General features: G+C 32.5%; 33 protein-coding genes and 1 pseudogene across 45 annotated transcripts in view; 18 read left to right on the top strand and 16 right to left on the bottom strand.

The window, feature by feature from the left end:
- Positions 1 to 3,552, top strand: part of LOC114376669 (CASP-like protein 5A2) — a 4,364-nt gene extending 812 nt beyond the window's left edge. Inside the window, exons 3-4 of the mRNA XM_028334885.1 lie at positions 2,501 to 2,633; positions 2,988 to 3,552. Of these exons, the coding sequence (XP_028190686.1) occupies positions 2,501 to 2,633; positions 2,988 to 3,179 (325 nt within the window). The 3' untranslated portion in view covers positions 3,180 to 3,552. The remainder of the gene's footprint in view (positions 1 to 2,500; positions 2,634 to 2,987) is intronic.
- A 2,755-nt stretch (positions 3,553 to 6,307) lies between these two features.
- Positions 6,308 to 12,978, bottom strand: LOC114375282 (homeobox-leucine zipper protein REVOLUTA-like). Its single transcript, XM_028333061.1, has 18 exons — positions 12,025 to 12,978; positions 11,774 to 11,933; positions 11,443 to 11,528; positions 11,268 to 11,358; positions 11,011 to 11,106; positions 10,787 to 10,900; positions 10,623 to 10,706; positions 10,190 to 10,345; positions 10,036 to 10,110; positions 9,706 to 9,812; positions 9,393 to 9,576; positions 8,921 to 9,109; positions 8,660 to 8,740; positions 8,128 to 8,262; positions 7,499 to 7,830; positions 7,276 to 7,381; positions 6,973 to 7,122; positions 6,308 to 6,869 (listed from the first exon to the last, which is right to left on the bottom strand). The coding sequence occupies exons 1-18, from the start codon at positions 12,255 to 12,257 to the stop codon at positions 6,720 to 6,722; spliced, it is 2,529 nt and encodes an 842-aa protein (XP_028188862.1). The 5' UTR covers positions 12,258 to 12,978; the 3' UTR covers positions 6,308 to 6,719.
- Positions 12,979 to 26,374: 13,396 nt separating this feature from the next.
- On the bottom strand, positions 26,375 to 30,145 carry LOC114376479 (double-stranded RNA-binding protein 2-like). Its single transcript, XM_028334620.1, has 3 exons — positions 29,594 to 30,145; positions 28,864 to 29,083; positions 26,375 to 27,521 (listed from the first exon to the last, which is right to left on the bottom strand). Exons 1-3 carry the CDS (start codon positions 29,837 to 29,839, stop codon positions 26,752 to 26,754), a joined length of 1,236 nt encoding a protein of 411 aa, XP_028190421.1. The 5' UTR covers positions 29,840 to 30,145; the 3' UTR covers positions 26,375 to 26,751.
- Positions 30,146 to 40,010: 9,865 nt separating this feature from the next.
- Positions 40,011 to 43,711, bottom strand: LOC114375076 (vacuolar fusion protein MON1 homolog). 4 transcript variants are annotated; one of them, XR_003658696.1, is made up of 4 exons: positions 42,920 to 43,701; positions 42,750 to 42,829; positions 41,341 to 41,569; positions 40,011 to 40,906 (listed from the first exon to the last, which is right to left on the bottom strand). XR_003658696.1 is itself a non-coding variant. In XM_028332824.1 (4 exons), the coding sequence occupies exons 1-3, from the start codon at positions 43,208 to 43,210 to the stop codon at positions 41,503 to 41,505; spliced, it is 438 nt and encodes a 145-aa protein (XP_028188625.1). In that variant the 5' UTR covers positions 43,211 to 43,701; the 3' UTR covers positions 40,011 to 40,906; positions 41,497 to 41,502. The 4 variants fall into 4 exon arrangements, 2 of the variants coding, with proteins under 2 accessions (XP_028188625.1, XP_028188624.1); XM_028332824.1 differs by having other exon boundaries at positions 41,497 to 41,569; XM_028332823.1 differs by having other exon boundaries at positions 40,011 to 41,569.
- Positions 43,712 to 49,591: 5,880 nt separating this feature from the next.
- Positions 49,592 to 50,680, bottom strand: LOC114374108. The gene has a single exon (XM_028331710.1). The coding sequence runs from the start codon at positions 50,379 to 50,381 to the stop codon at positions 49,866 to 49,868; it is 516 nt and encodes a 171-aa protein (XP_028187511.1). The 5' UTR covers positions 50,382 to 50,680; the 3' UTR covers positions 49,592 to 49,865.
- Positions 50,681 to 65,864: 15,184 nt separating this feature from the next.
- LOC114377212 (60S ribosomal protein L12) lies at positions 65,865 to 66,692 on the top strand. Its single transcript, XM_028335634.1, has one exon. It carries the CDS (start codon positions 65,954 to 65,956, stop codon positions 66,452 to 66,454), a length of 501 nt encoding a protein of 166 aa, XP_028191435.1. The 5' UTR covers positions 65,865 to 65,953; the 3' UTR covers positions 66,455 to 66,692.
- Positions 66,693 to 78,264: 11,572 nt separating this feature from the next.
- On the top strand, positions 78,265 to 80,519 carry LOC114376705 (aquaporin PIP2-7-like). Its single transcript, XM_028334944.1, has 4 exons — positions 78,265 to 78,657; positions 79,111 to 79,406; positions 79,670 to 79,810; positions 79,933 to 80,519. Exons 1-4 carry the CDS (start codon positions 78,348 to 78,350, stop codon positions 80,044 to 80,046), a joined length of 861 nt encoding a protein of 286 aa, XP_028190745.1. The 5' UTR covers positions 78,265 to 78,347; the 3' UTR covers positions 80,047 to 80,519.
- Positions 80,520 to 85,825: 5,306 nt separating this feature from the next.
- On the top strand, positions 85,826 to 86,715 carry LOC114372919. The gene has a single exon (XM_028330481.1). The coding sequence runs from the start codon at positions 86,074 to 86,076 to the stop codon at positions 86,485 to 86,487; it is 414 nt and encodes a 137-aa protein (XP_028186282.1). The 5' UTR covers positions 85,826 to 86,073; the 3' UTR covers positions 86,488 to 86,715.
- An 865-nt stretch (positions 86,716 to 87,580) lies between these two features.
- LOC114374860 lies at positions 87,581 to 89,166 on the bottom strand. 2 transcript variants are annotated; one of them, XM_028332575.1, is made up of 4 exons: positions 88,996 to 89,162; positions 88,792 to 88,893; positions 88,305 to 88,376; positions 87,581 to 87,919 (listed from the first exon to the last, which is right to left on the bottom strand). In XM_028332575.1, the coding sequence occupies exons 1-4, from the start codon at positions 89,014 to 89,016 to the stop codon at positions 87,803 to 87,805; spliced, it is 312 nt and encodes a 103-aa protein (XP_028188376.1). In that variant the 5' UTR covers positions 89,017 to 89,162; the 3' UTR covers positions 87,581 to 87,802. The 2 variants fall into 2 exon arrangements, with proteins under 2 accessions (XP_028188376.1, XP_028188377.1); XM_028332576.1 differs by lacking the exon at positions 88,305 to 88,376 and having other exon boundaries at positions 88,996 to 89,166.
- A 2,277-nt stretch (positions 89,167 to 91,443) lies between these two features.
- LOC114376395 (protein disulfide isomerase-like 1-4) lies at positions 91,444 to 96,034 on the top strand. Its single transcript, XM_028334486.1, has 12 exons — positions 91,444 to 92,173; positions 92,291 to 92,420; positions 92,887 to 93,052; positions 93,675 to 93,793; positions 93,912 to 93,992; positions 94,299 to 94,385; positions 94,511 to 94,585; positions 94,716 to 94,784; positions 94,862 to 94,942; positions 95,028 to 95,162; positions 95,314 to 95,370; positions 95,481 to 96,034. Exons 1-12 carry the CDS (start codon positions 91,584 to 91,586, stop codon positions 95,649 to 95,651), a joined length of 1,761 nt encoding a protein of 586 aa, XP_028190287.1. The 5' UTR covers positions 91,444 to 91,583; the 3' UTR covers positions 95,652 to 96,034.
- Positions 96,035 to 99,325: 3,291 nt separating this feature from the next.
- On the top strand, positions 99,326 to 100,228 carry LOC114374521 (vegetative cell wall protein gp1-like). The gene has a single exon (XM_028332178.1). The coding sequence runs from the start codon at positions 99,481 to 99,483 to the stop codon at positions 99,964 to 99,966; it is 486 nt and encodes a 161-aa protein (XP_028187979.1). The 5' UTR covers positions 99,326 to 99,480; the 3' UTR covers positions 99,967 to 100,228.
- Positions 100,229 to 107,608: 7,380 nt separating this feature from the next.
- On the bottom strand, positions 107,609 to 110,170 carry LOC114374463 (yrdC domain-containing protein, mitochondrial-like). Its single transcript, XM_028332103.1, has 5 exons — positions 109,957 to 110,170; positions 109,493 to 109,709; positions 108,936 to 109,111; positions 108,437 to 108,728; positions 107,609 to 107,957 (listed from the first exon to the last, which is right to left on the bottom strand). The coding sequence occupies exons 1-5, from the start codon at positions 110,078 to 110,080 to the stop codon at positions 107,894 to 107,896; spliced, it is 873 nt and encodes a 290-aa protein (XP_028187904.1). The 5' UTR covers positions 110,081 to 110,170; the 3' UTR covers positions 107,609 to 107,893.
- Positions 110,171 to 112,633: 2,463 nt separating this feature from the next.
- On the bottom strand, positions 112,634 to 118,288 carry LOC114376528. Of its 2 annotated transcripts, none has more exons than XM_028334690.1 (8): positions 117,866 to 118,288; positions 115,933 to 116,430; positions 115,652 to 115,814; positions 115,071 to 115,368; positions 114,253 to 114,325; positions 114,089 to 114,179; positions 113,730 to 113,809; positions 112,634 to 113,324 (listed from the first exon to the last, which is right to left on the bottom strand). In XM_028334690.1, exons 1-8 carry the CDS (start codon positions 117,953 to 117,955, stop codon positions 113,046 to 113,048), a joined length of 1,572 nt encoding a protein of 523 aa, XP_028190491.1. In that variant the 5' UTR covers positions 117,956 to 118,288; the 3' UTR covers positions 112,634 to 113,045. The 2 variants fall into 2 exon arrangements, with proteins under 2 accessions (XP_028190491.1, XP_028190492.1); XM_028334691.1 differs by lacking the exon at positions 117,866 to 118,288 and adding an exon at positions 116,915 to 117,041 and having other exon boundaries at positions 112,781 to 113,324.
- A 6,721-nt stretch (positions 118,289 to 125,009) lies between these two features.
- On the bottom strand, positions 125,010 to 130,614 carry LOC114376036 (zinc finger CCCH domain-containing protein 24-like). Its single transcript, XM_028333942.1, has 14 exons — positions 130,027 to 130,614; positions 129,832 to 129,924; positions 129,467 to 129,745; positions 129,288 to 129,360; positions 128,919 to 129,051; positions 128,691 to 128,844; positions 128,496 to 128,576; positions 128,048 to 128,170; positions 127,542 to 127,715; positions 127,321 to 127,455; positions 126,989 to 127,084; positions 126,320 to 126,832; positions 125,610 to 125,653; positions 125,010 to 125,522 (listed from the first exon to the last, which is right to left on the bottom strand). The coding sequence occupies exons 1-14, from the start codon at positions 130,552 to 130,554 to the stop codon at positions 125,276 to 125,278; spliced, it is 2,673 nt and encodes an 890-aa protein (XP_028189743.1). The 5' UTR covers positions 130,555 to 130,614; the 3' UTR covers positions 125,010 to 125,275.
- A 10,023-nt stretch (positions 130,615 to 140,637) lies between these two features.
- On the top strand, positions 140,638 to 141,576 carry LOC114372986 (F-box/FBD/LRR-repeat protein At1g13570-like). Its single transcript, XM_028330547.1, has one exon. The coding sequence runs from the start codon at positions 140,638 to 140,640 to the stop codon at positions 141,574 to 141,576; it is 939 nt and encodes a 312-aa protein (XP_028186348.1).
- Positions 141,577 to 141,650: 74 nt separating this feature from the next.
- LOC114374201 lies at positions 141,651 to 142,968 on the top strand. The gene is made up of 2 exons (XM_028331815.1): positions 141,651 to 141,808; positions 142,431 to 142,968. Exons 1-2 carry the CDS (start codon positions 141,656 to 141,658, stop codon positions 142,740 to 142,742), a joined length of 465 nt encoding a protein of 154 aa, XP_028187616.1. The 5' UTR covers positions 141,651 to 141,655; the 3' UTR covers positions 142,743 to 142,968.
- A 1,752-nt stretch (positions 142,969 to 144,720) lies between these two features.
- On the bottom strand, positions 144,721 to 147,037 carry LOC114376082 (F-box/kelch-repeat protein At5g60570-like). 2 transcript variants are annotated; one of them, XM_028334001.1, is made up of 3 exons: positions 146,786 to 147,026; positions 146,540 to 146,593; positions 144,721 to 146,453 (listed from the first exon to the last, which is right to left on the bottom strand). In XM_028334001.1, the coding sequence occupies exon 3, from the start codon at positions 146,225 to 146,227 to the stop codon at positions 145,034 to 145,036; it is 1,194 nt and encodes a 397-aa protein (XP_028189802.1). In that variant the 5' UTR covers positions 146,228 to 146,453; positions 146,540 to 146,593; positions 146,786 to 147,026; the 3' UTR covers positions 144,721 to 145,033. The 2 variants fall into 2 exon arrangements, 1 of the variants encoding a protein (XP_028189802.1); XR_003658903.1 differs by having other exon boundaries at positions 146,066 to 146,191; positions 146,386 to 146,593; positions 146,786 to 147,037.
- Positions 147,038 to 152,850: 5,813 nt separating this feature from the next.
- LOC114377174 (serine/threonine-protein kinase GRIK2-like) lies at positions 152,851 to 158,817 on the bottom strand. Of its 4 annotated transcripts, none has more exons than XM_028335580.1 (14): positions 158,467 to 158,817; positions 158,097 to 158,278; positions 157,600 to 157,982; positions 156,886 to 156,960; positions 156,746 to 156,790; positions 156,529 to 156,603; positions 156,235 to 156,264; positions 156,048 to 156,135; positions 155,808 to 155,932; positions 155,471 to 155,566; positions 153,939 to 154,005; positions 153,697 to 153,845; positions 153,441 to 153,519; positions 152,851 to 153,359 (listed from the first exon to the last, which is right to left on the bottom strand). In XM_028335580.1, exons 3-14 carry the CDS (start codon positions 157,918 to 157,920, stop codon positions 153,217 to 153,219), a joined length of 1,293 nt encoding a protein of 430 aa, XP_028191381.1. In that variant the 5' UTR covers positions 157,921 to 157,982; positions 158,097 to 158,278; positions 158,467 to 158,817; the 3' UTR covers positions 152,851 to 153,216. The 4 variants fall into 4 exon arrangements, with proteins under 4 accessions (XP_028191381.1, XP_028191383.1, XP_028191382.1 ...); XM_028335582.1 differs by having other exon boundaries at positions 153,730 to 153,845; positions 158,467 to 158,814; XM_028335581.1 differs by lacking the exon at positions 156,235 to 156,264 and having other exon boundaries at positions 158,467 to 158,815.
- Positions 158,818 to 160,806: 1,989 nt separating this feature from the next.
- On the top strand, positions 160,807 to 162,850 carry LOC114374819. Its single transcript, XM_028332515.1, has 2 exons — positions 160,807 to 161,418; positions 161,926 to 162,850. Exons 1-2 carry the CDS (start codon positions 160,947 to 160,949, stop codon positions 162,663 to 162,665), a joined length of 1,212 nt encoding a protein of 403 aa, XP_028188316.1. The 5' UTR covers positions 160,807 to 160,946; the 3' UTR covers positions 162,666 to 162,850.
- Positions 162,851 to 169,021: 6,171 nt separating this feature from the next.
- Positions 169,022 to 170,993, top strand: LOC114374978. Its single transcript, XM_028332707.1, has 2 exons — positions 169,022 to 169,581; positions 170,043 to 170,993. Exons 1-2 carry the CDS (start codon positions 169,116 to 169,118, stop codon positions 170,780 to 170,782), a joined length of 1,206 nt encoding a protein of 401 aa, XP_028188508.1. The 5' UTR covers positions 169,022 to 169,115; the 3' UTR covers positions 170,783 to 170,993.
- A 1,565-nt stretch (positions 170,994 to 172,558) lies between these two features.
- On the bottom strand, positions 172,559 to 173,738 carry LOC114376737 (fasciclin-like arabinogalactan protein 12). The gene has a single exon (XM_028334986.1). The coding sequence runs from the start codon at positions 173,633 to 173,635 to the stop codon at positions 172,760 to 172,762; it is 876 nt and encodes a 291-aa protein (XP_028190787.1). The 5' UTR covers positions 173,636 to 173,738; the 3' UTR covers positions 172,559 to 172,759.
- A 955-nt stretch (positions 173,739 to 174,693) lies between these two features.
- On the bottom strand, positions 174,694 to 182,103 carry LOC114376736 (beta-galactosidase 8-like). 3 transcript variants are annotated; one of them, XM_028334982.1, is made up of 19 exons: positions 181,497 to 182,103; positions 181,293 to 181,388; positions 180,817 to 180,929; positions 180,672 to 180,738; positions 180,499 to 180,591; positions 179,844 to 179,987; positions 179,591 to 179,679; positions 179,345 to 179,450; positions 179,161 to 179,248; positions 178,832 to 178,950; positions 178,192 to 178,350; positions 177,842 to 178,044; positions 177,660 to 177,754; positions 176,521 to 176,630; positions 176,289 to 176,402; positions 176,026 to 176,127; positions 175,550 to 175,761; positions 175,104 to 175,434; positions 174,694 to 174,990 (listed from the first exon to the last, which is right to left on the bottom strand). In XM_028334982.1, exons 1-19 carry the CDS (start codon positions 181,662 to 181,664, stop codon positions 174,883 to 174,885), a joined length of 2,517 nt encoding a protein of 838 aa, XP_028190783.1. In that variant the 5' UTR covers positions 181,665 to 182,103; the 3' UTR covers positions 174,694 to 174,882. The 3 variants fall into 3 exon arrangements, with proteins under 3 accessions (XP_028190783.1, XP_028190785.1, XP_028190784.1); XM_028334984.1 differs by having other exon boundaries at positions 181,843 to 182,102; XM_028334983.1 differs by having other exon boundaries at positions 181,466 to 181,571.
- A 5,454-nt stretch (positions 182,104 to 187,557) lies between these two features.
- LOC114374456 (DNA polymerase epsilon subunit C-like) lies at positions 187,558 to 189,989 on the bottom strand. Of its 2 annotated transcripts, XM_028332095.1 has the most exons (4): positions 189,371 to 189,987; positions 189,195 to 189,279; positions 187,975 to 188,016; positions 187,558 to 187,867 (listed from the first exon to the last, which is right to left on the bottom strand). In XM_028332095.1, the coding sequence occupies exons 1-4, from the start codon at positions 189,872 to 189,874 to the stop codon at positions 187,794 to 187,796; spliced, it is 705 nt and encodes a 234-aa protein (XP_028187896.1). In that variant the 5' UTR covers positions 189,875 to 189,987; the 3' UTR covers positions 187,558 to 187,793. The 2 variants fall into 2 exon arrangements, with proteins under 2 accessions (XP_028187896.1, XP_028187898.1); XM_028332097.1 differs by lacking the exon at positions 187,975 to 188,016 and having other exon boundaries at positions 189,371 to 189,989.
- A 21,570-nt stretch (positions 189,990 to 211,559) lies between these two features.
- LOC114373701 (fasciclin-like arabinogalactan protein 12) lies at positions 211,560 to 212,769 on the top strand. The gene is made up of 2 exons (XM_028331219.1): positions 211,560 to 212,500; positions 212,588 to 212,769. Exon 1 carries the CDS (start codon positions 211,655 to 211,657, stop codon positions 212,432 to 212,434), a length of 780 nt encoding a protein of 259 aa, XP_028187020.1. The 5' UTR covers positions 211,560 to 211,654; the 3' UTR covers positions 212,435 to 212,500; positions 212,588 to 212,769.
- Positions 212,770 to 215,838: 3,069 nt separating this feature from the next.
- LOC114375192 (fasciclin-like arabinogalactan protein 12) lies at positions 215,839 to 216,992 on the top strand. Its single transcript, XM_028332959.1, has one exon. The coding sequence runs from the start codon at positions 215,967 to 215,969 to the stop codon at positions 216,750 to 216,752; it is 786 nt and encodes a 261-aa protein (XP_028188760.1). The 5' UTR covers positions 215,839 to 215,966; the 3' UTR covers positions 216,753 to 216,992.
- Positions 216,993 to 218,827: 1,835 nt separating this feature from the next.
- LOC114375875 (fasciclin-like arabinogalactan protein 11) lies at positions 218,828 to 220,053 on the top strand. Its single transcript, XM_028333741.1, has one exon. The coding sequence runs from the start codon at positions 218,994 to 218,996 to the stop codon at positions 219,903 to 219,905; it is 912 nt and encodes a 303-aa protein (XP_028189542.1). The 5' UTR covers positions 218,828 to 218,993; the 3' UTR covers positions 219,906 to 220,053.
- Positions 220,054 to 231,795: 11,742 nt separating this feature from the next.
- On the top strand, positions 231,796 to 232,963 carry LOC114375115 (fasciclin-like arabinogalactan protein 12). The gene has a single exon (XM_028332865.1). The coding sequence runs from the start codon at positions 231,880 to 231,882 to the stop codon at positions 232,771 to 232,773; it is 894 nt and encodes a 297-aa protein (XP_028188666.1). The 5' UTR covers positions 231,796 to 231,879; the 3' UTR covers positions 232,774 to 232,963.
- Positions 232,964 to 236,343: 3,380 nt separating this feature from the next.
- Positions 236,344 to 238,424, top strand: LOC114372987. The gene is made up of 3 exons (XM_028330548.1): positions 236,344 to 237,958; positions 238,027 to 238,130; positions 238,194 to 238,424. Exons 1-3 carry the CDS (start codon positions 236,344 to 236,346, stop codon positions 238,422 to 238,424), a joined length of 1,950 nt encoding a protein of 649 aa, XP_028186349.1.
- A 31-nt stretch (positions 238,425 to 238,455) lies between these two features.
- On the top strand, positions 238,456 to 239,816 carry LOC114372988. The gene is made up of 2 exons (XM_028330549.1): positions 238,456 to 238,707; positions 238,788 to 239,816. Exons 1-2 carry the CDS (start codon positions 238,456 to 238,458, stop codon positions 239,814 to 239,816), a joined length of 1,281 nt encoding a protein of 426 aa, XP_028186350.1.
- Positions 239,817 to 249,461: 9,645 nt separating this feature from the next.
- LOC114374977 (fasciclin-like arabinogalactan protein 12) lies at positions 249,462 to 250,646 on the top strand. Its single transcript, XM_028332705.1, has one exon. It carries the CDS (start codon positions 249,539 to 249,541, stop codon positions 250,415 to 250,417), a length of 879 nt encoding a protein of 292 aa, XP_028188506.1. The 5' UTR covers positions 249,462 to 249,538; the 3' UTR covers positions 250,418 to 250,646.
- A 1,429-nt stretch (positions 250,647 to 252,075) lies between these two features.
- On the bottom strand, positions 252,076 to 253,241 carry LOC114375380 (fasciclin-like arabinogalactan protein 11). Its single transcript, XM_028333153.1, has one exon. The coding sequence runs from the start codon at positions 253,111 to 253,113 to the stop codon at positions 252,265 to 252,267; it is 849 nt and encodes a 282-aa protein (XP_028188954.1). The 5' UTR covers positions 253,114 to 253,241; the 3' UTR covers positions 252,076 to 252,264.
- A 1,147-nt stretch (positions 253,242 to 254,388) lies between these two features.
- On the bottom strand, positions 254,389 to 255,595 carry LOC114375110 (fasciclin-like arabinogalactan protein 12). Its single transcript, XM_028332859.1, has one exon. It carries the CDS (start codon positions 255,524 to 255,526, stop codon positions 254,642 to 254,644), a length of 885 nt encoding a protein of 294 aa, XP_028188660.1. The 5' UTR covers positions 255,527 to 255,595; the 3' UTR covers positions 254,389 to 254,641.
- Positions 255,596 to 259,051: 3,456 nt separating this feature from the next.
- On the top strand, positions 259,052 to 264,470 carry LOC114372989 (annotated as a pseudogene).
- Positions 264,471 to 272,689: 8,219 nt separating this feature from the next.
- Positions 272,690 to 278,580, bottom strand: LOC114376969 (probable glycerol-3-phosphate dehydrogenase [NAD(+)] 1, cytosolic). Its single transcript, XM_028335315.1, has 5 exons — positions 277,328 to 278,580; positions 274,968 to 275,189; positions 274,120 to 274,367; positions 273,147 to 273,286; positions 272,690 to 273,032 (listed from the first exon to the last, which is right to left on the bottom strand). Exons 1-5 carry the CDS (start codon positions 277,977 to 277,979, stop codon positions 272,906 to 272,908), a joined length of 1,389 nt encoding a protein of 462 aa, XP_028191116.1. The 5' UTR covers positions 277,980 to 278,580; the 3' UTR covers positions 272,690 to 272,905.
- Positions 278,581 to 288,358: the final 9,778 nt, after the last annotated feature.

The raw sequence follows: 288,358 nt of genomic DNA on the forward strand, positions 1-288,358 counted from the left end.
TGTTTTGTTTTATTTGTAATTGTGATTGAAAGAATCAAGAAATCTGTCTCAAGTGTAAGGACTCGGTCTCTGTGTATGGAAAAACATCTGTTGGGATGAGAAATGTTAGCCCCTTAAATGGATCTTTGTAGTAGATCGAGGAATTAGTCTCTCACTCTTGGTGAGGGGCAACACAGAAAAGGAGTGATTTGGTTCAATTAACCAAGTTTTGGATCAAGGAGATTCAAATTGTGGATTTTTTCTTCTTCTCCCTGTTGAGTAGTTGAAAATTATAAAAAAGAAAGAATTAAGTTAATTAATGCTAATAAATTTCCATTGTGGCATCTAATACGTGATTATGAATTTGTGGCACGGGGATCTGGATTAGTAATTGAGTGCAACTCTGACTTCTGCATATGCTGCTGATAGATGGTTATGAATTTGAAATTGTTTATGAAAACTTAAATCGATTGGTAAGTTATTCTTCATTACTTTCATTTTAGTAGTGTCGGTCTGATAGAGCTGGATGTTTAAAATGTACTAGGTGCGTTGAATTTATTACTATAATGAGGATGAGGATTATTTCTCAGTGAAATGAGGCCATTTTTTTTGGTCCCAAAATGGAGCTATTGTAAAATACAACGAGTGTGGGTCTGATAGAGCTGCATGTTTATAATGTGCTAGGTGCATCAAATTTTGCTACGATAATAATCGCTGATTTAGAGAACTATTTCTCAACAAAGTGATGCCATTCATATTGCTATTTGGTGCCGAAATGGAGCTATTGTAACATACAACTTTCTGGCATTTAGTTTATCTGATGCATAGGATAGAATTGACTCTGCTTGACTCCTCTAAAATATTTAACATTCTTGAATTCATTGAGAGTTTGAAAATTGATGATTTTTAATTGAGATGGTTTTTTTAACTGATTACAGATGCCACTTCTGTTGTCAATCATTCTTTATACCTCGAGGAGTTTCAACATTTTGTTAACATCTACCTAAGCTGCTGAGAGGATACAGATTTTAACTTTCTTAGCTGGACACAAATCAGTAGAGTGGATTTGTTTTTGTGAAAAAGAAATGGTTTCCCTTTCCCAATTCCTATATATAATATCATATTAATAATTTCTATGAAAAACATTAATTATTGGAATAGTATTTGTTGTATATTGTCATAGGATGGAATGAAAAGAGTTGGATGATGACTCAATGCCATGCCTGTAGGCGTATGATGTGGTTGTATGGCTGGGATGCTATTACTTGATGCAAATTTAGATAGTGTTTAGCTTAGCTTTTTTGGATTTTTCTTCTCCTTAAAACTTAAAAGGAGTCGAGTCAAACACATTTTCTGAAAAGCTTCTAAAAGAGTTTATTTTTATATAGTCATTTTAAATTTTCTTACACTGACAACCAAATAGATGGTAGCCTGGTAGGAATGACTTTTAAGATAGTTTATGTAAAAATCAACAAACTTACCATATCAATTTGTTATTGGATAATAGTGTAAAAACACTTTACACTATTAACAGATAAACTATTTACTCTTTAAAAATTTAAGTAGTTTTGATTTTTATGGAAGAAAAAGAAAAAAAAAATCTAAAAAAACAAGGTAAAGGAGGTTTTAGAAAGAAATTGACTTCTCTGAGCTCTTTCCGTCCTCTCTCTCTCTCTCTCTCTTTTGGACATTTCATTTTAGTTAAAAACGAAATTAAGAGTGTGTTTGATTTCATGGTGGAAATAATGAGAATTGATTTTGACTGTAATCAAACTTGATTTCATAAACATATAAGTGTTTGGTTTTCCTTCGTGTCATATGTTACGTGCGTCTACCAGAAGCATCATGGTATAGCTTTTGTGTATATTGACCCAAATTGGTGTGGTTTTTGGGCTATACATGCATGTTGGATGTGTCCAAACACACATAGATGTTTGGTTTTTGGTTATTGATAGGCAAAATTGATTTTGCCGCAACCTCTGTTTGACTAGAAGTGGTAAAAAGTAGCTTTTACATTGGGTTCAAAATTTACATTAAGTTTTATAGCAGACTTGCTTTTAGGATAAAGGCTTCCAAATATAAATCACTTCACTTGAAAATCAATTTTGTAGATGCTCATCCAAACACACATTAAAATCGACAAAAAAATTCTACTTTAATTTCAAAGCTCTTATTTAAACTTTAACTTCAAAGTAATTTTTAAGCAAAAAAAATTTGCATATTTGCGATAACTGTAGGACCCAATTGACTCAATTGAAACTTGGGAGACTAAATGGCACAATTGCGATACTTGAGAGACAAAAAGTGCAATTAAGCCAAAAAAAACTCTAGGCAAAACACAATGGGTTTAGTTTTGACACTGGTACCCTGTTGCATATGCTGACTTGCCTTGACATTCTAGTTGAATCATGTCATTATTGCATTAACTTTTGGATTTATTCTTTTCGAATTTCCCCTTATATTCCTGAAATGGCATGAATGCTACAACATTACGTAAAATGTCTGTCTCATTTGTTATCAGTTACCTTGTTGCTGCTGCCGGCTTGCAGGCTTTGTGGAGCTTTTCATTGGCTATTACTGATGTGTATGCCCTTTTAGTAAGGCGTTCTTTGCAGAACTATCGAATTGTCAGTTTGTTTACAGTTGGTGACGGGGTAAGATCTATAACAAGACTCAATAATCCTTCTACAATTTTCCAATGCTAAAATATTTGTCACTCTCTAGTTGATTTTTAGGATTCCCTTCACTTTAACAGCCATGCCTAACACATAATTTTTATTAATATCAAACAATAACATCATATGCACTATACATTCAGTTTCACAGAACAATCACTTGGATGTGTTTTTGAAACACTATAACTGCAGTGCAAAGCTTATTCCACTGTTTTTCTCTTCATTGTCAACTTGTTTTTAATGTAGACATGTGTAGCTTTAACTTGTGTTTACTTTTTCCCCCTCAGAAAATGCTGTAGTCTTAATTTCAGAAGACCCGTGTCTTCCATGCAGGTCACTTCTACCCTTACATTTGCAGCAGCATGTGCATCAGCAGGCATCACAGTCCTCATTGATAATGATCTTGGAAGTTGTTCACAGAACCACTGTGTGCAGTTTGAAACAGCTACAGGCATGGCCTTCCTTTGTTGGTTCACCACAGTGCCATCTTTTCTCCTGAACTTCTGGTCCTTAGCATCACGGTAATTAAAAACAGTAACACGCAGAAAACTTGGACAGATTGTAAAGTCAATGTTGGTGTCAGGGGTTTTTGACTGTTCTGTTTTGCAACTGTCAGTTTTTTTAAGCTTCATGTCATGTGGTAGCACCAAATGGTTGTTGCATTTACTCTCTTCCATCAAACATTCAAACCAGAAATTGGCTCAGTGAGTCATATTTGGAAGTGGAGTGAGTAAACAGGACTATGTGATTAGTGCATACAATGTAGTAGTAATGTGCATGGTGTAAAGAAACAGATTTGATATGAACTTGGTGGGGTTTCTGTATGCGGAAATGTTGTGTAGTCAGACAGTAACACAGTTTTGTTCTGTTAAATGATTTTTTCTTTAGTTATTATTCACTTTTAACTATATATTTTTTCTGTAATTGAATATCATTTGTTTTTCTAGAAATTACATGCTATTTTATTCCTTTGTTTGACTCTTGCAAGTTTCTGAGCACTAAAACTATCCCAGTTCTTTGAATCACAAAATGTTTAGCGTGATTGACTTCCTTGAGTTTGAATCAAACTTGAGAAGATCCTGCAAGAAGCTGATTCCCATTGAATGTGTGAATGAACTGATTCCTTGTTCAATAATTCAGCGTGGTTCAAATGTCATTAAATTGGGATTTTGTTTATTTTAGTATGTGGTAATTTTTTTATGAAAATTTTCCTATAATTTTAGTATTAGCATTCGTAGGAGATATAATATAAACATGAATTCAAAGGTTAGTTTGGATTGTGCTTCAATGTTGGATTGAACAAGATTCGGAGTGCGGTGACGTAATTTTAAAATTTTAAGAAAATTAATTAATAATAGTATTAAGAACACACCATACTGCATATTAGTATTTTAGTATACATATTACATAGTAAAAATGTTTATTTTTATATAATTAAAAAATATAATATTTTTAATATATAAATTATATTTTTAGATTTATAATGAATAATTTAAATTGTGATACAAGATACATTTTATTAATGATTTTCTTAAAAGGATTATTAAAATTCAATTTAAAGACAGAGATAAAAGATGCTACGTTAAAAGAGATAATAAGTATTAAGAATATCAAATATAAAAAGATGATAATTTGAGATAATTGAGATTTTTTTTGGCCAGTTATGATAATAATACGTGAAATACACTTCTAAATTAGAGAAGAAAAATAATATTAAAATGATTAATTGAGAGATTGAAAAAAGTGAGACTTTTATTTCTAAGTCATGTATTTTAATTTAAATTTATCATATAAGAATTCATTTTATACTTTTTAAGTTGATTAACATTACTAATAAGTCATATGTGATATTTAACTCGATTATCTAAAATAATTAAATTTAACCAATTATATTTTTTGATACAGATTAATCATCTTTAAATTTGAATATTTAGCACGAATATGATGATTACTAAAAAATAAAGTTATTTATTGTTGTCTTTATATACAAAATCTTTTTTAACTGAGAACTAACTAATCATTGAAATTGGGTAAAGTAAATTTTAAAGATAAACCTAAGCTTCCCTAGATTAACCGAGTTGTTACTTACCTATTTGGGCATTCGGATTTCACAAATTGAATTCATTTTGGTTTGATTTTTGTGGGCATAAGGAAGAAGACAAGACAAGCTAAAAAGCGTTGCTGTGACAAAAGGGAAGGAGACATGCTCAGGATGTCAAACAAATAGAAATACAGAGCCAGTGATTCATCTGTTTCACTTTAAAAAACCAAAATTTAATTTCATTCTTCAGAAGCATCATTTTTTCGGTGATAAAATAACAAATCATTAACTGCTTAACCACGCTAATAATATAATGCCTTTTTTTCAGTTACATTTAGAGATAATTACACGGACCTCTCTGAGCTTTGTACCAATAATTATTATTTCTGAACCTTATTTGCTTCAAAAATTATACTAGTATTTATCTTGCATATCCCTTTATTAACTTTTATAGTATTACTCCCTTCGTCATAAAATAAGTGTTATTTTTTTAAAATAAATTATCCTAAAATAAATATCGTGTTAATTTTTTAATATAACATTAATTAATTTTTTTTCCTTATACACATGTCATTTTAATTTTTCAATGTAATATTAATATTAAACTTAATTTTATAAAATTATTATTCTTTTTCATTTATTATATATTATATTTTCTCGATCTATGTAATACAATTTATGCTAACACTTATTTTAAAATGAAAAATATTATATAATTCATACACAAAAAAGTTGCACGTAATTTTTTTAAAATAAAAGGTGTTAATATAAAAATGATATACCTATAAAATAAAATTATAAGTATAATATGTTAATCAAATTATCACCAACTTTAAGATAGATTAGTATTTATAAAAAGATTAATGATATATCTACATCTCAAAATGGATTGAATTGGGATGAAAATAAGAGACAGAAAGAAAAGAAAAGAATAATGGATGTGATAAAGTGATGTAAATAAAAAAGAAAAGAGATGGAGAAAAATGAAATGAAAGAGAAATTAAATAAATGAGTATAATTTTCCTTATAAAAACAATAATAAAAACGAACCACATTTATCTCTACTTTTCTTTTACCTATCTTTTATCTCTTTAACTGCATATTATAACCAGCTTTACTTTTATTTAATCTTCATTTTCTTTATTTTTTTTTTCTTTCAGTTTTATATTTTCATGTGAAATTTAATTTTCTACTCAACCTTGCTCTTACACTATTTCGCATATTTCTTTATGATAATTTTAGATTTACCTAAAATATAAAATTTTACAAAGGCAGAGCCTGCCTTGCACTGGTTTGAATAATATATAATAGCTCTTTGTAACTAGACCTTACATTTATTACAAGTGCTGTTCCAATCTGTGTATAAATTCCGAATGTAGGTGTATGAATTAAATGTTTTCTACACGACTTCCCAGTATTCTAACTCTTGCACATGTAGAACTCAATTTAAATTTTAAAACCTATTTCCATTTATTCTCTGATCTATTCCAATACCTTACCACCTTCGTTAGTGATGTAATTAATTTAATAACACTTCCAAGTTTAACTTTTTGCAATTTAAAATATACTTAGGTTGTACATCAGATACAAATGTACTGTGCTAATATTTAACTCGAGTTGAAAGATATGATCATACTACATACAAAAACAAAGTACTACATTGGACACACAAGTCAGAACTGTGATTGTGTAAGAAACATTACACGCGCTTTGTCATCACACAAGTTCTTCTGTGTATGAGCTCAACTCGAGTGAAAGATACTAGAGACAAAAACAAAGTACTCAACATGTGTCATTCAAAAGTCTCAACTTCACTCTAGCACTAAATAATTTACAAGATTAATTCAATTTGGTCTCTGCACTAAATAAGAAATAAATTAAATCGAATTAAATGCAAACCTGATCCTGATGTGTTATACAAAAATTTACGACTTCTTTTTCCCCCCAAACTTGTCTTGTCTCCCTTTTAACCCTTTCATTTTTATGTTCAAGTGGGAAAAAGCAGGGCACACGAATTGGATTTTTCATACAAATGACCAATTTATGAAAGAGAAAGCCAAGCAGTGAACAGTGTTGTCTTCTCCAGTAAGAACTTTCCATGCAATGGCTTGGTCATATGACACATGGCGCCCCATCGTCGACATGCAGATTCCAGCTGGCAGATAAGCAAAACCCTGATGGAAAAGAGTACATAATGCAGAAAACAATTCAGCAATTTTCAAAATGACAATGTAGCTGTAACTTGAAAATTTTGTGATCACTAGAAGTTATTATTACCTGCTCCATTAACTTGGCAAAGTCTGTACACAATGCCTTGCGTCCAGCCTCATCAAATATTTTATCCAATGTGATATCTTGTAAGGCAACTAGGGTTGTTTCCAACATGTCAAGGCCAGCTTGATTTGCAAATATGAACACTGGCAATGACTGCAATATTAAATGAAGAAGAATCATATTAATCTCACGTTATACGAATTAAAGGGCTATCTTAAAAAAAAACATGCCTTCCATTTTCCTTTATGATCAAAAGGATTACTCGGACTTTGAAATGAAATGGAATTGAAATCATATAAGCTTTACCTTCAGTGAACAGCATAGAATGGCATCCTGGTGATGCCACAGTTGTTTCAGCATCATGTCACCAACAAGAGAATCTGATCTCAGTAAGTCGGACCCTAAATAGTAACTGATTTTGCAAAAATGTCGGGAAAAAAACCATATTAGACATTTCCTTTTGACAATAAATATGAACTAGAATACTTGACTAAATAGCATGTTAAAACAGAGAGCTAGGTCGACTCGCCTATAACTTTGGCAGATCCAGTGAGCTAGTGTAACAGCCTCTGGAGAACCAGGAGAAAGTTTAGCTCCAATTGATGGGTTTATACCAGATGGAGATATAGCCATGGCAACCCTCTGCACGGAGGAAATCACACTGCGGACATATTGGCGTGCCATGACCGCGACGTTGTCTTGCAGACTGCTGTCAAAAGGGAACTGGAAGGCAATAGTCAACACCGATCGAGTGTTTTGACTTGATGATGCATCTGCACCAGCAGTTGTTGCAGGACCAACTTCAAAACCAGATGTCAAATCCAGGGTCCGATTTGTAGCAACAGCATCCTTTTTGTCACCCTATAAAACAAGAACATAGTAATAATGTTACAGAAGGGATACACATGGACAACAGCAATAGTAGCTCCATTCTAACTAGCAGACAGAGTACATTTTCAGTCACGGTTTCAATTAAAGAAAAATAACAATAGTATGAGTATTATATCCTGTGTTTTTTTGGGAGCACGTGAAGTTCAGTAATATGAACTTTTAAGTAGTCACATGTGCTAAAAAGCTTAATTGAAGATGTAAAGAGATGAAAAAAATAAAGCTCAGTAGAGATTATAGAAAGCAAAATACAGAGGAACAAAACTCAACTGGTTTTGAATCTAATGGGATAATGCGGAAACCAGAAGGAACCAATGGAGCATCATCGGGGAACATTTCATCAATTGGAGCAAATACGAGCTCTGAACAAGCCCCCACAGCATTCTCATCAATCCCACTACATATCTGCAAAAAGATAACACAAAAAAGCACCTTAGAAACTACCTATATTAATTATATTTGTTCGTGTATAAAACATTTAAATGCATAGAAAAGAACTAAAAACAAATGAATACTAAGGCAGGCAAAAATGCATTGAGAGGAATGTGTATAATTACAAGGCAAAGATTTCAAGTAGCAATTTAAAACTAAATTGAAATTGTAATGTAGAAATCCTAATCTAAGATTGATATCTCTTTTTGTGGTATTGTTTAAAATCTGAAGTACTGCAAGATATACTAGAATCATTCACATCTTAGATGAAAAATAATTTTGTACTAAGATGATAAATTCACATTTGATGTTGACTCAACTTGTCCAAAAAAGAATTTAATAAAGCGTTTTAACAAGTCAGAGGCATCACCTGTAAGAGATGAATGTCCCTAGAAACAAAAGCGTCTTCTTGAGCAAGAGAGTGACCTTCCAACCTAATAACTTCAAGCATCTGTAGTGAAAACACAACTTTTTCAGTAATGTTGCTTACAAGTACAAATGTCCAAAAAGATCAGACCATAAATTGCTGACAGACTACTGAATAATATGTAAATATATCATATGTCAAAAAAATCTTGGCCCAAACCAAATATGCATCCTCCATCCAATTTTTAAGGGAATGCAAACCTACCTCTTCATGTTCAATTGTATGACCAAGAGGCATAATTATTTGACTGCCAGTGAATCTTGTAGGCCTCATCCCTGGATAGGCATAGGTGCCAGCTTTCAGTGATGCAGCAGAATAAGCATCAACATTGAAATCAGCCCACTCTGAGCGGTGCTCCCTCAGAAAACGAACCAAAACTGCAGGAGGGACATTCTGCACATAATTTTCAACCATAACATGTTAGATAACATTGAAGAATCACCTATCCTATTAAATCTGGGATCAAGTTCCATATGTATGAATGCCTAGAGTTCTTCCAGAGATCAAACCTATCAATGGCCAGTTTAGCTTGTTACCAAATACCATGCGATGCAAACAAACACTAGTTACAAAAAAGAAAAGCAACTACAAAGATATTTTACTTGATGTGTCCCCATCTTTCAATCCATTAAAAACTAGCAATTAATATTATATGAATTGGGTTCTCAAGACTCACTTGAAGCAACATAGAAGCTTTTGCACAGAGAATTCCTCCAAGGAATGTAAGGGAACTTGCTGGGTTAGAAGTGCCACTCAAATTCTTGGTTGAATTAACAGCAATAATTACATCCTCAGCACCATCACAGTTCAATACAGTCCACCCATCATCATTGAATCCATTTACAGCGTCATTGAAGCCTCTGCAAGTCAAATGCATCAATTTTCAGCCAAAAACTCATATTGAACCAGAAATGATTTTGCAAAAAACAATATTCTAGAATTGCAGGCTGAAATGACCTCCAACAAAACTAATTATTTCATGTGGCTACCTGCTCAATCTCTGGCTGAAAGTCCGCAGAACAGCAGGCTGCCTACCCAATCCATAAACAACCTCACCACTTGTTTCCTGAGCTATTTGCCTGATATAGCGAAGCGCCTATCACAAAAGCCACCAAATTAATACCTATCTTTTTACAGAAAGGCACAGAACATGCGAATCACGTTAAGCTAAACAGTCTAACATTTGTATGTCAGAGACTAAATACTCAAACATTAAATGATATAATACTAGATTTGCTCAAGATTGTGGTTCAGTTTACACATTCCATCCAAATTTGGCTATAAATCCCAATTATATGACTTAATGATAATGAACTTACTGCAATTGTCATTTTCTGAGCAACCACCTTGGATGATTCATAAAGTGGCCGCAACACTTCTGGCACACTCCATGCCTAAAAGAAAACAATAAGCAAATTAATGTATATAAGAAAAGAAAAAAATATACATTAGCTCAGTGTTACGAAACAAAACCTCGAGATTTAGGTGGTCTACTATGTGAATGATTGACCCTCCACCTTCACATGGTCGGATCAAGTAGCCACTAGGGAGTGTTTCAGCCCTTACAAACTGAGCAGCAGCAGCTGGATTAGGGCCAGTTCCAGAACCAGACAGGGACCTCTCACAAACCTTCAAAAGTAGGATCAGAAGGCACGTAAGTCCAAAATATATTACATTACCTCCCATCAAGGAAGAAAGAAAACACAACACGACAGTCTTGCATATAAATTTTATGAATCTATATAATGCATCAAGACTTGAAGCAAACACAACACAACAGTCTTACAGATAAATCCTAAGAATCTATATAATGCATCAAGAAGAATTCAAAGCAAACACAACACAACAGTCTTACATATAAATTCTATGAATCTATATAAGGCATCAAAAGACAAAACATACTCACCACAAGACTGCCATTTTCCAAACTTGTGGTATATCTCAGAGTCCAGAAATCCCGAGCAGGAGCCAGTGTTGTTGGAGCATATGTCTGTAGCAATTTAAGTATACTCACAGGAACAACAAAAACAAAAACGGAACTGACAAAGAAGTCTTAAATTTGAGGCTCACCTGTGTGTAAACAAGTTCAATGGTTCCTCCATTTCCAGCAGGAAACATAGTAAAAACTTCTAGGCTCCGACAGTCACGGAACCAAGATGGACGATCTTTAAGGATCTCTGCAATCTGTTGAAAATCAGGCATTCAGAAATTCAAATTCCAAACAGCTTACAGACATTCACTGGCATACCAAGAAATGAAAAAAAAATCCAAACCATACTTCTAAGTCAATTTACCTTTGTAGGTTCTAAACTAACAAGACCACAGGCTCGAGCTGCCACTCCACTGCAACTTTGTGAAATGGCAAAGATCCCAACCGAATCCGGACCAGGCTGGCAAAAAGAACTTTTTCTTAGATGAAGAGATAATTGACAAATTTAGAAAATTCAAAACGGGGTATCACAACGAAATTCACAAAAGCTGTCCTCTAGATGCCAAAGGTCACCAATTTCTTAACAAATTCATTGCAAGGAACAGAAAAGAAAAAAAAAACCTTCATCCCAGGCATCTGGACCCAATCTACAGCAGTTCCTGTAGCCTTTGAAAGGAACTCTGTCAAAGTTTCCTCTGCAATTGATAGGAGTCTGCAAGGATCACAACAGAAAAACCAATTTGAGCAAAACTTCACCACAAAAGAAGCAACTTCACTTCATGAAGTTCAGAATTACCCAGCAGGGTTACTAGCATCTCTCAGGGTATGCTGAGGAGTGGTAACCACCGAATCACAACTAGCATCAGTAGTTGTTGCCGATGGCTGCAGGGAAAACAATAACATGAATAACAACTCAAACAACAAAAACAATTAGGACTCATAGTAAAAACTACCACAGCAATTAACATCAACTCATGACCAACATGCACGAAAAACCACAAAACAGATCGGTTCTTCTCTCAAATTCTCCACATTTAGTACACATTCTTTTCATCAATGTTTTTTCTGCTTAAGAGCCCCAAAAAGTGAAGAATTGACATTCAGACAGAACACACAAACACACTTACAGTATGCAATTGCTGCCTCATAAAACCATTCTCACAAACAAGCTGTGACACCTGCTTCTGCAACCGATCATTCTCCTCCATCAACAACTTGTTCATTGCAGTGAGTTTGCGGTTCACGGTCTGAAGCCTAGATGCCTCTTTTCTTTGCTTCTCCCTACACCTGCACACCATCCAAAACCTTCACATCTAAGAACCAATTTCAAAAAGAATGAAGAGAGGGACTTAAAATAGGGTTGATTTGTGTTACTCACCTACGGTTCTGGAACCAAACCTTGATTTGCTTAGGCTCGATGTTGGAGAGAATGGGGCACTCTCTGATCAATTGTTGCCTCCGCAGAGAACTAGGCTTAGGGCACTCGGCATAGACCCTTTCAAGAGCCTCAACTTGCTCAGCAGTATACCTCACATACTTACCAGAATCTAAATGCTTGTCAATGCTTCCACTGCTGCTACTTTCTCTGTGTTGAGCCACAACCATAGCCATGCTTTCACTCACTCACTCTCAACAAAGGTAACACAAGAAGGAGAGAATAAAAAGGCAAGGTTGTTTGGTGTTGGTACTAGTAATTAGGTAAAGGGTGTGCCTTTACATAAGAAAACTTAACTGGGGCAACGTTAAAGCGGAGAGAAACGAATGGAGACAGAGAAAAAGAGTGAGTATATTTTAGTGCAACCACAGTTAGCGGTTGTTTCTTCTTCTTCTTCTTCTTCTTCTTCTTCTCTACCGTGGAACCAGCTCAGAGAATAAAAAATAAAAGGGAAGAGAGAGAGAAAGAAAGAAACTCTCTTTCATTGAGAAAAAGAAAAATTGCAGCGAATGGCTCCAAAAAAAATGTTAAACAGGAAACGCTGGTAAAAGGACCAGCTAAGATAAAACCAAAGCGAACCGAACCCCCCACACCCCACTCACTGTCCCTTCTGGGCAGAAACCGAAAGATTGAATTTTGAAGGAAGCCCACTTGTAGTTGTCGTGAGTTGAGCTCAAATAGCGGGGTTTTGTAGAGAGGTGAGAGGAATCCGGAAGGGTTTGAAAAGAAAGAGAAAGAGAAAGAAGGAGGGGCTTGAGGTAGAAGGAAGGAATAGATAGGGGTTAAAGTTTTAAGAGGGTAAAGAAGAAGAAACCCTAAGAAGCATAAACATGTTGGAGTTGAATGAAGAAGGGTGAGAGAGGGAATAAAGTGAGAAAAATGAGAAGAGCACGAAGATCGAGAAACATGGGAGGGAGGTTTTCTTTATAATTTTCGGCGCATTTACGTCCTTGTCCCTGTTCCTTTGATCTGACAGGATGGGGCCCACACTCCAGAGTGAGTCCTCACCAACTCTTTTCTCATTGTCAATTCCGGACCGGAGTTCAATATCCATGGGACATACATAGGATTGGGATCCTCTAACATTATTCTTATTCTTATCATTTAATTAATCACAATTATTTTTCTATTTCTTTGCAATAAATTACTCTGCTCCTGCTTAAGATCTTTCCATTAATTAATTAACTATGTCAATTAATTATATTATTATTTTTATCTTTTTATTCACTTAATTATTTATTATTATTATTATTATTTGAAGAAAGAATAATTAAATAAAAATATGTATAAAAAAATATTAATACATCTAATTTTTTTTTAAAAAAAATCTTATAGTTATGAACGAAGGAAATAAGAATTAAAAATGAATCTATCTATCTAGTGCTTTGAAATATTGATTAAAAAATTAAAAAAAAATATCAAAAATCATATAACAACATATTTAAAAATTATAAGGAAATACGTTTTTGGTGTATTTAATAAAATGTTTTTATTTTATTTTTTAATTAGTTTCCTTAGCATTTGCCACTAATTAAGAATTACGAATTACGAATCTTTTTTTATAAGAAGAACAAAATAAGTGAGGAATAAGGTAGATAAAAATATAAAAAAATAATAAAAATAAAAAATTTAATTGTGCCTTTTTTTATCTTCTAGCAATATTACTTGCGACATAATAACACTTTACGTATACCATTATTAAAATAAAAATCTTACGTGTATCACTATTATTTTGTTAAGGCTAAGGCTAAAATATACATTTCATATCCTATTTTCATAAATTCAAGATTTTAGTTTCTCTCAATTTTATTGAGATATTTAAAACCCTAATTTTGAGAATTTTAGTGAGTTTGTCAATTTTCATGTGTGTTGACAGTCAAATTTAACATTGACTGTGTTGATGTGTAATACATTTATTGGTCATGGTCGATAGGTTAGGTGCATGACATGGATGAAATTGAACACAACACAGACAGTTCAAAACTCTATTTCTATTTTCTAACTTAAGCAAGTTCGACAAACTTTGAGTTTCCTAAGACATCTCCTCCTCTTCCTTGATGTTGTTTCCGCTAACCTTTCAACCACAAACCCTAGTTGCAGACCCAACTTTATTTCCTCTCAACCTTTAAGTCACGACCCCATAGATGTGGATCCAACTTCACCCTCTTCCCATAACATTCACTTATAGAACTATAACCTGACTTTAGAAATCGCCAATTTTGTATGACAATAATCCCAATTCTTAAAACCTACCCATCAATGATAAAATTGAACTGTAACCTTCAGGTTCAATTAAACTTTATTTTTATATTAACTGAATTCATTAAAACTAATATGATAAACTAATTTTAATTCAGACAATCAAAATACATATAATAAACTATTTATCCATATCTTGATAGGGTTAAAATGTTTGTCGTTATCTGAATGTCTGATATTTTATTTTATTTTCTACTTTTAGATTTTAAATATGGGGTATTTGGAGTTGGAAGCTAAGGACCAAGAGCATGATTTTCACTTTCGAAATTGTGTTTGAGGCAAAAATAATTTTTTAAACCAATTATGATCATTATTTTTGTGTTTATTTTACTTTTATCATTAGATTTGCATTAAAACACATGTTATAATATTTCTAACTACAAACCAAACATGTATTAATTTTTTTAGATATTATGATTCATTTAATTATATTAGAAACGAATAAAAAAATTATTTGTTTTTCATTATTTTTATACAATATTTAAAAATAAAATAAAACAATATGATATCTTCATAACACCAATGAAAACACAAACTACACAAAACATATGCTTCTCTCAAATGAATTAAACTTTCAGCCTGCAGCGGTTTGAAAGAGAAGAAGAAGAAAAAAAATCATGATTATAGATTTGAATATAACTAAACCTTATTTTAAGTAAAAAAAAAATGACACATTATAATTTTAAGAGGATGCAAAATAAATGAATATTTTTGGAGGAATGAAATCCAAAATTTGCCCATTTCACAAGAACAAAAAACCTTCATCCTAAAAAAAATAATGAAAAAACTATTTTAGCCTTGTTTTTATTTAAATAAAAAGAATCAAAGATATTCTATTTCAAAATCCTAATTTTTTGTTAATATCATAATACTATATAACACAATATTTGTATATAATAAAAATCTAAAATTAAATTAAATAATGTCATTACTTTTCTACTATTTTATTTATCGACCAATTTTAATTGTTAGTTTTTATTATTGGGAGACATTCGATCCCTCAATCTCCAATTATTTATTTAACCACAAAGTCAACTTTATAATTTATAATTTTCTAACATATTAGTTACAAAATATAAATATAATTTTGACTCACAATTATTCTGTTTTTTATTGTCCGGATTGACTCAAAATTATTCAAGTAAATCTAAAATCTGTTTATTTAAATTTCAAGTTTTTATTTAATGTTTTTTAATTAAAAAAACTATTTTAAGCTTTTGCATATAACAAAACATATTCATTTTGAGACTTTAAAAAGTTTATATTCTGTAAAAAATGTTTCTCAACTGCTATACACATATAATAAACAAGGGGAGAAGGGCCACTTCCTGAACACCTATCTCCAATACAATGTGTTTAGCAGGTTCATGATTAACAAGAATAATATAATTAGTGTATCCACACACATTAAGTTAATGCACCGTTAAATTCAATAAAACAATACATGTTAGTTATATAACATTAAGTGCATTGATCAACTACGTTAATTTAATTTAACCAATGATATTGAGTATGAATCATGGATATGTAACAAAAAAACAATGCATGTTTGTATTTTTAGAAGAGTCACAAAGATTTTAATATAAAATTGATTTTAATTTTTAAAAAAATTATGAACACTTCATTTTCTATATTTCTCTTTGAAACTTAAACAATGAAGGTATGTTTCATTTCACTGTTTTCTATTTTAAATTTGAATAAAATATATGAGTGAAGCATAAAATATATTTAAATGTTTTTTATTTTAAAAAATAAGAAACATAAGTCTCATATTTAGAAATATTAAAAGCAAGGAAAAAAATTATCGTCGTTTTTACTTTGGACCCATAATGATGGTCTTAATGGTGAAGTTTGGAAAATTTGTACAAGGTTTTAGGTTTAATTTTTGTTGTTGTTATTTATTATATAAAAAAAAGTAAACCTTCATTATAATTATAGATTTTTTGTCTTTATTAATTTTTTTTCACATGTATTTTTTTAGGTAATTATGTTTGAAATATTAGTGAATATTAAATGTAATAAGTATTTATCTTACTAAAAATTAAATCTTCAATTCATTATATTATGACATTAAGAGAGATCAATCTCTTTTATCAAACCCAAATCTCATTAATTTCCCTACAATTATATGTGGCACGACACTACATGAAAACCCTGTCTCTATAATTAATATTATCAAACCTTGTTATTATTATGATGTGACTATGACTAACACTTAAGACTCCAAAACTTTAGTAACCGTCGAATAAGTAAAAGTATCACAAACAGAATCAAATCTCCTTCGTTTGTGTCACCTCTAATCCTTTGTGGCATTGAGTACTCTACCAAGCACCAAGTTCATAAGTGTATGTATCCAAAAAATAAAATACAGGAAATCACAATAAATATATTTTTAAATGTTTACTTTTTTAAAATATAAATAAAACCAAGTAGCCTTACATTTTTCCTAATAACCTACTTAATTACTTTCATCCAATCTCTTAGAATATGTTTGTATACACGTTACCAAAACAATATTTTGTAAGAAGCAAAAAATTATTGTTTTTGGTTGAACGTTGGTTTGAGGATCCTGGAACGAAAAAACAAACATGCCATTATACATGAAGTTTAAAAGAAATTATTATTACATGGTGTGATTGGGAGAATTTATTTAGAGGTTATTTAGATTTGTCTTGAAACATAAATAGTACTTATGTAAGTATTTGATAGAATTTATGAAAATACGCGTTATAAAATAGTACTAACTTACAACTTACATGGAATTTGTTTAACTACATTTGTCTTTCAATTGTAAAAACATATTTTTTTAAGGAATTGTGAAAACATCTTATATCTTATATACAACTACAAGTGTTTATACTTTATATGATAAACACTTATTCTATAAATACTTATTTTAATTATTTGTTCAAACACATCATTGGTGATTTATTGTATAGAATTAGTATTTTTTACGAAATAAATAAATGATTAAAACTATTAATGACAAGAAAGATGTTTCGAACTTTAAAGCATGTTCATTGTACTTAACCAACCAATCAACACTTTCTGTCAACATATATCTTATATATTTCTTAACTATTACCTGGAAGGATAAGGGATTAGTTAATTTAAGTTTTTATCCTTATTGCATTGCAAATGACGGTCAAATTTGGAACTTTGGAGTCAATTCAATCAACATATTTATGCATCAAAGGTATGTTTACTCGTTACTTGGAAAGGAAACGGAGCAATATAAACTATAAAGTTATTCAGAGATAATGGAAATGGCAGTGTGGAGATTCTTCAGGTAAGGTAAGGACAAATTCATATTACAAAATATGAGGGACCATACTTCCACTTCCATGAATAACAATAAAATAATGCACCCTACAGTTTTCCAAGTTTTTTTCTTTTTTTAAACATGAAAGAACCCTTCCATCAACGTTTCTCGAAACTTTGAAGACTTTAAGTCGAGTATAATTCCGAACACAAATTTATTATTCATGGTTAATTATCGGATAAATAATTATTTTTATCTTTAAAAATATACAATACTGATAAATCTAAAATAAAAAATAAAATTTAATTCTTAAAAGTGTAAAAAATGAAATAAATTCATTTTACTATTAATTTTCATTCATTAAAATTAGTAAACTTATTATTTACGTGATATGCAGTGATGTAATACCATGAAATTTATATTCACATAGATTATAAGAACTAAAATTAATGACAAATTTGTCCCTAATTAATAATTTATTGACATTTTTTGCCTTGAATTATACAACTTATTAACAAATATATTCATAAAATATATAAACCTTATTAGTTGACATTAGTAACAAGATACATGCACCAACAACATATTAGACTTAGAAATTTCTAATTTTTATATTTCAAATATTTATTATAATATGTTATGATTATAATTTTATTTATAACGTCAATTTATCATACAAGAATCAAGACTTAAGAGAAAACAAAACAGGGGTAGGTTCTCAACTAAAAATAATTTATCAAATATTAAATGGATCATCCACTCAATTAGTGACCACCTATATAATTTGTCTAACGTCTATTATAATTATATAGGTGGTCACTAATGAACAGAGAAAGTATAAAAATATTGTGGTTCTAGTTGTTATATCTCTCATGTTTCTTTTCTTTTACTTGTTAATGATCTATTTAAGATTTGACAAATTGATTTTTTATTTGAGAAATTATTTTTATCTTGTCTCCTTTTAAATCTTGATTTCTCTATGATAAGTTGACACTATAAATATAATTATAATATATTATAATAAATATTTGTAATAACAAAATCAAAAATTTCTAAGTCTAATGTGATGTTGGTGCATCTATCTTGTGGCTGATTCAGCTAATTAGGTTTTATATATTTTGTGAATATATTTGTTAGTAAGTTATTTTATATTTTTCATGAATATATTTGTCAAAATTATATAATGAAAAGATAAAAATGTTAATAAGTTGTTAAATTAAGAACATATTTATCAATAACTTTAATTTCAATGTCCATGTATCAATTTTATGAGATTTTTGTTTCTGCATGTCATGTATGCAAGTTTCCAAACCTTAACGGAAAAAAATTAGGCATGAGATAAATTTGTATCACTTTTTATATTTTGGGGATTAAATTTTATTTTTTCTTCTTTTAAAAACTAATATGTTGGTATTTCACACTTTTAGGAACCAAAATAATTATTTAATTTTAGTTTTGTCTTTATTTTTTAAATGAAGTTGGCACTAATAATCTTCCGGCGCGGATCACACCATCGGCGCACGTTAGTCATGAATGGCGAGATTTTTAAATAAGAAAAAAAAGAATTGATTGAATATCCACCAATAAAAGTAGGTGTGTATGCATTATTATATACAAAAAGGAAATAGAAAAATAGTTTATGACGTGTCATTTCTATGTTGTGACCGCTTTTGGCATGCGCGAAAAGTAGTGTCACGTGCTTCCCATAAATTCAATACTCAGATACACAGCATATTGATAATTTGATATAGGTATCGTAGATTAACACTAGTTATTATTTGTTGTTTCCTCATTATACTCAATAATTAATCCAACTTTTTCTATTATTGCATCGCAAGCAACAACGATATAACATTAAATTTCTGCCTTTTAACACACCAGGTCGAAATTAATCTTTTGGATTATGATTTTATATTTGGGTAGTTTCATTAAACATTTGTTGCTGTGAGTATGATCTTGTGATGCTGATCTACCTCAGAACTGCGTGCAGCTGCAAAAATAATCAAAATATACACGGTCTGTTCAGGCATACACCTGACCAATTTCTTATTAATTTTTGTTTTTGTCTTTTATTAGAATTGTATAATTATTTTATAAAAATTAGGTATGCAGCTAGCTTAATCAATCTTATGTTTAAGTATTAGGTATACAGTTAGATTAAATATATAGAAAGAGAATTTTTGTCATCCATCTCATTGGACTCGACTGATACACCATTGTATTTACTAGTGGATACTTAAGGTTGATACCATAAAAGATTATAAATAAAGATAAAGACTTATTTACACAACAAACTTAATGCATATTTGAATTAATTTACTTTAAAATGTATTTATTATATTTTTTAGAGGATTTAAAATATATAAGATTAATCGGTTATTGAAGTAAGGCCCTCTACTTAACACAAGTTGGTCTTGCTGTTATGTTATGTACCGAAATCTAAATCATGTTCATCAAATTAAAAAGTCAAACCCTCTATTTTAATAAACAAAAACACAAGAATTAAAAGTGTCCTAAAGTTAAAATCATCTCACAATCCTGTCCTGTGCATATATATGTACAAGGCAATTCGGTGGTGGTGAATGAATTGACACCATATAAAAAACACTTTATATTACAAACACAAAAGAACAAATATGGACGCTAAAGAGCCTTTGAAAATGTACAAAATGACAGAAAGAGACAGAAAATTTTGACATATCTATCTACATAGTTAAAAAAAATACAAAAATAAAAAATATATAGTCAAGATCTTTGTTCGGATATGATAAGAAGGGAGGAGAACTTGGATTGAACATCCACCGAAGTTTAAAAAAAGAGAGGATTTTTTTAAATATGCTACATGTAACTTTACCTTAAATTATACTATTAGTCATGAAAATTTGTTGATTTGAGTAATATTAAATTCGATCTTCTTAAATAAAATATCAACTTTAAGTTTTATGAATAAAAAAATATAATTATAAAAAGAAAATTCTCATTAAAAGTGGTAAATAGATTTTTTAGTAAAAATTAATTATCGATAAAATCAATAGATACTATGCACTAATAACATATATCAAGAAAAAAGAAAATCCATTGCAAGCATGCCAAGGGCAAAAATCCATGTGGAGAATAGGAATTAAGAGAGAAAAAAAAAAAGGTAAAAGAGAAAAATTGACTTCCAACATGGGAAAAAAGTCCCTTCATGCTTCCATGGTGTTGTCGGCATTATTTGGGTGCAATGCAATCAGTTCATATTTTTCCTTTGGTGTGTGAAAGTGAAAAAGAATCGTTAATATATGGACAACACTTTGTGCCTCATGATGTGCATTTCTCATGCCCTCACACCACTATTCAACTACTACACCAAATTCAATTATATATATCAGTAGTGCTCAAATCCATTTTGTTCTCCAACCACAATACCCATTTAATCACCAGCATATCAATTGATCACGTCTTTTCCATAGCTTTGGAACAACTTTGGGCGTGCAATGATGACCATTTTTTTCGTGTTTCTAATTTTAATTTTTGAAGATCAATAATTCATTCCGAGGCTAGACTCAAACCATAGTTTTCTAGAATATATGTGGCAGAGTAAACAAGTTTAGAGTGATTATTTTAGAAAAATAAAAAATACAACCATTCTTAATTTGGATGGTTTTTTTTTTTCTGAACACGTATTTTAAACTTCCACTTCATCACAATTAATCATTAAACTTTCATTATTGTTACAATGAGTCTTTTGTTCACTAGGAGTTTAGAAATTAACTAAGTAATTTAACACCAAATCAGTAGTGTGGTCTATTTTAACGATAATAAGATATTAATGATTAAGGTAATTATATGTTTTTCTCTCTCTCATAATCTTATTTAATGACTATATTTCATAGATAATGAGATGAATAGAGGAAAATAATTGTCACATAATTACTTTAATTTAAGTAATATTAATTGAAGAAGTCTTTCACCGTAAGCATAAATTCATTTGAAAATCAAATTTATTATTTATTAATAAACATTGAAGAAAAGAAAACTATATTACAGATCAGGACATTTGGAACATATGACTGACTTATTTGCTAAGCACAGAAGGGGTGAGATACAAGACATGGTTGGAAATAAGTTTGATTTGTTGTTTTGTCAACTTAGAGAAGAACAAGCACAGTTAGGGTGACATAAGAATGGGTATATAATTTTTTTATTTTCCCTAAATATATAGTACAATCAATGGTGTATGATGAGATTTAACAAAGTCAAATGGGAATATTTTTCTTTTCTAAACTTTACAATGATGGGATTAACATCCTTCCACTTTGTCCCCCTCTCCTTCTGTGATTGTTCCATCTTTTGTGTTTTCTTTATGATTTTAATTGGTGCTTCTCTCTTTCTTTCTTCTAATTCCCAATGGGTGGAGGGTTCCCATCTCATTTTGCTTTTCTCATAGGAAAGGAATATAATATAACGCCAGTGCCTCAAACACCCCCCCTTTTGGGCCCCATTCTAGGTCCAATCATGTGGGCCCACCCTGTCTGGGCCGGCTCCATACACACCCTCATTGAATTTTTTTTCTTCCTTTTTTTTTTTTTTATAAAAAAATATTGGTTTGTTGCGTAAATCAATAGAATGCTGAGGTGGCCTTGCTTTGAGGGGTTGGTGTCGTTGAAGTGGAGACTTGGTCCCACACAAGTCAGCCACTTTGACACACAGTGAATCTCTCACTGACCTTTGCTTGAGTGGCACACTTATTATTGTCATTATCGTACCCTCTCTCTCTTATTGTTTTCTCACATCATTTCACCCTCCCATGCTCTGTTCCTTTTACCATAAAGCTTTAACCCACATTTGGATAAAGATGCCATTGCAGGGTCTTGGTGGTTAAGGGTGTTGCCTAAGCAAAACTATGTACTTGGTTTCAATCCATACACACCCCTACCCGATTTTATCCCCACTCCCCCATATCTACAACAACACTCCTAGACGTGGCATCTTCTTATTTGTAGGATAAATTATTGTATGCTCTGAAAATACTGTATATATTTTATGATTATAGTCTATCTTCATGTAATATCTTAAGAACTAGACATTGGTCAATGACCTAATAGGTTAATAACAATTTACTAGAATAAATTCTGATAATACCATTTTAGAAACTATTTTTACCATATCACTAATCAACACAAGGTTTCCAATATAATATGTAGTAAAAAAATTCAATTTAAAAAGGAAATTAATAAAATTTGGTTACAAGGAGAGATGTACTAGAATTATAGAGACATGATATCATATATGAAATCATACAATAATTTTTCAACTCCAAGACAAGCAAACTACAATGATATTTGTATAACTATCAGGTTTGTGCCCCTAACCTGCCATAAAGAGCAGTATAATTAGGCCAAGGTTAAAGGGACCCATTAGTCACTTCAAGAGAATGTGATCACTGATCACCAATGCTTGGCAAGAAATTAAAAACCTCAATATATACTGCTGCAGCACCACCAGAGATCGCTGTAAGGGGATTGTCTTATCCTTTTATCTTTTATGCACTCTTCCTATTTGAAAACTTGTTGGTGGTATACTCCAATGTGGCATCTTATTGAATTTCCTGTTCTTACGTACGTAGTAATGTCCCATCAATAAAAGGTTACCATTCAAGGTCCAAACAAACTGGCATGAATTAAATTTCAAGAATCGTATCTGTGATATATGAGATGACCATAGGACTATGCGAGGGAACCGTGGACAGTTTAACCTATATATACACATACACTTTGTCCTTATCTGTTATATATGATGGAGTGTCAAAGATTTTATATACTATGTAATCCTTTCTTAATACTCCTCTACTATGTCCTGCTTTAGTGAGTGATTCACATTTTTTTTCATAAAGTAAGACATAAATGTTGGCTCCATCATATGCAAGTATAATAATAATCTCTTTCTACTAGTGAAGTAGTGATCACTCCCCCATCATTTTCTATGAACTTGTTAAATATGCAAAGTGGGATAACGTCGTATAAGCCACTTAACAACCTTAACTTCTTTGTCCTAATGGAAACCAATCAAATTGGAGATAGAAAGAAAATTCCCCTGATACATCAAAATTCTAAAGCCAGCTACTATATTTTTGATGGGCATCATTCTTGTATGCCAATTAAGAACGAAGCTAGTAGCAAAAAAAGTGAGAGAAAAAAAAAATAGAAATAACTTGTGAACAAGGTTGGTTACTTAAATGTTGTGTTGCTTATATGCAACCAATGAATTGGTTTTGACGCGTCTGCATCAAGTTTTGATCCCTATTGGCTTTAGATTCTTATTCTTCTCGGCCTCAGGTACCCCACTCAAGAGAGTCAAAAGATAAGAAGGTAAAGTACTATCTATGAGGAATAAATTAATTAGTTCTAATTTGGTAGATAAGAACTAAACAATGGAATATCATGAATAATAATAAGTACTAGTATGTGATTTAACAATCAATATAATGTCACATGATTATAAATAATCTTGTTCTTTAAAGTGCTTATAAAAAAAAGTATTTATAAAAAAAATCAATTCAATATTGTAAGAATTAGTCATTGACCATAGGTTAACCGATACTCTGATTTTAAAAAAATAATTAACAAATTTCACACAGATAAAAATAAAACAAGGTTCCAAGGCAATAAATGAATGAGAATAGGCCAGTTATACGTTTTGGGAATCTCTGAACTCAATAATGGCACACACTTGCAGTTTCTGATAGTAATGTTTTTAGAAAAGAGGACCCTGGCACATAATAATCATGATCAGCTTAAAATTCTGTTCAATTCAAACAAGCATTAAACAAACACCAACTACCACCCCATGAGTCCTTCTGCACTTCCATTTAAGGCTGGGACACAGAAGAAAAAAAAAGGTTACAGATGATTAGTGTAAGGTTCTGCTTGTTTTGTTATGGAAGTTTGAGTTAACACCCTTTTTTGTCACCAATATTATGATCAGATTGTTGCATTATTATTATTATTATTATTATTATTTACAAAGTGAAATTTGATTTCTTGTTGAATAGTAGTTCATCAGGGCTACACAGGAAGGTCTTGTAAATCAACCACAGGGGGGTGAAAATGACTTGACGGGTTAGGATGGCATTTCATGTGGTTAATTTAATGTGATTTCACATTTGAACCACTCTTAAAGAGTGCGTGTTTCAACTCACTGAGAACAACGTGGCAAAGATACATCAGAAAAGAAAATGTGGCAATGAAATTTCCATTCTCTCGACAAAAGGTAGGGTGGATCAGTGCCAGGAAGGTCTATGGTACTATACTAACATCCGTGATCTTCCATCTTTACCTAAATAATCTTGGGGTTTTCTCCTCCTCCAATATGAACAATAATAAGAGATTAATTTTGATGCCTATAGAGTATAGAATTATACTATAAATTAATTAAAATTATTTTATATATAATTTTAGAGGAATTATTACAATAATAATTTAAACATATACTTAAAAATAGAGTAAATAAAAATAAGAAGATTTTTTTATGAAGGAATATGGTATTTAATGTTATTAATATAACCTTCCCATAATTTTTAATAAAAATGTTATTTATTAATTCATTAATAAATATAGTTCAGACATTTATAATAATAATAAATCAAATTATATTAGTGTAACTTAAACCAATTATTATATTATTTAATAATTTTAAATTGGATATTTTTTTCCAGACATCATTATCATATTGAAACCTTGTTTCGCATAAATCATATTTATAATATTTTATATTAATCCAAAAACAATAATATTATATTTATATACATCAAAATTGACATAATATATATTTTAAATATATTAAAATATAAATAATATGATTACTTTCTTGTTAATATTGTTTAACTTTCACAAAATATACATAAATGCTCAAAGTAAATATATTTATAATTCAACGGTTAAATTGGTAGATTTCAAATTTTATATAAAATTATTATTAATATGATAATTCATGTAAATACATAATATAATTTGATTGTTTCCTAATAAAAATAATAAATTTATTTCATCCTAAAAAAACTTATCTCAAAGGCTCAAATTGGATTGGACTACCGATCATCGGTTGAAATTCATTTTCGTTTTATTACTTAAATTATACTTTTTAATTTCATTTTAAAAATGCAAAAACAGTAAATCTAGATAATATAATCATATACTCAAGATTAAAAAAGAAATGAATAAAATATACTTTTTATTTTAAAAAATTGCTAACAACAAATTCTCTAACACTATTCTATTTTTGTTTAAATTCATGAGAAACTAAAATTATAAATGAGACTCATTTAATAAGTATAACCACAAAGTTTGATAATTCTCAATAGACTTGAAGTAACAATAGATAGATGTTGTATTAAAAAATGTGTTGGTAACAATTTTTTTTTTTAATCTTAGGCCATTCATTTGCTAATCTATTTTCATTTCTTATAATAACTACGTATTCTTGTTTTTAGCACAACTCCGTACTTGTTGCATCAAATTTTCTGTACAGGTACACTTTCAATTCAATAGTTCGACATAAATTTATTATTACATTTATGATTTCTCTGATTTAACATCAACCCATCGAAAAACACTTGACAACTTCAGATGAAAAAGTTGGAAAAGTTACTGAACTTAAGAAGATCTGATTATGCTCAGATAGGTCCATTGATATATCAAGCACAGTGACCTAAGATGCATATAGATGACCTGAGTCTAATGTATTTCATCACTGAGACTTATGGCAATAAATGAGGCTTCTTTGTAAACGAACTAACAAGCAAGGGGGGTAGTGTCCACCTTTTCATTTCAACAGAACAGACTGATCTCAAATGATGCCCAAAAGAAACACAGAAAGCCCCAATTGCCTTGCTGGAATAAGATTGATGGTTGATGAATATGTATAATACGATAATATATATGACTAACATTCATAAAAATTAAAAAGGGCAAATTATATGGTAAGCCGCTCTTGAATTTCACAGATATTTGGACTGCAGATGCTATAACCGGCACCAACAGTCGCATTTTCACAGGACAAAAGGAAGGGATGACATTACATCACTCATTATAACATGAGAAGCAAACTCCACATCATCATAAAATCATGACCACATTCTCATGGATTCAGACCTCTACTCCAATGAAACATCAGATTTTCAGCTGCTCCAAGCTCTGCACTGTCTCAGGTTCAGGTGGAATGTTCTCAGTCTTGGTCTCTGTCTCGGGAGTTTTAGTTGGCAGTTTGTCTTCCAAGCTAGGGGCACTAATGGTTGGTGATTCGTCTTTAGGGACGGCGACAGGTTCGTCTTTTGGGATGGGAACAGGTTCATCTTTTCGGACTGGTGGAGGTGGAGCAGCAAATACCGGAACAGCTTGCCGAATAGTGACTGGAGGAGCAACTCGTACATGAGGAGCTCGTAGTACTTGATGGGACACTGCAGCTGCTGCTGGCGGTGGTGGTGGGGAGAATACAGGTATTGCAGTCCTTATCGTCACTGGAGGTGCCATCCCCTGACAAGGCCTCATTTGTCTAATGGGAACATAAGGTGCTGCTCCGGCTGCAGGGAACTTAGGGCGACGGATTCCTCGGCTATCTGGTGTAGCTGGAAGTTGTGGCATCACAGAATTGTCGCTGGAAGCTGGTGCCGGAGATGCTGCTACTAGATGCCTGCTTCGATGAGCTCCCTTTTGGCAAATTAAAGGAAGAATCTTTGATGTGGTGGCAGGTGGAGGCTGAGGACTGGTTGGCCTGGGATTTTGAATCTGAAACTTCTTTGGAAATGGAACTGGAGCATTTGAATTTGACATTGAAATCTTTTCCTTCAGTCTGTAGTTCAGCAAGGCCCGTGCTATAGTGATCTGTTCTAGTTCGTCATTGTTCTCGGGTTCAGTTGAAGACCTTGCAGTTTCTTTTGCCACTGCCAAGTAAATGTACTATTGTTTATTCATAGTTCATCATTTCTATGTATCTCAAGACCATAGTTGTTAATGTAGGATAATAGCACACAGCAACCAGCCCAAAAACTAAAAAATGACCAGTATACTTAAAAATTATGGATACAGGATAAATAAAATTTGCAATACGCATATAAACACTCAAAAATACCAAAACTAGACATATATGATTAATTCCTATGAGTTATAGTCTACACACAATCACACTCAACCTAAGGCACAATATAGTCATCATCAAATGCAGCAAAACTGAAGGAAAGTGGGCATGGGTGGAACTAGAACAATGGCTGGGGATAACAATTGTCTAACAAGTTTGGGTGCTGCTGATCTGTCCATGTACTCATATGAAAAAAAATAGTCAATTGGCTAACAAGTATAATCAGATAGAAATGAAATATTGTATCTAGAAAAGTTTGTGGTTAGCAAAAGTGACAGAGCAAAGACCTAATAACATAGACTGGACTGCCCCCCAAAAGGGAAGGTTTGGCCGAAAATGCTTGAGCTTCTGGAATATAGTTGGAAAAAGAATTGGAAGACAACTAAGGTGTGACAGGTCAAGCATTTTTCTATAGATTTTGTGCGTGTTTGGTTCAGCTTAATTTGGTAAACTAATCACTTATTCTTGTCAACTTCAAGAGAGAACTTTTGGAAAATAAACAATTATTTCCCCAGATTTAAGCTGAACCAAACATGCTAGAAAGGATTCTAACCATAAAACAGAAATTACGTCCCTAGAGTTTCCAGTGCTATAGGTACATTTCTGTGTCCAAAAGGCTGTAATATCAACTACAAATTGCTCAAAACATAAGCAAAAAGTCAGACAGATAGATAATAATTTAAAGCAGCCACGGGACAGCACACCCTGCATTCGCCACAATAGCAGTGTGATTTGCTGCTATCATGTAGTTCAATTAAAACTTGCTTGGACAAAATGGAGACAAAGAAAGGTAGCTTTGAGAGGCGTATATGCAGGTAAAATCATCTGGCACATAAGTCTTTTAAAGAAAAGTCACACGGGACAAGGATAGATAATTGTATTGAAGATGGTCTTGGCCTTTACCACGGAATGTTTGGTAGAACACGCAAGTGCACTGCCTCAGCAGTCCCATACCATGAAAAATTCAGTGTAGCCCACTTGCCACATTCCTTGCAAGAATTAGAGGAACAGGGCTGGACCGGGATTTACCACTGTTCCCTTTTGTGGTATTTTGAAGCCCATATTCATACAACAAATTAATGTAAAGTTCCATATCATTTCACATGAAAGAAAAACATTCAGACAAAAAAAGCTAGCTAGCCACTCACATTGCTTTAGAGAAGACCAAGCTGCCATAGCTGCATTTTTCTCCGCTTGTTTCTTATTCTTGGCAGGTTCACCAGTAAACATGATTCCAGCTAACTCTACTGTGCCAGTAAAAACAGGTAAATGTCCTAACCCTGACCTGAATGTAAAATACTGGGGCAACGGCGCCCCTACCCTCTGTGCAATTTCCTGCAAGAGGTTCTTGTACACTCCCGTTTCATCCTAAAAATTTGTATACAGTAAGCACATAAACATCAAATCGCCAAATTACACAATTACCACATACCAAGAAATGCTATTAGATAAACACCTTCACATACAGAGTCAACAAAGACTTTAAGCATATATTTCCAGATAAAATGCTTCTAAATGTGCATGAAATATTCAAACAGAGGAAAGAAGAGAGTAAGTGTTCTAGGTGAATCAAACAATTTATGTTTACAAAAAAGTGCAGTGTCAGCCACGAATATTCACAACAGAGGAGCGAAAAGTTGAAGCACTTTTTAAAGAAACAAATCTCACGATCTCATTCACAGCACGGAATCAGTTTCTAAGAAAGAACAATTACTCAAATTAGCTTAAAAAAATTTGCACAAATAATAATCCCAAATTCAAAACCAAAACCCTTCCACTACAAACAGCATTGCACATTAAACGAAGGAAACGGCAAGGGGTACTTCGGTAATTCCACATGAAAAAAGTAGTGATAGAGAGACAGAGAGAGAAACTCACGAGGATCCTGGCGGCGAGGGAGTGAGAGGGAGCACGATTGGAGAGGGAATTGAGAGCGACCTCGGCGGCGGAGTGCTCCGCCTGACGGAGCGTTGAACAGTAGTGAGGACTCTCGAAGATCTCGCCGTTAAAGTTCACGGTGGCCTTGAAGCGCGGCGCGTGATCGGGACCTTCCCGAATGCACGTGTACGAAGGCAGGTTGAAGCAGCTCCGCTGTGCCAGCTCCTGCAGCTGGTTCTTATACATTTTCCCCACTCTCGCACTGTCTCTCTCTCTAACTCTCAAAACCACACTTTCTTTCTCTCTCTAGAAAAGTGACCGGCCCCACCCTGATCCGCCGCAAAATCTCACCGGAGAATCACCTCCGGCCAAATCAAACCTCTCTCTCTCAAATTTAGGGTTCTCACCTTCGCAAATGAGAGCAAAAAAAAAACAACAAACGAAAACAGAAAACACGCGTGCAGTTACAGCACCGGCACGGAGAACAGAGAAGAGAGAGAAAGTTAAGAAGAAGAACAAGAAGGTGGAAAAGAAAGAACGAACGAAAGATAGGACTTACAACAACAAGTACATTTATTATTTTGTGATTATTATAATAAATTAAATTGCAGTAATAATAATAGTATTATTATTATTATTATTTTTGAAAATTGAGAAGGGTTATTTATTGTTATGGTGCTGGGAGTCAACTCAAAAACGCTTGGCTTGCATGGGATGTGATCTTTCCCTGAATTTTCTAATGGTGTTGCTCAGAGATGCTAATTTCGCTTTTTTATCACCTTAATTTTATTTTTCCTGAAGAAAAAAAATCTTCTTAACCAAAAGTTATGAAACTATTTAAAAAGTTAAAAATATCAAAATAAATTTTATTTCTTCCAATAAAAATTTTGTTCATATATACTATCAAGTTATAGAATCAAATTTCTATTAGTATATTTTTTAAAAATTCAATTATTCATCAACTTAATGAATGGTTGTTCCTCGTACCTGCAACTTATTAACTATTTTGATATTTAAAAGTATGATTAACTTTATTTTATTTTTTTGGAGGGGTTTTGGTGTTCAATGAGATGCAATAATGCATGGTTTGAGGGCGAGAGACAATTAATGAAACGCGCAATTGAATTGAATTGAAATGCGTTTTAGCTTTTTTTATTTTATTTTTTAGTGCGAGACAGAGAGCAAAATACTGGCCAGTATTTAACTGCAAGCACTCATCAATAAATAAAGTTCTGCAATTCCAGTTGTTTAATTTTAGTCTTATCGATAAGTTTTGACTGGTATTGTATTTATATATTTTTATTTATTTCATTATATGTTTACCCATTTTTTATAGTAGTACTTCCGTTTTTTTGTGTACTGTACTATTTTTTAAGATTTTTTTATTCATTTGTTATTTTAAATTCTACAATAATTTAATCACTATTTCTACATTATATTCTCATAAAAAATATTAAATAATAAACAAAAAAATTAAAATGTATTGAAAATTATAAATATTTTCTATTTCAAATTACATTGATCTTGCCATTTTGTCCATAAAAAAACACTTCCGTAGTTCCATTGATCATAAGCCACTATGGGCTTAGTTCCCAAATAATGTAGGGTTTTTTTTTTTTTTCTGTTTGCCGAAAAAAAGTACTTAATAAATGTGTTGTGATTTTAAATGATAAATAAAAAAATATTATAAATATCAATATTAATTATTTTCTTAATAATTAAAAATATTTGATAGCATGTATTTAATATTTTCACACCATATACTTATAAGTGTAAAACAACCATCTGTTGTAATTAAAAAAACAAGAAAACCATTTGTTTATTAGAACTAGTTTAGTGCGTATTTAATCCAGGAAAAAAAAGAGTAATTATTGTATAATTAAGATACCAAAATGTTACTAGTAATCTTTTATGATTTTTTTTATTAATTTATGGATCTATATGTTTTTTTTAAGGAATATTGATCAATATTCTTAGGACACCCTTTAACAAGTTCTATTTTATCTTTTCAAAAAGGTTTTAATTTTTCCTGTAGTTATGATTATGAGAATTTAATCTTTCTCGCAAGAAGTCTACAACCTCAATTAATATTTTAATTTACATTTATTAGTATTTCTTTTTTGTGAATACATTTATTAGTAAGTTAGTACTACAGTAGTAAGAGTATTATATTTTAACTATTAGTGCCGAGAAAGAAAGAAAGAAAAATATTAGTGCCCCAACCTGTTGCCGTAATTCTAGTTTTTCTTTAAGTATGATGTTTGTAGTCTTGTAGCATTGATCAGTACTAATAATTATATTTTTTGAATTTATTTATTAATAACTGGATAATTCAATTTAATAAATAATTAATTAACAATATAAAAGAAATTATCTCTCCGAAGAATCCAATATAAAATAAACTTTTTTAGCCTAATTTTTATTTTTAAAAGAAAAAAGTAACCACCAAAAAATAAACTAATAACATTATGACCATAAAAGAATTAATAATTAAATGTCACATAAAATAATTTGTGTTAGCTAAAAATCAATGTTAAAAACTTAACGGTAAAAGCATTAAATTAGATAGTAGTATCATTTTTTATTTTTGAAAATTAAGAGACTAAATTTCTCTAGTTTTTAATAGGGGACCAAAAAATGCCTTTTAACCTTACATTTTCCCATGAATCATAAACTTATTTTAATTTCACACTATATTTACCAGAATGCACTGATTATCTCTGTCTTTGTAATTACATAATTTTACCTTTGAATTTAATCATTGTATGAATATTTAACATCTCCATCGTACTATATGGGTTCAAAATAGTAAAATAATTAATAAAGAAACTCTATTGTCCCAATTCATTCATAATTACATAAAGATATGTCTAATTGATATCTGTCCACATACAATTACAAATTTGTATTTTTTTATCATAAAAGAAACTTTTACACTCATTTCCGTACAAAATATACTTTTCATTGTTTTAATAAACTAAACCTATCATTCTCTAACCTAATTGCATTTAGGTTCATGTGCTAGGATTCAACCTACCCAAGAAATTGCAGATTCAATCACTCTGGTTTGGACCACTTTAGTATTATTTATTATTTATTTGACCATTTTTTGCTGCACTCTAATTAAAGTTTGTCACGCTGCATTAAACATGAAATACGAACGCTATTACTATACTCAAATCACAATTCACCGTGTTTGCAGAATTCTTGCCCCCCTTCCCCCTCTTTCTCTCTCTTACTATATAAGAATTTTTGTTAAAACTTAAACTTATATTATTTTTGTTCCTACATTAAAGATTATGATTGTTTCCTAATTTATTATGTGAGAAATTAATTGTATTTGTAATATATGATTATGATTGGTTCAACAAAATTTCCTAATAAAAAAAGTTAAACACAACTTTTTTAATTAAACAAGTTATTTCTCCAGAAATCATCAAAATCTTATATTAAAGTGTGAATCTTATGGATTAAAGTTAATATTATTATATAAATTATGATTAAACCATTATGCGGATAAATTTATTCTTTTGTAAAAACTAATGACACTTAATAATGTTTGAACTTTGGAGCAAAAGAGTATTTTGATGCAAATACTAAAATAGGTGGTGGCTCCCAAAAGGGGTGGTGATGATTGTAAAACAGTAACGGAGGCACATACTTTTTTTCATAATACAAGAGGCACTGAAGAAGGTGAAGGAGGCAATAAGTGAATAACAGGTCACGTGATCGGAATTAGTGGGATAATTATGGTGTATTTTTCTTGAGTATGAATGCGTTGTGGCCTCCACACTAGGGAGAGTCCTCTTTGGCAAAAATGTCCTAAGTCAGAAGAAGAGCATAGTGTGTTTTTTTTATATAGTAATAAAAGCACTAGGGTTCATTATCGTGGTGGAGTTAAGTGGGGGACATAACTTTTTTCTAATCTCCGAAATTGGTGAATAGTGGCTTTGACAAATTGGAGCCACCGAATCCACAATGAAGATGGCCAACGTAAATGATGAAAGAGGCTTGGGGAGGAAAAAGTTTGTTCCTATTTATTATTTTTCCCCCACCCAACTAAATTGAACGCACCTTATCATCATTGACATCCATGCATTTAATGGGGCATCATATTTTGGTACAAGCATCATACAGTCAGTTACTAAGGACTCGGTTACATGTATTTTTCAAGAGAACCATTCTACCTCTATTCCTTTGCCTTTAAGGGTATTTTTTTTTTAACTTTTATACACAAATTAAAAATACAACAAAATAAGATTTTAAATTTCTTATCGACTTATCGTATATATTTTTATTTCTACTCTATAATAAGTGCATACTCTGATACTAGTTGTAAATATGTAAATTATTTAAATTAAGTAAAAAGTAAAAATATGTAACAATGGGTAGAAATATAATAAATATAATCTGAAACTTTAAAAACGACAAATAAATAAAAAATTAAAACTTAAAAAAAACAGAGGGTAATAATTGTTTTTTTACTTAAGATTCCATAAATTGATGTTTTAAATTTTTATTAGAAAAATAATAATTTATAAATCATAACAATAAAACGATCTTAAAATATTTCTTCAAAAGTTAATCCAAATGCATCTTAAAAACATTAAAAGCTTTGTCTATATCCATCCAAGATTTGTCTCAAGTAGAAAATACTTATTCTTTATATAAAAGAAAAACTTATCCAATTTTGTTAAAAATTAAGAAACTTTAAATTAAATGTGGAACACTCAAACACCGTGAGCATGTGAATGAGTGACGAAGGAACATTTTATATTTGAGGTAGCAAGTCTAGCACAATTGCACAACTGATGTGGGACTTATTGTCAATGTGATGGAGCCATCTTTTATGCTTCTAACAACATCAACAATGCAAAACTATTTTAATGTGATCGAATCATCTTTTATGCTTCTAACAACAACTACAGCGCAAATCTACTTTATTAACGATGTGGGACTTGGAACAAATGTTTTACTTACTTTTACATAAAGAAACAAACCCTTCATATTAGAGGCAGTCGTGCAACAACACAATTGCTCCACCATTTGGGATTAATGTTTCTCCAAAAATTAGTGCTAAGTGACAACACAAAAATTCATTTTAACAATGTGCGACTAAATCTTAGTTCACATAAGAAATAAAAATCTGTGTACTAATAAGCTATATTCAAACCTTTTGAATCTTAGAGAAATTTAAGAAATAAAAAATAAAAAAATTAAAAAAGAAAGAAATAAAACATAATTATTAGTTTTACATGTACTAAGTTAGAATTCTAGTAAGTATATTTTTTAGTAAAAAATATTTAAATGTATATTTGTAAGATATATTTAAAAACAAATAATGTCATAAAATGAATATTATGTTATTTTTAATATTGCTTACAATATATTGTATTAAAATTTAAAAAAATATTATCTAGTTACAAACAATTCAACCACGATTAGACTATTAAACTTTTAACAAATGTCATTACCAATTCAATGACAGATCTAATTTTCAAAACATAGCTTAATAATATTATATGTGGTTTATATTCTTTTTTCACTTTTCCACCTAAATAATAAATTTATTGTGTCTTGCATTTTGGATAAAAAAAAATAAAAACTAAAACAAAAAAATTAAATCATCAATCATGGATAAAAATAAAATTTTAAAAGTGAGTTTAAAAAAATTAAGTGCTTGACTACTCACTTGGGTTTCTTAAGCACGCAATCAAAGTGTTAGAAATCTACCCAATAGTGATATCAGAGTTATGGTCAGGAACACATAAAGATTCGAGATATCATTGTTTGATGGAAAAATAAATTTTATGATTTGACAGAGTACTATTCAAGACCTTTTGGTGCAACAAGATCTTGATTAAGTGTTAGAAAATGAAAGGTCATCTTCTATAAATGAAACCGAGTGGACTAAGATCCAAATGAGGGATGTGAGCACGATTCAGTTAGTCCTTGCTCTCGAAATAAACACAACGTGTTGAAGGGGACAACATTGAAGGCCTTGTGGGAGAAGCTCAAGAATATTTATGCATCAAAGTCGCTAACCAATTGCCTCTTTTTGAAGATGGAGTTGTATCAACTCAAAATGGAGATGAGAGGAGATCAACATGACCACATCAACAAGTTCAATCAATTAGTAAGACAACTATTGAATGCAAATGATAAACTCTCTAATGAGGAGTAGACGTTGTTGTTATTGGCCTCACTACCAAGGTCCTTCAAAGCTTTGATTCAAATGTTACTTGTGGGAAGATCAACTTTGAATTTGGATGAGATGACTGCCGCTCTTAGACAAAATGAGAGAATGATGAGAACTAAAAACGTTGATGATGAACACAATGCAATAGTTGTGATGGAGTCTAAGCGAGGGAGGAATCATTCAAGGAGACATGATGGTCCAAGATGAAGATCAAAATGAGAGATATGAGTAACATTCAATGTTACTATTGTGGTGAGAATGATCATGTGCAAGTGAGGTGCAAACAAATGAAAGAGGACTTGAAGAAATTAAGAGATATGAACAAAGATGGCGCAAACTCCAAAGCCAATGTAGTAAAAAGTGTAGAAGATGAAGATGATGTGTTTTTGGCAACAAATGATGAGGTTGCTAAAACAAAATGGGTGATGGATTTTGCTGCCTCAAAGCACATTTGAAGAGATCAAGAGATGTTTGATACTTTGAAAACCAATGGAGAATTTGGCCATTTCAAGTTAGGGAATGGTGGAAAAATGAAGGTTCAAGGCATAGGGAGTGTGAAGATGAAGCTTCATGATGGTGCTATTCGAATTTTCTCAAATATGAAGTTTATACCTTTTGTTGTTATCAATATGATTTCTATGGGAGAGATGACATCATAAAGGTACAAATATGTTGGTTTAAAGTGGGGATGCAAAGTGTACAAGAGGAGACACTTGGTGTTGCGAGGACAGAAAAATAAAGGTAACATTTGCTATTTGGATGGACAGGCCATGAAGAGGAACCATGATAGCAAAGTGAAGAAGAAAGTGAAGTTTTCTAATGTTGTCGAAGTGTTAGAAGAGACTTTCGTTGGAAGGAGAGTTTGTTCACTTTCAAATTGATTGAAGGATATTTCTCTTTTAGCTTGAGGGGGAGAATTGTAGAGTTTCAAGCCAAAAGATAAGGTGCATGTATATTGGGAATTGAATTTTTATCACTAAGGTTTAGGTGGCTTAAATGCAAAGTAAAATATTGCATTTTACTAGATGAACGTTAATTGAATGAATGCATTGGAAGTTATTTTTGTTTCAACTTTCAAAAGAGCTTGTTTATTATAGTTTGTGAGAATCTTCATTATAAATAGAGAAGAGAATTAGTGGAGAAATACAACACATGAAGAGAGAGAGTGTGTGAGAAGAGAGATTGTGAAACAATGTCACTTTGTTGAGAGAAAAATATCTTTGCGTGAGAGTGTTATCATTTCTTGTAACTATTAAGTGGGATATTCGGGTTTGTAGAGTGATACACTATTTGGGGTGAGTTACAATCTTGTAATTATTTTTGTGATAGTGAAATACTTTTTGAGACGGTTCCATGGACATAGGTAAGAGGTGTCGAATCACGTTAAATTCTTGTGTTTGTTATTATTTTTCTACGGTGTAATCTTTGTTGTGTTCTCACGATCGATCCTTTGTGGGTGTGAATAATTTTGTTTGTGGGAGCGTTAATTTCCCAACACAAAGTCTTAAAGATTCAAATTTTGATGGTCATGTATGAAGAAATTCTTGTTTGGAGGAGACAATGCACTTGTGAGTGCTACCAGATTCCTTTCTGAAAGGAAATTAAAAACCTTTGCAATTATATGCATAAAAAAATCTGTTTTTGTCATCAATTACAATTATTATTGAAATAGAAATATAAATATATTTTATGATTTTTGTATCTATAGTTGATTCTTCTCGGTGAAAAAATTAAACATTTCCTGACAGATTTTTATTAACTAAACTACAAAATAAAATTTTTGGACTAAATTGTTCATTAGTCCATATAATTGACACAACTTTACATATTAATTCTTACACACAAAAAAAGTTTCAGTCCCTACATAAAAAGTTAACAACCTTACTTACCACAAAAAAGGCTTATCTCATCTTCTGTTCTTTTCATGAGTAAGAATATCATGGTTATCTCTCTCGCTCTTCATTTGTATCTGAGTAAGAAAGGATAAATGCCCCTTTTATGCCTTTAACTCAGACGAGTTTGGGAATAGTGGGAATCCATAACCACTTTATTTTTTTAAAATCAAAAACCTTGTTACATTATGTTGTCTGTGTGCAAGAAACTTGGAGAAAAGGTTGTAGCGTGTGCGCGCAAGAAGCTTCAAGAAAAAAAAAAAGTAAAATGGAAAAACTAATGCTTTTAGTGGGTTTTAAATAATGGGGGTAGGAAGCAAAATACAAAAGCTTAAAGCTTTGAATTTACTAGGTTTAAAAATATAAAGATAAGAGGAAAAAAATACAAAAATACTCACAATACTTGTAATCTTTCCAATGCAAGGAGGTGCATCTAAAATACTATAATTTGGTTTGCCGCTATATCCAACAATCTTCAGGTTGGGCTTAAGGGATAGATAGCCAACATGGATTGAACCTTGTCTGTAGCACAGGAATTAAGAAAATCATTTGCTTTTGACTGTATGGATAGTGACTCGTGTATTGACTTCCTTTCCAAAATCTTTGTCGTCCTCTTAAGGATTTTAATTTGCTGTTTTAGTTAATGGCTTACTGCTATAGGGATTCAATTCCCAAGCATTAGTTTTTGCTTTTGTTTTTCTTTTCTTCTTATAATAGAAAAAACTAAAAAAGGCAAAATTAATTGAGTTGGGAATGGATCTTTTGCAATAATTTTATCACTATATGGAATCATATTGCTTCACTATAATATAATTTTCTTTTAAAGATATTAAAATAACAATCAACTAATGTGTAGTTAATGTAGAATTAGACTGTCTTTTAAACAAGTTATTGGTTTTAAATCTTATAGATATAAAAACATGATTGAAAAGAGTCATTTTACTAAAATCAACCAACTAGATTCGATTAAAATTAAATATAGACAAAACTAACAAGTATTATGTACCAATAACATGCTAAAAATAATATTAATAATGAACAAAGGCTTATGACAATGATTGTCTCTACTTTTTTAAAAAAATATTGAGGGGACTCGTCCCAATCAAGGTTGACTTGTTTAATTGTCAAAATTAGATGAGTTGACTTTTACCATATTAAGAATTTAATTACAGAAAAACCTCTATTCATTATATAATGGACTAATGATAGTAAAATATGTCATGTAATTAAGGAAATAAATAAATTATATATATCGAGGATTAAATACTAAAAACATTATTTTGAAATCAAACAAAAAAAATAATAGAAACACTTGGATGAAAGAGGAATAACTGTGTGAAGCGAAGGGTGGAATAGAACTTTTACAAAAAAAAAAAGTGGGAGGTTAGAAGATTAAAAAGGGTGTGAGAAAATCTTTACCCTACGAAGATAGCTTTCATTAGAATCACTTTTGGGCTTTTTTCACGCATCAGAAAGAAATCAGTTTTAGGCTTTGACATTGAAAATGTGATCCAGTTAGTGAAGTGGGAAAAAATTGATCGATAAAATTTTAAAAAATAATAATTAAATATTAAAAAAATAATCAAGTTCAAGCTGAGTCCCATTCTATTGTCTCAAACTCGTCAGACACATGGAGGAATGTTGTCCCCTTCGTCTTTCTCCATCTTTGATTCATCCTTTTCATTCATCATCAAAGGGAAGGGGAAGTTGCATTACGTATCAGTGGACCAACAAAAAGAAAACGTTATTTATATGTTTTCTAGTAGAATTTCATCAAAAGTTAGGGGAAGGTTAAATTAGAAAGTAGACTTTTTTTTTTTGTACATCTCATTTTTATAATTATGGAAGAATTATCAAATATATGGTGTAAATTTATGATGACCCTGGCCGATTTTTTTTCCCCAATGAACTTCATGAAATTGTACATCCCAGATTCCCAGTCTTGATGTTGAACAAATCTTCAAATATAAATCACTTTAATCCTACTTTTAATTGAAAGCAATTTTAAAAAATTAATTATTTTTATTCGTAGGAATCAAAGATGATATCAAATGATTTATAACATTCACGCACCATGTTGAAGCAACCGAACTAGATCCCAGTTTACAAATACATATCAAAAGCTCAACTATTTTATTTTTTTTAAAGTTCGCAAAATGGGTTCTGGAAGCAACGTCCGAAAGAACTGCACGTTGTTTTTGCAAATACTTGTGGTATCTATTCTATGGGCTGTCTCCTCCAAATACAAGTTGCCATACTATTAGAAGCGCAAAATATGCGTCATTTTTAGATGTATAACCCTTAAAAGTTAAATAGATGATGAGAATAGGGCCTAAACGGAACTACTATTTCCACTACCAATAGTGTTATTTGCAGTACCAAACTAGAAAAAATTTCTCTTTTGCCCACTCACCAAATCCCCACATCACCTCTCCTTCCCCTCAGATCCAGCACCACACCATCGCCACATAACCCACCCTCGCAAACCACCCCACGTGCAACCCACCCTCATGCGACGACCCAACCCTTCGCACACCTAAACCCAACGACCCCAAGATCTATTTGCATCTATAGGGGAAGGGGAAGGAAAGGAGAAGGAGAAGGAGAGGAGAAGGGTGTACAACAAAAGTACACTTTTGTTAAGTAAAAAAGAAGAAGAAACAACAGAAATATGATTCCGTTGTTGTGCATTACAACAACGGAATCGTATTTCTATTGCGCACACGTGAGTGAAAAAATTAACACAACGCAAATATGATTTTGTTGTACATTGTACAACGAAATCATTCTTTCCTTGTTTTCTTTGCACCAATAATAATGGAAACATGTACAATGAAATCATGCTTCCATTGTGTTTTGTTTTTCCAGCCCCACTTATGCAACAAAAACACCTGTCTGTAGTGTTTCCATCCAAGGAACAATTTGGAAATATAGCTAAAAGACATCCCCGCGGGTAGTGCCAATAACAATACCCTTCACAAATTGATAGTATAATGATTTTTACAAGGAAGAACTATTTTCCTATATAAAATGAATTGACCAAAGGGAATACTAAAAAAGAATAAATTGTAAAGGAATTTTATTAAACAAAATTTACCGTACGTGTTGACAGCATTTGCAAGGAAATTACCATAAAAAGGGGCTAGCTCCTAGCAAAAATATTTCATTTTCTACATCTTTTATCCATTGACAAACATGGTTGCAAGTCTTTATTGCCAAGGCCTGCATACAATCATTGTGAAAAAAAAATAAAAAATTGAGAACTAAACCAACCGGAATGGCACAAAAATATAAATGCAATTTGTAATATTTGCAGACTAAGTAAATTTGGTCCTTTCACAAGAAAAACCACCTACGCCATGATTTCAATGTAGGGATTTCACAACCTTGAAACATTGTATTAGTCAAACTAGACATAACAGGTAAACATCTTTCTCTTAATCATTAGTTACATAAGATGAGTAGTTCATTGATGAAAAAGAAAGGATGGCCACTAAATGTCATTTACACTTTAAAGCTAAGCATGGATTAAAATATGAATGATATTGCTTAGCATATTCTTCGTGAGAATTTGAGGAGCTGGTTTTCAATGAATGCTCAAATGAAACATACTATTCAAGCACAAAAACATGAAGAGATAAAAACATATGAACCACCTGATGCCTTCCCGCCCTCACCAATTTGACAGTCACCCCTAAAAATAGCAAACGAAGTGTCCGTTGCAAAATTATATTCAAATATGCAATCTGTCAAACACATTAAAAGAATATAGGTGCTATCTAATTAACCAGAAAGAGAAACAACCACAATACCCGTTCTCAACAAAAGGAAATGATTGCTTGCAAATTTGCTGAAAACCTTGCAAGCCTGTGTTCATCTCCATACCTAGAAGGAAGCAAACAGTGTAAAAAAAATAACAGAACAAGAAGTTTAAGTGTATAACATCAATTTCACACTTGATATGGATATCATTAGTCAATTTGGTCCTTAGCATTTATGAAATAGCAAATTCAATCCCTGGAGTGGACAACCATCAATCAATTTGATCTGTGAAATTGACACCACAATTAATCTGGATACTGAAATTGGCACCATAATCAATCAATGCAATCCCTAAATTTGACAACCAACAATTAATTTGGTCCCTAATGTAAAAAATCAAATTGACTTATCCACACCAATGCAAGAATTATTAAGTGGTCCAATACCATCATGGTTCCTACTAATTTCCACACAGGTATTATCAATGGCAGATGGCAGAAGGCAAAAATTCTGCCATATAAACAAACCATTGTGGCCTATGGCGCTGTGCTTCCCTTAAAAAATTGCCTATAGCAGATAGCAAAAAACAAGCCACGCCATTCCACCATGGCAGTAGGCACCGCCATTTAACATCATTGTCTCCACATGACACATCATATAGTGTTATTAAATCTTTGTCGTAAATTAAAAAACTTGAATAAATGCCACATGAAAATTGGCTGGGAGCATGGGCAGGTGGTATTTCAGGACTACCTAAAATTTTTCCACCAATGTGAGACTAAACTGACTAATAGTCGTCAAAATAAATGACTAAATCTATTGACAATTAACAAAATCAATTACTAAATTGATTTTTGGTAATGTCAAACGGTCAAATTGATTAGTGCATGTTTGGTCTCACGTTGCGGAATTGATTATGAGTTCAGAATTCATTTTAGGTAGTTTCTCGCATGTTTGGTTTCACGTTAGAGAAGAGATCAAAATTGATTATGAGTCCAAAATTGATTCTAAATCAAAACAACTTTAAGTAGCTTTTGCGTTGAATCAAAAAATTTATATTAAATTTTACTTCAAAATCAATTATAACCAAAATCATCCAAAGAAAAATGAAATTACTTCAAAATCAATTCTACCTAAAATCTGTTTTACAAAATCAATTTTATTCAGAATTAATTTTGCCAATGCTCATCCAAATACAAACTTAAGGTCAGAACCTCATTGACTAGTGGTACTAAATTAAAGTTTTACTTGGAAAATTCAACAATACAAAAAGAGGCGCGGACAAAGGTAAAGAAACACTAACCTAGAATATATAGGTTTGTTGGAATGACTAAGAATGAAGAAATGCTTCTTCCTTTTCCTCCACGATAGGGAAGCATCATCCTACACTTCATTCATTAACCAAACAGAAATACAACACGACATTTACAATTACAGGTATCCATTTTCACAGAGCGAGTGCAATGCACGTACCTCGTTGAAGTGGCGTTTGTCGGGAATCCTAGTAGTGTGGGAATCAGAAATTGAGATTCTATCGATTTCAATTCTCATGTCATCCTCTTGTTCTATTTCGAACTGGGAGCCACTGGTGGCGCTGGTACTGCCTCTTCCTTCGCCGGCATAGCCGCTGCTATCGGGGCTGGATGGTTCGATGGAAGCCCTAATCTCTCCCTCTGACTCTGATTCTCTTTCGGAGTCAGTCATTGTAGAGAGAAAAAGAGAGGGAGAGAAAGAGAAGGGTTTGGGGTTTATGAAGAAATGCATGTTGTTGTTGTCTCGACTCTGATCGCGCCATGAGCTGCCATTTGCGGGCCAGTCTATTATTTTCTCTCAGACCTTACCTTTTTTGCTGGGCACCCAGCACCGGTGCTCAAATGGCAAAATTGTCTGTACAGCACAATTCCTTCTCCTCCTATGCCGTTCTTCGTCTTCGTCTTCCTCCTCCGCTTCCTCTGTTGGTGCTTGTTGCTTGTTCATGTTCCTCTATTGGTGCTTGTTCCTCTTCCTCTGTCACCATTGGTGCTTGTTCCTCTTCGTCTTCCGCTGTGCACCTCTTCGTTTACGTCAGGAGTCCATTGATGATTAGGAGCTGAGGAAAGCTTGAATCCAATTCCCACCGTGATGAATAAAAGTACAATTAAAATTCCTGGAGAGTTATACATTTGTGTGTTGATAAACCATGAATGAATAGATCCCGTGCCATAAATCATGAACCAGAATTTATTCTTCCTCTCCAACAAATGGAATTTTTCTGAAAAAATTCCTTAGGAATTGTTGATCCATATGTTTTTTTTTTTTCTGAATAACTTTTTTTTCAATTTTTCTTTATCTAAATTTGTTTTTATTTTGGAAATTTTTTATTTATTAATTATTATTTTAATTTTTTCATAGTGTAATGTTGTTTTGTAATGTTAGTAAAATTTTATAATATTTTTATTTATATGTTAAGAATTGATTTTATTTATAAAAAATATATTATTTATTACTAAGTGTTAAAATTAAGATTAGATTGGTGAAACAATTAATTTTCAATATTATTATATTATATTTGTCTCACTTAAAAAAAATTGAAACAAATATTTAAAAGATATTGAATTTTTTACTTATAAAAGAAATATTGAAATCATAATTAAAAATAATTTAAATTTTTTTAGTTACAATAGATATTTAAATGGAAAATTTTAATAATTAAAATTTGTTATAAAAATATTGAAACATAATTTTTAATTGTATAATAAATTTGTTAGTTGTAAAAATTATGAAATCAAAATTTAAAATTTAAAATATGATAAGATTTTTAGTTTAAAATATTGATTGAATTCAAATTTAAAAATATATTTGATTTAGTAGTTATAAAAAATATTGAAACGAAAATTTAAAATATGATAAAATATTAGTTTAAGATAATGATTGAAATCAATTTTAAAAATATATTTGATTTAGTAATTATAAAAAATATTAAATCAAAAATTAAAATTTAAAATATGATAAGATTATTAGTTTAAGATAATAATTGAAATCAAATTTAAAAGTATATTAAATTTGTTAGTTACAAGAGATATGGGAAGTAAAGTTTAAAATATGATAAGATCGTTAGTTTAAGATAAGGATTGAAATTAAATTTAAAAATATATTTGATTTTATAATTATAAAAAATATTGAAACCAAAATTTAAAATTTAAAATATAATAAGATTGTTGGTTTAAGATAATGATTGAAATCAAATTTAAAAATATATTAAATTTGTTAGTTATAATAGATATGGAAACCAAAATTTAAAATATAATAAGATTGTTAGTTTAAGATAATGATTGAAATTAAATTTAAAAATATATTTGATTTTATAGTTATAAAAAATATTGAAACTAAAATTTGAAATTTAAAATATGATAAGATTGTTAGTTTAAGATAATGATTGAAATCAAATTTAAAAATATATTAAATTTGGTAGTTATAAAAAATAGTGAAACCAAAATTTAAGATTTAAAATTTATTTACTAATCCATATGTTTTAATTTTTTTTAAAATTATTTTTTTAGAAATTTTTTATTCATTTAATTTATTTACAGAATTTGATAATTAAATAAATTTGATATTTAATTGAATGATATATTTAGATGTTTATTAAATAAATATGATATTTAATTGAATGATGTATTTAGATGTTTTTTATAACAATTGATAATTAAATAAATTTGATATTTTTTTTACATATGTAAATACTTATTAAACCTATCATTTTTATTTATAATTTATATATGTAAACAAATTAATTATTATATAAAAATAATCATCACAAAATTTATTATGTAAATTTACATATACATTAAATATAAATTAAAAATTTAGTGTTATATATAACGACACTATTTGTTTATAATATAATGTGTCTATTAGTTCAGTTGGTTTGAGTGTTTTATTAATAATGCAAGTGACACAAGTTCAATTCCTTCTTGGGCTTGGATCAATCCGTATGATCATATGGGTTGCTTATCTATATGTGCATATCATTTTTTTTTTTGCTTATCTTTACTTCTCTGACGATAAAAATCGACCAAAAATCATTGTACACTCCTCATACACCACTGGAGATCAAATATGCCTCCAAACTGCCCTTAACGGAAACAAATTATACTAAGTGATGGAAATTTTACGGAAAAAAAAATTGCACTGCATAAATGAAAAAATCCTGCTGCCATTTATAACCGAAAATATCATCATTTTGAAAATCAGTGGGTACCCCAAGCAATTCCCTTTTTATAAACTACTGAGTCCTATTAGCCTTGGGCTTCTTTGCCCCCACAACCATTAGTTTTTTTTTTTTTTTTCTAATGATGCTATTTACACAAGTTGTTTTTTATGGTGAACATATAATGTGAGTATTTTTCTTTAAACATGATTTATTTCATATCCAATGATTATTCAAGATTTAAATTATAAACTTAAGAGGCATTATATCAACTATTGGTAGTTATAAGTTATTTAATGCAAGAAAATCTTGTCCTCATAATATTTACAAACATATAATAACACCATCAAAGACAAAGTATAAACAAAGACATAAATATCACTCCGACTTTTATAAATCTAAAAAAAATAAGTCTCATATCATATTTAATAATTATTTATCTTAGTTTTAATGTATTTAAAAATATGTCAAAAAATATATTCCTAACATTTCTCATGATTACTTACATTTTCAAGAGGAACCCCAAAATTTTGGCTAACAAAGGATAGATAATATATATATATATATATATATATATATCCAATTAATATCTAATTTTTTTCCTCTATATGTTATCTATCACATATACATTTGAAAAATTATTTTTTAAAGGATTGAAAAATTATTCTTAAATCATCCAAATATATCTCTGGACCAAATTCACTGAGCGAGTATTATTTATCTCACTCATTACAAATATTTTTTTACGAGTAGCCATAAAGTATGGATAAAATGGTCATCTCAATATTTATAATTTATAATTACTGCAGTATTTTAACAAATGCATTGTACGGCATACATATTTTTTCTTAAATAATTACGATTCATAACAAAAATTAATATCTAAATGATATTATATACGAAATTCATGATAAATAAATAAAATAATATATAAATTATATTTTAGATTTACATTGAATAATTTAAATTGTAACATAATACTATTTTTATCATGGATAAATTCTTTTAAAAAATATTGAAACTCGAATTAGAGATAACAATATAAAGATGATAGTTTGAGATGTAAAACATTTTGGTTATTGTATGAAATGCACTTTTATTGAAATAAGATATAGAATATTGAGAATCACTTTTTTTTTGTTGGTGAAAATTGAGAATATCTGATTGAAATAATGAAAAAAGTGAGAGACTTACTTTCTATATTGAGGATGTTAATTTATAATGTAACAAAAAAATATTTAATAATCAAAATAACATTAAAAATAAAATTTATAATATAAAAATAGTAATAAAAAACAAAATAAAATGGTAGAAAACAGGGGGAAAGAAAAATAAGTCAATTCGGGTTAATTAAGTATTATCAGACTTGAAAATGTACATGTTGATGTCCATTCCTTCAATGATTGAAATACACATTTTATGATTTTATCAAATGTTTCAGTAAAAAAAAAACATGATTTTATCAAACCTGAATATTAAATCAACTCGTATTTTTTTAGTCAAGATGTAGCCGGATTGATCAAATTCATTTGTTTTCTCTTTTGAAGGCAAATCCATTTGTTTGGTTGAATTCATAATCACACCTACTTTTCTTGACAACAATACTTTGGCAAAGGGAATTATGAAGTAGTGGTTGATCCACGTTTTGGTTTTTCGTGAAGATGGGCCTCAAAGGGGCCTACATCTTTTGGAATCTTATTTAGGGGTTATTACTTTTTGCATTTCTTTTTCTAACAATAACTCCTATTTTTAAAAAAATTGTTATTCCAATAACATTTTTTTATATGTATTCGGTTTAATTGTTTTGAAAATTAAAATATGAAATCATGTAAAAATAAAATGACTTTCCAAATTTAATTTTTTTTAAAAATTATAGTTTTGAAATTTAATTTTTAGAAATAATTTTTTTCCACATTCGAGAAATAAGGGGATTGTTTAATTTTATTTTCATTTCCTTTTTTTATTTTCACTTCTGATTTACAAAAATGACACTTTATTTAAATTTTTTTCATGTTTTTAAATATGTATTCCTTTATACAGGAAACATAGAAAGTGACATTCGAAAAGATAAACCCCATAATTTATGCTTAATTAACTTTGATTTTGGTTATAAATAACATGTCATTATCGTGTCCCTGCTATAAATTCACTCAAAATTAAGCTATGAAGGCATCTTCATCATTAATCTGTTAAACTAAATTAGTGAGATTATAATTCCTATTATAGTTCAATCTTCATAAAAATTACTCGATCATTCATAATTTTAGTTTTTAAAGTACTTTTAAATATAAAAATAGATATAATTACCTCTAATCATAACTCAATTTTTTGGGTTTAGACCACATATATACAATGAGAGACAACTGTGCATGATCAGTATTAGATGTTGTCTTTGATTGTGTTTTATTCATTTTTTAATGTGAAGATTTAAAAAAGCTAATGATGAATTGATATTTGATTATTAGTACACTTTAATTCAAGGAGTTTGTGGTGTAGAATTATACAACTTTGTGTTGTTGGTCCCCATAACCATTAAACTCAAACCATATCAAAACCAAAACCTATTAGAGAAGAGCAATACCAAAGACATATTAGAGGATAAGTAATAGATCATGAAGAATTAGAAGTTAGTAAGATGTAAAAAACAAGAATAAAGGGATAATTTTGATTTAAGGTTCTTCTAATAAGAAGAGCCATTATGATCAAATCTCAACCTCAATAGTGGAAGCTTTGTGAAATCCCCCACAAAGCTTCCATTATTTTCTTCCCCCACCCCCCCTTAAGATTACCATGGTGTAAAATAGTTGAACAAGGAAGAAGAGGAAGAACAAGGTAGTTGGAAGTGAAAAGGTAGGAAAAACTAAGAAAGATTATTAGAAAAAACTTCAAAACAACAATGGTGGTGGATTGTTGGAGTTGCAAAGGAATAAGATGAAAATTCATGAAAATAGAAGAAAATGATATTGAAATAAGGTCAATCCTATTTATAGGCAATTTTATATAGGAGAAAAAATTACATTTCAACCTCAAAAGTAATGATAAATAAGGTGTCTTGATTCAAAATTTGAATTGTCATGATTATTGAATGAAATTATATGGTGGTTGTCATAACTTTTTGTAAGGTCTTGAAATCACAACTCAATTAATATATAAAATAATGTTAATTATAATTACACTTCAAATCAAGATATCTTTTTTACTTTCAAACAAGTTATGACTTTTGAAATAAATTTATAACTCGATGTGCTCATTGAACATGTCTAGTCGAAAAATAACTACTTCATATTAGTCTTAAGGTAAAGTTTGCATAATGGGCCACCTCAACCTAAAGTGTTGCATCAACCCAAGTATTAACTAAAGTCAACAAACTAAATGCAAGATAAATGAAATACAGAATTTTACCTTAATTTAAAGTAAAGTTAGCATGTCATTATGAAAAAAATAGAGTAATATTACTTGGGATATATAAGTGTTATTTCTAATTTCATGCTCAATCAAATTTAGATAATGTTCTCTTTCAACATCCTATTCCCTTTTAATTCATTTATTTGTTTATTTATTTTCAATGTAAAAAATGAAAAAGCCAGCGATGAATGGATATTTGATGAGTAGTGCCCACTAGTTCATGAAGTTTGTGGTGTAGAATGATAGAGCCTAATTAGCCCATTGGTCCGAAGCCTAAAGGGCTAACTAACCCAAGCCAATATCAAAACCCAACCCCACCACCAATCACCCCAACAAAGCTGGTCCTACTTTCCTTTTTCTATTTTTATCACGGCCCCCACCATCCCCTCCCTAACTTCCACTCACCCATTTTAGATTTTTCATCAACACAACACACCATCCATGAAAGACAGCCATTAATTACCCAGAAACAAAAACTCAAGCGATCTATCACAGCACATGCAGCTTTATCATATCATATCGTCTCACTCTCCAAACAAACACCATCAACATATTGAAAAAAAGATATATATTCCTTGAGGGTACTACGTACGTAGATACAAAATCACGAGCCTCAGGTTTCGGAATTAATAACCGAAACCTCTTATAATTACCTCATATACGTCAACGTAACCACCACCAAAAATTAACAAAAGGAAAACTCAACTAAAAATACATACCAATCACAACAGTAACAGAAGTAGAACCAAAAAGGGTTAAGAAAAAAAAAATAATAAAGATTCGATTCGATTCGGTTCGGTGAGTGAGGGTTGTGGGGTTTTTTTTTTAGTCTTGAAAACCGGTTTTGGCCCAAATGGCGTTTCGGAGCGTGCTGAGATCCCTTCCCTTTAGGGTTCTCCCAACACCCTCGTGCACGGAGAACGAAGCTACCCTATTCCTCGCAAGAAACTCGTGCGGTGGCACCCTTCCACTCCTCTCATCGTCGTAACCCTCGTTGTTGTCGTCGTTGTCGTCGTCGTCAAAGCTGTTCCTCCTCCGGTACTCATCCCCGAGGATCTTCGACCAGTCGGGGATGTTGACCGGCATTGAAGCCGGCGCGCCGGAGGAGGAAGAGGGTTTTTTCTTGGCCGAGGAATTATTAGAGCCTCGGCTGTGAAGCGATCTCTGGAACTCGAACGAGTTGGCTTGGACCGAGTTGTAAAGCTCTGACTCGTCGAACTCGAACGCGGATTCCGAATCCATGGTTAGGGATGCAGAGTCGTCTATGTCTGAGGCCACAGGGAGAAAACGATGGCTTCGTGAACTGAAGTGGTTCTTTCTGCTCGACATTATTGTAAGCATGCAAGTGGTGATTTTATAACAACGTTGTTGTACGTGTGGAGGAACTGTTGAAGGTTCTTCTGTTGGTTGCTTCCGCTATATATCTCTGTGTGCTAGGTTGTAATTTCGTCCTCGATGGTTTTCTTTTCTTTTCTTTCTCCTACGTTGTTGTTGTTGTTGTTTATGGTTCCTTTGATGTGCTTTTATAAAGAGTTTGTTGCTATAGTAATCGCCTTTTCTTTATTCTCGTTAGGAAAACGAAAATCGGTGTTGTATTAATATATCTCGTTTTCATTGTTGTTTTTTGGATAAGAATACAGGGAAAAGAGAGAGAAGTTAGGAACTGATTTATAAATGTTGTTATTCTTGTTAATATTGTGTGTGGCGTGAAAATAATAATAACAATAATGATACGTAGCAACTAATAAAGAGAAAATGCCGCGTTACATTCTAGATAAGGTTCCATTCCATTGATTCCATCTTCTCTGTCTTTTCTTTCCCAGAAATGTGTGAGAAACTACCAAGCACCCACACATTTACTGTTCCAACTTTTCCAACACATCTCGTTTGATTCACAAGATTGTACTTTGCCATTGCTTTTTTTTTTTAATTATATATATATATATATATATATATATATATATATATATATATATATATATATATATATATATATATATATACTATAGATATTAGGTAAAACTGTACGAATATCAAGACTCAAATTCCAAACTACAGTGTTAATTGAGTTAGAACAACTTCACATGGAATGATTGTTGGTTGATCCACACGAAGCTGAAAAAAAAAACAATTTGTATGTATATCCACATGAAAATTCATGCATTTTAATTATTATTTACCTATAATAGTTAACATGCTACGTACGACTTGTGTCAGAATTAATGTGAGATGGAAATCTTCAAAATGAAATAAAATAAAAAAGTAAACGATTTATATAGTAATACTTACATATAAGTAAAAGCTTGTTTTTTTCTTCTCTGAAAATTGTGGCTATAAAGTTCACAGCAAAGTATTATTAATAAGCTAACATGTTTAAAAATATGTTAATTATAATACCTAATTTATTCCTATGTGATGTAAATTATTGAAATTTATTTAATTACAATTAAATTTAAAGTGATGTAATTTATATTTATATATTTTTATTATAAAAGCCAATTAGTAATAAAATCTGATAATTTTTTTATCTAACATTAAAAGTTATCTAAAATTACTTGAACTTAGAATTAATTCTAGAGCCAAAATTAAAATCCTACCGTAAAATCTATCATGTAAAAAAATTACAAAAAATCACATTGATTAATATTTGAACCTAATTCTGAAAAATCTATCTGAAACCAGACAGGCACACCCACCTAGTCTCTATTTCGGTTCCGTTCACCTCACTAGTTTGAGAGGAGGACAAATGTGATACTGTAGACTAAAGACTCAAAAAAGAAAAAAAAAGAAACGCGTTACGGTGGATATATGTAGGACACGTGGTGTCCAATGATTTGGTGAAAGATGAAGAAGTATGATATTGATGGCACATGAGGTAGGACCTCAATCCTAATCTATCATTATCTAAGGCTGATTAATTTCCTGCCTTGCCAGCTGTCCTTTGAATCTTTTCTTTTAATGAATAAATATTAATCATTCATTTTTGTTTAAAAAATTAAATTTATAATTTTTTTCTTATTTTCTTTTTTTAAAGGTGAATCAACCTTATATTTTTTTTTCTTCATGGAACCCAATCTTAGTATTATTCTCTCATATCATAATCTCCTTTATTAATCATTTTATGTATATTTTTTATTATTATTAAATCAGTCTTATATTTTTAGTGCCCCAAACTTATATTGTTCTCTCACATCATAATCTCCTAAATTAGTTTTATTTAATATATTTGATTGAACATTTTAAATTAATACTTTTTTGAATGCTAAAAAAGTAAAGTTAAACATCATTCATTTGAGTTCATATGTTCTATTCAGATTCTAGAGAAAGTCCATTAACGTTTATGCTTTATTGGACACATCAGAAAAAATAAATAAATAAGATTTAATTAAATTTTTTATACATGTAATATATAATATTTTTAGATTATTATTTAATATTCATTTTTTTTAACAAAAAAATTTCAATTTCATTTTAGTAATCGTCTTTTGTTAATTAATGATATGATAGACAAAGTGTCACGTCACCATGTTTTATTATAGACATCTCATTGTCATGTCATCAGCTTTAGTGATATGGCACTGACGTGTTAGTGATTAGACGTGATAACGTGACACTTCGTCATTATGTCATCACTTAACGGAAGACGGTTAATAACAAGTGATAAAATAAAACTGAATTTTTTTCATGCAGATATTTGAAAAAAATGAATTTTTAGGTAATAATTTGAAAATAATCTATTTTTCAGATATGAGAAACTTATTTAATATATGACATGAATAACTTATTTAAATCATATATAATTGATATTTTGCATTCTATGATCAATGTACACATGTAACATGTTATGTCTATCCTTACTCTTCCTTCCTTGTTGTTATCTGGATCCAAAATATATATCTCATCATTTGATCTTGTTGAGTTTGTTTTGTCTAGATATTAAATGTACTTATTTTAACACTTTAATTTCATCTTTAATACTATTTTATTAATTTAGTTCAATTGATTAAACATGATAAATTAATAGGTGAATTATTATAAATTTCAAATAGTATTTTTTTTGTTCCTACCAATAAAAAATATTTTATTAATTTAATGTATTTCTTATTTTGAATGAGAAATTATTTTAAAAAAATAAATAAGATAAAGTTTCTTAAGTCTATATTAAAGTAAATTACATATATGTTTATCAAGTTATTTTAATTAATTTTTAATTTTTTTAAAAGTTTAATTTACAAATATTTGATCAAATAAAAGTGTGAGAAATAATTTTTTCTTATTGACTTATAAAATTTACTTTTAAACATAACTTAAATTTATGATTACCATTTTTATTTTTATTTTTAATAAAATAATAAAATTTATCATTTTATCTGAAATTAAATTATTTATTTTGATAAAAATTTTCATTATCATTTGTTAACTAAAGAATTGTTTTTTAGATTGACTCAAATAAGTTTTTCAAACCTATAAAAATAGATCGTTTTCAAATTATTACCTAAAAATTTATTTTTTGTCAAATATTTACCTGAAAAAAATTTCAATTTTATTTTATTACGTATCGTTAATTCTCTTCCGTGAAGAAATGATGTGACAAGTGTAACACCATCACATCCAATCACTTACACATTATTAGCACGTCATTAAAGGTGATGACACATGACAATGATGTATATATGATAAAGTGTTATAATATGACATTTCATTTATCACGTTATCACTTAATATAAGGTGATTAACGACAAGTAATAAAATAAAACTAAAAATTTGTTTAGGTATTTGATTGAAACAAAAATAAATATTGGGTAGTAATCTAAAAACGACCTATATTTTGAAATTTTTTTATTAAACCAATAAATAATAGTACTTTCGTTTCAAATTTCAATTATCCTTTCAATATTATATATAAAAAAATCAATTATCCTTTTCTTCCCTAAAAGAAATTGAAGCACATCTGTTATTGTAATTGTAATATGAGAAATGTTCGTAACATTTTCTTAAACACTCTTTTTTAGTTAGTTAAAATTTACTAAAAATAATCTGTTTTTATGGGTTCTACTTCTAAATCATACAAAAAAATCAGTTAGAAAGTCATAGACAAAGTATATGTAGCTAATATCCGTCATAATTTCTCCATAGTTAATTATCTCTATTGTAATAAAATTTGTTTACTTATTTGATACATCTTATTTATACATCAAATTATAAACTTATAAAAATATCCTCAATATAATAATATATAAACAATAAAGATTAACTTTAATTTATTGAATATAAATTTTTGTTTGTTATTTTATTATTTTTTAGCAAGTTGGGTGTGTCCTTTTCTTAAAACAGACTTGATTTCTTTTACAATAAAAACAAAAGAAAATGATTATCAGCCAACTTTAACATAACTATGGCATGCTTAACATTTGTGTAATTATTTCATCTAATTAACTTCAACATAACTTTGATTGCATATGCTTTTTATTCGTAGAAATTAAAAAATTTATAATAATTCAACAAAAGTAGACTCTCTTAATAATTACGCGTATGTAAATGAATGGAAATAACATGCATGCCTACAACTATATATTTGGACCTCATTACTCACCCCTTACATTCAATGACTTTGGCATCGGAGTGTTTGTGCAGCTGAATGGAAGTCTTGCTACTAACTGGAAGTGGCCGCTGGAGTTGCCTGCTTCGTCCACCATATGTGGAACTTTCCTAACAAGAACCGTTTCTGCTTCTATTCTTTTATTAGCAAATGCAACTACTGTTATATTTTTTCTGGTAATTTTAAATATACATTCACTTTCTTTCTTTTTTTACCTTTCCTTCCTAATTCCCATCTTTCTATTCCTCCATCTCAATCCACTTCAAAATGAAATCAACATTCACAATTTTCCATATTTCCCCGTACGTGAAACTTAGTTTGGGCCCTTGACCCTCTCATACACAAAAGGGAACAAAAAATAAAAAACACTAATACACTGAAAACAACATTTCATTTCGTGCCACCTTTTTAGGTGTCCCCCGAATTGCGACTCATGGTGCATAATAGTAGAAGTATTTTTGCTTTATATTTAGAATCAAGAGAACGTATCATGATTAATAATAATTAATATAAAAAAAACAATAAAGTAATATCATTTATGATATGTTCGATGTTCCCCTTTGGTTCCTTCAGAACTAACACTGTCTAATATGCTCAAGTTAATTATGAACTTAATAATTTATATGGATAAGCACTTGACTGGTAAAACGAATTAAGGATATGAAACTACAATTAAAAACTTTGAAAGCAATGTATAGAGGATACAAAAAATAAAATAAAAAATTCTGTACCCTATTATAACGGATAAGAATTATAAATTATGCGAGACAGGGAGGGTCCTACCCTAAGCTAGTGTGTGCCTTAGCCATTACATGTTAAACATTGATTATATTATCGCATTTAACATTTTGCTTTTGCCCCTTCTATGTGTTTTAAGGGTAGGGACTAAAGTTTAAAATTTATGTCCATTTTTGCTATAATGTGGATACCTGACAAATCATTCAAATGGTGATTGATTGGAGTTCTTATTTTATTGAAAGTTCTCTCACAGGGCGGCATAATATATGCATATGTTCATTATATATTTGAATTTAATTTGTTTGCCACTTATGAAAACAATAACTCTCAAAGGGCCAACAATATTGCATTGCATCCATTGATTAGTGGATTTTAGTACCAAGAATAAGAGCTTTATTCAAAAGAAAAGCCAAAGCACCTAAGCCAGGATCTTGAAAACTAGACTTCATTAACATCAAAATGGTGGGTTCTTCTTCCTTTTTCGGAGAGATAACAAGTGGGAGTCTTATTAAGATTCCTCTTACTGAGTGATGGTTATTACTTTTAAAATTGATTTTAACAACCTTAATTTCTTTTACATTTTTACCGGTTACTGATATAAATCCATGTATCATGAGGAATTCAGATAAAAGATTTGAACCTTACTCATCTTCTGTAAGAAATTTTTTCTTCTGGGCTTCTATTGATTAGCATATTTAGCTTTATTAAAACTAGTGAAAACACAGACACTCTGTCATGTTTGTGTGTTTGCATTTTTATTATGTTAAATTTGATATATTATAACAATTTTTCTTTATTATACATTGATATATATATTAATTTTAGCCTACTAATTTATTTTTTGCTTAATACATGTTTATATGTACTTTTTATGGTTCTGTGTTAATTTTATTTTAATAGTTTAATACTTTTTCTTTTGGGTTTCTATTGATTAGCGTAGTTGGCATTATTTTTACTTTTTTAAGTGTAAATGCTAGCAAAAACTACATCATTTGCTATGATTTAAATAAACTGATAGAGAACCTCCTCAATCCAGCAATTATCAAAAAATGAAAAAGCTAAGGCTGTCATATTGTGTGCAACGTAGTTACCCGCTTGTTTAGTAAAACAGAGCGACTTGAAAGGAGAGTTGTGCATGGAACCGTGTGTTTGCTACCCCGGTGCCTCCTTCTACCTATCAAGAGTTGTGTAATAACTTTCTACAGTCTTAATCAGTCCATGAAAAAAAGGATCTTCCAGCCAAATCCTTATTACGTCAGCAACGGGAAACACTACCAGAAAAATGCTGATTAGCGACCAAAAATATTGGTGACAAATAGCCACCTATTTAGCCGCTAGAAACAATTATTGTCATTTGCACGAATCAAAGGTCACTTTTGCAACCGCAGTTTTATTTGATTCAGCCACCAATACAAAATTTGGTCGCTGGGACTTAAGAATTGTGACAGAACTGTTTTTGTCACTGGTAAGCAACACGTTTTATGTTTGAGATCCAAAGCTAACCACCGGAAAATGATTCCGTAGAAATTAAAGTTTATACCAATTTAGCGACAGACATTACTCAGTCACTATTTTCATATATAATTATTAATATTAATAATAATGTATATATTTAATATAATTAAAATATAAATAATAATAATAACATAACATATTTAGGATGCAATTTTTAAAAACTTTTTTTTCTTCTTTTTTTTTTAAAAAAAAACTTACTTACATAAAAATTAAAAAGTCTTACAACATAATTTTTTTCTAGAAATAAATAAATAAATGAACTTTATATGTTGTCACATTAATAGTGGTTAAAATCTATTTATATAATTAAATTTATAAATAATAATAAATCTATAATATTTTTTGGTACAAAATAAACCTAAAAATATAAAAAAATTAACATATATTACAAATAATAAAAAATATAAGAATATAACATTAGAAATACAATATGAAATGTTACCTTAAAAAGATAAGAATATCATGTTACAAATATAATATGACCCAATAAGGTCAGAGTAAAACAAATATTGATGAATGACCAAACCCAATAAGGCTTGAATATAAAATTAATGATTGACTGATAATTGCCTTAGAAACGTTATTTTAATAATTATTTTGTGGGCAATTATGCTAATATTTCATTACATTTAAGATTGTTTGACATTGTTCATAATTAAGTTTTGAATAAATTAGAATATCTTTAAAATAGTTTAAATGTTTGATTTTTCATCCAATTTTAGTTAATTTTGTTATAGAAATAAAGGAAGAAAAAAGAAAGTTGGTGTTCGGACCCAATTCAAGGCTCTTCTAAGAGAAAATTTTGAGGTTGAAGGAATCAGACATGTCAGGCTCAACGCGCATTTCAGACTGAGCAAATTGTTTCCTCTTCATGGTATTTAGGCTCAGGGTGCACCTTAGGCTCAGCTATAGTCACTTAAATCAGTGCAATTTTTGTATGTTCGCTCAACCAGCATGTGCGTGCTAAGCACACAACTCAATTACGCAAAAACGACAATGCAATGTTTGGCCTTATTTAAGCACCAAGGATGCGAATAGAAGATAGATTTGGTTGGAGGATCTATCTAAGGTGTTAGGTTGCAACTGAGAAGCTCTCCCTTGCCTTCCATGGCTTCCCTATCATTTCTCATTCTCTTTTCATTTATTTTCTTCTTGTAGTCATGTAGTTAGGTTTATCTATTTTGGGGGTTGATGTAATTGAATCCATCCTTATGTTTACATTTTGATTATTAATCTATGTTTATTGTTCATTATAATGTGTTCTCTTTTATGCATTAATGCTTGCTTTGGCTTGATCACCCTTTGCTTGATGTTGTGGTTTGAATTGTTATTAGGAAATGCTTTTGAACTTAGAAATGGAGAGGAACACCTAATGGGTTTTGTGTTTAGGAATGAAGCAAAGCCTCTTAGTCATCTTTTAACTTTTGTTCTTATAGTATGTCATTTGGTTAGATTAGTCAATGGATTGATAGTTTGGTTAAGAGGCTTAGATTATTTCCATTCGAGGGATCAGAGTTTGAGTATTTTTTTGAGTTGATGATAATAATTTGGCTTTGAACTAGATTAGCGACCTTTGTTTGCATCAGGAGGTAGTTTAGTGAAATCAACCCCAACTCTTTATTATTTGTTATTTTACTTTTTTTATTGCATTTCAAGTGTTCGTAAAAATGTCAAAAGTAGTTTTTTTTGTTTATTTATGTTCTTGCTATTTATATTTTCACATTTTAATCAAATTATAATTGCTATTTTTGAAAGCCATAGTTAGTGAATTGCTATTTTGTCACATATTATGCGAACCCCTGTGGATACGATACTTGAACTTTCATTTTATACTATTTACATCACTTGGTATGCTTGCCAAAAATGCAATGAGCATTAACCAAGGCCCAAGCAAAACACTACTAATTGATCAAGCACAATAAGACCCAAGTATAAAAGTAATGATTGATCCAGGTCCAATAAGGTCCAAATACAACACTAATGATTATTTATTACTTAATAAGGCCCTAGTGTAGCACTTATGTTTGATTGATCAAGGCCCAATAAGGTCCAAGTGCAATGCAACTAATTGATCAAGCCCAGTAAGACTAAAATGCAACACTACTAATTGATCAGACCCAAGTATAAAACTAATGATTGATCAAGGTTCAATAAGGCACAAGTCCAACATTAATGATTGTTTATTGCTCAATAAGACCCAATGTAATACTTATGATTGACCAATGCTAAAGTTGTAAACAATTTGTCTCAAAGATAACTTTAGGTAGGAGAAGATCATATGTCATAGTGATTGCCTACCCAAATGCATTTGCCTCAACCTCTCTCAGGTCCAGAATTCCTTTATCATCACGAGCCACCAAATCAAGTCTAGATCCCTTACCCATCCCTATAGCAAAATCAAAATTTACCTTGAAAATCACTAAGAAGGGCTTTCCATCCTTGCCTAGATCCATGGTTACCAACTTCATGAGGACTAATAATGGCCTTGTCAGGTAAATGTAAGAGTTAGGATATTTGCTTTTGGGTTTGACTAATTTCCCATTTCTTTCTATTGAAAACCATATGATTTCTACCAAACCTGATTGTTGTTAGCACTGCAAAGAAAAGTGCCCTAGCATCATCATCTAACTCTGTTATTGAACCTGATAGCCACTATCTGAAATCACCATCTCTGTCATCTTTAATCCTTAGCCCAAGGGAGGAGGAAAACCATATCCTTTTTGCATTCGGGCAAGCTACATGAGCATGAAAAACATCTTCAAATTCATTCCCACACATGGGAGATGATTGATTCACTAGGACTCTCTTCTTTAAAAGGTTGCTTTTTACCAGAAAAATATTTTGGCACATGTGCCACATAAGGTTCTTGCACTTATGAAGTGTTTTTCCACCCATATCTGTTGCCATAATAACTCTCCATTGTGTCTATATTATGATTCAGGTGAGTTATATTTATTGTTTGCAACTTGATAGCCTAACTTCACCGAGTACACTCCATCGGAATTATGTTTTCGGTAACAATAGTCTTCCTCAGCTGAAATTATCAATGGACTGGAGACAATGTTCCTAACTATGGCCTCATAGAAGAACTCTGATAATTTTGCATTGTCCCATTTTTGCTCACCTACCTCAAAAAACTTGCAAACCCTCATCTCATCAATGATAACATGCAATTCATGTAGCCAAATTTTGTTCTTTGGAAAACGTGGAACCCATTTGTCTTGGCTTATCTTAATTGTTCTTCCATTCCTCACCCTCCATAATCAACCTTCTTCTAAAATCCACCTTGACTTATTTATACTAGACCAAGTTAAATTTGGCCTAGAACCCTTAGGAGCATTCCATGTGCATCCCTTTGAAAATAATGAACTTTCATCACATGGGTCATGAATGTAGAAGCAAATAACACAAGAAGGAAGGTTGAATTGTGGTTTTAGAAATTTAAAAATTTTTCTATGACTAAAAGCACATTTATCGATTGATGCAACTATACCTAAAAATAGAAAAAAAGGTTTTGATAAAGACTTTCTCAGACGATGAGAAAAATAGTTTTCTTGACATATCAAAACAAGATATAAGATTAAAAAATAAATTCAAACCCTTTGTCAATTAAAGCAGTAAAGGAAAACACCGGAAATTATACTGATTTGTTTCTACCCTAAGACTACGTTCAGTTCTTGACAAACCACCAAGTTTTTACTAACTTATCACAAAGCTACAAGTATTCAAATATTTTTCATTGTCACTTTTGGCTCTTACACATGCAAATTTTACCCCAAGCTTGACTTAACCCAATATTCTTTGTCCTACCAAGTCACCGCTAACTCTAAATAAATCAACAAGATTTGTTGAAAGATTGCACACTGACTAATACGTGATCATCTTATAGACGGATTAAATATTCAACATTTTAGTCTTTTCTCTCAAGGTTTACAAGGTGTTTGAGAGCTTAGTATCTATACAAGGATTTCATGAAGCTTTACAAGAATGAATGAAAAAATATATTTACACAGGATGATTTATGTCTTGCTTCTTCAAAGCTTCTTTTATTTATAACTTTCATCTTTAAGTATTTGTTTTCTCACAATGGTTCAATTCTTCACTTTATTATTCATCTGAAGTCTTGAGGCCATTGGAACATTTAATGCTTGCATTAAATGCACATTTCTTCTTCATGCAAAGTTTGTGCTGATAGGTTAGTGTGTCTTGTATTTCAGGAGGAAAGTCACTTCTTTCATCATAGCAGGTCTGCAACAGTAAAGCGCGCCTTCTGATGAGGATCAACGCTTCCAGACTATGGACTTCATTTATTCTTTATAAGACTTTGACAGATCATAGGATAATGTTTTTTGCATGAAAAAATCTTAGACACTACTTAATGTTATGCTAGATCGTCTTATATGGGTGTTTCGTCTGAAAACTAAGACGCAAGAATATAGACCATGATCTGATAGCACATTAGACATAACTTTTATTATATGTATTTATTTGCATCTAATCAAAATAATTAGGAGTCATAATTTGTCTTTAAGACATAAATGTCTTTTGACTTAACAAGAGATCATTTGTGACAATTCTCTGAGCTTGTGTTGCAAAAAGAGCTTTGTTAAAAGATCTCACAAAACGAAAACCCATACCTACCTTCTAACTTGTTTTTGGCCAATTTCTTCCTGCTCATCCAATGAATTTTCCTCGTGTCAGTGTCTCCTCCCCCAAAAGAAATGAGATGTTAGGCTCTCATATCACAAATAGATTGAGGCAATAGAAAACACCCTATGACATAAGAAGGAATAGCTTGGACCACTCATTTAATAAAAAATTCCCTTCCTAATTTTATAAAGCTTTCTCCTTCCCCTCTTTGAGTTTCTTTCAGACTCTATCTCTAACAAACTTGAACATTTGAGTTTTAGACCTCTCTACTAGAGTAGGAAGGCCCAAATATTTCTTATGGTTCTTCATTGCCTTTACTCCTAATTGATTGGACAACTCTTCAAAACTAGAACTAGACATATTTTGGCTACATGAGTTTAGATTTGTTGAGATTGATCCTTTGCCTAGAAGCCTCCTCATAAGTTTCGAGGATCCTGGCTATATGAGATATCTCCTCATAATTTGCTCTGGCAAAAATAATATTATCATCAACAAAAAAAAAAAAAAGATGTGAAATCATTGGGGCAAAAAGAGCCACTTTCATTCCGTGAATAACTTGTTGTTCAACTGCTTTTTGTAGCATAGCTAATAAAGCTTCTACACACAAAATGAATAAATAAGGAGATAAAAGATCCCTTATCTTAGTCCTCTACGAGGTTTAAACTCAGAATGGGGGCTGTCAATTACAAAAACAAAAAATGAGACAATGGTAATTAACGCACTTCATAATTAGCTCAACCCAACGACGAGAAAAGCCCATAGATTCTAACACTTCATTCAGAAACACCCACTCCACTCTATCATAGGTTTTAGACATGTCAAGCTAAAAATAACCTTTCTTCCCATCATTTTTTGTCCTTGTGTAATGAAGACACTCAAAAGCAATGAGAGCATTATCAGTAATATGCACATGAGGCATAAAAGCACTTTGACTCTCCCCCACTATCCCAAGCATTTTTTTTAATCTATTTGCAATTGTTTTAGTAACAATCTTAAAAACAACATTGCAAAGATTAATAGGCCTAAAATCACCATCCTAGTTAGGATTCTTAATTTTAGTTACCAGAGCAATGAAAGTTTGATTAATACCTATTGGGTCTGTTGCACCATTAAGAATATCTACGACAATTCTTGAGACATCCTCACCGACCACCTCCCAGAAGTGCTTATAGAACAAGACCGGTGTACCATCAGGCCCTAGAGCTTTTGTAGGATGCATTTGCTTCAAAGTTTCCCTCCTTCCTCCGCAGAGAAAGCCACATTAAAGATATCTGACATATGGGAATCAATTCTGCACCCTACAAAGCTTGCCACCTCTTGAACATCCAGAGTATCCACCCAAATCCCATTCTCATCCTGGATCCTATCAATTGTGAGGCTTTTCTGTGCTTCTTCTTCCCCTCTTTAATTTGTTTCCTGAGATTCCCAAATTTTTCATTCTCCCACAACCCGTAACGAATTTGATGCAATACTACCACCATTCGACCATGAGGAACTCACAATATGCTCACATTCTTCATCCTCCAGCCAAACTTGCTTAAATCTGTATAGTTTCTGCCTTCTCCTATTTTTCCCTTTCGAATAAAAATTCAAAAGCATTGGATAATGATCCGAACCATACCGATCCAAGTGGGTCACTTTACAGTTTTAATAATTTGTTCCTAACATGGGTATTTGGAAAAATCACCGTGTATATGCATGCAAATATTGTTCGCAAATTAGATTAAATCAATTTTAAAGAAAAAAACATTTGATCTAATTATTTTTTATTTTTTAAATTTATCAGTTTGATCTAAAATTTAAAACAAAAGATTTCAAACTTTATTTTCGTATAGGGATTATGTTTTTTCTTTCATTTAATTTTTTTTTCATATCATCTTAATAATTGAAGGATTATAAGCTATAAAATAATATTTACAAACAAATTATATTTACTAAACACTATAGAAAAAATTATTTGGTATTACACTATTACTCATGTTCGTTCCACCTTGTGGTCCCTAAAAAGAAAATTTGGACATAAGATTTCGTACAAATTATTCTCACCCGTATCACATGGTCATTCTAAAAGGTTTTTATACCGTCTCAGTAGTCGAACAATGAAAAAAAGTTGATAAATAGTATCCACAAACAAATGTCATGTGTTAAGCATTAGATAAAATTTAAAGATTTTTTAAAAAAAAATAAAGAATGTAGAATCATACATCAGGAAAAGAAAATAAAGAATATTTAAATAAAAACACAATAAATATTTTTAAGAGAGATGATGAGAGAATCCTAAAATGTTTAAAAATAAAAAAAAATTTGAAGTGTGAAACAAACAAATATTAATTGATTTATTCAAATATTTCTTTTGATTAACTCATAATAATATCAAAATTAATTGATTGATTATAGCATTTGTTTTGGTTATGGGCCGAAACTCATCAAACAGCGGAACATCAATAAATTAAGGCAGTTATTATTTCCACTCCCCAAACTACTTAGGCACTCCCCCAGTTATTATTTCAACTCCCCCTTACTACTTAGGCACTCCCCCTTCCCATTATTATTTTTTCCCCTAACTACCCCTGTAAATATAGTCCCTCGGTCCATCCCAAACATTGAATTCGTGAGACCACGGTGGAATGAGTGACGGTGAAAACCCCTTTCCTTCTAAATTGAATTGTGAATGTCCTTAACCGCCAAGATCCGGATCAGAGAATAGATGAACATTGTAACATCCTAAACAAATCATACTAGAAACGAGAGATCTAGAGGTTGTGCAAATATGAAATTGTACAATTGACGATAAATTAAAGAAATTAATTGATACTACATGTACTAATAAGATTTATCTACTTTTTAGTTGTCTATCACTTAAGAATTTTACATTTAAGTGTGATTGACTTATAATAGTTATTGGATGGGTAACATTATGAGATGTGTTCCCAAAAAATATGTGAGTGAGAACAAAACACGCTAAAAAGTCTCGTGTTAATTTGTAGAGACAATCATTGAACCTGAAAATAGTTGAAACAAATTATTAAAGTCTCATAAAGGACTACCTATGGAGGATTCTTATTGATGGATGGTTCTGACCTACAAGGAGTTGAGTGGAATACCACTATTTGAAGTGTCGTATTATGAGAGTTGTTGCGAAGTCGACAATCATGGATGTTACAAATAATATAAAAGCAAACTTGTCTTCCAGTAGGTGTGGTTTGAGAATGAACTGAATAGAAGTTGGTGGGCATGTAACACTCCAAATGAATTACACAAAAATGAGAGAGACCTAAAGGTTGTGTAGGTATGGAACTGTATAATTGACGATGGCTTAAAATAATTAATTGATACTATTTATACCAATAAGATGCACTTACTTTTTGATAGCCCATCACTTAAGAACACCACAATCAAACATGTTTGACTTTGAGCAATTATGAGATGAATAACCTTTTGGAAAATTTTAGGAAAAACGTGAGTGAAGTCAAAGCATGCTGAAAAGTCTCATATTGGTTTGTGACGATAATCATTGATCTTGAGAGCATTCGAGGCAACAAGAACGTTGAGTGAAGTTTCGCAATGTAAAGTATCACAGTGTGAATTTCTATAGAGTGTGATTTGCCGAAAAGTTAACAATTAGGAGTGTTACAAAACATTCTTTTCCCCTTAATTTCCCTAATGAACACTTGGTTCTATGTAGAAAATCTGCTAAGGTGTGTGACTGCGTGATTCATCATTTTTTTTGCATTCCCAAGGGTTTGTCTTTAGATTGGATCATCAATATTCATTATTGGCATGGAGTTTCAAAAGTTGGCATGTAGGAAGAAGGATAAACAAGTGTGTATGAGATGAGCTTGTTTTTTTTTTTTTTCTTTCAAAGGAGAGTTATCAAAAGGGGAATGCCTTTTTTTTGAAGATTAATATGAAAAGGAGAAAGAGATGGAGGCGGAGTGTATTTAATGGGGTAGGTTGGAAAAAAAAATAAAAAAATGGAAAGTAAAGTGTGTTGGTAATAAAAGAGTGTAAATAGTAATTGTATAAATTAAAACAAAAAATCCAATTTTCAATGAGCCGGAACTTCAATTTCTCAATATAGAAAAATAGTGGGAATAAATTTTTCAGCACTCTCATTATTATTTTCTGCACTTTTCATTAGATAACGAAAAATCTATTACGAAATGTAATTAGTCAATTTGGAAATACAAAATGAAAAGTGCAGAAAATAATACAAGGAGTACAAGAAGCAACATCTAAGAGTAGGTGGATCCGGCCCAATTAGACCCAAATAGAAGCTTTTTAAGAATAAACAAAAACCCTAATCCTCAATATATATAATACTCTCTTTGTTTTTACAGTCTGCTTCGCCTCATTTTCTAGCTTCCAAACCCTAACACTCCTCTTCCTCTTCGATCATCACCTCTCCACAATGCCGCCGAAGTTCGACCCCTCCCAGATAGTCGACGTCTTCGTCCGCGTTACCGGCGGCGAAGTCGGCGCGGCGAGTTCCCTGGCCCCGAAGATCGGTCCCCTCGGTCTCTCCCCCAAGAAGATCGGAGAAGACATCGCCAAAGAAACCGCCAAGGACTGGAAGGGCCTCCGCGTCACCGTCAAGCTCACCGTTCAGAATCGTCAGGCGAAGGTCACGGTGGTCCCCTCCGCCGCCGCCCTCGTTATCAAGGCCCTCAAGGAGCCCGAGCGTGACCGCAAGAAGACCAAGAACATCAAGCACAACGGCAACATCTCGCTCGATGACGTCATCGAGATCGCTAGGGTTATGAGGCCGAGGTCCATGGCCAAGGACCTCAGCGGCTCCATTAAGGAGATTCTCGGAACATGCGTTTCGGTTGGTTGCACCGTTGATGGAAAGGATCCAAAGGACTTGCAGCAGGAGATTTCCGATGGTGATGTTGAGGTCCCTCTCGATTGAGGAAGAAGACTTTGTTTCTCTCTCTTTTTCCTTCTCTCTTATGTTTGTTTCGTGTTTTTTAAATATAAATCTGGGGAAACTATTGAACGTTTTGTTTAAGGCTATTTTACTGTTTTGGATAATTTAGATGATGCTTTCGAGAGGTATTATTATGGGCTGATTAGTTTATTTCTCTGCTCACAGTATGATATGTTTTTTGATATAATTTTGCCAATGGATTTTTAGCTTATTATGCGCATATATGTTAGCCCCTTTTATTGCCATGTGAGTTTTTTGCTAGGTAAGTTGGGATTGTCATCACACTCCTGAGGAGAGGAATGAGGGTTGCTAGGTTTAATTGAATTGTTTTTTTGGACAGTTAATTTATTTTGCTAATGCTTGTTTAGTTCTTGTTCCTTATTTTTTTTATTGGTTGTATATTTTACGCATGAGTGTCTGCAAATTAATTTAGGATATTCTGTTGGCAACTGTGTCTCATACATATTGTGAGTTGTGACTGTAGGGGTTGTTGAAAACATTGCCAATGGCATTTGGAGTCAGATGTTGTCTTCTGAATTCGAATATACAATTGCTTATCTTTTAGTTTATTTTGATTTTGATGAACTTGAACTTGATCTTCACTGAGATTAGTTGAAAGGAGTTGTAGGAACATCATAGCCCTCTTAAATAAGTTTTACAGAGTATCATCTGGAGTTTATTTATAATGAGCTCAAATCAGTTCTGTACTGAACATCATACCCCCGCTAACTGATTCTGTTGAATTTCTTAAATTGTTTGAAATCTTTTAATAATATTTTGCGATGGTGATGTTATGCATGTTGGGTGGTGTCTTTTAAAACCCTGTCCGGTAATTGGTACTGTTATTAAACTGGTAATTATTAAGTGACATTTTGGTTTTATGTGTTTTTCCTGCATGGTTGATGATGGATGTGAAAAATCCCTTTTTTTGCACCCGATTTTTTTTTCTTTTTGTTGATCATATCAAGAGCTGATTTTTGTACGTGTTGTGTTATGAATTTTCTGTATCATTTAATGACAAGCCTTTGTTTTTTACTTTTTGTTGACTCCTGAAAATCCATATTCTGCACTGAAACATTAGTGTAACATGTTATGCATTTCCCAATATTGCACAAGCAAACATGCGTAGTGAATGATTAAAGAATTGTGAAATTGGTGTACAATTTGTGACTGGTGATTATTTGCTGAGAATAGATCTTATCCCTTTCTCTTGTTAGTAAATGTGATGTCTCTATTATGGAATTTGATGGAATTTCAATTGGTTATCCTTTATGGAAAGCCAAATTGTAGTTGGATGGTGGTAAATCTTCGATGACAATGATAATGCTTCACTGTTGGAATTGTGGGACAAAGCCAAATTGTTCCATTGGTATTGCTCTCTAGTTTCAGAAACTGTTGGGAGTGATTTAGTGTGGGACTTAATATCAGTTTTTCAGCAGTATCTGGTGTTTGTGTTAATTTAATATTTCTTGCTGGGTATGCATTGTTATTTTAAGTCTTGAACTGTTTCTTCGTGATGAGCAAATAAAATAAATGAAGTGGAAAATTACTAAATTTTTCACTAGTTAAAATAAATCTAGGACAGAAGGTTTAGTATATGGAGAAAGGCAGCTGTACGTATTGTAAATTGAAGTTCTGAGATGTTATTTAAATGTAAGTTCTTTTAAGCTTTTGTTTTATACGTTTTGCAATATTAAATCAATTAATCTCGTTTGTGTTCTATTTTTTCCTATGGTTGTTTACGAATTTATTAAATCCGCGTATTACTCTAGAGAAGTTTAACTAGCTTGATGACAATTGGTCCTGTTAGGGAACATAATTTTTTAGTTTTTTCCTCTGCTTGGGTGCATATTTTGGCTTATTTTCGGATGTCCTTGGGGATAAGGGTTGCGAACGGCGAGAGAAGATTTTTGTCATCTGGTGTTTTAATTCTTTTGTCATTCCTTTTTTTTTTTTTTTTTTTTATCTTTATGCATTTCATCGCTCCACCAGAAATTTTCTTTGTTGCTATCATGCCCAAAAAGCCACCCAAAGATGCTTTTAGGTCCAATTCATTTTGGATAATGCATGCATCTTGTGTTTAAGTGGGTTAGGTGAACCAACTTGATTTATCACGGATTCAGTAGTCCTAATGGGGGGTCAGATCTAGTTCTCAATTCAAACTAACAAAAAATTGTAATTTTATTTCGGCCGGGTTGGTCCAGAGTTATGGTTCATTTTGACGGATCTCATGCTCCCTCCTTCTCCAATTTATAATACAGACAGAGACTTTCATCTAACGACAAATTCATTTAGATTTCTGTTGCAAAAAATATGGCAAATTTTCTTTTAGATTCTGATTACCAATTTGAGGTAGGTTGCAATGTGCTTCAAATTTATATTCAATGAATCCAAGTTCCAGTTTCCTAGACGATTGTAAACTCATTGAACCAAGGTAGGTTGCAATGTGCTTCAAATTTTCTTGACACTTGTAAACTCATTGAAACAAGAAAAGGAGAGTTTAACTCAATCTTATAAAATTTATTTTGTAAAGTGAGACTTAACCTCGTTTATATATCAATGGCTATATCGCTAGTTAACACCGAATCTTCAACAATTTGGTTTGTTTGTTTGTCCAGTGTTATGAAAACCATGGAAAAGATGTTGAGTTCAACTTAAGGGTACTTTCAATAACACATGTAGACAGATTGCAAATTATTTCGCGGGAGTATTTCATGTTCCTAGGAGACCGTATCACGAATGAGTGTGGGTATTTTGTAAAGGAGAGAGTTGAGTAACAACTTCCTTTTTCCTTAATTATAAATAAGATCCTTTTTCAAAATTTATTTGTCAAACCTTTTTTAATTTTTAAATGTATTAATTATTTTTTTCTCTGCATATCTTTACTTAATTATCTTTTCTCCAAAAATAAATGAAAAATAATTAAGTCGATAGAGACATAATGAAATGATAATACAAATAATTGATAAATTTAATATAATTAACTAAGTTAATTACTTTTTTAAGGGATGTAAATTAGTTGAAAAATTCTAATTTAATTAAGAATAAAGGGAGTATTCCTTATATTCCAATATTTCAATTGTGTGGTTTCATTTGTTGCAACCTTTTTTCCGAGGGAAACAAACGATTCTTGGTGGATGCAATTAGGTATCAGTGTTCCATCTATCAAGATGGCACACAAAGTGGTTGGGACGGGAATGATATATATATTTCAAAAATTTAATTTCAGATCACTTGCTATATTGGTATCATGATCTCAACGAATTTTACAAAATAAGTGAAGAGTGTGATTATATCGGCAACATAACATTTATATTTGAACTTGAATACTACATTGACAATGAGTTTAGACACAGTCAAGAGGAGATAAAAGGGTGTTGATACTGAATGACAAATAATGAAAAATGGAGATTTTTGAATGGTGATTTTACCAAAGCATCCACCACCATGATGTTATGAATTCAGTCAATGTCAGTTTCATCCTATTATCAATTATGTGTTTCATTTTTGTGACTCTAGAGGGCTAGGAGTTGGGTTGTATAGTTTTTTCTTCCATTGTTGACGATTGTTGTGGAAAATCCATTATTTGTACTTGAACTTTTTTTTTATCATGAGTTCCCTGTTGCACATTGCTGCATAATTTTTTTATCAGCCAATGTTAATTGTTAGTTTTATGTTAGAATGTTAGTGGAGGGATTCAAACTCACAACTTCTCTTCAATTCTTTAACCCTCTTCCCAACCACCAAATCAACCTTATAACTTCAGACATTGCTGCATTGTATTATGCATTTCCTGATAATGTATTAGTAAACATGTATAAGGAATGATTAAGGATATGTGGCTTACAAATTATGACTGGTGTAATTGTTTGCTAAGTAGTGATTCACTGCCTTTCTCATAGGAAATGGACATGTTCATTTATATGCTTGGGTAAAGATGATCAGGTCTAATTGTTTGAAGTTGTAAACTTGAAAATTTGCTATTATTTGCTTGAATACTATTATTTGCTAGTGTGATATCCTCTACCCTAATATACATATTTATATAATAAAATATATGAAATTCTGGAATCACATAAAATGATTTTATTCAATAAACATAAAGGAGTTCACGTGAATAAAAGGTTCACATTTGTGTTAATCACCAAATTAAAAAGTTATCAATTAAGGGTATGAAAACATTTTCGGCTCAAAACAAAGCTATCAAAAACTCCAGAGAATGAACTAAAGACTCAATATGTGAAACAAAAATGATAAAAACCACATGTCCAAAACTTTATGCAATTAATACAGAAACTCATGCCCCAATGTCACATTCTATCAGAGTATTATGTTTTAGCGTCTTGTAGCACGAGGTTCTTTAAAGCCATCCACCTAACCATCTGCTCCCATGAACACAAGGTTTGAGATCATCACAGGATCCAAACACAAACATCACACAGGGAGTGAGTTATCACATTCCTAAACAGGTAGAGATAATTGAAAGCACATATATATAATATAAGTATAACAAGCTCAACTTAACACAATTCACATCATTTTACCACTCATTTAGTGACATCACTTGTCCCAAGGATTTAATCACAAAATGACATTCCACATCTTCACATTAATCACATGTTCAGAATAACACATCTCAAGTATAACACAACATCTCACACTCATAATTCATTACTCACCACCACGTAACAAGTCACAATGATAATTATACAGACGTTATGCAAAAAATATACTATGACTCAATCCTATATGTAATGTGGTACCATGTTAGTGAAAAACCTTGTTGACCGCTTAGGAGTATATGACAAGACAAACCACACATTGGTAAGTCATGCCACTTTCACTAGGTAAAATCATAGGGAAACTAGTCAAGATCACGTTATTTTGCAAAAATACTCCAACCATGTGGGATCAGCATATGCCTAAAAGAACACTCAAATCGGGTGTATCTACCCCCAAGGCCTAGACTCCGAAAAGTCTGTCAGAGCCTCTCCCTCTCAATTCAGGTGTAACCCAGAAAAGATTTTAACACATAAACTCTATCTATGAACTATACAAAACACACAATTCTTCAATTGTTCTCAAAATAATTTTAACTCGACATACCTTAAAGAGATTCAACTCGTCGGGTTCTCACAGTGGATCCCATCACAATATTGATCGTGCATTAACTTGTCGCCTTTAAAAGGTTTTACAGTCGTGTGATTTTATGGTTGATAGGTCACAACTCAATGCATACAAAATCTTAATACACGTGTGATTTCACAATTTAACACATACTCAACTTGTTACTTACACATAGTTCATCACACTTTCATAATCCTAAGACATCACGTTATCGCGCCTCATGCATCATATACATATCACATAGTAATAACATTAATATGTTATGTTCATATGACTAATCATCTCATTAAAACAAATATTTAAAATCTTATTTGTGCCACTGGAGTTTGTACTATGCAATACACATAACTACTTAATTATTTTCAAAATAATTTTAACTTGTCGTGCCTCAAAATGATTCAACTCGTCGGGTTCCCACAATAGATCCCATCATGATATTTGTCGCGCATTAACTTGTCGCCTTTAAAGGGTCTTACAATTGTGTGATTGTATATTTCATATCTCATAACTCAATGCGTACAAAATCTCAATACACATATATTCTACAATTTAACACATACTCAATTTATTACACACACCCAATCTCAATCACAATGTTATAATCCCAATGCAACATGTTATCACATCTCATGAATCATATAAACATTATACGGTATTAATATTTGCATGGCACAAAATATGTATATATTAAATCGAACTATATTATTTTCAATTAAAAAGAGTTAATAAATAAATAAACTAAAAATGCATTGAAAGTATTTATCGTTGAATCTTAATATATTAATTTCCTTCAATTTAATTTTATTATTTGAACTATTAATTCCTAATTTATTTTAACAATTCATATACATATATATGCGTTATAATCATCAACACGTAATAAGCTTATGAGACCAAAACATGACAAAGAACGTTTCCAACAATCTAATTTTCATGGTAATCTAGTAAATCTTGTCCAAAAGACAAACAAATTATACATAAATGCTTCTCATAACATGGGGAGTAAAACCCCTCAAATAATTTCACAAAATCATATCAAAATCATAGGTTCAAAAACACGAAAATATCAAAAGAACTCAATTTTATCAACCAATTCACATTAGGGCATCAATTGGCCCATCAAACATAAAACCTTGTGTATAATCATAAATGCATAATTATAATACAGTAAATATGCCAAAATAAATCTCAATTTGATCCACTAAAGATCCCTACACATGTTCATTCTAATCCTCATTGTGATAAACTCATTCCTTGCCTCTAAGTTGTTAGCTCATGTGTGTAGTCCGGTGGCGTCTCTAGCAGTTCCCTAAGATTCCTCAAACTTTTACTCTGATTGCTCTGTTAGGGTTTTCAAGTGTTAAAAAGAAGGAGAATAGATTGAAGCCTCAATTTTACTGTCTCCATGCGAGGGACATTTCTCTCTCTACAAACATTATTTCGCAAAATCCCAATAGTGGAAATGTGCGAAAATGAGTTCCGAAGGTGATATTCATATTTCAGGGCGGTCCAACGGTTAAAGAGTTTGAAATCATAGTTTTATTGGGACAAGTTTGGGTGTTGCGAGAAAAAGAAAGAGTTTTGGGAGAGGAAGAAGGGAGAACAAAGTTGGGAGGAAGAAGGAGTGTAGAGACATATCATAATTGTAAAAATTGATCTAATATGTCTCTATTTATAATTAGGGTCATCTGAACTTATTATTTACTCTATTTTTCTTTATTTTAGTATTTTATAAAAAGAAACTCTATTTTACTTTTTCATTAAATAAATAACCAATTAAAACATTCTTTTATTTTCTAAAACATCATTTTTCTCTATTTATTTTCTAATACTATAAATTCCTTATTTTAATTAACAAAAATCCTTTCCTCTCATTTATTTAATTTCTAAAAACTCTATTAATTTTTAAATAAAATTCTTTTATTTATTTTACGAAAAATAGAACATTAAAGTTAGTCGTTACAAATAATTGATGTCTTCTGTTTTTGGATTTTAGTTGCAGTTTGCATTGTATTTGGAATGTACATGTGCAATGTTTCTGACTTTCTGTTATTCTAATGTGGCATGTGGTTTTTGATGGGTTTTGGAATGTCAATCCATCTAAGAGCCTTATAGGTTTCCATCGAATTGCAGTTGTTTATCCTTATGGAAGATTATATTTTAAACTTGGGCTGTATTTAACTCGATTGCAAGCTAAGGTTATAATGGTTCAAGTGGGTGTTCATTAAAAAATACAATAGGATGTGCATGAATTCAAATCAACAGTTATGTTCTGTATAATGTAGGGGCTGGAAATGTGGGTGGAAGGTGTATAGGAATGTTCAATTTTAATACTCAGAAGTCAGAAGTTGGAAACAAAATCCTTACAAATTTGACTATTTGAGTCATGTAGGAATTATACTTACAATAAGAGTGCTAAGCTGGAAAAGTTGAATACTTGAATTGAAGTGCTTCCATCATTCTAGGCACAATCATGTTTTACACTTTTACTAGCTTGAGCGTTCGAACCTTTACAGGTACACCCATTTCCACTGACCAGGAGGATGCTTGTAGCAGTTGGACCCTAAATAAGTTCTATGCTACTCAACAATCAATTTATCGTTCAAAATCTATTAAATTTGTAAAATTATTTTAATACAAATGTCTAAAAAAAAAAAGTAAAACATAGAGATGTTTTCCCATCCTTTTCTTGTGTTTTGTGGTCATAAGTCCTAGCTCAAGGGTGTGAGTCACATGGAATGGAATGATGCATTGAAAATAGAAATTAAACATATCTTTATATATATATGATATTTTTTTTTTGGATTTTTTTCCCTCTTAAATCTTCATTTTATTGTACAACCAAAATCAATATTAGGCATGAGTATTTTTGGTCCGTATGATAATTTTTGTAAGACAATCTCATAAGGGACTAGGTTCGAATCCGGTATAACATTCAACATAAAAGAAAATCAACATTAATCTGTTTTTCTAGAATTTTTTAATCAAAAATATTTTTTCATTCAAGAAACAAACAAACCCCCTGTATCAGATACACAAGCCAAGACAATCAATGCTTCTAAAAGTGCAAAGCTTAGCTCATGGAGTTGCACTTTCAAATTTTAAAACTTCTAATACAGCCACCGTCCAGCGAAATAGTCATTCTCAAATCTAAAGTTACACATACTAACCAATAGAGAAAATGATTTTATATATCCATCACAAAGTGTTCAACACACGGTGCTCTCTCGGCCACAACATCACATTTTATATTCGAAAAACCAATATCATATATACGACGTTCACAAGTCATTCATTAATTTGATTATCAAATAATTATGCACAAGGTACATGAGTAAAACAATAGGATTAACCTGAATATGCACTGAATTAGAGGAGGGGCGGCATTGCATATTTGCATGTCAATTCTCACCATATAATCTCCCTCCACATCCTTTTTCCCCTTTAATTCTCATCATCACTAGCCTAATATTAATGTTAATATTTGCTGCTCCATATATGTTGATGTTATCAGGGTGGTTGGAAAATTAAGTCCACCACGTATTTCTAATCCAAGCTACTCTGTAAAGAGGACCAACCATTTTGGTCAATGGTGGCTTCCCATACAGTTAGGTCAGCCTGGCATCCATCAGTACTATGTACTATAATTAATCATGATCAATGGTGGCTTCCAATAATCCTTTCTTATTTTAATTTTATTAGGGCTTAAACTTTCGCACTTTAGCTAATGAATGAATTTGTTTATACGTGAATGCATGTGAAAACGTTGTAATTTCTTAGTTCCTCTCCAATTGCCTTGGAAATTTCCCCCCCAATAACGGTATAGAAGTTATCACAGATTTGGTACGCTAAGGACGATGGCCAAAAACTTATTTTTTTTATATTAAAAATTGTAACATTTAATTATTATTGAATATTTTCACCGTAATAATTATAATAATAATAATAAGTTTTATTTATTAATATTTTGACAACTTCTTTTATTAAAACAACAATTAACAAAATTCCTATATTTTTTTTACTCTTTTACAATGCAAAAGTGATCTATTATATATCTTCATAGAATAAAATTAAATTAAAAACCTTTTCTTGTTCCCCACTCCGTTGTTTAAATACTTGAACCAATGCTAAAGCTAGAGAAAAACATGATAGAAATTTGAACGGTTATGAAAAAGTAAAAAGAAAAAAAGCAAAAAAAAAAATGAAGGCATTACTTTGTTTTTGGAGTTTTCTCACAACGGTTAATTTATCAATTGAGACAAATAATTTGCATATTATTTTGGTTTAAATTAATATTTATGTTTTATATTTTGTGGTAGGTGTGTGGGTCGAAGTGCAAAACATAAATTTTAGCCACTAACTTAAAATAAGATTTTCAAATCAGGTTGAAATAGTTATGACATAAGATTTAACTAACTGCCCGATAAATTATTAATTTTATAATCAATTAGAATAAGTAACCTCAAACTTGTGGCTAGGATCACTAGGATCCTGATCACTGTGTTCAACATCCATTTGATTATAGTTACGCCTAGATAAATTCTTTTATGGAAAATTAAATATATTCACTAAATTAAAGATATATTTAATAATTATCTAAAAAGAACTAATTGTTTTATTTCCTTAATTAAGAGATATTAATAAATTTAAAATATTAAATTATCCATAAATAACATAATTATGGAAGACCCCTAATAATTTCTCCTTCCTCATCCAACAAAGACAACAACTACTTCTACTCTTATTTTTATAAAATTCATAATAATTGCAGTACTGAAAATAATTATTGATAACTTTCTTTGGTTTTCAGGATAATGTATCTTAATGTCTTACAGTTTTATTACGCTAATATTTCATAGCCACTAACTTTGATGCTCAGTTCAAAACTGAAGTTCAACGGGTGTTGGCCATATTTTTAAAACAAAACTTCAGGTAAATTCAAATGCTAACATTCTAGTCTAGAGAATTCCATTTTTTAAAGAAAAAGTTATAACATCTTTTAAGGTATTAATAAGCTAGTGCTTTCTTTCCCTCTCCCATACACAATTTGACATCTCTCTATCTCTCAATCTGTCAATCAAATGGTGTTAGTTAAAGATAAATGTTGATCTAATACTAGTTTGCAAGAGTTTCAATTAAAACATAACAAATTTCGTTCTGTAATTTTACATTGTGACATCTATTAGTACACAGTAAAATAATAATTTATTTCACATGTTAGATTATTAATATATTCAAGTTGAATTATTTTATAGATCTCTATTTTTCGAATAAAATCCAAGTATCCAGGTTCATATAATCTTTTTTTTTACTCAACTGTTCATATAATCTAAACTTTATAAATAGGTCCTTAAAATTTTAAATTTATTCATTTGTTTCCTGTAATCTAATAAACCAAGGGACATGGGATTAATTTAGCTCAGTTAATTAAGTATAATACTTGAATTATAATATAATAAATATTTTGTTATATATGTTTTCCATTTTTACTGATAAAAAAACTGATAATAATATTATGAAAAGTCTATCCAATCAAGACCAAAGAATATAACATGGCTGGGTGAGAGAATTTTTTTAACAAATATGAAATTTAGTTGGACTTAAAGACATTTTATATCTATTCTTATAACAAAATTTGATAAGTAATGTTTGGTTTAAATGGACTTATGGACACACATTCTAAAATAAATATAATAAGAAAATCATTATATCTATATGTACGTAACTCAGAGGCTTAAATACATTGATATAATATATTCAATAAGAATTGACGGATCGAAACTAATAAGATCCTACTCTTGAAAATTGTTGTCTTTATTTTGTTTTCCCATGTGCAACGAAATAAAACAAGATAAAGTTAAATGCGTGGAAATAGTAAGGAGGACCCATTGGTTAAACCCTAAAACACGGGACCATAATCATTAATATCCCTCGCCAAACTTGTGACAGGCAGAACAGCAAAAATAGTATAGTAGACCCTGGTGTTGCTGCTTAAGTTGCCATTAGAAATTTTATTTGTAGAACAATTTGTACAAAAATTATATAACTAAGAGAAAAAAAAATATAATAGATGATACAATAGTCATAATGAAGAGATTTTATATGGACTTGCATGTAAGTGTATATAAGTGAAGAATAACTCTTATTTTTTAAGATATATTTGTATGAAATTGAATTTAACTTAAATTTAAATTTAAAAATAGTACTATAGCTTATTGGACCACTGAACCGTAAATTTTTTGTTTGAGATATTTAATCTTTTGGCATGAAAAAAGTGTTTTAGAGAAACATCGACTAATAATATAAAAAAAAAAATTCAAATTCTTATTCATAGAACCCTCTATAAAAATTGTCACTGTGGAAAAAGATATATGAATAGCATAGCTGTTCTAATAATTCCTATATCTACAAGGCAATGCAATTTGGCAGTTGCCCATAACCACACACATATATATGTACATGATATGATATGTATATGAACAAGTTAGTGCCGTTGGAATGGCGTGGGGCCATGCAAGCGAAATCAAGCTAAGAGGGTCGGCAAAAAATTATGATAATCATGTCATTGTCCATACACAAAAACAAAACACACATAGTTTAATTTAATTATTTGATTCGTTAACATAGTCTCTCTGTCTGTCTTTCTTTACTTAAATACCACCCTCTTTCCACTCACCCCTTCAATTCACTCCACTTTGGCACACAACACTAGCTATAGTAAGCTACACTTATTTGAGGTTGGAGAAATATGGCTAAAGATGTTGAGGTTCAAGAGCAAGGAGGAGAGTACTCTGCAAAAGACTACCATGACCCTCCTCCAGCACCCTTGTTCGACCCAGAGGAGCTCACACAGTGGTCCTTTTATAGAGCCCTAATCGCTGAGTTCATAGCAACCCTTCTCTTCCTTTATGTCACCGTGCTCACCATTATTGGCTACAAAAGGCAGACTGATGCCACGCTAGGTGGCACCGAGTGTGATGGGGTTGGCATTTTGGGCATCGCTTGGGCCTTTGGTGGCATGATCTTCATCCTTGTTTACTGCACCGCCGGTATTTCAGGTATATATCACATCATCCCTTTCAACTTCTTCTCTCCCAAACATCACAAATTCACACATGCTCAATAAAATCTCAAATTCAAGTCTTTCATATAATTAAAAATGATTGAAATAATGATGGATCAGGTTATACGGTGAAGATTGACGCACAATATTTTACATTAATAATATGGTGATAGAAAGATTTTTTTCTTTTTACATTATATCACCAAAAAATTTGAAATTAGTGACAAAATAATTTATACTTAATTTTTAAGAAATCCGTCACTAAAATTTAGTGACACCAGAGTTGATAAAGAAAAACCAATTTTTCTTCACTAAATTTAGTCACCGATTTTGATTTTTAGTAGGGAAATTATATAGGTAGTAACATTTGGATATGAGTTGAAAGTGTAAATATATGCATGCAAGAAGAAATTAATTATAGTTGTGTGGACTTGGTGTTGTGTTGTAGGAGGACACATAAACCCGGCGGTGACATTCGGGCTGTTCCTAGGACGCAAGGTTTCGTTGATAAGGGCGTTGTTGTACATGGTAGCACAGTGTGCCGGTGCTATCTGTGGCACTGGATTGGCCAAGGGGTTCCAAAAATCATACTACAACAGGTATGGAGGTGGTGCCAACTCTGTTGCTGATGGCTACAACAATGGTACTGCTTTGGGTGCTGAGATTATTGGTACCTTCGTTCTTGTCTACACTGTCTTCTCTGCCACTGACCCTAAGAGGAACGCTAGGGACTCCCATGTTCCTGTAAGCATACATACATTATTAGTCATCTTTAACCATAAATTATTATATGGTCCCAAACTATTATATGATCTAAAGATTTATTTTATTAAATTTTCTTTGTAAATTGAAAAATTCATTTTACGTGAAAATTACCTGTGAGACCTTATATACATGGTGGTAGTTACTGATGATATAATAATTTTTCCATCCATGATTCATCATATTTTTCTCTTACTCTATGTCTCACTTTTCTATTTATTAATCTCTTTGCTTTATGCAAAAAGGTACTGGCACCACTTCCTATTGGATTTGCCGTGTTCATGGTTCACTTGGCTACAATCCCAATTACTGGTACTGGCATTAACCCAGCAAGGAGTTTCGGAGCAGCTGTAATCTACAACAAGGACAAAATCTGGGATGACCAGGTAAACATAAGAGAATATAAATTTGAAAAAAACAATTCCAAAGAAAATAAAATGATGTTGAAAGTTATGTTATGGATGTTGATGGTGGTCTAATTAATTTTGTTGAATTGTTTCATGAACAGTGGATATTCTGGGTTGGACCAATTGTTGGAGCAGCAGTGGCTGCATTCTACCACCAATACATCCTTAGAGCAGCAGCTATCAAGGCTCTTGGATCCTTCAGAAGCAACGCTTAATTAATTAATCAATTAAGCTACCTTAATTTGCCAACAAGGCTAGCTATGAGTGGTGTTTCCCCGGAAGAATAATAATTTCTATGTTGAGGAGTGCCAGTGATCTGTCTCTGCAGTTCCCTAATTTAGGCTTTTTCGTTTTTTCCTTTCATCAGCTACAATTGTTGGAGGGTTTGGAGGATAAGGCCAAAACCATAGGGTCATGCATCAAATTGTGGATAAGCATGCTTGTGTCCAAGGGTGTATTTTGTATCCCTTTTGTGTCTTTTCTTTTTCCTTTTTATAATTTCCATGTATGTATTCCTCAAGTGTTCCTTTTCGGTCTTGTGCATCCTTAGTCATTTCTGATTTTACTCTTCATAATTAAGTATTCATCTTTTCTTGTTTATTATAGCTTTATTAATCATCATCTATGTATGTAATGTACCTTGACTTGAGTAATATTTATATATATTAAGTTGCTGGTTTTTTATTCACATGGATAAGCTTAATATAAGATAAAATAATAAATGAAACCATCATCTTTAATTATAGTTTCTGTGATCAATAGCTTTATATTTTACATGGTCATTCGATTGTTAAAATATTCAAATAACATGTACGGAAGAGAGTGTAACATATCTTTCTGATTTGAAGCAGCATTCAAATTGAGGAATAAAATTGCAAGTTTGGTTCTGCGTCCAACTTGTCACACGAATTATGAGATAAATTCAACCGTCTAAAACAAACTGAACTTAAGAGGAAAGATTTGGATACTTTTGCCAACGTCTATCTACATCAACAAACGATTACACAAACATACTTTCTCTTCTATAGAAAAATGGAAGCTTCTCGAGCTATATATACAAGTCTAATTCATGAACTCTCCTTTTGCTTTTTCTCTTAAAATTGAGTATGTCACCACCATTCATCTTAATTAGGCTTGGAAACGGACAATGTGGACAAGTGACCTTTTGGAATTAGGCCAAATTCAGTGTCCTTTACCTACTTTAATATTAAGCTTTACAAGATCATTCACCGATTTGCGTAACTTACGCTTCTGGAACCTTCAAATTTGTCCGTTAACCCCTCCTAAGGCCCTAACATTGTTGATAATAGATTTCTGTTGGGATGCTTATCCTAATCCTAATATATATTAAACTATTGCGAGTGTACTAGTGGAAGAGCTTAATTAGCACCATAATTAAATTACTTTTCCACTCAAAAACTCGCCTCTTAATTAGATGATCTAACTTGGCTATTTGTGGTGGTGGTTATCGGACGTGACATGAAATTTGGATTGTTTTTTTAAACTCATCGCTGTTCCTGGGGACACTATAATTTAAGTAATGGAAAAAAAAAAAAAAGAAAAAAAAAGTAAACATGTTAGGTGGATGACTTCGGATTCCTTACCTGTGCACCCTTCATTTCATAGATTGGTGAGCTAATATATGCTATCTTCGCCATATATTTTGTCTCCATGGTTTTGTGGCCATTTGTTTTATCACTATGCATCCGATTAACTAGGTGTATGTTATTTGTTTTAAAAACTTGATTATGTTTTATTATTTACGAGCATAATTTGTGTTGATTAAGGCATTCATCGTTACCATACTATTATGGTTAAACCCATTTAAGAGCACTTGTCATCTTCAACTATCCATAAATTCATAATATTCAAATTTCAAATTATATAGATTAATAATTATTGCACAAATGATGGTTTAACATTTTTTTAAAACATTTTTAGATAAGTTAAATCACCCAACACGAAAATCAGAAAAAATATAATAAGATGATTTTTTTTTAAGGTTATGATAAGATTCTCGTTGAGTTAGCCAAATAATATGATTATGAATTTGAAGAAAATTAGAGAAAACAAGACTTGGATGGATTGACTCCTTATCATTAAGCCGATAAAGTCATCAAAAATAATCAAAAGAAATAAATAATTAAACAAGTGTAAGGAAGGAAATGAAAGGTAAAAGAAAAAAAACTTTCGGTTTGTTGGCATATTCTATCCTCAAGAGGCATATTCATACTCAAGGAACATGAAGGTGACGGAACATGTGAGATTATTTTAGAAAAGAACAGTCATAATCATGCAATGGTTAGCTAAGTATCTTAAGAAAAAGTAAGATTCTGACATATTAGCAACTTATGGAGCTTCATTAGTCTAGTAAGTTCCATTAGTCCTGTAATGATCATATTTCATATTAAGTCCTACCTGTTACTTGGGAAGTCTCTCGAACTCAAAGCAACCACGTATTTTCAAATTTTCTTAGATAGTGTTTGATTATTTTCATCTTGGATATATTTAAGATAAAAATTTTAAAAATTAATATGAGTTCTTACATCTTTACATTTTATGTTAATTAAAATTTTTTATTTCATTTAATTTTTTTTCACTTTCATACCTTTATTCTTTTAAACTAAGCAGGCCCACAGATTTAACTATAATGCTGGTAAAAAAATCCTTAAAAGAAGTTTACATAGATAAAAGATTTGTAAAAAGTTAAAAACAAAAAATAGTCAAACTACTATTTGAATTAAAGTAAACATCTATTTTCTTTCTAGAGATTTGTGTTGTCTAATAGTTTTAGACCATTTCTTGTATTATTTAATATTTTTATTCATATACCATATACCAGGATGGGAGCATCCAGTGGATGGAAGTGGGTCAACCCATGAAAACATCTATTTTCTTCCTAGGAATTTCTTGTGTTGTCTAATAGTTTTAGACCATTTTTTGTATTATTTAATATTTTTATTCATATTAGATATGGTTATATTTATCTGTTATTATATAAATTTATATGTGAATTAAATATAAATTAAAAAATTTAGTGTTATATATAACGATATTAAATATCTTTAAATATAATTAATTTGTTAGTTCAATTGGTTAAAAAGTCATGTTAAACAATTTGAAGTGTACAAGCTTTGAAGTATATAAACTGTGAGACCTAATTTAAATATTAATATTTTCTCTAGCAATCAAACACACTTTAGATTTTATAAATGTCATTTAAAATTCTTGTGTAAATTGAATCAATAAGATATTAACTTTATTTATATGAGTTTATCTAAACAATGATAAATTGAATTGGTGTTGCCATTAATGGTGGTAAAGGAGTGAGTGAAATAATGCGTGAATGCGGTCCCCGATTACATCACTATCAATAGATATAAACCTGAACTGAACATAAAAGTATGCTCAACCATCTAGATTATAACTAATCTTGAGATATTATATATATATATATATATATATATATATATATATATCACAATCCTCAACTCATTTTTTTTTTAATTATTTATAAGATCTAAAACATAACAATGATACATATGTATAATGTGTTAATATTTAAAGAAATATTTTTAGTCAAATTAAATGAAAAATGAAACAAGGAAATAAATCCAAGGAGTAGGCTCCAATGTTGTCCATGTTTGTGTATTCTAGATTATCAATCACCTTTGGTATAGTTGCAATTAGTAACCTAAATGTTTTTGTTGGAAGGTATTATATTATATCTTCAAAAATTATGATTAAGAATAATATTTGTAAGTATATTTAAAAAGATGTTTAATTACATCTTAATATCTATATGAATATCTTTTAAATTCAAAATAATTTAAATAAAAAATAAATTGAAAAAGAAAATTACTGATATCTTAAAAAATAATTATTTTTTTCATGTGATATTACTTTCTAATGGAAATAAAAAATGTAAGAAAGTAAGGTAAAAATTAGAATTATCACATTTGTAGGAATCAATAACAAACACCCTCCTAAAATTTTAGTGATTGATCTTGAAAGTAAGAGGTCATTTAAGTTGAATAATATATTTTTGTTATTTTACAGTTTAAAGTAAAAAAAAAAATTCTACAAACTCAACCATCAGAACAATATACACTGTATACTTTCCATTATTTATTGTATATTTTTATACAAGACACACACTTTATGTGCGTAAGAAGAGAAAAAGTTCATATTCTTAAAATAGTAAATAAAATATACCTAATAGTTAATAATTTAAAGAAGTAAATGAATAATTTAAGAGTTTGAACCTAAATAAAAATCAAATAGATTTTAAAATTTTTTTAGGATTTCATTTAACTATCAAATACATGAAACTAACATTTTTGTTCCTAGTCCAGCAACTAAAGGGATAATCATATATATTTAGAGAACAAAATAATAATAAAAATGATTAATTTTAGAAACTTAAATGAAACCCAAATAAAATTTATGAAATTATTTTGATTATTTTTAGTTTCAGATATTAATGTGGCACAAGATATAAATTGGCTTTTTACTCTAAAAGAAAATATATTGAGAAGTGTTACTAGTATTTTTTTTATATAAAACTCTATAAATCAAAAGATATAAAATTATGTGATTTTATTCAATAAATTTTTATTTAGAATCTCTAACAGCTGAAGTTAATACTAAGGATTAAAGAGAGTCACAAAAACCATCCACTCTTCTGCCCAAAGGCGTGAGATAGAAGTGAAAAGAGCGGTACAAAAGGATAGAAAGCATGGAAGTGACATGAGTTTTTAATTAACATCACTATGACTTTCACATTTAGTGTGTGTGTGGCTGAGTAGGAAAAATAACATTGGAATGCATTTGGTAAGTATTCACTATTCAGCTCTTGCATGCGTTTTGTGCCCTCGCAATAATGTGACGGGGCTGGCCAGCAAGGGCCTTTGCTGCTTCTCTAAGCTAAGGTAATCTTATGCTTTAATTACTTACAGCTTTCCACTTATCGAGAAAGCAATGCATAAAACTTTTCACTTACTGCTTAATAATAATAATATGCACGGGCATTAATTAAGCCTCTTCCTCATAGGCTATTTATGATTTTTTTTTATAAAAAAACTGGTATTTGATTATTAACATAGTAACACGTGTGGACAGACCTTGGGAGAGTGAGATTGTAAGATGTAACATAACAATTACTCCTTCAATTTCATATTAGATGTGTTTTTTTTTCTATATTATATGTGTTTTAGTTTGTCAAAAAATATTTGTAACTTTGAGAAATTAAGAAATTATTATTTTCTCAACATGATTCTCATTTATTAGTATCTCATCTGAATATTTAAATGAATTTATAATTACATTAGAATTTTTTTAATAAGGGTACTAAAACTAAATAATGAGACAGAGTGGAATACTCTAATAATCTAATATCATGCTAAAATACCCAGATGCTTTGAATACTATGCACATATACAGATTTCTCTTTGTCTCTCAAGGTGGATGATTAATTCTCTATTTGTGTTAAGGATGTCTATGTTTCAATGATTTTATCCACTAGTCCTGTTTAGTGCTTACTAAGTATTGTATGCATTAGAGTAAGACACTCGAGCACAACCATGAAAAGATAAGTACTCTAGTTCTTACTCAAGTATAAGCATTATTCTGTCAATTGTCTGTGTGGTCCTTTTAGTTCTGTGAGGACTTGATTTCGATGATAGAATAATCCATTGGTGACATAATTTTCTTAGAAATTTTTAAATCTTTGTTGAAGTTGATTTTTTTTTCTTATCGTGGGATAGAATTAATGAGCCTTCACTTAGTTTAAATTTTTGCGAGCTACCCCTCCCTACTACCCCAGAAAAGGTATCAGCTTCATTATTCCTCAAGTACAAACATCTTTTTTCCTTAGAGCCACCTCAAAATAATAAAATAAAGCACTAAACCTGTGTTGTTATAAGAACTCTCATGACAGTAATGCCACTGCTGCTTCAATCAATGTAATCTTTAAAGGGGTGTAATTGTGCAACCATTGATGTACTTAATTTGAAACATAAAACCACGGGCAGTTTGGGAATTGCGAAGGTTTCAATGTTGGGATTAGGGCTGCTGAAAGCAAAATCCACAATTATGTCCCCTCTCACTCATTAGTCCAAGGAACAACCACTTCTTCAGGACCTCAAGACATTTATAAAAGCCAGTGCAATCACCTACAAGTTTTATCCAAAAGCCACCTCTTTTTCTGCTTCCAAGTGACTTTCACAACCAAAGAGACAAAGATGAGTCCCATTGGCTTGTCCTTCCTCTTCTTCCTTCCTTTAGCACTTCTCTCTATTGCCAGAGGTCAAGAAAGAGCTCCTCATGGGCTTGTTTATGAGAGTCCTGTACCTTTTCCACCAGCAGCATATGACTTCTTTCATCCCAATGCTCAAAAGCCTGAGAAAGAAGAGCCATGTGCTGCATCCAAATGTTCACCACTGCCTCTAGCAGCTCAAGTGGATGCCACTCAAATATATGAAAACAAAGCTTCAGAAACACAGAAAGATGGGAAACAAATAGGAGCTGGGGGGGTAGCTGGCATTATCACTGCTGTTGCTTTTGCTGTGCTTTTAGCCATGGGAATCTACTATGTAAAGGTCACTCGCCAAGCCAACATGAGTAGAGCCAGTAATAGTGTTCAATCTCATGCTTGATGTGCTTTATTTAATCACATAAAAACCTCAGCTTAGAGCAAGGCATAAATACTCTTCCAGTTTGCCCAAATTCCCAAAATATTGTTTCCTTAACCATATATATGTGTGTGTATGTATCTCACTCTCTTATTTCTTAGCACTAGTTCCATTTCCCCTTGTTTGTGGTTAACAATGTAACTACGGCTGTGATAGTGATTGATATCAAATTTGGATTTTTTACATATTTCATAGTCATGTGTTTCCAATTTCTTGCTACTGAAAATAATAAGATAAAATCAATGTGAAGCAACATCAGATACAAAATAGCAGGTCTATTACAGAACCTACCTGGAACTGGATGGTATCAAAATACAAGAGTGTTGGCAACACACTCTTTCAGAAACACTCTTACTGGTTAAAATTATGTGACCCACATATTTAGTGGGACATACATGAAATTCACTCAATAGGAGAGTGTCAAAAAAAGTGTTAGAAGCATTTCTCAACGTACAATAAGCTGTGAACATGAATCCTGAACCCATTACAAGCAGACAAACAATAAAATTAAATTCCACAAACACTTTGAGTTTTGAGAGGCTTCTTGTCGGTGATACTAAACCTAAGGCCATATCTTATCTCTTTAATCAGACCAAAATTAGCTAGTACCATCAAGTCAGGCGCATAGAAATATAAATATTCTTCTGCACAAATTATTGTCACTGTATATTTTCTACTGATTAAGAAGAGTTATATTTACGATTAAATTTTATAAAAGAAACAAATACAAAAGAAAAAAAATCCAGATCATTGGATTTCACTATTTGACATCCTAATTGAAGTAATTTCTATTTTAAAGTATTTGAACCAAAATCAAAACAATATTGAAGTGGTTTATTCTTTAGGATCTATTGATATTCTATCTTAGAACTTGAACACGAGAACTATCGAAACTCCGAAGCATTAGAATCACATCAAGACAATGCCGACCAGTGAGTGAATCATTACGTGCAATTTACACTTTTATTGACAACAGACACCAGTAACATGCTAAGAGAATGCCAATTCATAGAGACAAAGTCAATGTAAGTAAATTCTAATATTTAGAAATTAGTAGTGCTCCAAGGAAGAAGAATCAGGTATCTTGATTCATATATTAAAGCAACACAAAAGTATTGCAGAAAACATTACACTGGTTTTTAAACATCGTCAGCACTGCCCATGTGCACAACCATTTAACAAACTATTTAGAATAAGGCAAAAATAAGGCCAAGTATTGTATGTTTTGATATCAAAATTACAAGAGATGGTACTAAAAATAAAATCACTCATAACATTTCTACCATCCACGTGAGCTGAGAGACTTTATCAAAGGTCCAAATGTCTGATCCACAGTTTTGTTCCATACATGTGCAAATTCAGAACGTGACTTCTTCCCAAATATAGGTTCTTTAACCTAATAGAGCATGAAAGCCGAAAGGTTAGAATTTAAGTGTCAAATCAAAATAAAAGGTTTTAAGTCAAGGGTGACAATACATGATAGATTGAATGCCCAGTATTCCAAGTATATTGCAACTCGTGCATGTGGAGTTTAAATTAGATGGAAATTCTTGCAAGTATAAGAAATAAGTATAGTAAAACACATGAATGTTCAAATTATTGTGCAAGGGTGTGTAAAAGTGAGTGAGGCTTTATCAATTTAGAAAAACAAACCATGCTATGGTATAATGCTGATGCATATACACGGCTTCATTAAAAAAACAAACTTATTTATCTGCTTCTTATATCTCATCATATATAATTATTCTCCAGCAAACTTCACATCATGCACAAAGACATACATGAACATGGTGAACAATTCCATCTCTCATTTTGAATCCTTCCCATGCAGTGAAGTGTGGCAGTATAACCAACTACATAAAAAAAAAATGGAAGCAGCGTGGTGGTTTCAGTGACTAAGTGCATGCTCAAGGGAATGTTTCAGCTCCCTAAATGCACACCGACATACCATAAACATGATTTTACAAAAGAAAAAAGGTTGAATTGTAGCAAACTAAAAATAAAGTTTTCTCCTAAAAGCACATTTACCTACATTACATTGATGTATACTTTGCTCCCCCGACACAACAAATTATAAGGAGAAAAAAAATCACAGAATTAGGCCCAAACCCGCAGGACACACCACAGTCCACTCATTCATCAAAGAGTCAATAATAATGCTAATTTAATTTTTCTATCGAATATCTGTGAATCCATCTATGAAATCGGATAACTTGAATAAAGAGGAATAATATGAAAAAGAAAGGGAAAGCCGAGAGCGTGTGGTACCTGAGATTGGGAATCGGAAATAGAAGCGTAGATGTATCTGCGTTGCTCAAACACAACAACTCCCGTCAATACAACTCCCAATGAAGCTCCCAGAAGCCGTTCCTATTTCCCAACCCAAATCCACCACCATTAAATTTCATACTTTTGAATTGAAACAAAAAACAGAACCCTAAATTGATTATGTTAGAGGAGAGGAATACATACCTGGGTGAGAATGCTAATCATCCTTTTCCTTTTGTTTTGTTTTCCTGCGACAGATTTATCGAAACAATGCTCCTGAGCTTTCAATTGCGCTGTCTGAACCCCCAACAACGACCACGATCTTGCTTCGGGAAAAGGCTTTGCTCCTCCACGACGTCGTATTCAACGCTTGCTTCTCCAGTCTTGGGCCTGTTTGTTGGACTGCCCAAACCACCGAGGGCCCATATAATGCAATTGAAATAAACTAAAATTTTATTAAAAATGCTATTACCTGGATTATACCTTAATGATGTTTCTTAAGATCATTTTTTTTATAAATTAAATTTATTAAAAACGATGTAGTTGAGTACAAGCCTACAAGGTATACCCAACCCACAAGATTTATAACATAAATAAATACATTGAAAGCACCCAATGTCACTTGTGGTGGCTGTGGTTAACACCCGACAAATATACACGATTTAAAATGCATGTTTAGATACTATAATTCTCCCCCTCTTTAGCCATCCGTGGAACTTCAAACTACATTGCATAGATCTGGTTCATTAACATGTTTATTAAGATCATATTGCCTCCTTAGCAAACAAACCTTCCTAGCCAAAATTTACAGGGAGTTGGCAAACGAAGCTTGTAAGTCCAACATTAAGATAGTTTATTTTAGATGGCAATTTTCTAGGATGATCTATAGTACACAAAAATAATCAATATTTATCAAGATTATACAATCTTATGGTTTTCTTTTTATGTGCAATCTTATGGCTGTTTGTTACCACTAAAATTGTGAATTGAATTGTCTTATATCACACATTCATATTATTCATTAATGATCATGTGATATATATTTAATTATATCATATTGATAATAATTCTAAGATGATATGTGACATATATAGTACGATTATAAATATTAAATGTTTTCAAAGGTTACTTTAAGAATTAAAATTAGTATACAAACTAAAAAGATTAAAACCACCTTAAACCGAATAAATACACATTTAACAAATAAAAACTTAAAATTTATCTCATATGTTTCACATATTAAATAGGTTAATATTAATTTATTCGAGTAGCTTAAAATATTATTTGATTAAATTGAACGTGTTTAGTAACCAAGTTTATTCCACTAACTTTCTAGTTTATTTTATCTTGATCAAATTTTGCTAGGAAAGTAAGTTAACTTATAATTTTATAACCTTTTCATTTATTTTTATTGATTTTAATATACTTGTCCTTTTTTGTTATCATAGCTATTTATTAAGTTATTATATTATTTTTGTACTTACAAAATTTAAACTTGTCCTATTTCACAGTGGACGTGGTTAATTTGGACTCCAAGATCTTGTATATCTGATCAAGAGTTTCCTTTATTAAGAGGATAAGAGAACAATCTATAAAACAAAAAATTTGACACTTAAGGTAGGAGAGTACTATTGAATATGAAAGAAGTGAGATGAAACTTAATACTTATAGAATGGAATGAGAGCTTGTAGATAATAACAAATAGATAAAGTGTGACTTCCATAAATAATTGACTATCTCCATGAGATAAAGAAATGGTAATATATTCAAATAATATAACAATTAGAGATAATTTATTAGTCAAGAGTCCTATTATTATATAACGTCTATGTTCCTATGCATGTGAAGGGTTAATGTGTGTCTTTTGGAATACACATAACTTGACACATATATTTTGTAGATTTTGGATAGTATAATTCTCTTGTACTATTTTAATATATTTATTAAGTAATTATTTTTTAAAACAAAATATGTTTTTTAATATAATAAAAAAGCTAAAATTATATAAAAATCATAAATATATATTCTCCTATCTCATCTAACAACTACCAATCATTTAATTAATAAAAATTTACTAGTTACATTGTTTTTATCTACCGAAATTGAACTAAGGTATCAATATATTTATAATAATTAAAACACATTACTCAACTAATTAAATTACTCTAAGAAAAAACTAATTGAGTTAGAATTTTTAATATATCATAAGTTCCATTTGATTTAATAAATTAACTGATAAACTTTTAATTTTTATCAAACAACTAACTTATTATTACCTTTAAAGTATACTAGTATTAACATATAGCCTCTCTTTTTTTGTTTTAATTAACTTATGGCCTTTAAAGTAACTTATGAGATAATTTTGACATATAGCCATATATTATACTTTTTAGAATAAGATAATATTTGAAATGATAGAAAAAAATTATATTTTATTATTTAAATTTGGAAAATAAGAATTATTCAGCTTGTTTTATTAATTACCTTTATTTTTCTCTTTCTGATTTAAAAGAAGTGAGATGAAATAAAAAATTTATTCTATTATTACATTACATAATAAAATATAGTATTAGTTCCATTCTATTACTATATGGCAACTCTTTTAATCAATACAAATATAGTATTAGTCCAAGGACAGTTCATACTTGATTGAGATGTATGTCAAATCCGACAACTCATATAGTGAATTAATTTACTCACTATACTAACTCCTAACTCCTACTTGACCTACATTTCTATTTCCCCGGCGAAGCTATTCGATCTCGATCTCAATTTCCAATCCACAGATCACAATGCTAACTCGTAAACGACTCGTCGTTTCTCTCTCTCTCGCCACTCTCCTTCTCTTCTCATCCCTCTCTCTCTCTCTCTGCGATAAAACCCCCCCTCAAAACGACAACAAAAAAAACAACAACGACGACGACGAAGATCTCAGCTTCCTCGAGGAATCCGATGACGCTGCCACCACTTCTCACCAAGGCCATTTTCCAGATCCCGACGAGTTCGACGAGGACGACGGCGACGACGAGGACGACTTCGGCGACTTCGCTGGCTTCGACCACTCGTCGGAGGAGGCGTTCAAGGAGCCCGAGGTGGACGACAAGGACGTCGTCGTTTTGAAGGAGCGCAACTTCACCACCGTCGTCGAGAACAACCGCTTCGTCATGGTCGAGTTCTACGCGCCCTGGTGCGGCCACTGCCAGGCCCTCGCGCCGGAGTACGCCGCCGCCGCCACCGAGCTCAAGCCCGACGGCGTCGTTCTCGCCAAGGTCGACGCCACCGTCGAAAACGAATTGGCGAACGAGTACGACGTTCAGGGTTTCCCCACCGTCTTCTTCTTCGTCGATGGGGTCCACAAACCCTACACTGGCCAAAGAACCAAGTAAAACTCGCTGCATGTTTTGGATCTTCGAATTTCGTTCTCAATTAAGTGTAATTGCTTTTTGAATTTTCAATTGGAGTTGACTGTTTGACTTTTTTTTGTTGCATTGCAATGCAGAGACGCTATAGTGACATGGATTAAGAAGAAGATAGGACCTGGTGTGTCCAACATTACTACGGTGGAAGAAGCTGAACGTGTATTGACCGCGGGAAGCAAAGTTGTTTTGGGCTTCCTTAACTCTTTGGTTGTAAGTTTTCAAATTCTATTTGCCAGTTGAATTTATTTGGCAATTTAAGTGTCTATTTCAATATAGGTTTATGTTTAGAATGTAATTTCTATGCACTTATAGTGGAAAAGGATTAAATAAAAAATCATGATAGTTATGGTTTTAAGGTAATTATTGTTAAAGTCAACAAACTTATCATACATGCATGTGTGCAATTGGACGACAATGTAAAATCCAGCGCATAGACTGTTTTCTCTTATGTTTATCATGATCATACTACGGTAAGTTTTGTGCAAAAATTAGATAGAGTGATACACTGCTTCAATTCCTAATCTATCAGTGTAATATAAGGGCGGTTTGCTGTTGACTGTTGTTGGTTCTCTAGATTAGACTTAGAGGATCTGAGCTTTTGATAATTCAATCTATGATACTGTTTGTTGTTAGGCTTTATGCTTTGCTTAATGCTTATCTCTGTTATAATGTGCAGGGTGCAGAGAGTGACGAACTGGCTGCAGCATCAAAGCTTGAGGATGATGTCAATTTTTATCAAACTGTGGTAGCTGATGTGGCGAAGCTTTTCCATATTGATGCAAGTGTTAAACGCCCTGCTTTGATCTTGCTCAAGAAAGAGGAGGAGAAATTGAACCATTTTGGTTTGTTCCTTATACTTCTCCCTCCTTTCCCTTTGAAAAAAAGAGACAATTATTATGGGCAACTGCGAAATTGCATTGCCATGTAGATATAGGAATTACTAGAACAGCTATGTTATTCACATATCTTTTTCCACAGTGACAATTTTTATAGAGGGTTCTAAGAATATGAATTTGAATATTTTTTTTTTATATTATTAGTCGATGTTTCTCTAAAACACTTTTTTCATGCCAAAGATTAAATATCTCAAACAAAAAGTTTGCAGTTCAGTGGTCTATAATACTATTTTTAAATTTAAGTTTGAGTCAAATTCAATTCCACAAAACTGTCTTGTAAGACAAGAGTTGTTCTTCACTTATATACACTTACTAGTCGATGTAAAATCTCGTATGACTATTGCATCATCTATTATATCTCATATTTTTTTTTCTTTTTTTTTTCTCTTAGTTATATAATTTTTGTACGAATTGTTCTACAAATAAAATTTCTAATGGCAACTTAAGAAGCAACACCAGGGTCTTCTATACTGTTTTTGCTGTTCTGTCTGTCACAAGTTTGGTGAGGGATATTAATGATTATGGTCCCATGTTTTAGTGTTTTACCAATGGGTCCTCCTTACTGCAGATGGCCAATTTGTAAAAGCTGAAATAGCTGATTTTGTAACCTCCAACAAGCTTCCTTTGGTTACAACTTTTACTAGAGAAAGTGCCCCGGTAATCTTTGAAAGTCAAATCAAGAAACAAGTAATTACTTATACTTCTGCATCTTTCTTTTATTGTCAATCTAGGAACAAATATTCCTTGAAAATTGGAATCGTGACAGACTTCTAACCTTGTTGTGTGTTAAAAATTTCACTTTTAGTTGTTGCTGTTTGTGACTTCAAATGATACAGAGAAGTTTGTTCCAGTATTTAAAGAAGCAGCAAAAATTTTCAAGGGGAAGGTATATTTCCTTACATATGCTAGTATTTTACACACTGTCATTGCATTCTTTATCTATAGTCTAGACAAGTTTTATATATTGCTAATGCTGAGTGCTGAATCTTCAGATATCTCAAATTTGATCTTTCTTTCTGTTGTTCATTCATACATTTTCTCATAATAGTCCCATTTATCATTTAAAAATTAAGAAATCATAAATTTTAGTTTGCTTACTTTTAATTATAACTCATTCACCCATCCTTCCCCCCCCAAAATATTTCGTTTTTTGGTCAATAATGTATTTCTACTGTACGCTGATCTGTTGCAGCTGATCTTTGTTCATGTGGAATCGGATAATGAAGATGTAGGAAAGCCTGTTGCAGATTATTTTGGTATCGCAGGGAATGGTCCCAAAGTAATAATTTCCCCTCTCTTCTTAATTTTATTTTAGTGGTTGAGTCACGGGATTCTTCTCTTGTTAAAGTCGTTCAGATTCAAAATAGGAAGTAAATTAGGTAACTGATGAAATTTCCAATATAGGTACTTGCATTCACAGGAAATGATGATGGAAGAAAATTTTTGCTTGATGGAGAGGTGACTATTGACACAATTACGGTACTCTTCTCTTTCTTCCTGCTTAGGGGGCTCTGTTCATTTTTATGGAACATGCATAAATGCTTTCTTCTGTTTTAGAAAGTCTTGGAAGAGATTGTGGCTAAAAATCTGTATTCTTATTTTTTCTCAGGCGTTTGGGAATGATTTCCTTGAAGACAAGCTAAAACCTTTCCTCAAGTCAGATCCAGTTCCTGAAAGCGTAAGTTATTTTGTTATCAGTCCGTGTTCCATTGGCCAAAATTTTCATGTCTGACATGTTTTCTTACTTGATGACAGAATGATGGTGATGTGAAAATAGTTGTTGGTAATAACTTTGATGAAATTGTCTTGGATGAGTCAAAGGATGTTCTGCTTGAGGTACAATTCTAACTCATAAGTTTCCAAGTCATGTATTTGCATGTGCAGCTTGTTCGTGTTAATCTAATGTTTGTTGTAATATTAGATTTATGCTCCCTGGTGTGGCCACTGCCAAGCTCTGGAACCAACATACAACAAGCTTGCTAAACATCTTCGCAGCATTGAGTCTATTGTTATAGCCAAGATGGACGGAACAACAAATGAGCATCCCAGGGCCAAAGTAAAACCAAATTTAAACTAGATGTTGACAGAATATACTAGAGTTTGTGCTATTGCTATTGTGAATAATTGGCATTTGCTCTAACTCTTGGCGTGTTTTGAATTTTCATGAATGCATGAGTATTAACCGAGTTATGTTCTCCACTTTGCAGTCTGATGGATTCCCCACTCTTCTCTTCTTCCCAGCAGGAAACAAGAGTTCTGACCCTGTACGTTATTATTAAATGACACTGCACAGGTTTTCTATTCAGCTATCCTGGATTAGCATGCACTGTATCACTAGATGATCTAATATGTATCTGTTTCATTGTATATGCAGATTCCTGTTGATGTGGACCGTACAGTGAAAGACTTTTATAAGTTCCTCAGGAAACATGCATCAATCCCATTCCAGCTCCAGAAACCAGCCTCAACTACTAAAACCGCCAGTGAGAGTTCTGATGTCAAGGAGAGCCAAAGCAGCACCACCGAAGTGAAGGATGAATTATGAGAGATAAAGGATATTTCTATTTATAAAGATATATGATTCAGACAGATGATAACCGAGTGAAAAGGTGCTTAGCAAAGAAAGTGACACAACGATTGGGTGAGAAAGCCGTCTATTTTTCCTCACCCTTCCAAAAGACAACTAGCCAAGTAGAGAGAGGGTAGTGAAAAAATGAGGTAACCTGTGTATTAGTTTCTTCAACTTTTACATGTTTGAGTATTAGAATTTTGGTTGAGACTTTAATTTTAAAAATGGCTCGAAATTTTATTTTATCTGCAGTCAATTTTATTTTCGGTGTCAGATTATTTGGTTATTTTTGCCCTTAGTAGGTTAAGCTAGTTGATAAAAAAATTGAACTTTCATTAAAGAATGGGTTTGACATGCAAGGCAAATTGCATGGATTGTGTTGTTATTTGCTTGTACAAAAGTTATTTTAAATATTTCACAAACTACCGACAAAAAGGCATTTCATAAACTCAACTTAAGTCAATTACCGATCATTCAGAAATTTTCAATTCCCAAATTCGTAGTGACACCATCCCCTGAATCAAGGGTGGTACTGTCCGATTGCTCTGTTTTTTATACGTAGCTGTCTTTGCAAAAGGCTAAGGGTGTCGAAACAAGTTCGGCCTGATGGGTCGATATGCATAACCAGTACAAATGGGTTGGGTTTCAGTTCAATCTACCAATCCGAAACAGGTTGGGTTGGGTTGACACGTTTAACTTGCCAATCATTAAAATATAGGTCAAATTTCTCTACTCCCAATACAATAAATCATCCAAGATCAATGCCGACAATGAGAATGAAGTATTTGAATAACTCAAAAAGGAACTATTCCTTGAATGCGGGAATCTCATTTTTCTTAAAGTTTTTCATTGATGATCAATGAAATTCATCTATCTAAAGAACGAGTTAAAAAATGACCAGAAGCAAGCTGAACTTCCCTAAAATGCTAACGAACAACTCCTTGCAAAGACCAAACTAAGATGGCAAAAAAAAAAAAAAAAAAAAGCTTGGCTACAAGTGACTCTTGTTAAAAGGATCAAAAACAAACTTGGCTTTCTTATATCGCTAACAAGCTACTCCTCGGAAAGGCCAAGATAAGAGAATGTGGTAGTAATTACTCTCTCTAGACTTAATTATAAGAAGAAAAGAAGTTTGATGGACTTAAATAGCATTCTAAAAATATCGTTCAATTATTTTTATATTAAATTCTAATAAATGACATTTTTGAAAAAAAATATTTTTAAATATGATTAGTAGAATTAAATGATGTTAATCAACTTTTGTGTTGATAAATTTATGAGATAAAATATTGGATATTCATTCAATCACAATAATTTATTATATATGATAAGTTTTACATAGTCGATGCATTAACTCCAACTTTATTTTGTTTATATATATAAGATATGATTCTTCTTTTTATTGGTAAACATATATTCTTCTTTTTAACATTATATTTTATTTCCTTAAAAACATTTTGTTTATTGCAATTTTTAATATTATATTATTTTTTTAATAAATATTTGACTTTTAAGACAAAAATTTATAAGAATATAAAGTTGGTAATGAATATTTGTTTATATTTATTACAAGATAAAACAAATAATGTAATGTTAAAAAGTTGTCATAAATAGTATAATGTAAAATGAAGAGTGAGTTTAAAAAATATTTCAGTCAATTTTTAATTTTTTTACTACTTGGAAATTATGTTTCATTGTTTGATAAAATAATTTTTTTTAGTAGTTTCTAATATTTTTTAAAACGTTACGAGAAGTAATATTTTTTAAAACATTAATCTCTAACTTTATATTTATTCTCTTTTTTCTTGAACAATTATTATATTTTCCTTTTAACTTTTTCTATTATTTTATGTTAATTTATGTAATTTTATATTTTTTAACTATTTAAACAAACAATTTTATCAAACACTTGTGATTCAATAATGTAGTTTTTCAACTTCCCGTTGACTTTCTGCTACCAAAAAAACTATTTTTTTTAATTTTTAGTTAAATTTCTAGTTAGTTTTACGAAACATGGCTTAAACAATAAACAAAAATTTAATTAAGTATTAGAAAGTAATAAAAGTTGTAATTTTAAATATTCTTTTAAGTAACATTAAAAGAAGTTTAATCTAATGAGATCAAATTATTTATTAAGTATCTATATTTTTATTAAATAAACTTATACATTGATGAAATAAACTATAAATTAATTAAAATAAATTGTTTACCACACTCGTAAGCAATGAAATTATATTCTCCTTTCATTGTTAGTATTGAACATCACCATCTCCGTCGGTCACAATGTCCGTCTCCGCCGGCACATGACAGTGCTAGACTGCCGGTGGATGTAATTAACAACAATGCTAGATTGGTGCAATTAACAATGACTTCTGTGTAACCAAAGGAACTGATCAGTGACAACTAATTGCATATACATATGGAAAATGGTGTATGGACACATGTCCTATTATACAACTAGGTAGAAATAGAAACATTGATAATAAGAAAAAAAAAATACAAATATGATAAATAATGTAACTAGATAAGGGGGAAACGAGAAAAAATAATTAAAAATGTTAATTAGGTGTATAGTTTCTATATCATTATTTTATACATATATCATAGGATAAAATCATTAAAATATTTGTAATAATCACTTCAAAAATTGTGTTTAGTTTTTATTAATTGATTGGTAGTGTAATTTGTTTTATAATAATCATGTAGAAAAAAAATTAGTTTTAAATTATTTTATTTTCTACTTCTGTGATTCATATTTTCTTTTTTTAGATTAAATGTTTTTTTTCTCCTAAAACTATCATTTACAAATAAATAAAAACTGTAAATTCCAATTTGATTTAAAGCAAACTTAGTATAGGGTTCAACTCAGAAAAATAAAAGTAAAATTAAAAAAAAAATCAATTCAATCCAAATCATTTTCTATTAAATTAAATTGACTTTATTTATTCACAGAGAAACTGTGAATAGGATTTAAATTTTAAATTGAATTGCATTAAGAAAATCAAAGTGATTGGATCAATTTTTTTCTTCTTTCAAACCATCCAAATTAATCTACAAACACACCTGTCAAAATTAGTAACTTGGATTTGAATTAATTTGCATGTTTTTATCTTTTAAAAAAGGATTTTTACGTTTTTCATATAACCTTGGATTGATATGTTTAGTAATTTTATTAATAATCACTTTAAAAATCATATTTATCTTGATTTGGTGGATACTTTTTTTTTAGAATAAGGGTGTACAAAAATTAAACTTTTTATTAAACATGATTTTGATAAGAATCTTTTCCACAAGTATATATTCATAACATTTTTTTTCTATCTTGAAAAGACATTTTTAACACTTTATTTCATTTTTATTTTTAACCAATATCTTATATCTTATGATTAAGATTTGACTTTGGGCCTACAATTGTTGGATGTACAATTTCAGCCTGCAAGGCTACTACAATACAACATACAATTAATACTAATTAATAAGGGTAATTAATTGATACGAAGCTTCAACCCCAAAACAGTAAAACACACTCACTTTCCGTTCTTTTTGTACTCCCCACGTGTCCTCCATCGCCGTCCCCATTCAGATTTCCCCCCAATCACTACCGTCCGATCTCCCGAATCTCGAGGCCTCACCCCTTTATAAAACGGCACTCATCATTTCGTGTCCTCACACTTTTCCAGATCTAGCATTCCGTTCCCGTTCCGTTCAAACAGTTTGTCTTTCTCACATACACTTTCTTCCTTTGTTTGTCACCGCAGTTTCAATCTCAGATCCAACATTGTTCAGTCCAAATTCAACGCATTCCATGGCAAATCCTGCATCCGCAAGATTCTCCGTTCTTATTCTTCTCGTTTCTTTGCTAGTCAACATCGCCGCCACCGCCGCCGAATCGCCAGCTCCGACTCCGACGCCGGATTTTCCTCCGTCGTCTTCTCCTCCTTTTCCTTCTCCTGCTCCGAATCCTTCCACGGCCAATTTTCCGCCATCTCCAACTCCGGCGCCTTCTCATCACTCGCCGCCGGCTCCTTCGCCTAGTAGCAATCCTTCTCCGTCTCCGGCTCCGGCTCCAGTGGATGATGCACATGACGGAGTTAGCCACGCCGGCGTGGACGGCAGCGACGGAAAATCGTCCTCCTCCGGCGGAATGAGTTCCGGCAAGAAAGCGGGAATAGCGTTGGGAGTTATCATCGGTGCCGGAGTGGTTGTGTTGGGAGCGCTGGTGTACAAGAGGCGCCGCCAGAACATTCAACGGTCTCAGTACGGATACGCAGCCAGGAGAGAACTTCTGTAGGTTATAAACATTCAGTAATATTCTCGGTAGTTTTTTTTTTTTGTTTCTAATTTCAATTGCATTATAGAGAATTCGTGATCTCTGAATTTCAATTTCAAAATTCATTTTACAAATTACTACAAATTTGTTTTGTTCCTCCTAGTCCTAGCTAGTAGCAAAATATAGGTTGTTCAAAAATTATCCATTCGTGTATTGAATTTTGGCTATTCTTTGGTCTATTGCCCAGGGAATCCTCTATCATTCTGCTTGTTTTTTTGTTTTTCTTTCAATTTTTTTATTTTAAAGATTAATTTATTATATTCTAAATGCTTTAAATTACTTCGATTTAGGTTAATATATGTTTCTTGCGTGTAGATTCGTTTCCAATTAAGTCTTTTGTACGAGAAAAAAAGTTTGAATTTAAGTGCAAAATGCGAATATTACACATTGTGTGCACTCAGCACTGATAAAAAAATGAGGTGAAATTGTGAAAATGACTTTTACACAAGTTTATTCATAATTTTTGTTAGATTATGTTTGGATAGAGAATTTTAACGTAGGAAAATAATTTATATGAGAATTTGAATTTCTGTAATCTAGAATTCATTATTTGCATGTTTTTTTTAAGAATTTAAATTTTTAGAATTTTAAAATAAAATTTTAAACAACTAAAAATGTGACATTTCAATTTTCTTTTAAAAGGTGAGAAATTGAAATTTTTTTTTATAAAAGAACCTTCTAAAACCTTTGCCTATTCCCTTATTAACTTTCATCATCTCTTTTAATTTTTTTTTGATATTTTTTCAAAATCCTTAAAATATTAAAATTTCTTGACTTTAATTTTTTTTATCTAAACATAAAATTTTAAAAATAAAAGAATTTGATTGGTTATTCTGAATAATAATAATAGGATGGTAATGAAATTAGTTTTCACTGTTATCTACTATACATATTCATTCTCTTTAAATAATTTAATTAATTTAAATGTTATATTTATTCTATTTTTAATAGAATATTAAATCAACTAATAAGAATCGGATAAATATAAATTAAAATATTCAGATTTATTTTATTTTTTAAATTTTATATAATAGATATAATATTCATATAAATGAATATGATATTTTTTTTGTTGATCAAAGTAAAAATATATAATTACATGTATATTTTAAAATATAATAATTGTTTTTAAAAATAAATTTTATGTGAACACAGATAATCAAGAGTTTTTTATGTTGTTTTAATTTTCACAAGTAAAATTTAAATTAATTCACATAGATATATTTTATTATTATGAAAAATACACGTATACAATTTTAGTTAATTATCTAACAAAACAATTTAAATATATATTAGTTATTTTAGATATATACTGAATATTATATATTATATATTTATTTATAATTTATTAAAATTTAAACTGAATAATTAATAATATATACAAATATATATTATAAATTCAAATAATATAAAAATTATTTTTATAAATTATATAATGTGAATTTAATACTCATACAAGACCCTTAAAATTATTAAGCTAGTTTTCATTAATTACTGTTTTATTTATTTATTTATTGAGATAGAATAGAAAAGTACAATAAAATATTATAAGAAATGTTATTCAATTTTGAAATCAGGAACTGAACCAATTCGAAGACAGTTAAAATGTCTTTTTGCATTTAAATGGAGCGGTAAAGAAAATTAGGTATCTAAGTATTATTTAAACATGAGTTTTGTTTATTAGTCTCTTTAGGATATCAGTTAAATATTTAAAAGAGAAAATTATTTATTATAGAGACTATAATAAAGTGTAAAATAGTTATGGACAATACAATTTTATAATCTTAATAAAAATATTTTTTCTTTTAATTCTTTAATCAATAATCTAAAATACTAGTTAGTATTTGTCCTTTAAACATTCATCAATATTTAATTGTTTTTTGAAATGAACAGTTCCCAAAATGTAAATCTAACGCACGCTTCAAGTTTGATATATATATATATATATATAAGTTGATTAAACGTATTTAGGGATGTGCTTGACTTATTTTTACTTCAAGGAGACTTGTTGAAGTATAAAAAAGTGTTTAATAGTACATTGGAAGTAAAAAAAAATCTTTTCATTTAACACTGCATGCAGTTAATACTTCAAAACATTCATTAGCATTTATCTTAATTAAATGATAGACGTTCTTAACAATATTTTAACTAGCGTGTTTGTTTTTAGTGTTGGATATTAATCAAAGTTCTCCCACACAGGCAGCAACCCCTTGTTATTTTTCCGTTAACAACGTAACTTTGGAGTTTGTGTAAACTGGTAAACAAACACGTTCAATCGTTGGCCTACAGGAATTGGATGCGTGGAGGCCAAATGTGAGGAATAGATAAAGTCACAAAGACAACCCCCTCCTTTCCAAAAACAAAACTTAACAATGAAGAAATTATAAATGTGGGGTATGAAGGTTAATGCTAGTAGCCTAATTGTTGGCGAGATACCTGAAGAATATGGTGTTATTCCATGCTTTTCCTTGAGGAGACAAGGATGAAAAGATCGTGGATTCCATCCCTTCGTTAAAAAAATTTAATAATTAATATTTTCTTAATAAAAAAAATTTATGTTTTTGTTTTGGTTGAATTCCTATTTTAAGAAGCTCTCATATAAAAAAATCTGTAAAAATAAATATTAAGTAAAAATAATTATTACCCACTTTATGGATCCATGTGCAAAATTAACAAACTTGTTGCCAAACACAAAAGTTAACTAGAAACTTACATGTTTTGAACATACAGTATAGAAAATTATAGTAGGTGTTTCGACGCACATCCAATACACAAGTATTAGCGTGTTTGAGTATGCATTTTGGTCAGACGCGACCTGAATTTTTCAAAGCAATAAATATTAGCTTCTCCATCAATACAAGGCTTTGAAGTATGTATACTATTAAAATCACGTTAAAATTGTTCGATAAAGTAAAAGCTACAATTTTGTTTTTGAGGATACACATTGGTGCTTCTATTGGGGCAGACAAAATATAAGAATATGTAAATCCAAACACATTCTCCGTGTGTTTGCTTATTGTTAGTCATTTTTTATGATTAACTTTTGTATTAAATAGTTACATAAAATTAACATTTTTTTTTTCAAATTATGATTCTTTTTGTAGGAATTCTACGTATTTTCATATTTAGTTTGATTTTATATAGTAGATACTTTTATTTTGTGAATTAATGTTGAAATTACTTCAATTTCAGACTAAAAAGAGAGAATGTTCAAGCAACTGATGTCTCGCTAAGCGAGACATATGTGCTTAGCGTACTGGGAAATCCTAGAAGATGATCAATCAGAGATGTGCTCGCCCATCGCGCCGCAAGCTCGCCCAGCGAGTCATTTGTCTCTTATCGTGCTCAGCACGCCCACCTCGTTAAGCCAAAATTCACTTACTCTCGCTTAGCAGTCAGTCTCGCTAAGCGAGCCTTCAGAAGCTGAAACGTCCAGGTAGTCTTTAAAACATTGAAGTTGACGAAAACTAAAAGGAGAGGAGTCGAAAAACAGAGTCAAGAGAGAAGTTAGAGCAACAGAAACAGAGTCACCAAGAGAGTTTAGGTTAGATGAGTGAAATTAGGATTTTAGAGGTTGAATGAGACATCCTCAACCCTTCTTTGCCATTTTCTTTCACTCAAACTCTATTCTTCCTTGTATTGTAAGCTTATTTCTTGTAATGGAAGGCTAAACCTCTCTGTTGAGAAGTTCTGCTAAACCCTTGATATAACATTCTTTCACTATCTATTTAATGTTGTTTTTATGTATTCATTGCTTTTATCTATGCTTATTTTTACATGCTTGTGGTTTGATCACCCATTTGTATGTATAGTTAGGATTTTTAACATTGGGAAGTACTTTAAAGCCTTAGAACTTGGTAGAGCCAGCTAGAAAACTGTATGTTTAGGAATGGAGTGCAGCAATCTAGTCCATATTATGCTGTAGACTTAATGCAACTCTTTTAGGCTGAGTTTGTTGAGAGATCAAGGACGAGGTTTAAAAAGAGTTAGACCCATTCACTCGAGAGATCTTGATTTTGGGTAATTTCTCAACATAAGAACACTAGGGTAACATTAAATAGAGAAAAATACATAACAACATCAAGGAAAATTTAGTAAAACAACCCAAAGCTTTTTACTTGACTGTTTTACTTCTCAAACTTTATATATTTAGTTTATAGTTAACTAGATTTTAGAACAAAAACCCAACTTGATATTTATTTCACTTTTGGTTGTACAAATGTTTGCTCACTGAATGCACAGTTCTGAGTGAAACATATTTCATGTGGATACGATATTCAATCTTACCGTTTTAATATACTACTTGTGCGAATCGGAACACTTGCCTATGCTTCAAACACTTATGTGTTGATAACATGAATTTTTACGTCTTCACAGAAACTATCAAGTATAACTTTTGTATCTTTTATTGACCAAATGTTACTTTTTATGTTTCACATAAATTTGTTTATAACACCGGTTTAAAAATTAATATTGAAAGTGCCTGACTTTGATATTAATGGATACAACATCCATTCAAAACTAATATTAAAGGACTTTTTTTAATTGATGTTAAATATTTTTTTTTTTGTACTAGTGAAACATATTGCTATCTTTCAACAACATAGAAAAATTGAATAAATAATCTATGAGAAGAGAGAAGAATATAATACCTAGTCAATAGAGAAAGACTAAATAATTAGACCTTGTCAAAGTTTAGAAACCCTATTTATAGTTTTTTTTACATGATTTTCATCTGAAAAAAACACATACGTAACTAAAATAAGTCTAACATTTTTTCTATCCCTATCATACAGGTATGTATACACAGGTTCTAATGCCTTGAAGGTGGCACGATGCTTAGTTCTAAGACATATAAGATCTAACATTGGCATTCACTTCGGTCAACTAACTAGCATTGTTGTAGGAAATAATGTATATATTATTATATTGTCATTGATGGAGGCAAAGCAAATTAATGCACTCTGGTTGGTATGTATCCATAATGCAGTTGAGGAGTCTCACGGGCCCAGCTTTAATTGTGGTGGCGGTGTTAAAAGGAAATTCCCATATTCTGCTTTTGCCTTTTCGAATATTTTTTGTGTTGAGAGTAAGACTTACATATACAACAGGAGAAGACAGTGAGTTTTGACAAATTCATATCAAGTGTAACATGAACTGTCGTTTTTACACTCCTGGTGGAGACCTTTTCTCTCTCTTTTTATGAGCTGGATGAAGCCTCAAGGCATTGGTTGCATGCTCCATTTCTATTCCACGCTTCACCACAGTCTGTGAATTAAATTGTGAGAACATAGTCAAACTTCATTTAGTCTGCATGATTGAAAAGTGTTTGTTTCATGCAACCTTTTAAAATTTCTAGAAATGTGGTAGACATGGAAATGTATATTTTCACGTTTGTTTAAAGATAATCAAAAAATATTTTTAGATATCTTTTATTTTCAATTAAATGAGATCTTTATGCTTATGTTAATTTTGTATTGAGATGATTTCTATGAAAAAATAATCTGAATATGGATTTCTTAGGGTGATAATCATATTAATTATGTAAAAAATTTTATTATGTCTCCAATATCAATACTTATATAATAGTTAGTATTTTAGATCCTGCAATTCAGTTTTAGTAATAGAGGGCGTGAATTGAAGACAAAAGATAAATATGTTAGAGTTGTTTTTGAAAATTAATTATTGATATGAAGATAGTTTATCGATTTTGTTTTTTGTTTACTTTGGTATGGTTAAAGTTTTGTTATATGTGTCATTTTGTATTGCTCGTTTTTTATAAGCTTGAAGGAAACATTTGGTGTCGCGTTAATTTCTTTAAAAGTAAGATGTGGTTAAAAAACTTTTTAAAAAATTTCTATAGGTGTATATAATAAGTTTTGTGTAGGTGTATATCATAAGTTTTTTTTTTTTTTATTTGTAAACTGGAATGTTTAGTCTTGTGTCTTATTGTGTAGGTGTATATAATAATTTTTTTTTTTACAAGATGTACATAATAAGTTTTTGAATATAAAGATGATATTTCAGTACTATAACATACAATCCTAGAAAAAAATATCTTGAACCAAATAATTTGTTTAAATATTCCTACGAATATAAAAAAGATTCCCAACCAATTTTAATAGTTAAACAAACATATTTTTCTTGAAATATTTAGAAATATCATTTTCATATAATATTCCTATGAATAACATTTTCAAGAATAAAATAAAATGATATGAAACAAACGTTTTCTTAGTTTTTTCTTTTTGAGAATGTTTTAGTAGGTGTTTGATTTAGTTTATTTTAAAATAATATTCATTAATTTTGTTTATTGTATGAGAGAATTCTTGAAGTTAAGACATTTATGTAGGCATTTTTTTGTACAATTATGGCGCTGAAGATAACAAAGACTTTAAATATACAATCCAGACCTCTCACTACTCACCGACTTTTGTGGTTTTAGAATAGGCATGATACGTTTTTTATTTATTTGTAGAAATTAAAGATAAGTATAAGAAAATTTATAATGATTTATACATTTTATTTAACCAATCGAGTTAAACTCTTTTAGTGAATAAGCATTATTTAACACAAATAAATATCACACATATTTTTTATTCCATTTAATTCCACACTTTGAACTGCAAACTATTTTCTCATTCTGCTGCAACCTTGCACCAAATTGAAATATGTAATTCTAAGCAAGTCTAAACCTTGTCTGGGGCTTCTAAAAGGTGCCCATCTTGGAGGTTCATATTTTTTTATTAAAAAAGAAAAGCTACAAGAATTAAACTATTTATTACTTGGTTAAAATTTTGATATTATGTAAACAACTAACTAATCTCGAGTAGAATTTCATGTTGATGTTAATGTTGGCACGAGATTAACGATCTTGCGTAGACAAAGGGCATGCACCAAAATCACGCTTAAGTCTTTATTAGCACACTAAACACGAAAGCTATAGTAGTCCAAACTCAAGCAGCTGATTAATAAATACATGTTTAGAGGTTCACTCTTCACCCTTTGCTCTTAATCACACAATCAATTCTCTATTCAGGGTCCATTTGTCCGTGTTTATTTTAAGAACAAAGTTTCTTTTTAATAAAAAAAACGTTTGTTTATAATTGAAAATATATGCCTCAAGAAATATTTCAAATATTAAAAATAATCTTCCAAAAATATATCTTTTAAAAAACTTATGCTAGCATTGCTTTAATTGCCGGGAAGATTAAGAACTGGACATTTATAATCATACTCTTGAAATTCAATGCCAAAAGCAACGATACAACAAGGACGCAACATAATTCGTGATGCAGAGATAACACGATTCAACATCCACATCCAGTGGCTGCTTTATGTTTCAAAGATGTTAAATATAGAAGGAATCCCACAACTCACAAAGTCACAATCCACCATGATGATAATGTATCAACTGTCAGAACAATCGCACAATCGCACAATCGCACAAGTTGTTCAGTTACCTGTTTTCTATCATTTTCCTTGTTATCTTTTAACACCTTAGTTTCTCAAAACCTGACATCATTGTTACATAATACAATAAGCTTATAAATCACGTGACTGGTGTAGCTAAAATAATACAAGCTGCCAGACTCACCAGAAATTTCAAATATTCCCTGCAGTAATGATTGGTTTTTCATTATAACAATAATGCTATCCATACATCAAATGATTCATAGAATTGGATTTTACTAGTTTCTCAACAATTCCATAGCACGTGCTCTAGATAGAAGTTTTATATGAATGTATTGCTATGCTATTAATGGAAATAGAATAGAATAACTTAGTTGAAGCACAATGACCATACATTTATAACGCGTTTTTTTTTTTGCAAGTGAAACATTAGGCCTAGCTAGAACGTGACACTGCAAATGAATCACAACTTATGTTACGTGGTCTCTGCCTCAACGAAAGAATGCTTCTCCAAGATGGCAACTGTCTCTTCCTTTGCACTGTAAATGATCGGTTAACAAGAAAACAATCAATATAAACTCTAATTTGACATAAAATTCATACTTATAAAGCATCAAATGAACATAGTAACCAGAGATTAAGATCAGGTTTGTTCAAAACATGTAAACTCAGTTGATAGATATTCTATCATACTGCTCATAAAATCTGTCAGTTATGAGATTACTTAATGAAAGGTTTCAGACAGGAATGATGGCTGTTTTTCATACGTATTTTGGACAGAAGACCACATTATTAACCAGAGGAGAGGAAATGTATGTTCTCTCAACTGGAGATGAATTTAGTGTCCTTCATTTTTACATGGGGATTTAGTAGAACAGAAAAGTTCCACCATTTCCATCCTATATAAGATTGAAAAAGTTTATATAAATTATAACAGAAATAATTTTTGGCATCTGGATCAGACATAGCACAGTCCATGTTTTAAACAATGCAGTGTGAAAGAGTTTAGATTGGCTACCTTCCAGGTCTAAGTATTCTGTATTTGTGTGGTGTGGTGAGGTCCACAATTGTTGAACCTGCACGACTTGATGGAATCAAACCACCATCATAAACAAAAGCACAGTGTTCCCAGAGGTTCTCAAAATCTTTGATGGAAAGACTACTTGGCTGGCCACTTAGGTTTGCACTGGTAAGGGCTAGGGCAGTTCCTGAACCACGGGCAATGATCCTGATGAAATTGCAATCAGGCACTCTAACTCCTATACTATCAAATCCTGGGTTCAAAGATCGTTCAAGAATACTTGAATCCCCTGTAATCAGACAATTTATAGGATCTTTAGTTCTTTAAAACAAAATCTGAGGTTCACAGAAGATATGTTGACAAGGGGGTTGAAGAAATAGGACTACATTGTTGCATCAAACAACTTCTGCCAACTGATTGATTTAAACATACATTGCACAAATTTCATATTTCATGATACTCATACACACTCACATATGACTTGCTAGTTACTAACCTCGATTTAGAACAACTGTAACAGGCCCAGGTAGGAGGGAATCAAGCAGACCATGAGGTAAATGATCAGTGACAGCAAAACGGGCTATATCTGATACGTCACCGACACAAATAGCCACTGGGCTTGTATGTCTACGGCCTTTAATCTCATAAATTCTGTTAACTGCTTCCATTGAGCTGCCAACATGCCACAAGGAAGGTAACAGGTAATCATCAGTCATTCAGAATGCAATTGAATTGAGAGACACAACGTAGGTCTAAATATGTGGAGACTGGAGTGAAAATAAAATTTTAAACATATTTGATTAAAATACAACTTATTGCTATGTGGAGCTAACTTGTCTCATATCTGATGTCTATGCAGAAAAATTGATATTTTATCAAAACCTGTATGATATGGATATATCATAAAGCAATTATTTATCTGATTCCTTTAATTGAAGAATGCAATAAACACAGTCTTTGAAGATAAAATTTTACTGTTTTTTTTTTTTAAATTACACGCATTATTTGTCGGGAAATATTAGGTTTAAAGCGGAGATTGAAATAGCAGCATACCAAGCATCACAAGCAAATCCATAGAGTGTATCAGTTGGTACTGCAATGACTTTCCCAGCTTTCAAAGCTTCAACTGCCTCTCCAGCATAAGCATCTGTTGCTGGATGAACCGTATCACAATTATCCACACTGACACTGCAAGCCATGTTTTTGGAGAAACCCTTTCTCAGCCCTTGACATAGTTGCAAACGTGGAAAAACCGACAACCTGCGAAACCCTGAAGCAACAAGTGTCATATGTAGAGGTAGAACTCAATTTGGTTTGGAGTTGACCACAGAAGGTGAAGTTAACATTTTTTACGCTAAGCGCCATCAAAAAAGGCATTATTGACCATGAAACTCAAGTGGGCATACAAGAAGTTGAAAAAAAATAATGTTGAAGGTTCAAATTTTTGGTTAGTTAGTTGACCCACTAAGTGTTTGATTAAAGTTTTGAAAAAAACAAGACAGAGAGAAGAGACTGACAACGGTTGTGACCAAAGGGCATCTCGGAAGGAGAAGTTGGAAGAGACGCGAGCTTTGAGGAGAAGCAGTCCTTGCGTAGAAATATGCATTGTATGCTAGATTGTCCACCAATGCTCTGCTCCATAGTCACTACTAAACCTTGTAAGACAGACACACACGTTTTGTTCCTTCAACAATTCTATGTTTTGAGTTAAAATACCATTAGTTTGCTGTTTTTTGAGCAAATTTAATGACCTTGTGCAATGGGCACTTTATTAGCGACACGAATCCTTCTATAATTTTATTTAATACCATAAATAAATGGATTTTATATTTTTTTAGTATTGAATTTATTAGCGACACAAATCCTTCTATTTAATAGTAGAAACATTAAATATAAAATAAATAGATTCTATATTTTTTTGAATGTTGAATGTTATACTGGATTTGAACCCAATTCCTTTTAAAGTTGGCTTACGATAAAATATCATACGATCCAAGAATGCCTATATAGATTTTATATTAGAGATTATTAACAATATTATTTTTAATTTAATTAGCCTACCAAGGGGATCAGGAAACAAGTCAGGATAATGTCCAGCCGTATTTGGGCTAAGAGGATCCTATCAGAGTGTCTTAGAGGACGAGGAGTTCACGGAGAAAGAAACCAATTAGTATTTTCTTTGTATTTTTAAGATAAAATATTTTAGTATTTTCTTTGTATATTCTTTGTATTTTCTTGACCAAATCAGAGTAGGCGAAATAACCTCAATACAATTAGTATTTTCTTTGTATTTTTAAGATAAAATATTTTACCAAAATTATAACTATTTTTTTTTCTAATTTAAAAGGGCATGTCCAATGAACTATTTTTTTTATTAAGAATGTTTAAATCAATTGATTGAATAAGATGTATTAATCATTCTAAAGTCTATGATAAAAAAATAGGGATTCATCTAAATTCTTGACCTTGTCATTGTGATTTTTGAATGAGTTATTGTAAAGTCATGACTAAATATCATTTTTGTTCTATTATATTTTTAGTATTTTTATATTTGATTATAGTAAGTTTTAAAATTTTTATTTTGATCATTTATGTTTTTTAAAGTTTCGTTTTGATACATTAAGTTTTAAAAGTTTTTTTTGTCTTTTATATTCTAGAAAGTTTTATTTTGATCATTTTCTTCATTTTTCATTAAAAATGTCAGTGTTTCGTCAATGTTTTAAATTTTGAAATAATTAATTATTTTAGTCGTCACTCTTTTAAATTAATTATTTTACTTATAGGTGCTCTATCATAATTTACAACATTGACAAAGTACTAATATTTTTAACGGAAAACAAAAAAAATAATAAAAATGAAAAAATATAAAGGATCAAAATGAAACTTTTAAAACTTGATGTATAAAAATGAAGAAACATTAGAAAATAAAAAGGTTGGTCCAGTTGATAATAAATAAACTTATATTTGAAAAAAAACATGAGTTTGATTCTCATTGTCGAAGAACCTTATTAATGGATAATTTATAAGTATTATAAGTGCTCTTTAAGTTTTGAGGTCTATCATATTCTTTCTTGATGAGCCATTAAGATTCAACTCACTTAAATGCCAAAAAAAAGTGACATTTAGAATTATATAATTTTAAGTATGACCACTGTGATTTAAGTTTGAGTGATGATGGATATTTGCATATAATCCTCCACAATAAAGTCACCCCAAGTGGAAGTGGTTTTGTTGTCCCCCAGTGGAAGTGTTGTTGTCCCCGGAAAAAGTGGCCCATGGACTTGGATGGTCCAATTCCCATGATCATTGATGATTAGGGACTGAGCTTAATATTCAAGCATGCATGCTTGAGATATTGGGATGAGCTCTTTTATAGTTTGTTTTAATTGAACAAATGTATGATGTACACATATAATAGTTGGATCGATCATGAGTCAGTATACTTTGTCTTGGTTTTATTGGGTCCTTAATTTGATATTATGGAAAGCCAAATGTGAGGGAGGAAGAGAAAGGGAAGGAAGGAGGGGTATCTTTAATGTTATCAGATTCTATTTTTCTGTTCCACGATTTCTTATTCATCCTAGAACGAAAAAGGTTAATAGATAAAGTAGACGATACAATTCAGTGCCACCTTGAATCGAATAAAGAAAGCTTCTTTTATCTTGGTGACAGATTATTGCAAACACTCTTAGTCAAAAAAGAACATGGCAAACACTACGTGTCACAAAAAGCTTGACAATGATCTTGTCATATATACATATCATTATAGACAGCAACTCAATCAGTACTAAATTGGATAAAGATGAGTGATTTCCACCTTCCTAAGAAAGATATATTTTTTCATAAATTTCCTCCCGTAGAATGTGTTAATTTTGCATAACATGAAATTTGCTAAAATTTAAAGTGGTAGATTTTTTTTTTATTAACATGAAGTATTCATTTTGCCGATGACTACGCCTGAAAATCTAACTAATCACCTTTATTGAGATTCACTTTTTCCAGCTACATTTTTTTCATTAAGAAGGTTCGAATCTGAAACTTTGGTTAAAGAAACTAAATTCAATATTACTTGGGGAGTTGTTGGTATTTGCAGTGGTAGCTTTATATTTACGTGTAGTATGGTATATAGATCAAGTGTTTCTTCCGAAAAGCATGGGGCAATGTAGAAGTGGAAAATCTGCTCTAGTCCTAGAGTGGAAGGGAATAAAGCTTCATTTAGTTCACTACATCATTACATTTGGTATTGCCCCATCAAATGATCAAACCTCCAAGACAAACTAAAAAACAAAACTTCTTCATCACTCTCATGATCAAAAACAAAATCATTACCTCACCCAAGCCTACAAAAATGAAGGCAAGATGCCTTCTGGTTTTGATGAGTTGAAAATTGAAATTCCCAGTACAGATAAACAAACAGATATTCCATAGCATGAGAAGCTATATTCTAAGTCACTCTACTGCTACCACAAGCTGTACAAAGAAGTCTAGTGAAGATGTAATAATAAATAAAGTTTAATTCCCTATACACAATAAGTACTTCCAAATCTAGAATGAAAATCAATCAGCTGCAACCCCTAGTGTTAAGAGAAGCCACAAACACATCAATTCAGCTCTGATTTGAGTTCTGTTGATTTTGCACCACAGGTTGACTGTGGTTGGAAGGAGCCAAACCTGAACCTGAACCTGGACCTGGACGCTGCACGTTTGATGTTCGAGGATTTTGTCCTGCTTGTGGCATCAGTTGCGGGCCATGTCGCTGCTCTGATAGAGCCTGCACTCTTCTCCTCCATCTAAAATACTCCACAAGAATAGAACTCCCACTCATCACCACACCAAAGCCAGCAAATGTGGCCAGAAGGATTGACAGAACTGCTTGCACATGAACCTGGAGGAGACAAAAGACATTAAGAGCAGTCAGAATGCTTGGCCTTCTACATGTAGTGGTCTCAAACATATTTGTCAAGCATCCATAAAAAACCAAGCATGCTACACAAGCAGAATGTGGTGACTGGGCTTTGGAATCACGATATACATAAACGAGAATTTAGCTAGACTCGGATTGGATATATATTGTTCCATTACATCTCCCAAGAAAATGTTGTTACTGTGAAATTTTGAGGGGGTAAAATTTCATCTGTACCATATCTGATACAATCATTTTTTATTTTTTAGTTATAAAATCCTAGCACTCTATTCATTTGATAGTTTATTTCTCATAAAATATTATCAAACTTGGTTTCAAGTGAAAAATACAGGTAACAAGAATTTAGTTTACACAAAAAATCATTACCACGGAGTAAAATATGTGCGCAAAGAGAACCACTAGAGCAAACTGAACAGATGCATATATCCAGATGAACCTGCTCTTCACTGGACACCAAAGTTTAAAACAATTTGTTAGGGGCGTTTCTATAAAGGAGGAGGTTTCAAGTGTTACTCACTCCAATGTTTCTACTGCCACTCTTATCAGTTAAATTTTATAAAATTTATAAACTATTAGTTTCATTAACAGAGAAGGATATTTAAGATAAAAATTATTTGAATGAGTGGCAATAGATGCACCGGAGTGACAGTAAACACTCCCTGTAAAGGAAGATGAGTTCTCCAGAGAAGTATATAGACAATATTTATCAATGTTTGCAAACCTACCCATTGTTGATGATGTCATGGAGGAGAGTAGACCCAATACACAGGAAAATGGAAGAGATATGGCAATTGCACCAGTTCCCATTTTTCCAACCTGCAGAGAGTTGAATTACTGAGTCTATACAAAATTGTAAGTTCAACAGATTTGAGAGAACTGTTGTTCTTACCAATAGCTGCTCAAGAAAACAGAAATAGGCAAGCATGCTGACAATGACAAGCACTGGGACTTCCTGCCAAACCCTATTAAATTGAGCAGACAAATTAAAAGAATGAGTTATAGTAACAACCCACAGTACAAGAAGTCATGAAAAAAGATATAACGAGAACACTTTATTCCACTATATAGTAACAATACACACTTGTAGTTGCTGCAGAACTCCAAGAAAATATTAACTTAAAAAAATAATAACTATCATATATGGTCTGTATCACAAACAATGTCTGAATTTTGAGATAGCATGTGAGTCCATTGCTTCAATTTCAAGGCATGACAGTAAACTAACAGGTCCATATTTTAAATAGTGTATTAACCAGTATTGTATACATGAAAGCAGTGGCAACAAGTAATACAAATTATAGTCAAATAGCGAATGAGTGGCAGGATGATGATTCGAGATTTTTTTAAGTACGAATCTGTTAGACAACCCCAATAGTTAGTTCGCTGGCATAGTTAGTTAAAGATCAAGAGATAGTATGTTATAAATAATAGGAAGGGCAAAGATAGGGAGGAATCTTGTCATTTGACAGGAAACTAGGCCTTTGGGCATTCGGAGGTGCAAAACCCTCAAAGATGTGCAGTGTGTGTGTTTCTGTTCTGTAGATTTGGGAGTTCCTCCCCATATTTTCCAAAAAAAATACCAGGTTTCTATCAAGGTCTATCAAGATTCTATGATATCCATTTAGTTCCTAATTGAAGCATATTGTCATAATTCATTCATTAGAAACCAGTAAAGATCTTTCTCCATAAAAAAGTGAATGCACATGCCTGTATCCATTTACATCTTCCAGCTGAGTCCTATTACCACCATTATTCCGATTTCGAATACTTTGGATCCGTAATAGAGTGACAGGTAAGTTTCGAACTTCCTCTTTGCACACATCGCAGGTCTTGTTACCCTTTATACTAAACCATTTAATAGCACATTCTTGGTGAGCCAGAGCAAGTTCACCTTTGCAGCTGCATTCCAACTTGAAGGTCTCGCCTCCTTCACACAAATCAACCAGACAGATTCTACAAACAGCCTCTTCTTCAGCTATATCTTCACCATTAGCATCTTCATTTTCTGCACCATGGAAGTATTTAAGGCAAGTTACTAACTGAATGCAGGATAAGAACCATTAAAAAAGAAATTAACCACAATGTCTCCAAAGAAAGTTGGAAAAAACGTTAAAAAGAAAGAAAACAATCCACAACTGTGTGAGCATGTATTCTGATCTGCCTTAATGAAAGCAGTCTTCAAATATCCTGTCAACACTTTACTAATGTTTGGCAAATCATAAATATGTCAATCCAGAAAATTCAAAGTTGACATATCAAATTCTACCATTTTTCATGAGTTGACATACCAGTATCATTTGTTGTGTGTGTGGCCAACAATTCATTTCCTTCCTTTACTTGAGGAGTGGAAGGAACAACACGGAAAAATGAATCCATCCTCCTTAGGCTTTTATCTTTGTCATTGGCAGGTACTGAAAGAGAGCGAGCTATCTTCCGCTGTGCTTCTCTTTTCTGCAAAATGAATTAAAACAGAGGTTTTTATTTTTATTTTTTATTTTATGATGTAAGATTCAGCAGCAAATGATGCAACTCTAGAAAAAGGGAATTTAAAAGCATTGCTAAATCTCACATTTAAGGGACCACCAACACTTCCACCTTGAGAAGATTCATTGTTTGATTGTCTAATTTCATCTAGTGGTAATGACGACGCTCTCTTAATCCTAGGAGTAAATATCTTAGTAAGAGACAATGATCTTGAGATTGAAGGCTTTTCTCCAGTGCCTGTAGAGGAAACTTCTGGAGCTGCAGTATTTGGTTTTTCAATATCTGCCGGTGTCCGATACCTGAAACTCAGTTTTGGGAGCAGGTTTCTTATGGATGATTTGCCTCTTGATGTTGAAGGTCCAGGAGAATGATATGTTGGAGGATCAACAGAGCGAGAACTCACAAGAAAATTCACTCTCTTTGGAGTAGGAGTGGGATTGGAACTGGGTGTCGGTGGCATTTTGATTGCAACAAATTCTTGAGAACTCTCTTCTGTTCTTGAGGGTATTTCTAGAAGAAGATTCTGTCGCTTCCGAGGAGGAACATGTGTGGTTTCTTCAGTTATCGCCATTGGATCATCAACCTACAAATGAAACATGGAATTGATAAAATAAGCGCTGTAGCATTGAAATACATATAAACTACATTACACCTAATAAAACTATCAAAGTAAGTCACTCAATCTTTTTCATAGTCATAGCTTGAAAGCCACCAAACTACAACAGAATTAGATTATTTGAAACAGGGCTACTCAATTTATCTTCCTTATTGATAACAGATTCTTTCTCCCTCCAGCCTCTCCATTAATTCACCTCCCCACTTGTAAAAAAAATGCTGTAGTTTTGAAACATGGAATTTTGTAATGAAAAGACAAGGCGAAAATCATGTTCTCATAGAGTAATGATTTATATAGTGGCAAATTTATCAAATAACTATAAAAAGAATCAAATATACAGTGACAGAACCACCAATATTAATGACAGGTATCAACTAGAGATCCTTTATTTCAGAATTCAGATTAATAGTAGTATAGCAGATGCATATGAAAGAGATTAGAAGTTAAATACATATTTAAATGAATTCATCCCTTGAATTTTTTTCATTATTATTGTGAAGAAAATATAAACTAGTACTCAAACTGCATCTGTTTAGCAACAGGAAGTAGGAAAGTGTAATGTATTGGATGTCTATTCAAATGATAAACAGTTATACAATGCTTGAATTTTGAAATCCTCTAAAGTATTATTATTCTAGCTTTGTATAAATCCCACTTGAGGTCAAATTCAGTACCATGAAAGATAAGAAGAAATCATATTCAAAACAAAGTGCATAGGAAATTTTTAGCAAATTATATAGTGATATATATTTATGGAGTCTAAATAGATGCTTTGCTCAGCAGATTCAACTTTCTAACCAACTGGGTTTTCTGGGTCTTAGGATGCTGACTAATATGAAATATTCAACTGCATAAATAAAAGTTCAAATACATAAAAACAAAAGACGCTTGTTGCAGGCATTTTTCATGCACACACGTCAGAAATCAGAAGAAACACGCTACCAATTAAAAGGAATATAATTCACACAATGAAACAAGACACTACTACAGTAACATAACCCACGGATGCATTTGGTGAAAATTCAGACAGATCAAGCTCCGAGTATTTTAAAATATATGCATATGATATATATTAGTCGAAAAAGACCCCAATTATTGAAAAACAAAAATAGTATATAAAAAAGCGAACTTGACAATTCATAATGATTAGTTCCAATGTTGAGAACATGTCTACTATAGGAAAAAAATTGGAAATCTCAATCTGAAGAATCATAATCCAAACAAAACTAAAACAAATGAGATTATTTAGAAAGAGAAGAAAATGGAAAAAGAAAATTAAAATAAAAAACATTCAAAAATCAAGATTTTAAAAAAGTGACTATTCCTTGAAACAAAACCACACCCTATTGCCCCAAAAGATTGAAGCTAAAGAAGATGCAAAACGAATAACAGAAAGTGGCACCTTTTGAACTGGAAGAGAAACTGTTCTTCTGCAAGAACTTGCATCATGTTCCTCACTCACAGTCACAGGCTTTTCCTCTGTACTAGTCATTTTGCTGTAGCAAATAAACTTGAAACCCAGAATTTGAGATTCCAAGAGCAAGCCAACTTGCAAATAAATTTCAGTCCTTGGAGACACCAATTATGCCCATACCACTTACTTATTGCTGGGTGCATGCAAGAGATGAATGATGACTGAGACAACTAAAATAGTAACTATTGGTTACAAAGATAAGAGGAAGTGACTATGATTAAGCAGAAAGACCAAGCTTTTACATTTATGACACACTTAGTGGGGTACCCTTTCCTATGATCTGCTGCCACTTACACTTCATAACTTACTCTTACTACCACCGTTAAAAATGTACAGATAATGTTTATATTAACAAAAATGATCCTATTTATCATATAAATATACTACTATAAGATTAATTTATGTAGAATTATTCAAATTATTACTATTATTTATATGCCCACTTATTTGCAAAAACAAGTCTCAATTCCCCACAAGGGGGGAACCTAAAATAATAAAGGAGTGCAGAGAAAGTTAGGAGAAGAAAAGGAATAGGAAGAAAAGATGCAGCAGCATCCAACCACATTCACACCTAGCTCTGCCTCTGACTCTCAACTTCCCATAATGAATGACATTGAATATCTTTTAAATTTAAACTGAATTTAACTTTAAGACAAAAAAAAATGTCGTATTTAATTTTAATTTAATTTAATTTAAAAAATATTTTTTATTAATAAGTTTTTTCTTTGCTGAAGGTGGGTGAGTTAATTAATCATATGTTGATAGAAGTTTGATTTTTTAATAATGTATGTGGATAACATGTTATTAAAAAGATAAAATTCACTTTAATAATCTGTATGTTATTTACAAGTTAACGCATGTCATTTTAAATTAAATAATGTTTAAATATGCGTGTCAGTATAAATAGGTTTTGTTAATTAAAATAATGTGTCAGTTTATAATTAGTTTAGTGCACTGTGTACATAACATAAGTAAATCATTTATAGTAAACTATATCTCCTCCGTACCCACTAAAAGATATACTTACTTTTTAAAGGAACTTTTATGGATGAGATTAGTGGTGTTGCATAAGGTAGCTAAGTGACGCAAATATTTGTTCCTGTTTTCAGGACCATCCACCAAATCACTTTCAATTCACGCAATTATCGTGTGATATATATATATATATATATATATATATATATATTATTCATCTTGAGAAAAAAAAAGAGTAGTGTAAGCACTTTTATATATGATAAATTTATTAAGTTTTATATAGTAACTTTATATTTTAAAAGTTATATAAACATTGAGTTTAATTTGTTTATTAGTCCAATTAATGGTGTAAATTACTTTATTACTTTAATATGTTATTAATTAGTGTAAAATTATTTCAATTTAGACACGGCTCGAGTTTGAGTAATGCATATATTAAATACTAAAAAAAATATTATTAAATGTTATTTTATTTCACTCAAATATAATTATTTTTTTAAAAAAAATACATGTGATTTAGATTAAAATTACTGCAATGCGTAACTCTAAAAATTGAAATAGAAAATGATGAGATGGTGGACAAAATTTGTGTGCAGCCGCTTTCACGGGATACATAATTATGATTAACGTACGTGGCCATTGTCTAGCCAGCAAAGAATGTGCATAACCGTTAAGCTAGGGCACTTGTACGTTCATATGTTACTATGTATCAGCTTCAAGAAGATACCCCGCTTCTTTGCTTTGAGTTTGTCCTTGCCTTAATTGATTGCATTATCAAAAGAATCAAGGTGCCAACTCTGCCATCTGAAGGAACAGGGAAAAAAAAGAAAAGGAAAATCAACTTCAGATCTTTAAGAAAAGAAAGCAAAAGCAGTGTCCTCCAATATCCAACCCCACATATAGTTAGTGGATTTATTTGATAATACCTTAAACATAAAACTTTTTACTAGGAACCGTATGATTAGGCATCATTTTACTGTACCACTACATATCAATAAAGGTTGTTGTACGTACTTTCCATCCATTTTTATTTTATTTTATTAGTAAATAAATTCTTATATCAACTTCAAGTATATCGATCTCTATAGTCAATTCGCCCACGCAAGGCAGTGATAAAAAATGGACACTAGTGAGTCACTGATTGATGCCTTACTGAATAGTACTCCAAAACATGTTTTATTTGGATAATGATATATTAATCTCAGTGCTTCTGAATCACCTTCTTATTTTATTTATATATATATGTAGGGTAAAAATGAGATCGAGTTTCTTCTTTGTTTTGTTATCTCCATGCATTATTATATAAAGATAGAGAATTACCCTTTTTACCTTTCTCTCCTTTCCTTGCATTGCTTCCAGATATAGGTTTGAATTAAAGCATAAAAACAAGGGGGCTTGACAGAAGCATTTCGAGTAGAAAGGTAAAAAGCTCACATGATTATTTTAAGTTTAATTATGATCAAAACCTTCCACTTTTGCTTTTGCCACCACAAGATGCTTATGCTTACCAGATTGTGGTCTTGATATGAGAAAATTAAAGAATGAATTCAAACGTCAAGTCAAGAGTACCCCTTCCCCTTCCCTTTGTTTTCTTTCCCTTCTGTAACCTTTTCAAAATTGTAGCAAACACAATGATTATTCTAGAGAGACACGAATAACATTTTATGTGTCACATTTGAGGTTCACGAGTCCAGCCACTTTTAAAACTTGATAGTACTATGCTAATATTCAGTTTGTTTGTTCGTGTTTATAACAGTAGTAATAAGAAGTATTACCAACAAATTATCTAGTACACCTTTTTAAATATATTTTCTCGCTTAAAAATTTATTGAAAATTATAAAATGAGAGAGAAAAATATTAATTATAAATTTATAACGTGACACGCATAAAATGTTATCATTTTAATAATTTTTAACCAATAAATAGGAATGTGTTCAAAAGAGTCTTATTCCTAATATTTTTCTTGTAATAGTAATAATTAGTGCACAACTAGTTTCAGTGTCCTGATGGTAGGAATATGGATCAGATTAACTCATTTAAGGTCCAATGAAACCTACATTTCAGATAGACCACATAAGTTTGATTCATAAAATAAATAATTTTCTCTTAAGGTTCATATCCGATCCGCAAATAAATGATCATGGGTCCAAAAAGTAATTTTAATTTTTTTAATATATATATATATATATATATATATATATATATATATATATATATAATTAGAAGAAAAAAATTAACTTTATTTTTAAGCTAAAATCTGTCACACTAAATTATACCAATATTTTAAAAATAACAAATTAATAATAAAAACTTAAATTAAATATCAAAATTTTGAACATAACAAGTTTACAAATACTTACACATTAGACAGATTAAATGGACAGTCTGCGAGCTCGCAGATAAAGACCACTATATCTGTGGGCGTAAGAAATCAAACTTAAAACCTTAATATAATTATAATTATGTGAATTTAAAAAAAGAAGGGTTTTGTTCTGCAAGTCACATTTCTTGGTTCCCTGTACCCATCCCTACTCCTAATGTGACGTGTGACTTAGATTTATGGATGAAAAGCAAATATGGGCCAGCCAAAAGATTAGCCACCCAATCAATTCATTTTCATGACAGTGAAATGGAAAGCCATGATTGTTGAGATATCATGGAGCCATAAGTGCTCTTTTATGATCATTCATTCATTCCCAAATGCCTTGAACTTGATTCTTCTGCGTAAACTCGAAGCACGTGATTTATTATTAGATTATTATCAGTGCATTAATACAACTTGCAAGATTTTAACTGAATTAGTTTTGGGATGATTATTTGAGAGACAAGATTCGTGAACCTAGTGAGGTGTGTGTATTTTTGGAGAGGCAAAGAGGGAATCGGGACCTTATTGCTTGGACTCTTTGGGAGAATTAACTTTGTGTTTTTGTTTTATGGGACTTGAGACTAAGAGATTTTGATCACCTTTTCTCTTTAAGGTGCAAAACATGGGGATTTTCCAATGAGAAACACGGTGGTTTTCATCAGCACGTAATGGTGAAAAGGGTAGAACAAAGTATGGTTACTTATTCTATTGCTTTAAGTCCGTTTTAGTGCAAAGAGTGAAAAAAAAAGAGTGAAATGACTGATCTTTAAAATTCAATTGTTTTTTTAATAATATTATTCATATGAAATATTCACTAATTTATTCATGACTAATTTCTGTCAAAGAAATTAACTGATTATTTTAATGAATTTTTTTTTTAATTATATTTTTTTCATTACAAGATTTGAATTCAAGATTTTATTTAAGGAAATACAAGACCAATTTTACCTAAACCAACAATTTGTTGGTAATTTGATTCAATAATGTTACATTCAAAATGAACCATACATTAATTTTATGTTTGATTTGAATGAATTTTTTTAAAAAAAAACAAATTGCACCAAAAATATCCTAAATTTCACAAAATTTTAATAATAATGATTTGATACAGTAATGCTTTGATAAAAATGATGGCACTAACAACAGCTATCAATAAGCAAATCATAAAGTCACTACTAATGGAGATGGAAGCAAAATTATGTAATATAAGATTAAAAAAATTAATAAAGAACAAATAATACTTTTACTCTCATGATAAAGTCGGACTGATAGTGACATTTCCAAATCCGATCCTATTTTTTTAAGTTGAAAAAAATCTAACCTCAATGGTGAATTTTTCTGTCAAAATGGGAATGGAATCAAACATATCCCCAATTTTGATATTTATTGTCATTCTTAATAGAAAAATAAACCTGTGGCACATATTAGAAGGTAAATAAAATGTAAAATCTAAGGAATAAAAGTAAACAGTTTTCTTTATTAAAAACTGATATTAATACTACTATGATGTCTATTACATTTTTAGTATGGTTTTAATAAAGAAAAATTATTTATTAATTTCTTTACTAATACTTTTAGGTCACTGCGTAGTAAAACTCAAGTAAAATATAATAATATATTACTCAATTAGTTAACTGAAGGAACATAAAGAATTATAGTGGGGAAAACACTATGTCCATGAACCTAAAAGTAGGGAAGACTTTGGAATTGTATTCCAATTCAGACCAGTCAAAAGAAACGCTAAAAAAAAAGGAAGGCGCATACTTCTAATAAAATAGGAAAAAAAAGTATAGGAATTTGAATATATTTTTAAGGTCTACTTGCATTTTGGTTTCCCATATGGGATTGTGCAATTTTAGTCTTTTTTGCAAACAATTAGAGAAAACTTTATAAAGTCTTACACCACCATTATCATTAGGTTAAAGTGTTAACTTAATATATAAATGAAAAATATATTATATGTAACCTAAAAAAGAAATCAAAATTACACAAATATTTATTACTACTAAATAATTTTTTTATTCTATATTTATATTTATTAATTTATTAACGTACACTAATTATATTATATATTAATAATGAAATATTCATAAATTCATAAATATATATTAATAATATTAAAATTAATAAATAAAAATTAGTCTATATTTAAAATTATTTTATAAAATATACAAATAAAAAATAAAATAAAAATAATACAATTTTATAAAATAAAAATATTTAAATAGTGATTAATAAGTATAAAATTAATATTTTTTAAAATTGTGTTTATTTTTATTTTTCTTTACAGATTTTAATGACTGAAAGTAAGATAGTTGATGTAATATTATATTATTTTTTTATCAAATGTAATATTATATTCTATATTTTGCTAAAAAAATATATTTATATCATATATTTACAATTAACCTTCTGATACATTTATGCCTCATCTAATACAAATATTACTTAAAGTTGAATCAATTCAAAATTAATTTTAGATCCAAAATTAACTTTTAACACAAAAAATTAAAATATATACTTAAAATTACCTTAAATGATAACATGATTCAGAATATTCTAATATGAATCCGAAACGCACCAAAACCTTTAATTTTTTTAATAAATTCCCCTCTTATATAATTATTGAGTTAGTATTTGTATTCTTTGATCCCAGACAAATTTGATGTTTGATGGTGACACCACTACAAACAGATCTTGCCGACCTGAATTTAGCAGTCAGAAATAATTAAGTTACACATCTGTTATGCAACGTGGAAATGAAACATCTCAATTAACACTACTTTCTACTTGTACTGTAACTCCATTTGTCAAACAGTTCTAAGACCCGTTTCAGATTTCACTTCTGAGGAGGTCCCGCAGTAAACTACAAGTCCAAGTTAGTGTGCCAGAGGCAGTAGGGTCAACCTCTCTTTTTTTATCAACTTTAAATAGAAAAAAATAGATGTTTCCCCACTAATTGCTGCTGTGCTAAATAAGTACATGGGGTGACTCATCTCCAACAACATACGTAATATTCATGTTTTGACACTATGAAATCGAATATGATATGCCACTTAAACCACTGATTATTGATTGCTTGTTCCATAAACTCCAATTTTAAGAGGGTATGACAATTCACAACAACACGGAATGTTAAACCAATTGCGCAGGTAATTATTGTCAATAACTTTAGTCCTACCTCCTAACTCCTACCCATGGCCAACACAAACTTTATGCAGCTACTATTAAAATTGGTATTGTAACTAACCAATACGGCACGCTTGAGTAATAGTATCGCGTACGGTAATGACTCTTTCCCAAAACACAAAATTTATTAGGTGAATATATGCTCATCCCAAATTTTACTATCATAAGGTGCCATAAATTTAATTTGGCAGCACGGATTAATTACCTACGTTTCAATTCGATTAATAGATAGTAAGACTTTCTACTCCCATTCTCCCAAGTCTACACATTTAATTATCACAGACCATGAACACGTGCCACCAAAGAAAGCCACGTATTATGTCGGGCAAGCCACGAATAGTTATAACATTACCGCAATTTTGGGTTTATCCAAGGAAAAGGCACTTTTGATTAAAAAATATATATATATAAAAGGATAACTGAATACGAGTTTCCTTACAAGCAACACCCTAAAACATAATTTTCAGCGTCTTTCTTGTAAGGAAAGAATTGCTTCTGATAATACAACACACGTACCCAACTTTGTGTGCGTAAAAAATGAATGATAGAGAATTGGAGATCTTGGACTATTATTATTCACTGATGCTCTAAAGACCATAGAATAATTTCTGACCACCAGGAACCATAATGAAATTAAAAAAAAAAAAAATCCACAGGAAAAAGACAAGACGCAGATAATGCTTCATGATACATGCATCAAAAAGGAAATAATGCTACAACTGCCAAAAAATGTTGGACAAATGAAATTTGGGAGCCTAGCACATAAAATAAACCTAACCCAGACTTTGGTGTCTGGTCCACCTATGACCTACCTCTCAAGAAGCATAACCAATTCACAGTGTGGAGTATGTGGAAAAAGATCAACAGCCATAGCCTTTACAGGATGGAATGCCTCTGAGATGGGCATAGATTTGGCCCTGTGCCGTGCTAAACCAGCACTGCTCATGTTTCTCCATCCTCTGTTGTCTTTATTTCCTTTCTCAATTTTTAAGGGGGATGGCGTACAAAGCTCAATAGCATTTGCCACCAAAGTTTCAGGATTGCAGGATATGTAACTGCATTTGATGGTGCACAATTAGATAGATTGCATAGAAAAATAGAAATTACTTTTTAAGAGAATAGAATAGTTAAGAACAACTTACACAAGCCTCCGCAGGCCAGGATGAGTTCTCAAAGCTTTGATCACCTGTGATGTGACAATTCAAAAGTCAGAAATTTAAATTTAAGAGAAAATATAACATTCAAAAATTTATCTCCTAAAAATTCAACAGCAAGAAGACCACCACATATTGTACTGTATTCTGCAATCAAATGGAATAAGAAAAATATTCCAACAAAAAGAAATGTTGGACCAATGGCATGTAAAGAAAGTTCTTATATAATGATCATCTCTACAGAGATGCTGAACAGGATCACACAACACCAAATAATGAATTTCGCATGGAATCACAATATTACATAGTCAAATGTTCAGCAAAAGTGGACCTGATTTATTTATTTTTCTTTTTGTTTCTAGAGAAGGAAGGTCTAGTTGCACCAAAATGGGGGAATGGGAAATGTGGATGTAGGGGACCAGTGACCACCACATAACCCTAGCTCCTAATAAAGAACATGTGAAATTTCAGCTACAATCATTAAACCTGACTTATGTTGTAATCTTCTGGCATTCCAAAGCCTTATTAAGTACTTTACAAAAAGACAATAACATTACTCTAAGTAGTCTTTCAAAATGGGGTAGACAGCTAGGCAAGAGAATAAAAGGAAAATTTCATGGGAATAATGCCCTGTTTTGGACCATATGCTATATTAGTCACAGTTGCAATCGCTTGCATATAGAGTATATGGTTCTTACAGTTGGATGAAGTCCAGCACGTGGAGGATCAACAATAGCAACAACATTTTTGAACTGTTGCAGTGAAGTCTTCCCATTTCTAGAAGTGCTACCCTTCTGAACCTCACCTCCAACTTCTGCATTGTTACTTTCTGAATGAGATGTAGTTTCACCATTTTCAGGCACTGGGAAGGTACTATCCTCAGGAATGTCATTCCCACTTCCAGAGATATTTGGATAATCACTTTGCTCCTTGGGCATATTTGCATCATCCCTTAACAGAGATCCCATCACGTCCTCTGCCTGTTCAGAGATACCATCAGCTTGTTCACAAGTGCTACCCTTCTGAACCTCACTTCCAACTTCTGCATTGTTATTTTCTGGACAATGAGATGCTAGTTCACCATTTTCAGGTTCTGGGCATGCACTATCCTCGGGACTGTCATTGCCCTTTCCAGAGATATTAGGATCATCAACTTGTTCCTTAGTCACATTCAGGTGTTCCCTTAACAGAGATCCCATTACGTCCTCTGCCTGTTGCCTCATATTATCCAGCAAAAGTGCAATGTTACAAGTCAACGATTAAATCGAAGAGAAAATATTTCCATGAGATATAATTCCAGTCATTTTTCTGGGCAGCAGCCATTAAATAATTCAACCAGGAATTTAAATCAAGACTGCTTATCTCACCTTCGAACATATAAATTTAATGTTTTTTATGCCATTAATCTCAGCATTCCTATGGGCATCAGATACAGCAGAAGCATTCATTTCAATTCCAATCACCTGAAAAAATCAAAACAAATATGGCTCAACCAAATGTTAAAATTAGGAATTTTGAAAAATAAACTCTTAATCACAAAGGAAAAGAAGTCCAGTCTGAAAATTTCATTTAACCTCTGCAAAAGTAACCATTACATCATATATTATCGCTTTCCAAAGGGGCCCATTGAGCAGTCAATGCCCCAGATACAAGAACTGCAAGCCAGAAAAAGGAAAGGAACTTAAATGATGATTATTACCATACCAACTCGATGTGCTAACGTCAAGCCAATTGTCCCTGTCCCACAGCATATATCAAATAGCAGTGTGTCAGGACCTAAGCATGCCCAATCTCCAGCAAGTGAGTACAACTTCTCAGCAGCAAGAGTGTTAACCTGCAGTAGAAGTAAATTCAAAACTCCATATACAAGGGGAAAAAATGCCCTTAAAAACAGTGCAAAAAAATTATAGCTATTCTGACCTGAAAAAATGCTGTTGGAGATATAGAAAACTGGAGATTGTTGACATAATCATGGATTCGTACATCCTTGGCATTATTATTTTCATCCACCTCAGAATCACCAGCTGCTTTAGGAATGGGAAGCAAATGCAGCGGTGCATCAGCTGGCGCCACATTGGATATTCCTTGGTGATCCTAAAGTAAAACCAACTACCATATCAGAAGTCATTTAGAAAATTAAGTTACAACATCACACACCATTAGAATTGATAGTTTGATATGTTATGAAAAATGAGGACATTTGAGATAAGTGGTAATGGTATGGATTTTTTTTAATGAACCTAACCTACTGATGCTGGGAGAGAGAGAGAGGGATAATAAAATAGTTACTACCTAGCAAACACTGGAACAGAAACATCATTATCATTCCAATTTATATTACATAGATATGCACGTGTATAAAAACTAGAACTTGACATACAATACAATGTCTTCCAAAAGAAACTTGGGAGTAGAAGGGCAGCTACCTGAACAACCAGAGCAGTAAGGGGTAATGTCGAACAATGCGAAGTAGCTCCGACAACAAATGCCTGAGCAAGCCTCTTGAATTCAGCAGCTACTTTTGCATCATCAAAGCTTGCAGTAGAAACCTAATCAACACCAAAGGCAAAGAGTTCTGAATGACATTTAAAAAGAAAGGAGGTATACAAATCATAAGCTTCAAGTAATCAGGGGTCTTGTCTCCCTACATAAATCATAGCACAAGTTTACAACGTTTAAATAACAATACCACTACAGATTAATTTGGCTTGTCAGTCAATATTCCATCTAAATGTTCACAATCACATCAAGCATTAAAGCTTACAAACAAGAAACTACCACTCATCACCTGCCCATCCCATAGAGTGCTACCAACATTTTTTTTAACCTGCACATCTGTCAAGAATTTTTTTAAAAAAAATAGAAGAAATTTGCCTGCACAATAAGCATGACCTCTGCAATACCACCAAAAGTCTCAGCATCAACAGCATTCCCATTTGTTCTTCCTTCTCGAACCTTACAAGAGAAATGTGAAAAAAAATTGCTTCAAAAAGGGTAAGAATATATAAACTGATCAACATATTCAAATGTACCACTAAATTTTTAACACCAAATCCAGCAAAATTATACCGTCAATTGACGCCAAAATCCAGTATTTTTAAATCTGTTCCAAACTGGTAAATCACTGTCCTGCAGAAATTCCTGAAAGATTGTAGCATATTTGCAAGCAATTGTTGAAACGTTTGGGCAGTCCACTGCTTCCTCAACTGCTGTTACACCTTCCCTGCTAAAATATTTTAGTATACAACTAACAACTTAAAAGAATTGCCTTCTAGAAACCGAGAAGATGCAGATTACCTGAAGTTTCCAAGCATGAAGCCTACTGTCACTTTGCCTCCCAGAGAATATCCAACAGAAAATTCACACTTGTTACGGTATCCATTTACAATTGGAGATGCAATAATACCCTCTAGTTTGCACGGAAGACCACCTGCAGAAGGGTGAGAAAGAAATGGCAAAACAACTACTTGAGCCATTAAAATTCTTACTACACATTTTCAAGTCAAAAAGATCACAAGTAGAGAATATAGGAGGTGCACTTATGAAGATGACATCTGTATCTGATATATATAACTCCTTTATCCAGTCTTAAAATCCAGAACTATACATTAAAACTGTTCTTGAAGATTTGAAAGAACTTTAAGATATAAAATAATAACACACTACCTATTTCCCTAGACTTGAGAATCCATTCAGGAAGAGAAACACCATTTGGACAAGCTTTACGAGCATTTCGAGTCTGTCAGAATAAAATTTCATACTTAAATTTGCCGTTTCTTTATAAAAGTAAGAAGCATGTTAATAGACAAAAGTACAATGATAAAATAGGAACAATCGGGACTAACAAGTTTTTTGAGAATCAGCATGAGAGCGCTTTTTTTCTGCTCCAACTGATCAGCATAGGCCATATGAGCTAGAGGAGTCACTGCATCACGCACATTTCTTGTCTTTGCCAAGTTATCATTATTTGTTTCACCATCCAAAGTCCCACTTGAAGCAACATCAACCCCCTCATCTAATTCTTGATGGGATGCAACACTGGCATTACTTTTCTTTTCAAATGACCGAGGAAGAACATCAGCCACCTTTACCGTTTTGTTGCCAATTGATTTTCCTTCTAATTCCTATTAAATTGATTAATTTAAATCATCAATCGCCAATTCTCAATGAAACTAAAAAGTAGATGGATCATAAGTCATAAGAAAACTACCTTTGTTGAACTCTTCAACTGTTCTTCATCTTCAAAAGTAACAAAACCAATCATCATACCTTTCTTTTTCTTAGCATGCTTAAAAGCTATACCCTGGAAAAAGGAACCAAAATAAGAATCAAATTGACAATGCTAGCTTAAGTGAATTGAAAATCAGAAACTCGAAAGTAAAATAAAATAACCAAACAGGCTTACCTGTTCGCTGAGAAAAGTCCTAAAATTCTCAGAGCTCCATTTCCGCGGCAAATGCACCAAGCATTTGCTAAGCGCGTGATTGGCACCACAACCGTCGTCGCCGTCGGCATCGCCGTCGTCGACTACTGCCTCCGTCATCATTACTTCCTCCGACACAGCACGCTTGTCGTCCGACTCGGTCTTCAGCGCCTTCTTCGCGCGCTCGGAGGTCGGGTCCCACGTGTTGTCGGGGCGGAGGCGGAGCTCCTCCTCGCCGTGCGCGTAGCGACACGCACCGCCGTGGCTGCACGATCCGTTGTGGCTCCGGAAGTAGGAGCAGAGGCTGGTCTTCCACAGTGGATGCAGCAAACGGTCTTCGACGACGCCGTCGTTCCTCTTCCGTTTCGCGGTCGGAACGACATCGTCTTCTCGATTGAGTTCAACCTCTTCCGGAGCCGTTTGATGCGATTCCGAAGTGGAATCGTGGCGGTTGGTTGGGTCTAGGGTTTTAGAAGAAGAGAGTTCGGTGTTTGAGAGAGGTTCCGTCATTGCCCGCTACTGCTACACAATGCACTCTGTTTCTGCTGCGTGCGATAACTGCTAGTTCTCGATTCGCAACTACCTGCGTTTTTCGTAACACATGTCTATTGGGCCGGTGGTACATTGGCCCATCAATTACCAAGCCACCAATAGATAATTACTTAACACCCCCTCATTATTTATTTTGATACATCCCAAGTACATTACGGATTGGACAATCTATAATATAAGTTATATTATGGATTGTCCAATCCATAATACACTTGGGGTGCACTAAAGAAAATAATGAGATATGTTAAGGAATACCCTCACCAATAAGGTTTGTGCATAATACTAGTACCTTTGAGAAATTCTAGTAATACAACTATTTTTACATATTTTCAAATAATTATTCATTTGTTGAATTTATGAAAAATCAAAACTTTGTGTGAATTTTACTCTTTATTTAATCAGTTTGACCGGTGATTTTTTAGTTTTTAATAAATTTCAATTAAAGATAGAGTGTATTAGAGAGTGTTGCAATCATCCCAAAATAAGTGTAGTATTTGAAAAAATAAATGTCATGTTAGTTTTTCAATGTAATACCTTTTTTCTCTAATATCCTTAATAAATGTTATTAAGTTTGGGCAAAAAGTCTAAATTTGCCAAATCTTGTCCAACACTACCATGGCCCAATCTAATTTTAGTCCATTTTAATGGACTAGATTTTTAATCTGATTCACATTGTAAAAGTTGTTTAAGGATCCGAAACTAATTCTAAACAAACGCATCATAAAGTGAAAACCTAAAACCCGAAACTCGAATGGAAAAGCCCTTAAGGATCCATAAGTCCATTATTAAGCTCCACAGCCTTTGCTCAAAGTCTCATACTCTCAGTTCACACTCTGCGCTCGCATTTCCATGGTTGATGTCTTTCCCTTCGCTTCTTTATTTTATTGAATTTCAAACCATAACAACACTTTGTTGAATTGAATATGATTCAATGAATCATCATTGTTCTCAATTGTTCTACATTTCACTTCGCTATCAGTGAATTCGATGAACCCTAATGTTGATATTCTCTTTTACTTTATTTTTATTTTCTTTTCTCTGATCTAGTGTCTCTAACTTTATATGCAGGTTTGATATTTTTATTACCTGAGATCTAGCCTCTCTCGATCTCAGGTAATAATGGTAGTTTGATATGTGATATTTTCTTCTTCATTTCTATATTGAATGAACATATATGATAGATTTGATGTCAAAATATTCATGTCGGCTCCCAAAGGTGATAATCATTTTTCTTTTACTTTTTTCCCTTTGTGGGGAGGGTGGGTTCATTGATTCCCCAAAAGTGTTCGTGTCCTAAATGGGTTTCCACTATTTGATCTTTCTAGATTATAAGTTGAATGCTTAATTCAAATTATAATTCTAAATTGGATCTGGAAATGGGTTTTCTCTGGGTAGCTTTTTTTTTTTTGAGAAATGGGTGATATGTTATCCTAGAAATGATAAGTTCAGGATGACTCACCACTTTGAATTAAGAGATTCAAAGATAGAACCAAGGATAGTTTCTAAGAACTTAAAAAGAGTTTTCTCTCACAAAGCTTTTAAGCTTCATTTACAAAATGAGTCAAAACTAATTAAAAGTTAAAATTTTCCAATTATACTATAGACCTAATGGCTACCAAGGCTCATTACTAAACACCCAAACATAAGCTATAAATAATAAAAGTCACACAAGCAAGATTGAGACAATTGTTTCCTGTACTTCCCATATTGCTTCCAGAATGACTATTTGAGAAGCGATACGAAAAAATGCAGGAAGCAAGTCTAAAAGTGCAGAAAGAAACACCCGAAGACTACCAATGATGTGCTTACCACTAATAAGCCCAATAAGGTTCAACAAACAAACTAACCAAAGAGGCTTAAGCCCAGATACAAAATATGTTTAGTCTATTAATTCTTTTTAAGCTCTTCTAAGTAAAGCTCCTTAAGTTGGTTTCCATCAAGGTGGTGAATTGAGATGAAATTGCAAACAAACTAGAATAATCCTTTAGATTTGTTCAGTGGTGAATTGTTTGATAAATTGGTGATGAATGATCATGGTGTATTATTAGGATATTAGATTGTAGTTTTTTAAATGGTGATATGTGCCTATTAGTTGTTAATACTATTTTATTTTATTGTTTTTAAATATTTGATTTTGAGTCATTTGAATATCTCTTCATTCTTTTAAATTTAGTTATTGATTTCATGTAATCAATATCTCATATATGATTTAAAATTGGTTTTGTTTTACTATTGCACACAAAAATAAGATTTTGTTGATTGATGGACAATAGAGATCGGGTGGGCGACTAGAGCCGTCAAAATGGGTTCCGGCCCATGGGTTAGCCCGGTACACTGCGGGTTAGAGGTGGGTCGAGCTCAATTTAAAAAAAAAAAATAGGTACCGGCAATTTTTCAGTTCGTCCCACTTAACCCGTGGGTTAGGTAGGCTCAACCCGTCAACCCACCAAATTTAAATAATATATTATTTTATTTTATTATTATTATAAATTTATAATTGTTAAGAAATTAAATTTTTATTTTGTAGTTAGCAACCCAAGTGGCAGCACCTTTCTTAATTACTTAAAATTATAATTTCTTAATATTTTATTGGTATTTAATATTATTTAATATATATATATATATATTAATAAATTTATCCTTTTCTAAATATTTAGTATCATATTAAATATAATTACATTAAAATTGAGTAAAAAAATTAATTATATTTTTAATTAAGCAGATATTATCTTCAAACATGTTTAAGCCTATTGAAAATTTCCATGATTTGTGTGACACCCTCTACCCCTCACATATATATTAATAAAGGAATAAAAATTCAAATATTAATTAAAAATATTTTAAAACATTTTTAAATACAAGCCTTTCAAATGGGTAAAAGGCTCACATTCACTTTCTTCTACATTATATTCAAACTTGTCCACAAAATAATAAAGTCATCTCGGCTCAAAGAAGGTCATCTAAGTTTCATACAATTAATATAGAACCTATATCCTAATGTCACATCCTATCAGAGCGTGGTGTTCCCGTGTGTCATCTAGCATGAGGTTCTTCATAGTCATCCACCTATTCATCTGCTCCCCCGAACACAAAGTTCAAGATCATCACAGGATCCAAACACAAACAGCAAACCGGGAGTGAGTTATCACATTTCTAACTACTAGAGAGAAACAACACAACATATAGTAGCCAAATACAATTTACTTAGCATATCTCACACTATTTCATCACTTTGTCATTCATCAATCACACTTTTCAATCATCAATTACAATACACAGGAATCACACACTCCGATCAAGACATAATAACACATCAATTTCATAATAAACAATTAGCAAGCGTATGCAACAATTATGCTAAGACTCAAGCCTATATGCAATGTGGTATCATGTCAGTGAAAAACCTCGTCGGGCGCCTAGGAGTACATGACAAGACAAACCACACAATAGTAAGTCAAGCCACTCTCACTAGGTAATATCATAGGGAGACCAGTCAGGGTCACAGTGTTTTGCGAGAATGCTCCAACCATATGGGATCAACATAGGCTTAAAGGAGCACTCAAACCGTGTGACCCCCAAGGCCTATACTTCGAAGAGTCCGTCAAGGCCTCTCCCTCCTGATTCAGGTCCAACCCAGAAAACATTTTAGCACACAGACTCTATCTATGAACTGTACAAACCACACGACTCCTCAATTGTTCTCAAAATAATTTTAACTCGTCGCCCTTTAAGGGTCTTATCATTAACTCGTCGCCCTTAAAGGGACTTAACATCAACTCGTCGCCCAAAAAGGGACTTAACATCAACTCGTCGCCCTAAAAGGGACTTAGCATTAACTCGTCGCCCTCGAAGGGACTTATGATCGTGTGATTGTACAATTCATAGTTCACAGCTCAATGCACATATATATCTCAATCATATGCATACTCAATCTATCACACACACTTAATCCCAATCACAATGGTATAATCTCAATTTAACATGTTATCACACCTCATGAATCATATACACTTTACCTATGAACTATGCAATACACACATCTACTCAATTGTTTTCAAAATCATTTTAACTCGTCGGGTTCCCACAGTGGATCCCATCACAATACTCATCGCTCTTAAAGGGTCTTACAATTGTGTGATTGCACATTTCATAGTTCACAACTCAATACACACATCTCATCTCAATACACATGTATTTCATCATCCATCACATGTTCAATTTATCACATACTCACAGTTTGAATCATCATTTCATAACCTCAACATAACCATTTATACAAAAGATATTTTATCACAACATGAAATGTAAAACCTCTGAAATAGTTCCTCACGATTGTATCAAAATCAATTAATCAAAATCATGGGTTAACACCAAGACATCAAGAGCACTCAAGTTTATCAATCAATTCTCATCAGGACATCAATTGGTACATAGAACACAAAAATATTGTATTCATAATCATAAAGAAAAATTATAATTCAATAAACATCCCAAAATAAATCCAAATTTAGTACTCTAAGGATCCCTACACATGTTCATTCTAACCCCAAATTGTGATAAACTCACGTTTCTTCAGCCAGCGATAATAACATCTCTAGCGGTTCCCTGAGATTCCTTTAATTATTCCTTCGACTGCTCCGATAGAATTCCCAAACGTCAGAGAGACGGAGAAGAGATTGAAACCTCCACTTGTACTGTCTTCATGCGATTCCTTTTTCTCCCTCCATGAATGTTATCTCAAAAATCCCAACGGTGGAAGTATGCACAATTGAATTTCAAACAACATATCCAAATTTCATGAAAATCTAACGGTTAACGAAACCGGTAGTTTTACCGAGACAATTCTGGGTTTCTGTGGAAAATTAAAAGGCTACAATGCGAAGGGTTTTCCTCTAAGCTCCGATATAATTTTGAAATTCCCAACGGTGAGAATGTTAGAAATTGGGTTGTGAACGTGGTACTCAAATTTCACGATGATCCAACGGTAAACGAGTCTGAGATCGTCGTTTTTATGAAACAGGTTTGGTGAGCTGTGGGAAAAAGAGAGAGGGTTTTGAGAGGAGAATGGGAAAACGAAAATGAGGCAAAAAAGAGACTCTGACTTAACATAACTATTTATACCTAGGTACTCAGCCTATTATTTGCTCTATATTTATTTATTTATTTATTTTATAAAAACAAACTCTATTTTATTTTCTATCAAACAAATAAATGAAATACTCTTTTTATTTTCTCTCAAATCATTATTTTAATTAATAATTATATCTCCTTATTTATTTATTTATTTATAAAATCTCATCATTTTTCTAAAACTCTATTTATTTATAAATAACAATCATTTTTAATCTAGATTACAAAAATTGCGATGTTACAATTTGCTCCTTATATGGATCAATTAAAAAGAAAATAGTAAATATAAATTTATAATTATTTAGATTTAAATTCATTAAACTTTTGCATTATAAAATATTTATAAAATAAATTTTTTAATATTTTATAATTTATTATAAATAATTCATTATAAATGAAATTGGTAAGTATTATGAATATTTTTTAAAATTAAACATATTGATGATCAATATTTTCATGAGATTATCATCATAAAATACAATATATCAAATATTATGATTTATTAAATTAACTTATCATATATTTTCTTATAACCTGTAAATTTCATATTTATTAATATTTAAATAAGTAAAAAGAGTAAAATATAAAATAATTAACTTACCTTTGAAATCATGAAAGATATGAGTATAGTTTTATAGCATATAATCATAATAATTATTCTTAAAATAATCATAACAATAATGTGAGTAAATTTCACATTTATATAATTTCTCACTCATATAATCAATATGAAGTAATGGGTAAAAGCATAACAATAATTGTTCTTAAAATAATCATAACAATAATGTGTGTTATTTTATTTATTTGACTTATTAATGATATTGTTTATTTTTTTTTGTCTTTGTAGATGAAATTAATGGTCATGTTGAAAAAGAAGAGGGAGTTGTTCTGGATTTCACAGTCCATGACTCTAATGTTTAATTTCAATAGTTTAGAAGTTTATTTTTGATGATATTTAAATTTCAATTATCTTAATGTTGAATGTTTATTTCGAAGACTTCAATCACCTTAATATAGAATGTTTGAATTTGATTTAGTCTGATTTTTATATTGGATTTTATTTTAAGTTGTTTAAAATAATTTTATTTTTTTTTACAAAAAAAGGCAGAAAAGTGGATCAGCCCGCATAACCCACCAATCCGTGATGGGCCGGGCTGGACTAACATTTTATTAGCCTACAAAAAAGTGGGTCGAGCTGGGCTAGCCCACTTTTAGCTCAACCCGTTGCAGGCCAACCCACGTGAACCGAGCTGACCCGTTTTAACAACTCTATGGGCGACAACATTGGTCGCCAACCGAATACTCTTGTCTTCTGTTTTTTCAACAATCTGGTTAAGCGTCAAATCTCCTAGAAGGGAACATCCAATTTGGTGGTTCATTAACATAGGTTGTGTTGTAACTATAATTATTTTCTATTTTTTTGTTGTAACTATTTTTAGTCAGACAGTTAGTTGTTTCTTCCTTTAGAAGAAAACTTTGTATTATGGATTTCGAGAACTTGAGAGCGTTATTGAACCCATTCATTATAATTTTGATAATCAAAATAAACTGACCCTTAGTGCGAGTTCTCTCTTCTTTTTCTATCATTTGAACTTTCCTATCTGAATAGAATCTCTGAAATCTTCCCAACAATTTGGTATCTAGAGTTTCAACTCAATATCAATTCCACATTTGGTTCGTGGTAGATCAAGTCATTAGTGATCAACCATTATTTTTTCTATATATTTGTGCAACGCCTTCAAGATCCTATCAAGAAGTTGATGGTCAACACAATTAAGATCAAGAAATTCATAGGGAAGAATAGCTTCAACCTATGGTGCATCAAGATTTAAGGCTTGTTGAAAGAAGATGGCATCTGGTCTCTTCTCTCCAATCAACCGTTGAAGATTGATAAGTCAGTGTTTGAGTTACAAGAGGAAAAGGCGCATTCGCTAATTCTCTTATCTCTGTCTGATAAGGTTTTTTTATGAAGTTTATGAAGAACTTATCGCTGTTGGACTTTGGCTCAAATTGGATAAACTCTTCATGACGAAATCAATTTGCAATAAGTTGCTTCTAAAACAACGTTTGTTTAGCCTCTGAATAAGGGAAATGATGTCACTGAAGGAACATCTTAATGAACTAAACTTTGTTCTGATGAAGCTACATGACAATGATGTCAAGATGGATGATGAAAATCTAGTAATGATTTTGTGAGCCTCTCTTCCTCCCTCCTATGAGAGTTTTGTGAGTTCTCTTAGCATATGTAAGGACTCCGTTACACTTGAAGAAGTCAAGTCCAATCTTTATCCTAGAGAGCTTCGACTAAAAGTGTTTGGAAATGGTGATGAAAGCTTTGTGTCCGAACTATGGTGACTGATTATGCTAAAAAGAAAAAGAAGAAGAAGAAGAAAAGAAATGGTGGCAAGAAGAGCAAAGTTGATCCTAAGGACATCTACAATTACTCCAAAGAACCAGATCATTGGAAGTGAGATTATCCAAAAAAGAAAAGAAAGATTTTGTTGTTGCTCTTAGTCAAAATGAATCCTCATCAGAAAATGATTTGGTTTTGGCTATTGGTGAATAACTACAACATCACTTTGAATAATGGGTATTGGACTCAGGTTGTTCTTATCATATGTGTCCACACAGACTCTTGGTTGTGTCGTATGAGAAGAAGTCTAGTGGTAACGTCCTCGTGAGTAACAATGCTTCTTGTAAGTCAGTCGGTATAGGTTATGTACAAACCAGAATGCATGATGGTGTTGTTAGAACCTTAACTAAAGTTTGTCATATTCCAGAGCTTAAGAAAAATCTAGTATTTGTCGGTGTTATGGATTCAAAAGGTTTTTCTTACTGGGTTGAACGTGGGGTTATGCAGATAAGGGGAAAAAGGAAGTTTACATTAATGTAGAGGACTAAGCAAGGAAATCTGTATATCCTTCTGGAGTCCACCATGACAGGCACTGTCTCTATTGTTTAACAATCTAGAAGTCATGCGTCTAGTGGCTCGCTTGATAACTCTCTAGGGCATGGGCCACATCAGTGAAGAAAGGTTTGGATATTTTGAGCAAGTGAGGCTTACTTGAAAATCACAAGGTGCAACCTCTTCAATTTTGTGATCATTGTGTCTATGGGAAGTAGCATCGAACAAAGTTTCCAAAGGTAGTGCACACTACAAAGGCCATTTTGGACTACGTCCATTCTGACTACTAGGGGCCTTTGAGAGTTTCATCATTGGGAGGGGTAAAGTATTTCATGTCCATCATTGATGACTACTCCAGGATGACATGAGTATTCATGATGAAACAAAAATTTGAAGCTTTTAAAATTTTCAAACATCGGAGATTCTTATTAAGATTCAGACACAAGAAACAATTAATTGTCTTAGGTCTAACAATTGCTTGGAGTTCAGTTCTATTGAATTCAATAAATTTGTAGAGATGAAGGCATACCAAGACAACGTCTCTATGGTAGATGAGTCTAGTATCAATTGTACTCTTAAGATACTTGAATAGACCTGTCTCAACCCAAAAACTCATATTCAAGCATGAATTGGATAACATGCATCTGATTCTTTCCAACAACGTCATTCCTTCGGATACTCTGCTTTGTTGTGGAGTATAACATATGCAAAATAATGCTATTATAATCAAAGTTACATTTAAATGTCATTTTTAATTCATTGCAGTCTTTATGTTCAAAGTGAAATAGTTGTATTTAGTCTATAATCTTAATTTTTAACGTTTAACATTTATTAAAAAAATAATTAATATTACAGGTCAAATATATTATTTGATGTTTTGTCTTCTTAATCATTCTAATCTGTCATATAAAGAAATCGGTTTTTCATTGTTATATATATTTGAGTTTTCTCTATTATTTTTTTTTTCTTATAGGCCATTTTTTTATTGAGAGACAAAGAATTTCAATATCAATCAATTTCTCTTTCGAGTCAAGAACTCTTCACAGGTATGTTTTATACTCTTTCGTGTGTTCCTTAGTTTTTTCTTTGTTTTATAAAAACTATCGTAGATTTTTCTTCAACTAATTAGTTGAGAGAAAGGGAGAAAAGATAATATTACTACTAATTCATACATGAAATTTAAAAGATTTGAATTGAAATTCATATAGTACTATTCAAAATGTAAAAGTTTGAGTGAAATTAAATTTAGGTTTTTTTAAGAAATATTTTGAATTCAAGCTATATGAATAAAAAATATACTTGAGAGAAAAATCTACATTAAAAGGTGGCTAATTAGATTTTATTATACAAACTATTTACCCATAAAGTTGATAAATAGTTGACACTTATAATATAATAATAAAAAAATATTGTTTGTTTTAGTATTTATTTACTTTGATTTGCGTGGACAACAAACTACTATTCAGTTGGGAACTATCCACTTTAGCGTTTTATGGTTTTTTTAGTTTGAATTTTATTTAAAATGTTTTAATGACTTAATTTGTTTATTTTAATAATATTATTAAAATTTATTTATTATTTTTATTATTTAGTAAGCTGACATGTCAACTTACCAAATCAATTTCCTTTGCGAGTTTCTATTTTTTGTTTTCAAATATAATTTATAAAATAAAATATGTTCTACAAAATAAACATAAACTTATTTTTAATTCAATTTTAAAGCAGTTTTATATTTATTATCAAAAGCAAGAAAAACGTTTTATAAATTTAATTTTTAATTTTAAAAAACACATTCTACAGTTTGATTCAGAAATCTCATATTGGTTGTTTATTGGTAAGTTTCTTACAAGTGATCACAAAATCTTGGGGCCTATAGTGAGCTTCACTTGATGAGGCTACATAGAGGTCGAGTTACATGGAAAAATGTTTTGGACGAATTAATTGAATTGGTTAAGGTTGACAATATATATATATTTTTTAAAAAACTGAATATACACAGGGAGAAAATGACGCAGGGGATGATAATCGCAGTACAAGGATCAAGAAACATGAATGCAAGAAACAGATTTGAGAACAGGGACATCATAAGCACTATGCCAGATGATATCTTAGGGAACATTCTTTCTCGGTTGACAATGAAAGAAGCTGTTAGGTCTAGCGTGCTTGGAACTAAATGGAGACATAACTGGACCTTTTTCTCTGGGGTCTTGGAATTTGAGCAGTCACGTAGGAATTTTCACTTGCGCCGAGAACATGTTGGAATCTTGACTAAATGCAATGTTTTTGTAATTGAGTGGGAAAGGTTCATGACCCATATGTCAAAAGTGATGAAATCACTGAAAAGCTCATCCATGCAAGGACTGAGAATCTGCATGGATTTGGGTGACCCTTGGAGGGCAGCTGAATGGGTTAAGTATGCTGCTGAGAAGGATGTTCAAACGTTGGACTTGGATTTCTCATATCACTTCTCAGTACCAATCTATAAAATGAGTGAGCTCACTATTCACAATGTTTTTCCATCCAGGGGTTATGAAATGAAGTCACTATGTAACCTGCGTTTGTCTTCTGTGGACGTGAGTGGTGAAGTCATTGAGGGTTTTCTAGCATCTTGTCCATTGCTTGAAACAATACGTGTGATAAAATCAAAACACCTCGTGCGCTTGAAAGTTCAGGGTGAGGCACTGAGACTGAAGCATTTGGAGTTGGTTGATTGCCACATTATGGATCTTTACATCTCTGCTCAAAATCTCCAAACATTAAGGTACCTAGGAGAATTCGGAAAGTTCAAGTTTCAAAACATTCCAAGCCTCGTGGAAGCTTCCTTTGGAGGAATCTTTTGTAGTTTCCTGCAATCTGACATTGGCCGTGTTGATTTTTATGAAGTATTAATTGGTGCAGATCAATGTTCTGAAATTGGAATTGTCCATGCCGTATCCGGTCAGTGATTAAGTAGATTGCATTTTTATGCTTTGTTTCCATTCATGTGTCAAATTTTGTTTTAGTACTGAATAATATTTTCATGTCATGATCCACTCTCAGGGTTTTATTGAAGGCATGCCTGTGTTTGATAATGTGAAGCAGCTGGAAATTCGAATTCCTCACAGGAGTGGAGCGTCGCTTGATCATCATGTTTATTTACTAAGTTCATTCCCTTCAGTACGCGTGCTTAAGATTAAGGTACGTACGCAAAGAATTGTGTATGTTGATCATGCATGCATTCCCTGAATGTATATATGTTGAATTAGGTCAGTCCAACAATAGTGAGTGACACTTAAAACAAATTATAAGAGATTTTTTTTTTAATCAAGAAGCTATGTTGGATTTTTTTTATTAATATATGTGATTTTTTTAGTCAGATTTTTTTAATCTATACAACTTAATAACAAATACTCATCTTGTCCCTATTATAATATCATTTTTAGAATTTGTTTGTCCATCATTTTTTAATCTTTAGATCTATTAATTATTTTTTCCTACGTGTCTTTATTTAATTATTCTTTTTTCAAACATTAATGAGAAAATAATTAAGTGGATAGAGAGAAAAAAATATAATTTTAAAATGATAGTATAAATAATTAACAAATTTAATGTAATTAATTAAATAATTATTTTTCTTAAAAAATGTAAATTAATTGAAATAATCTTATAATTAGAGAGTAAGAGAGTTTCAGTTGTTTTGCCCTTGGCCGACCCGGATCATCATGTATGAATTTGACATATGCATTCCTAGCATGTATGTGCATATATGTTGTTGATCTCAATCAAAGTTAGAATTGTGAATGTATCTGTGATTTGGCAGTTCCAAAGGAACGATCTGAGGGAAGTGAAGGAGAAGTGGAAGGCCAATATGGAACATGAGTATCTAAACCTGAGGGAGCTGGAAGTGTCAGGATACAGAAGAGACCCTAGTCAAATGGAGTTGCTTATCAACATATTTGAGAAGGCTCCTAATCTCAACAGGGTTGTTGTGGATCCCTTGTCTTCAATGCATGTGGATAGGTCACCTGATGTCAGGGCTGAGTATAGAGAAATGAGGCGTGAGACCACCAAATGGCTTGCTGATTCTCTCAAACCACATCTGTCTCCTTTAACTCAGTTGATTGTACTCTGATGGCAGAGGCAGTGACCAATGGATTGGAGGCTTCTTTTGAGATTTTATGATGCTATGCTAGTTTTCTAAAAAACTTCCTTCAGACTTTTTAGTTGCTTGCTCTGGTCAAAACATTTTGTGATCAAGAGTGGTTGGTACTTTTATGCTTCTGTTTGTTTCTGCTGGGAATCTCAGAGAGACCCTTTGAGACTCTTCAAGCTTAATTTGATTGAATAATTTGCCTCCATTTCATTCCTCTTACTGATATTTCCTGTTTTGTGGGCAAGGTTGGGACTAAAATTAGTTTTGGCTACATGCATCATATATATGTTATACGGTTTGACAATTTTTTTTTTATTGAAATCCCCTCCTCTGCTCTTCCACAAAGTTGTACCTACCAGATAGTAAGTTTATTTTTTAGGAAAAGTTAAACAGTGAATGAAACATAGTTTTTAACTAACAACATTTTTTTAACTGAAGGAGTAGTGATTTTATCGGATGGAAAAATGTTGGTTGACTCTATGATACTCATGTGACTTTTTTTGGGGGAATCTCCACCTGGAAAAGAAACATACAGCAAAAGGAATGGTCGGTGCAAAGTGGCAGTGGTCCTACTCCATCATCAAGCAAAAAAGGATTTTATTTCTAACATGCTAATATGAATTTTCTTCACGTTAGGTGTTAGCCAACTTGATGTATATATCTACCGGTACAATCTTCGTCAAGCATTGGCCTTTTCTTTGAAAATACGAGACGTTCTACATTTTGTTGTCACAGTTTTATCAGTGTAAAAGCAAAACGAAATGAGTCAGAATTGCAAGCCGTTTTAGAGACATACAGCAGGTTAAAGAGCCATGTAAATACAAGAATTGGCCATTTAAAAGTTAAATTAAACTTTTTTTTTTCTGAATCAATTAAATTGAACTTGTAACAATGATTTATTTTCCTTCACATTTTTCTTTTTGTGCATTTGAAGTCCAAGAAAATTGATAGGTTGTTGTCGAATCCTCTTTAGCTTAGTGCATGTTGGGATTGAAATTATAAATATTGTGCGTGCATTTCAATGCAAATTCAATGAATAAAAGTAAAATAAAACAAATACAGAGATCCTAATCTTTTGGCAAAATTACTTTTGCCTCAAAAGTACTTTTTCACCTAAAAATCAAACATCTTAATTGGTAGAAATATCATTTAGGTTCTAGGGAATAAATGCACAGACATGCAATACAAAAAGATTCCAAATCACTTATCAGAAACAGACATCCATGTATTCCCAACAATATGGCTAATATAATACGCTTAGGTCAAGGTGAAAAGAAAAATGAAGTAAAAAAGAAAAAGGATTGACCACAAAGCAGATGTAGATTGAACCAAAGTAATCACATTCTGCGATCACAAATAGCGAATATAATATATAACTAGGAGGTATTTGTAAAATCTTTTTTCCTCTTATGAGAGAAAAGGGGGAGTATGTGTTCATACATTATGGCCCAAGTATCAACCAGTAACTAATTATGTAGAGTATGAGTAAAGTGTAAAGTATTATTACTCAATAGAGTGGCCATTGCAATGAGCCTTCTCTTATGAATTTTAAATTAGTTAATCAAGGTAATAAAGGATGGTCCCAGTCTCTCAGTTAAACTAGCTCGTTAAATGAGGAGATTCATTTCTAGCTCAAGTTGTATAACTAAACAAATACAGGAAGATGAAAACAGTATCTCAATCAAGGAAGTACAGCTGGAACTCTGGACAATTCATAAAAAGACATCATAGAACTGAGGGGACCTCATTTACTTTTGGCAGCTATCTAATATTATTGGCCTAATATGAGAAGCAATCTATCATTCAACTTAGTGCATTATTTATAGTCCACAACCCATATCCCGAAACTTAGAAACTTGGTTTCAAACTCTAGAGTAACCCCACCCCCTCAAACACTATTCCACTAGGCATACGCACAGATCATAAGTTTAGACAGATATACTAATATACCATACACTAAAGCAAAGAATAAGGATTGAAGTATTAAAAAAAATAAAACTTTATGATTTATTGGTTTACATAGTTGGATAAGGAAAAAGATAACAGAACATATCTGTGTAAGCCTACTAAGTAATCTCAAAAGCAAATAAAAATTATGGAACATGAAAATGAGAAACACATCCAAATACAGATGCCAAAGGTAGAAACCCCAATTCTCATCAAGGGAAGGCTATCCCAGGGACAATTAACTTGGTAAATGAGATGAATCAACACGGAAGCACCCCTCAAAGCTATGTCAGATTGTAGATACCAGCAAATCTTCTACTGAGTCAATCTAAAAGCACTTCACCAAACCATCCCATAACAGCACAATTGTACACAAACACCCCAACATGCTCCTTCACACCAAGTACTTGCCAATCTATGGTTCCATTCCTGACTCCTGTCCTAGGACACCATGAATTCAGTACAACAGCTTCACCTTCTGGACTCCTTTGTCCACTCACAACCAGAAGTTTCTCTCCACAAGCCTTGAAAGCCAGGCCCCATCCATTAGAAGAATCGGCACGTACTGGAAGCCTTCCCAATTCACTCCAGGTGTTCCTTTCCTTGTCATATTTCCTCACCATGTTGGTTAGATGCTCAACCGCATACAACTGGTTATCCACAACTGCCACAAGTGGAGGTGCCTGAGCAGCCCCATTAACATATGGATACATACGCTCTATTTTCCGCCAGTTTCTCGTCTTAAGGTCATACTCCTCCCCACAAGTCAATGAAACCGTAGGACTTGACATGCCACCAATCACATAGAATTTTCCATCCATAAAAAAGCCAGAGCACAATCTTCGTGGTGTATGCATGTTTGGCAATAGTTTCCATGTACCTGAATTTGAGTCATACAACTCTGCTGATTCAAGAACATTTCCATATTTATCACTTCCACCAGCAACAATAGCAATTGAACCAAGACTGCCAGATCCGAACAAGCAGCGAGGATGGTTCATCTCCTTACACTTAACCCAACCACGAGAAATCAAGCTGTACTTCCAAATGGCAAAATCCATCATTTCCCGACCAAAAACCAACAATTCACTCCCCACAGCCAAGGACTCCTTGTCTGCATGATTAAAGCACTCATCACAAGGTATCTTAGGTAATGTTATCCATCTATTCCTCTTGGGGTCAAACACCTCCCACCCTCTTGGATCACAAACCAAATAAACCAAATGCTCTAGCTCCACAATCCCCAACTTCTTCCTCAACTCAAATAGATACCCGCTCCTAATCAGCAAGTTGTACCTTTTATTTATACATGCTAGTGAAGCATAATCCGATCTATTAACCCAAGCAAGACAATTCAGCGCAACATCATCAAAAAGACCAGGAAGAAGCGAATCATTTGGTCCAACTCTAGGAAAACCATCATTCACTCCTTCCCTTGTATCCAATTCAACAAAGCTATTATTCACTTTCTCTTCATCCTCCTGCAAGGAACAATCCAAACGTATTTTCTTTGTCATGTCAATAAACCTTCAGTGAATCCCAACAAAAACCCTTCACAATCCCTTCATAAGCAACCCACACCCACAAAGTACATCCCAACAAGTGCATGCCACTAATCTCTATATCTGTATGCTTTCCATCAAATCTATGACTTCCAATTAAAATCTGTAATCACCTTATACTAAATAATCATCCCTTCACTGGACATACACCCATTTGGTACATCAACTGGAAAACCATAACCTCATAAAAAAGAGAGATACAACAAATAGAGTTATGGCACCAATTGCAAAAGAATCAGGAACAAAGATTTGAAATTCCGGCAATACCAGAAAATAAGGAATTTCTCGTTATCTGATTTCCGGCTTCAGAGACAGAATCATCTGCAAATTCATAACAAACAAATGAAAAATGGAACTAACTTGCATGCAACGGAAATCCCCGAACCCCAGAAAGAAAAATCAAATTTTGAGATAAAGGGTATGCTGTGATCCAATCGAAGAAGCAAGAACCGGTTCCGGATCCAAATCAAAAGAAGAAGAAAAAAATCGACGAGGAAAAAAAAGGGGGAATACCTGAAAGTGCGGAGAACGACCGGATCTCTGGTACGGAAGCGCCGCATGATTCGATGGAATTCATGCGCCGTCAAAACATGTTATGCCGGCAACCGGCGACGGGAAGAAAGGGTCAAAGCGGTGCGTTAGATGGAGTAACTTACAAGTTGGGACACAGAAAAGGGGTGCTACGAAGTACTAACACTAACCATATAATATGCGAGCGTGAAACTAAGGTTGTGCCGGCTCGGTTTGGATGCATTATTCTTCGAAAAAAATTTACTCGTATCAGACTTATAAATTATATGTTGGGTTTTTATTTAAAAATAAAATTTGAATCAAATTAAATTTATATTTTGATTTAGTTTGATTTACTATAATACTATTTTTTAAAATTTATATATTTTTTACCTTTTAAATTAAATTATATTAAAAAATTGTTGATAACATTCTATAAAATTTATTAATATGTTAAATTTTCTATAATAAAAATTTGTTAAATTTTCATCTATTTTAAATTAAATATACCTTTAAATAGTCATCTAAAAAAGAAAATGATAAAACACTGGGAATCTAAGTGATATACACGAAATGGATGATAACACTAAAGTAGTGCAGTTTAGTTCGATCTTAAAAACAAATCTCAATCAGAACCAAATAATTGATTTGAGAAAAAAAATTATCCAAACAAATAAAAAAAAATTGATTTGATTCGATTTTCAAATTTCATCTTTAATTGGTTTGAATTTCAACACCCCTATGTGTTACCAATAAAATTTCCTCAATTGGTGCTGGGATTGCTGCATTTACGGATAAATTATACTAATATTGTTTGAAATTAACTGGTTTTGGACAAATTCTATATAAGAATAATAATGATAATAATAAATAAAAAAACAAAAAAACACATGTTATATGAAAATTAGTTGAACTCAAATTATTTAATATTTGACTATATTTTGTATTTTGAACTGTCTTGTGATGTTGCAGGGTTTTTCTTTCTTAGATTAATTTTGATTTATGGATGGATTAAAAATTTGCTTTGGTATTATGTACAGAAAAAAAATGGTTTATACCGTAGTTAGATAAAAATGTGCTTTTCGTTATTATAAATATAAAAACATTTAAAATTCATCCTTACAAAATGTGAGATTCTTTTAGCCTAATAATAGGTTTGCATAAATTTGAACTTAGGATGATGAATTTTTATATTGATTATGTATATAATTAATGTAAATATAATATTTTTTTATATCAATTATACATATAATCAATGCAAAAAAAAAAAAAACAATGACTTAAGCTCGAATATCCAAACCTTGCTTCGGGCGGCCAAAAAGCAACACATTTTAAGTTTATGATAACAAAAACTACTTGTATAGATAAATTCTCAATATATTTATATTTGTGAGAGCAAAAAATATATTTTAACTTGATAGTTATTATATACTATTTTGTTAAAGAGTTAAACTTATAGCGAGTATTTTTTTTTTTTGGAAAAGAATAAATGAAATACTTATGGAAGATTCTTATGGGTAAACACTATAGTGTAAGTAGACTTGAATTGGATTAAATTTTATCTAATATTCAACGTGACCCAATTAAACTTAATTGGATTGGATTAGATTTATCTTCTTTTTTTTAGCAATGTAACCTAATCCAACAGTTGAGTTAGATTATTTGATTGAGTAATTAAAAAAATATATTACCACCTTTTCAACTTGCAACATAAAAATACATCAAAAATAGTAATTTAATCTTGTTTCTTTGTTTTTAAGTTTTATACATCACTAAGTAGTCTTTATTGCTTCAATGTTTTACAACTCACAATTAGTATTCAATAAAATCATTAAAATTATTGTATAACTGGTAATTATTAGACTAAAATCAATCTCCAAACCCTAAAATAGAGAATGAAGGGTGTTTGTGGAGAATAGACAATGACCAGTAAGTGAAAGCTAATATGGTGCGACCCTCTCAAGATATCATGGATGAGAATATGAGAGTTAGGTCAATCTTGAGATTTTTTATGACATGGGAAAACTAAAAAAATTATGACCTCATAATTATTAAAATATTGTCTATTTTAAATTATTTTTGTTGCAAAATTCATTAATAAACTATTTATAATCAATGTTATTTAAAGTAACAATAACATAAATAATTGATATTATTCTAATAATTGTTATCAACAATAACATGAATAGTTAATAATTCGTATAAAATCATTTATAATAAAGTAAAATTAATTTATCTATCTTGTGACATAGTAGATTATAAATAGAAATTTGACATTTTTACTTATTCTAAAATCAATTTATCAAAATTGAAAATGTTAAAATTTTCTTTGTGATCTATTATGTCATAAGATAGATACATTGATTATATTTTGCTTTAAATGATTTTATGCGAATTATTAATTATTCATCTTATTACTGATAACAACTTTTAAATAATATCAACTATTCTTATTATCATTACTTTAAATAATTTTGATTATAGATAAATTATTAATAAATTTTATAAAAAAATTAAGATAGACAATATTTCAATAATTATGAATGAATAATTTTTTTTGTTTATTTTATTGTTCTTTTATGCTCATAACTTATCCCTCTTTACCATCCAACTTTAACATAAATAATTCTTTAGATTGACATTGACATTATTAAATTATAATATTATATAAATATTTAATACATATATAGACTAAATAAACAAATTTGATGCCCCTCTAAATAGGACCCCTAGACAGTGACCCACCTTAACCATGCTGAGGGTCAACGCTAAACATAAACATATATTGTCAAATCCAGACACATGTAAATTGAAATGTAATGTTAAATTAATTTTCTAACATTTTGAAATAAAAATATTTTCAAAAAGACCCTTGAAGTGGTGGGATTTTTTTAATGCATTTTTCTCTTTCTATTATATTATACATTTATACTAATATTTATGTCTTTCTTTATTTTTTTTTCTCTCTCACTTTATGTTCATTACATTAACATTTTAGGTGTTGAAATATCATTTTCTTATATAATACTAACTCCTTCAATAAATTCAACTCCATTCATAAGATAAAACTCTATATTACATCTATACCAATATATAAAGAAAATACAAATTTGTGTAACTGTTTTTTGTCTTCATATTTTTTAGACAATTTTATCCTTATTTTTAATAATATTAAAATAGTAATAATAATTAATCCTTTTTAATTATGCATATCAATTAGTTTTTTTTGTTCTATCGCTTTTTTTAACTGTAATTAACTTCTATCTTTTTATTATTTAAAAAAATTTAGAGAGACACGTTCCCCTCATTATATAGTATGACGTTGAAATAATAAAGCTGCTAGTAGTGGCGGATTTACATGGAGGGTGATGGAACAATTACTCCTACAAAGTAAATATTTTTAGTTGAATATTGAATATATATTTTTTCCCATAAAAAATAAATATTACTCCCACAAAATAATTTTTTTAATAAAATAAATATGAATAATTGTGAAAGATAAAAAAAATTAACATTAATTTTACTCACTTTATTCTTTTAAATTTTATTATTTTTAATTTATTATTATTACTTTTAATAAGGCTTATAAAATATTTTTTATTTGAAAAAATATTAAACTATTTATTGTCCCTATTAAAAAAAATCTGAATCCAACACTCTTAGCTATATGAATAAAATTAATAATGTGCATTAGGTTCATTGTCTCCTCAGCTTTCCTCTCGTCGATATCAAATGCTTTTCCTGCGACAGTTATTATTATTGCCTGCAACCATTTTATTTGGAAAAAGTTCATTGAAATAATAATAAAAATAATTATTATAATTACTACTATAAATCTATTTTTAATTTTCTCTTCACATCATTTGTCATTTTTTTCTTTCTATATTTTTCTTATTTCCGTACTCTCCATTCCAATCCATGCCAAATAGAATGGAGTTTTACAAATGGGTTAAATAACCTTTTACTACCTATAAGATTATTTTGATTTTATTATCTAAATTATTTTTTTTTAGCATCTCACATTTTTTTATATTTAATTTAAATACCAATCATTATTAAAGATTCGTTAAATGATATAAGACTGATGACGTACTATTTCATTAGTTTGTGACAATATCATATCATTACTTAACATATTTTCATTGACAACATCAAATATTAAAATCAAATATAAAAAATATGGGAGTGTTAAAATTGATAAAATAATAATTTAGATAGTAAAATTAAAAAAGCCTATTTCATAAAATAATAAAAAGTTATTTTGAAGACGAAATTTACCGAAGTAAATAAAGCTTAGATATATTTGTTGCTCTCAAATTTTTAAGTAGTTTTTATATGCTTTGTTTTGAAGAGATCGAGGTCACATAGAACAACTAATTAGGCTTTGGGGATTATGTTTACTTGCTTTGGTCACATGTGGATGTGGTATTTGACACTGTATGCACTGATAAACAATTTTCTTTTTGCACCACTTGTATGCAAATGCTTATTTTTTAAACGCGTAGTACCAATTTTAAATATTATATTTTCAAAAGATAATGACGAAATATATGTATTCTTTTGCTAGCTAGTGAAGTGGAGTTGCTCTAATTTAGAATTAATGGGTTGTTATTGGCTCAATGGATCCATCCACATGCAAGTAATTAATACTACAAGCATTGCACTCAATGAAAGGAAAGCTTTATTGGGTAGTACGTGATTGAATTGAAGAATTATTTATCAAGATGATATTTGGGACGGGTGGTTCTTTCTTTTGTAGTAGTGCCTCTCATGCTGTGTCAGACAAATTGATGATGGTTTTATTCAGATTCAGATTTCAGAGTGTTTGTTGTTTATGGCATATCCCATCCCCCACAGTAATCTCCTGTTAGTTAGTCAGTCACTCACTGCGCCACGTGGTCCCTTCTTCGCTGTACTTTTTGCCCTTCCACAACCATGCCACCTAGTACACAAATTCACCACTCACCAGGTAAGGGTATGCGACACAAATTTAGAATAATATTACATTATAGTTAATATTAAAAAAATAAAATTGACTGAACACATGTATTCTCATAGTACTAAAAATAAGTCCTTTTTTAATATTTAGAAAATACTCTAATAATGTGTTTAGATTATTTTTATAATGAGATTTTTCAATTATTATTTTATGGTGAAGGTAAAATAACTTAATTATTTCTACTTTTTCATACCATTACCATTATTATTATTATTATTCTGCAGAGTCATTGATTCTTTTGTATTATCTAAATACAATATAGGTTTGTTTAATAGATTTTATTTATACAATTATTTTTTAAAATATTTGTCCCGAAAGAAATATATTTTTTAAAAATAAATTATTTATAAAAATGTTTTTATTTGTAGGAAGTACATTTTGTTCTTGTAGGTTTACACTTCACAAAGTTTATTCTTGAAAGTTTACAGTTTATTTTCTGAGGGAACTTTCATCATAATCCCAAATAGAGTTTTTCGCCTTTTCCAATTAGTACCAAACTTTACTTCAAATGCAATTCTCTCTGCCTTTTCCTTATAGTACGATTTTTCTTGCATGCACAGGCTGGCTAGACAGACATGGAGAATTTGATTAATTACTTGAAATGAAAATTTTGATGAGTTTATGAAAGGTATCTTTTAGAACATATTTACCAGTCATTGTATGAAATTGGTTTGAGTGCGCCAACATTTATAAAGTATCTCCAATTAGAGAGTTTGAAGCAAAATACAAGTATAAAAAACATCGCTCCTGATAGCCGACGATGATATTATGAAACCAAAATGTATCCCTCTTTTGTCAGTTTCTGTGGAATAAGGATGAGGCACATGCACATGAGGGAAAAAAGTCTAGATAATAATAATAACAGCGATGGCGACAGATACATCTTTTGGTTGGTGCTTTTCACTCTTTATCATTAAAAGCATATAGAATAAGAACATGCTAGTTGCTTTATCCCACGTGACACAGAATCAGAATTTATAAAGCTGCTAGTGCTCATTGCTACCCTTGATTAATTATTAATGATAAACAATAATGTAATCAGAACTAACAGCATCTTTGAAGCACAATATTGTTTCATGACAGTGAAAACATTTGGGGTTGCCATTTCTTAATTGAGATGATACATACAAAGTTTAAACTAAGAATTAAGAATATCTATGCCTAGAAGCTAGAGCTCAAAATTCATTTCATGCGTGTAAGGATCCTTATACAAGGCCTTTCTCTCAGTTTCTACTTCTAGACACCAAATTCTTTCACAAAACAAATAAAAAAACATTCTTCTGCCTCTGCTACTTATCATGCCTACATGAACTATATTTTCTTAAATTTTGAGATTCCTTTAAGACTGCCTCTAATCATAAAATACCAGCAAAGAGTCTAACAAAGAAAAAAAATCACAGCTTTTCCACTGTACATAAATGCAAACTAAAAAAATTTAGTCAGTATTGCTCTCATCATTGTCCTCAATTCCCAAGCTCTTCATTTTGCACCAACAAAGGTAATCAGGAATTGGCCCATCATCTCCAATAACCCAGCTATCTTCCGCAACATCACTTAAAGACATCCTTAATCTTGGGTCTGCAAATTTTGAAATTTAACTACATTAACATGGAAAATGTAGTCATGTGATATGACAAAAATGCGGAATGTCATGAATACCTTTGGAAAGTAGGCCTTCTATTAAGTTCTTCAATGGGGGATTCATATCGTTGGGGAGTACTAAAGGATTATTGACTATCTGGATCAGGAAGAAAATAGCAAGCTAAGATTGTGATATAGGCACCAGAAAATATGAATGCCAAATCAAGTATAATATCCGGGTGAAAAAGTTACGAAACTTAGTAAAGTGAGAACTTTTGAAAACAGAATGACATTTTTGTTGTAATTATAATAAAAACATGCATGTTTTTCTTACTTTGTCATATATGTCTGAGTGTGTATTTCTTACTTTGTCATATGTATCTTGAAGTGTGTCTCCAAGAAAAGGGTATTCACCCAATATCATACAGTATAAAGTAACTCCTACTGCCCACGTGTCTGCAGCTTTACCACCATATTTCACACCTAAAAACATATCCAGACACAAAACAGCAGTGAGAACCTGTACGTCAACTCCACAGCAATAGTATCTTACAAGCTTGAAAAGAAAATAACCACCTAAAATACACTCTGGTGCAGTGAAAACAGGAGTGCCAGGTGATCGACGAAGCTCATCTTTATCATCCTGCAAAATGAAACTGTTAAAGTTTGTTGTAAAAGTTAGGAAGAAAGAATGAATTAGGACAAGATCCGAATGACCCAATTCAGATCAGATGTAGGGTTCTAATCTTCTATCCTTACTAGAGCTAGTAGACGCCAAATGTGAAAGGGGATATGTAAATTCTTGTAAGAAAAATCCTCCCAGAGTAGGGAACTAGATCAAGGAAGGCCGTGAGAAGAAAAAAAACTCATAATTGGCTGAGGTTTGGGGAAAATGATGATGAGGAAGAGGAGGATGAATAGGTGCAAAAAAACTCACTTTTGGTTACTCCCAAGAAGGCCAAAAGTGTCTAGGACCACACGGATTTACTACTTTTTTAAAAGTCCATAAATAGCCTAAAAATTAGAAAAAGGCCAAGAGAAAAACAAGCTTAAATTATGCTTGTGGTAAAAGAAGCAATGGCAAGAACCATTTAGTGGATAGAACAATGTCCTTTAGGAGTGGAATTTCGTTCAATGTGCAGTTAAAGAAGCTTCAAGTTGGTGGTTGAAGCTATTGGAAACTACGAATGAATTGGATGACACAAAACAGTTGTTGAAGGATCAAAAGATAGAACAGGTAAATCATCCCTAACACCCATCCAATGCTACCAACATCCCTATCTAGATGCTTGCCTGACATATGTAATTTGTAAATATAAATAAGAAAATAATGTTAGTTGGTTAGTTAGGCAGCTATTAGTTATGAACCTTAGCGTAGGATTTAGTCACAGGCCTAGACACGGAAGACTTCTTTCAACCTATAGTGAAAGCAAAAAACAGACTGTCCTTGACAGAGCCCCTCCTAAACTAACACACGTTTTAGTTAGAGTGAGAATCTTATCTAAAAATTACCCTAATTAATAAAATAAGAAAAGACAAAGACATATGATGAATTAAATAGTTCAAGATTTAGATATGATAATCCTAATTTGTGGCCATATCACTATTGTTAGTTAAGATTTTATAACTGTGAGCTGTTGGGTTCTGCCTATAAATGAGCATAGCTGTTGTACATTTTAGACAGACTGAAACAATAGTGCAGTGCACAACTCATTGATCTCTCTTTCTCTCTCTCTGAGTGTGTTTGGTAGAGGGAGGGAGGAGAGAAATGGAGAGGAAATAGGGTGGGTCCCACACCTTCTACACTCAACCAAACATACTCCCTCTCCAGTTATTCTTCTCTCGTCCCCTCTTTCTCTTTCCCACTTAAATTCTATATCGATATGTCAACTAATTAGGTCAAAATGTATTATATGATTGATGATCGACTAATCACTTTTAGGAAAAACCATGAGTTCCTATGCCTTGACACTAGCTAATTTCGGTTTTCCCAGAGAGAAAAGTTTCCCATGTTGCAGTTGAAGAAACACTAATGCCTATGTAGACTATGAGCTTTGATATTCATTTTAAGTAATCAAATTTTCATTTGGGCTCAGTAATTACATTACCTCAAAAGCCTGGCTGACACTGAAATCCCCTATCTTTACTGTACCATGACGAGTAATCAACAGATTATCTGGCTTAATATCCAGATGAACAATATTCTGCTTTTCCAGAGAGAAAAAAATCACAAAATTGATTAAACTATTATAAAGCACAATAGCACATTCATAAATAAGAGTTTGAGCATCTAATATAAATGATATGACATCTAACAATTTTTTGCTTTTTGTTTAGCAAGAAGATCATCATATATAGCCATTTATATGCAAAAACTGTGTTTGTGTGAGAGAGAGAGAATCTTAGTTAATATTAAGCACAAATTGATAGGTAGAGAAATATTACATGAGCATGGAGATATGTTAATCCAGAAACTATATCACGCAAGTATCTCCTAGCAGTCTCTTCACCTAAGCCACAAGTGGTACCTGAACCCTCGCATATCCATTTTCCTTCCACATATTCAAGTACTGTACAAGAAAAATCAGCAGTCAAGCATGGAACTTCAAAGGTATTCTTCTTCACTTAAACTCAAATACAGATATAAATGACAGGAGTAGTAGTCAATCACTAAAGAATCAGTACCCATGTAGAAGTTATCTGACTGTGGGTCATCAATCACCTCAATGAGATCGACTATATTAGGATGTTCCAGCATTTTCATAATGAGAACCTGAAAAAGAAATTGGTATTGGCATTTTAACATATTATAGGGACATTAGCACAATAGCTAAAACAAATAATGTCAGAAAACATCGTTTATCATACATACCAAACCAGGAAGCAAAATAAGCTGAAAAACCTATGCAAAAGAATTTCCTTTCAGAAAATGGGAGGTACACATTTTGTAAAATAAAAAATTGTGTACTTTCTAAAAATGACTAAATGGATGCTACATTGCAAACAGAGTCAGAATAAAAATAGATGTCACATGAAGAGTAAAAACATAAAGTGGCAGATATGAGGAAATATACAATGTATTTGATAAAATTTAACATATGTTTTAATCATATTTCCAGTTCAGAGTTCAGACTGTGAAAATCAAGGATATGAAGAAGAAATATACCTCGCGTAGTACGTCAGTCATGGCAGTTTCTGAGGGTGAAACTCGAAGCTTCAGTAAATGAGATTTATGAAAGGCCTTCAAGTCAAAAGATTTTCAGCTCAATAAATGATGAAATGCACTATTATCTTGATAACTATTAGAACATAAAAAACCCAGTATCAAATAAGGCCATGTTTCCTACAGTAATCTGCCTACCGACACCAAAATGTTTCCTTACCTTAATTGCATAATTCTTTCCATCGACAGAGCTTTGATAAAGAGCCTGTCATGCATGTAAGGAAAGAGGCTCAGGAAAATTGTTTTCACTGAGACAGAAAAAGTAGTTAACCAGTTAAGTACCATGAATACTACACTCACCACTTTCCCATAGCTACCAGAACCAATTTTACACTCACGAATATACTCATTTATCATCTTGTTCCCATTTTCATCCTGAAAGGAAACTAAAAGTTCAACAAGACTTCTAAGTTCTGAGAGAAAAGATATTCATCACAAAGAGAAGTGTTTCTTGAATACAAAATAACATTCAGATAGGAATAGGCAAGTAACTTATTTCTGTGTGTGAGAGAGATATATACAAATCATTCCAAGACTTATATGGTTGATATAAACTGATAATTTATGGTTACAAGTAAAGAAGAAGGGAACACAAACTGAGTAGACAGCAATGACCCAAGGCATTTTAAATGTTCAGCCACAACTTCATTCTATCACTAAAAATGATGTATGTCAGATATAAACATTTAACCCAAACTTACTTTGACATGTAGCATTTCGTTGAAAAATTATATTAGTTCCTTTTGTATTTAAAGTAAATAAATATCATAAATTTATATTGCAGCTCATAATAAACACATCATATCATTAAGAGAGGGAATATCTGGAAACCATAAAGTACTTAAAACACAATGAGAGCAATTTTCACTCATAATATACTACAAGAATCATCAAGGTCATTCAACATATCAAATACCACTAGCCCACCTAGTCTCAATGTTTGCCTTTACATAAAAAAAAATTCAACATCACCCTTACAGCAAAAACTATAAAGTAATCCCACAAAACAATTACCTCGGTGCGCACAAGTTTGTGAGTCTCCTTAACAGGAAACCGTGTACAAATCATGTCATTTTCTACTCTCAAGTTCAAAATTTCTTCCGATCGCTTGGGACGAGTTTCCTCCTCGCCTTCATCTCCACTAGTGTTAGTAACCTCATCATTGTACAAATGCTCACCCTCTTCATCTTCAATGTCATCATCTAGAAGAGGCTCCTGGCAGAGATTATTATTGTTAGTGGCAGGCTTAGACCTTTGACTTTGACGGTTAGGTGTCCTGATGAACCCGAAGCAACTACAGCACCCCATGGCAAAAGAGAGAGTCTTATTGAGCATCTGAAGCTTGAATCCTAAATTTGATTGATGTATAGTATCTCTCAACCTAAAAATTAAAAAATCTACAAAAAAGAAAGAAAAAAATAAATTTACTATGCCAACAACAATAAAATATCAAATCTTCAAAATCAACCATCCTATCAAACAGATAGAAACACTTAAGCTAAGGTTCTTACTTGATTTAAGAGGAAGAAAAAAGGGCTCCAATTCAAGCCCTACTCAACGTTGCTATTCCAATGGGTGCCATTCAGCCAAGTGGAGAAGACAACTAGAGATATAAAACCCGCTACTACAATTCACATCCAACATCGTGATGATAGCAACTCCAGTTTATAACAATCTAGCAGCTTACGTTGACCTTTTTGGCATGAAAAGCGAACAGGGTAAAATTTTAACAATAGAAAAACAAAAAACAAAAACATAGAAATTAATTAAAAAAGATAAAAGGGTGACGATGGGAGAAAATAAAATTGATACTTTTTTTTTTACATAGAACCTTTGATAATGACGAAAACAACATAAGCATTCGGATGTTCGTAAAGTTACCTCCTTTTTGTGGGCGGGAACGACAAAGTGGGATAGCCCTGTCACCCCAGCTCCAAAAAACCTAGATTTCTAGCGCGAAACGAAGGTTTTTCAGAGACCAATAAACCCTAAGTCGTAAATTCAATAGGCAAAAACGAAAATGAGAACCGAATCGTAATTCGGGATCCTAATTGAAAACCCTAGATGGAAGAAATTAATTAATTATTAATTCAATTAAAAAAGGGAAAAAATTGAAAGGTGAGTGATGAATATTGAATAGGGACGATGAAGTGGAATTGACGAGGAGACAAGTGTAACGAGTGTTCAGTGAAGAGAGAGAGAAAAAAAAAAAAACACAAAAAAGGAATATTTTAGAACCGCCACACAGGAAGAAGAAGAAATTGCCTATTTTCTTTATCAATAAACTGAAACAATCTCGTAAGATCATGCTGTTTATCATAATTGTTGTACATCTCATAATTTTATATAAATTTAAGTATTTTAAATAAAAAATCACTGTAATATTAAGATTGTTAACTAAATATTTAAATTAATTTTGTAAGTATTATAATATTTAAAAATATATTATTTATTAAGATTGTTAAATAAATATTTAAATTAATTTTGCAAGTATTATAATATTTAAAAATATATTATTTATGATATAATATTAATAAAAAATAATTATTTATATAAAAATAATATTTATATAAACAACTCCACATCGTATCATATGTTTTAGTGAAAAAAAAAATTAAAAAACATTATTTAAAATTAAATAACTCATATAAATATTTCATTCTAAATGTTCTAAGTAGCTGATTTAAGTATTTAATTTCATAGTCCATAATTGATGAAAAAAAAGTGTTTCATAGTACATTTGAAATATTTTAATTTAAGAATTAAATATTTTTTTACAAAATTAATTAAAATACTTTAATTAAATATTTTTGAAGTTTTTTTCTTCAAAATATCTCCTATTTTAACTACCATAAATAATTATAATTTTTAGGAGTAAACTTGGGTTATATTAGGTTTGAAAATCACTAAACACCTGAATTAATATAAAATTGTTCCGATTAAATCAAAAGTATTAATGATATTCGGGTCCTCGGTAATGATTTTATTGGCTCAAATGTGATTATCATTTATAAATCACTAATTAATTGATTAATAGAGCCCCTTCATTATTAGTTGATGTCATCGAACATCGTTAAAAACGCTTAATTATTGAAACATACACATATGGACATATGGTTGTTACATCGAAATGAAAATGAAAAAAATATTGATAAAGCAATAATCGATTTTCTCTTTATATTTTTATTCTTCCTCCGCTCATTTACGTTGCATTATTTTCTAATATACTTATTTAAAAAATGCCAAAAAGAAACTAGTAAAATCAAGCTGTGCGAGATTGTATAAATATGTAGGGAATACGTGACCCTAGCTATTTTTCTTCAATGGATAGATTAGATTAAACTAATGCAAAATTAATGGACGAAGGACAACAATATTTACTCAATGTTTTTATCATTTTCTTCCTTGTGACACATGGCAACCGCATTTGGATTGTGTGCTTAGTTGATTGTCACCACGCAGTTAATTTGTAAATTCAACCTTTTTAATGATGTTAGATGAAATCAATTAATAACACATGGGCTAAATTAAATGATATTTATAATTTCAAGGATTAATTTTTTATTATTTATAATTTTAGGAATCAATTTCACTAACCATTTATCCTTACCGACTGAGCCAACATCTAATTCTATAAAGCAAAGGTGACCAAAGCTTCTTATTCTTCTTATCAACTCAACACCCTCGTTGCTACAGCTAATTAAAATTGATTGCTTATATTGTTCTCTCAACGTCGAATAATTAAGCGCGAGTCTTAAGTCACAAACTACCTTTAATTTAACAACATTACATAAACGTACGTAACCATAACGTTAACGTGTAGCTTAGAATTGAAGCTGACCATTTTGTGAAAAAATTAAAAGGTTACGTTGATATATGGCATTATATGCATGCTTCCTTTGGCGCCTAGCTATAGGTGCTTAATTTTTGTGTCTAAAATAACAAGCCTATAAACTTCCATTGCAAGTCTTCCATTTAAATAATCAAGGTCTTCTGTAGATCCCAGAAGTTCTCTTTCTTTCGTTAGCCAAAAAGAACGTGCTACTCCAAATATAGTAAGTTAGTATTGTACGTGTTTACTTGATCAATAAATCTCTTTGGTACTTTAAAAATTTAGCATTGAATAGTCCATGCATTGCAGTACTACTAAGCAACCACAAACTTTTGAAGAGTTTAGAAAAAGGATTGCAGTAAAGCTTAAGGCGAACTTCTGGGCCAATTTGCATGCCAGATTCTATATAAATATTCTCTTTCACTTCATGTCCTCTCCAACTATCCTCTGCATCATTAAAGCAATACTTGAAAATCATCAAAGCAGAGGAAAGAAACAAAAAGTCAAAACAAAGGCACAATATTTGTAGATGGCGAAGATGGGTGGAAGAAAGTGGAGCATCTTGGTGGCCATCTTCATCTTACTTCTTGCTATGGAAGCTGTCATTGCTCAAGGTCAAGGAAATGGTAATGGCAACAATGGAAATGGCAATGGTAATGGTAACGGTAATGGCAAGGGTAATGATAAGGAAGAGAAGGAGAGGGAGAAGAGGGAGAAGGAGAAGGAGAAGAGGGAGAAGAAGGAGAAAAAGGAAAAGGAAAAGGAGAAGAAGGAAAAAGAGAAACAGGCAAAAAAGCAGCAGGGTGAAGCCACAAATTATGACAAGCTGTCACCTTTGCCAACAGGTCAAGAACGAGGCTTCTGCAGAAAAAACACTGCCTGTGAGTTTAAGACCATTGTGTGTCCATCCGAGTGCGCATACAGGAAACCCAAGAAGAACAAGAAGCAGAAGGCATGTTTCATTGACTGCAGCAGCAGTACATGTGAAGCCACTTGCAAGGGTAAGTTCCAAGGACCCTCAATTTTTCTTTTCAAATATACTCTTTCTTCTAATTTAAAGATGAGTAAATAGAATTAACTCACTGGTTAATGTGTTAAAGTTAACATTAAATCATTCAAATATTATTTAACTTCAATTTTCATCCAGACATTATTTATCTCTAGATCAGATTAGTTAGAATTTTATTTCTCAGATAAAAATTTATTGTATTAATTCATGTTATCAAATCATAAGTTATTATCATAAATACATTTATTAACTTTAATAATAAAGTGAGATTTATTATGATTTCTTATTAATTAGTTGACATTTAAAACTTTTTACACTAATAATACATAATAAATTAAATTCTACAAAAGACATGCAATATAATTTATTAATATAAGAGAAAACTATTTTTATACTATATGATCGGTTGACTTTTTTAAAAATACATCTTCTGATTTTTGATTGGTTGAGGAGTGAGAGATGAACTAGCTGATGTTGAGTTTGTTTGTTTGTTTGGCAGTTAGAAAAGCCAACTGTGATGGATATGGTGCTTTGTGTTATGATCCTCGCTTTGTTGGTGGTGATGGAGTGATGTTCTACTTCCACGGTGCCAAAGGAGGAAACTTTGCCATTGTTTCAGATGATGAGTTCCAAATCAATGCTCACTTCATTGGTACTCGACCAAAAGGAAGGACTCGAGACTACACATGGGTGCAAGCACTCTCTGTCATGTTTGACACACACACTCTTGCCATTGCAGCCAATAGAGTGTCTCACTGGGATGACAATGTAGATTCTCTCATAGTAAAGTGGGATGATGAACTAGTCAACATTCCCACTGATGGAGAGGCTGAATGGAGGGCCAATGGTGATGAAAGAGAAGTGGTTGTGGAGAGAACTGACGATACCAACAGTGTGAGAGTGACAGTTTCTGGTTTGATTGAGATGGACATTAGCGTGAAGCCAATCAGAGAGCAAGAAAACAAGGTTCACAATTACCAGTTGCCATCAGATGATGCTTTTGCTCATTTGGAGACACAGTTCAGGTTTAAGAAAAGTACTGATAACTTTGAAGGAGTTTTGGGTCAGACTTATAGGCCAGGGTATGTTAGTCCTGTCAAAAGAGGAGTTCCTATGCCAATGATGGGTGGTGAGGACAAGTACCAAACTCTCTCTATGTTTTCAACATCATGTAACCTATGCAAGTTCCAGAGGCCATCTGAGATAGCAAGCACCGAAGGACTAGTTGCTCAGTACTGATATTATGCATCATGAAAAATAAGACATTCTTAGTGTTCTCATTGTTGACATCTTGCATTTTGGTTTCTTTATATTGTATCCACACAAATAAGGGCCTAAAATGTTGCCCATGATCAACCTTTTGTAAAATGTAATAGTGATTAACGTGTATTAAAGATATGAAAGAATCATTTTTTAGTCTTCCAGTCCATCTCCTACTTACAACATGTTTGTTTCTCCGTTCCCAGCCTTCAAACCATCTTCAAGCAAAAGCACGAGGGTAATTGCTTCTCATAAAATGCTGCTTTGGAATGTGTGCCAACCGGATCCAACGCCTACATAAACATGCTCTTAGTTATCCCGGCCCAGCGTGATGGAGTTATTTTAATTTGTCCAATTAGGGAGGCCATATATATATTATATGAATCAATCAAAAGCGGAGAAGAAGATGTAGGTTCATTAATAACTTTAGATACAAAAAGTCCTTAATCACGATACCTTTTCCTACAAATAAATTGTTCAATTAATGACTCTACACAACTGGAACATGATTATCTCTAGTAAAAAGTACTTGATTTAATAAAAAAAATATTCTTTTTCATTACAACCTAATTAGATTCAAATGATACTTTAACCTTACTATTTCTCAACAGTGCTACCGAAATCAACTTTAATGGTGGCATGGACACACACAACATGTCACCTAGAAAGAAGGTCTTTCCATATGTAAGCTTCAAAAGAAATTTTCCTATTTTACAAAACTAGAGTAGTCCAAGAATGACCAAGGTAAACATATTTTTCTCCTTTCCCAACAAGAATGTAGGAGGTAAACCAATTTCTATTCACATTGATGTTTTAGATAACCCCTAAAATCTACCACCCATTTGCTCACATTGGTCATATTAACATCATTTCCTTTTTCTAGGTTAGCGTTAGGCTTAGGATAATTGTCCTTTTTTTCTGGCCACACAATGCCTGCATAAAGGTGTGTGATGACTTAGCTTTCCTTAAACATAATAAAGTCCATTTTTCTTGTAGGTGGGGTTAGAAATAGAAGAGAAGTTATTACTTTTATTTTCCTTTTTATTTATCCTATTGTGATTAAGATCTTTGATAGTACCTTTTGTGAGTTGACTTGCCCTAGACGATATTTGTTCAAGAAAATAAAGCTTTTGCCCTTGCAACTTAACACTTCTTTCACTTGGTGTCTTTAATAATGATGTGTATGATCAGGTTTGATAGTGACACCTACTTGTGCTTGTATATCAATTTTTGCTTGTAGTTTGTCCATGATTCTCGAAATTGCTCGATCAACATCTCTTATAGGAACTCATCCAGAAGGAAAACATTTTTTGCATTCATATCTTTAAGTTGTTTGTGATGCTAATTAATTTGAATTTTGATGCATGCCTTTGACTTTTGTCATCTCTTAATTGTAGTAATTAAGTATTATGAACCTTTGTTTGTTGACATCCTCAACAATGTACTTTAGTAATTTTAGGCAAACAATTGTGAGAGACTTATAAAAGAATACTTGGGTTGAATTAACATATAAAGGTTTAAACTAAGTAGAAATTTATCACAATTGACTCAGCTGTGCTTATACGACACTCCAAAAGCAACAATCCACTTTCTATATCTCTAATTAGGTGTTTGTGGAAAAATTAGACAAGAAGGCCTATTTAAAAAAATAAAATTTTGAGATCTAATTAAAAAAATTGAAGGACCTAATTGAAAATTCAGTAAAAATAGAGAGACTCATGGAATAATTGAACCCAATAAATATAAAAAGGGGGATATATTAAGAAAAAATGCCTAAGTTTTCAAAATTGTTCCAAAGAGAAAAGTAATTCAATGTGGTTTGTTTGTTAAGATTTTTTTTGGACAAATGACTAATTTTGTCCCTATATTTTACACTCGTTGTCAATTTAGTCCTTGTACTATGGAAATGATCAGTTTAGTCTATGATTATGTAAATGTACTGACAAATTAGTCATACTATTAAGTGATCTCCATTTCCTTTAACATTGAGTGCATACATGGCACGTTTTTACTGACATGTCAAATCCATGCATGTAGGGGATGTTCCATGTTGGCGCACAATGTTCTGAACTAAAATGTTAGTGAAACTTCTCTCTACCAAATGTTTCCCCTCTCCTTCTTCTCTCCACCATTGGAGGATATGAGCAAAACTTCAAGTGTAATATCCCATTTTTCATAAAATAAATTAAAAAGGATTTTATTTAAAAATAAATAGAGTTTTAGGAAATAATGAGATTTTTGTAATTAAATAAATGAGGAGAAATCATTTTATTAATTAAAATAATAATTTTAAGGTAGATAAAATAAATATATGTTCTTAGAAAATAAAAAATATGTTTTATTTATTCACTTGATAGGGAGTAAAATATAATTTCTTTTTATAAAATAATAAAATAAATAAAAATAGAGTAAATAATAAGTTGAGAATACCCTAACTATAAATAGGGACATATTAGGTCAATTTTTACATTTACGATATGTTTCTCTACGCTCTCTCTTTCTCTCAACTTCATTTTTCCTTCTTCTTCTCTCAAAATCCTTTATTTTTCCCGCATACATCCAAACCTATCCCACTAATACTATGATCTCGAACTCAATAATTGTTGGATCATTGTGAAATTTGAGCACCAGGTTTGTAACTCATTTTTGCACATCTCCACCGTTGGAATTTGCATGTGAAAGAATGTATCTGGAGGGAGAAATACTCCTCGCACACAGACAGTGGGATGGAGGCTCCAATCCCTTCTCATTCTCTTTAACGCTTGGAAACCCTAGCAGAACAACCAGAGGAAAAATTTGAGGAATCTTAGGGAACCGCTAGAGATGACGCTATCACTTCCGGACTACACATATGAGCCCACTTAGATGTAAAGGATGCGTTTATTGCAATTGGGGTTAGAATGAACATAAATAGGGATTCTTAGATAATCAAATTGGAGTTTATTTTAGAATGTTTATTGTATTATAATTCTTCCTTTACGATTATAATTACATGATTGATGTGTTTGACGGACCAATTGATGCCCTGATGCGAATTGGTTGATAAAATTGAGTGTTCTTGGTGTTTTTTTGTGTTTTTGAACCTACGATTTTGATTCCTTTGATTTTGATATGATTATGTGAAATTGTTTGAGGGATTTTACTCCCGATGTTCTGAGAAGCAATTTTGTATAAATCATTTATGTTTTGGACAAGATATACTAGATTAGCATGATAAATTATTATATTGGGATCATGAAATTATGATTGAGATTGTGTGTAAGTGATAAATTGAGTATGTGTCGAATTGTAAGATACATGTGTATTGAGATGTTGTGTGCATTGAGTTGTGAGTTATGAACCATACAATTACACGACTGTAAGACACTTTAAGGGTGATGAGTTAATGTGCGTCAAGTATTGTTATGGGATCCACTGTGGGAACCCGACAAGTTTAATCACTTTGAAGCGTGATGAGTTAAAATTATTTTGAGTACAATTAATGAGTCGTGTGTTTTGTACAGTTCATAGATAGAGTTTGTGTGGCAAAATATTTTTTGGGTTGAACTTGAATCACGAGGGAGAAGCCCTAACAGACTCTTCGGTTTGAGTGCTCCTTTAAGCATGTGTCAATCCCACATGGTTGGAGCATTCTTGCAAAACAATGTGACCCTGATTAGTCTTCCTATGATTTTACCTAGTGAGGGTGACCCAACTTACTAGCGTGTGGTCTGTCTTGTCATGCACTCCTGGGCGTCCAACGAGGTTTTTCACTGACATAGTACCACATTGTATATATGATTGAGTCTTAGTATATTTATTGCATAAAGTTTGTGTATTGATCGATATTGATTGGTCGAGTGATATTGTGTTTTGATCCTTGAGTATGTGAATGATGTGAAAATGTGTGAGACATGTAGTGTTGAGATGTGATGTCACACGATAAGTGGTGGAAGGACGTGAGTTGTGTTTAAGTAAGCTGTATTTCATTTATATGATATGTATATCTATGTTGTTTTATTTCTCTCTATTAGTTAGGAATGTGATAACTCACTTTCTGTGTGCTGTTTGTATTTGGATCATGTGATGATTTCAAACTTTGTGTTCATGGGAACAGGTGATTAGGTGAATGACTATGGAGAACCTTATGCTAGAGGACACTGGAATACAATGCTCTAATATAATGTGACATTGAGACATGAGTTTTTGTATTATTTGCATAATGTTTTGAACTTGTTACTTTATGTTATTTCGCTACTTAACTTGTTTCCTTTTGTAAAAATTGGATGACCTTGTTTTGGGCCAAAGATGTTTTCATACCCCTATTTGATAAGTTTTTAATTTGGTGATTAATGCGAATGTGAATCTTTTATCCACGTGAGTTCCTTTATGTTTATTGAATAAAATCATTTTAATTAATTCCGCATTTTCATATATAATATTATATAAATATGTATGTCGGGTTAGAGGATGTCACATCAAGCAACGCTCCGGTAGATCATCTTGTTGTGAATCACCACCATTGACATCGTCATCATCACCTCAACGATAAATGTTGACGTGCAGAACCAAACAACTAGGGGTGACAAAATGGGTTGGACTCGTCGAGTCAACCCATTTTGGCCTATATTTTTGGCAGGCTGGGTTGGGGTTTTCAACCTGTCAACCCGTCCCATTTTGACCCACTAAAAAATGGGTTGGGAGAAAAGCAGAGCGAGCCAACCTACTAACCCGCTTTTTCATTAAAAAATAATTTAGTATTTATACATATATTTATTAATTTTTAATTAGTTCATTTTTGTCTAAATATATTATTATTCCAAATTTAAGGTAATACTTTCAGTTTTTTAAGTAAGTATTTATTATTTAATGTTTATAAAAGAAATTAATTAACATATATTTATAATTTGCCTTTTCTTAATATTTTAGTTTTGACGGATCAATGGGCCAACCCGACAAAAATGAGATGGACTGACACTTTGAATCCATATATGAAATGCAGGGCGGGATGGGTTGGCTTGTTTTTGGTGGGTTGGAGACGGGACAAACCGAGCGGGGTGGGCAAACCCGGTTTGCCACCCCTACAAACAACATGTTTCTTGTTTTACCCTTCCTTCTCGTTCTCCTACCATTGCAAGCCACCACCCTTTGGCTCCCAAACTATATCTCTGTGGGTCCTTGAGATTGGGAAAATTTAAACACATACATGGCACAATTGTAGGCATAGGCAACAACATTATTTGTGAAAAATGAATAATAAAGATCATGAAATGCTTTCAAAAGAAGAGGGAGAAGAAACGAGAAAAAAAGAAAAAGAGTTGTCACCGTCGAAAATTGTCTTTAGCGTCAACATATGGCGACATGTCGACAAAGAGAACCCTAGAGGGAATTGAGGAAGGAATTTGGTGTGGAGGACACATGATACTATTATGTGCCTAAAATAAAACTGACAATTTGGTCCACAGATACCTGACCTAATAAGTGGAGATCACTTTGGCCATTTGGATTTGTTATGTTGTCCTTCACATACCACATTGCCAAAAACATCAACAGAAATAAAAATTACTTGACGGTAGGATTAAATTGTTAGTTCATTTACACAATTGTGGACTAAGTTAATCATTTCTATAATATAGAGACTAAATTGACCATGAGTATAAAATCAGGACGAAATTGGTCATTTTTTTTTTATAAGCTTAAGAAATCTTTTATCCTTGCCGACTCGACCAACATCTAATATATAGTATATACGAACGAGTAAGACGCAAGGGTTGATTTGCATATAAAGAAGTCAGAGGTGGTGCTGTTCCAGCCCCAATGCCATCAATCAAAGATGCTTCTTCTCAACTCGACACCCACGTTGCTACAGCTAAATTGATTGCTAGCTAATGCTCTCTCTCTCAACGTCGAATAAGCGCAAAAGTCACAAACTACCTTCAGTTACATGGCATAAACGTAGCCATAATAACATTAATTAACGTCATAACGTGTAGCTTAGAATTGAAGCTAATCACTATGAAAATAATAGGCCTATAATCTTCCATTGCAAGTCTTCCTTTTGAACAATCCAGGTCTTCAGTAGATCCTAGAGATTTTTTTTTCTTTCAATGTTTAGGGAATAAAGAACGTGCTAGGACATTCATATAGAAGGAAGGAATTTAACATGTTTTAACAGCAAGTCAGTGTTGCGTTTACTTGATCAATAAATCTCTTTGGTACTTTAACAATTCAGCATTGAGTAGTCCACGTATCACACCACTAAGCAACGACGAACTTTCAGCAAAGCTTAAGCCGAACTTTTGGGCCAATTTGCATGCCAGATTCATTATAAATATTCTCTTTCACTTCATGTTCTCTCCAACTATCCTCTGCATCATTAAAGCAATACTTGAAAATCATCAAAGCAGAGGAAAGAAACAAAAAGTCAAAACAAAGGCACAATATTTGTAGATGGCGAAGATGGGTGGAAGAAAGTGGAGCATCTTGGTGGCCATCCTCATCTTACTTCTTGCTATGGAAGCTGTCATTGCTCAAGGTCAAGGAAATGGTAATGGCAACAATAGCAATGGCAATGGTAATGGTAATGGAAAGGGTAAGGATAAGGAAGAAAAGGAGAGGGAGAAGAGGGAGAAGGAGAAGGAGAAGAGGGAGAAGAAGGAGAAAAAGGAAAAGGAAAAGGAGAAGAAGGAAAAAGAGAAACAGGCAAAAAAGCAGCAAGGTGAAGCCACAAATTATGACAAGCTGTCACCTCTGCCAACAGGTCAAGAACGAGGCTTCTGCAGAAAAAACACTGCCTGTGAGTTTAAGACCATTGTGTGTCCATCCGAGTGCGCATTCAGGAAGCCTAAGAAAAACAAGAAGCAGAAGGCATGTTTCATTGACTGCAGCAGCAGCACATGTGAAGCCACTTGCAAGGGTAAGTTCCAAGGACCCTCAATTTTTCTATACTATTTTTCAATATATAAAAGCTTAAATAGTTTATGCAATGAGAGTGTAATGTAATCTGGTCACAACCAAATTGTATGTATGGTAAGTTTGTTAACTTTTACAATAGCTATTTTAAAAGTCATATCTGCTATAATTTATGATTTCTGATGAGAGTAAAAAAACTTCGCGCCTTACCCTTGCATATGCAAAGAGGCTGTTTCCGGATTCAAACCCATGACCAACAAGTCACCAAGGCACAACTTTACCGCTGCACCAGGGCTCGCCCTCATGATTTCTGATGAGAGTGTAAAGTTTTAATTTAAATGTATTGATAGTGTAAAGTGTCTTTACACTCTAAATTTGTTGCCTTTTATAAAACACATTTTAAGATGATTTCTGATTGGTTGAGAAGTGAGACTGGTACTCATGTTTAGTTAGTTTGTTTTGCAGTTAGGAAAGCCAATTGTGATGGGTATGGATCTCTGTGTTATGATCCTCGCTTTGTTGGTGGCGACGGTGTGATGTTCTACTTCCACGGTGCCAAAGGAGGAAACTTTGCCATTGTTTCTGATAACGAGTTCCAAATCAATGCTCACTTCATTGGTACTCGACCACAAGGAAGGACTCGTGACTACACATGGGTGCAAGCACTTGCTGTCATGTTTGACACACACACTCTTGTCATTGCAGCCAATAGAGTGTCTCACTGGGATGACAAGGTTGACTCTCTCATAGTGAAATGGGATGATGAACCAGTCAACATTCCCACTGATGGAGAGGCTGAATGGAGGGCCAATGGTGATGAAAGAGAAGTGGTTGTGGAGAGAACTGATGATACCAACAGCGTGAGAGTCACAATTTCAGGCTTGGTTGAGTTGGATATTAGTGTGAAGCCAATTGGAGAGCAAGAAAACAAGATTCACAATTACCAGTTGCCATCAGATGATGCTTTTGCTCATTTGGAGACACAGTTCAGGTTTAAGAAAAGTACTGATAACTTTGAAGGAGTTTTAGGTCAGACTTATAGGCCAGGGTATGTTAGCCCTGTTAAGAGAGGGGTTCCTATGCCAATGATGGGTGGGGAGAACAAGTACCAGACTCTTTCTCTCTTTTCTACATCATGCAACCTATGCAGGTTCCAAAGGCCATCCGAAATAGCAAGCACCGAAGGACTAGTTGCTCAGTACTGATATCCTGCCTCTTGAAAAATAAGACTTTATAGTGATCAAATATTTGACATCTTGCATTCTGTTTTTTTATTAATGTATTCAGAGAAATAAGGGCCTAAAATGTTGCCCATGATCTTCATTTTTCGTAAAAAGTTATACTGATTGATGTGTATTAAAGATATGTAGAATTATTTTTTTAAGTCTTCCAATCCATCTTTGATCAATTCATCAATTCTCCCTAGTAGCCGCAATTATCACTAGCAAACATATTAATGACGGAATGCATTTTTGTTATGCTAATAATACTTTACTTGCTCTGCTATTCGGTGGGGTTTTTAATTTGTCCAAATAGGCTCTCAATTTCTTGATAACAGCAAAGAAGTATTAAAGATTGAAAGTTCTTGAGACATTTGGATGAATCATATAACACCCTCCTAAAACGCACGAGTTAGTACAAATACCACCAATTGAAGAGAAATGTTGCTTACTGCCTAGTATCGCCCAATGCTTTCCATTCATCCAAGCCTCGTCTTTCCATGATAATGGTATAAATAATAACTGAAGCCATATGCAGTTATTAAGTGCCAACATGTCCAAAATGTTTCTGTACCAAGTAAATACATGTACAATAGTACAGTACAAAGAAAAAAAAAAAACACGTAACATAGTACAAGACACATACTACTAGGTTCAAATTAGATTCTGCACATTGCTGGACAATACGTGCTCTAACCTTACACCAAGTGAACCAAAGAGGTGCAAGAAGATTTGTCTAACACGATCATAACAATAGAAGGATCATTGAGAAATTACTTGAGATTTTTTAATTGAGATAATTATCTAATATACCTTTTGTAGAGGAAGAAATACAATAAACAAGCATTTTTAGCCCGGCTATTTTGAGGAGTTTAGAGTCATAATACAAGAGACATGCAGATCATTTTCTTAAATTTCAATATATTACTAAGAATTTAACAATTAAGACTACCTTGTACCAAGACAAGGGTTGATTCTTAGGTAAGGTAGAATGCGAGTTCCATGGTCCTAGACAGCCTTAGGTCTTCAGCGATAAGGTTGTTCTAGATTAAGACACAGCCTATCTGTTAATTTTTTTTTCTTAAATCTTTAAGGTTGTTCTAGATGTGAAAGTGTGGAACTATTTTTCTTTCTAATCGTAATTCGTAGGTTTTATCATACAACAACTGGATGCATGTATCTATGCAAATGTTACTTGAGAGGTGCGCGGTGACACTGTATACGGGTCGAGTATTCACATCAAATAAAAAAGAAGCATTTGGAGAAATGTATGAAAAAAGTTTTATTTTGTCCTGGGTCAGATATTATTGCACCAACCCTTTGGGTTAAAAAAAAAGTTATTTTGTTTTGCTTTAATGTGTTATTTTAATTGAACCATTTAGAGGAGATATCTTAGAGTTCACTAACAAATTATGCATCCGTTAATGTTTGCATTACTATACTTTAGGAACCAAAAACTCCCTTCAAACTTTATTGATGTCAACTCGTAACTTGCTGTAATTAGCTCGCTAAAAACATGTCTTTAATTATTAAGCTATTTCAAACAAATGCAACCTACTATTTGCTTAAATAGGCCGAATACTTTTTTCCCACCTCCTTTAATTACCCAAAACATTTTATAACTAGCGAGTGCCTAAACTTGCAAATAAATATTGAAGTATGACCCGCAATACGCTAACAAACTATTGATTTTTATTATTAAATTTGGGACAGAGTTTTGATGATTTTTTTCTTCAGATTACATCATAAAATTGCAAAATATTGAACCAACCACCGTGGAAGTGTGCATAAAAAATATATGAAGCAATCATATATAGCATACCTCAGAATAAATTCATAGAGGGATACAACAATCTCATATCCCTAATCCACTCTGATAAACTCACCACTAAAGCACTCAGTACTCACTCCTTTCTCACAATCATAACACTCTTGAATATTAACTACATGGTATGCAATGGTTTATGATGAGAATACAGTCATGAGAATTATTCCAAAAACAAGGGATACCCACTTTCCATGCACATTGATTTTCACTGTGCCAGAGTTCTCGGTTGTGGGATTAGTTTGAGAAGATTCTGAGGTATCTGGGGATAATGGATCCTTATCAGCTTTAGGAGCCTTTGCTGAAGGTTCTGGTGCCAGAGAAGGTGCCTTTGCTGGTGCCTTGGCCACAGCAAAGAAATCCATAGGAAGAAGCACCTTCCCCACCTTATATATAGCAAGATGCTTATCAGTATATACAATGCCAGTGATGGTGGTGTTAACCTCACCTGTTGAGATGTTCACACTCCCACCATAACTTATCACATTCAGTTCCACCTTTCCTGGCTTAGCCCCTGCAAGTGTTCTCACTGGATTCGTCAGAGTATCAAAATTGGAGCTAGACACGTAGTCTGAAAGAACATGGAACTGTAAGAGCTCGAGCTTCTGTCCATCAGAAAGAGAGTTGAGGAAGCCTGCTTTGAGTTCTGAGAAGGAACTGTCATCGGGTGCAAGAATGGTAATGCCGCCTGATTTAGTAGTGAGGAGCTGTGCATTGAGTTGGTTGATCAATTGGGTGGTTTTCATGAGGCGGATTAGGATGTTGAATGACTTTGCCTGCCTCAGGATTCCAACAATGTCAACAGCTGGAGTACTGTCAGGGGTTGAATCACTTGGTGACTGTGGCAATGAGGGAACCAATGGTTTAGGAGCTGCAGCTGGTGCTGTAGGGGTATGTTGGGCTGGTTTTTGAGGGGCAGAAGCTGGTGATAATTGGGCTAAAGTGGTGGTGAAATACAAAAATGAAACTAGCAGTGCTAGTGAGAAGGACAAGAGACATTGCTTTTTCATCATGATTTTAGTTTTGGTAAATGAAGGCTCTGGTTCTTTTGGAAAGGAGTAGAAATGGTAGGATTTGTATTGGCAATGGGCACTTGATGCATTGATGATATGGTGGAGATGGCTTTTATAGAGAAAATCTGGGTGTGGGAGACAATGATAGGTAGGTGAGACGCTTTGTTTTAAAACCTTAAATTGTGATTTGTGAGCATACACACAATTGCTAGCTGGTAAGGATATTCAGATGTTGCATCAATGATGATAAACGGATGAAATCAGGGAGCAATGTGTTTTTATGATTGAAGGCCACACCATTGTCCAATCGCAATCAATTGATTTTGTGAATTGTAGTGTTTTTGCTGAGAGCTTTGTAATCAAGCAGTACAATTTTTTATTCTATTTTTCTTTTATTGCCGTGAAGATAGGTGAAGGAAAGAGTTGTTGATAGGTTATGGAAATTCCACTTTTTTTTTTTTTGTCAAATGGAAACTACACTCCTAAAACCAAACATATTTATACATAATGATGTAATACTTAGTGGGCAAGGATGATGAAGATGGAAGGTTTATTGATATCAAAGACATGCATATATTTCACACCAAATTATGAATTTATCATCCAGATTTTGAGCATGGAATCACTGTATGTATTGGAAGGGATTTGAGCAGGGAATCTCATAATGGTTTCATTCTGGTAACAGTGGTTTGCTACCAACGAGGAACTTGGTGATTACTGATATCATTGAAGTTCATGATAAAAGTTTCCTGAACGAATTATTGAAATGCCTGTATTTTGGATTCTAGCTTAGTGATATATCCAGACAAATAAAGGCCTAACATGTTGCCCCACGATTTCGTAAATATGAATGGTGATTACATGGAATACCGACATGATGAATTTTATTTTGGGAAAACTTTCCATTACAAATTAATTTATTAATCCAATTTCACTTATCAGAAATTTCCCTATTGTTCATTGCTCCTCTTACTCACTTGATGTAGCCATGTAGGAGAACAATTTTTTGTATAGTGAGTTAGAAACCTTACTTTAACAAACTACTATCACACATCATGTATTAGTGAGACCTTCCTTTTTTATTAACTAAATATACACTGTTTTGTTTGACATTTTTTCCTGGTTTACTACCAGAATAGAATTTTACATTGGCTACTAACCAGGGATCATCTTCAATAATGAGTCTAAGACACTTGGAGTGCAGAGTGCTCTTCAGCTAGGAAGTGGGAAGGCTTGAAGCAACATGTCTATGCACAAGAAGCTTCAACAGCTAAACTTTTTGTTACTCCTTTACATGGATCTCCGAATGTATTAATCGATATTCCAATTCTACAACTACTTGATCCAATGCAGGCCTGTTAATTAATATTCATAAGAGTCAGTATAATCCGAAAGAAAAAAAAAGTCAAATTAACTACACAAAAGGCATATATATGAACTTCTTATTTAAGAGGAATCAGGATAACACCTTCTGCACAATGGATAGAGCCTTATTACTTCTGCACCGCCCATGTTTGAAGTTCCCACAAGTCCCATAAGGCGTTCCAAAACTTGCAAATTTAATGGAAGAGATCAACTGATTAGGATAAGGGCACTCCAGTGACAATACAGGCCCTACTTTTCTTCCTTTATCTGAATTCCACAAGTCAACAGGTGGAGGGTGAGATTCAGATACATGTGAACACATGCTTCCTATCTGTTTTGTAGCGAAAGATATTTGTGTAGGGTCGCCTCCACTCTCCTCAAACAATACAAGTGTGTTGCTATCTGGTTGTAACCATGATCGTGGTATGTGGTATCTGCAGGATTAGTCATTCAATTAGTATCTAACAAGATTGCCTTCACTTCCTTCAAACAATTCAGGATTGTTTTCTTTCTAGTTTCAACTTCTCATGCAGAATATCTAACACTTACAATGTCTGTGATGGTTTTCCGCAGTTCTTGAGACATTTGGATGAACTATAGGCCCCTCTATAATTGCACGAGTCGGTACAACCACCATTCGGAGAAACATATGTAGGCCAGTACCGTCCAATGCTCTGTCCATTCACCCAAGCCTCACCTTTTCCCATCCCCGTGAAGTCAATTGCAACTGGATTACTTCCAGAGGGAGCAACAAAGTTTGTCTAATACAACATGTTTTTACCGTTAGTTTTCAGCAAAATCATTTTTTCCTATAATAGCATTCCCTTAATTTTCTTTGTAGTATGTGATTGTGAGTATATCAGATGCATACACAGTTGAGTAAACACGAAATTGGACACTCCATAAACCAACAAAGGGAACCAAATAAGTGCAAAGAGACATTGTCCACTTATGCAGTTATAATAATGAGAATATAATTAAGAACTCAAGAATTTCTATAGATGCAATATTTTACTAAAGATTACCTTGTACCAAATCAAGGATTGATTTGTAGGTAAGGTAGATTGTGAATTCCACTGTCCAGAACTGCCATTAGATGGACCTAAATCTTCATATTTAAGGCCAACCTGAATTTACAAAAATACAGTGTATTATATCTATGACTTCAATCAAAAAGGAAAAATGAAATCCACTTTACAATATTTCAGTTGTATCTCTTCAGTTAATGGAATCAATAAAACTCAAAACGAGAAAGAAAATATCTGGCTTTAGTTAAGCTGAGACTAACCTGATATGTCCACTGCTGGGAGGAGAGATCAACAGTGCTTCCATTCTTCAAACCTTTCAGTATCACTGGACCAGTGATCCCTGCACCCCATGTGTCAAAAAAAGCTCCATAGTTCTGATGCACATAAGTTTTGCATTAGTTGATGTAGTAATGAGAATATGATTGATGATAAAGTGAAATTATATGAAGAGGGATTAACAAGACAATGCATTTATAAGATGTAAAGACAAACCTGAAGTCCCACAGTTAAACTCAGGAGATCAATTGAATTCTTCCCAGCCACTAGTGTGACGGGGATGTCCACATTGACTTTAGCTTTGCCACTGTTGCCAGTTCCACTCCCTGAAAAAGTTCTCCATAATGATAAGTATTACTATTAGTAAATCACAAAATATTCCGTTGAAATAAAGAAACAATTGAACATTTTAAGAAGGAAAAATCATGATTAGTTGATCTTACTCTATTTCTAATCAACCTTGATTTTAATTTACTATATCCTTAAAGGGATTAATTTTGGGGATAATGATACTCATACATCAATTTTATACAAAAAAATTTACAACTTAAGAGAGAGAGAGAGATAGGAAGAGAAGAGAGAGAGGTATTGGATAAAATGGGTTATGTGATGAAGAGAGATAGAAAGAAAAAATAAATTGTAAAAAGTGTTGTAGAAATTGGATGTATATGTTTTATTACTCTAAATTTTTTCTTGCCAAGGAATGGACAAAATAAACATTATTTTAATAATTTCTCTTTTATACATTTAATGAACACAGGATTTGGTAACATATTTTAAACTGCTCCAGATAAAACTGGTGAATACCAACTTTTATGGTTAATTTGAGTGATTTGATCTAGATACGTTTAGATGTTTAAGACTGCAAACTTGCATGAAAGTTTTTGGATCAGCAGCCAAGAATACTATGTTCATTACATAGGTTACTGATCCATCATCTCTGACCACTGGCCAGTGACTACACATAGCATGAAGACAGATATACCAAACACCTTTGTTATTTTCTCTTGTCATGACTGCATAGTGTTTTCCCTTCAAAGTTTCTTACAGTGCAAATCCTACTTGGAGACCCACCATGCATAATGCCAACCCAAACATAGTCTGACCTCATTTTGCAGCATTTTCTAATAACGCATATATGACTTCTTATTTGTCAGACCTTTTTTATTATTGGTAGAGGTACCAACGGGTTTGTAACAACTCACGCACCTTGTTCAACCAACTGAGCTAGACCCCTTGGTTGTTTGGCCTTAAAATAATGCCAAGGAATTAAAGCAAGAACATATAGGGGCATCCAAAATATGTAAATTATAAACAGACATATCATCATATGTCAATGATTTAAATTTATTTACCTGCAATCTTCCCATTTATGAAAGCATGAAGGGCATGACCAAGGGATTCAATGTGAAGGACAGTTTGAGAACCAGAATCACCTTCAACATCAATGCTGCAGATAAAAAATGAAGTATTAACATGGGGAAGCAAATTGCAAGTCAGAAAAAAGCTTTCTCAACCTTGAAGGTATGCTGTATACCTTATCGAGTACCATAAGTAATCACTTTTATCAGCAGTTGTATTTATTTGCTCCAGTAATCCAAATTTTGAAAATGAATCAGACTTTGAAATACCAATAGGCTCACTAATCCAACTCCATCCCGAGCCAGAATCATCCAAAGATCCAACCTCTTCTTTGAAAGATTCAGTTGTGAAGCTTGAAATCATAGATGCAGAATTAATCTGTCATACCACAAAGAACTATAGGTTAGGCTACTTCTTCAAATGAAAGAAATGTTCTAAACTGTAGGTAGATTAATCACATGGATTTTGAAAGTAACTTCATTCAATTGAACTATCTGTTTTGATTGGGAAGTTGATGAGGCAAACCTTTGCAGTATTTAGCACTACATTCTTGCAGTCTGGTAAGATGCTCACAGACCATGCAGGCAAGTGATATGAATTTCCATTAAAGGTCACTGTTGCATCAGATGTGGCAATGTTGGCAAGGAAGGCAGCACATATAGATCCTGTCTTGTAAACTGCAGCCTGAATTTGAATAGTAAATGTTAAAAGAGGTAACTAAACCATCCATCTCACTCAACAGCTTAAGCCTTTGAGATAATTCGCTCTAAGTGTTAAGGAGTTTGACCCTTGCCGCCAACCGTTCCTGTTCCTTTCCCGAACAATTGAGCGTATGGGATGGTTCACTAAATGGTGTACATTTTATACGGAGAAGAGACTAAAACTTTATAACGCATATAAAACAAGTATTAACCCAGAAAAGAAAAGACTAGCACCCCCAGACAGTGGTACTTTTCTGCAATCAATAAAAAGACTAGCACCATCAGACAGTAGCATATAAAACAAGTATTAACTCACGAAATTGGGAAGAGGCAATAACCAGAGAAACCTATGACCGATTGACAATGATCCCGTGGATCTCCACCCTTTTCAATGCATTTATTGAGAGAGAAACTTAAAATTTGATAAAATATTAGACATTTAGGCCCTGAAAGAAAATCCATACCTCTATATTTGGTCCAGGAGATGTAATTGTTGGATCAGTTGCTATCAAGGCTTCTTCACAAAGCTTTATGGCCTTATGCACATCTTTAAGGTGGCCCCATTTAGGCTGTCTAATAATTCCTGCATCATGCAGTTCAGATATTTATTAAAAAAAAGCACAATATTTTCACTGAAATTTTTCTCCTCTGAATATAAAATGAGCATATGATGTCGAGTTGCAATACTGTTTATTCATCTTCTTGACCGCATTCGGAATCAAGCTTCACCAGTTTATATAATTCTACAGAGTCGACAATTAATGTGAGATATAAAGGTTGAAAGAGTGCATACCATACTCATCAATTGGTGCATCATAATCATAACTAGTAGAAATGAAAGGTCCACCAGTAGTTCGGCCAAAATTAGTGCCTCCGTGGTACTGTTTCCGAGCAAGAAACCAAAATATGCTGTGGCATCAGCTCGTTTCCTATCTTGAATATCTTAAAGCCTTAAACAACATGTAAGCTTACGTTACCATATAGTAATTTTGAAAAGTTCCACCTCGCTGGTAAAAGCGTGCCACAGCAAAAGCAAGATCTTCTACTGGTCTGTAAGGCACAGCACCACCAAATGAAAGAAACCTACGGTTTCATATAATTCAATATGTTACAGCAAAAATAGAAATAGAGTTGAATGAGAAAATAGATACACAATCAATCAGATCATATTTTGAGTGTGACCTTTAAATAACTAAATGGTTTATATAGAAAAGGACACTAACCATCCACTCCAATTCTCAGTCCACATTTTTGGTTTTGCATTAGAATTTGGTGTGAATTGATCGCAGTAAAATCCATTGCACGTGTTAATCTGAGAGTAGTTACATAACAAATTATGAAATTGACAATCAAGTAGGATAAGAATAGACAGCAGCATCGTAAGTTTTCTTTATTCAGGAATCAAGAAGATGGACAATATAGCAAAACATAAAATACATAACACACGATAAATACATCTAAAAGGAGAAAACTTACAATTGGATCAGGAGCATCTGCCTGTTGGCACATTACCCAAGGAACCCCTGTGTCAAGAGATGTTGCCATTGATGCTGCCCATTTGATGTAGGATTTAGCAGCAGGACCATAGGCCGCATCAATGTTCCCATACTCATTTTCAACCTTGCAATGGAAAGTACATATTAGTATTACATGTTTACATACTCCCTGTTCCAAAACAATGGTCTTTTTAGCTTTTTGTTTTTGTTCCAAAACAATAGGCCCTTTAGCTTTTTAAAATTATTTTTTCCAACAATATCCTTAGACATAATTAAAAAGATCAATTAATACTTGCATTGAAAAGAGACATTTGTCATAAAAATAAGTTGATGGATAATAGAATGTATTGTTAGTGGTGGTTAGTGGGATAATTATGACAAAAGTGTTTGAAAAATAGAGGGTATTTTAGTCTAAATTGGAATCAATGGTATACTTTTTAATTAGTGTGCCACAACCTTAAAAAATCATTGTTTTGTTTTGGAATGGAGGGAGTAATATTTTAATATTTAAAAAGTAGGCAGAGTAGGCCATTAAGAAATCAAGACTGTCAGTCTATACTATGCTTCCACATCTAGATACCATAAATTCTCATAAAAATAAAATTGACATGTATTGAATAAAAATGAAGAAAAACCTGAGACAAAATAATGGGTCCTCCTTGTGAGGCATAGAGGCTCTCTTGCTTCATCATATCCACAATCTTAACAGTGAACCGCTTCATTTCTGCCTGAAGACAATTCAATTTCACATGATAGAAGGAAGCAGATGGAGCAAGATGAGACATGGAGAAAGGAAAGGAATAACTACCTCGAATGGTTTGTTGTCAGTTCGGAACTGAATACCCGGAATAAAATGTAGCCAAAGAGGGAAACCACTGTTTAGAAAAGTTAAAGGCCATGATCAGATATGAACGTTTTTGTGTAAAGATACATAAAAAGGGATCAAATTTTACCCGTAGTTCCATTCAGCACATGCGTATGGACCAATCCGGAGATGCACATATAGACCTGCTGCTGCTACTGCCTTCACAAATTTAACCAAATCTGCCCTTCCTTCAAAATTATACTGCCAAACCAAATTATATAATCCATCATTGATTTGATAACAAGACCCCATCTTTATAAGCTGTTTCCATTTTATACCTTCTGATATACATTGAGAAATACTCCTCTAAAAAATTCTTGCTTTTTTAAGATTTAACTACACTGTTCATATTAACTCTGACAAAGATGTGAGACAATGGTAATTTATTTTCCTAAGCTTGCATTCTTTAATTTTTTGGTATTGATGATATATTTTTTACTTGTTTGAAAAATGAACACACACACACACAAACAATACAATGAAGAGACAGTGAAGGGCAGAAACAATACAAAAGTGGTAATACTAATAGTAACATTAACAAAACAAAACAGAACAGAACAGAACCTGGCCTTGAACTGGTTCATGTAAGTTCCAGAAAACATAAGTCTCAATCACATCAAGTCCTCCATCTTTGGATTTCTGAATGAGGTCTGGCCACATCTGCAACAACAAAAGCTATCCCTTTTAAGTCCAAACTCCAAAGACAAAGGTTAAAGAGAAAAGGGAGTGTGCATTACACAGACACAGAGAGAGGGTAATGAACAACACCTCTGGAGTGCTACGAGGGTAATGAATAGAACCAGAGACCAAGACACGGCGCTTGCCATCGATGACCAATGCTCTGTGGTCATACGTGACATTTGCGCAAAACGAAGAAGGTGCATAAACGCAGAAGAACCAAAGCAAACCAACGAACAGTATCTGTGTCCCTCTCATTGCCTTTTTGGGTAAAGACTAAAGAACGAACACGACCAACAAGGAAATGATTCCCTCTTTGTTGTTTTTTTTCTTGTTATATTTAAAGGCAAAAAGTTTTCTTAAGCCACCACTACTACTTATCTTGAAGCAAATGCTAAACCAGGCTTTAGGATAGAGTTAAAAAGGAAAAAAGAACCTGAAATGGGGTTTGCTAAGTTGCTTTTTTCAAGACAAGCAAAACAAGCTTGCACGGTTGCACCAGAATGTTTGGCTAGTAAGCTTCTTCGTGTGTGTGTGAATCGGTTTCTTGTGTGTAATTTCCACTTGCACATGCGTGTAAGTGTGAGACGTTGTTGCTTGGCCGCTATGTGAAAACCATAGAGTGGAAATAAAAGAAGTTGTGTTAAACTTGAAGAGTGGGAAGAGAATCAAATTATTATGAGACAAGTGAAGTGAAGAGTTAAGGTGCTAATGAGGCGCTATTTATTCTACATATTGAAACGAAGGGCACGACACGCATGCAAATAGTGTACTATATTATTTAAAACGTGTCAATGTCGTGGTCATCTTCCTCAGGTCATGGTGTTATATTTCCTAACTCACTCAGCCGCTGCTTTTGGTTTTAGCATGTAAACTTCTGTTTGGACTTTGGATTAAATGAAGTTAATAATGAGGCTTAAGGCACGTTATTTTCACTAGAACTAATTTTAATAGAATTAATTTTAAATTATTACTTCATTCATTCTATTATAATTATCATTAAGAAAAAAATTATCTTAAAATAATTATTATTTTAATTTTTTAATTTCACATTAATTATTATTTTTTATATATTAATGATGAACTACAAAATTTAAAATTTTTGTGTAACAATGGGGTTAACTCTAGCAAAAAAACTAATTGTTTATAAGGTGATAAACCAATGATCCAATAGAAAAAATTATCAATATTTTTATAAAATTATTATTTTTAATTTACTTATAATTTTTTCTTCATTATAAAATATTATTTAAGATGATGATTAATTTGAGACGTAAATAGTAATTAAGATATGTAAAAATTTCTCTCACACAGATGAAACAAGAGAAGAGTTGGGCATATAGGGGTGTTTTTATCTTACGTCAACCATTGAAATGATGACGTCATCTAAAAGTTGGAAGTGATTGTCGCAAGTGATCGCCTGATAGGTACGTGGCACACGACCATAATTATCCAGATAGCAATAATATATTTATTAGTATTCAGATAATAGTATATTTTCAAAAAATTGCATTCACAAAAGAAAATAGTATATTTTTCAAAAAAAACTAATTTCGATACAATAGCAATTAAAAAACGTATACATTAGTATTAATTGATTAACAATTATCGTATAGTAAGTTCTTAAATAATTATTTCGCAAGTTTATAATGTAAACTTATATATCAATTCATAATTAAATAATACTATAAAAATTAATATTATTAATATATTTCAACTAAATTTTTTATTTATTTTATTTTGTCTCATTATTTTTATTATTATTTGACATTATTTATTTATTTTCTTTTTCTTTACTAAAAATGAAATGAACGTGAGCTTTTACCTTTAATTTTTAAAATCAACGTCTATTAATTACAATATATTTTTGTATTTTACATGTAATGTTCGAACTAATTAACATTACATTCATGATTGATCCGAGTGAAATTATTTATTAAGCTTGGGTTTTTTAAATATGATCTCCAATAAAAAAAATGATTTAAAAGGAAGAAGTCTTTAAAAATGACGAGTCTCTAATTAATTTAATGGATGTAATTTGATTAACACATGTTGAATTTGTGGGAGAAAGATCTGAATTCTCCCAACAAAACAAAATGTACTTTTAAAGAGAGATAAAAAAAACCTTAAATGCAACTAAATTTCGAATAAATTATTACTGTTTTTTTTTAAAAAATAATTAAATATTTAGGAAATATTACACTGTAAAAATAAAAATAAAAATATTTTTCGATTGAGTCAATTGGCATTGGCATTAATTACTTAGTCTGTCGAAGTAACAGTTTGTCTGCATCAAACAAAGTAAAATAATTCAAACATACGATTATACTACTACAATTTTTTTTTACTGCAACATACGATTATACAATTGAATTGTTTTAACTTTTACTGCCATATAAATTAAAAATCTATAAAAAAAAATAACAAATTTAAAAAACTCGTGACTCGTGAGTTTATTTAATGTGATAATCGAATCCTTTAATATAAATATTAATATATCTTGATTTTCACATTTATTTTTATACAATAATTGTAGTACATCGATTCTTTGGCATCTAAATTGCGATTTGCTATTTTTTTATCCACATAATTTGTTGTATTTAATTCTTATATATTTCCTTGGTATTATATTTTTAGTGAAGTAATTATTTATTTTTAAATCTTTTTTCATAAATCTTATAAAGTTAAATGATTATTTTTCTACAGTAAATTAAATCGAACATGATAATCAGATGCACCTAATTTTCTTACACGAGAGATAATCTTATTTATACTTGAGCCAATTTCAACCATTATAAATAATAAAACTCTGTTATTAAATGCTTAACACATACACATTATATATTATTAAATGCTTAACACATCCACATATTATATATTTATTGTCTAGAACAATCCAAAAATTAAATTTAAAATTATTAATTAAGCTAAAATAATCCTATCTTAGTGGATCATCGATAGATTGATGTACCTACTTTGAATAATAATTCTTTCACCTTTCTTTAATCTTTTTATAAATGGAAAGTGTTGAATACTATTGGGCTATTTATTGTCTTAGAGTGCCAGGTGTTTGGCATAAAGACACAGAAAAACACGATCGAGGTCAGTCAGTCAATTAAAGATCTTGAATGGTACTAAGTAGGATCACAATCTTGATATCAAGTTGAATGGCTAAACATTACTTTATTTATTTATTTATTTCTCTATAAAGATTACTACTATTATTCAGGTCTATCTGCAGATTGTGAATCCATTAATCATTTCTCCTATTAGCTAGGTTTATCTTATATTAAAGCATACCAATAATTTGCTGGCACTTAAAAAAATATCATTTATTAATAAAAATTAAAATATAATATTAGCATATTTTCGTGGTATAATATTTGTTTATTCAATTTAAATTGTTAATATAAATATTATAAATCTATATTAACAGTGATATATATGAATAATATTTGGTGGGAAAAAAGTATTAATGGAGATTGGGTCGTTCAAAAATGCCTATTCCATTGAATTGTAGTTTCCGGGAACGTTGGTGCATCATTCTTACTATGTGGTGCGTGGTATGTGTATCACGCTTTTCTAATTTTTTTTTATTCAACGAAAACTAAGCATTAATTTGAGAGTGATGTTTTTTTTAAGAAAAAATATTCTCTTAAAAATAAATAAAATTTAAAGGAGCACTGTCATCTTAAGTTTCTTGTTTTATAAAAAAAAAAAAAAAATAGTTAGATTTTTGTGTGTTATTCAAGTATGTTTTAAATGTGAGAGACTTTGGATAACTAGTTAAAAAAATTGAATTTCTAGTGCTAAATTTGGATCGAAATTAGGCCCATTCACCATTTTGTAATTCATTCAAATTATTTTTTCATGTTAGATAAAATATTCAAATATTATTTATTTTTCTTTTCAATAGTATTTTTCTTTTATAATCTATTATTAATATTTTAAAGATGATAAGTAATTAAATTTTTACAAGAATTTATTAGTCTTCCCTTTACATTAATTTAATTTTGTTATAAACAATTTAAGAATTAAAAGTTATTTATTAACATTTGTCAATAGAATAATCTTAATTATAAATATTATATTAGGAATTCCATCTATCACTACCAAGTCCTCAACGTGGGTACAACTGGAATTCGGGAGCTCAAAACCATCATTATCATCACCCATGTGGTCACATCAAGGCAATACATGCACTTGCATAGTCTTATGCATGCCATGAATAGCATTTTGCCTTGAGACCTGCAACGCTAGCTGAAAGGACCAACTAATCATCACTTAAGGCTAAGACCTTAGAATGAACCAGGATAAAAACTCCTTAAACCACATAAACTACCTATGCAATCTAACATACTAGTATTGTTATTTTGTTCAAATCTAACTTGACTGTTAGAGTCCTTACAAATATGCCTCTCCGCAATCACAAACTTGAATCATGATGAAAACCATTGAGTCATTAAGAAGCTTACCCACGAGAGAAGATCATTCCACTAGACACCATAGCATTTATAATTGTTAATATAGGTTAGCTCAACTCATTTAGTTTTGTCTATTATGAGTTATCATATTTTTAAGTTGGGTCGAATTGATTCAATTTGACCTATTTACTCACTTTTTAAAATATAAAAATTATCGAAATAAATCCATTAATATATATATATATATATATATATATATATATATATATATATATATATATATATATATATATATATATATATATATATATATATAAGCCAGGCTAATGAATTGGCCTAATCCATCACAAGTTAGTCTTCAGGCCATTCAATACAAGGCTGGTTGTGTAACTCATTCACAGACAATTATTTGATTATCTCACGGCTTGTAAGTTGAGAGTTCCACTTCAAGTTAATAGTTGTTCTGCATTATAGAAATTTGATAGAGACAGCCATCATCATTGACATTTAACAATCTCGTAATCCGAAACACAGTGCATGTATGTTGGACATCAACGTAGCTTTGTTTGCTAGCTAAATTTGAGTCAATACATTGGACTCCGACTGTTTAATCACAATGTTGTGTTTTGTACGTACATGATATTTCTGATTTTTCAAGCTAAGATGAAATTTTCGAGAATAAAAGAGAAAATTAAAAGAAATGTATTTTCGTCTGGTAATATGAAAAGGGCAAAATGAACTTCCAATACTGGAAAATCAAGGATTCCAAACAAGAAGAATTATGCTAGAGGATTTTGAAACTCCAATGAGCTCGAAGCCATTATGAATTGCTGTTTAAGAACTATAAATAGAATTTGCTTTAAACTCAAAAAATGAACATCAGAAAGAGGCAGCAGTTTGCAATGGGACTTTCCTAAGTTGCATAAAAGCAAGAATATGCGTAACTGTTTCCACATGACTGGAGATGTTGGCATTCAAATCCAAACATTTAGTAAAATGTTGCTAGGCAACCTCCTCCAGAAGACAAACAAAATCCTGTAAATGCTGTAGTACAGTCGTCCAATATGCCAATTTGAGAAAGAGAAAGAAAAATCATATATTTCATTCTGTCCTCAAAAGTAGTGTCTTGCTGTTACCCTCAAAATGGCTAGGCTATAGTATAGCCATCCAAATATTAGGCAGAATAAAGGAATGTATCGCATCCCAAAACACAACTGAAAAATCATTTTCTAAATTGGTGGAAGCCATAAAATATTAACACCATGTGTGAAAGACAGAATTGGGAGAGGAAAGTAACCAAAAGTCCAAAATAATTGTTTTTTAAGGAGGGGAAAAGAACGAAGAACAAACAAGTGAGAGTTGAGTGGAGCAATTCTCACTTCATTTTTTCCTCAGCCTCAAAATCCTCTCCCTCAAACTGGTGGGAAAGAAAAGGGAAAAGGTTTTTTAAATTAAGGGGAAGTAAATCTCATTCCCCAAATTTAACTTCAACTCTAAAGCAAGGGGAAGAAAGTTCCCCTCCTTTTCTTTCCTTAAAACATTCAAAATAAGGAGAAATACTCTCCCACCATCCCATTACTTCCACTACTACCACCCCCCTTCCATTCCACTCTGCTCCCCTCCACTCAAAAGCATTCAAACATAGCCATTAGCCTGAGCATTGATTCCATCCAATAGTTATGATTTCAGAGTGTTTTATATCTATCCATGGGTAAATTAACTTCAGATTTTCAACATAAGAAGGAATTTGACACCTGCTGCATTCTACCCCAAGCAGATTCAAGCATATGCATAGTCACTGAAAAATCATATACACTTACGGCAATAGGATTACTAAAATAAATACAATATGTTAACATAAAGTACAGCATTACTCATCATGATGCATGTTTCCATTACAAAAATGTTACATGATTAAATAAAAGTATAAGTTTATATTCTCCACTAGCTTACTTTAGATTTTTTAGTGTCCTCCTGTTCCTGCTGCACTTCTCTCTCTTAATGCATCCTCAGCTTTCACTCTCTCAGGAACAAAATCTGAACAAGGAAGAGCAAAGTAAAAAACCTTGTAGGTAGGGTAAGGTGAATGCAGGGAAAGGGAAACTTAAGAATAGAATAACATTGCAACAGGGATACAAAATTACCAGAGAGAAAGTCATATCTCCTTTGCTTACTTACAACATGTGCTGACAAGAAAAGGTGACAAATCAATGAGTGGAAAATACTTAATAGACTCAACAAGCATGTAAGGAGACACAAACAAATTCCTTAATTCACATTACATGGAAAGAATTCCATATTTACTGTTATGAATTTGATTTGGCATCGGTACTAGACTAATAGCCTCACTGTATCAGGTCGAAAACAGTATGTCATTCCCTACCTTAAGACTTCAAAGTCTCACCTCCCTCACCTCAAGAGTTTAAATAACAAAATGATCATGAATTCTACTCAAGCAGTTCATCTTCAAAGTACATTGAAAAAAAGGTCAAATTATAATTATAAGCCTAAAACTCACAAGGCTTCAAAATTTTCAACTAATATAAAAAAAAACACCCTTGAGTTCCCAAAACATAGATATTAACATCAATGTTGGAAAAACATGCAGCTAGAAAATGTTATTGAACTGTCCAGCCGAGAGTAGCAACCTCCTGCTCCTTTCAGACTAGGTGCTTGATATATTATGGACTATCCAGCGAAGAATCAGACCACCTCTAGCTGGCCATGTAAGAAAGGTTCCATCAAGTCCAGAACCTAATATGGGCCGAGCCACACTTGTAGACCGATCAAGTCTTTAGACCAACTGCCCATCATAATTGGCTCGGTCCATCACAATGCGGCTTTAGGGCTTAAAGAGCCTGTGGGCCACAAGCCTAGCACATAGGGATCTATATTCTTCTTACACATGACTAACGCACAATTGGCACCGAGATTCTAGATTCTTCCTACAAGTGACTAAAGCACAATTGACATTGAGATTCTGGATTCTTCCTAGTGACTGAGACACAATTGAAACCGACATTCTAGATTCTTCTAACAGTTACGTGACTAAGGCACAATTGGCATCGACATTAGATTCTTCTTACACGTGACTAAGGCACAATTGGAACCGAGATTCTAGATTCTTCTTACACATGACTAAGGCACAATTTGCACCACCCAATCTTTGCACACACATGAGGTGGAAACCGTGTTGCGAGAGGACGCACACCCGCGTTGCGTATGGAGCTTAAAGACTCCCCAGGCAGCAATTATGTTCTTTCTAGGGTTCACAATTATACACTACATTACAGCAAACACTACTAGACTATAGTATTGACCCAATTTCGAATATCATTGAACTCACTTATGGATAAAACATTACCTAGGTGATCGTAGCTGAGGCATTTCTTGCGGTCCCGAACACAAAAAGCATAAGCTTCCTGCGAGAATTGCTCAAGGAACTTCTCCTGCAATGAAAACAAGGCAAACGATGAAGGAAAATGAAGAAGGATATAGGCATCGAAAAAGAGGAGAAGACGCAAGGAATTGAAAACCTACCACAGCGTTGTTGATGGCCAACAATGCTTCCTGAGAAACACGCATATCGGGATCTTCGCCCTTAATCATCGTTCTGATGCGATTCATCGGAAACACGTTCATTTTCCCCTCTTCTCCTTTTCCTTCTGCTACTCCCTTTTTGGATCCCTCGTCTCGCTGTTTTGAAGTGCCATTGCTGAGCTTGGGTTTCTTAGTCTTCTTCTTGTTCTCCTCTTTGGCGATTTCTCTATCCCTCTTCGTTTTGCCATCGGTTAGAGGGATTTCAGCGCTTTTGGTTTTCTTCTTTTCGATTTTGGGGATTTCAGCGTTTTTCTTCTTTTCGGTTTTGGGGGTTTCAGCGTTTTTGGTTTTCTTCTTTTCGGTTTTGGGGGTTTCAGCGTTTTTGGTTTTCTTCTTTTCGGTTTTGGGGGTTTCAGCGTTTTTGGTTTTCTTCTTTTGGGTTTTGGAGATTTCTGTGTTTTTGGTTATCTTCTTTTCAGGTTTCGGAGAGTTGGAGGAAGTCATTGTGACAGTGCAGTGTAAACACCCCGACACGGGAGTTTCAGTTTCACCCTCTGTCGGAAACAGTCTCCAAAGAAGAAGCGTGCGCAATACCCGGTTCGAAGTTCGAAATTCGAAATTTTATAGCCGAACATGGGCCCGATTTATCTTCTCCTGGTGAATTCAATAAAATGGGTTTTTTTTTTTCATCTTCTGTTGTGCATTCACCAAATTTGTTGGTGCATGAACATTTTTAAGTGTAGTGATAAAAATGTTTTTCACTTAAAATTTTAAAAAGTACTCCGTGACCCTCTCCCTTCCCTCATGTGTATCATTAATCTTCTTTCCCCTCCCATTTGCATAATTTATGTGATTTTTGACCGTTCGTGTCTCTGTTCATGTCTCGTTGTCAATTCGTAGGTCGTCTTTCGCCGCCATAAATTCCTTCATTTTCCTCTTGTTCCTTTGGTTTTAGCAATGGTGAATAAGGATTGGGAATCCGTATAAGATATACGGATTGACAATCCATATAATTTATTTATTTTTATATATTAATATTTATTAAAATAATAATTGAATTAATTTTTTATAATTAAAAAAATAATTTTTGTAAAAATATTTTTTAATAAATAAATATTGTTGTATATTTTTTATGTGTTTATATTTAAGTAATTATATTTGTTTTTTAAGTTGGTTTTTAATAAATCATTTAAGAATTTTGTTTATTTAAAAATGAATATATAAATATTATATATATATAATAAAATATAAGTAGTGTATTTATATTTTCTATTTAAGTAATTTATTTTTTTTATTGATATAGTCGTATATATATTATTACACTCATAGTATTAAATATTTATATAAATAGTCTTTGGAAGTATAAAATTAATTTTTTTTTCATTTGTTTAAAAATATTTAAAGGTATTGAGATACTAATTTGTTAAAAAATGTACTTAGATTTTGGTCATTAATTTAAGTTTACTAGAATTAGTGATGTCAACTTTATAAATTTAAAAACTAATTTCTATATTCATTTATGAATATATAAAAGTAATAAATTTTTTATTTATGAATTATTAAATAGTAATTGATTGAAGTATTATTTGAACGATGACATTAATTGTTATGACTATTTAAATGTGTATATTATGCTTAGAATCAGAGGTTTGGGTCAGACTTTATGGAGGGTTATAAGAAGAGCCTTAGGGAGAGAAGTTAGTAGTGATGCAGATGAAGCCCCTCAACGGTGAAGGCCCATAACATTTGCATGTAGGCAATGATAAGTTGTACAAATGATGTTAAGCATGTGGATCATGCAGTTGACGAGATCCATAAATAGCCTAAAGAGATAGTTGTTGATGATGTAGTTGCTGATGCTGAGGGTTTTTCAGGCGGACCCCACGATACATTAGTTTTGATGGACTATGTTCATCATGTGACAGCAACAGTTTGGAATGGAGAGGTATTTGTTAACTCATTAGCAAGTGTACCAAATTGTCACAAGTAGTAAAGTTAAAATGGAAGTCTGAGTGTCGAGTACACATGAACTTTGTTTGTACTTAGATTGGTGTAAACCCAATTTTAAGCAATAGATAGAGTAAAAGAGATAAGGAATTGTAAGTGAAATAAAGAGAAAAATAGAAGATAAGAAAAATAAACAACTTTTGAATGCGAAAGATGAATTCATAATGCAAATATATTGGAGCCTAGCATACCAAACTACTTGAGATATAATGTTAATAATTTTTCTCTATCTAATATTATTCTAGTTTTTACCCACATCTCCTCTGATACTCTAACCCTAATTCCTCAAGTGAAAGAGCTTAATTTATCTATTTTCTCTCCTAAATTCCTTTACAAAGATAAAATAGTAAATTGCATTAAGAATGAAGATGCATGAATAGGATAAACAAACTCATTCTATTCATAGACATGATTTCATTTAGATGCTCTTTCCCAGTTCTTTAGAAAATAAACACTTTCCAATGCCTACGTCCTAAACAAATGCATGAGTATGAGTGATCAGACCATAATCAATAACAATAAGCACAAAAAAGAACAATAAAAACTGGAATTGCATTAAATATATAGTAGGGAAGAATTACATTACATGAGTTTGGCCGTTAGGCTCCCAACAATGGGGGGTTTAGCCTCTCATAGTCATGAAAGACTTTACACTTGAGACGTTGATGGGGATGGAAAAAGAATAGGGATGGATAGGGAGGGAAGAAATGGCTATAGAGAGGGTTTCCCCTATTTGAGATGCTCAAGCTTTTGGTGTATTTAGTAGAGAACTCTGAGTCTCAATGTATCTATTTCCTTTGCTTCTACTTCTTTTATAGGCCTTAGTTAGCTTAAAATTCACACGGCCTCGTGCCAAATGCAACAACTATGTTTAGTGGGTATGGCAATGATCATGCGTTTAACGGGGGCAATGCGCTAAACGGTTTCTTTGTGGGCTTTCTTCACACTAAGCTTGAGCTAGTCGTTGAGCGACGCTTCGCTTTGGGCCTGTCTTGCACGCTAAGCGAGATGTTTCAATCTTCAACTTCTTCTTTAAGGCTTTTTCTTCAAGTTCTGCATCAATTTAACTCCAAAGCACTTGTAATTTCCCTTCTTTTGAATCTTGCTGGTCAAGAATTAAAATGACATTAAAATTTTCATTATTCTATTAAAAACAACAGGAAAGTATAGAAAATATAATCATTCTTGTCTGATTTGACTATCAATAAAACCTAAATTTAGTAGTTATCAATATTTTTATTTTTAAATAAATAATAATGTTCATAACTATTTCTTATTATTGTTGAAATGATTTGAATTTTTATTTTCAGGAACGTGCTGAGTTGAAGTTATCCTCCCATGGAAGAAAGGTAAAGAAATTTGGTAGGCCTGCTTCAGAGATTGAAGGCTTAGTGGCTGCATGTTACTTGGACATTGGTGATTGGGGACTTATATATGCTTTTGCGAAGAGGTGACATAAGGAAACTAGTAGTTTCCATCTTCTGGTAGGAGAGGTCACTATCACCCTGGATGATATGACATTGTTGCTACATCTGCCCATTACAAGCGCCTTCCATAGTTTTGAGGCTATTCAAGTGGACGAAGTCGTGGACCTATTAGTTGACTTGCTTGAAGTTAGTTTAGAAGAAGCAAGGGCTAAGACATTACAATGACATATTTATATGTTGGACTATCCTGGATGCGAGACATTTATCGTAGCAAATGTGACGCAACACAGTGGACTATAGCAGCTCGAGCATATCTTTTGCATCTGGTAGGTTGGACACTCTTTGCTAACAAGAGTGCCACACACGTGCATGTGGTATTCTTGGATGCATTTTGTGACCTCAGCCAAACTAAAAGCTATGCATGGGGAGCTGCTACACTGGTCTATATGTATGAGAATTTGTATGATGCGTCAAAGAGAAGCGTCAGACAACTTGCAGGATATATCACACTTTTACATGTATTTATAATTTATTTTTAGTTTTGTAGTTTATATTGAGTATTGTTTTGATTATTTTTTTTTGTTTTTAAAATATGTATAGTGTTGGATTTATGAGCATTTTTCTACCATTGCTTCTTCTATTGCTGCTGAAGATTATCATGAGAGGAAATCACGTGCTTCCCGTTGGGAGTTTGGGAAGGCATTACTAGTGTCAACACATCGTAATCGGTTGGATAAATTGATGTCTGATGCTATGTGTTGGATTTCTTATGGTGATCACCGTGCATTCAGAGAATTTGAGCTGATCTCTTTATTTTCCTGACATATCAGATGAGGCCCATTTATTGTAATACACCAACCATAGAGGGTTGTGCAAAATTTTGGGTATGTGCAAACCATTCCTCCACACCCTATTGCTCCATCTCTATGTATAGAAGATATTGATGATAAATGGATTCAATTTTTCTGAATACCTTACACTGATAGGTCATTTATGTGTTGTACCTGGACAATGTGGAACATAATACATGGAGTGGTTCTACATGATATCTCGTCCCTTCATGAGTCCAACACAGCCTGGGAATCCTCCTAGACATCCACCCATGGTGCACTATGAAACATTTATTGAACAAGATCCTCCTTAGTAGCTAATGGTCACAACAACTATGGCAGAACCACGTGCAGCTGCACCTACTGATGTAGACCAGCCTTGACATGCATTGGTATATGGATGTCATATCAACAATAATAATCTTCTAATCCTTAGTCAATCGGCCAACATATGGATGTTCAAATAATGACTTGGTCAATTCATGATTGTGACTCCCACACATTAACTTTACCATCCATCCTTTGCCACCCACAATTGGTTTCGCACGCAGGTTAAAGGGACACCCACATTTTCTATTGCCAGTAACTGTTCTTACTAAATCTTTCTTCCTAGGCTTTTACTGACCACTCATTTCACAACAAATTAAAACAAATGAAGTTCTTCCTTTAATACCAGTATATGTGTTTGACCTCATAATCACCGCCACAAAATCAATTTCATAAGCAACAAATCGAGCCTAATGCAAAACATCATCACGGGTAGCAAACGCCTACAATACAATGCATACAAGTTTAGTCTTCAAAGGACATTCATTTACTTATTTAATAACAATAAAACATATTAATACATGAGAAATATTGAAGACATCAAAACAATCAACTTGTTAATGCACACCAGGTTCCTCTTCATTTTCTTCATTCATATTAACTTCTTCAGACATTACACTGTCATGCATCCACTGATCTTCGTCATCTTAACAAAACATTAAAAAAATTCAATGACAAACAAACGACCCCTAAAAGATATGAATGAATTATGAAACTATACGTATTTACATCTATTTTAAATAATAATATTAATTAGTTTTAAAAAATAATAAAACAAATTTTTAAAAAAATTTTAAAAATAGAACTTACGGATTGACAATCTGTGTGTTACTTACGGATTGACAATCCATAAGAATCATACGGATTGACAATCCCAGGTTTGTATGGATTGGTAATCCGTAAGAATCATATGGATTGGCAATCCATAAGCAACATACGAATTGTCAATCCGTAAGTAACATACAAATTCTCAATCCGTAAGTTACTTACAGATTAGAAGTCCATAAATTATATAAAACTTATAGATTATCATTTTGTAAATTATATACGCAAAAAAAAGTAGATTGAAGAGAAGTCATTAAGTGTAAAGGAGTCTTGTGGTCGAAGTCGCTGAAAAGCGCTTCAATTGGCCACACAACTTGGAATTGAGAATTAGATGTGTAATTTCGAGGACGAAACTTCTTTTAAGGGGGTGGAGTTGTAACACCTGGACTTTTGTAAAATAAATTAAAAAGTGTTTTATTTAAAAATAAATAGAATTTTAGAAAAAAAATGAAGTTTTTGTAATTAAATAAATAAGGAGAAATATTTTTATTAATTAAAATAATGGTTTTATGCTAAATAAAATAAATATATGTTCGTAGAAAATGAAAAGAATGTTTTATTTATTCATTTGATAGAGAGTAAAATAGAGCTTCTTTTTATAGAATAATAAAATAAAGAAAAATTGAGTAAATAATAGGCTGAGAGTACCCTAGCTATAAATAGAGACATATTAGGTTAGTTTTTACACAATACGTCTCTAGGTTCTTCCTTTCTTTCTTTCAAATTCATTTTTCCTTTTCACTCACCCAAAACCCTGTCTCTTTCCCGAATACACTTAAACTTGTCCAGTAAAACTATGAGATCATACTCTTTAACCGTTGGATCATCGTGAAATTTGAGAAACACTTTTGGAACTCATTTTTGAACATTCACACCATTGGGATTTAGGAAATAATGCTTGTAGAGTGAGAATTGGATCTTGCATGAAGACAGTAAAATTGAGGTTTCAATTCCTTCTCCTGCTCTCTAACACTTGGAAACCTTAGTAGAGAAACCAGAAGAAAAGCTTTAGGAATCCTAAGGAACCACGAGAGACATCACTATCGCTGTCGGACTACACACGTGAGCCCACTTAGAGGTAAGGGATGAGTTTATCGCAATTGGGGTTAAAATGATCATGTGCAGAGATGAGTTTAACGCTATTTTAGGGGTGTTTATTGAATTATAATTCTTCTTTTATGATTATAATTACAATATTATTGTGTTTGATATACCAATTGATGTCCTAATGTGAATTGGTTGATAAAATTGAGTGTTCATGGTGTTTTCGTGTTTTTGACCTATGATTTTGATTCCTTTGATTTTGATATGATTATGTGAAATTGTTTGAGGAATTTTTCTCCCATGTTATGAGAAGAATTTTTGTATAATTTATTTGTGTTGGACAAGATTTACTAAATTAGTGTGATAAATTGTTATGTTGAGATAATGAAATTGTGATTGAAATTGTGTTTAAGTGATAAATTGAATATGTGATGAATTGTGAGATACATGTGTATTGAGATATTATATGTATTTAGTTGTGTGCAATCACACAATTGTAAGACCTTTAAGGGTGATAAGTTTTTGTGTGACAAGTATTGTGATGGGATCCACTGTGGGAATCCAACGAGTTGAATCACTTTGAGACGCGACGAGTTAAAATGATTTTGAAAACTATTGAGTAGTTGTGTGTATTTCATAGTTCATAGGTAAAGTCCATGTTTATGCCATGTATATATTAATATTGTTTGATGTGTATATGTTTCACGAGGTGTGATGACATGTTGTTTTGGGATCATAACATTGTGATTGAGATTGGGTGTATGTGATAATTTGAGTATGTGCTGAATTGTAAGATACATCTGTATTGAGATGTTGTGTGCATTGAGTTGTGAGCTATGAACCATACAATCACACGATTGTAAGACCCTTTAAGGACAACGAGTTAATGCACGACAAATATTGTGATGAGAACCACTATGGGAACCCGACAAGTTTAATCACTTTGATGCATGATGAGATAAAATTATTTTGAGAACAATTGATGAGTCGTGTATTTTGTATAATTCATTGATAAAGTCTACGTGTTAAATTTTGTTTTGGGTTGAACCTGAATTAGGAGGGAGATTCCCTAATGGACTGTTCGGAGTCTCGGCCTTGGGGGTAAATACACCCGGTTTAAGTGCTCCTTTAAGTCTGTGTCAATCCCACATGATTAGAGCATTCTTGCAAAATAGCATGACCTCGATTGGTCTCCATATGATTTTATCTAGTGAGAGTGACCTAATTTAACAGTGCGTGGTCTGTCTTGTCATGTACTCCTAAGCGTTCGACGAGTTTTTTCATTGACATGGTATCACATTGCATATAGGATTGAGTCTTAGTGTATTTGTTGCATAACACATATGTAATGATTATTGTGACTCGTTGCATGATGGTGGGTAATAAATTATGTGAGTTTGAGACATTGTGTTGTACTTGAGATGTGTTGTTCTGAACATGTGATTAATGTGAAGGTGTGAAATGTGATTTTGTGATTAAATCTTTGGGACAAGTGATGTTACACAGCGAGTGATAAAATGATGCAAATTGTGTTAAGTTTAGCTTATTATACTTGTATTAGATAAATGTGAATTTTTTATATCTACCTGTTTAAGAATGTAATGACTCACTCCCTATGTGATATTTATGTTTGGATCCTGTGATGATCTTGAATCCTATGTTGGTGAAAACAGATGATTAGGTGGATGACTTTAAAGAACTTTGTGCTAGAGGACGCTGAGACACAATGCTCTGATAGGATGTGACATTTGAGACATGAGTTTTTATTTCAATTGCATGATGTTCTGAACATGTTTTTTTTTTTACTTTATTTTATTCCATTGTTTAATTTGAGTTCTTTTGTAAACTTGGACGACCTTATTCTGAGCTGGATATGTTTTTAATAAATTTTATTTGCTAATAGTGAAGCGAATGTGACCCTTTACCAACATGAATTTGTTTACGTGATTTGAATAAAATTGGTTTAATTAAATTCCATTTTTTTATATGTTTTCTTATTTATATGTATGTCGGGCTAGAGGGTATTACATTTTTTATGACGACAAAATGATGACGGTTTCCCAAAAACCATCTTAGTATATTAGGCGGTGTCAATTTTGTAAATACGGGGTTTCTTAAAAATCGTCTTCGAAACTATCATTCGAAGACGGTTCTGCGAAAACTGTCTTAGAATGGTTGTTATTCTAAGACAATTTTCTAAAAATCGTCTTAAAAGTAAGTGCCCTTTAGTCTCTCACTTCTCACTCTCCATCTCCTTCTCCCTCTCACTCTCACTCTTATTCAATTACGACTATGTACCACCTCCGCCAGTGGCTCTATGACACCTTCCTCTCCTCTGACCCCCACGTCCACTTGGTAGTCCTCTCCTTTGTCCCCCTTCTCCCTGACATCATCCTCTCTCGCATCCACTCCCTGAAGGCATTGTCCCTCACGAGGTTCAAAGCCCCTTTGCAAACCCCAAAGCCTAGCCTTAACCTTCACCACACCACCCTTGGTTAGAACCCCAGCTTCACTCCTTCTCCCAGATCTCACACATGCTCGTGTAGTCCAAACTCCACTTCTGCCAATTTGTCGTCGCTTGGGTCGGTGACGCCTCTTGCTACCCCTGCAACAATGAGCTCAATCGCGATGGCGAAATCAACAATTTCGCCAACACGGTTGAGATTCATGATGATATGGAAGGGAAAAGGGAGAGGATTCCCTTGCCATGGGAGATTCTGCAACGTTCACTCAGAATGTGAGGACGTCGCTTCCTTCGTGATGTGGTGCTTGTACGTGTGCGCTTCACACGATTTGGTGTTGCAGGCGATACTCGCGGCGAGGAGTCTCATTCAGCTTGATGTGAGGACTTGAGAGGCTGCAAAAGCGAATGTCGCCACTAACTTGAATGCCAACACCCCCACCAAGGCCAAGAAGCTGGAGATTCTTCTGTTTTCAATCAGCTTAAACTTCTAAAATAGATTGATGTGGTTTATCTTTTAACTTGACATTTAAATTGTTCTACTCTAATTGTGTGTTTTGTGATTGTAGGCTTTGGTCAATATTCATGGTGACGTATCCTGCAAGGAGAAATGTGGTCCATTTGTATCCGTTACTCTGGTGAGACAAACTGATAAACATAATGAAGAGAGAAAGACAATTAGCTTGACCACCAAGAGTAGTGAATTTTTGTTTTCAGATGTTATTCTTGGAAAATATAGGCTTGAGGTTGGCCTATTTTGTTTTTGTATTCCCATTTTATCAATAGTTTTTGAAGTATAATTTCTTTAGTTTTAAGTTTTATTGCCTGCAAATTTCTTTTAAATTTTCCACTACTTCTGGTTCAGTATCAGTTTTTTACTAGAAAGTTCTAATTCACTTGTTTTTTCCCCACTGTAATAATTTTGTTTTAGGTCAAACATAGTTCCCCTGAATCAGTGACCTTGAAAGATAATTGGTGCTAGGAACAGAGCTTCATAAATGTAAATGTCGGTGTTGAGGACTTAGAAGGAATCCTTTTTGTTCAAAAAGGCTACTGGGTCAATGTTATCTCCACTCATAATGTTGATGGTTACCTGACTTAGCCTGATGGGTCTAATGTGAATTTGAAAATTCGGGTATAACAATTATAGTCCATCGAAATATGTCAGTACATTGCAGCTTCACAAAATAATATTTTTTAGTTTCTTCATGTATTATTATATTTGGTTCTTTTGAGGATCTTCTTCCATATTTTTTCTTTTTTGTAGCCCATCCATCTAATAGGAGAGAAGTATCTTCTTAATGGACAAATAAATGTGCATTCTGGCTCACTAGATGCATTGCTTGATAATATAGTTGTTGATATTAAACATGATGGAGTTGGTGTTATTGATTATGCTACAGCCACACTTAAGTCCTTTGCAAAAGATCAAACGGAAGCTGTTATTATTTGTGTATTCCGTTTGGACCAATCTAGGAGAAAAGCTTACCTTCATTCCTCGTGACTCAAGGTACATCTATATATTCTAGCTGGTTGTTCAAATAATTTCAGTTATAAGGCTTTTGTAGAAGCAGATTGGATCAAGGGAGGAAAGTTGTGACACCCTCTACCCTATACATATATGTACTAATAAAAGGAAAATAAATCATAATTAATTAAAAAATTTTAAAACACATTTAAATAAAATCCTTTCAATAGGGTAAAAGACTCACATTAACTTTCTTTTACATCATATTCAAGCTTGTCCAAATAAATAATAAAGTTATCTCGGCTCAAACAAGGTTGCCTAAGACTTCATACAATTAATATAGAACCCTATACCCCAATGTCACATCCTATCAGAGTATCGTGTCCCGATGTCCTTCAACACAAGGTTCCTTAAAGCAATTTACCTAGTCATCTGCTCCACCGAACACAAAGTTCAAGACTATCACAGGATCCAAACACAAACAACACACAGGGAGTGAGTTATCACATTCCTAACTAGAAACAAGACAACTAGATATACATATCATATAAATGAGATACAACTTACTTAAACATAACTCACGTAATTCCACCACTTTGTCATTTAAAATTCACTTTTCAATCATCAATCACATTACACATGAGTCACACACTCCGATCAAGACATAATAACATATCAATTTCATAATAAACAATTAGCAGCCGTATGCAATAGTTATGCTAAGATTCAAGCCTATATGCAATGTGGTACCATATCAGTGAAAAACTACCCTGGAGTGCTTAGGAATACATAACAAGACACATCATAACATGAGTATGTCAGGTTACTCTCACTAAGTAAAATCACAGGGATACCAGTCAGGATCATACGTGACATTTGCGCAAAACGAAGAAGGTGCATAAACGCAGAAGAACCAAAGCAAACCAACCAACAGTATCTGTGTCGCTTTCATTGCCTTTTTGGGTAAAGACTAAAGAACGAACACGACCAACAAGGAAATGATTCTCTTTTTGTTGCTTTTTTCTTGTTATATTTAAAGGCAAAAAGTTTTCTTAAGCCACTACTACTACTTATCTTGAAGCAAATGCTTTAGGATAGAGTTAAAAAGGAAAAAAAACCTTAAATGGGGTTTGCTAAGTTGCTTTTTTTAAGACAAGCAAAACAAGCTAGCTTGCACGGTTGCACCAGAATGTTTCTCTAGTAAGCTTCTTCGTGTGTGTGTTTTCCACTTGCACATGGTGTTATATTTTCTGACTCACTCAGCCGCTGCTTTTGGTTTTAGCATGTAAACTTCTGTTAATGATGAGGCTTAAGGCACGTTATTTTCAGTAGAACTAATTTTAATAGAATTAATTTTAAATTATTACTCCATTCATTCTATTATAATTATCATATAAGATAAAAAATTATCTTAAAATAACTATTATTTTAATTTTTTAGTGTATCATTAATTATTATTTTTATTTTTTATATACTAATGAAGTAAAAAATTTAAAAATGTTGGTGTCACAATAGGGCTTGAGTCTAGAAAAAAGACTAATTTTTCATAAGGTAATAAATCAAGCAAATAAAAAGAGGCGTCGATATTTAATGTCCAATTGTGTTTTAAATAATATTATTTTTAAAGAAAGAAATATGCATAAAAAATAAAGTAAGATTAATTTTATAAAATTATTATTTTTAATTTATTCATAATTTTTTATTCATCATAAAATATTAATATTATTTAAGATGATAATTAATTTGAGATGTAAATAGTAATTAAGATACGTAAAAACTTCTCCCACACAGATAAAACAAGAGAAGAATTGGGCATATAGGGATGTTTTTATGTTACGTCAACCATTGAAATGATGGCGTCTTGTAAAAGTTGAGAGTGATTGTGGCGAGTGATCGCCTGATAGATACGTGGCACACGGTCACACAACCATAATTATCCAGATAGCAATAATATATTTATTAATATTGAGATAATAGTATATTTTCAAAAAACTGTATTCACAAAATAAAATAGTATATTTTCAAATAAACTAATTTTGATAAAATATCAATTAAAAACTTATACAACAGTATTAATTGATTAACAATTATCGTATCGTAAGTTTTTAAATAATTATTTCACAAGTTTATAATGTAAACTTATATATCAATTCATAATTAAATAATAATATAAAAATTAATATTATTAATATATTTCAACTAATTTTTTTATTTTGTCTCATTATTTTTATTTTATTTGATATTATTTATTTATTTTCTTTCTTCTTTACTAAAAATGAAATGAACGTGAGCTTTTACCTTTAATTTTTAAAATCAACGTCTATTAATTACAATATATTTCTGTATTTTACATGTAATGTTCGAACTAATTAACATTGCATTCATGATTCATTTGAGTGAAATTATTTATTAAGCTCGGGTTCTTTAAATATTATCTCCAATAAAAAAATGATTTAAAAGAAAAAAGTCTCTAAAAATAGTGAGTCTCTAATTAATTTAATGGATGTAGTTTGATTAAAATACTGAATTTATGAGAAAATGATCTAAATTCTTCCAACAAAATGTACTTTTAAATAGAGATTTTTTTTAAAATTCGACTAGATTTCGAATAAGTTATTACTGTTTTTCTTAATAAAAAACAATTAAATATTTGGTACATATTACACTGTAAAAATTTAAAAAAAAATCGATATATTGAGTCAATTGGCATTGGCATTAATTACTTAGTCTGTCGAAGTAACAATTTGTCTGCATCAAGCAAAGTAAAATAATTCAAACCTACGATTATACTACAATTTTTTTATTGCAACATACGATTATACAATTGAATTGTGTTTAACTTTTACTATCACATAAATTAAAAACCTATAAAAAAATCACATAAATTTTAAAAAACTCGTGACTCGTGAGTTTATTTAATGTGATTATCGAATCCTTTAATATAAATATTAATATATCTTGATTTTCACACTTGTTTTTATACAATAGTTGTAGTACATCGATTCTTTGGCATCTAAATTGCGATTTGCTATTTTTTTATCCACGTAATTTGTTAGATTTAATTCTTATATATTTCCTTGGTATTATATTTTTAGTGAAGTAATTATTTATTTTTAAATATTTTGTCATAAAGCTTATAAAGTTAGATGATTATTTTTCTACAGTAGATTAAATCGAACATGATAATCAGATGCACCTCATTTTCTTACATGAGATATAATCTTATTTATACTTGAGCCAATTTCAACCATTATAAAAAATAAAACTCTGTTGATAAATGCTTAACACATACACACTGTATATTATTAAATGTTTAACACATACGCATATTAAATATCTATTGTCTAGAAAAATTCAAAAATTGAATTTAAAATTATTAATTAAAGTAAAATAATCCTATCTTAGTGGATCATCAATAGATCGATGTATATGTACCTACTTTGAATAATGGAAAGTGTTGAATACTATTGTTCCATTTATTGTGTTAGAGTGCCAGGTGTTTGGCATAAAAACAGAAAAACACGATCGAGGTCAGTCAGCCAATTAAAGATCTTGAATGGTACTAAGTAGGATCTTAATCTTGATGATCAAGTTGGATATCTAAACATTACTTTATTTATTTATTTGTCTATAAAGATTACTACTATTAGTCAGGTTTATCTGCAGATTTTGGATCCATTAATCATTTCTCCTATTAGCTAGGTTTATCTTATATTAAAGCACACCACTAATTTGCTGCTAGCACTTAACAAAATACCATTTATTAATAAAAATTAAAATATAATATTAGCATATTTTGGTGATATAATATTTGTTTATTAAATTTAAATTGTTAATATAAATATTATAAATCTATATTAACAGTGTAATATATATTATATTATTATTCTTTAATATATGAATAATATTTGGTGGGAAAAATTATTAATGGAGATTGGGTCGTTCAAAAATGCCTATCCCATTGAATTGTGGTTTCCGGGAAGGTTGGTCATCATTCTTACTATGTGGTGCGTGGCACGTGTGTCACCCTTTTCTAATTTTTTTATTATTCAACGAAAACTAAGAATTAATTTGAGTGATGCTTTTTTTTTTAGAAAAAAAATCTCTTAAAAATAAATTAAATTTAAAGGAGCACTGTCATTAAGTTGGTTTCTTTTGTTAAAAAAAAACAAATAGTTATTTCTTATTTTTTATGGTGTCATCATAATTTTATTGAATAAAATAGATTAATATTCTTGTGTTATTAAGCACCTTATAAGTGTAAGAGACTATTAATAACTAGTACAAAAATTTGAATTTCTAATGCTAAATTAGGATTGAAATTAGGTCCTTTCACCATTTTGTAGTTCATTCAAATTATTTTTTTCATTATAAAATATTCAAATATCACTTATTTTTCCTTTCAATAGTATTTTTCTTTTATAATCTACTATTACTATTTTAAAGATGACAAGTGATTAAATTTACAAGAATTTATTAGAGTCTTCCCTTTATATCAATTTAATTTGTTATAGACGATTTAAGAATTAAAAGTTGTTTATTCACATTTGTCAATACAATAAGCTTAAATATAAATATTATTTTAGGAATTCCATCTATCACTACCACGTCCACAACGTGGGTACAGCTGGAATTCGGGAGCTCAAAATCATCATTATCATCACCCATGTGATCACATCAAGGCAATACATGCACTTGCATAGTCTTATGCATGCCATGACTAGCATTTTGTCTTGAGACCTGCAACTCTAGCTGAAAGGACCAACTGATCATCACTTAAGGTTAAGACCTTAGCATGAACCAGGATAAAAACTCCTTAAACCACATAAACTAGCTATGCAATCTAACATATTAGTATTGTTATTTTGTTCAAACTAACTTGACTATATTAGAGTCCTTACAAATATGCCCCTTTGCAATTACAAACTTGAAGCATGATGAAAATTGTGACGTCTTTTACCCCTCACATATATGTATTAATAATAAAAGGAATAAAAAATCAGAATTAATTAAAAGTTTTTAAAACACATTTAAATACAAGTCTTTCAAAAGGATAAAAAACTCACATTCACTTTTCTAACATCATAAAATGAATTGTCCAATAAATTCTAAAATCATCTCGGCTCAAAACAAAGTCGTCCAAGACTTAATGCAATTAATATAGAAACCTATACCTCAATGTCATATCCTATCAGAGCATTGTGTCCTGACGTTCTTCAGCACAAGGTTTCTTAAAGCAATTCACTTAGTCATCTACTCCCACGAATACAAAGTTCGAGATCATCACATGATCCAAACACAAACAATACATGAGGAGGGAGTTATCACTTTCCTAACTAATGGAGGGAAACAAGACAACATATAGGTATAAGTATCATATAAATAAAATAAAATTTACTTAAACATAGCTCACATCATTTTACCACTTTGTCGCCCAACATCACATCACAACACCCCACGTCTCATTCATTTTCACAACATTCACATATTAAAGGATCAAAATACAATATCACCGAGTCAATCAATATCGATCAACACACAAGCATTATGCAACATATACACTAAGACTCCATCTTATATGCAATGTGATACCATGTCAGTGAAAAACCTCGTCGGGCGCCTAGGAGTATATGACAAGACAAACCACACATTAGCAAGTCAGGTCACTCTCACTAGATAAAATCATAGGGAGACCAGTCAGGGTCACGCTGTTTTGTGAGAATGTTCTAATTATATGGGATTAACATAGGCTTAAAGGAACACTCAAACCAGATTTATTTACCCCCAAAGCCCACATTTCGAAGAGTCTGTTAGAGCCCCTCCCTCCTGATTCAGGTCCAACCCAGAAAACATTTTAGCACATAGACTCTATCTATGAACTGTACAAAACACACGATTCCTCAATTGTTCTCAAAATAGTTTTATCTCATCGCGCTTGTGATTAAACTCGTCGGGTCCCCACAGTGGTTTCCATCACAATACTCATTGCGCATTAACTTGTCATCCTTAAAGGGTCTTAGTATTAACTCGTCACCCTTAAATGGTCTTATCATTAACTCGTCATCCTTAAAGGGTCTTATCATTAACTAGTCGCCCTTAAAGGGTCTTATAGTCCTATGATTGTACAATTCATAACTCATAACTCAATGCACACAACGTCTCAATGAACACAACATCTCAATGCACATATATATTACAAGTCAATACATACTCAATTTATCACATACACTCAATCTCAATTACAATGGTATAATCCCAATTTAACATGTTATCACACCTCATGAATCATATACACTTTACCTATGAATTATGCAATACACACGACTCTTCAATTGTTTTCAAAATAATTTTATCTCGTCGCGTTTGTAATTAAACTCGTCGGGTCCGCACATTGGATCCCATCACAATACTCGTCGTGCAAAAACTCGTCGCCCTTAAAGGATCTTAAAATTGTGTGATTGCACAGTTCATAGCTCACAACTCAATACATACATCTCAATACACATGTATTTCACCATTCATCATAGATTCAATTTATCACATACTCACAATTTGAATCACCATTTCATAATCTCAACAATTTATACAAAAGGTTTATCACAACATGGGGAGTAAAACCCCTCAAATAATTTCACACAATTATATCAAAATCAATTAATCCAAATCATAGGTATAAAAAACGAAAACACCAAGAACAATCAATTTTATTAACCAATTCGCATCAGGACATCAATATTGTATTTATAATCAGGAAAAAATTATAATTCAATAAACATTCCAAAATAAACCCCAATTTAATCCTCTAAGGATCCCTATACATGTTCATTCTAACCCCAATTGTAATAAACTCATCCCTTACTTTTAAGTAGGCTCACGTGTGTATTGTGACAGTGATAACATCATCTCTAGTGATTTCCTGAGATTTCTCAAGTTTTTCCTCTAATTGCTCTAATAGGGTTTTCAAACGTTAGAGAGAAGAAGAAGGGATTGAAGCCTCCATTCTATTGTCTATATGTGATGAGTATTTCTCCCTTCACAAACATTATTTTGCATATCCCAATGGTGAAGATGTGCATAAATAATCGCGAACCACATATCAAAATTTCACAACAATCTAACGGTTAACGAATCCGAAATCGTAATTTTACTGAGAAAGTTTTGAGTTTCTGCGGGAAAAAAAAAGTTACGATGCAAAGGGTATTTCTCTCAGCTCCGACATGTTTTGGTAATTCCCAAAGGTGATAATGTTCGGAAATGAGTTCTGAACCTGGTTCTCAAATTTCACGACGATCCAACAGTGAATGAGTCCGAGATCATCATTTTTCTTGGATAGGTTTGACGGTATGTAAAAAAAAGAGAATTTTGAGAGGGAGAAGGAAAAACAAAATTGAGCGGAAGAGGAGGCGCAATGGGTATCGTCAGTATGAAAGACCTAAGATTCCTTTATTTATAACTAGGTACTCACAACCTATTATTTACTTTATTTTCTTTGTTTATTATTTTATAAACAAATACTCTATTTTATTTCTTAATTATAAAATGAATAAATCAAATATCTTTTCTTTTTTTTTCTTCAAACCATTATTTTAATTACTAACATTATTTCTCCTCATTTATTTTATTATAAAAATATCAACATTTTTCTAAAACTAAATTTTTTTAACTAAAAAAACTTTTTTAATTTATTTATAAAAAATGAGATGTTGCAAAAACAATTGAGTCATTAAGAAGCTTACCCACGGGAGAAGATCATTCCACTATATAGACACCCTAACATTTATAATTGTTAATATAGGTTAGCTCACCTCATTTAATTTTGTATCATATTTTTAGGTTGGGCAATTTCATCTATTTATTCCTCACTTTTTAAAATATAAAAATTATCAAAATAAACCCATTTTTATATAACAAGTTAACAAAATATTTTTAATCACTGTAAGTCAATTGTACTATAAAACAACAAAATAGAATGTAATAATAAAAATAAAATAAGTGCATCAATTTTGTAACAATAAATAAGTGTTAGAAATGAAAACAAAACACATGTACATAAAATATTAACTTTAAAATGGACAATACCAACGTATGTAGTATTAAACATATTGTAGTTTTACCAATTTTAAAAGGTAAATAAGAAAAATAAGTCGGGCTAATGAATTCGCCTTATCCATCACAAAGTTAGTCTTCAGGCCATTCAATATAAGACCGATTGTGTAACTCATTCACAGACAATTATTTGATTATCTCACGGCTTGTAAGTTGAGAATTCCACTTCAAGTTAATAATTGTTCTGCATTATAGAAATCTGATAGAGATAGCCGTCATCATTGAAATTTAACAATCTCGTAATCCAAAACATAGTGTATGTAAGTTGGACATCAACGTAGTTTTGTTTGCTAGCTAAATTTGAGTCAATACATTGGACTCCGACTGTTTAATCACAATATTTTGTGTTTTGTACGTACATCATATTTCTGATTTATCAAGCTAAGATGAAATTTTCGAGAATAAAAGAGAAAATTAAAAGAAATGTATTTTCGTCTGGTAATATGAAAAAGGGCAAAAGGAACTTCCAATACTGGAAAATCAATCGTGGGATATAAGTCATTTCTTTACCAACCTTTGTTGCCCAGGAGTAACATACCACACCCATACCCATACTGAGAAGCATCTTGCCAAATGCGCCTATTTTAAAATTACTTTGTCCCTTAAATTTAGTGCAAATATTACTTCATAAGATTTAGTATGGAGATATGACCTAAATGACTTGCAGAACTTCTATCTTTTATGATCATATGAATTGAACTTGTGTGCTTGTTTGTGTATGTGTCTGCTTACTTGTTCATTGAGTCTATTAAATATTTTCCAATTGCTGATTAGTCACCTGCTTTTCCTTTCAGCAAATGTTGTTAGTAAACAGAGCAGATACAAGTTTCTACCTGGTAATTTCGTATCCCTGCTGCAATGCTATATATCCTATTCTTAAGTTTACTTTTTCCTGCATTCACCTTAACCCACCTACAAGGTTTTTTGCATTGCTTTTGTTTGTTCAGATTTTGTTCCTGAGAGAGTGAAAGCTGAAGATGCATTACGTGAGAGAAGTGCAGCAGGCAAAGGAGGGCGTTAGAAAAATCTAATTAAAGGCAAGCTCGTATTGGGGAATCTAAACTTATAATTTTATTTAATCATGTCACATTTTGTAATGGAAACATCGATCATTAAGAGTAACACTGTACTTTAAGATTCCATATTGTATTTATTTTAATAATCCTATGCATGGGTATGGATGTTTTGCTAAATATTTGGATTAGAATGCCAATATATGATATGGAATATGCTTCACTCATGCGAAAACACTTTCGCATATTCCATGTTATAAGTGAATTCAATTTATAGTTCTTAAACAGCATTTGGTAATGGCTACGAGCTCATTGGAGTTTCAGAATCCTCTACTATATGATTCTTCTTGTTTGGCATTCTTAATTTTATGCTAAAAATTAATTCGTTTTATCGTGATGGCGACAACAACAAAGATCATGTTAAAGGTGACGATCACAATGATGATATAAGTAACGGTGACCACACTTATGGTGGTGATGACGGAAACAATCATGACAATGGTACTGATTATAATGAAGATAAGTTTGAGATATTTTAAAATGATATAAATTAAATTTTTAAGATATTTGATTTTTAGCTTATAAATTTTTTAACAATTTTATTGTTAAATAAAACTTTAATTTAAATTTAAAATATTTTAATCTTAATTTTTTATTTTAATCTAATAGTTGAAATTGATTATTCTCACATGGAATGATCCTTTTTATATGATATGTCCTCTCTCTATGATCCTTTTTATATGATATTTCCTCTCTATATGTGTGGCTTTCTTGATCTTATCAGAAAAAAAAATATGGCTTCCTCTATTCAGTGTGGTGAAAAAACTCCTAAAGTAAACCTATTCTCTCTATATGGAACCTGAAAATCAGCACTCATATGAACCACCATAATATGTATTCTTTATCTATATCTTTTATTTTTATCATCCCGTAATTCGTATTCTTAATTAATCAAGAACCACAAAACGCAAAACCCTGTGATTAAACAGTTGGAGTCCCTGTGAGCACACGTAAGTTAACATGTTCTCTAAAATATTGGCTCAAATCTAGCCTAGCAATTAAAGCTACGTTGATGTCCAACCAAAATCTGAAAGGGAAATACATAATCACATATACTATGTTCTAGATTACCAGATTGTTAAATGTCAATGATGATGGCTATCTCTATCAGATTTCTAGAATGCAAAAAAACTATTTACTTATAGTGGACCTCTCAACTTAATTATAAGACGTGAGATAATCAAATAATTGTCTGTGAATGAATTACACAATAGAATAGTCGATATATACTGTTAAAGATCGGGTTGGAGTAAGTATCTCGGAATCTAGTAGCTGCTGCCTGTTGGTAATTTTAAAATATATTCAAAGTTCAAACTTTCAAACTTCTTGGTCTTATTGCTCGATGGCTTAAGTTACACACGTAGGTAAAAAACTTTCAAGCGTGGCTTAAAATGGCCATCGTTCGTTTTGCACGCAATTACATTCAACTTTCTAATGGATAAATAAAACATCTAATAATTTATAGTAACACCCTACATTTTAGAAACCAGACAACGAGATAATTTTCTATCGGCTTAGGCTAAGTGCATATGATCGTATGTTAAAATCTCGTTCTTCCCCATCAAACATTAAAACAAAATTGGTATAATCAGAAAATTAAGGAGTAATCCTGCTGGCATTCAACGCCGGCTAAGTAGCACTAATATAACAATGCATCGTAGGTCAGAGGCTAACATCCAAATTAAACTCACGTTACTCAGTACGCACCTAAAAACCCAATGCATCATCAAATTGTCTTGCGAAAGTTAATTAGGGACTCGTTCCTTAAGTTTGCCGCTAGCACTTGATTGTTTTGCTACTTCACAAGAATTACAAGTGAATGCTACGCTATATATCATACTTTTTTTAATTACTCTTTTAGTTTCTTGTACCAACAAAATCTCGGAAAATATTTTTAGAAACATGTGGGTGTACTTTGAGAAATATTGAAAAAAATAAAAAATAAAAAATTGATAAGATTGGATGCGACACAATGAGAAGAATACAGAAAAATCAGAAATATTACTGTAATGATTATAAATTTTGGATGTTCAAATATCACAATTCCAAAATCTTTACCTTTTAAACCCTAGAGATAAAAACTATTCATTTTGATTCTTACACATATACTTTTTTCTTTTTACCTAATTCTATTTCTTACACATGCCCTTTTAAATTAGTTTTAGATTTTTTTTAAATCATATAAGAGAGTCTAAATTTAAATAAGTCCTATGCATATGAGTTATAACACTCTAATGTCTAATATCTAAGTTTGATTTTTATAAATAAAAAAATTCATTTCATTCTTAGAATTTTGATAACATGACTAAAATGGATTAAAAAGTGTATGAAGCATACACTAAAAAAAGTAATTTTTAGATTTAAAAATTAGAACATAAAAATTGTACAGAAACAAATAAATAATTATTTTTTCCACACCCACTTAGATCTCACTGTATTTCCTGCCTTCCCAAGCAAAATCCCACTAGCTATCACAGTAATGCATCTCTATGACACACCACCTTTTATTGATGTATAAGCATGCAGATATGCCAACAACTGAACTTTCTAAAGAAACATTCCACCTAACTCAAAGAAAACAAACCCTTTTCACTCTTTTAGGTTTCCATATATTCCCCTCCCTCCATCATCCCCATTCCCCACATCAACAAGCCCTCACTTGAATTGAAGGACCATCCTGCCTTTAATTTCTCATCACCACTTCAGTCAACAAAAGATGGTGATGATGAAATCTCTCCCACTTCTTCTAATAGTACTCTTTTCCCACTCTACCACCACCTTAGCCCAGTCCCCGGCCGCGGCACCGACCGCCCCGGCCACGCCCTCCACTGCAGCCGCCCCGGCCCCAGCACCCTCCGCACCCCCGACAGACATCATAAGAATCCTCAAAAAGGCAGGAGGGTTCACAACCCTAATCCGCCTCCTCCAGGCCACACAAGTCTCCAACCAAATCAACTCCCAACTCCTCACCACAAGCGGCGGCCTAACCCTATTTGCACCAAACGACAATGCCTTCTCCAGCCTCAAACCGGGTTTCCTCAACTCCCTCAACGACCAACAGAAGAACGAGCTCATCCAGTTCCACTTGCTTCCCACGTACGTTTCCGTCTCTAATTTCGACACTTTAAGCAACCCTGTGAGAACACAGGCCGGTGAAAACCCTGATAGGTTGGCGCTGAACATAACAAGCTCCGGAGGGAACCAAGTGAACATGACAACGGGCGTCGTTAATGTTACTTTGGGTGGTACGGTTTACACTGATCACCAGCTCGCGGTGTATCAGGTGGACAAGGTGCTTCTTCCTCGGGACTTCTTCGAAGCTAAGCCTCCCGCTCCGGCTCCGGCGCCAGAAAAGGCTAAAGGATCTAAGAAGAAATCTGTGGACAGCACTGCTACTCCTGCAGATGATGCTGAATCAGATGCTGTCAGCGTGAAACAGTGGCATGTTATGTGGGTTGCAAGTGTTGTACTTTTAATGGCAGCATTTACGTGGTGACAATGAGGGGTTTGAGAATGTAATATGAAGCATATTGAAGGCTTATCATATTGGGTGGATTGAAAGGTGAATGATCAACATTTTGCAGATATGATTTTAAATAATTGTTTTTTTTCTTAATTTCTCTTTACTCTCTAATGATTCAAGTTTCAGGTTTTGGTGGAAATTGTATTTGATTTTATGAAGGCTTTCTTCGTTCTACTAGTTCTCTTCAACCCCCCTATAAGAAAAACTTCATATCTCGTGTATTACTTATGAGAAATTTGTGTATAACTTGCAAACGAAGATATTTGATCTAATAGAAAATGATACAGAAGTTTTGTTTACCTTTATTATTGTACACAGCCAATAATTTTAGAGGTCTAGCTATTATTTTATATTGTAAGCAATGATTCTAGAGTTCAGATATTTTTTTAATTTTTAATTTTTTTGTATACATGCATCTAAATAATACATTATCCCAATTTAATTATAATCAAAAAACATTTTCCACAATTTTATAGTCCATCCTAACGATTCTCCCAATCACAAAAGAAAAAAGAAATAATACTAAATAAAATGTTTACTTATTTTTAAGATATTAAATATACTTATTTTATTATAATATTATATATTTACTCCTAAATTAAAAATTAAAAAATTCAACATGAAGAATGAAAATTTCACTCTCACAATTGTCTATCCATTTCACTCTACTTTCTTTTATTTCTATCTGAGAATTATTTTTTTTTCAAAAAGTATAGAAAATTAAAAATGATTTTATATCATAATTTAAATTATTCATTATAAATATAAAGTATAATTCATATAAATATATAAATATATTCAAAATATTTATTTATTATAATTCTTAATTATAAAAAAGCTCAATTATGAGTTCAAATAAACAAAGTGATGCATTCCTCTCAATGTGACTCTTCGAAAAATGCGGGTATAAGTGGCCACAATTATTAATTCTCTACGAAAAAATAATTATTTTAGAGTTTGATAAGATTATTATATTGATAATAAAATTTTCTTTTTTAGTATTTAACTTAATTGCATGGAGGTCATACCTATCTTTTATGATAGGTAAGAATATTATTAGTGACAATTTTTTTCCCTCTAAATATTTAATATAATTATATATTCAAGATTTAAATTTGAGACGATACTAATTAAATTAGAATAATCTTGTATCAAATGATTCATTTTTTATGATGCATGTAATAATTTGATATATTATTATTATTATATCGTTACATGATAAAAAATATAATCAAGCCAAGTCAAGAAAAAAATGAGAATGATACCTCTACAAAAGTTATTTATATTTTATCTATTATATATATACATATATATATATATATATATATATTATGCTATCATTAAAATAAAAATTAAATAATAAAATTATTTAATATCTTTATGAAATGAAATATTTTAATTACTCTATTAATAAAATACTATATATTAATGGAATGCTTGAGTAGTAGATAATTTGATCTATTAAAATACTAATAAGCTTGGATTTCTCATTATAAATGTACGCGAAAAATAATTCTTAAGAAAAAAAATCAATTTTGGTGATATTTTTGTCTTGAAAGAACTTAATTCTTAAATATCAGTTAGCAAATACTCAGCAGAAAAAAGAAAAGCAAAGTTATCTAAATTTAATTAGAGGGTTGGTGTTAGTCTGTTAGATCGAGGGTATTTAACACGTTGTTGAAGAGAAACTTAGCAGGCAATTCACTGATTCTCTCACATCCATCTGTCAATAGTTAAGGAAAAAATTGAGCTTACGATGAATTATCAAGTGCTTTTTGGTGGAAACAAAAACAAGAAAAAGAATTAACCCCTAATAAAATCAATGCCCAAAGAATCATCTGAAAAATAAAAAAGTAATAAAAACTTAGGAAACCTGAAAGGAAGTTGGAACCAAACTCAAATGCCCAAAGCATCATCCTCATATGACCTTTATTTAACTAAGAAAATCCGCACAATTATTTGCTTCTGGCAAAGTGTACAAAAAAGAGCTGTAATATCCTCAACAAAGGCACCAAATAAAGGTACACAAAAGTTGCGCATCTAAACCACCCAAATTGCATCTAAGGAATAAGACTGAAAATGATTGCATCCCAAGACAACTTCAAATTAATTAGTGGTGTGCTTGGATTAACTGGAGGATTAAAATCCATAAGGTTTAGGTTCTATTTATATTGGAATTCAATGAGGAAAAAGAAATAACAAGTGCTTTATTCATGAAATGATTTAAAAGTAGGGGAAAGGTATACTTCTTTTCTTTTCATCACTGTATAAAAAGGTGGCAAAATCTTAATTTATTGCATCCTATCTAATGATAACAACTTAACAATAAGATTTTTAAGCCTCCCGAAGATCTGGGCCCACACAATATAGTAGTAATTTAAATTAGGTAACATATATGAAACCACTCATAAATTTTTAGGTAGTTTTACGATCAATTTTTTAGTATCATTAGTCATTAAGGTGTCTCTAATTCTTTTTCTAGCAAAAGCACCTCCATAGTTGTACAGCCTAGAGATAACTCGCTTGCTTTGGAGATTCGGGGACTTCAGACAATCTTAATTATATTTAGTATAAGATAATACTTTATCGCCAAGTTCACACGGCTCATCCACGAGGGCATGATGATGATGATGATGATCAACGTTGTACAAATATAACAGTCTAATGTAGTGTATGCTTATATTGGACTTGGGAAGATTCAAAATTACTTTTACTTTTAAAGTAACAAATTTTCCCTTTTATTTACCTTACAATTCATAAATGTGCATTACAATTCTAAAAATAATATGTTTCTAACTTTTGTCCAAACATAACTATAACGATCTAAGATGAGGATTTCCTTAACCCTAGCTTATCTAAGACTCAATTTGTGAAACACCATTGTAGTTAAGAAAACATGGATTTCTTATTATTTTATTTATTTTCTACGGCAAACATTTATTTATTTATTTATTTTTCTATGAAGAGAAAGAGGGAGAAAATTCCCAACATTATTTTCATCTCTTTTTCATTTCTTATAAAAAGTAAGTGTAAAATTTAATTATAATCATAATTGATAGCAATTGTGAAAAAAGCTCAGAATCTACATACATGTGAGACTTGTACTTGGCACTTGATAAGACTCAGGTTTTTGTTTCAGCTTACTGCATCAGTGGAAGAAGCATCACAATTCCATTAATGTGCATCTCACAACCAATTGAGTTCTAACTTTTAACTCCTCTTTTTCTTGCATTGCCAAGCAAAAGATGCAAATCTCTTTCTCAATCACCTTTATCTCATCTACCTTGATGGATCACCTTAATCTCCACCAGGACCACCACAAAACCTCACACTGAACACAAGTTAGTATATAGGCAAATTTCATTACCGAAGCTTCATGCCTTTATCCTACCTGTCATTCACCAAGTTCCTATAAAAACCACTCCACTCCACATCTTCCACACATCAAACACTCTTCCTAATAGCACCAAGCCTTCAATAGAAACTTGCAATTGCCTACAGAAAAATGAAGCAAGTTTTATTCTACCTCTTACTCCTGATGCCTTTTTGCTCCTTATATTCAACCACAACATTAGCCCAAGCACCTGATGCATCCCCATCAAAACCAATGGTCCAGTCACCCTCTACAGATACCTCTGATTCTTCCCCTGATGACATCATCAGAATATTAAGGAAGGCCAAATCGTTCAACGTCCTAATTCGCCTTCTGAAAACCACCCAATTGATCAACCAAATCAATGCTCAGCTAATAACCATAAGATCAGGTGGCTTAACCATCTTTGCACCAGATGATGGAAGCTTTTCACAACTCAAAGCAGGGTTCCTCAACTCTCTGGCCGACAATCAAAAGATCGAACTTCTTCAGTTCCACGTTCTTCCCACTTATGTTTCAAGCTCAAACTTCGATTCACTGAGCAACCCCGTGAGAACTCTGGCCGGGGATAACCCCACCAGGTTGCAATTTAATGTGACAGCATATGGCAGCAATGTGAATATCTCAACAGGAGTGGTTAATGCCACGGTCACGGGAGTTGTGTACTCAGATAAGGTGCTTGCAGTCTATCATGTGGACAAGGTGCTTCTCCCTTTGGATTTCTTCAGGCCTAAGCCACCAGCTCCTGCACCCTCTCCCGCAATGGCGCCAAAAGCTGATAATGATAACTCATCTGCTGATGCTCGCCTTGGAACATCCAAGGACAGCGCTGATGCAAGCAGTTTGATAAGTACTCGAGGAATGACATTGCTGTCCTTTGGAGTTGCTTTAGTTGCATTGGTGTTTATTGCAAGTTGAAGGCTGGCCAGGCCAGATCAGACCAGACAATCTATTTGACGATTTTGACTTTATGTTCTTTCTCTGAGCTGCGTAGGAAGAGTGCTGTTTGAGGGACATGTGAATTATGAAGCGTTGAGTTGTTTACATGTCCTTTTGATACAATTAAGATTGTTTTTGTGTGATTTTGATACAATCAAGGCAACAAATATTTTCAATCTCAAACTACATGGAGTTAATACATATTATGACGTGAGAATATCTACATAGACTTTCCTCAGTTTCCAATATTTGACAGTAAGGTAAAACTAGGCAATGACTACACAAAAGTTTGATGAAGAACTTGAAAAGCAGACCAAGAAAAAAATTGGGCTAAAGAATTTTTCATAAGTAGTTTCATTATGAGCAAAAAAGGAAAGACAAATTGAAGGACCCTATGGTGACTATCTTAAAACCTTGAACTATGAGCTGGATGAATTGCAGGATTCAAGGTTGGTTCATAAGTTTCTGTGCATTTTGGAATTGAATGGACATTATAGCAAAATCAATTCCATAAATTGTTACTTGGTATTGAGCTAACAGTTTTCCTATTTTTGGCAGAACTTATTCCACCTATTGGATTGCGCTCGGTTGAAGCTGCTCTGTGGGAGGGAGGATTCAAAGACAATGTCTAAGAATGAGTATGACAGCCGAGTAAAGTAGACATTAATTATGCAGCAGCTATCTATAATATGCTTCATTGGCCATTGTGGATATGGATCTTTAGCTAGAGACGAATGTTAACAAATGTCGGATGGTTTTTCACTTATTATTGTTGATCAATAATCAATGCAAGGATAAAAAGTTTAATTTTAAAAGCTGGTGTTGAAGTGACAAAAGGCGAAGTGATTTTGTAGAACTCTGTCTCCTACTATCTAGCATTTTTCTTTGTTCTTAATCACGAGGGATGCCAGGAGAGAAAATATGGTAAAAAGAAAAATCAACCTTTTCCCAACTAATACCATTAGAAGAGGAAATGCAGAATGCCAGTTGGTGGAGTTCCAATCCAATTATCGAAGTCCTAACTCCCAAAATTGCTGAATTGCATGAATTTATTTGTATAGTTGTACTCTGGATCTGTATCAATGTCCCCTCTATTTCCTGATCCATGTTACTCTTTTTTTTCTCTCTCATTAAGTATAGATTTATAAAAAAAGTAATGTAAAATAGTCATTTCAACATGAACTATTTACTATATTGTTTCAAAATGCGAATGCTTTTTATTCCTAGCAAGCTTTGTTGTACATAGATCCAGCATGTATGAAATAAAATGATTAAATTAAAATTATTTGTCTAGCAATAACATCTCTTATTTAGCAAGAAGTGTGGATCTACATCCAAAAGGAAGGACTTTATATGGGTCAAAATGATGTCTTTATTCTTTATATATACTAATCATGGACAAGATAGAAGATCAAAGTTTTAAGTCTGAAAATTTTATGCTTGATTCAATCTTCAAAGTTAAAATTGAAACTTAAAAAAGTTTCAATACGAAGGCAAAATAAAGCTTAAATTGAATTATTTCCACTTACATGTATCAGGAACATGGTTATGGATTCCAAAGTCCTCTTTAAGGAGTACTATTCATATATTTTGTTATTATGAAGGGAGATGTTAGGGAGCTAATATGGTAAAAAAAAAAAAAGAACCCTTCTCCCAGTTAACACCATTTGAAGTGAAGAATACACTAGTACGAGTTTAAATCCAATTACTTAACTCCCAAATATGCTGAACTACAAGAATTGATTTGCACTATGTGGATCTGTGTCAATGGTTCCTTCTCTGTTTCCCGATAAATTTTATTAAATTACACCTTATAGATATGCATAACAAACAGTTGCATTGCAGGTTCTCATTGCTATTTTTTAGGGGTCCTCTGTACTTTAGCCTCTACACATTGTCATTCCCCTCGTCTACAAAGATGTTTAAAACAGGTATTTCATGTGTAGATTCACAACTCACCAAATTCAAACTCAAAATTTACCCCAATATATGACACAAAGAATCGGTTTGGCAAATATGCCAATAATAATTAGATAAAAGATCCTTGTTCTGCATGACAGATGCGATATACCCTCACTCCACAACTAACAAATTTCACAGCCATAACATTTCACCCTCCTTCACACATCAAACACAAATTGCAAGAACCATTAATTTCAATCATCCACATTCTTTCAGAATCAACAAAGCCATCTACAGGCTTGAGTTTGCAACTGGAAGATGAAGCAAGCAACCCTTTTCTCCTTCTCACTCTTTCTACTCTTTTCCGCCACCACCTTTGCCATTTCACCTGCACCTGCAGCAGCCCCAAAAGCCCCAGCAAAACCACCCCCTACCCCCAAGGCAACAGCACCATCACCAAAACCATTAGTCCCCACTTTACCTCAGTCTCCAAACTCCCCTGACTCAGTCCCCGACGACATCACCAGAATCCTCAAAAAGGCCAAAATGTTCTCAGTCCTAATCCGCCTCTTGAAAACCACCGAAATCATGAACAACATAAACTCACAGCTCATAACAGCCAAGAGTGGAGGCATAACCATCCTTGCACCAGATGATTCTGCTTTTTCCAACCTCAAAGCAGGTTTCCTCAACTCTCTAAACGAAGGCCAGAAAATCGAACTTGTGCAGTTGCACATATTGCCAGAGTTTGTGTCGAGCTCAAACTTCGATTCTCTGAGCAACCCTGTGCAGACAGTGGCTGGAAAAGACCCAGCAAGGCTTCCACTGAACGTGAATGCATTAGGTAACAGTGTCAACATTTCAACTGGGGTCGTCAACGCCAACGTTCTCGGGGTAGTATACTCAGATAACAAGCTTGGGATTTATCACGTGGACAAGGTGCTTCTTCCTCTAGATTTCTTTGTAACCAACAAGGCTCCAGCTTTGGCTCCAACAACTCTTGCAAAAGCTCCCAAATCTGCAAAGGATAACTCTTCAGAGGACGATCAAGAAGGAACAAACCAGCATCAGAATAAATCTGGGGCAGTGAGTGTGGTTAGCATTGGCCGAACAACGTTGATGTTGCTTGGGATAGCTTTGGTGGCAGTGGCAACCATGGGCCTTATTTCCAACATGGAGTTGATCCATTTGGCAGCTGCATTTTCAATTTTCTTCGCCAAACACTGTTAATTTCTTTCCTTCTGCTTTTTTTGTTTAAATTTTGCTCCCTGTTTCCTGTTTCTTGTTTTTCGTGTATAGGTGTTATGAAAAGGACGTGAATCCTTCAATGATCCATGATATTGTTGTTTTCTTGTTTAAAAACGAAAGGGATTGAGTTGAGTTGAGTCGAGTAATTTAAATCTTAGAAAATTGTGTGCATTGAACGAAATATTTGTGTCACTTCCAATCAATTTGTTGCTTAATAGGTGGATTAATTAAAGAGGAGTTAGCAGAGAAAACAAGAAAAAATAAATGCAATATCATAGATTTTACAAAACACCAACTTGAAACTGGAGGAGAGGGAGATTATGACTTGTTTTTTGTGTTGCGCACACGCGAATGGATTTTAATAGAATAAAACAACCTAATATTGATGAAATCACACCAACAAGCATCAACTTTAAGTTTTTAACCACAGTTAGCTTTTCCATAAAAAAATGTTATGTCTCATACCTATGAATTATCTTTTCTCACATTCCAGTCCCTCTCTTAACACAGTAAAATTATTGTGAAAATTTTAAAACAGTGAAAAATGTTTGGTTGACACCCGATGACCAATCACTTTTAGTAAGATTTCTTCTTTCTATGGTGTTTTTTTGTTGTCTTTTCTCACATTTGAAGACCTTAATTAAGGGGAACCAAGTCCACAATTATACTTGGACTAATGACTTGTTGATATAAAAAATTGAATTTATTAAGTTTAAGGTTGAAATGAGGTGAATTGTTGTGCAAAATGTTACTCCCTCCGTCTATAAAACTCTTTTCTAATTTTTAGATGCGTTAATTATTTTTTTCTTACATACTCTTACTTAATTATTCTATCCCCAAACATTAATGAGGAATAATTAAGTGGATAGAGAGATAAAGAAATGATAATTTAATGAATAATAATATAAATAATTGTCAGATTCAATGTGATTAATTAAATTAACTATTTTTCTTAAGGGATGAAAATTAATGTAAAGAGTCTTATAATGAACTTTGGAATTCAATGAGAAAGTTTTTTTTCCCTCTATTTAAGATTAACATAGAGTAAAATTGTGATAAATTTATTATATAAAAATAGTAATGATGTCAATATTTTAAAATTTAAATCATGTTACAAGCATGATTAGAGACTAATCCTGTTATATGTAGTTGTCATTGACCCAATGAGAGTTTGCACACTTATGTTTTTAGTGATTTTATTTCATTTTAAATTGCATGATTAAATAGACAAAATAAGATATTTAGTTTAGTAGTTAAATAAATAGTAATATTATGTGTGATGTATTTTTTAAATTATAAATTATAAGCATTATATTATACTAAAAAAATTAAATTATTGTATAATGACATGGTAATTAACAACAACTTAATTACTAACTAGGTTAATTGAATTAATTAATAACATATAAGCTTGACATAGTGGTATACAATCCTATTGCATACATACATGAGAAAATGATCTATTTAGCGTGAAAAATCTTGTTCAATTTCCTCTATGTGCATTATTCCATTTCACAGCAATAGATACACATTGTGATCGGGATTAATCTGTGACCTAGTGGATTGAGAGATATGGTGAGCTTTGGCATATGAGTAAATGAAAAATAATTAATTGTACTTAATTGCCTTAGTTGCTTAAAAGTTAAATAACCACATTATTCTTAATTTGGGTCCATATAATTTGTTACAAATCATCTTTCTTTTATTTTGAAGATTTGTAAATTGATTATCATTATAAAATAATTTAACTTGTTTTGAACTATCAATAGGAATGACAATTACATACTGTAAAAGATATTTTTTAAAATTATTTTAGTTAATAATTAAAATTTACAATTAATATTAAATATAAAGATAATTTATATAATAATCAATTCTTTCATCAATTAAAATATTTTTCAGAGCTTTATAAATTAAAAGTTTTCAATAACCACATATTTTATATATTAATTTATATTTTCATCATCAATAAAATAAAATTTTAAGAACTTTTTAATTATATTTTTTTTTTCATATTTTTATGTATTTTTAAATACTCATAAATATAAATATATAAGACTTAAATATGTTTTGCCACTCAAATTTGAGAAACTTTTGATTTTGATTTCCTAATTTAAAAATTATTCTTTTATCCCTTAAATTTGTAGAATGTTGTTTTCGTCCTTCAAAGTAGATTTGAGGGACTAAAAAGAACAAATTTTTAGTCTTCCAAAATTATGTTGAGGGACTAAAAGTAACATTTCATAAATTTGAAGGACTAAAAAAACAAATTTTTAGTTTAGGGACCAGAACCAAAATAGTCCTAATTTTTTTATTTAATTACTAATTAAGAACTAATTTTTATTTCTCTAATTTGTATTTAATTACTAATTCAGAACTAGTTTTATTTGGTTAAACTGTTTAATTGTACTTAATTGGCTTATTTACATAAATATTAAATTGTCATTTTATCCTTAATTTGTACCCGTGCTATTTACATAATGAGTTTAGAAATGGTCCTCGTATAAAAATGTGGACCATGAGTAATGGTAAAAAAAATATGTTGACCATGAATTAAAAAGAATAACAAAACAATTAAAAGGCTGATAAGAAAATGTAGTCGCACGAACTCAAGTGTCAAAACAGTGGAGTAGTTTGCATTCAACATTCTACATAATTAATCGCCCAAAATCTCAAAGTCTCGTTTAGTGTCTATAAATATTCAATCTTTAAGGAGAAAAAACACTATCCTCGTGAAAGTTGTAAACTACTACTGTCTACATATTTCTTTTGGGCTACACATTGTGTGGTACAAATGTTTAGAGTAAATTAGTACTATGTATGTGATTCACCATATGCATTTTTGTCCTCCATTCTCTCTCTATCAAGTCTGTCTGCAACAAACATACAAATCATATGATGTAAGACTCCAAAATGATGCATAAAGATCAGAAGATAGGCTAATCAATGCTTTTGAAGGCAACATGCCTTTTACCAATCCAAAGAGATGCTTGAAAGTCTTCCAAACCTTCCATTCAGTTACTTATATGACTAACCAATAAAAGCAAACTAATGGTATAAGTCCTAATGAAATCATTAACTAATAATCACCAAATATATTTTAATTCCACGCATGATTTGACGCAATTATCTAGTATTTTTTATACAACAAACCTTGTTTTAACTCAAAATTAGGATAGATTAAAAATTATCATTTAGGATAGTTGTTTTTTTAGTTTTCAGAATTTTTTTGATGTTTTTGCAGGAAATTAAGTAAAAAATTATAAGTGGAGATTTGCTCGCTTGAACACGGCTTGTTGTGCCCTTAAGCAAGGAGAGGCAGAAGCTAAATTTTTTGAAGGTCTAGCTTAAGTGAGACATTGTTTACGCTTAGGTGAGACACTATTCACGCTTAAGCGAGACACTATTCATGCTTAAGTGAGGAGAGTCACAATATGCCTTGAAAGAAATTAGAAGGCCTTGCTTAAATGAGACATTCTTCACTCTTAAGCGAGGAAATACAGTAGCTATGTGAGGACCTCGCTTAAGCGAGACATTACTCACGCTTAAGCGAGAAAGCCGCATCAGGCCCAAGCCAATAACAGTTTATAAAAACCTGGTGCGTGAATGAAGAGGGATCTCAACACGAATTGGAGCAGTTGTTTTGTGAGAGAGAATAGATCATTCTTAGGCTTTTAGCTTGTTATTCATTACACTTTGTATAAATTCTTTAAAGGATTGTAATCAAGTTATGAGCAGCTAATCTCCTCATCCATCAGGGATGGAACGACTGACCTAAATTCATGTAATTCTCCCTTTTAATACAATTTTTTATGCATTTATTCTTCTTCTTCTTCTGCTATTCTTAATGCTTGTTTTGGACAGATCACTTATTGCTCGGTCATAGGAACCATTAGTTTAGTTGAAAAACACTCTTCTGGTTCTTGAAATTGAGAATAGTACCTAATTGAGATTGTTGCTAGACAGTCATTAACAATTAGGTGTCATTAATCCTTAATCGATAACACTAATTATTTAGATTAATTTGCTAAGACATTGAGAATTAATCTAAATAATCTAGGCTATTTCACCTAAGGCATTAAGGTTAGAATATATTTGTGAATTGAGGATAAATTGCATGAATGATTAAATTAATTATGAATATTGCATTGCAATAAGAGAAACCAAGTTCAGTCTCGACTATTCAAACCTCTCATTTATTATTATTATTACAAGTTACTATTTCATTTCGATTTACTACTATTATTACAATTACTTTTTATTTATTTATTTGACTGTTCATTAGTCTTGAAATTGTTCCAAATACCCCTTTTGAGAAAATACCTTTCAAAAACCTTATCCGTTTAATTAAAATTGTATACATAAACACTAGTCCTTTCGGAGATGACTTGAACAAAAGTCTTGTTTCGAAACTTATAATTTCACTTGACCATACCAAAAATCGTGAACATTAACCAAAAAAGATGTCACTCTTTAGAGTACTCATAGAGTTTCAAATTGATGTAGTGTTAAGAATGAAGAGCTTAAGTGGGGGATGCTAGTAGGAAAAGTCTATTCTCCGAGAGAATGGAGACAATCTATTTATTCTTGAGCTCCTTCAATGTATCTTGACTTCGTAGTTAAACTGCTGAAAAAAGAAAAAAAGAAACTGAGGGATGAAATACAAAAACTAGAAACCAAAAAAACTCAATCAAAAAAATTTAAACTTGTCAGCAACGGATGATCCATATCTTTAAGATGCAGAAAATTGAAAACCCAAAAAATAAAATAAAAAAACGTGAGTATGAGAATGTGGGTAAAACCCCATTGCATGGCCCCGTTATATACTGTAAATGCCATAATATTAATTAGAGCGATATTGTAGTAATTTACGAAAATAACGATTTAAAAAAGCAATATATTTAATTAATTGGTAGATTATTAAGTATCATATACCCTAATACTAAATTGACTAAAAAGTTTCTAATATTATTATTCCTTATTAATTACGGAGTATCTCATATGATTCCAATGCAAGGATTTTTAAAATTTAAAATATAATATACAAAAATTAAAGTGTACATATAATATACACAAATCAAAATGTACAATAATTATCATTTTTAGGGATATTAATATGAAAAGATTTAGTAATTAATTAGAAATAAATATGAAAAAAATTAAGAAATTATTTAATAACATCTATTATGATTAATCTAAGCAAGCTTTTAAAATAATTATGAATATACTTAAAACTTTGTATCATCATTTACAATTTATAAAACAAAAAATCATATCATCATCAAAATTTTAGGAATCATAATTTTACGAAATATTATTATAACAAATACATCTAATAATTTTTAGTTAAAGAGCCAGATTAGAGTTTTTATGTTAGATTTAATCAAAATTAATTAAAATATATATATATATATATATATATATATATATATATATATTGTTAACTCATTGGCAAGTGTACCAAATCGTCACAAGTAGTAAAGTTCTCGGAAGTCCGAGTGTTGAATCCACAGGGACTTTGTTTGTATTTAAACTAATGCAAACCCAATTTACAAGCAAGAGATAATAAATTTAAAATAAAAAAAATAGAAAAAGATAGAAGATAAGAAAAGATAAAATTAGAAGATAAAAGAAAAGATAAAAGATAAGAAAGATAAAAGATTTAGATAAAAGATAAATTCAAAATAAAATAGTGTTAGGAACTTACTTGCCTTGTCTGCCTAGAACGTATGAGTTTATGACTTTTTCTTTACCAATTCAGGTGATTCTATCCTACCCACATTTATTCATTTACTTGCCCCTGATGCCTCATGATGACAAGCTTATTTTACCTATCTATCCCCCAAATGCCTTTGCAAAGACTCAACACATAAAATGCATGAAGTTCTAATTCTAGATGTTTGCTTTGACGCATGGGCATAATGCAATCACTCTATGCCTAGCAATGATATCTTTTCTTCTTGTTCTATCAGAAGTTATCCTCTCCCGAGCGTCTAACCCCTAAAACTAATGCATGCATATCTTCTTTAAATCTTATTTAGAAGGTACCCTCTCCCGAGCATCTAACCCCTAACAGAATATAAAGATGAGTATGCAAGATAAAAACAGAAAAGAAAATAGGAAAGAAAAACCTGGTATTGCATTGATAAATAGTGAAGAGTACATCATACATCACATTGGCTTTTAGGCCTGCCAGGCCCTAACTAAGGGTTTTGCCACTCATGGCCATTGAGGGCTTTACAATGAGAAGGGGTGAAAGAAAGGGAGTAAGTGAAACCCCTAGGAGAGGGGGTTCGTGGTGTGTTCTGTCCCTCGGACGGGCTATCTATTTATAGCTGCTGAAGTGGGCTTTGGGCCTTCGTAGGCGAGCTCAGCGCGACACCCCTCGCTCAGCGCGTGCTTCTGTTAGATCGCGGGCTTAGCGCGCGTGTTGCAGGCTTAGCGCGCGCTTCTGTTAGATCGCGGGCTTAGCGCGCGTGTTGCAGGCTTAGCGCGCGCTTCTGTTGGATCATGGGCTTAGCGCGTGACGCGCGCTCAACGCGCGTATTAGGCTGGGCCTGCTTCAGATTTTCTTCTTTTCTTCAATTTTTCTGGCCTTTTTGCTTGTTACACCTCCAGTTTTTATATCTGCAGCCAAAATTCAACAAAACATCAATTCTTTAATATTTAAGCGCAAATAACTGCTAAATAATTATTTTTAAAGACAATTTTGCCTTATTTTCTATTATCAAAATACAATTATTTAGCAGTTATCAAAATCCCCCAAATTAAAACTTTGCTTGTCCCCTAGCAAATCAAATTAAAAGCATACTCTGAATGTTCCAACACTTTCAATAGCTACAATTTTTTTCAAATTCTTTCAACTGGTCCCTTCTGCATTTGCCATAATCTCACAATGGAAGCATAAATCACATAAAGATGAAATTGGTTAGTATCGGAAATCAATCAAGTTGGTTTGCCTCACTTTCCTCACAAGGTTAGTGTTTATCTCTACGCACAAGTGTCTGGGATGAGTGTTTAAAATTTATACGACATGCAATTAAGATTCCCAAATTTTGTACTTCATCTCAATTAAAGTTATTCTTACTTACATTTAGCGGATCACTAAGGACTTTTATTGGCTTGTAATGGGGCCTGGCTAGACAAGAAATCATGGTTTTTCTGGGATTTCAAACTTAAGGTTATAAGAGAGCATTCATCCTAGAAAAACGTATACTTAGCCTAGGCTTTATTTGTTTTTCAGCCTTAACACATGCAATCTATTTTTCTTATTTCCAACCTTAGCACTTATGGCACCTCTTTTTTTTTTTTCTGCCCTTATTTTTTTTTTTTGGAAAGAGACTTTGGGCTTACAAGCTTTTTTTTTTGGGTGCCTTATTATGTGCTACTTTTACATTCCCAAGACCATCTTCATTCTACCCATCCCCCAAATTAGGGGTTTATTATGACTAAAACCTTTATGCTCTCTTAGAACCCTAAAATAAGGTTAGAGATATCACAATTAGGCTCAGGGGTTTTATTTAAAAATAATAATTACTAATTTTGGCTCAACAAGGGTGCAAGGGATAAATTTCATCACAGGTTGGCTTTTTGGCAATGTGGCTAAAATAAAAAAAACATGGCTTTGATCATATTCACCTTATGTAAATAATCTAACAGTCTAAGAATGATGCAAAATTAGGAATTTAAAAACAGACGTTCTCTCATAATTAAGTTCACACAGCTCTCCGGGACAAGATAAAGTTATTGGCTTACCGGAACGTGATCTCTTTCCATCAAGCTAACCTTTTCTCTCTTTGTGATTCATGTCTCACTGTTTGACTGACTCTTGCTTCCAGAAAACCAGTATTTTCACAATTGTCATGTAGCATTTCAAGTGTTGAATCCTTCAGAAAAAGCCTAAATAGTGACTTCACAAATATCATGCAATTTTTATTCAATGACTAAATTTAAACTACTGAAATTAAAATGCATAAAATCATAAGTAAAGAAAAGAAATAACACAACTACCCTAAAAAAACAACTGCAACTAACTAAAGAAAGATAGGGTAAGAAATCCTGGGTTGCCTCCCAGTAAGCGCTTCTTTAACGTCATTAGCTTGACGAGTCAAATGCCTTCAAGGTGGCATGAAGGTCACATAGAACACATCTTCCTTACATTTCCGTCTCTTAGCTAGAGACGCCATGAAACTCATGTATGCTGGAAACACCTTCCATATTGTTGCAAGGGAAGTGTTGGTGATCAAGGAAGGAATGATACTTAAGGCTTTCTTATGTTTTTCATGTCTTTCTTCCTTGACGATCAGTTGATGAGGAGGGTTGTTGATTTGGAGAATACTTTCTTGTTGAATTTCTACTTGTGAGTACTTCTCCCATTGTTGTGCTTTTTCCTCATTTCTTTCTATCTCTTCCTTCTTTTCTTCTTCCACATCTTCCTCAGTTAAAATTACCTTGCACTCCTTTTTGGGCTTCATCTCAGTATTTACCGTAAAGGTTTCGGTGGGCCTTTCAGAAACTAGCTTAGCTAATTGTACTTCCAGATTTTTGATTGCTGCATCAGTGCTCTTCTAATGTGACCTTGTTTCCTGCATGAATTGTACCAGCAATTCTTCTAGCCTACTGCTTTCTTCCTGTGGGCTGGGCTCTTGGTCACGTAGAATGACATAATCATTGGCCGCCATATTCTCTATTAGCTCAATAGCTTCTTCTGGAGTCTTTAACTTGATCTTTCCACCGGCTGAGGCATCGAGGAGCTGCTTGGAATGGGGTTGCAAGCCATCAATAAAGATGTTGAGCTGGACTGGCTCGCTAAACCCATGTGTAGGAGTCTTCCAAAGTAACCCATGAATGTGATCAAGGGCTTCACTCAACGATTCATGAGGATGTTGGTGGAAGGATGAGATTTCCACTTTTCCCTCAATGGTCTTGGACTTTGGGAAGTACTTCTTCAGGAACTTCTCCACCACCTCGTTCCATGTTCGCAGACTATTCCCCTTAAACGAGCGAAGCCATGTTCTTGCTTCACCGGCCAAGGAAAAACAAAATAAGTCAAGGTGGATGACATCTTCAGGCACTCCTACTATCTTCACCGTGTTGCAAATGTCGATGTATGTGACCAGGTGTGCGTATGGATCTTCAGTTGGTAGGCCGTAAAATAGATTCCCTTGAATCAGTTGGATCAAGGAATATGGATATGAGAAGTTGGCCGTCTGCACCTCTGGTCTAGCTATGCTGGTGAAGTACTGAGGTATAATAGGGCTAGAGTAATCCTCTAGCGTCATTCTCTGTGGACGATTTTCTGCCATGATGCGTTTTTTGAAGAAGGAGTGTGCACTGTTAACAAAAGAAATAACTACCGTGCACGTTATCACAGAATAAATAATTTTTTTTTATTTTAACTTTTTTTTATTTTATTTTTTTAAAAAAAGAATAAAGTAAGAATGAGTAAAGAGAAAAAAAATTGAAAAATAAAATAAAGCAGCTAAAATAAATAATAGATAAAAAAAACAAAGAATAAAATAAAAATAAAAATTGAAAGTGAAAACTAATTGCTTACAAATTGGAATATGCAATTAATCAAGTACGAAAAACAAAGTCCCCGGCAACGGCGCCAAAAACTTGTTAACTCATTGGCAAGTGTACCAAATCGTCACAAGTAGTAAAGTTCTCGGAAGTCCGAGTGTTGAATCCACAGGGACTTTGTTTGTACTTAGACTAATGCAAACCCAATTTACAAGCAAGAGATAATAAATTTAAAATAAACAAATAGAAAAAGATAGAAGATAAGAAAAGATAAAATTAGAAGAAAAGGAAAAGATAAAAGATAAGAAAGATAAAAGATTTAGATAAAAGATAAATTCAAAATAAAATAGTGTTAGGAACTGACTTGCCTTGTCTGCCTAGAATGTATGAGTTTATGATTTTTTCTTTACCAATTCAGGTGATTCTATCCTACCCACATCTATTCATTTACTTGCCCCTGATGCCTCACGATGACAAGCTTATTTTACCTATCTATCCCCCAAATGTCTTTGCAAAGACTCAATAGATAAAATGCATGAAGTTCTATTAGAAGTTATCATCTCCCGAGCATCTAACCCCTAAAACTAATGCATGCATATCTTCTTTAAATCTTATTTAGAAGTTACCCTTTCCCGAGCATCTAACCCCTAACAGAATATAAAGATGAGTATGCAAGATAAAAACAAAAAAGAAAATAGGAAAGAAAAACCTGGTATTGCATTGATAAATAGTGAAGAGTACATCATACATCACATTGGCTTTTAGGCCTGCCAGACCCTAACTAAGGGTTTAGCCACTCATGACCATTGAGGGCTTTACAATGAGAAGGGGTGAAAGAAAGGGAGTAAGTGAAACCCCTAGGAGAGGGGGTTTCGTGGTGTGTTCTGTCCCTCGGACGGGCTCTCTATTTATAACTGCTGAAGTGGGCTTTGGGCCTTCGTAGGCGAGCTCAGCGCGACACCCCCTCGCTCAGCACGTGTAGATCGCTCGCTTAGCGCGCATGTTGCAGGCTTAACGCGTGCTTCTGTTAGATCACGGGCTTAGCGCGCGTGTTGCAAGCTTAGCGCGCGCTTCTGTTAGATCGCGGGCTTAGCGCGCGTGTTGCAGGCTTAGCGCGCGCTTCTGTTGGATCATGGGCTTAGCGCGTGACGCGCGCTCAGCGCGCGTATTGGGCTGAGCCTGCTTCAGATTTTCTTCTTTTCTTCAATTTTTCTGCCTTTTTGCTTGTTACACCTCCAGTTTTTATATCTGCAGCCAAAATTCAACAAAACATCAATTCTTTAATATTTAAGCGCAAATAACTGCTAAATAATTATTTTTAAAGACAATTTTGCCTTATTTTCTATTATCAAAATACAATTATTTAGCAGTTATCATATATATATATATATATACACTAAAACCTAAAATAATCCTTAATTATTTAAAATAATGATTCAAATCAGTGTTACTGGTTGAGGAATTTGTGATTTTTTTAGAACAATAGAAAATAAATTAATAAATAATGGGGCAAAAAAGTGGGATAAAAAATTATAATAAGGTCCTTTTATTTTCCCATATAATAATAAAAATTTAAAGGTCATTTAATATAATTATATGTTAGATTTAATTAAAATAATAATAAAATAAAATGTAGGTGACTTTATGGTGTCAAAATTGATTTATAATGATATGGTATAATGATAAAACTTCATTTTCCCAAATTTATATAATTTTTATTAATTGATACTAATTTGAATTCAATTTTTTTATAACAAATTTCGAATTCAAATTATGTTGACATTACTGTGTTTGTTTTTTATCCAAATCAACCAACTACGAAGAATGCCACTTATTTGGATTGGTAAATTTATTATTATAGATAAAGAAAAATTGAATTAACTAATACTTTATAATTTACATTAAGACATCCACACTCATTACTATCAGGATCCAAATTCACATGAAAACTAGTTCTGTTGAACTAGAAAGGGATGAATTTTACAGATATCCTAATTGAAAGCAACATATCCATGATCATCCGTATAATAACTCCTTTATTTGGTTACATTCATTTCAGCTATCACTTTTTTTCTCTCAAACGTTTCGATCTTCATTGATGCGCCACCATAATCTCCTTGTCGGATATGGGAGTATGTCCCTTTCAAGCAAGATTTAACTTATTCCTCTGTCACCCCAATCACATATATATACCCGTATATATCATCTACCATCATTGATGCAATACCTTAGTATGATCTCAAAGCTAGATACGTTCATAAATCACAATTAAAGGTTGTACAACAAATCCTTTCACAATTCACCTAAATGTCCTTCTCTCGGCCTCAATATAAAAAGCCTACTCCTGCATGTCATCAACGCATCAACTCCTCATTGCAATTATAATTCCTATCATTTCCTATATCATCTAAACCTTCTTTTAACAAAAACCAAAATGATGAACAAGCAATCTGTCTTGCCCTTCTCACTAGCATTGCTAGTTTCATTTTTGAATTGCACCGCCACCTTAGCCCAATTATCACCAGCTTCTGCCCCTCTCAAACCACCCCAACCTGCTCCTACCATACCAGCTGCTGCTCCTCAACAACCATTGGTTCCTTCATTGCCACAATCACCAAGTGATTCCACCCCTGACAGTACTCCAACTGTTGACATTGTTGGAATCCTGAGAAAGGCAAAGTCATTCAACATCCTAATCCGCCTCATGAAAACCACCCAATTGATCAACCAACTCAATGCACAGCTCCTCACTACTAAATCCGGAGGCATCACCATTCTTGCCCCAGATGACAGTTCCTTCTCTGAACTCAAAGCAGGCTTCCTCAACTCTCTTTCTGATGGCCAAAAGCTCGAGCTCTTACAGTTCCACGTTATTTCAGACTACGTGTCTAGCTCCAACTTTGATACACTGACCAACCCCGTGAGAACACTGGCAGGGGCTAAACCTGGAAAGGTGGAACTGAATGTGATAAGTTATGGAGGGAGTGTGAACATCTCGACGGGTGAGGTGAACACCACCATCACTGGCATTATATATACCGATAAACATCTTGCTTTATATAAGGTGGGAAAGGTGCTTCTTCCTATGGACTTCTTTGTTGTTGCCAAGGCACCTGCAAAGGCACCCTCGTTGGCACCAGAACCTTCAAGTGACGCGGCAAAGGCGCCTAAAGCTGATAAGGATGAGTCATCATCTTCAGATTCGTCACAGGTTAATTCCGCTGAACAGAACTCTGGCACCGCCAAGATGATCAGTGTGTATGGAAAGTGGGTGTCAATTGGACTTGGACTTGGACTTGCATTGGTGGCAACAACGATGCAAACTTGATTGAGACGGATGCACTCTTTAAACACCCATGTGTCTTTATATATGTGTTGTCTTGTTTTGGACTTAGTATATATACTGTATGTTAGCCTAGGAAGATTGTGCTGTTTTCTTTTTTCTTCAAGAATAATTTTCCTAAAATATGTAGAACTAGTACTAATATTTTAAACTACAGGTGGACAAAATTAAAGAACTGAACTGCTAAAGAATTGAACTGAACTATAAAAACAGTTCAGGCGAACTGAATTGTGTAATAATTTGGACGAACTGAACTGAACTGCGTAATAGTTCGGGCAAATTGAACTGTTTCGAACTACCCAACTGCCCGAACTGCTCTGAATTGTTTGAATTGTTTTCAATGAACATCTTATTTTGAAGCAAAATTTTCACATAATCCTAATCAGTGTGAATCATATATTTCACAGTAAATCCAAGTTCTGCATTCTCATTTCATATCCAATATCCACCACAAGCTAAAGTAGCTCATCCTTGGGAGTCTTTATAGTCAATAAAAAGAACTGTGTATATTGCTTCACCAAAACAAATTGAACTATATATTAAACCCAACAAAATACGTCATAATTTGAGAAAAAATTTCATGGCATGTACAACTTGTTTCCACACTTGCATCTCAAAATCTGTTGGCTACTGAAAAATATAAAGTTCTAATAATAAGAGCAGAGCATATATTTTGTGAACTGCTAAAGATTTATTTTTATCGAATGATAAGCATTTGAATTTATACAGAAAAAGTTCATGACGTGTACAACTTTTTTTCAAACTTGCATCTCCAAACCTCCAGTAGTACTCAGCGGCCACCAGGTGCAACACTACTATAACTGGTTTGCAGGGTATACATTGGCTACACTTGGAGGTGCACTGCGGTGGCGATGATAAGATCTCTATTTTACCTTCAGACACCAAACTTTGTCCAATTTCCCCCTTTAGTTCCTGTCCAACATTCATAGTTAAGCAAGTAATTATAATCAGTGCTAAATTAAGATAACTATAATAATCGTATCTTTTGGAAATGATTTCTCTCCGATGAAATTTAACATGCAAAATAAGAATAAAGTGAACTCATATGTATAATACATATCCTTAAATTTTAAACATAACTTTATAATATTTTTTTATAAAATAAATTAAATAATTTTAATGGTTAAGATTATGTAGTGGAAATTTCAATGCTGAGGATCCTAATTTCTTTTGAAGAATGGATTCTCTCCACTAAAATTTAACATAAAAGAGTAAAGTGGACTCATTGTCCATCCATAAATTTATGATATTTTTTTATAAAATAAACTAACAAAGATCTATGATTTTTTCTTAAGGTAACATCAATCAATTTTAACATTATAAAAAATTAATTACATGATGCGGTAATTTTCAAGTAGATGCATGCATGCAATGGCAGTGCAGTATTACTGCTGAAAATTGTAAGAAATCAAAGCATGCATATGGGCAAAGAATAGGACCTGTCTATACCCTGAAAATCAATATCACCTTTGGAAAACATTGAACACCTAGTATCTTTTTGGTGAATGGGTGGGGCTACATCCCAAAATAAACATGGACACCTAGTATCTGCAACGGAGAAAAAAGACTAATTAGATGAAGACGTTATAAATTTATCTTATCATGGAATTAAATAGAATTAGAAAGGTGAATAATTTAATTATAGCAGAAATGTCAGAGCTGTGTAATCAATAAATGTGTGGAAGAATTGCCTAAACATGGAATGTCAGATGCAGGACTACTGCAGAAAATCAGTGTTCCAAACAAGAAAAATTAGACATTGCAAATATGAATTTAGTTTGTGAGGGTAGTGGAACTACAAGAAAACAGCCGTTTAGCATTAGAAAAATCCAACTCTAAAATACAAAAGCCGACTCTAAATCATGCCTATTGGTTTTGCATCAGACGCGATGGGGCCGCATAAACCGTCACAGTTAGAATCCCACACTATCTTGGATAAGTTTTAAAAATATTTTTTTCCCATTTAGAGTCGGCTTAGCCAAGTTCAACATGTTTAATAGTTTAATATTCTTTTTATTTTGCGCCAACTTAGCCAACACTAGGTTTAATATATTTAATTATTTTTCTTAGCATCGGCTTAGCTGACTCTATTGTTAACATACTGTTTACGCTATAATTTGGTAAACAACCGCTAGTCTAAGTTAATTGCTTGCGAGATCAACTAGTGAATCTCAGGAGCATGCCATTTGTGTGTTTGCATTAAACATAAAGCTTTTGATGTTCATCGTTGCAACGAACATTCATTGGTTTTGAGGTTTGCAGAAAGTAAAAATTCTTTGAAAGAATCGAAATGCTGGAAGTAACTTGACAAGGGAAAGGTAAATTACAGAATTTAAAGGATCAACAAGTTCATTCGATCGAATGAACCATTTAAAAGACATGAATTATATAAAATGAAACGTAAATTGCATTGCATTCGAAATGTAAAGTTTACAGGAACTTAAAATGGTTCACAAACATACATTCTCCTTGCGTACTCGTTTCTCTCTGCGCTGGGTACTTTGAGTGTATAAGGATTTGTATAAATGATTTGCGACCCTCAAATCCGACTAAAAAACTGCTATATATAGACATTCGAAAATAAACTGCCCTAACGGTCGAACACTATCCTAATGCCAAGTGTCCTGCTACGTACACCTTACATGCACATAACTGCTCCTTAGAACGGTTATCCATATCGCTCGAAGTCGAACTGATTTTGTGAAGTTTTTTCAGAAATTGCGCTAAGTCCAGAAATCTTGCTGCCTTGACTTCGATTCGACCATATGCCAGCTCGATTCGCCCAATGGTTCGAAGCCTTCTTTCTTGTCTTAGCCTTATACTTCGTAAATACTTCCTCGAACCTGTGAATCCCTTTCAATAGACTCTTCTTTCTTTTCGATTTGAACATAATCTGGCAAAATTCGTATTTAGAGCATATTTTTAGCTCATCAAAAATATGGGCTAACAAATTGCCCCCAAAAAATGTCTGCTTCGATTCGAGATCGAAGGAAGATGAGAAGTTGACATTTTTTCTCTTCTTCTACCAATTTTCCTGAAACGGTGACATGATGGCACATTTACTGGTAATCGTCGCCTCGATCTCCCACTACCCATCATTAATTCCACTTTTCCAGGCAGAGTGGGACACGTGTCACGCTGGGGAGTCGGAAGGGAAATCTGATGTGATTGATTTTTGACCCTTGATTCTTATTATATTGTTTTTCCCCCTTTTTTTTTAAAGTGAAACTCCATAAATAGCGCCAGAACTCCAGACAAAACCCCTTCAGCTTCTCTGCTTCCAAAACCTTTCTTCTTCTTTGCTTCCGAAACCTTTCTTCTTCTTTGCTTCCGAAACCCTTCTTCTTCTACTTCATATTTCCGGCGAAACCATCTTACTTTCAGATCTTCATATCAACTTGTTACTCCTTTCATCATCAACCTCACCGTATCTCTGAGCTTTGCCACTGTTCTCCGTGAATCCAAGCCTTTACTCACTGATTCTATCAGTCACCAAACCCTTCGTACGAATCATCCTTTTTCAGACTTCTTACGATGTCGCAAGAACAATCAGTCCCATTTGCTGGGAAATGGCAACACTTTACAATCAGGAACGATGGAGAGAAGGTGGTCCCAGAACCCCATGGTAACGCAGAACAAACAGAAACCTGGGAATCAGAGGTGATGATCCCTTTTGCAGTGGAAAGAACAGTTTACGCTTTTGGTGGCCCCTTACCAGACAAAGCATCATTTTCGAGTAAAATGGATAAGGTATTTCCCTGCTACCAAACTTGTGAGCCTAGGATTTTTGATAGTGAGCCTTACAACTTTAATTGTTTAAGCAAACCCCACAAACTCTTTCGGTCCGCCCCGTCAATAGCCCATAGGGATTACCTACCTTGGCTTGATCGAGTCGAACAAGCGTATGAGGATTTCTGGAAGACATATGGCATCTTTGATTTGATACAATTCTCTCGATCTGGTCCTGAATATCGACCAGAAATGCTGATAGCAGCCATGCACTTCTTCGAATCTTCTACCAACACCTTTCAGTTTAAGTGTGGGATGATGACCCCCACTCTCTTAGATGTAGCCGCCCTCACAGGCCTTAGGCCTAGCGGAGAAACTTATGACCCCACTAATTCTAGTGATAATATCAAGCTAGTATATAAGGAGAACACCTTTTCCAAATATATAGCTGAACACAAAGGACCCGTCGAAGAGGAAGTTTCTGATGAAGAGCACGTAGCCTTCTTAACCCTGTGGCTATCTCACTATGTCTTCTGCACGAAATCCTTGCAAGTAGCCAAAAGATTTATTCCAATGGCATTACAAATTCATGAAGGTCAGAACTTTGGATTTGGACGCCTCTTGTTAGCAGTGCTATACGAATCGCTTGGTGAGGCATGCGATGATCTGAAGAAATCGAAGGATGGGTCTTCCTTCTTAGTGTCCGGGCCTATGTGGCTTCTCCAATTGTGGCTTAATGTCACTTTCGAACAAGAAATGGGATTAATAATCCCACAAGATTATGCTGAAGAAGTTGCAAATCGCTCGATCGAAGGCCAGAGAGCACTTCGATTAACACCCAAGACCTTAGATCAAAACTCACAAAAGCTATTCATAAAGTACATGAGGATTTTTCTGAGCTTTGACAAGTTTCTTCCCCAACATGCTCCATTCATTAGTCGAGAGGTTGGCCCGGCCTGGTTCACTGACTATTTTCCTGCTGTCGATCCGGACAATGAAGAAGAAGTGAACGAAATATGGTCATTTTACTTGAATCCACAGATCCTGTCTTGTCGTACAGGTGTTCAATCGAACTATTTAGGCCTGGTTGGATACCAGCCTAATTTGGTTTCAAGACAATTTGGCCTCTCGCAAATCCGTCCTAAAAGCTTGTTCGAAGATCCTCGAGACGTCATAAGAGGGGCCAATCTTTCGGAAAAGACTTTCAAGAAGTTTTTGAAGATTTCTTTTGATGAAAACTATAACCTGCATCCTTTTGAGTTCAACCATTCCCACTTCTGCACCATGGGGTTTGTTACCTGGTGGGAGAAATATTATTCGACCCGTTCAGTTGGAGACACTACTATCATGATCTCCAGACTTGAGAGTGGTTTTACACAACCAACGGTCGAGAATATCCGCTCAAACCTTCAAGCTCGAGGTATTAAATTACTTTTGACTTTCTAAATTGCTATGTATTTTTGCCTTTTCTAATATTCTTACTTTCAGGCAAAACAATCATGACGAAGAAAAGTGCTGAAACGTCTCGAGCTGATGTGAGACCCAAGAAACCCACTGGGGTGAAGATCCAAGAAGGGAAACAAGAAGAGAAGGTAACTCTTCTGAACTTATCTTTTACTCTTAACGTCTTGCCTCATATTTCTTTATTTTTTCAGAGTCAAAAGAAAGATGATAGCATTGATACTACCACGACTTCAAAACGCTCGAAGCATGCGGTCGTCGAATTAGACGAAGAGAAAGATGCAAGTTTTATTTCTAATGTCAATATTATAGCTTTCTTTCAAGTCTATATTCTGACAATTCTTTACCCTCGTAATGCAGGAAGAAGAGGAAAGACCTCTTATAAGAAAAAGAAAGTTACCCGCGACTTCGACCAAGTCTGCTGAACAAACAGAGGCAGGCAATTCCCAGGCTCAAATGCCTAAGAAGAAAAAGAAAGTGAAGCAGGTCGAGCCTGAACCTTCTGTGGCTGTTGAGGGCGGTGAGCCAATCAAGAAGAAAAAGAAAAAGACCAAGCCTTCAAAAGAGCAAGGTGACAATCAACCTGTTGACGTCCAACCACCTTCGACCGATATTGACGGCACTGAAGTAGAGGCTACTCCTTCTATTGCTGAGATGGGCAACCCTGTCGATCAACCGGACTCACCACAAGAACAACCTGCCGTCGAGGTATCATCCTCTTAATGTGTTTTAAATCATAGCTTATACGAAACTATTTGTTAACCTTTTTCCATGATAATTCGAATCAGGTACAACAAAATGTTTCTGTAGAAGAAATACCCTCACATGCTCGAACATCTCCCGCTCCTGAGACGGATGCAGTGAATGTTGAGGAACAGGGTGAAGGTCAAGGCATTGGATCCAGCAGTCCTCATGGATCGAGTCAGAAAAGTTCATCCGAAGAAAACTTTTCCGATGAAGAGGCCATAAAAGAGGCTGAAGCTGGAGGTTCAGACATTTACCCGGCGTCTTCAACATCTAAGCTTTCCGCTAGCATAGGGATCGCAGAAGATACATTCATTCAAATGCAAGACGAAGACCCTGCTGCAGCCCTTCGACTCTTGCTGAACACAAGTCAAGCCAACACCTCAAGTGAAAAGATTCCTGGTGCTTCGTCCTCATCTGATGCCGAAATAAACTCTTCAGTACGCCAAGATTCTCTGCTCTTGAAGTTATCCATGGAATACGCACGGGAAGACGTGCTTAAATCCATTGAAGAGAACCCCTCTGCTGCCTTTGGGCACCTGAACTTTTTGAAGAAATTGCACAACCCCCTTACCTCTGATGAGATTCTAGGCAAAGTTATCCAAATCGAGGCCATCATTGACCAATTTGCAAGTACTGTGCAGAAAAAACGCGAAAATGGCGCCAGACTGGATGCCCAGAAACAGGCACATATCCTTCTGCTCGAGAAAGCCCGAGCTGCTCAACATGAAGTCGAACGTCTCACCAAAGAGGCGAAAGAAGGATCTTCTGAGATCAAAGCCTGTGATGATAACATCTCCTCCTGGGAGGCAACTATTACTAATTTGCTGTCTCAGGTCGATGATCTAAGGCAGAAAATTATAACAGAGCAGGCCAAACGCAAAGAACTCCAGGAGAAGGCCGCTAACTCGATTCAGAAACTGGTTGCTGAAAAAGGGAGGGAAGGCCTGAAGGCCTTTAGCGCATCTCAAGCTGTAGCAGATGAGGCAAGGATTATGGAGAGTGCTGACCAGGTCTTAACTAAAGAGATGACCACCTTGAAGAAACTGTATGAGGATTTGGTCATGACTTAGTAGAACTTATGATTTCTTTATTTCGAATTCTGTATTTCGATTCTACTTTTCGATGTAATATTGACACATGCCCTTTCGTGGCAATTTACTGTTATCGCCATTTTTATGTTTCCCGTATTTCTCTTATTCTATGCTTATTTTAACTTCGAGCAGTGTTGGTTTATATTTTTTCAAATACTTACCATTTATGCTCAAAGTACGTTTCTGAGGGGTTAGCTCCTCTAACTCATAAGCACCATTCGAATAGATCTGAATTATTTTAAACGGTCCTTCCCAATTTGGGGACCATTTGCCCAAGGCTCGATCCTTACTATCTATGGGCAGGATAACCTTCCAAACTAAATCTCCAACATTAAAAGTTTTTGACTTCACTTTCTTATTATAAGCTTTAGCAACTCTTTCTTTTTGTTTAGTCAAAACTTCTAATGCTCTTAATCTCTCCTCATCTAAATCAACTAACTCATCTGACATCATTTTCCAATAATGGTCGATTGGAATGTCCATTTGTTTTTGTACCCTGGCTGATTGCAAATGTATTTCGACCGGAAGTACAGCATCATGCCCATAAGTCAGTCGAAATGGGGTAGTATTAGTTGATTCCTTAGGAGAATTTCTACATGCCCATAGAACTTGATCTAACGTTTTATTCCAATTTCTTGGCTTTAGGGCAATGTGTTTTTTAATCAAGTTAATTACAATCTTATTGGCTGCTTCGACCTGACCATTTGCTTGCGCGTAATATGGTGTTGAGGTTAATAATCGAAAGCCAATTTTTTGGGCAAATTCTTGCATTTTCCGTCCAGTAAAAACTGAACCTTGATCAGTGGTAATTGTTTCAGGAATACCATACCTATAAATAATATGATTTTGAATGAAACTAATTACTGCTTCCTGATCAACATTTGGCAAAGGGACTGCTTCGATCCATTTTGTAAAGTAATCGATACCAACTATAATATAACGCTGGTTCTTAGAAGAAGCGGGCTTGATTTCACCAATTAGGTCCAAAGCCCATCCTCTGAAAGGCCAAGGTTTGATTATGGAGTGTAACTCACTAGCAGGTACATGCTGTATCCCTGCATGCTTTTGGCATTCCTGACAGCCTTTAGCAAATTCTATGCAGTCTTTTAACATCGAAGGCCAATACAAACCTTGTCGAAATAAAAGCCATTTCATTTTATGGCCTGCTTGATGTGATCCACAAGCCCCACTGTGAACATGGGAGACTGCCAAGTATGCTTCTGATTCACTTAGACATTTCAGCAACACTTCTTCTGCAGTCTTTTTAAACAAATCATTTCCCACAATCACGTAATTTAAAGCCCTATATTTGATCTTTCGAGCCACATTGCCTATTGGATTTTCCAAATATTCAATAATGGACTTTCTCCAATCATTATCTAACATATTGTCAATGGCCAAAATTTGAATTTTTTCCTGGAGATCATTCATGCTTTCATCTTCATTATTTTGTGGTATACTTGCCCCCACAAGTTTTGGCATTGACAATTTAGTGCTTAATGGCTCTGGTAACACCAGTTTATCTTTTATTTCGATCAACTGAGTTAACTTTTCCTTCGACATTTTGTACCCTGAAGCTATTTGGGCTAAATCATTTGCTTCTTGGTTTTCTTGTCGAGGTATATGCTCAATGTTAATATAATCGAAATGATTCAGAAGAGAACTTGCTATAACAAAATATTTCGCTAAGTGTTCATTAACACATTTGTATTCTTGTGTTAATTGCCTCAACACTAATTCTGAATCACCTCTTATGTTAACATTTCTTGCCCCCAGGCTAATTAAAATTTCAAGGCCTGTAATTAGAGCCTCATACTCAGCCTCATTATTAGAACAAAGCCCTTTGATTTTATATTTGAATTTAGTTGGAACTTTATTGGGGGATATTATTAAAACTCCAATTCCAGTTCCATGTTTGTGTTTCGAACCATCGAAATACAAAATCCAAGGCTCTGTATCGACATAGTCTTGCGGCATTTCGATCACCGAGTGATCTACAATAAAATCTGCCACAATTTGACCCTTAACAGATTTCAAAGGCTTGTACGTTAAAGAATATTCTGTTAATGCTAAAGCCCATTTTCCAATTCTACTGTGTAGAATAGGTTTTGACAACATGTGCTTAATAATATCATAATGAGAATATACATAAACATCAACAGGCTTTATATATTGCTTAAGTTTCGCACAAGAGAAATACAAACAAAGACAAAGTTTTTCTATGGCAGTATATCTAGTTTCTGCATTATTTAGTACACGACTAAGATAATAAATTGCATGCTCTACGCCATCATCGTCTTCCTGAGCCAACATGCTACCAATGGTCTTGTCAGACGCAACAATATACAACTTCATAGTCTTGTTTCGACTAGGAGGCATTAACACAGGAGGCTTGATCAGATATTCTTTAATTTCATCGAAAGCCTTTTGATGCTCTTCATTCCATTTGAATGGTTCATCTTTCTTGAGTCGAAGTAATGGCGAAAAAATTTGAGCTTTGCCACTTAGATTCGAAATGAATCGCCTCAAGAAGTTAATTTTTCCTAGCAAAGACTGAAGCTGTTTTTTGGTCGAAGGAGGCTTCGTCTCAAGAATAGCCTTTGTCTTATTTTGATTTATCTCAATGCCTTTTTTATGCACCACAAAACCAAGGAAATCTCCTGCACGCACACAAAAAGCACACTTTAATGGATTCATTTTTAATCCATGTTTCCTCATTCGTTCAAAAGATTGCCTAAGGTAATCCAAATGGCTATCTTCTGAGGAGGATTTGATGATTATATCATCAATATAAACTTGCATAAATGTGTCAATAAAATCATGAAACATGGAATTCATGGCCCTTTGATAAGTAGCCCCAGCATTTTTCAACCCAAAGGGCATAACCACCCATTCATAAGTGCCTAAAGCACCAGGGCATCGAAATGCTGTTTTTGACACATCACTTTCAGCAATAAATATTTGGTTATAACCAGAATAACCATCTAACATGCTTAAAAATTCGAAGCCAGCTGCTGAATCTACCAACATTTCCGCTACTGGCATCGCATATTCATCTTTAGGTGTAGCATTATTTAAATCCCTAAAATCTATGCATACTCTAAGAGTTCCATTCTTTTTAATGACAGGGACTATATTTGCTAACCATTCGACATACCTGGCAGATCTGATGAATTTACACCTCAGCAGCCTTTCGATCTCTTCCTTAATTTTGAACATAATTTCTGGTGCGAATCTTCTTGGTAGTTGTTTTACTGGTCTTTTTCCCTCCTTAATCGGTAATTTCATTTCGACCATTTCTCTGCTTAACCCAGGCATTTCGTGGTAATCCCAAGCAAAACAGTCTTTAAATTCTCTAAGAAGAAGCACCAGCTTTTCTTTTAGACTTGAGGTGATATTGGCACTGATATAGGTTGGCCTTTTTATCGAGCCATCTCCAATGTCGATTTCCTCCAAAGGATCTTGAGCCTGCATCTTTGGCACCTCACTTATGGGATTTTTCTCAAAACCCAGCGGCTCATCATCATAAATACAATCCAGTCTTCGATCCTTTGTTTCTTTGTTTTCATGATCTTCGATCTTGGCTTCAACTGCCATATTTTGTTGAGATTCAGCCTCAAAGGCCGTATTTAGTCTATTTTCGGCCATATAAGCCGTAATTCTGGCCCATGCAGTGGCCTCAGTCATATTAATCTTCATATATATTCCACCCAGTTGGTGGAATGACTCCATCTTCAGAGGGAACAACATCAATTTCCTCCCTCTCCCATATAAACCCATAGGTAGGATGGAGTTTGACAGAGTGGATAACATTGTCACTTGATTCGAAAACAGCCTCCTTGTCACCACAAGGTGCTATGTTAGCCAACTTTTTGTCAAAGGTTTGTGCAGTAACATTATCAACCTCTGACTTATAGAAGCTTTGATCTGCCTCTATATTTTCAACAATCCCATCTTCCCTCCAGATAATGAGTTTCTGGTGGAGGGTAGATGGCACAGCCCCAACTCCATGAATCCATTCCCTTCCTAATAGCAAGTTAAAATTAGCCTTAGACTGTATCACCAGGAATAGAGTTGGTCGAACTATACTGCCTACAGCAACATCTACTTGAATGGCTCCCAAAGAATAGCCAGTTTTACCCTCATAATTCGAAAGCACAATGTTATGGGCAGATAGATCAGTGTCATGTTTCCCGATCTTGTAGAGCATAGATCGAGGCATTAAGTTAACAGCCGCTCCTCCATCTATGAGCACTTTGTTGATGCCAATATTCTCAACTTTTGCTCTGATGAAAAGAGGTTTGAGATGACTTTTCATCTGAAAATCTGGCTTTTCGAAATAAGCTAATTGTTCTTCCACACAGCCATTATTCATAACATAGTAGCACACTGGCTTTGGGTCAGCCATATCAAAATGATCGAACTCACTTTCGATCTCAGTAACCTCAGACTGTACGTCGTATTCAGATGGCAAGATAGATACCACACAGATGACATCAAAGTCTGGTTCAGAATCCAGTAGATCCTCATCCTCCATCTTATCTTCATCCATCGGAGGCAGGAGTCTCTCCTTTACTGGCCTCCTAGACACTTCTTTATACTGGCCCGTTTGCAGATTCTGTTGGGCCAATTTCTTCTGACGCTGGAACCTGCGCCATTGGGTCCTCGTCATAGGATTCTTTCCTTTGTAATTGTTCCTATAAGAGTACCTATTAGCCTCCTGTGGGCCAATTTGCTTCGTTCCACTCGAACCACCTACTTCCATGGCCCCTTTGTTAAACCTTATGAGTCCCTGGTGCATCCATTTTTCGACCGGAACTGAACCAGGAGGAGCGAAAGTATTCCTTCGACCAGACTTCTGATTACTGTTCGACTGCATCATAACCCTTTTGCCTTTATCGAAACGTTGGTTCTGCTCTGCCCCCTTGTTAATAACTTGGTATTTTTTGAGGCCCTCAGTAGCCTCCCTATCACATACTGCACTGCAGCGAAGGCAGAGCATCACACTCTTGCTTTCGAGTTTGCATCTGTTCAAGAAATCAATTAGATCCTCTTCAGCCTGAGGATACACAACCTTCATTTGTTCGTTGTAATCCTCTTCAAATATGCCCTGAACTTGCACCTGAGACAACTCCATTGTTTCGACCATCATTATTTCTTGAGGTTCTGCATAGAGAGTTTCAGCCGCTTTGGATGTTTCAGCATTTGCCTGGGCAACCTTTGGTTTCTCACCAAATTTGAGCCTCCCTTCGTTGAGAGCCTTTTGAACCAAATCCCTGAAAAGAACACAACGTGAGGTTTTATGGCCAAGGAAATTATGAAATTTACAATAACCCCTTTTCTTCTGTTGTTCGATTGGGGGTACTTTCAAGCTCTTAGGAACAACAATTTGGCCATCTGTGACTAATAAATCAAATATTTCATCACATTTAGTTATGTCAAATGTATAAGTTTTAGACACAAATTTATCATTTTTAGGTTCAACAGGGTTTTTTCCATTGGAAGGTCTAAGGAGTTTACAAACATAAGGAGGTCCAGGTTTTAATTCTGCTAAATCAACCTCATTGTCCTCGATATCTTCATCAATAATATCGAACTCCTGGTCACTGTCATTGGTTTCAACATATGCAACCTTTTCCTTCCTGTGGAACTTAGAATTTCTAGCCTTTTCAGCCTTCAATCGTTCGAGTTGTCGAACTCTATCAGCCAATTGAGCCATATCCCTTAAATACTGGGTATCTAATTTCTTTCTAATCGAATAGTCTAGGCCACCAGCAGCCATTTCGACTAATTCATGTTCAGGGACTTGGGTGAAACACCTTGCCTTTAAGAGTCTGAATCTGTTCAAATAATCATCAATTGATTCAGGTGCCTTACGTCGAATGCTGGCTAACTCTTTAAGGCTTATCTTAGACTGTCCCATATAGAACTGCTCATGGAAAACCCTCTCCAATTGGTTCCAATTATGTATGGAATGAGGAGGAAGGGTTGTAAACCATGTGAAAGCATTTTTAGTTAAGGAATTAGGAAAATATTTCATTCTTAAATTTTCATTATTAGCCAAGTCCCCTGCCTCGACCAAATATCTAGCAACGTGTTCGACAGTAGACTCATTTGTCTCTCCTGCAAACTTAGTAAACTTAGGGATTTTCACACCCCTTGGTAATTCCGTCTGTAACACATATTCAGACAATGGAGACACAAAATTGGGCCTGTGTAAGCCCAAGTTCAAACCATTCTGTACTAGAATTGTTTCGACCATTTGGGCCAAGTTATTCTGCCTATCGAAACGGTTTTGTTGAACATTCCCTATTACTTCATCAGCATTTTGGTTTCTATTTACCAATACTACACCAGGGTTTGGTTCGACCTGTTGGGCTGGTGGCTCTATGCGTGCCAATGGTTGTGGTGCTTGAGCCATTTGCATCCCTGGATTGTTAGGCATCTGTATCTCTGGGACAGGCGCCTGTATTTGGATCTGTCGAATTGGTGGTTGATGTATGGGTGGTGCCCCAAAAAAGTCAGCAATTCGACTTATTTGATTTGTTAACATTTGGTAACTGTCATTTGTATTTTGAATTAAGGGGTTAATGACAGTTCCTATTTGTTGTGTTAACATGTTAACCATATCATGGTTACTTTCATCCATTTGTTGTCTGAGTGACAAAACGGATGTATTGGTTAAATGTTGAGGAATTACCCTACCTTGATTGCCTGCTACAGACCCTGATGGAGAGGACATATTAAGATTCTCTATATTTGGTTGAGAATTTTGCAACCCTGCCATCAAAGATGTAGGCATGCCATATAGAGGGTTTTGAAGTGGTCGAAAGGGACTTCCACTGGGATTCCCTAAACTGGGGTTATTCCATGGGGCAAAAGCAGACGCTGACGTGGTCGAACTTGCCAACGTCATGTTGGTCATGGGAGAAGTTACCCCTGTCTGATTCATAACCGTCGAAGCGGTCGAACTTATCGTGCCAACAGTTTGGCCAGGAATTGCTCCTATGCCAGAATTTACATTGGCATTACTGACAGATGTCTGCGTTGGTTGCCCCTCCATATTTGGAAGGTCATTGTTTTGATTACTTGGGGGTGGTCTAGCCATCCTTGTACGAGTTTTAAATTCTGTTAAGTGTGGAACAGATTTCCCACTTCTTAAATGCATACAAGATCAAAACAATTAAGAGTGCAATAAATCAACAGCACTGAATAAAACTTTAACAATAATTTAAAGCAGAAACACACAATTGACCTGTCCCACCGGGCGTGCCAATTTGTTTACGCTATAATTTGGTAAACAACCGCTAGTCTAAGTTAATTGCTTGCGAGATCAACTAGTGAATCTCAGGAGCATGCCATTTGTGTGTTTGCATTAAACGTAAAGCTTTTGATGTTCATCGTTGCAACGAACATTCATTGGTTTTGAGGTTTGCAGAAAGTAAAAATTCTTTGAAAGAATCGAAATGCTGGAAGTAACTTGACAAGGGAAAGGTAAATTACAGAATTTAAAGGATCAACAAGTTCATTCGATCGAATGAACCATTTAAAAGACAGGAATTATATAAAATGAAACGTAAATTGCATTGCATTCGAAATGTAAAGTTTACAGGAACTTAAAATGGTTCACAAACATACATTCTCCTTGCGTACTCGTTTCTCTCTGCGCTGGGTACTTTGAGTGTATATGGATTTGTATAAATGATTTGCGACCCTCAAATCCGACTAAAAAACTGCTATATATAGACATTCGAAAATAAACTGCCCTAACGGTCGAACACTATCCTAATGCCAAGTGTCCTGTTACGTACACCTTACATGCACATAACTGCTCCTTAGAACGGTTATCCATATCGCTCGAAGTCGAACTGATTTTGTGAAGTTTTGTCAGAAATTGCGCTAAGTCCAGAAATCTTGCTGCCTTGACTTCGATTCGACCATATGCCAGCTCGATTCGCCCAATGGTTCGAAGCCCTCTTTCTTGTCTTAGCCTTATACTTCGTAAATACTTCCTCGAACCTGTGAATCCCTTTCAATAGACTCTTCTTTCTTTTCGATTTGAACATAATCTGGCAAAATTCGTATTTAGAGCATATTTTTAGCTCATCAAAAATATGGGCTAACACATACTAATTTCTAAATTTTCTTTTAGAGCTATCCTAATGCAAGTAGATGATGACAGTTATTCTCATATAACCTATATGTAAAAATGCAGAGTTAAATTTTGCATACAAGCATGAAACAATAATTAAGCTTTTTTTTTCTAAGGTGGAAATTATGTTATATTTTCATATTTGTATTTTGCAAAACACTAAGGTGGGTTTATAGAAAGTAGAATATAGTTTTTCTAAGGTGAGTTTAGCATCTAAATGTGTGTTTGGAATACAGATTGCATGACTTTCAAAGCTTCCCTACGGAGAAGTATGTCTATAGTTGGATTGGGTTCAACGGATGTTTGAAGGCTTCAAACGTCAAAACACAGCCAAAATGTTGTAGTTATGTTTTGTTTCAAACTCTGGCATTTTCATTTTTCACATAATAGAAAAAAGGCAGTAAGGTGGTGCATGCAATTCAGATCTAGAATTCTTCTTATGGTTTGCTAACTATAAAAGGGTTCTCGTGGAGCAATATTGAGGTATACTTATAGTTGGAGATTACCTGACAGCAACACAGTGTGTTTCATTTAGTGTTTCTGTTACAACAGAAAAGGTTAAGTGTATATTAGAAAGTCAATTTAACAAATAATTGTTTATATTTATCAACTTATTGATACAATCTTCCACATGACATAATTTCCATCCAACAAAGAGGCACCATTAGAATATTAAATCATGTTCCTGAGTTGAAAGTTTTCTTCATTCAGATTCATATAAAAAGTACACGATTTAACGCTAAACTTACTAAACTGTTAAAATAGAGACAGTATAGGATACTGTTAAAATACTGTACAAGAGAACTGACTAAACTTAAAATAGAAAACGAAAGTCTTAAAAGATCTACCTTGTTGCAATCACTCAAAATTTTCAATCTAGGGAGACAACAAATAAAATTTAACATACACAGAACATAAGTATATACACACAGGCATCTGTTTACAACTTCTAATTTAAAAGATGAGATATTGCTTATACCATAAGTACTGATTGTCTTTTTTATTTAGATGTATGTAGTGATCGTTAAAAAGATAGATATATACACATAGACCTTTCACTCATGCACAGTTAAATGATAGGATCAACTTTATTTGGGTAAAAATTCATGATCCATCCGTCCAACTCCTTTATTTGGCTACATTCATTTCAGCTATCACTTTTTCCAACGTTTCAATCTTCATTGATGCGCAACCATAATCTCCTTGTCCGATAACAAGTGTATGTCTCACAGCACTGCATCTCAGTTCTCACCCTATTTTTAATATCCCTTTCAAGCAAGAACTTATTGCTCTGTCACCCTAACCTCATATGTACCTGTACATATCTATCTTTAATGATGCAGCACCTTAATATCTTACTATCTCAGCCAGATACGTTCATATATCACAATTGAAGGTTGTACACCTAACTGTCATTCTCTCAGCCTTAATATAAAAAGCCTACTACTGCATGCCATCAACACATCAAGTCATCATTGCAATTACAATTCCTATAATTTGCAATCCTTTCCAATATCATCTAAACCTTCATTTAATTAACAAAACCAAAATGATGAATAGGCAATCTGTCTTGCCCTTCTCACTAGTACTGCTAGTTTCATTTCTGTATTGCACCTCCACCTTAGCCCAATTATCACCAGCTTCTGCCCCTCTCAAACCACCCCAACCTACCCCTACCCCACCAGCTGCGGCTCCTCAACAACCATTGGTTCCTTCATTGCCACAATCACCAAGTGATTCCACCCCTGATAGTACTCCAACTGTTGACATTGTTGGAATCCTGAGAAAGGCAAAGTCATTCAACATCCTAATCCGCCTCATGAAAACCACCCAATTGATCAACCAACTCAATGCACAGCTCCTCACTACTAAATCAGGCGGCATTACCATTCTTGCACCCGATGACAGTGCCTTCTCAGAACTCAAAGCAGGCTTCCTCAACTCTCTTTCTGATGGCCAAAAGCTCGAGCTCTTACAGTTCCACGTTATTTCAGACTACGTGTCTAGCTCCAACTTTGATACACTGACCAACCCCGTGAGAACACTGGCAGGGGCTAAACCAGGAAAGGTGGAACTGAATGTGATAAGTTATGGCGGGAGTGTGAACATCTCGACGGGTGAAGTTAACACCACCATCACTGGCATTATATATACCGATAAGCATCTTGCTATTTATAAGGTGGGGAAGGTGCTTCTTCCTATGGACTTCTTTGCAGTTGCTAAGGCACCTGCAAAGGCACCCTCATTGGCTCCAGAACCTTCAAGTGATGCAGCAAAGGCGCCTAAAGCCGATAAGGACAGATCATCTTCTTCAGATTCGTCACGGGTTAATCCCACTGAACAGAACTCTGGCGCCAAGGAGATCAGTGTTTATGGAATGTGGGTGTCACTTGGACTTGCATTGGTGGCAACAGCGATGCCAACTTGATGGAGAGGGGTGGATTTCACAGCTATCAATTTCGTTCTTTAAAACACGCATGTATCTTTATATATGTGGTTGTCTTGTTTTGGGCTTTGTATGTGTTAGCCTAGGAAGTGTATCTCTGAACTATGTAAAAGGTTTGCATGATTGTGCTGTTTTCTGTTTTCATAAAATATATAGAGCTACGTACTAATTCTGGCAACCTACTATTGAATGAACTTGTCTTTACGGATTCTATCAGAATAAGCTTTAGGGAAAAAAGGAGAAGAAAAAACCTGAAGAACCGAGATGGCGAGACATATAGCTGTAGAACTTCAATTTAGTCTTGAATGAATCACCCCAGACTAGAGGTATCAATTTTCATATGCGTAAAATGAACTTTCTGCTTTTTGAGTTATTCAACTAATTCATTCAAAGTAACTAATTTGATCTTTCCGTGACATCACTAATGGAAAAAGTGGAGACAAAAAGCTAATGTATATCAAACTAGAGTAATATAAAGAATTGGATAATTGGATTGCAGAAGCAAAAGTCTAACAAAATTGTCATTGGTTGAAGCACTGTTGCAGGAGCATAAAAACTTACTATATCAGAAAAACTGAAAGCAACTACTTGTAACAGCATGCAACTGATTTTGAGATACTTCAACAAATACAGCTACACATTTACACTCACTGAAAAAATAGTATTTTTGCTCTTCACTTTTTTCTACACTGATAAAAATAGGGAGGAAAGAAATAGAAAGAAGAGAAAGTAAGAGTGTAAAATATCGATGCATAACAATTTTTTTTAAGTTATTGATCAAGGCGTCCCTATTTTTACCCAAAAGTCATCTTCTTCTCATATCAAGAAAGCTTGACATACTTAGTAGATAAATGAGTGGTCCCTTAAACATGTTAACTAAGATTCAATTTCTAGTAGTATATATTCAGAAAGCTCAATTGGAAGAAACAACTCTTAAGCTATATTTGGCAAGACATTTAAGTTAGCTTCTAGTTTTTTTTACTAACTGAAAAACTCATTAGACTATTCGGTAAACAAGCTTTTTTTTAGTAATTTTTCAATAGCTTCTAGCATTTTTTGAAACACTACTTGAAGTAATGTTTTTAAAAACACTAGCTTCTAACTTCTAGCTTTTTATATTTTTTTTCAATTTTATCTTTAATATATTTATTCATTTTTCTTGTTATCTTTTTTAAATAAATTATTATTTTATTATTTTTCTGTCATTTTATACTTTTCAATTACTTCAACAACTAGTTTTATTGAATACTTTTAATTTAATAAATTAGTTTTTCAGTTTTCATAAAACTAGTTTTTAAGCTTTTAGCTACTAGCTCGCTTTTCAACTAGTTTTACCAAACATAACTTTAGTTCTTTTTTTGTTTTTTGATCCATAGGAATAAGAGTTTACAACAACTCACCCACACTATTCAATAATCTCAGTTAGACCCCCTCAATAAACAATGCTTACTTCAATAATTTTTGTCTGGAAAGAGTTCAATCTTAATTTTTCTACGGCCGGATATTTTTAATACACAGAAAAATAAAAATCACTATCTCCAGGTTATGAACACATAAATGTTTATCAATTATTAGCACTAAATATATGGTTTACGTAAAGTCTCTACAAGATATAAATTCTTAACAAAAAGAATTTAAAAGATAAAAGAATATTTAAGAACGATTATGGTTTAACAACTGAATCATTAATCATTGAAGTATTCACGTCCTTCTCATAACACCAACACACAAGAAACCAGAAACAGATAGCAAAATTTTTAAAAAGGAAAAATGAAAGAAACTAACGGCGTGTTTGACAAATAAAATTGAAAATGCAGCTGCCAAATGGATCAACTCCACATGGTTGCTACTGCGACCAAAGCTATTCCAAGCGACATCAACTTTGTTCCACCAAGGCTAACCAAACTCACTGCCCCGGATTTATTGTGATCCTGGTTTGTTTCTTCTTGATCGTCCTCTGAAGAGTTATCCTTAGCATCTTTGGGAACCTTTGTAGGAGCTGTTGGAGCCAAAGCTGGAGCCTTATTGGTTACAAAGAAATCTAGAGGAAGAAGAACCTTGTCCACATGGTAAATCCCAAGCTTGTTATCCGAGTATACTACCCCGAGAACGGTGGCGTTGACGACGCCAGTTGAAATGTTGACACTGTTACCTAATGCATTCACGTTTAGTGGAAGCCTTGCAGGGTCTTTTCCAGCCACTGTCTGCACAGGGTTGCTTAGAGAATCAAAGTTTGAGCTCGACACAAACTCGGGCAATAAGTGGAACTGCACAAGTTCGATTTTCTGGCCTTCGTTTAAGGAGTTGAGGAAGCCAGCTTTGAGGTTGGAAAAGGCAGAATCATCTGGTGCAAGGATGGTTATGCCACCACTCTTGGCTGTTATGAGCTGTGAGTTGATGTTGTTCATGATTTCTGTGGTTTTCAGGAGGCGGATAAGGACTGAGAACATTTTGGCCTTTTTGAGAATTCTGGTGATGTCGTCGGGGACCGAGTCAGGGGAGTCTGGAGACTGAGGTAAAGTTGGGACTAATTGTTTTGGTGATGGTGCTGCGGCCTTTGGGGTAGGAGGAGTTTTTGCTGCGGCTTTTGGTGCTGCTGCAGGTGCCGGTGAAATGGCCAAGGTGGTGGAGGCAAGGAGTAGCAACAGTGAGAAGGACAAAAGGATTGCTTGCTTCATCTTCCAATTGCCAAGTCAAGGCAGTTGATGGCTTTGATGATTCTGGAAGAGTATGAATTATTGGAATTAAATTTTCTTGCTATTTGTGTTTGATGTGTGGGGTGAGTAAAGGAGAGAGGATTTATATATTGTTTATGTCAAGGAAATGATAGGTTGCTGAAATGTCAAGGCTGTGAAATTTGTTAGCTGTGGAGTGTGAGGGTATATCCAATCTGTCATGGAGAACAAGTATCTTTTATCTAATTATTATTTGCAAGAATAATGTGTACATATTGTGGTGAGAATGATAAAGCATTGCTCCTAATTCCTAAAAAAACTCCCTTTGCCTAGCATGGACGTACGGTTCAGGTAATGTATCACTGCTTGTTATAGTGGTGAGGGAGGATTATTTAGTTGGGAGGGAGAGTCAAAAGTATTGGCTGTGAACTATTATGCTTTCATGTCATTATCGATATTCACTATATATATCAATTGGATGCATGCATATAATCGAACATGTAAATTAAAAGGTGACTCTATATAGGTTGAGTACTAACATCTGAAAAAGATGATATGGCCAAATTGATTAAGACCCCCTGTCCTTAGTTTATAATTTAATAGTGATTTTAATGTACGAAGGGGAGAGAGATTTGTTTGAATTATGAAATGTTTAACTGCACAGCCAGAAATTGTTTCTGAAACTGCAGGGGACCGTTTCACAAATTGCTAATCAGTGTTACCAGGCTAGTTTGGCTTATTTGTATTAATGAGAATGAATTATTTATATCCTTCTACAGTTTCTTTGAATAAATATTCAAATTAAATGAAAAAAGTTAAATATATTTTATATTTTTAACATATTAAATGCATTCACTCTATCATTTAATATTTACTTTACAGAATATTAAAAATATTTATAAAAATTTTAAAAAGAGGATATAATAATATTGTTCAATTAAGAAAATGAGATAATAAGGTCTTGTCCGGGAAAAATGATTATATGATCCAATACTATTATACTATTTATTTTTTATAACTGTCTGTTATATTAAGGTTTTTTTTTTATAACATTAATCTTTAAGATTGAATTTAAGCAATTAAAAGTAAAAGGTTTATTGAGAAAAATATATTTATTATTAAGCTGCTTTAAGTGATGAGTAACAGAAGATCTAGCTTTAAATCTAAATTTTAATCAGAAACAAACAATAATTATCACTTCCCTCACCACCTTTAATTACCCAAAATATTGAACTGTGTACAGAGTTTCTGTTAGTTGATTCTTCGTAGAAGACAATCTAAAGCTTGAGATATATAGAAGCGACCAAGGTATAATACTCTTGTACGTTTTAGAATAAAATCATAGATACAACAATAATAGATCCCCTGATCCAGTATTCAATAAATTCATCACAAGTTTTCACTTTTCACTTCTTTCTCACAATTACATAACTCATCGTAGCACTCTTGGTATCAATAGATAGCATATGGTGTAGCAACTAGCTACAACGTTGGAAAATTCAGATATATATGATCTTATTCTGGTTCTGGTTTACGTTGTCATCACACTCATGAGAAGTACTCCAAGAACAAGTGACACCCACATTCCATACGCACTGATCATCTTGGCAGTGCCAGAGTTCTGATCAGTGGAATTAACCTGTGACGAATCTGAAGATGATGACTCATCCTTATCAGCTTTAGGCCCCTTTGCCACGCCACTTGAAGGTTCTGGTGCCAACGAGGGTGCCTTTGCAGGTGCCTTGGCAACAACAAAGAAGTCCATAGGAAGAAGCACCTTACCCACCTTATATATAGCAAGATGTTTATCGGTATATATAATGCCAGTGACGGTGGTGTTAACCTCACCCGTTGAGATGTTCACACTCCCTCCATAACTTATCACATTAAGTTCCACCTTTCCAGGTTTAGCCCCTGCCAGTGTTCTCACGGGGTTGGTCAGTGTATCAAAGTTGGAGCTAGACACGTAGTCTGAAATAACGTGGAACTGTAAGAGCTCGAGCTTTTGGCCATCAGAAAGAGAGTTGAGGAAGCCAGCTTTGAGTTCAGAGAAGGAACTGTCATCTGGGGCAAGAATGGTGATGCCTCCGGATTTAGTAGTGAGGAGCTGTGCATTGAGTTGGTTGATCAATTGGGTGGTTTTCATGAGGCGGATTAGGATGTTGAATGACTTTGCCTTTCTCAGGATTCCAACAATGTCAACAGTTGGAGTACTGTCAGGGGTGGAATCACTTGGTGATTGTGGCAATGAAGGAACCAATGGTTGCTGAGGAGCAGCAGCTGGTATGGTAGGAGCAGGTTGGGGTGGTTTGAGAGGGGCAGAAGCTGGTGATAATTGGGCTAAAGTGGTGGTGCAATTTAAAAATGAAACTAGCAATGCTAGTGAGAAGGGCAAGACAGATTGCTTGTTCATCATTTTGGATTTTGTTAAAATAAGGTTTAGATGATATAGGAAATGATAGGAATTGTAATTGCAATGAGGGGTTGATGCGTTGATGACATGCAGGAGTAGGCTTTTTATATTGAGGCTGAGAAGAGGACAGTTAGGTGGAAGGCTTTGTTGTACAACACCTTTAATTGTGATTTATGAACGTATCTGGCTATGAGATATAAGATATTAAGGTGCTGCATCATTGAAGATAGATACGGGAATTTTAAGTGAAGAAAATTGGTTTGGGAATTTGGTCGAGCATTTGGTAGACGCGGTAAAATGAGTTGCCAAAATTGGATGAAATAGCCGAGGTTTAATTTTATTAAACTAATCTATGATATTATCCATTCACAAATTATCTTAAACGTAAATTTTTAAGTGAGAGAACTTAAGTTCTTTTTTTTTTTATTAAAAAATAATTTAATTTCCAATGCTATTTATGCAGTATTTTTGTAAATATATAAATAAAAATATATTTTTCTATAAAATTAATTTTTTGTATTATTTATTAAGTTTAACACATAATTAAATTTTCTGTAAAAAAATACATAATTAATAAAAAAATTATTTTTAATAAAAAGATATACTTTTATGATAAGAATAAATATATTTTATTATTATATGTATTTTTTGTTTTATCTCTTAACATAAAGCGATTCAAATATTATATTTATAAATTTCATACATCATCATATTATTATTAGAAAAAATAATAAATCATAATAAATTTTAGGTCAAATGATCTATTTGGTTCCTTATATGATTTTTTTGGTTCAGTTTGGTATTTTTATCTTAAAACAATTTTACTTTGATTCTTTTCATAATTAAAAGGATCAAAGTAGTCATTTGTCAAGATAGATTTAATGTTATTAATATGTAATATAAAGTTGTTAACGGCTAAAAACTATTACAAAATGTGGGTTTTTTCTCTAAACATGTTCATTTTATAAACACAAGAATCATCCAAGAAATCAAATGAAGAACACAACCCGCACAAGTCAAGAATCCCAAATCCAGAACCCCCAATCACAAATCACAACCCAAATCACAAATTCATCTCATGTTACAATAGTTTTGGAAAGGGAAGATTCCATTGGAAGAGGTTGAGGGGGACTCGTTGGCAATCTTGCGGGCATCGACAATGATAGAGATCAGAGTCGACGGGGCAAATGGAGGTCGAGCATCTCCTTGGGGAGCTTGTCGATGTTGGTGATGATGAGAACGAGATTGTCAACAAGGGGCAGAGCTTGTTGGCGTTGGTGGAGGGAAATCGAGCATCTCAAACGCATGCATGTTCTGACGTTGTCTCACAGGAGTAGTGAAAGGAATTCTTGAGAATTTCAAGCGTATTAGTTTGAGGAGGAGATGAGGGATAAGGATAGAGAAATTAAGTGTGACAAATAGAAGGTTGAGGCAAAAGATAGAGACAGTGAAGAAAAAAAACATACATTTTTGTGACAATTTTTAGTAGTCAATATTTTTATTCTATCAACGACGTTAAGATTAGATGAACGAAATGACTACTTCGAACCTTTAAATTAAGATAAATTATCAAAGTAAACTTTTTAAAGACAAAAGACTATTTTGAATCCAAAAAATAAGATGAGCGACCAAAAATGTCATTTGACCTAAATTTTAAACATCACTAATTTTTCTTGAAAACAATATCCACAATTTGAATGTAACCCTTTATATCTCATAAAATTTAAATATATTTTTAGTCTTTTAAATTTGGGGTCGATCTTTTTTAGTCCTCAAATAAAAATTTACATTTTTTAGTTCCTCAAACTTTGCAAAATGTTTTTTTTTTTTTAATTTGTTTTGTTGTTAAATCCTATTGCAAATTGTGTATTAAAATCAGAAAAAATCAGTCAAGAGAGACTATAAAAAGTTTTTGGAAAGTTTGAGGGACTCAAATATGATTAAACCATCTCATAATTTAGAAAAAAGAGAAAAAGTAAAATGGTTAAGGGTAAATACTCATTTTTGTCTCAAAATGTGCAATTAGCTGACAAATACATTCCTAAAAAATGAAAAATACAAAATTTAGTCCCCAAAAGTGTAAAAAGTAAAACAAATATATCTGGCTATTAAGTTTCATCTGTCACCGTTAATAAAATAGCCTACGTGGTACAAAAGGATAAATTTATCACTGAAATGATTGTCAATGTCACCATGCTGACTAGATTGGATAAAAATGTCAGTAAGATACCATTTTGGGACGTAAATGTCAGTAACGTTTTGTTGAACGAAAATGTCAATATATTTTTAGTGGAGAAAATGTTAGTAATTTTTTTTTTGGACCTAAATGTCAGTACGTTTCATTGAACTAAAAATGTTAATAACTTATCATTATTGGATGAAAATGTCAACAATTTTTTATTTGACCTAAATATCAGTATGTTCCTCTTGTACTAATTTGTTAGACCCAAAATTTTATTTCATTTAAGGATAAAATATAATTTTAGAATAATTTTTTACCATTTTTTTATCGTTACAAGTATAACATTACAATAATTATTTAAAAAATATATTGAAAAATATGATTTAAAACAAACATAATAATAACAATAATATTGATTATCAATCATAATTTTTCTATCACAATAGAAATTATCCAAAATAAGCATTGTATCAGTTTACCAAAATAATACATTGAAACAACGTGTCAATCATTACAAATTTTTCCAAATTATCCTAAAAGATAAATATATTCCATATTTTACTTCTTGAAATCTTGACTATTTTATTAACGGTGATGAAGGAAAGTTAATGGTTAGATATATTTGTCACACTTTTGGGAACTAAATTTTGTATTTTCATCTGTCATGGACGCATTTGTCAATAAATTATACATTTAGGGACAAAAGTGACTATTTACCCATTCATATTACCGAGAGAGTACAAAGACAAAAAATCAAAAAAATATTATATGAAAAATATATCCCTATGTTGGTAATGAGAGATTACCAAGTTGATAATCATTTCAATGACAAATTCGCTCATCTGTGTCACGTAAGCTATCTTATTAACGGTGACGAATGAAAGTTAATAGTCAAATATATCGTACTTTTTATACTTTTAAGAATTAAATGTTATATTTTTATCTTTCGGAGACGTATTTATCAACGAATTACATATTTAAGAACAAAAGTGACAATTTATCCAACGAGTAAATTTAGGAATCTAATCGAATCAGACTTGAAACGGTATCCGATTATATTTATTTGGATTTTCCGATTTTGTATTGGCGAACTAACCTGACAATTGGATCCATCTTTATTTTCTATCTTCGCAGTTCGCACGTCACTCCTTCAGTTTTCACTTTCAACCCACAGAGGCACAAACCAATCAGCATCTCCAAACCGACCCGTAAAGTCATATCGGGTTATCGGATGACCCCGCTTTGGCTTACACGTTAAATTGGGGCAACATTGTTTTCTTCTTCCTAACTACTTAAACCCTAACAAAACCCCACTCTCATATTCTCATCCAACCTCCAAACTCTGATCGATGAGGAAGAAGAAGGATAAAATCATTCTTCCACCGGAGCTTCCGCTGGAAATTCCCGACGACGAAGTTGAAGTTTCTGATGATGACCTCCAATTCATCAAGGAGAACTGTGCCTATGCCTCCCTTGTTTCCACCTTGGACACCCATTCAATCACCAAGTTCGCTTCTTAACTATTTTATAGTGTCACTCCTTACTTGCAATGCTATATTCTGCGTAAACTGTTAGCTAAAGTAATCCTGTTTCTGAAAGTTTAGGAGATTTTTTTCACCATTTATAAAAGGAAAAATTGTAAAATTTGCATATTTTGACTCTTTGAAACCTTTCCGTGAGAAACTTGGCTTATCTTTGTTTATTGTCGACTTTAACTGTTTAGGTGCATAGTTAGGAGAAAGAATTGAATTATTTTATGAAAATGGAAAATTTTTACAGACTTATCATTCATAAATTTCCATAGCATTAAGCTTTAGATTGCCAATAATTTTTTTTTTCCTTTTTGCATTATAATTTTTTTTACCAGTCCTTGTACGGTGACATAAAGCTTCTTGCGGCTGCTATTTGAATTTTTAGAGTAAGCATCTAGCATGCATGTTATCTTCTATGAAGCACAGACACACTGGCCGAAGGATGTGTCACGGCGGTGGACACATGACGAACATGTTTTTGCAGTGTCCAATTTTATTTTATTTTGCTTCGACATGGTGGCAATACTACCTGGACACACATCTTTCTTTTTTTTACTTTTTGATATTTTTTAAAAAATGACCTAAAGATTAAACTAATATTAGCAAGTTGTTTTTTTTTTTTTTGGATTTTTCCTTGCATTGTGGAATATGATAACTCTTAATACCTTTTTTGTGAGGCTTATTATGATGTGAAAATTATAAAGCTTAACAACTTGTTTTAAGATGAAATGATGAATATATAAATTTTAATTATCAATTTAAATTTGTCATGTTGATTATATATAACGTGTCCCCGAGTCCTATCTATGTTTTAGACTTTAGCTCTGTCTCAGTGTAAGTGTCCGTGCCGTGTTCAGTGTCCGTGTCAGAGTCTGAGTCTGTGCTTCTTCATAGGTTATCTACTCCCTGTCACTTGTACAGTGTGTAAATGTCTTCTGAATTGTAACTGTTTAGCTTATGTGAATGTACATTGTTGTTATGAGTTTTATATGATGAGGTTACTTTGGGAATAACTTTCCCACACATCCTTAGGCATGTTTCACTGGTTGCTGATGCCAAAGATGATGCATTGGAGAAACTTTATGCAAAACACATGCAATAGAATGCTCTCAAGAAAGAAAAAGAAGAAACTGGTTTGCAGGTTGATCGTGTAGCTGCTCTTCCAATCAAGACATTGGATGGAAAAATCCATTACGGGACAGGTATCTAGTGTTCAGTATATAATTTGTGCATTGTTGTCATCTGATTACTCTTTTATTTCTTTTACCAAGTGCTTTGGTAACGGATGCTGTTCTCACACTCTGCAGCTACAAAGACAGTATTGGAAAATGATCCAAGTGAAGAGGGAACTGGAGAGGATGTCAATAAGGACAAAGGTATGGTCAAGCTAACTAAGGCTGAAAAGAGAGCCAAGCTTAAGAAAATGAGAAAAGAGGCGAAACAACAAGGGAAAGAGGTGGCTAAAGCAGAAGTGGAAGAGACACCACAAGCAGCAGTACTGGTATTATCAAATCAAATAAACTATCATTTTACTCTTTTTATGGTTTCAACAATGATCTTTTTCTTTTTTACATCTGATACTGTATCAAATTTCAAATAGAATGCTTTGTTTAAAAAGAATCTAATGCTAGCATGTCACACACTATTGTTAAGTTATTTTCATGTGTCTCCCTAAATAAAGTGTGTGCCCAAGTTATTTAATAGGATCCACATTCCACATAAATTCACATAATAATAGAATGTGCTGGAAATATTGTGTTGCGAGCATTCCACTTAAAAGTAAAAATAATTGTTTTTTCATATATTCTCTTGAACTGCCAACTTTTTTTACAAGACTAGAAATTATTGAACTTGATGTTGTGCATAATTTTTTGTATGCTCTCTTTACTTTGTTTAGGCTGAGGTAAAGGAAGATCTTACAGCTGAGGAGGCATTTGAAAGTAAGAAGCATAAACTTGAGTTGGGGAATGCCTTGCTTACAGATCCAGAGTCCAATATTAAATTTCTGAAGGAGACGATGCAGATATCTAAAGATAATGATAGTATGATTATTTTGCTTTGACAATCAATATTAATTCTATTTTTAATGTTTCAACTTTCATGTTAATGGATGCAATGTGGCAGCTATCGGATCAGGCTTCCTACTGAAAAGGAACTAGAAATGAAGGTTTCAAAGACTGTTAGAAAGATGCGTTATTATGAGTCAACTCTTCTTTCTGCATACAAGGTTCATATTAATGCTCAAGTGTTACGCTTACTATAATTACTTTATTTAGCTGAAGCATATTTATACTGTCATATATGACTTCCATTTCCTGTGCTAGCAATGGTGCTTGTTGCCTTTTTCTTGAACCTACTTCCTCCATTGGCCAATTCTTTTTTAGATATCTTGTTTGAAATTGTCATAAAATATGAATTTTGTTATATTTGTGCCACTAATATGTTTTCTTTTTTATGAGGTCAGTAATGAATTCTACCACATGAACTTGTTGCCAAGTTTCATAACTAAATATCTTGTTTCATTCCATGATTGTATGTTGTGTCTCTAAGCACTGTAACAATATATCTGGTATTTGTTACATTTTTTGTGACATCATTCACTTTTCCCTGGAAGCTGAGTTCTGAAGGCCGGGAAGGATTCTAATTTCAATTTCTCAAGTAGTGGAAAGACTCAAAGACACAGTTTTGTGTGGTAAAATCATCAAGGGCCTGCTTCTTTAAGCTGAAAAAAAGTTATTCTATGATATATACAACTATGTTTAGAGCCCCCTCCCCCCAAAGTTATTATTTTAGCTCATGCCATGGGCGAAGCACTTAAATAGGGATAATTGTTATATATATATACGTATATTTTGGGATTAAATTATGTAGGAATTGTTAATTTTTTTCTCTTATTTCTTCTTTTTTGTGTGAATAATTGAAATTTTAATATCATTTAAATTTTTTGTGCAGAAAGTGTTAAAAGCTTGTGAATTTATATTGTTTGGTAAATAATTGGCGCAGAAAAATAAAGTAAAGCCCAAAGAAGTAAAATTGAAGATCTGAAGTTACTCGCTCAACGCGTCTCAAACACTCAGCATGACGCAATTGCTTAGCGCAAGGAAATATGGAGAAGTCTGGAACACGAAGGTGCATTTAGCGCAAGTCACGCGCTAAGCACAAGAATACTGCCATACTCGCTAAGTGTGGTAATTGCGCTTAGTGCAAAGGTTATGTGAAAACCAAGCTGAACTACACCTATAAAAGGAGGAGAGAGAAAAAGGAAAAAAATAGACAGAAATTTCAAGAGAATATAATTCCTTACCGAAGACATTGGTTAGGAGTCATTTCTTCCCTCCATTCCCTTTCTTAACTATTCCCTTCCATATTCACTATCCTCTTGCAATTGTAAAGTTTCTTATGACAATGAGAGGCTAAACCCCTTTGTTGGAAACGTAGCAGTTAACGGCTGTGGATGTAATTTTTCTTCCTATCTATTATGAATATTACTTTTTCATTATCCTTCCCCGTGCTTAATTTTATTGTTTATGGTTTGATCATTCATTTGCATGGCAAGTTTTAGGGGTAATATTGGGAAGTGTTATTCTCTAAAAGAACTTGAAAATGGTATCTAAATACTTCATCACTGAGGATAGGTTATTTTTATATTTAGTTTGTTATACATCTTTATTCTTAATGCAATTTAACTGTTTTAACTTTTAAAAGGATTTGAGAGAGAAAATAGATAAATTAAGTTCTTTCACTTGAGAGATCTTGATTAGATTATACGAGTATATGCACGTGAAAATTGGAATAATCATTAATAGAGAAAAAAATCATTAATATTATATCAAGAGTAGCTTTGGTAGGCTAAGTTTCGGACATTCTCATATTCGAATTCACTTCTGCAATAATATTGGCTTCTCTAATATTTTTTGTCTTAATTAATCAATTAAATTTTATGTTTATTTTTCTTCTCTTGTTTATTGCAATTTAATTTTAAGCCAATTTAATTTACTGTTTTTCACAACCTTTTAAATCAATTGTTTGAAAATTATATATTCATCTACTCAAGTACAAACAAAGTTTTTGTGGACTCGACACTAGAACTTTCGTTTTAATTTTACTACTTGGGACAATTTGGTGTACTTGCCAATCGATCCAACAAATAACTTTTATAGGTTTTTTCCTCTGAAAAAATTACATAATTATGATATATTTTTTAATCATTTTTTAATAAAAAAAAGTGTTTTTTCTTTTAAAAAGCACAAACAAATTGTCTCCTGTAACTATTTTAGTGAAACCAATTTTATTTTATGTGTAACGTTTAACAGAGCTAGTTAGTAATGTTTCTTCTTTGCGACGCCTTTTCAGGTTTTATTGTCTCTTTCATTTGATGAGGAATCTTGTGATGGCTAAAAGGATAGAAGACGAACAGAAATTGAAAAACAACAAAAGAAAAGGACAAACTTGTAGGCATCAAATCAGTTGGCGAATGATAGAAAGAAATGTAGTAAAGAAATGATCTCTAAGACAAGAGAGGAGGTTATTACTTTTCCCCATAAAAATCATTGTTCTGTTTTTTTATTAGGGATGATATTGTAGTGATGTGTTTTGTAGGTTGAAGCTGATTATAAGGCTGCATCCTTAGCCCCGGATGTTATGGAGAAGAAGCATATGCAAGCTGAAACAGTCTCTGCTGTCTTTGAGACATACTTTCGCATTTTGAAGCATACAATGCAGTCCATAAATGCCAGGTGTGTTTTTATATCACGCATATTACCATATCAGAGGGAAACATTAGTGCTTTCGGTTCATAAACTCTGTTTTCCATTGAATTAGATTTTTATATTTTATTGTGTTAATATTTCTTGTGTAGTTTTTGTTTGTGTGTAACTAAGTAACTTTTGAATGAGCATTCATCACTTTTTGTCATGATTGTTGATAATTTTCCCTGGCTTTCTTGCTTAGGCCTGAAGCAAACACTGGGGCATTATCTGCTGCAGTGGGACCCCTCCCTTTGCTTGCTCCATGTCTGAAAGGACTAGCAAAATTTTCACATCTCATTGACCTTGATTTCATGGGTGATCCAATGAACCATCTGAGATTATTTGCTTTTGGAGGTAGCACCTCAGGCAACACTTCTGACAAGTGTTCTAAATATTTGATTGTATCGGAACATTTCCAGTATTGCATTGTTGCTTTTAAAGTGACAAGGAATGATAACTGTGAAATTTGAGTTTAATTGATAATCAATTTTGATTAAGAATGATTAATTTTTTTTACTTTACTGTTATTCTTTTACGAAATAATGAGGAATTTAATATCATGTTAATTTTTTACCAGCAAGATTCGAAAAAAGAAAACGATAAGTGCTTTGAAGAAAAAATTGATGAAAAAATGTGAAAAAAAGGTTGAAGATTGAGACCGTTCGCTTCACGCACAAGACAGACCCAAGGCGTCTCCTCGCTTAGCGGTCAACCCAAGCTTAGCATGAAGAAGCTCAAAGGCACACTTAGTGCGAATCTAGCGCCAAGCATGTGATCATTATCATATTCGCTAAGCCCAGAAGGTCCGCTTAATGCGAGGTCGCATGAATTCTAAGTTATGGTGGGAGTACGAAACAAAAGAGAAAGACACACCAAGACTTAAAACTCTCTAATGAATACATCTTAAGCCTAAGTATCTCTAATACAAGAAACCTTCTTTCTATGTCCATTATTTCCTTCTCCTTCTCTATCCATTCATCTTTTTCTATTCACATCAGCCCCTAAAATATAAAGCGTCACATGATAATGAGAGGCTAAACCTCTATTGGTGGGAGCCTAGCAACCAATGCCCTTGTAATGTAATCTTTCCTTACTATCCATTGAATACAATGCCAATTTTTATTGTATCTTTCCTTCGCTTTATTGTATTGTATGGTCTGATCATCTATGCATTTGTTTAGGGATTAGACATTGGAAAATGATAATTTCCAAAGAATCGGGAAATGACATCTAAACCAATCATTGCTAGTGATAGAGATGTAATGGTTTCTTGTGAATAAGAAAAAGTTCTATGAGACTATATCCGTCTAAACAATCACATATAAAAACAAAATTTTAATCCTTGACAGTTTTCATGAAAGTCTTTCAACTACATGTATCCACAACATGCATTTATAGTTCAGTTTCTTATAAGTTATTCATCTCCACCTACCTAGGATTAGGATCTTCTCCATTTCTTCTAGCACTAAGCTTTTAATAATATATGTTATTCTTCATAAAGCATGTATCATCTATATTTTATTTATTTGCCAAAAAGCTTATGAAATAAAATGAAGGAAAAGGAAATTGAGAGGATGCTAACCCACTACGTGATTATAGCATGTGGAAAGTCCCCAGATTTACAAAATATTATTTTAAGCATACCATTTTAAAAATAAGAAGAAAATATATAAATACTAATTAAACAAATAAGTAATTTTTTTTTAAAAAAACAATCCAATATGACAAATTAAGATGTCATTAAAGAATAGAAACAAAAAAAATTAGAAAGCAGAAAAAAATATTGTTAATTAAAATTATTTTTTAATTTTCAATTTTAAAAGCAAATATATTTTGAGATGATAAAATCGAAAAAATCATTTAAAAATTACAAAAAATGAATTTGGTAACATAATTTCTCAAAAAAGAATAGCAATGTCACAGTTTAAATTTTATTTTATTTTTAATTAAAATAATTTAAAACGACCGATAATGATGTATTTTAGGGAATAAAACAAGAGAAAAAAGAAAAAGGAAAAAAAGAGAAAGAACAATAAGAGAAATTAAAAAAAATGTTAAGAGTAAAATAAAAATTAAAAAGTTTTTATATGCAACATAATTGGAAATTGTTTTTTTTTTTATAAATAGTTTCTTTTATTTTAAAATCAGTTTTATTTTAAAAGTGAATATTATGATTTTAAAATTTTCATATTAAATAGTTTTTACAAGTGACATAAGGAGATTTAAACACTCACATATCGTGGTCAACCAACTAAGTTGGATCTCGTTGATGAAAATCAAATGAATTAAACATGAACTATGTATAGCTTGACTCAATTCATGGAGCTAGCAACTCAATATATATAATTTTTCAATTAATTTCATTAATTTTACTTGGGGTCTTCTTTATAAGTTAACATATAAAATACTATATATGTACATCTAAAATATATTATTTTTAATTAAAACTATTTTGTATCAACTAATCCATGTCAATGAAGGAGAGTTGCCATGGAGGCCAAGGCGGAAAAAGAGGTTTTAAGGATAACCCTTTTCTTGTCTTGGCGGAAGGTCAATGTTAATTCTTTTTATATAAAAAGTGTTTGATAAAAAAAACATTTAATACTATTGTAAATACAAAATTTATTTATTTATTTGAATAAAATGATTTTCTATAACCATATTGTTAATTTTAAATCATAATGTTAATTGAGTCACGTAAAAATGATATAATGGTATATACTAGATGATGCAATATTAAGTTTGTTAAATTTTACATTAGTAACTAGGTTGTTTTATAGCATTCAAAATGATTTTGTATATCAAGAATGTCAACAAAATAATGAGGGTTTTTAAGATTTTCTCTCCTCCATTTAGAGTTTGGCTACTATGACCATGAGTGAAACAGTGTGAGGGTGCTAGTGAAACAGTTGTGAGGATTGTGAGAGAATGGAAGGAACATAGTGAGTTCACTATAGGATAAGATGAAGAGTGCAAAACCATAAGTTGTTCCCATGCATTTTTTTAATGGCAGAGCCTAGCAGCCAAGCCTTCTAGGAATAATGATCATTTTGAGTTGGAATTGTCAAGGCTAGGGTAACCTGGGTGCAATTCATGTTTTTAGGGACCTCATTCAGAGTCAGATACCAGATGTTATGTTCTTGTCAGAAACACTAGTACATGCGAGTAAAGTGGAGGAAATAAAAAGGACAATCGACTTTTATAATTGCTTTGCAGTTGATAGATAGGGTAGGAGTGAGAGTCTTGCTTTGTTTTGGAATAATAAAGTTAATTATCAAATTATGAATTATTCTATGAATTTTATCAATGTAATGATTGTTGATGATAATAATAAAAAGTGGAGATTTATTGGTTTGTATGGGTCTCTTGAAGTCATAAAAGGAAAAATTCCTAGAACATGCTTTGAAATCTTTCTTCTTTGTCATATCTCCCTTGGTGTGATATTTGTAATTTTAATGACATTCTTTCCCCAGATGATAAATGTGGAAGAGTGGATCATTCGTCTTGGCTAATCAATGGATTGAGGAAAATTGTTATATTGCAATCTGGTGGACATTCTTGTGGTGGGTTATCCTTTCACTTGGTCATGTAGCAAAGATACTGTTAATGGTGTGGAAGAGAGACTAGATCGTGCCTTAGTCACTGGTGATTGGTTAAACTATTATCTTGATGTAGAATTACAAATTCAATAGCATCTATATTAGATCATAGACTCATTAATATGGATACCTAAGAAGCATCGAACCATCACCGTATGAGGAGAAGGTTTAAATTAGAAAATGTCTGGTTGTTGGAGGAAAATGTAGAGGAAATGGTGAAAGGCAATTGGAATAATTCTAGTGAGGTTGATTTCACTAGTAAAATTCAAACCTACAAGGAGAAATTGGAGGCTTAGGGAGGCGGATTTGAATGAGATTTTGAGAAGATATTAAAAGAAGCAAACAAAAATTGGAGATATAAATACAAAATTCTTTCACTTGCTTAAGGATGGAAATATAAATACAAAATTCTTGTTTGCTACTTCTAGAAAAAAGAAAAGGAGATAAAATACCTAGAGGATGAGGAGAGAGGAAGAGTGGAAGACCAAGAAGGGATTTGCAAGCTAACTTTTGATTATTTTGTGAGTTTATTTGCATCTGCAAAAGACCATTTGCTATGCTTGCAAACAAAATTACTAACAGAGTTTCAAATGATGACAATTGCAGGCTTGTGAGTGAGACCGTTTTCATGTGAAGAATTTAAGGAGGCAACTTTCCAAATGCTATCAGATAAAGCACTTGACTCATATGTATCTAATCCTGAATTCTACTGTCATTTCTGGAACATTTTGGAGAGGTTGTGCTTATTGAGGGATGCAAGTGGCTCACGCATGGTGTTTACCACCCTACTGTTAATGATACCACCATTGTTCTGATTCCAAAGGTTAATAATCCACGAGGTATGAAATATTATAGACTTATCTCCTTATGTAAAGTGACCTGTAAAATTTTGTCTAATGTGTTGGTTAGTAGACTAAAGGAGGTCTTGGAAAATTGAGTATATGAAGAACAATCGAATTTTGTTCCTGATATATCTATTATTGGTAATGCTTTGGTTGTTTTTGAAAATTTGCATTTTAAAGTAGTGATATCGTAACGATAAGACAGATTGTTACATGTTTGTTATATTGTGAGTATAAATATGTAATTGGTTGATTATATTGTGTGAAGAAAATTATTTATGATCACTGGATTATCACTCTCTCTCCCCCACACACATATATATTCATTATGTGTTCTTGTAGTAGCAATATAAAAAAAAATAACTCAAGAAAAGTATGAAATAAAGTAAGAAATTCACTTTTGACGAGCATTACTCCATTCCCTAGAGATAACATTGCACATATGTATTTTTATAAATTTATTGTTTAAATAATTTATTTCTATTATATAACTTTTAATCATTATTGCTATGGTTAGAACTTTTATATAGATAAATGTATTACTTTTGGATTATTTTCTTTTGGTTTTATATTCACATTTTTGTCCAAAGACATATTATTTGGCTTAAAAGATTTGTAAATCCAAGGAACCAATAACGTATCTGTGTATGGACTTTATATGCACATTTCTGAATGGTTTTATTAAATTGGTTTATAGACCAATATATGAAATGCAATGTTTTTAACGGGGAACAAGATTTAAATTATTTTGAGCTTCATACATGCATGTTGTCATTTTTATAAGCACATTCACTGGGTTTTCATTTCATTTATTATGAAAATTTCTTTAAAGTTGTGTAATGAGCATAATTGAATTCATATAGACTGATTATAATAGTTTTTACATGTATTAATGTCGCATTAATTTTCCTCAAATGGTTTTGTTGGTTTACAAACATGTATATGTATATATGTTATGTGGTGTGCCTTTTACGATGAACAATATCAGGAAAAATGACTCACACAAGACAAGACATTAATGCTAAATTTGTATTATATGTTTATTGGTACAATTGAAAAACATACGATTGTAAACCAAAAAAGTTTATGAAACAAAAATAATTTTTTTTGTTTGACATGACCAGTTGGATTATTCCGTGTTTATTATGGTGCAAAAAGTAATTACAAATTCATGTGAACATTCATTAAAGATCCGAAAGAATCTTTTGTTCAATGATTTTTCATGTATTACTTGTTCCTAAGAGAAGTTAATATACAATAAGACCATCATCAGGAAAATTGAAGATAAACTCCTTACATTTTTAGTACGGATACAAGGTGATATTTGTAGACCAATTAGATATTTTATGTTTTAAATTGATGCATCAACCAGATGACCACATGTTTGTTTGTTATCAACTTGCATCTAGAAATTTGCGAGATTTTTAACTCAAGAAAATCCATCTTCATAATGATAGTGTGTTTATATCTCATGATTTTAATGAGTATTTTATGACTATTGGAATTTATATTGAACATCATGCAAACATATTCATTTACATACTAGGCTTGCATAATAACTCATAAACACACAAAAAAAAATCTATGGCAAGACCATTATTCATGAAATCAAAACTTCCAATGTCTTCTTGGGAAAATACAATCTCGCATGCAACAATATTGGTTCACATCACACCAACAAGTTATAATTAGTTTCCCTTTCTTGAAATTGATTTTTGCTTAGCAATCTTATATTTCCAATTTAATATTTTTGTTAGATGTGTTGTATATGTTCTAAATATGAGTTTGTAAAGACAAATATCACAAGAAAAATGGTTCAATTGTGAATTTAAAATTTTTTAAAGCCTTTTCAAGAACAAACAAAATTTTTGTTTGATGAAAACTGTGAATAGCAGATAACATATTTTCCAAAACATATACAGACGAAGAGAAAAACATTTTCGTACAACACAAAATATCCTTCAAATTCTAAAAACAAACTCACACCCTAGGTCTGATGAAGCAAAAGGAAAGCAAGTAAATATCATACTCAAGAAATTATACTAGTTCTTCTCTACCGTTGAGACTACGCCTAACTCTTGACAAAACACCAAGTTTCTCTAATTTCTCACAAGTTACAAGTATTATTCATTGTCACTTTTGACTCTACAAATCAAGTTCTATCCCAAGCTTGGTGAATACCTAGTATTCTGTCCTACCAAGTCATTGTTGGTTCCAAACAAATTAGAAGATATTTGTTGGTTGAGTTTGCTCACTAACTAAATCTATAATACGTTCAAATTGTTTTGAGAATTTTTTATCTTTACAATAAATATACGAAAAGCTTTTTATAGAAAGAATGAATAAATATATGTGCACAAGGTTTTGTATCTTCTTCGAAACTTGTGGTATTTAATGCGTGCAAGTATCCGTTGTCTCACAATGGTTGGATTCGTCGCTTGATTTTTATATGATGATAATGGTCGTTAGGGGTATTTAATGAGCATTAAATGCACATCCATTCTTTATGTAGAGAGTTTGCACTTATTGGCTTTTGTGTTGTGCACTTTAGCAAAAAGTCACTTTTCATCCATCACATCAAAGCACATCTTTTGATGAAGATAAATATTTTCGGATATTGACTTCATTTATTCTTCATACAGTGAGTTCACACTTATTGGCTTTAGTGTTGTGTATTTTAGTAGAAATATCACTTTTCATTCCTCAGCAGCAAATCTACACAACAGAATGCATCTTTTGATGGAGATCAACACTCTCAAATCTTGGACTTCATTTGTTCTTTATAGAATTTTGACAATTCTACACGATGTATAAATATATGTTAAACTAAATATCTCATGATATTTAAAATCCAAAAAAAATGTTACCGGAAAGAATCCATAATCAATAGATATTATAAAATAAAAAAAAATACATATTTATATAACAATTTCATGAAAGCTAAATGAATGCCATCAATTTCTTTGAAGCATCAAAGGAATCTTTTGAATTTCATTCTCTTAATTCACCCATTCCTCGTACGAGAGAAATGTTAGGAAAATATTTTTTGTCACACTCTTTTATACATTTTTTTAATTGATTGAAATTTATTAAAAATAATATAAAATTGTGGTCCTATAACATATTTAATAATTCTCCTGATTTTGTGGGTTTTAATAAATTTTAACCAATTAAAAAAAATGTGTTTGAAGGAATATATTAGAGTGTGTTGTTAATACTCTTTAATAAGAGAAATGTTAGAAACACATTCTTTGTCAAACTCTCTAATTGGTTAAAATTTATTAAACATGACAAATTTATAATCCTATAACATGATTCTTCTGATTTTATGAGTTTCAGTTAAAAAATATATTTAAAAAGTATATTAAAGAATATATTATTTTCTCATTTAACAATAGCATTCCTCCTTTAACAATGCCTTATAACATTTGGAGCGATAACATCAGGATGCATGTCCAACGACAAACTTTTTCCAAACTGAAAGCTTCTCAATCAAATGCTTTCAAAAGCCTTTAAAAGTGTGTCGGTGTTTTAATCCATATAAAACAGTACTTTCAAAAGGCACCGATAGAAGGAACTTTATAGGATATTACTTTATTTTTGTAATTTGAAATATCAATTTACTGTACCAACAAATTCGAATATTCCAAAAAAAAATTCACCGAATAGCTACTTAAGAAAAAAATACTTAAGCCAACCTTAACAATTAAACATATATACGATTTATATATTGTTTCAGAGTTAACAGTGAATAAAAAAAAACCTTCAAGAAAATTCTATCCAACCATAATAAGCAAACAAGAAAATTCTATCTATTCATAATAAACAAACAGAAAACTTAATCCTAATAATGAAACAATAAGGATATGCTCTAATATCACTTGATGAGATTTTAATCTTTAATCCTTATTTTAGTATTTTTTATGTAAAAACAAAAAAAAATCATAAATTTTAAAATCTACATCATGTTTGATTATTAAGGATTGAAGTAAAATATCTAATTGGTTTATAATCAAAACATTTTTCGACAATTGTTGAATCACAAACTGACAAATAATGTGACCGACAACCTCAATCTTATGATTCTTCCCATTATCCCTTAATGGACTAACATCAACATATGCTCATTTAAGTCCACGTTATCTTATTTAGTACTCTAACAAAATCGCTTAATTTAACCATATAAAATAAAACTCACTAATAATAAATAATTAATATAATTATTTTATAATATTAAAATACACTAATTATTGAAATATTAAATTCCAACAAAAAATCATGCATAAGAATAAAATGCATTGATATTTACAAATACTATTACCAAGTCTCGAAATTTACTTCCAAACCAATTAGACTAGGTGTGTCAATATTTCACATTACAGAGTTCCAATGCATTTACACCCCAATCCAAGGGTCTAGTGTCATTGTCTCATTGAGTTAAACTGTAGTTTGAAACTTTTAAACGTAAAAACAAACACTCTAAGGCTTGTGACCAAGAAGAGATGGCCTATAAAACACATGGCTTTGGGCAATCTCAATGCGGTCACGGGGATCATTCATTGTCTCATCCCTTAATGCTTCAAGAATGGCCTGGGCTGGATATTCCCTGAAGATCAAAGCAAGATCAGCAAAAACCATTGAAAATGTAGTTTCACAATTAGAATTCAGTTCTCTGTTTTGATCATTCAAAGGTAAAAAAGGAGGTAGCTAAATGTGTTACCTTATTATCAATATTCTGTATAACATCTTCAAGATGGGACAGAGCTCCACTGGGGCTACATGCTTGTTCTCTTCAGGATTTAGGACATTTAAGCTGGACTGGCTAAGTAGCTCATAAAAGGCCCTAACAGCAGAGACTCCCTACAACACAAACCAAAATAACCATTGAGGAACAGCAATGTCCAAATTTTAAAAAACGTGTTATCTTCAATTCTGGACTAAAATGTATTCTTGATCCCTGAAAAATATGAAATTCTTTTTTGTTTTAAGTCATATTTGAATAAGCTTCTCTATAAGTACTTATAGGAGAGAAAAATCAAAAGGGAAAAATGAAATAATCTTCTCTCATAAGCCAAAATCAATTTTTGCATAAGTGAATATCAGCTTTTTGGAGAAGCTAAATTTCAGCTTGTTAGAGATGCTATAATTTAGCTTCTCCAAAAAGCTGATATTCACTTATGTATAAGCTAATTGGAGAAGCTTATTTTATTTTCTTCTCCTATAAGTACTTACAAAGCTTGTCCAAACAAAGCCTAAAGTTCATATTTTATTCATTTTCATTTCCTATTTTTTAAACAAAAACAATGCATTTTAGTCCCTACAAGTCATGAAGGACTAAAAGCACATGGGGATTTGTAATTTTTAAGGACTAAAAAACAAATAAAATTTAAATTGAAACTAGCCAAGTTTTATATTGTGATCACGGATTCATGGTGACAGTTGCGGTTCTGTTGCGATCCTTGGTATTGCGAGACATTGCAGACAAATGCAGCCACAATGACCCAAAAAACCTCGTTGAAGCTGAAATCGCAATCGCGGACCGCTTTTAAAACCTTGGAGAATAGTATAAAAAAAAGCATTTACTGGTATCAAATATATATTTATGCCCGAATTCTTTCTTCTTTCTTATCAGACAGCAAGACAACCATTATCCCCAAGTCACAAGCATGTTGAAATTTGAATGTACAAAATACCTGAATCATCCCCTTGCCCTTGATACTGTCACCCATTTCAAGGCTCAATTCCCCTTTGGCCAACTTCTGTCCATACCACGCATTACGACCTTTCAACAAGGTTACATAAGTATCAGCCAAAAGTGGCCCAGCAAGTTTTTCTGGTTCTTCTGCCAATAGATGAGTGATAAAAATCATCTCTGAAGTACAGTGAGCAAAGTATACAGATTTGCTGGTGGCACTTTCATTTGTTAAAGCAGCTACCATTCCTGTTAAATTGAAATTAAATAAATACAGTTTAAGACTTGACGATATAAAAAGAGGACTCATGAACTGGCAGAAAAATAATCAAAAAGTCCAAAACATCAAGCATCACTCAGAAATATAAATACCTTATAATAAGTCTCTAAGACACCCCAAATGATATTTGGCAAAAGTAAATCCACTAAACTAGACTCTTAAATGGTAAAAGACGAAAAGTAAAATGCTCAAGATGGAAGAAAGTGGGAACTGGGAAATCTTCTAGCCAAAATTCGCCACTAGTACATCTACTATCTAATGAGAAGGATGTCTAAATATAAATTGTGCACACAATGCTAAAAAACACTTGATAACTCCCCATTTTCACCTACATTTCTCACTCTCTCCCCCTTTTCTATACTCAAATAATAACAATTCCAGTAAAGCAGACACAATGAGCAACAAGCAAAGATCCAACACAGACAATATTTTCTCCTGATGCTCGATCTCCTCAATAAAACCAGAATGAATATTATGTATTTCCTGCTTAAAATAGCATTTGCCTACTAGCTTCTATGAAGTTATTCTTTACAATGTATAGCAATGTAAGAGGAAAATGGAGAAATTACCTGCTCCAATAGCATATACATTCTTTAATCCACCCATGATTTCATGAGTAACAAGATCACCATTATCCCACACTATAAAGTGAGGTTGCCTCAAAAACTTTGCCAATGTTTTCCTCCATTTTTCTGCCCCACATATCCGAGCATTTGCATATTCCTTGTTGTAAATTTCTGAGGCAATGTTCGGTCCTCCAAGATAAAGGATGCTGTCCAAGGGAACGCCAGCTGCAAAGAAATCAGGCAACGATGGGAGTTTAATTAAACATGGATGTCATGTACCATTACAAAAATAAGAACTCCAGAAAGAATATCAAGATTTTTTTTCTTCATAGACAAAGAATTAATCAAGAGAAATCCCATTAAGATTCATCCATCTCAAAAATAATAATTACTTTGCATTACCTTCTCATTCTTTAGGGAATTTTTATTGCTATTTATAAGGTTCAATTACATAAGCTTCTATGAAGGCCAAAAAAGTGACAATAAACAAAAATGAATTATGCATACAGTATCAAGTATCAACTATAAACATGTATATAAGAACAGAAATCACTTTTTAAATTTTAATAAACAAAACCTCAATGTTTTGAAAGAAACAAGCATATCTCTTGGGTTACAGGGCTATCAAACATCAAATGATCCACTGTATAGCAGCTCATCTTAACCCTTAGCATGCAGAGATACTCAACTCACATGTGAATTTACAAAATTCCATCCCAAAGAAAAAGCTTCAATTTTGTTATTCACATATTGCATAGTAATTCCAATTTAGGAAAAAAGCTTCAGATTTAGTTTGTCTTGATATAAAAGAAAGAAAAAATCATTAAATCATAAGAGCTCATCTAAATTCTGTACAGCAAAGCCATGTAGATATATACACTGAAAATATAACCCTTATTTTAAACTATTGGATTTCTGAAATGAAACTCAAATAATTTTAATTTCTATAATGTGAAAATTCTATTTCAAGGCACAAATGGACAACACTCATGCATGTTAGAAATAAAATGGCTTCAAAAGTAGTGAAAGCACATAGAGATGCCACATTAGGATCTAATATCATGAAATTCAATAATTTTAAGAAATGGCTCTTGTAAAGGATGGATGATTTCACACCCAAGCATGCCATGTAACTCAAGAAATTTCCATTGAACTGTGATAAAGGAAAGTTAATTAATTGTACTTCTTTCCTTTTGAGGACTCCACGTCAAATTCTTTCAGATAGCCCTTTCAGAGTTGCACAATCTTACTTGTTTAAGTGCCTCATCTTTCTACTCCATGAGTCAGCACCTTTCCCATAAAAACACATTGCAATTCAAACATCACAAACAAACTATCACACATTACCTCATGGAAAGAAGAGAAGGAGTAAGTGGTCCACTAATGCCCTACTTTATCAGAGATAGCAGCACCTAGTTGCAATCATAGTCAGAATTTTAAGGTACTAACACCACAGGATCCTGTATCTTCAAGCTTCATTAAATTTTCTTGTCTTTAATCACCTAACAGATGGCAAGCGATGAAAAATCTTGTCCAGTGTCTCAATATTCTATACTTCTAACAGCTATTGAATTGGACATCCTAAAATGTGCTTCCTCATTTTCAATTGTGCAACAAATCACTTCCCCATTAACTAAGGAACAGATCCTTCAAATCAATGTCTTAACACTAGACTGAACTGGTGAATTCAACTAACAAGACCATGAATCAGCCAAAAAAATTTATTAGTGTCAGGAAAGTTGCAAACAAAGAAAACCACAAGAAGAAAGAAAAAAAAGCAAATGAAATCCAAAGATACCAATTTGTCACTGAGTCTTAGGGTTCCCATATCATATTCAAATAAAGACTCAGGTTTCTCAATGTGTGCCTAAACATGAGCAGACGGGAAAACCAGAAAACAATTTCTTTATGTATTGTCAGGTAATTTTTCATCAACAAATTTGGGGACTATTGGCACTTTAAAAAGACACCAGAGAAAGGTTATCAGTCAGTGGTTGCATTCTTGGGGACAACGGACAACCTTTCCATGATTGTTTTCACATTTCAATACTATGTCTTGCTTGTATTCCCTTATTCACAAACATGTAAAGAAATCATATAACTAGGCCTGTCTCCACATACAAGTAAAAGTTTATAGTATATCGGTAGTGCAATAGAGAAACCAAAAGAGGAGCAGAAAATTTAGCCTAGTCAGAACCATATAAATTAAAAAACTATTTAAATATGTTAAAAGAGAACTAACGTAGTATTAAATATCTTTATAAATGCAGATAGAAAGAAAGGAAACTTTAGAGTGCAAATCACTCAATCAACACATAACACTACATAAAGCAGATAACAAAATAAAAGCAAATGCATCTTACTTGCTTGATTGATCATTAGAGTTGGTGTTATTATCCGTGGCTCAGTGCCCAATTCAGCCTCTACACCTTTTGCCAAGGATACAATGACAGGGACAGTGATTCTCTCTTTCCAGTACTTACTAATTTCCTCAAACACCTCACGAGTTTCCGTTGATGGCAAGCCATTAATCACGATATCAGCATCCCACACAGCCTCCTGCAGGTTTGTCACAACCTTCAGAGGGCACAGAGGGGTATCAATCATATTCAGGCAAAACCCATCTTTCAAAATCTCATCTGCATAAAGTGTTCTATCACCTAATCTAGCCTCGACATATTTTAAATATGCACACCTCCTAATAAGTCTCCTCAGTACATCCTCCCTTGAATTGATCACCTCGAACAAGTGCTCAGCCGTGGCCCTGTCAACCATTCTTCCCGGCCTTCTCCATATCCTTATCAGAACTTTTTCTCTTAAACTACCATAAGCCTCCTGCAGCATAGCAATAAACACACTACCCCAAGCACCAGCTCCTACACCAACTATTCTCAATGGATCACCCTCCACTTTCCCAAGAAGCCCACGAATCTCATCAACCTTCTCTTCTAAACTACCCCCATTAACATTCAAAAGAGAGCCATTTGAATGTGCATTCCCATTGCTTCCAACCATCTTCCTTCCAAAAAATGATCCTGATAAAGCACCTCAACGGTCACCCTACAAATTCTGACAGATCTGCCAACAAAATATCTCTTCTCTAATAACCCCAACAAATCCTAGTGAAAAACCTCATTCAAGATTGCAAGTTCTAACCTTTAAAATCAAACAAATTCTAACTAAAACAAACAACCCCACCATTCACAGCACTTAGCGAAAAACACAGAACTTTTCCAGAATATTCAAGATTCTCCAACTGGGTAATAATCATATCACAGTGATTATATAACCCTCTACGAGAAACAACAACTAGCTTCTTCCAAGAACAACTTCTGCCAGCACAGCATGCATAAAGAAAAAGACAAACAAAGAAACCTCAAATCCAAAAGAAAAGTTAAACAAAATAAAACAAACAAATTGTGTGGGCGGGTACACCAATGCTTTGCCAATTGGGGTTTGCGTGGAATGCTGGAATTTGAAAACGTGCTTGAGTGTGAAAGAAGAGAAGGTGATAAAAAAAAAAAAAAAAAAAAAACTGGAGTCACTTTCTTTGGGAAAGGGGAGGATGGAAGGATTAAGGAAGCGCGTGCGTCAACTTCTAGAGAAAAAGGGCATGTTTGTAACACCAAAATCATTCCTACTTCATGAAAATACGCATAAGTCAACGAAATGGAATTTTGTTTTTTGCTGAAATATTTTAAAGGTTTAATTTTGATTAATTAAACATCTTTAAAAAATGTTAAATTAGTTTTTTTCTTCTCTAACTTATTATTATTATTTATGTTCAATTTAATCCTCTAATATTTAAAATTGATTCAATTTGGTTCTCTAAGTTTTTTATTTTCAATTTTGATCATTTAATTTTTTAAACATATTCATTTTTTTTTGGAAGTATGTATTTTGTGGCGCTTTTAAACCATCACAAAGTGTGATTTACAATTTAAACTAAAAGATCAAATTGAATTGATTTAAAAAATTAGAGGATCAAATTAAAAAAAAAAACTAGAAAATTAAATTGAACATAAAAAATAAATTAAAGAACTTAAAAAAATAATTTAACCTAAAAGTAACTTAAATTGTATTCTAATTAAATCCTTATTGAAAATTTGAAACTTTCTTTGGATATGTACTTGCAAAAATTGGAATGTGTCAACATACTAATATATAGGGGTGAAATTAAGGGGCATCTGTTAGGAGTCTATGGTTCAGCTCATCTAAGGTTTGACTTGACTTAGCTTGTTTAACAAAAAGGTGAGACTCCTACTTTTTAAAAATTCTTTTTAGTTAAATAGGTTAGGTCATAGGCTATTAAAAAACTTATTAAGCCTGACTAACCGGCCTATTTAACAACAATATTTTTTAATAAAAATATTATTATTAATATCATATATCATATTATAATTATATTAATCAAATTACAAAATTATTTTAGTGTTTTGAGGATTTGAATCATTTTAACATTTAAAATAAGTTAATTCCTATAAGCATAGATGAGTAAGAAGAATAATGGTTATTTCATTTGACTTGGCTTAAACGGTTTTGGTAGTCTATCACATGTAATGTTTGTAGACAAGTTTTGACCACATCTTATGGTTTAAAACTAACTAACTTATTATTTTTAATGAAAAATTTTGGCTTTGTTAAATTTTTTTTTACACTTTTTAATATGAAACAAATATTTAAATAGGCTAAAGGACTAGACGAGCTTATATAAAGTCGGGCTCAAACCTAAATATAGGCTCATGATGGGTAACAGCTTGGGCTACATAAATATAAAATAGGTCAGATCGGACTTAGGTAGGGCCTGACAAAGTCCAATTCATTTTCACCCCTATTAATATACTAGCTTAGTGGTTTGTGTCTTGCACTGGTGTTAAAATCACATTTTATAATTTATAAGAGTAATTTTTTATATTACTTTGAGTTTTTAATGCATTTTTATTATTTAATTTAAATTCCAATACATGTATGTTAGTAGGTATGTCAATAAATATTTAAATATATTTTTTCTATTTAGACTTGCTCCAGAAAATTGTGAATATTGAGGGTGTTGTCTAGGTATGATTTTCTTTACTTTGATGATGTCTTGCATGTTCCCTTATTACTTTATTTTTTAAAAACAAGTTGATTTAGTTCTTTTTTATAATTTTTGTAATCGTATTACTGGTGCAAAATATTGAGTGACTTTGTTGATAGCTAATCTTCATTAAAAAGTGAAAAAACATAATTTTATAATATTTTTAAATTAAACTAATTAATTAAATATGTTAAAGTTATCATGTATATGAAAATATTATAAGTAGTAAGGTTAATAAAAATGGTTATAAAAATTAATATAATCATTTGGATATATTATAGGTATGATGTAGTTTAATAGAATCACCCCATATAATCAGAACCTTCTTTTATATATACCATTATAATAAGACAATGCTAGCATGGACCAAGATGTTATATATGGTTGGATATATGATATTATATTTGGCGGATGAGATATGTAACCTTATATCACTTTCCATATAATATTTTAGTTTCTTATTTTTTTAAGTCACAAGTAGTTTTACATAATGTGACCAGGATGTTTGTTTGCACAATTATCCTTCTTTGTGTATTTCCCATTTTGGCCCCTCCATGCGCCGCAATGAGCATTATGTTGTTGGAGTGTTATCGTTTACGATTCTTCATTGGTGAAGCTGTTAGTAGATGATATGTTCATCCATTAATGGGTTTTGATGTATAAGATTGAATATATGGTTGGAACCTTTGCGTTTGATATGCGTAGGTGCATGTGGTTTGTAATCGAATGTGAGAGGTTATGAAAGGAAAGATGAACCATTGTTTGTCGGGTTGAAGCCTTATTGGGTAGGGGGAACCCTGTTCAGCGTGACCAATACCCTCTGGCCACCACAGACAATTATTTTGTAGGGACATCCATATTTCCAAAGTAGACATGTTTACACTCACTCTAATAGTAATTTGGGTTGTTGGACATCCGTAAATTGATAGTTAGAGAGACAACGGACAACATGAGCCTTTCTTTTGTTGATGAACTATGAATTACACACGAAAGGCTCGAATGTAAAAAAAAGAAAGTTGAGACCCAATATAGAATTGTTGCTAATCGGATGATGAAAATGAATTGAAGTGATGTGGTAGTTGATGGTAAGGGAAAAAGGCCCTTTTAAGTGAGAAAGAAACTTGTTCAGCTTGGAGAAGTTTGTGCCTTGACCTTGTTTTAGACACATTTTGGGAAAAAGTTGTAATTTTAATAGGGAAAAATAAATGGATGGTTTGTAGTTAATTTGAGATATTTTGGTAATTAAAAGTTTAATATGATACTACATATCTGGATTAATAAATATTTAGTTAATGTTAAATAATAATTAAGTTTGTTGTTAGAAAAATAAAACAAGATAATAACTTCGTGGATGATTGCATGTAATGATAAATAGATTGAAATGATAAAATTGATTGTTATTATGAAATTGAAAAATGACCTAGTGTTAAAAAATTTATGTTACATAGTTTTTTTGTCTTTTATTATATGCGGAAGAAGGTTAAAATTAATACATGGAAGGTTAAAATGAATTGACTTAAGTTTATTAGGGATATTTCTACACTATTGGTAATCCGAGCAATAATTTATAAAATGTTTGAATCATGAGAAAGTACTATGAACTTAGAGCATCTTTAATATTGGATCTTGAGTTCAAGATCAAAATCTACCACTAGACACATGTTTGGAGATTGAGCTGAGTTTTTGAGTTCAAGATCCATTCTTCACTAAATCTACCAATACACATATATTTAGCATATTAAGGTGGGTTCCTGAGTTTAAGATCCGTTCTTCACTAAATCTACCAATACACAATGTTTTGCATATATGAGGTGGGTTATTGAGTTCAAGATCTATTCTTCACTAAATCTACTACTAGACACGTGTTTAGGGTCTTGAGCTAGGTTCTTGAGTTTAAGATTTATTCTTGAAAAAGTCTACCACTAGACACATGTTTGAGGTCTTAGTGGAAAGACTAGATGTATGATAATATATTGTGGGCATACATGTCCTACATCAACAATAGTTTCATCCATAAATGAATCATACCAAACAAAAAAGGTTTTTCATCTCTCCTAGTAGTCCGCTTATAGTAAATAATGTATAATCATTGATGATGTTTGTTTTACATTCATGTATATGATTGTAAATTTCATTGCTTAAAGTACACTAATGTAGCGGATATCCATTTAAAGTTTTCATCATCTATCCATGACTGATTTTATCCAAAAAGTATTTGCAGTTACGGATTTCAGATGCCAAGCCTATTGTACACGTGATGATTACATTTATTTTTAAATTTTTTTGTCACAATATATATACACATACATAATATGTATATATTAAAGATATATTATATTTGTGATTCTTAAATTATTGTAATGCAACAATAATTAAAAATTACATTTATAATTTAATTAAAAATATATATAAGTTTATTAAATTATAAAAAATTATTAATCTTGGGTTATCCATGGATATATCTAAATCCAATAAAATTCTATGATAAAGGAAGTGAGAATTAAAATACAACTCAACCCAGTCCTTGGCTTATTTCTCTTCCTTACACATAAATTCTGGTAAACTATTATCTAACTAAAAGAGCATGTGCATTCTAGGCAAGAGCTATACCGTGTATTGTTACATTTGTAGGTCATACGAAATCATTGGGGAATTGCATTACAACTATTTGACATGACTTAAAGTGTTCAGTGTCGCTCATTGTATACAACAATATCGACTAGGCACATCAAAAAGTGTCATCACCAATACCCATCATACACGCTTCCACTGTTGCTTACTCATTAAATCAAACTAATAACCAATAATTTCTCATTTGCAAGGATCGCCAAACTAAAGAAACCAATAGGCTGTATTTTATTAATTAAAAATTAGTTTATTAAAATATAAATATGTATTATTTAAGAAAAATGAGGCCCCACCTTAATACAATCTAAAACCAAAGTCCTTGATTGTATTAAATGGTCATATGATTGTATAGTTTGCATATGCACCTACCCACCCCTACTCATTAACACAAGGTTTTCGGTCTAGTTATAATTTATGGGAACTAATTGAGTCCTTAAGCGTATAATTGGTAGAAGCTCTATAAGGAAAAAAATGATCGGAGCAATAAAGCACTGTAAGTTCTATGTTGTTGTGGTTGGATGATGCCCTGACATTTACTTCACGTGGGATAAGTGTAAAACAAAAGTTCTCGGATGCTCAATCAGTAACGAGTGTGGTTTTATGACATACCAAGATGCTCTAAATTACTTTAATGACAACTAAAAACCTTGCTCTAAAGAGCCCACCCAGTGAAATGTTCATACACCTCATTCAACATATATTCCAACGCCAAAGTCGTGTTCTGCTAGCCAAGGTAAGTACACCATAATTTGCGTTGCCTCAAAGGGTTATTTATTTGTTACCACAAGCATTTTTGAATGTGTCTTTTCACATTTAGGTTGGTAATCATAGGTAACTAGACAACACTGTTTGTGTTAAACACAACATATGAAGCTTTTGTCCAACAACATTTAAGGCAACAATGGCTACGACAACTATGTGCATCCCTTACACTGTTGCCAACTCTAATAGTGCTTTCAGATTTAAAGTGCATCGACGATGTTGATTTTCAAAGGTATTTTGGGTCCTTGATGATTGCTCTAGACGGTAAGCCTATTTTTCATGTTGGGAGATATGCATTGATAGATTACAATGCTCAAGAAGACATTGTCTTTTTCCTTCAACACCTTCTTTCAGCATCTGGTAAGTGTATTAGGTATCTCAACTACTACCTGTGACTACCTTTGAAGAAGAGGTGCAAGAGCTTAAGAATCAGAACAAACACTTACAAATGTGAATGACATTCATGTCTGACCAAATTCGTAGCTTGTGTAGCAACTTCAATGGGTGACACTAAATGTTCATAGTAAATTTATGTTATGAACATGGTGTGAGAAGATTGTTGTTTGGGGTTGAGAATATGAGTTCAATTAATGTTTAAATGTTTAATCCTATGCTAAAATGTAGTTTTAAGTTGCTTCTATGTGTAAATATTTTTTTAGTTAACATGAAGGATGTATTGGTTTGCATGTGGTCACCATCATGCATTAATATAAAATGCTATACATTATGCTAAGCCTAATGAAGTGCTTATCCAATATATTATTGTTTAATTAATACGTACTCAATGTTATTATTTCAACGACTTTATATTACTTTAATGACAATGAACACTAGTTTTCAAAACCCAATTTCTGTTTGGAATAATAAATAATTATTAATCATCAAATAAAATATAATAATTAACAATTAAAATAAATTCTCAAAACCCAATTTGTGTTTCGAATAAGAAATAATTATTAATCATCAAATTAAATATAATAATTAACAATTAAAATAAACTCTCCAAACCTAATTTTTGTTTTGAATAATAAATAATTATTAATAATCAAATAAAATATAATAATTAAACATTAAAATAAACTCTGAAAAACCAATTGTTGTTTAGAATAGTAATTAATTATTAATCATAATTTTTTTAATAATTAATAATTAGAATAAACTCCCTACAGACCTTCAAACTATAGTCTGATGCTTTTAGTTTACTACTACGAATAGAAATTGAGTTTCCTACAATCAATGCTAATAACTTTGTTTTTCTGCCCTTTCTCTCACAAAGAACGTTCGATAACATATAAATCAAATAAAAGTGGGCCTCACTAGCATTTAATGTGATGGAACAAACCTGAAATGTTTCAATAGTTGTTCATCGTGGGTGCATAAACGAGTTTATCCATGTATATAACCAAGCTTCACCTTATGCACATAAAAAAATACTTGGTTGAGACTCTTATTGTGAAAGCTCCTTGCCTGCAACTTAGGAAACTTTCTGATAAATGCTTGCACAAAATGGTAGACGGTTCCTCGGATGGTTAAGGTATGAAACTTGTTTTTGTATTGCACCTTTACCACCCCTTTAATAGGTTTTTGTGATTTATTTTTTTGTTGGTTGTTTAAATTCAACATGCTCAAGGCTCAAATGCTTGCTATGGAGGTTAATAAGGACCTTAGGAATCAAAGTCAAATCCTTCCTTCAAACATTCATGATCACAGTGCCTATGTTAACGTTGGCCGTTTATTCTTTGTTGGTTTATTTCCATTTAACTCATTTTAGTGCATTTTCGTCATTGGATGACTATCATTACGCTTATGAACAGGTGACAACATTGCAAACTAGTACCATTGTTGCTTTGCTTAAAGACTTAGGCATTTTAGACATTGCTTCTTTCTCTAATTTTCTTGCAAGTATAAAGGTCTGTGCCATTTGATACTAAAAACTACTAATGAACACTAGCATAAAAGTAATGATGATAAGTTTCTTAATGTAGGATCTGAAAGTGATTGTGTCTATGCTAACTTCTAAAATGGAGTCTCTAGATGACACTCACACTTCACTACTAAGGATAATAACACGATGTGTTATATCACAACAATGTGAGTGTGAAAATAATAGTCACCATGAAAACGCAAATGATGACACATATTTCACTTCACCAATGCAACATGACACTCACGTTAACTCGATTAATGATAGTGAAAATCATGTTGATGCTAAAAGCATGAATCTAACCATTAGACCCAATAGTCTTTTAAGCAACCTAGACACCATTCGTCTTGATGATTTTGATGCAACCTTGCCTTAAGGGAGGACACATGGAGGACTTAACAAACCGTTCACATGCAACAAGGAAAAAGTTTACTGATATTGGCAAACAAAGGAGGGTAAAAAAAGAGTGGGACGTCCATCGAGAAATACAAGCTAGTTGAAAAAGACAACTCTTAAAACAATTTTATAGAAAAGGAAACTAGAACCAATGTATCATTTTTATTGCACGTGCATCCCTATGTTGACTAGATTTTGTGTATGTTGTTTTAAAATGATTATTCATTATTAATAGTTATGGCTAATAGTGTCTTGTACCCTTGTAGGCAAAAGATGCAGCTACTAGTCAAAAGAGGGATCACCTAATCTTCACAGGAGGTTGTCATTTGCGGGCTCTAACGCCATGCCAAATAATACCAGTTGCAACAAGGGGAAATTAGCAACTTGTACACTTGAGAAAGTTGCTACACCAACAAACACAGATGACCCTATATGAAGATCCCTGTTGCTCCTTTAGCACTAGATGCTACCAAAAATGGTTCAAATAACAACACTCCCAACATTCTTAGTGAGTCAACTGACAAACAAAGAACCCCTGAAAAAAGAAAGTCACATGGATCTAACATAGACAAACGTAAAACAAAGTAAACCATAACCCCAACATCATCACATCAAGAACCTCAACATATTCTGCATATAAATGTTATACAACCTCAACATTTTTTATAAATGTCTTTTGTGTAGAAAGTTTAATCTAACTACTACTTTTTTAAATGACAATATGCAATGTGCATCTACCTTTCCTATGACATGAGACTGACGATGGAAGAAATTCAAGTTTGTGCTAAGGTTTTCAATATCATGAAACCACTAGAGTAAGTTGTTGACTATACCAAAATACAAGTAAATATGAATAAATAAATAACATGTTCACAATCTATATAACAAAAAACATGCATTTTCATGTAGGGAGGTTGTCTTCATCGGGGGCAAGCATCTTGCATCTAGGGATGACTTTATGGATCTTCGCCCAACTTGACTCACTAGCGCAAAAGTTTTTTTTGTTCTTAAGTAAAATATTATGGTATTATTAAGGGAACATTTTGTTAATTGTTTTCATGTTAATAGATATCCATGTAATGGCTTTAAAAATAAAGTGGCCACAAAGTATGAAGACTTTGAAAATAGTGTGGTGTCTCACACCTAAATTTGCAGTAACTTGTAATATAATATAACTTGTAATATAATATATACATTGTAGTTATGAATGACACTTTACAATTATAAAACATGAGGATTTGTATCATGTTTTTAGTGGGATTTGATGCATGAAAGGAGTTTCGAAGATGTATTTGACAATGGATGCCTTCCTATAACCAACTATCGCAGATTAAATTTTCGTTTCATATATACAATTGTTATAAATGTTAATGTTACTAATTCTAACATGATGCGTATTTATGTAACCTCATGCATATTTATGTGCCAATCCAAGACGAGAACATTCACTACCACTTGATGGTTATTTGCTTCAAAACTCAAAATGTGTACCATCTGGGCCATTCCTAACAGATCAAGTACTTTTAACTCAAAAAGCACACATTCATTGAGTGGTAACAATCTACCTTAACCCAACGTTACAACTAGTCATAAGTAAATATTTGATGTATTCTTATGATACTAGTTTACTTATTTGCCTTCAATTGTCGTAGTGTTAATTTTTTGATGTTATGATGGTTTGTATTTTGAAATATGAGGTGACATCCAAATTTACAAAGGCATTCATGTTTTGGAGTGTTGTCGAGCCTCGTGGCATACCAAATTGCAGCAACATGTAACTAGTTGTTATTGGTACAATGAAAAACATTAAAGTACACCTTATATAAGTTCCATTGGTGTCAATGCTTATATGAGCTATTATTTTGTAGTGATGAGTTTGAATTATGGATTCTTACTTGGATGAATATGGAATATTGCTTTATGACAAACCTCTTAGGCAAGGTAAGTCCAACCAACATGGAATCAAACACTACTTTGTACGTTCAGAGTACACCTTTAAAATAGTATTCACGTTTAAAGTTAGTTCATCGATAAAAAACAATTCTTGGCCAACTTAAAGATCACCTAGTGAGGATGACTATGACTATGCAATTACTATTGGGAGGACATAATGAAAACAAGTTGTCCCTAGTGATAAAATCCAACTTCATTACAAAGCAATGACCACAACACGATTAATTAAATAGTTTCAACAAGTAAGGAAGGTGAAATGGTATTTTGTAAGGTTCCCTAGATGAAGTTCATGGTTGGGCGACTAGGTTTGTAGACTCCAAATGAATTTCGTTTTTTTGTTGGGGCCAATATGTGAGTATAAGTAACATAGTGTATGCTTAAATCTTGAAGTGACGCATGTCTTTTTACAATTCCTAGTTTATATGTTTAATGAAGCCAAAGTCAAAATTTATTTTAAAAAATTATAATAGAGCTGTTAAGAGAATCAACTACTAGATTTATCTAATTGTAGTACATGTGAATAACTATAATTGTACCTGTTAATTAAAAACATACCTAATCAAATAGGCCTAATAACTCTAATTCTAATACTCAATGAGTAATATGACTAATGTCATTTGCAACAAGTGTTTATAACGTGTGTGTGCCTAATAA

This window comes from Glycine soja, chromosome 11 (genome assembly GCF_004193775.1).
Source record: "Glycine soja cultivar W05 chromosome 11, ASM419377v2, whole genome shotgun sequence".
NCBI classification, from domain to species: domain Eukaryota; kingdom Viridiplantae; phylum Streptophyta; class Magnoliopsida; order Fabales; family Fabaceae; genus Glycine; species Glycine soja.

Excerpts from the sequence above, each read along its gene's own strand:
- LOC114376479 (XM_028334620.1), bottom strand. The coding sequence starts at position 29,839 with ATGTATAAGAACCAGCTGCAGGAGCTGGCACAGCGGAGCTGCTTCAAC. Across the intron at positions 29,084-29,593 it reads CCCTCGCCGCCAGGATCCTC|GATGAAACGGGAGTGTACAA; the intron begins GTGAGTTTCTCT and ends ACAAATTTTTAG. Across the intron at positions 27,522-28,863 it reads TTGGTCTTCTCTAAAGCAAT|TGGCAAAAGAAACTGCAAGG; the intron begins GTGAGTGGCTAG and ends TTTACTTGGCAG.
- LOC114374978 (XM_028332707.1), top strand. The coding sequence starts at position 169,116 with ATGGCGAAGATGGGTGGAAGAAAGTGGAGCATCTTGGTGGCCATCCTC. Across the intron at positions 169,582-170,042 it reads ATGTGAAGCCACTTGCAAGG|TTAGGAAAGCCAATTGTGAT; the intron begins GTAAGTTCCAAG and ends TTTGTTTTGCAG.
- LOC114376736 (XM_028334982.1), bottom strand. The coding sequence starts at position 181,664 with ATGAGAGGGACACAGATACTGTTCGTTGGTTTGCTTTGGTTCTTCTGC. Across the intron at positions 179,988-180,498 it reads GACCCATTATTTTGTCTCAG|GTTGAAAATGAGTATGGGAA; the intron begins GTTTTTCTTCAT and ends TTCCATTGCAAG. Across the intron at positions 179,680-179,843 it reads CAGATGCTCCTGATCCAATT|ATTAACACGTGCAATGGATT; the intron begins GTAAGTTTTCTC and ends AACTACTCTCAG.
- LOC114372919 (XM_028330481.1), top strand. The coding sequence starts at position 86,074 with ATGAGTCCCATTGGCTTGTCCTTCCTCTTCTTCCTTCCTTTAGCACTT.
- LOC114373701 (XM_028331219.1), top strand. The coding sequence starts at position 211,655 with ATGGTGATGATGAAATCTCTCCCACTTCTTCTAATAGTACTCTTTTCC.
- LOC114375875 (XM_028333741.1), top strand. The coding sequence starts at position 218,994 with ATGAAGCAAGCAACCCTTTTCTCCTTCTCACTCTTTCTACTCTTTTCC.
- LOC114376969 (XM_028335315.1), bottom strand. The coding sequence starts at position 277,979 with ATGGTTGGAAGCAATGGGAATGCACATTCAAATGGCTCTCTTTTGAAT. Across the intron at positions 275,190-277,327 it reads TCTAATGATCAATCAAGCAA|CTGGCGTTCCCTTGGACAGC; the intron begins GTAAGATGCATT and ends ATTTCTTTGCAG. Across the intron at positions 273,033-273,146 it reads TACAGAATATTGATAATAAG|GGAATATCCAGCCCAGGCCA; the intron begins GTAACACATTTA and ends TTTGATCTTCAG.
- LOC114376036 (XM_028333942.1), bottom strand. The coding sequence starts at position 130,554 with ATGACGGAACCTCTCTCAAACACCGAACTCTCTTCTTCTAAAACCCTA. Across the intron at positions 129,746-129,831 it reads AGTTGAAGAGTTCAACAAAG|GAATTAGAAGGAAAATCAAT; the intron begins GTAGTTTTCTTA and ends TCAATTTAATAG. Across the intron at positions 128,171-128,495 it reads AGGTCATGCTTATTGTGCAG|GTTTCTACTGCAAGCTTTGA; the intron begins GCAAATTTCTTC and ends GGTGTTGATTAG.
- LOC114377174 (XM_028335580.1), bottom strand. The coding sequence starts at position 157,920 with ATGCTCAATAAGACTCTCTCTTTTGCCATGGGGTGCTGTAGTTGCTTC. Across the intron at positions 156,961-157,599 it reads ACAAACTTGTGCGCACCGAG|GATGAAAATGGGAACAAGAT; the intron begins GTAATTGTTTTG and ends GTTTCCTTTCAG. Across the intron at positions 155,933-156,047 it reads GTCAGATAACTTCTACATGG|TACTTGAATATGTGGAAGGA; the intron begins GTACTGATTCTT and ends TTTCTTGTACAG.
- LOC114374819 (XM_028332515.1), top strand. The coding sequence starts at position 160,947 with ATGGCGAAGATGGGTGGAAGAAAGTGGAGCATCTTGGTGGCCATCTTC. Across the intron at positions 161,419-161,925 it reads ATGTGAAGCCACTTGCAAGG|TTAGAAAAGCCAACTGTGAT; the intron begins GTAAGTTCCAAG and ends TTTGTTTGGCAG.
- LOC114375380 (XM_028333153.1), bottom strand. The coding sequence starts at position 253,113 with ATGAAGCAAGCAATCCTTTTGTCCTTCTCACTGTTGCTACTCCTTGCC.
- LOC114374108 (XM_028331710.1), bottom strand. The coding sequence starts at position 50,381 with ATGCTTACAATAATGTCGAGCAGAAAGAACCACTTCAGTTCACGAAGC.
- LOC114374521 (XM_028332178.1), top strand. The coding sequence starts at position 99,481 with ATGGCAAATCCTGCATCCGCAAGATTCTCCGTTCTTATTCTTCTCGTT.
- LOC114374201 (XM_028331815.1), top strand. The coding sequence starts at position 141,656 with ATGATCCACTCTCAGGGTTTTATTGAAGGCATGCCTGTGTTTGATAAT. Across the intron at positions 141,809-142,430 it reads TACGCGTGCTTAAGATTAAG|TTCCAAAGGAACGATCTGAG; the intron begins GTACGTACGCAA and ends GTGATTTGGCAG.
- LOC114372987 (XM_028330548.1), top strand. The coding sequence starts at position 236,344 with ATGTCGCAAGAACAATCAGTCCCATTTGCTGGGAAATGGCAACACTTT. Across the intron at positions 237,959-238,026 it reads CTCAAACCTTCAAGCTCGAG|GCAAAACAATCATGACGAAG; the intron begins GTATTAAATTAC and ends TCTTACTTTCAG. Across the intron at positions 238,131-238,193 it reads AAGGGAAACAAGAAGAGAAG|AGTCAAAAGAAAGATGATAG; the intron begins GTAACTCTTCTG and ends TTATTTTTTCAG.
- LOC114375110 (XM_028332859.1), bottom strand. The coding sequence starts at position 255,526 with ATGATGAACAAGCAATCTGTCTTGCCCTTCTCACTAGCATTGCTAGTT.
- LOC114376705 (XM_028334944.1), top strand. The coding sequence starts at position 78,348 with ATGGCTAAAGATGTTGAGGTTCAAGAGCAAGGAGGAGAGTACTCTGCA. Across the intron at positions 78,658-79,110 it reads CTGCACCGCCGGTATTTCAG|GAGGACACATAAACCCGGCG; the intron begins GTATATATCACA and ends GTTGTGTTGTAG. Across the intron at positions 79,811-79,932 it reads ACAAAATCTGGGATGACCAG|TGGATATTCTGGGTTGGACC; the intron begins GTAAACATAAGA and ends TTTCATGAACAG.
- LOC114375076 (XM_028332824.1), bottom strand. The coding sequence starts at position 43,210 with ATGCATTTCTTCATAAACCCCAAACCCTTCTCTTTCTCTCCCTCTCTT. Across the intron at positions 42,830-42,919 it reads ACAAACGCCACTTCAACGAG|GATGATGCTTCCCTATCGTG; the intron begins GTACGTGCATTG and ends AATGAAGTGTAG. Across the intron at positions 41,570-42,749 it reads AACAAACCTATATATTCTAG|GTATGGAGATGAACACAGGC; the intron begins GTTAGTGTTTCT and ends GCTTCCTTCTAG.
- LOC114374463 (XM_028332103.1), bottom strand. The coding sequence starts at position 110,080 with ATGGAGCAGAGCATTGGTGGACAATCTAGCATACAATGCATATTTCTA. Across the intron at positions 109,710-109,956 it reads GCCCTTTGGTCACAACCGTT|GGTTTCGCAGGTTGTCGGTT; the intron begins GTCAGTCTCTTC and ends TTGTTGCTTCAG. Across the intron at positions 107,958-108,436 it reads AGAATACTTAGACCTGGAAG|TGCAAAGGAAGAGACAGTTG; the intron begins GTAGCCAATCTA and ends GATCATTTACAG.
- LOC114377212 (XM_028335634.1), top strand. The coding sequence starts at position 65,954 with ATGCCGCCGAAGTTCGACCCCTCCCAGATAGTCGACGTCTTCGTCCGC.
- LOC114376082 (XM_028334001.1), bottom strand. The coding sequence starts at position 146,227 with ATGACAAAGAAAATACGTTTGGATTGTTCCTTGCAGGAGGATGAAGAG.
- LOC114372986 (XM_028330547.1), top strand. The coding sequence starts at position 140,638 with ATGACGCAGGGGATGATAATCGCAGTACAAGGATCAAGAAACATGAAT.
- LOC114376395 (XM_028334486.1), top strand. The coding sequence starts at position 91,584 with ATGCTAACTCGTAAACGACTCGTCGTTTCTCTCTCTCTCGCCACTCTC. Across the intron at positions 93,053-93,674 it reads GGAGAAATTGAACCATTTTG|ATGGCCAATTTGTAAAAGCT; the intron begins GTTTGTTCCTTA and ends TCCTTACTGCAG. Across the intron at positions 93,993-94,298 it reads CAAAAATTTTCAAGGGGAAG|CTGATCTTTGTTCATGTGGA; the intron begins GTATATTTCCTT and ends GATCTGTTGCAG.
- LOC114374860 (XM_028332575.1), bottom strand. The coding sequence starts at position 89,016 with ATGATTAGCATTCTCACCCAG. Across the intron at positions 88,377-88,791 it reads TTTCCGATTCCCAATCTCAG|TTGGTTATACTGCCACACTT; the intron begins GTACCACACGCT and ends TTTTTTATGTAG. Across the intron at positions 87,920-88,304 it reads GAATTGTTCACCATGTTCAT|GTTAAAGAACCTATATTTGG; the intron begins GTATGTCTTTGT and ends ATGCTCTATTAG.
- LOC114372988 (XM_028330549.1), top strand. The coding sequence starts at position 238,456 with ATGCCTAAGAAGAAAAAGAAAGTGAAGCAGGTCGAGCCTGAACCTTCT. Across the intron at positions 238,708-238,787 it reads AAGAACAACCTGCCGTCGAG|GTACAACAAAATGTTTCTGT; the intron begins GTATCATCCTCT and ends AATTCGAATCAG.
- LOC114376737 (XM_028334986.1), bottom strand. The coding sequence starts at position 173,635 with ATGATGAAAAAGCAATGTCTCTTGTCCTTCTCACTAGCACTGCTAGTT.
- LOC114375115 (XM_028332865.1), top strand. The coding sequence starts at position 231,880 with ATGATGAACAAGCAATCTGTCTTGCCCTTCTCACTAGCATTGCTAGTT.
- LOC114375192 (XM_028332959.1), top strand. The coding sequence starts at position 215,967 with ATGAAGCAAGTTTTATTCTACCTCTTACTCCTGATGCCTTTTTGCTCC.
- LOC114374456 (XM_028332095.1), bottom strand. The coding sequence starts at position 189,874 with ATGACTTCCTCCAACTCTCCGAAACCTGAAAAGAAGATAACCAAAAAC. Across the intron at positions 188,017-189,194 it reads CCTCAGCTACGATCACCTAG|CACATGTTGTAAGTAAGCAA; the intron begins GTAATGTTTTAT and ends TTTTCTTGTCAG. Across the intron at positions 187,868-187,974 it reads GAGATATGACTTTCTCTCTG|ATTTTGTTCCTGAGAGAGTG; the intron begins GTAATTTTGTAT and ends TTCCTTGTTCAG.
- LOC114376528 (XM_028334690.1), bottom strand. The coding sequence starts at position 117,955 with ATGACTAGTACAGAGGAAAAGCCTGTGACTGTGAGTGAGGAACATGAT. Across the intron at positions 114,326-115,070 it reads GAAGATGTAAATGGATACAG|GGTTTGGCAGGAAGTCCCAG; the intron begins GCATGTGCATTC and ends TCAATTTAATAG. Across the intron at positions 113,810-114,088 it reads CATGACATCATCAACAATGG|TGAAGAGCAGGTTCATCTGG; the intron begins GTAGGTTTGCAA and ends TTTGGTGTCCAG.
- LOC114374977 (XM_028332705.1), top strand. The coding sequence starts at position 249,539 with ATGATGAATAGGCAATCTGTCTTGCCCTTCTCACTAGTACTGCTAGTT.
- LOC114375282 (XM_028333061.1), bottom strand. The coding sequence starts at position 12,257 with ATGGCTATGGTTGTGGCTCAACACAGAGAAAGTAGCAGCAGTGGAAGC. Across the intron at positions 9,577-9,705 it reads TTCAGCCAGAGATTGAGCAG|AGGCTTCAATGACGCTGTAA; the intron begins GTAGCCACATGA and ends TTTGACTTGCAG. Across the intron at positions 7,382-7,498 it reads TGGATCTGCCAAAGTTATAG|TTACTATTTAGGGTCCGACT; the intron begins GCGAGTCGACCT and ends TTGCAAAATCAG.